The 288,358-nt window shown below is 40.7% G+C and overlaps 1 protein-coding gene and 1 pseudogene across 3 annotated transcripts; both read right to left on the bottom strand.

Annotated features, from left to right (window-relative positions):
- Positions 1-5,019, bottom strand: part of LOC142365475 (uncharacterized) — a 12,525-nt pseudogene extending 7,506 nt beyond the window's left edge.
- Positions 5,020-44,060: 39,041 nt separating this feature from the next.
- Positions 44,061-210,329, bottom strand: LOC142365560 (nipped-B-like protein). Of its 3 annotated transcripts, XM_075446431.1 has the most exons (47): positions 209,898-210,329; positions 146,990-147,133; positions 144,138-144,303; positions 142,846-142,976; positions 137,724-137,823; positions 135,922-136,073; positions 134,702-134,862; positions 128,366-128,459; positions 110,731-111,360; positions 96,014-97,519; positions 85,629-85,811; positions 81,701-81,898; positions 81,481-81,552; positions 81,311-81,400; positions 80,055-80,158; positions 78,349-78,435; positions 75,650-75,881; positions 75,202-75,353; positions 74,739-74,819; positions 73,592-73,692; positions 71,604-71,742; positions 71,317-71,399; positions 70,180-70,312; positions 69,112-69,255; positions 65,488-65,577; positions 65,022-65,236; positions 64,820-64,922; positions 63,779-63,877; positions 63,530-63,676; positions 62,229-62,363; positions 60,612-60,710; positions 59,382-59,435; positions 58,340-58,448; positions 57,641-57,777; positions 55,842-55,982; positions 55,422-55,515; positions 55,159-55,313; positions 54,803-54,893; positions 52,377-52,550; positions 51,650-51,840; positions 50,785-50,892; positions 49,231-49,431; positions 48,677-48,823; positions 46,912-47,207; positions 46,442-46,616; positions 45,657-45,842; positions 44,061-45,097 (listed from the first exon to the last, which is right to left on the bottom strand). In XM_075446431.1, exons 2-47 carry the CDS (start codon positions 147,051-147,053, stop codon positions 44,732-44,734), a joined length of 8,316 nt encoding a protein of 2,771 aa, XP_075302546.1. In that variant the 5' UTR covers positions 147,054-147,133; positions 209,898-210,329; the 3' UTR covers positions 44,061-44,731. The 3 variants fall into 3 exon arrangements, with proteins under 3 accessions (XP_075302546.1, XP_075302547.1, XP_075302548.1); XM_075446432.1 differs by lacking the exon at positions 110,731-111,360; XM_075446433.1 differs by lacking the exons at positions 85,629-85,811; positions 96,014-97,519.
- Between the last annotated feature and the right edge of the window lie 78,029 nt (positions 210,330-288,358).

Below are 288,358 nucleotides of genomic sequence, written 5' to 3' on the forward strand. Positions count from 1 at the left end.
GGATATAGAGTCTCCAGAAATAAGGCCCAGATAGGAAGAGAAGCAGTGATTTATCTGGGATTTGAAATATCTCAAGGGCAAAGGCAACTAAGCAACGAAAGAAAGGAAGCCATTTGCCAAATCCCAGAACCTAACAGTCCAAAGGAGCTGAGAACCTTTTTCGGAATGATTGGATGGTGTCGGCTTTGGATTCCAAACTATGGACTATATGTGAAGCCACTTTACAACGCTTTAAGAGAATCCAAAGACTTGTATTTGACATGGACACCTGAATGCCAAAAATCATTTAAAGAACTTAAAAAAGCATTGATGATGGCCCCTGCTTTGGGTTTACCTAATTTAACCAAACCTTTTGAACTGTTTGTCCATGAGAGGCAGCATCTGGCCCTTGGAGTGCTGGCACAACATCTGGGATCCTGGAAGCGACCAGTAGGATACTTCTCTAAACAACTCGACAACGTGAGTAAAGGATGGCCAGGATGTTTGCGCGCTGTGGCAGCGACAGTATTGCTGATTCAAGAAGCTCAAAAATTGACTATGGGCCAAAAGATAGTGGTGTATGTACCACACATGGTGGTAACTGTTCTAGAACAAAAGGGGGGTCATTGGCTGTCCCCCAGCAGAATGCTAAAATATCAAGTTGTCTTGCTGGAGCAAGATGATGTGGAATTAAAAACCACAACCATTGTAAATCCAGCAATGTTTCTATCGACGGAAAATCCGACAGAACATCTAGAACATGACTGCCTGCTAACTGTTGAACAAGTCTATTCTAGCAGACCGGACCTGAGGGATGAACCTCTGGAGAACCCTGATCTGGAGTTGTTCACGGATAGAAGCAGCTTTGTGAAAGAAGGAAGACGAATGGCCGGATATGCTGTTGTCACCACGACCGAGGTATTGGACTCAGGAACGCTACCTGCAAATACCTCGGCACAGAAAGCAGAACTGGTGGCATTGAGGCAAGCCTTGCGAATGGCAAAAGGAAAAAGGGTAAATATAGGGACTGATTCTAAATATGCATTTGGTGTAATTCATGCTCATGGAGCCATCTGGAAAGAAAGAGGACTGCTCTCAGCCCGAGGTTCATCGATAAAACATAAAGAAGAAATCCTTCAGCTCCTCGAAGAAGCGCAAAAACCAAAGGAAGTGGCAGTGATGCACTGCAAGGCTCATCAATTTGGTCGGACAGCTGTAAACATAGGTAATCGATTGGCAGACAAAACAGCAAAGGAGGCTGCTGAACAAGGTATCTTTGCACTAGTACCAGTAAAACAAATAAAAATCCCAAATCTAAAGCCAAAATACAGTAAATTGGATGAACAATTAGCAGAACAATTGAAAGCATCACAAAATACAGAAGGGTGGTGGGTAACGCCAGAAAAACAGGTAATTGTAACCCCGCAAGTTATGTTAGAACTTGCAAAAGAAAAACATACACAGACACATTGGGGTGTAGATGCTATGGTCTCAAGCCTAAAATCATCTGTGGTGTGTGTAGGAATGACAAGAGTAATTAAATCCATAATAGCTAAGTGTCCAATTTGTCTCAAAAATAATCCTTTAAATCGGAAAAGGGCACCCCTAGGGGTAACAAAACAGAGTAACATTCCAGGAGATTACTGGCAAGTTGATTTTTCTGAACTCCCCAGGCAGAATGGATTCAGGTATCTATTAGTATTAATTGATACTTTTTCTGGATGGCCAGAAGCCTTTCCTTGTCGCACCAACAAAGCGAGAGAAGTAGTTAAAATATTGTTAAAGGAAATAATACCAAGGTTTGGGGTACCAATTGGCATGTCTTCCGATAGGGGACCACATTTTGTAGCAGAAATAGTTCAGCAAGTAAGTAAAATTTTAGGGATAAATTGGGATTTACATACCCCCTGGAGGCCACAATCAAGTGGAAGAATTGAAAGAATGAATCAGACATTAAAGCGACAAATAAATAAAATTTGTCAAGAGGTGTCTTTGAAATGACCACAAGCTTTACCATTAGCACTTCTGAGAATCAGAGTTCAACCTAGATCTAAAGATGGTGTAAGTCCATACGAAATTTTGTATGGCAAACCTTATCAGACTCCTTTAATCCCAGGGGATATGAAAATAACAGGGGAAACAGATTTAAAAATGTATTTGATTTCTTTAGGAAGAACACTTGAAGCACTCCGAAAGTACGTTGTGCTGACCAGATCACTTGCTTTGGATACACCTGTGCATCAGTATCAACCAGGTGATTTCGTGTACATAAAGACTTGGAACTCTGAACCACTGCAGGAGAAGTGGAAAGGACCTTTTCAGGTACTGTTAACAACTTACACTGCAATCAAAGTAGAAGGGGTGGAACCGTGGATACACTACACTCGTGTGAAGAGGGCCCCTTCGTGGAAAGTCATCAATAGAGATCAAAAAACTGCAAAACTGACTTTGAAATATATCTAAAAAGTAGCTATTGCTGTAAAATGCGGGGAGACTGTATCTCGATCTGGGAACTGATGATAATAGGAGCACTGTTCAGTATATTAGAAGTAAGAACAGAAAACGTCGATTCACTGCCAATAAAAGCAGAACAATTAATATACCTCCCAAGGAGGACTCCAGAAGAAAATTTGATGATCGGGCTTATAAAAGAATTTGCAAACTTACAAAACGTGACCCAAATAACTGCATGTCTTCCAATCCCAAGGGCTGTAGGAGAATCAGTCCCGTGGGGAATCTTAACAACAAATCTAAGTAACAAAGAACCCAAAAATGACGGTGCTCATTGTGAACAAGTTCCCCTTGTTGAGTGGCAAGAACGAATAGATTATGTTAGAAAACAATGGAAAACCCCTGGAAGTAGAGCAAATTGTGAGAAGTTACTAAATTATGTTTTTGTCCAAATAGTTTTTCCCAATATAGGTTGGTGTGCTTATGATGAACCCGTTAAGAAAAATGTTACTCGAACAATCATGAAATGGGAATGCAAAGAGTCCAACAAAACTAAACAAGAAATAACTTTGTGGGATTCAGTATGGTCAATGGCCATCACATCTCAGTTCCAGTATATGGCCAGTGCTCCCTGGTGTTTCACCTGAGATGGAATGATTTTTGCAGCTTTCCCATCGGTCGATGACAAAGGAAGTACTTCCCGGGAAAAGGAAATTGTAGTACCCTGGTGGAATTGTACAAAAATATATAATTGCAGTACAGTTAGTAAAGCAATCCAAAGTGTTCCACCTTTAGCAGCTGCCTTGAAATATGGATGCCAGTGTAGGGGACTTAGAAATGATTTACAGTTGACTGATACCTATAAGCCCAAAAGAGGAACATTCTTTAGTTGTAGAAAATCTACAATCCAAAGTCCAGGACACTTAGTTTGGACAATGAGTGATGGAACCTGGTCCACTCACCTACCGGTTGATGGTAAGGTAAAACAAATTACTTTAGGAATGCAAATATTATGTCCAATTTGGAAAAAGACTCCCTTTAAGGGGAACTCTGAAAATTTAAAATTAATACGAATAAAAAGATCAAAAGTTGAAGAAGATGAAAACTGGAATGAGCCTTCAACAGGAGTAAAAATTGGATGGGCCTTAGAATCTTTATTGACTCCCTTATCGACTTATAGGAATAAGGCCTGGTTATATAAACTAACTGGTCAAGTAGAAAAATTAGCAAATGTAACAAAAAAAGGATTCAGACAGTTAAACCTACAGTTGCAAGCAACCTCAAGAATGACTCTCCAAAATAGAATGGCCTTAGACATGCTTCTGTTAAAAGAACATGGAGTATGTGAGTACCTAAAAGATAGGATAGATCATTGCTGTCTACATATCCCCAACGTCACTCAGGATGTTGAACATGATTTAAACTTACTAAAACAAATAGAAAAAGACACTCAGGAAATTCAACAGGACATGCAAGAAAATTGGCTTGATAAAATTTTTAACGGATTAGGGTGGAATATTAGCTCTTGGGTCAAATCTTTAATCGGTACCGGACTGCTTTTACTGGTAGTAATTTTAATAATATTGCTTATATATTATTGTCTGAAGAAAAAACTCACTAACAGAACAGCTTTTAATCGAATGATTATTCAAACTATTGCAAGAAGACAAAACCTTAGTGAGTCGGTTGTTACACTTCCACCATCCTATGCTGAAACAAGTGGACTATAAGTGTAGTGTTGTGATTCTGCAAATATATTATAATATTTAATCATTATATGATTAAGAAAAATTTAATAATGGAAGTATTGAAAAGATAATTATTTCAAAACTTCCAAAGGGGGGAAATGTAACCACGGTGATGGAATTAGTTAATCATAAAGCACGAACAATGCTGCTATGTCCCTTGTAAAGCCCTGCCCATCTGGACATTAAGTCTGGGAACAGAGGGTTTAGTCCCTAGGTAATCATTAACGTTAAACAATAATGGTGAAGGGGATTTTTTTAATAGAAATAGTGCTATTAAATGACTGCAAGTGTATTTGTGGTACCTATCTATTGTGTGAATTAACTGAAGCAAAAAGTCATACATCTCCCCCCCAAAGAAGGTAGTTTCAATTGAAATGAGCAGGTGCCTAGAACTGGTCAAGACGACCCGTGCCGCAGGGACAAGAGCCAGAAGAGGACTGAGTTTGCGCAGAAACTGTGATGAAGAGGATGAGCCTTCATCTTGGGACCCCCGACGACCACCAGTAGGAGGCACTGCGCAAGCGTGGGTGGGAGGAGTGTATGAAAATGGACTGATTTGACTATGAAAGAAAGGGCTTATGTAATCAGATGAATATGTATATTTTGATCTATATAAACTGCACGGAAAGGGTATGGGGTATGCACGCTTGGTGGAATTATCCCCCGTGCATCCAGCGCTGCAATAAAGAATGCCTGCCTTTTAACACTACATTGGTGTTACGAGGTTTTATTCCCGGATTTTCGGTGACAAGTGAGCCTCTAGAAAGTTATAAAGCCTCTCTGCTTCCTCAGCCCGCACTGACACACAATCACACGTGTCGGCTGCCTGCGGGGCAGCCATTTTCCTACAAAGGGGATGTCGTCCCGGGAGGGCCACGCTTTGAAATCCGAGCTTCCCCTATACACTCCCGGGAAGCCAAAACGTAATCTAAAGCACAAAATTCCCACAAAGTTCCTACAAAAATTCCTACAAAGGCGATATCGTCCTGAGAGGGTCACACCTTAAAGTCCAAGTTTCCCCTATGCACTCCCAGGAGGCCAAACCATACACTAATACACAAGTCCGTGATAAGAGCAGTACAAAAGGAAACGAGAAACCGCCATTCACGCCTTCCTCACACTTCGTTCGCCCTCATTCACAGGCGATCACAGAGCGCACCACAGGAAGGAGGCACGGCACTCTCCTCTCCAGGGATCCTGTCCGTGACGCCAATAAAAATGTCCCGATCTGATATCGGGGAGGTTTCGATGCGATCCCAGGAGACGAGATTAAGATGCAAACGCAGTCATATGCCGTGCAACCTTGTAAACTTTATTTTCGGTGAACCGGGAATCGGAGGTCTGGCGGGGATGGCAGCGGGGGGGGGGGGGGAGGGGGGCGTGGAGAAGATTAGACAGGAAAAAAAAAGGGTAAAGTCGGAAAAACCCCAGCAGGCGAGGAAAAGAAGTCTTCTAAGAGGCATAAATCCAGGATTTAGGTAGTTGTGTTCCTCTATCAAATAATGTAGCAACACCCCTTTTTGGGGAGTGTGCTACAGGACCTGGATGCTATAGGCACCGTGCATAGTCTTATTCCACTTTGTGTTCTACCACCCTGGGAAGACATGAGGCTGGAAGGGATCAGCAGCACTTTCTCATCATAACCTCACATCAGTTCATGATGACAGGGCATGCTGTTTTTACATGTGTTTACACATGGCTTCATTTCTTCGAACTTGGAGCTTCTGTTCTTGGGGAAGTTTCAAGACATTCAGAAGAAAATAGCAAGAAATGTTACAGTGCTATGGTTGGCTTGTTTTCTCCTCAGCTGCTGAGTACAGAGTTGGAAAAATGTCGAAACGAAAGCCTCCACAGGTTGCCACTGCAGTTCAGACAGAATGTGTTCACCAAGAGACAGATTGAGATATAGTAAGTCCTTGGACTGTGCCTGATGATATCCAAAGAATACTTCAAGATACTCATGAGTCCTTGTTTCAGGTAAGATGTCTAATTATTCTAGGAATGATTTGATACCTGCCATTTAATGCTGGTCCTTTGTTTACTTTTGCTGTATTTAAAATGCAGTTCTCTATTCAAAACGTGTGGGTGGGATAGATGCAGAGGGAAATGATGGTGATTCAACAGAGCTACATTTTGTCTTTACGAGCAAAGTAATTCTTGTGGGCCTTGCAAATTAATATTCTTTATAACAACTGTATAGGCACATTGTCTGTCCAGGCAACAGACACTACTGATAGTGCGTAAACAGGAACATAAATTGCATTTGTTGCAGAATGATCAGATGCGTAACTTGGTTAGGACATGTTTGAGAAGAGCAGGATCATTTCTACTGGCTACACAGAGATCTTGTCCATGAATGATATGCAATGATTCGGTTCATCTTTTTTTCCTCTAATAGGCCTTTGCACTGCATACTGTTAGTTTCTCTCCTCTCAACATTATCGACACTGATGATGTTTCTGAAAGCACGGGAAGTGTCCTCAGCAAACTGGACTGGAATGCAATTGAGGCTATGGTAGCAGATGTGGAAGACGAGTGAACAAAATTTCTCAGCTGCTGTGCACTTCCAAACAGTTGCTGGTGTTTGGTTGCATTTTTTAAAAATAATAATTATTCTACATAAAATGGATTGAGGCTTGCATTGGTTGTTATCTTAAGCAGCATAGAAAGTCTCATTGCTTTCAGTCTTGCCCAGATGAAATTCAATTCCTTGACACATAGTCTGCTTTCCATATGTCTTCAAGTCAACAAGAACTAAAGTTGGTAAATGCAGACCAATGGTCTTAAACAAGAACTTCTGGGTCAGCTACTTTGCCCCTCTCAAATACATAAAAAGTTTTATTCTGTTTTAAGAGCACTGCACAACTGTTTTACCTTTGTATTTAATATTTAACATCATTAATTATGAAGTGATTTATATAACTTAACAGTTGTGATAAACTGATTTAATAAAAGTGAGTTCATTGGTTTCTGCTGTAAAGTGATTTACACATGGAGTGCTGTTATTGCTGTGTACCACTATGACTCTACATGTGCATATGCACTACCCTAGTATTTTAAACCCAGCTTACTTGTACAATAGTTTAGAGAAATCTTAAAACAGTTTGAATGATAGAAAGAGGTACAAATAGCCAGGCAGCAATAAAGTAAATACAGACTTTCGTTAGGAAAATCAGACACCAGTATGAGGCACTAAGGACAAGTACTTATTGAGCTAAAAAAAAAATATCACTGTTCATCCATCCATATAATGCTATCTTGTTAGAGCTCTTATAGCAGCCCCCAGATGTTTGTCAAAAAAATTCCCATATGTTCAGCAGCCACAAACCATTTGCAGTAGCCTGAACAGTTGCAGCTGTGGTGACTCTTTCCCAACAGCACCAGTTTTAATTTTTGTAGTGAAGAAATGTAAATTTTTCATGGAATTCAAAACTCTGTTAAGTTCCAGTAGTTAATTACTGTCACCCAATACTGTAATAGTTTAAAAAAAATTTTTTTTGCATATTTCAGAGTGAAGCTGCATCTTGGCAAACATCAAGAAATATGCTTCAAAGAAAGCCCATTACAGGACTACACATGTATCAGGACAGAATTGAAAGTTTCTGTAGGCTCAGAGATCAAAACTGGCTCTGTATTTTTAGCAGTCCTCAGAGTCTGCATCAGCTTGTCCCATATGAATGGCCAGAGTGCAAGACAGTACTGGGAGTGATAATCTCCAAACGAAAAGGGCAAGTACCTTCAAAGAGCCAGTCCAAAGCATGAAACTGTGATTTTACTCAAAGTCTCAAACTGTCTTTCACCAGAGTGTCAGCAAAGAAATCATCAGTAAGTACCTTCTGTTCTTGGTGGAAAAAAAACCCTGAAAAATCCTATTTTAGCCAAGCGTGAAAGTCTCCTTATGATCACAGCCAGCTGTGAGAAGGAAGAGAAAGCAGTCAGGGACAAGACAGTCACTCATAAACCATGGCCTAAAAGGCTTGTAAAAACTGTATCAGACTCAGACTTTGTTTCTGATGATAGTTACAGCATCACAGTCATTAAATGTTAATGCATATGCTGTGATGCACAAACATATTAAAAATAATAATTTTAAAAACTCTCCAGACAAGATTGGAGATAACAAACATGGTAGTTTGCTAGCAGTTAAGTTATACAGGTTACCAAGACAGTGTACCTGCTCTCCTAAAGGGGCTTTACTTGTTTCTGAACAAAACTTGTTTGTAAAGAATGCAGACCTTGATAGTAGATCTCTGAAGATCAAAAAGTTCAGATAAGTTGGGGGAGGAGGAAATGCAGAAACAAGGTGTTGCGGCGCGGGCTCAAGGACTCGATCAATATGATCCATAACAGTCAACTTTATTAGCAGACAATCTGGATTATATAGACAGCACTCGGTTATGATTAGTCACTATACATAAACACTCTATACAGCACTCAGCTATGATTGGTCACTATACATAAAACATCTATCAATAAAACACCCGGGTTACATAAGCAGTACTCAACTATGATTGGTCATTATTCATAGAATGACTGTTTACCCGCAGTTGGCCTGGGAAATGTCTGTTTTCCCGCAGCCGGCCTGAGAATGGCCTTGAGGCCTGTGCTGCTTGAAGCCTGTGCTGCTATAAACCGATCAAGTCCATATTCAGAGTGTCTGGGTTGCTCACAATATGTCCCTGTTCTCCCAGAAATCCCACAAATCCCCCTTTTTGTTTTTGAGCAACCCAGATACCGTTAAATGTCTTCTTAACCACCTTTATGGCACAACTTATCAAACATCCAAAAATGCATAGCATGATCAGAATCGTAACCAACATCGCTATTCCCTGTTTGACCAGATCCGACAACCACCCACGGATGCTTAGGTGACTAAGGCAGTCTGTCAAGCCTGACTCTACCTTTATAGCGTTCAAACTTTTGTGTAGCTCACTCAATTGTTGATGTAGCGATTCTGAGTGGTCACACAAATTCATACAACACATTCCTTCAAAAATCTTCACACCCATGCCCTTGTGCTAAAAGTAAGAATCAATTACTACACGATTTTTGTAAAGTCGCGTGTCTAACCAAATCAACATCTAAGGACAAACTACTTAAGTCCTAAGAAGTAGCATTAGTCTTTTTGGTTAACCCACATCCCAATTTCTTTGGGATAGCTAGAGCCTGAAAGGCTGCAATCCTGGGGGCTAAAAATGATGCAGTGATTATTTTACCGCTATTCCAAAATTTGATATTGTCTTTGCAATCTGAGGTAAAAGCATGAATTGTTCTTTTCCCTCGGTATCGTGTTTTACAGTGGCCAATTATCATGATCTGATTTGGTGTTAAAAGCGTTAATCTCCCTAGACTACAGGGACCTCCCTTTATATGGGATGGGATGGACGGCTAAGCATGGTCCCTACAAATGAGAAATACTCTGTGGGGTAAAGCAAGTGGTTGATTAATCGATTTTGATATGCTCAATGTATTAACGCTCCATGCATGTGTTTGATTTCTCCCTGTATAGTTAAAAAACAAACAAAAGTCCATTTGTATGGAGTCAAGTAACTCTTTCTCCTGAGGCTCTAACTGGGCCAACGGCAGTTGAACAGTCCATAGGTCCCACATATCAGTAACTGTGCTGTTGTTTGGGGGGACCACACTAGTCAGTGCCAGTGGTATGGGCCATGCATCCAAAAAGACACCAACAAGGCATGTGGAAAAGGGGGTTCCCTGGAGATGCTACAGACAGGCAAATTGAATCTGGTCTTGTCAGGTTTGCTAGCGTGACCCACACACTCATTTTGGTTGCGGTGGCACCCATATTGCTTGTATACACCCAATCAAGCTTAAGAGGATCGTTACCATTTCCATCTTATATACCGGTCTGTGTTACAGCAAAAACAGCGGATTTAATAGATCTTACTTACGGTATTGATTCTTTTACAGCGAATGCACAATGGTGTTAAGGTACGATTCAGATAAATGTGTTGATTACCATTAAAATAAATCAAATACCTTTTGCGAAATATACAATGTGCGATAATAGATCCACAACAGCGCTTACAGACTAAACATATAGACACCTGCGGCCTAGTGAGGCCTGATACACCACTCTTTACAGTCTCAAACGAATCACTTCCCATCAAACAGTGTGTTATCACTCAAAATGTCTTCTGATGCTTCAGCAGGCGCTTCAGGGTCTTTTGTGGTTGCCTGTTGCTTGTCTAGCGCTGGCTTAATGCACTTTGCTGGGAACCATTTAGGTCCTACCTCTGTGGAAACACAAGCATACCCATGCCCCCACATTAATAGTTCCCATGGGCCTGTCCAAGCTCCTGATTGCAAATCCCGTGCCAACACCTTTGCCTTAGGTCGTATATCAGCATTCTGTAAAGAAAGAAAATGAGTTAGGATAGGAGGCGATTCTCGAGATGCCGGAAGCGTTAGGTGGTTCCAGGTGAACACGGCTTTGTGCAAACAGTCAAGTACCCGGACATTAGTTCCTGGGAACTTTCTATCCCGATCAAGCAGCTATTTGCACGAGGGTCTCTGTTCTACTTCTGTCCAGTCTGTAGCCATATCACATGCCAGGTCAGCCGATGAGGTTGCTGATCACACACTGCCCATGCGCTGGCTGGCAGTACACAACTGCTGGTTTTTAACTCCTGACCATGTGCTCGGCTCCTTCAGCACATCCACAAGTCCTGTTTACTTCAGCATTTTTCTCTTCTGTTTGTTACAGCAATCTGCATTTATCCCATTCCTCTACATCTCGCCCGTTTTTATTTAATGAATTTAAAATAAGCGCTAAATTGACATGCGTAAGCATCACTCTTGGCATTATGGTCCAGTAACAGCCCTGTTACAGTGTAATAGTAAAGACAAACATAAGAACACAAATGTTAATAAAAGGACATATTGCTCAAGTGAATATCTTATATACTAACACAATAGTTACTAGAGCCAATCAGCTTTGGATTCGTGGCTTTGCGAATGCCAGTTCACAGTTGCTGTTTTTCAGGGTCTTCTGCAGCTGGATGTGTGAAAACAGCTTATCTCCTGAGAACAGAGAAGGGAGGTGCAGGACGTACTGATCTTTCAGGGTCATGAGACAGTGCTATTCTGTCTCAAATTATATGGTTTTCCACCTCTCCCCCTTTATTATTTAGCCAGACACTGTTGATTATAAGAGCTGACATAATTCGGCCTTCAGTTTGCTACCACTTTTTTAGAGGCTCACACAAACTGCAATACTAAAAAAACAGACATAAGAACACAAATGCTAATAGAAGACACAGAGATGATGTGAAGTGCATACCATAACCTGCTGGGTATAAAGAAAGATCAAATTAACCTGAGAATGATACGTATTGATGGCAAATCTGTTACCTAACATATGGGTGCAGATTGATTTACTTGCATCCAATTTTCTTTCTGTGTGGATGGTGGGACCAAAGCACCGCCTGACCACAACATATCATTATTGCCAATTGGAGGGGATGCATCTCACCGCGTCAGGCATTGAAATAACAGTGTATCAATAATATGAGCTCAGTAAATTTGCACTTGGGTTATAGGTATACTCATCACACATACAAACATCCCTAACATTCGATATTGGCTAACCATATTAAACACCTAGCGACTCATTAACTATATAGGCTAAAATTAATGTACATAAAAGCACAAAGCTGCAAACATCACCACATCTAACCCCTGTTGCATCAAATGCTTGCAGAGTCCTGATAAATCAGAGTCCAAACACTAGTCTAAAGTCAAAAAAAAAAAAAAAAAGAAAACCAGAAAATAATCAATACCTGCAGAACTTACCAAACCGTAAGACACAAAACCTGTTACTTAGTCCAGACAAACCCGTTAGATCGCAAAAACCAAATAAATCCATCAGATCACAGAAACATTATGACAACAAATACATAAAATGACACATTTATAGTCACGACCACACACACACACAGGCACACGGAGTTTTCAACATAAATCCAAATATTGCAAAGACTTATCAACAGACAAGGACTTACAATAATATCCAACATTTAACAGACAAATTCCCACGCTTCAGTTTCAGGAAGAGTACTCTCTTTTCAATTCTGTTTTAGAAAGGGCACTTTCAGTTCTCCCCAGGGATATAGCCCAATGCTGTGAAGCTTTCACTATGACTAACAAGCAGGCAACAAGAAAAAATACTGGAAGAATGCCTTTACCTTATTAATGGTCCGTGCTCAGAACTTTTCAGTCCAGGGATCAGAGGTTCTCCCCGAGAATCCTTCGGTGCCGCCTGTGTAACCACAGTGATGGAATTAGTTAATCATAAAGCACAAACAATGCTGCTATGTCCCTTGTACAGCCCTGCCCATCTGGACATTAGGTCTGGGAACAGAGGGTTTAGTCCCTAGGTAATCATTAATGTTAAACAATAATGGTGAAGGGGGATTTTTAATAGAAATAGCGTTACCAAATGATTGCAGGTGTATTTGTGGTACCTATCTATTGTGTGAATTAATTGAAGCAAAAAGTCATACATCTCTCCCCAAAGAAGTTAGTTTTAATTAAAACCAGCAGGTGCCTAGAACTGGTCAAGATGACCCGTGCCGCAGGGACAAGAGCCAGAAGAGGACTGAGTTTGCGCAGAAACTGTGATGAAGAGGATAAGCCTTCATCTTAGGACCCCCGACGACCACCACTAGGAGGCACTGCGCAAGTGCGGGTGGGAGGAGTGTATGAAAATGGACTGATTTGACTATGAAAGAAAGGGCTTATGTAATCAGATGAATATGTATATTTTGATCTATATAAACTGCACGGAAAGGGTATGGGGTATGCACGTTTGGCGGAATTATCCCCCGTGCATCCGACGTCGCAATAAAGAATGCCTGCCTTTTAACACTACATTGGTGTTACGAGGTTTTATTCCCGGATTTTCAGTGACAGTTTCTGGCGACCCAGATGGGACTCTGCTTGTGAAAACCGACGGATCCGCGGGATCACGGGACCTCCAGCCGGCATCGAGGGATTCTCGAGGAGAACCTCTGATCCCCGGACCGAAGGATTCCAAGTAAGTCCCCTGGAATTTAATTAAGGCATTCTTTAAGTGTAATATACGCCTGCTCGTAAATCGCGGTGAAAACCTCGTAGAGTTGGGCTGAAAGGTACCTTTGTGGAAAGTCTCTGCTCGGTGAAAGCCGGTGGAGCGGGGCCCAAGGGGGAGGTCTTCAACAGGGGGTTGAAGTCTCCAGGATCTCAGCAGGGGGCTGGGGTCCCAAAAGGGAGCTCCAACAAGGGTTGGGGTCCCTCTGATTAGTGTTTGTGATATAGTGCACAATCACTACCACTGGTCATTTGAAGGATGGGCACCTTTCTGAGTAAAAGACCCATCCCAAGGGGCATGCCTTTGGGATGTATTTTAAAGCACTGGAAAGAGCTGGGGGGGCGGTTCCTTTAACTCGGAAACAGTTAATTCAATATTGTAATCATTGGTGGCCGTTATATACTCTGGATGATAGGGAGAAGTGGCCGGAGGACGGGACACTGTGTTATAATACCATTTTGCAATTGATGTTGTTTTGTAAAAGGGAAGGTAAATAGGAAGAAATGACATATGTAGATTTGTTTTTCTCGTTGAGAAATCATTCAGAATGGCAAAGGCAGTGTGGGATACATCCGCGCGGTTCTATGGTAATGGATTTAAAGAAAGGAAACTGCGAAAAGGGTTCAAAAAAACTGTTGCGTCGCTTGTAGTGTTGGCAAAGAGTGTTTGAAATATGAGCCTGAGGAGGATGATGTTGAATTAATGGTTGCACCTTGTCGGAGATGGGGAGGTAATGAGGAGGACCGAAAATCTGAGACAGACAGTCCTTCCGTTTCTCCTGGGGGGGAGGGCAGGAAGATTTAGCCTGGTTTCGGGAAGGACACAGGGAAGGATGGGGGGGGGGGTAGCAGAATTGGCTTCTCCCCTCCAAGCCCCTCTCTGAGAAGATAGGGAATGAGGAAGTAAAATTTTTAATAAATACAAGGACCACTTATTTGGTATTAAACACATGTAAAGGGAAATGTAGTCATAAATCTGTAGATGTTGTTAGTGCGACAGGGTAAAAAGAAAATTAACCTTTCTTAGAGCTGTTGAAATTTAGATTGAGAAAACAGTGGGTAACTCACCAGTTTCTATATATGCCTGAATGTCCGTTGCCTTTGTTAAGACAAGATTTATTAAGCAAATTAGAGGCACAAATAACTTTAAAAAAAAATGAAGAAATTGAATTATTGATACCAGAATCAAAAGCCGTAGAGGCAAGGGTGTTTGTGTTACAGGATTCTTTTAAGGAGGAACAAATTCCAGAAGAGGTAGAAAACGCAGTAATCCCGCTTGGTTTAGGCAAATGAAGTTCCGGGACAGTCCAAATTGGCAGAACTGGTAAAAGTGACCTTAAAACCCGGATCCAAACCAGTAAGACAAAAATAATATCCTATTAAGTGGGAGGCATGAAAAGGATTAGAGGGGTTAATCATGAAATTTTTGGAATATGGGCTTTTGGTAGAATGCGAGTCAGAATACAACACACCTATATTACCGGTAAAGAAACCTGGGGGACGGGAATATCGACTAGTCCAGGATCTAAGAGCTATAAATCAAATAGTTCAAAATATACACCCAGTAGTGGCCAATCCCTATACTTTATTGACATCCCTGAAAAAGGAGCATAAATGGTTTACTGTACTAGATTTAAAGGATGCCTTCTTTTGCATACCTCTGGATGCACAAAGTCAAAGCATATTTGCTTTTGAATGGGAAAGCCCTGCAACAGGACGAAAGATGCAACTGACATGGACTGTACTTCCACAAGGATTTAAAAATAGCCCCACAATATTTGGAAACCAGTTGGCAAAGGAATTAGAAATATGGAAGAGACAAAACCAGGAAAAGGGGACATTGTTACAATATGTGGATGATATTCTAATAGCAGCAGAAAACAAAGAAGAATGTTTTGAAATTACTATCAGTTTGTTGAATTTCCTGGGCCAAGGAGGATATAGAGTCTCCAGAAATAAGGCCCAGATAGGAAGAGAAGCAGTGATTTATCTGGGATTTGAAATATCTCAAGGGCAAAGGCAACTAAGCAACGAAAGAAAGGAAGCCATTTGCCAAATCCCAGAACCTAACAGTCCAAAGGAGCTGAGAACCTTTTTCGGAATGATTGGATGGTGTCGACTTTGGATTCCAAACTATGGACTATATGTGAAGCCACTTTACAACGCTTTAAGAGAATCCAAAGACTTGTATCTGACATGGACACCTGAATGCCAAAAATCATTTAAAGAACTTAAAAAAGCATTGATGATGGCCCCTGCTTTGGGTTTACCTAATTTAACCAAACCTTTTGAACTGTTTGTCCATGAGAGGCAGCATCTGGCCCTTGGAGTGCTGGCACAACATCTGGGATCCTGGAAGCGACCAGTAGGATACTTCTCTAAACAACTTGACAACGTGAGTAAAGGATAGCCGGGATGTTTGCGCGCTGTGGCAGCGACAGTATTGCTGATTCAAGAAACTCAAAAATTGACTATGGGCCAAAAGATAGTGGTGTATGTACCACACATGGTAGTAACTGTTCTAGAACAAAAGGGGGGTCATTAGCTGTCCCCCAGCAAAATGCTAAAATATCAGGTTGTCTTGCCAGAGCAGGATGATGTGGAACTGAAAACCACAACCATCGTAAATCCAGCAATGTTTCTGTCAATGAAAAATCCAACAGAAAATCTAGAACATGACTGCCTGCTAACTGTTGAACAAGTCTATTCTAGCAGACCGGACCTGAGGGATGAGCCTCTGGAGAACCCTGATCTGGAGTTGTTCACGGATGGAAGCAGCTTTGTGAAAGAAGGAAGACGAATGGCCGGATATGCTGTTGTCACCACGACCGAGGTATTGGACTCAGGAACGCTACCTGCAAATACCTCGGCACAGAAAGCAGAACTGGTGGCATTAAGGCAAGCCTTGCGAATGGCAAAACGAAAAAGGGTAAATATATGAACTGACTCTAAATATGCATTTGGTGTAATTCATGCTCATGGAGCCATCTGGAAAGAAAGAGGACTGCTCTCAGCCCAAGGTTCATCGATAAAACATAAAGAAGAAATCCTTCAGCTCCTCGAAGAGGCGCAAAAACCAAAGGAAGTGGCAGTGATGCACTGCAAGGCTCATCAATTTGGTCGGACAGCTGTAAACATAGGTAATCGATTGGCAGACAAAACAACAAAGGAGGCTGCTAAACAAGGTATCTTTGCACTAATACCAGTAAAACAAATAAAAATCCCAAATCTGAAACAAAATACAGTAAATTAGATGAACAATTAGCAGAACAATTAAAAGCATCACAAAATACAGAAGGGTGGTGGGTAACGCCAGAAAAACAGGTAATTGTAACCCCGCAAGTTATGTTAGAACTTGCGAAAAAAAAACATACACAGACACATTGGGGTGTAGATGCTATGGTCTCAAGCCTAAAATCATCTGTGGTGTGTGTAGGAATGACAAGAGTAATTAAATCCATAATAGCTAAGTGTCCAATTTGTCTCAAAAATAATCCTTTAAATCGGAAAAGGGCACCCCTAGGGGTAACAAAACAGGGTAACATTCCAGGAGATTACTGGCAAGTTGATTTTTCTGAACTCCCCAGGCAGAATGGATTCAGGTATCTATTAGTATTAATTGATACTTTTTCTGGATGGCCGGAAGCCTTTCCTTGTCACACCAACAAAGCGAGAGAAGTAGTTAAAATATTGTTAAAAGAAATAATACCAAGGTTTGGGGTACCAATTGGCATGTCTTCCGATAGGGGACCACATTTTGTAGCAGAAATAGTTCAGCAAGTAAGTAAAATTTTAGGGATAAATTGGGATTTACATACCCCCTGGAGGCCACAATCAAGTGGAAGAATTGAAAGAATGAACCAAACATTAAAAAGACAAATAAGTAAAATTTGTCAAGAGGTGTCTTTAAAATGGCCACAAGCTTTACCATTAGCACTTCTGAAAATCAGAATCCAACCAAGATCTAAAGATGGTGTAAGTCCATACGAAATTTTGTATGGCAAACCTTATCAGACTCCTTTAATCCCAGGGGATATAAAAATAGCAGGGGAAACAGATTTAAAAATGTATTTGGTTTCTTTAGGAAAAACACTTGAAGCACTCCGAAAATACATTGTGCTGACCAGATCGCTTGCTTTGGATACACCTGTGCATCAGTATCAACCAGGTGATTTCATGTACATAAGGACTTGGAACTCTGAACCACTGCAGGAGAAGTGGAAAGGACCTTTTCAGGTACTGTTAACAACTTACACTGCAATCAAAGTAGAAGGGGTGGAACCGTGGATACACTACACTCGAGTGAAGAAGGCCCCTTCGTGAAGAGTCATCAATACAGATCCAGAGACTGCAAAACTGACTTTGAAATATATCTAAAAAGAGTAGTTATTACTGTAAAATGCGAGGAGACTGTATCTCGATCTGGAAACTGATGATAATAGGAGCACTGTTCAGTGTATTAGAAGTAAGAACAGAAAACGTTGATTCACTGCCAATAAAAGCAGAACAATTAATATACCTCCTAAGGAGGACTCCAGAAAAAAATCTGATGATCGGGCTTGTAAAAAAATTTGCAAATTTACAAAATGTGACCCAAATAATTGCATGTCTTCCAATCCCAAGGGCGGTAGGAGAATCAGTCCCATGGGGAAATTCAACAAGACATGCAAGAAAATTGGCTTCATAAAATTTTTAATGGATTCAGGTGGAATATTAATTCTTGGGTCAAATCTTTAGTCGGTACCGGACTGCTTTTACTGGTAGTAGTTTTAATAATAATACTGCTCATTTATTATTGTCTAAAAAAGGAACTCACCAACAGAACAGCTTTTAATCGAATGATTATTCAGGCTATTGCAAGAAGACAAAACCTTAGTGAGTCGGTTGTAACACTTCCACCACCCTATAGCGAAACAAGTGGACTATAAGTGTAGTGTTGTAATTTTGAAAAGTATATTTTAATAGTATTTAATCATTATATGATCAAGAAAAATTTAATTATGGAAGTATTGAAAAGATAATTATTTCAAAACTTCCAAAGGGGGGAAATGTAACCACAGTGATGGAATTAGTTAATCATAAAGCACGAACAATGCTGCTATGTCCCTTGTACAGCCCTGCCCATCTGGACATTAGGTCTGGGAACAGAGGGTTTAGTCCCTAGGTAATCATTAATGTTAAACAATAATGGTGAAGGGGGATTTTTAATAGAAATAGCGTTACCAAATGATTGCAGGTGTATTTGTGGTACCTATCTATTGTGTGAATTAATTGAAGCAAAAAGTCATACATCTCCCCCCAAAGAAGTTAGTTTTAATTAAAACCAGCAGGTGCCTAGAACTGGTCAAGATGACCCGTGCCGCAGGGACAAGAGCCAGAAGAGGACTGAGTTTGCGCAGAAACTGTGATGAAGAGGATAAGCCTTCATCTTAGGACCCCCGACGACCACCACTAGGAGGCACTGCGCAAGTGCGGGTGGGAGGAGTGTATGAAAATGGACTGATTTGACTATGAAAGAAAGGGCTTATGTAATCAGATGAATATGTATATTTTGATCTATATAAACTGCACGGAAAGGGTATGGGGTATGCACGTTTGGCGGAATTATCCCCCGTGCATCCGACGTCGCAATAAAGAATGTCTGCCTTTTAACACTACATTGGTGTTACGAGGTTTTATTCCCGGATTTTCGGTGACACCTGGAGGTCCTGCGATCCCTCGGACCATTGATGTTCAAGAGCAGGGTCCTACCTGGGTACCCAAAATCTATTACTAGAAAGCAGCAAAATAATTAACTTTCCAAAACTTAATTTTTGAGTTCTAGAAAGCAGGCATTCTTTACTGCGGTACTGAATGCACAGGAAATAGTTCTACCCAAATGTGCGTACCGAAAAGACACTCCTACCACATATTTATGCCATGTTAACATACATAATCATTACATTTCCGAGAAGTGGTTAATATTTTCGTGGCCACATGATACCAAAAGATCCATTCCAAAGTCTTCAACTCCTGCGCATTAGCACACCACCGACCTAAAAGAGCATAAGGCTGGGAGAAAAAAACAACCCATAAATTATATACAAGCTTGTTGGTAAATTGACATTAATTCTGGAGATAAAGGCAATTGCAATTCTGTCTGAAACTTTTTGTAAAACAGTTTTTGCTTTTGGCGTCGATCTTCGGGAAAATAACAATTCTGAGTCCCTTTTAACAAGGTAAATAACGAAGTCCAGCTGCTTAAGATGGTTCTCGCCGGGCCGGGCCGGGCCGCGCGGAGGGGGGGGGCGGGGGGCCGCGCCGCCGGTTGCCCGGGGGGGGGGGCGTGTGCCCGACCAGGTGTAAGGTTCGCTGACCCGTCTGGTGTGGTGGTTGCTGGCGCTGCGGGCTGTGCTGTGTCTGATGGACTGTAGAGTTTTATGCTGGAATTCACCCTGCTTTGATCTCGGGTCGGGTACGCCAGTTGCTGTAGAGGGACCCTGCTGTACACTTTCGGGGTGCCGGGTTTTGCACCCCACTTCCCATTTCTCTGGATTTAAAGGATTGTCAGGTTCTGGCGGATTTACCTCCCTCATTTCTCGTGTTGGGTTAGGAATTTCATCATATGTAGGGTTAAATTTTAAAAGACTGCAGCTCTGTCCTTGCTTTTGAGATAACAGTGGAGGAGTAGCAGCTGCTTGTAAGAGAGTTTCTGTGGGTTTTAGAGCATTTAAAGCTGTATACACTGATTTCCAAGTAATGATTTCCTCAGGGATTTTAAGCTGCAAGACTTCGTTCTTACAAAATTTTCTATAAAATCTTTTAATGGAGCTTTGGTTCCTTTGTAGCTAATCATGCTTTTGACAGCTCGAAAAATCAGGGGTTAATTATCGCTCCCCTTTGTTGCCGACCTGCATGCACAGAGTCCACGATTCTCTGCCACACATCCCAGTCGAACAACTGATCTGTTCCAATTTTCTGCATTCACTGGTATTGTGGTTATCCCGCTTACAGTTCACACACCACTTTCTTCCCCCCTGGCTAACCGGTCCATTGACTCCATATTCCTTTCGCAAGTGACCCCTTTTTCCACAATTAAAACAACTCTTGTCCTGTTTTTTCCTTTTCTGTTTTGCGACCAACGGTCGCACCGCCACTCCAACTGTAACTGCCATCACAGCAACTACCCCTCTCCACCGTACCCCCGCCCCTCCCCCGGTTCCCAACCCCTCATCCCACGGCACGGCGCAAAGTGGGGCTGGAAGAGAAAACGGGTTATATGGGTTAGGGACTGGTGGCTCCGGCAGCGAAATGTCCGTAACCTTCCCGGGAGACTGGTCCAGGTGCGTCTGCAGTTTCTGTAACTTAGTTATCAGCTCTCTGAATTGGTCCTCCCGCACTTCTCGGACGGCAGCCTTCTCGTGTGTGCAACAAGTCACTGGACATCCGGAAGACGGCGGCGTAGGCGGAGGAAGTGGAGGATACCGCGATACAGGATTCGGGGACGTGGAACGATCGGAGGGAGCAGCGGTGGCGCCTCAGCGCACCCCTCTCCGCGGCGCGGTGGCGGTGGCGGTGACTCTGGCGGCGGGGGTGGAAACTCCTGCGCCAGCGGGTCGCGCCGCGCGTGCTCCTTCTCCTCGACCGCAGGTTCCCCTGCCTCCACGGGCTGCCGACTCTGACACCCTCCTGCTTTCACAGGCGGTGCGAGGGTGCTGGGACACGCGAACGGCAAACTAGTCGCCGAGCAGGACCCTTCCTCGCGAGTTAACGCAGCGAAAGCAGAGGCAGCGGCTCCCCTCTCAGCTCTCATAGCTTTTAAAGTCTCATAGTTCAAGTTCAACCTCCACAAAGTGGAGAATTTGCTCGCTTCCTTGGATCCCGTACTAATTTCTTCCCACAGTTTCGTTCCTATATCCGCCCAAGTCTGAACTTCAAAGGCAGCATTAACTGAGGGGATTAAGTCCTTTCTCCGTGCCCAAAGCAGCAGAGACTTCAAGGTAGTCGAGTCATATTGTAACCCTCTCATGGAGAGAATGTGTTGGAGGAGCTTAACCACTGCTGAGTCTTCCTTTGTCAGTGTGGACCCCATCTCCTCCCCGGCTGCCTGCTTGATCAGGGCAGGGTTTCCGGGATTTCTTTTCCCGATTGGGTGCACTAGCGACTCCCGAGTGCCAGGGCAGCACTCACCTTCGGCTGGCCTCCGCTCCCTCAGTCTTCGGTCTCCCTGGAGAAATCAGCCGTCGACGCTAGTGCCGATCTGGGGGTCCAGCCCTCAGTCTTCGGTCTTCCTGGAGAAATCACCCATAGATGCTAATGCCGATCTGAGGGTCCCTGTTTGGGCGCCATTTGTTGCGGCGCGGGCTCAAGGACTCGACCAATATGATCCATAACAGTCAACTTTATTAGCAGAGAATCTGGATTATATAGACAGCACTCGGTTATGATTAGTCACTATACATAAACACTCTATGCAGCACTCAGCTATGATTGGTCACTATACATAAAACATCTATCAATAAAACACCCGTGTTACATAAGCAGTACTCAACTATGGTCATTATTCATAGAATGACTGTTTACCCGCAGTTGGCCTGGGAAATGTCTGTTTTCCCGCAGCTGGCCTGAGAATGGCCTTGAGGCCTGTGCTGCTTGAAGCCTGCACTACTACAAACCGATCGAGTCCATATTCAGAGTGTCTGGGTTGCTCACAATATGTCCCTGTTCTCTCAGAAATCCCACAACAAGGTGTAAGAATTCCATTTATAAAAAAGATGTTGAAGATGTTTGAAGGACCTTTACAGTCTTTCATCACATATCTTATTCCTTAATACACACTTTACTGCTTGTGGTGGTGCAACACTTGCTTGTTCCTTACTAAGGGGTAGTAGGACTAAGACGACTCATCCACTTTCTTCAGGCAATGTACCTCCAGGTGCTAAAAGAAGAAAAAATGCAAATGAGCAGTTCATTTCATTTTAACAGTGGTGAAGGAAATTCTTTCTTTTAACTACTTCCTGATCCATATCATCACAAATCACTAAAACAAGGGCAGAGACCTCCCAAACACGAGATTAATGCTAAATTTCTGCTTTGCCTGAGATGTGATAGAAGCAGGTGCCTGGGCAGAGCTGCACCTACAGGGTCACAGCAGTATGAAAAAGCATTCCTACACATGGGAATAGGATCATCAAGACCTTTCTTACCCCCCTGCTCCCACAGACTCAAGAGAAGTTTTCTTGCACTTACTTATTTTCTCCTCTTCTACAATGCCTTTTTTTCATTTTCTTTTTTTTTTTTTAGGGCATGAGATGAAACTTTTTAGTACATCTTGTTCTGAGAGGAGCAGATAGTCTTTTTTCTTCTACACTGCCACTCTCATAATGAAATTTTAAAATACGCATTAAGAAATACCTCCAGGAGGTGTCTGTTCTCATAGAAGCTATGAGGTTCAAACAAGTAAAAAGAAATTATTTCCTAAAATCATTGCATCCTTTTACAAACATATTTTAAAATATTTTTTCTCTGATGTCTCTGTAAAGGTTTTTAGTTGAAATGCAACTGCAAATGTATTTACAAATCCCATATCACAATTTTGTCACCTTATTTTCTTAACTTTTCAGGATCAAAGCTTTTTAAGTCTCTTTTGTAGAATTGAAATAGAAGTTAATGCTCACACTGAAATATGAAGGCTTAACATTCTCAACAAACACCAAACTCGAGAAATTGAAACTTTGGAAAACAACAAGGAAGTTGGTAAATACCATTTTCCTTCTTTATTCAGCTCACTTTCTTTCTGCTAATTTTGTTTTAAAGTCTGCTTCACATTTGCCATCCCCCTCTTTTTTTTTTTTGTCATAGCCTCTTACCTGTTTACATGTGTTCTCCACTTGCAGTCTGATATTCCTTTGACACGCTTCCTCTAGCCTCAGTTTTCCTCTATAATTCTCCCCTCTGCTACTGTCCTCCAATGAATTCTATAATTGCATATCTGACAAAATACCTCTCCCTTCTTTTGCGAGCGAAGAAAAACAACTTTCCTTCTTCATGAGATTCTCATGCAAATGTGACTTTCACCTGGTAGTTTTTCAATAATCTGATGATTCTTTGGGGACAGTGATTCTCTAGACCCATAATGATACCAGCAAGACTAAGATCTGAGGGCAGGAAATAAGAAAGAGCAGAAGTAGGAGATCAAAAACCAGTAAAATGTAATATATCAGAGAAAAAAATAGCAAATGACAAGCAACTCCAATAAACCACATATTGTGTTTATTCATGTAATGGTCATATTCTTCCCTGGACAAGCTGGAGAAGTGGGCCTGCGTGAACCTCATGAGGTTCAACAAGGCCAAGTGCAAGGTCCTGCATCTGGGTCGGGGTAATCCCCGGTATCAATACAGGCTGGGGGATGAAGGGATTGAGAGCAGCCCTGATGAGGAGGACTTGGGGGTACTGGTGGATAAGAGGCTCAACATGAGCTGGCAACGTGCGCTTGCAGCCCAGAAGGCCAACCATATCCTGGGCTGCATCAAAAGAAGCATGGCCAGCAGGTCGAGGGAGGTGATTCTGCCCCTCTACTCTGCTCTGGTGAGACCCCACCTGGAGTACTGCGTCCAGCTCTGCAGCCCCCAGAACAAGAAGGACATGGAGGTGCTGGAACGGGTCCAGAGGAGGGCCACAAAGATGATCCGAGGGCTGGAGCATCTCTCCTATGAGGAAAGGCTGAGAGAGTTGGGGCTGTTTAGCCTGGAGAAGAGAAGGCTGCAGGGAGACCTCATAGCAGCCTTTCAGTACCTGAAGGGGGCCTATAGGAAAGAAGAGGAAAATATTTTCAGTAGGGCTTGTTGCAATAGAACAAGGAGCAATGGCTTTAAACTAAGGGAGGGTAGATTAAGACTAGATATAAGGAAGAAATTTTTTACCGTGAGGGTGGTGAAACACTGGAATGGGTTGTCCAGAGAGGTAGTGGAGGACCCATCCCTGGAAACATTCAAGGCCAGGTTGGACGGGGCTCTGAGCAACCCGGTCTAGTTGAAGTTATCCCTGCTCACTGCAGGGGGGTTGGGCTAGATGACCTCTAAAGGTCCCTTCCAACCCAAAGCATTCTATGATTCTATGAAAATCAAAGTGGATGGAAGAAACCAACCCAAATTAATCCATTATGCTAACATCTACCTTTCATAAGCAGGTAGATAGCATTTCAATCTCTTCAAAAACATCACATCCCTCTTCATCCAAGAGACATTGCCAGTATACCCCAGTTGAGCCCTGAGCTAAAATTTGCTGTTAAGTAATCAGGAAAGCAATACTTTAGAAATTGTATCATTGTGTCATTGTATGTTGTGTCAAATAATAGTGATATGTTTGTTTTCAAAAAAGAGGGAAGCAGAGCTTTTCCTTTCAAGTAATGAAGTGTTCTGTTGTATCAAGAAAATACATAACCCGTCTTTCATTTTATCAGGTCCAACCTAAAATAAAAAGCTTTGTTAATGCAACAGCTGATGATCAACAATTTCAGGACCACTTTGTTAGAATGAAAGGCTGCAAATGGAATGTCTTCCAGTTAAGTTGAACGCAGTTTCAATCAAAGCCACTCTTGAATGAAGACTTCTCTACACACAGTGCTGTAACATGGTACAAGGTCTTTGACCAGACTTCTATTCACCAGGTAGACTCTGAGGTGAGGTGAGTAGAAGTCTGGTATGGGTTGATAGCCCATACCCGAGAAAGCTGTAGATGAAAGACTTTGATGATTTTTTAGCCTCCCAGAGTTGTGTTCTAAATGGTAAACTGCCAGGATACTAGAAGCAAAGACCAGTTGAGGGAAAAAAACTGACCAGTATTTTACTTTCTGCAGGAAGGACAGCAAAAAGACCTTTTGTGATTGGAATTCAACGAAAAAAAATGTACAAATTTCTCTCTTGTGCTCTGTTACAAAAGATCTTAAGAGCTTAGCCCTGGTTTTGTTTTCATGGTAGTGACTTTTCTGTTTTGTTGAATGCAAAACAATCCAATGTTGTGCTATGAACAGAAGGTCTTTTTTGCAAAATGCAGCTGAGACAGTCTCCCCCAGCCATGAGTTTCCACAGGTCATTGAGGAACTTTGAGAGAAGAAAAATATGTCCCAGTGACAAAAATATGTCCCCACCTGACAGGGAGGCAGGCGAGGTGTGCTATCTTCTGGGAGCTAAGGTCCGAGATGTGGCCAAGAGGGTGCCAAAACTTGTGAAGAGCATAGACTACTATCCGCTGTTATTCTTTCACATAGGCACAAATGACACTGCAAGCCAGAACCTTGGTAGAATTAAGGAAGACTTCAAAGCCCTGGGGGTGAAAGCAAAAAGCTTTGGTGCCCAAGTTATCTTTTCCTCCATTTAACCAGTTGGAGGAAGGGGATCAGCTAGAAACAGGCACATTATGGGTATCAACTTCTGGCTTCGTGGCTGGTGCTGCCGTGAGGGTTTTGGTTTTTATGACAATGGGACTTTCTTCAACGACAATAACCTGTTAGAGAGGCATGGGACCCACCTGTCTAGAAAAGGCAAAGGGATCTTTGGCAACAGGCTAGCCAAGCTGGTGTGGAGGTTTTTAAACTGAAGGACTCGGGGGGTGGGGGGCAAAGTCACAATACTCAAGCTATCCCATCTGGCTGGGGATTAAGAGTGGCTAATCAGAGCAGGGACAAATATTCCTCAGCTGTGCCCCAAGCTGAGAGGCAAAAGACCAAAAACCTTAAGGGTGGGCGTGGACATGGCAGATCCTCTTGCACCCCTCCAGGGAAACCTGTGTGCTCGAGTTCCTCCCTGAAACGTCTGTACACCAATACATGCAGCATGGGCAATAAGCAGGAAGAATTAGAGATTTGTGTGCGGTCGCAGGGCCACGATCTCATTGCAATTACAGAGACATGGTGAGACAGCTCGCATGACTGGCATGCTGTCATGGATGGCTACAGACTCTTTAGGAAAGACAGGCCAACAAGGAGAGGTGGTGGAGTTGCTCTGTATGTGAAGGAGCAACTGGAATGCATTGAGCTCTGCCTGGGGGTGAATGAAGAACAAGTGCAGAGCATATGGGTTAGAATTAAGGGACAGGCTCATATGGGTGATGTTATTGTGGGTGTGTACTACAGGCCACCTGACCAGGAGGAGGAGGTTGATGAGGCCTTCTACAGGCAGCTGCAAGCAGCCTCACAATCACAGGCCCTGGTTCTGGTGGGGGACTTCAACCACCCTGACATCAGCTGGGAAGATCACACAGCTAGGCAGGCGCAATCCAGGAGGTTCCTACAGAGCATCGATGATAACTTTCTGATGCAAGTGGTGGAGGAACCAACAAGGAAAGGCGCTCTGCTGGACCTTGTACTAACAAACAAGGAGGGACTGGTGGAGGATGTGAAGGTTGGAGGCATCCTTGGCTGCAGTGACCCTGAAATGGTGGAGTTCAGGATCCTGCATGGAGGAAGCAGGGCGATAAGCAAGATCAAAACCTTGGACTTCAGGAGAGCTAACTTTGGCCTCTTCAAGGAGCTACTGGGAGGAATCCCATGGGTCAGGGCTCTCGAAGGCAGGGGGGTCCAAGAGTGCTGGTGGCTTTTTAAACATCACTTCTTCCACGCTCAGGAGCAGTGCATCCCCCTGAGAAAGAAATCGAGCAAAGGAGGCAGGAGACTCTCATGGATGAACAAGGAGCTTCTAGCGGAGATCAGGTGGAAGAGAAAGGTCCATGGAATGTGGAAAGAGGGGCAGGCCACTTGGGAAGAATACAGGAATGTGGTCAGAGCACGCAGGGATGCCACGAGGAAGGCCAAAGCCCACCTGGAATTGAAGCTGGCAAGGGATGTCAAGGACAACAAGAAGGGCTTCTTAAATTACATCAGCAGCAAAAGGAAGACTAGGGACAATGTGGGGCCGCTGCTGAATGAGGTGTGTGCCCTGGTGACGGAGGATGCAGAGAGGGCAGAGTTACTGAATGCCTTCTTTGCTTCAGTCTTTAGTACTAAGGCCGGCCCTAAGGCATCCCAGGCCCTGGAAGTAAGAGAGGAAGCCTGCAGAAAGGATGACCTTCCCTTGGTCTAGGAGGATTGTGTGAGAGATCATTTAAGCAAACTGGATGCCCACAAATCCATGGGCCCCGATGGAATGCACCCAGGAGTGCTGAGGGAGCTGGCGGATGTCATTGCTGAGCCACTCTCCATCATCTTTGAAAGGTCCTGGAGGACAGGAGAGGTGCCCGAGGACTGGAGAAAAGCCAATGTCACTCCAATCTTCCAAAAGGGCAAGAAGGAGGGCCCAGGGAAGTACAGGCCGGTCAGCCTCATCTCCATCCCGGGAAAGGTGATGGAACAGCTCCTTCTGGAGGTCATCCTCAAGCAAGTGGAGGAAAAGAAGGTTATCAGGAGTAGTCAGCATGGATTCGCCAAGGGGAAATCATGCTTGATTAATCTGATAGCCTTCTCTGATGGCATGACTGGCTGGGTAGATGAGGGGAGAGCCGTGGATGTTTTCTACCTTGACTTCAGCAAGGTTTTTTGTTATGGTTTGTCTGCGGCCGTCAACAAAAGCGCCATGCGGCCGCCCCTCCCCCCACCGGGTTGCAGAGGAGAATGGAAAGAAACAGGGAGAAACTGGTGCGTTGGGATAAGGGCAGTTTAACAGTGCAGCAAACAAAGGGAACAGTAACAACGATACAGATAAGGAGAATGCACAACACAAACCACAGAACCCAGAGAGCTGCTCTCACCGCCCGCCACTGTGCGCTCTCGAGCCGTGAGTGAGTTCCCGCCGCCCAGCTCCCCCCCCACTAGAACCCAGCATGACGGCACATGGTATGGAATACCCTGCTGTTTGGCCAGGTTGGGTCAGCCCGTCCAGCTGTGCCCCTTCCTGGATTCCAGTGAAAATTAACCCTGTCCTAGCCGAACCCAGGACACTTTTGACATGGTCTCCCATAACATCCTCCTAGGGAAGCTCAGGAAGTGTGGGCTGGATGAGTGGTCGGTGAGATGCATTAGGGACTGGCTGAATGACAGAGCTCAGAGGGTTGTCCTCAGCAGCGCTGAGTCTAGTTGGAGGCCTGTAGCTAGTGGTGTCCCCCAGGGGTCAGTACTTGGCCCAGTCTTCTTCAACTTCTTCATCAATGACCTGGAGGAAGGGATGGAGTGTACCCTCAGCAAGTTTACTGATGACACCAAACTGGGAGGAGGAGGCTGATACACTGGAAGGCTGTGCTGCCATTCAGTGAGACCTGGACAGGCTAGAGAGATGGGCAGAGAGGAACCTGATGAAGTTCAAAAAGGGCAAGTGCAGGGTCCTGCACCTGGGGAGGAACAACCCCATGCACCAGTACAGGCTTGGGGTGGACCTGCTGGAGAGCAGCTCTGTGGAGAGGGAGCTGGGTGTCCTGGTGGATGACAGGTTGACCATGAGCCAGCAGTGTGCACTGGCTGCCAAGAAGGCCAATGGCATCCTGGGGTGCATTAAGGAGGAGTGTGGTCAGCAGGTCGAGGGAGGTTCTCCTTCCCCTCTACTCTGCCCTAGTGAGGCCTCATCTGGAGTACTGCGTCCGGTTCTGGGCTCCCCAGTTCAAGAAAGATGAGGAGCTACTGGAGAGAGTCCAGCGGAGGGCTACGAGGATGATGAGGGGACTGGAACATCTCTCCTATGAGGAAAGGCTGAGGGAGCTGGGCTTGTTTAGCCTGAAGAGGAGAAGGCTGAGAGGGGACCTTATAATTACTTATAAATATCTGAAGGGTGGGTGTCAGGAGGATGGGGCCAGACTCTTTTCAGTGGTGCCCAGTGACAGGACAAGGGGCAATGGGCACAAACTGAAGCACAGGAAGTTCCGTCTGAACATGAGGAAGAACTTCTTCCCTCTGAGGGTGACGGAGCCCTGGAACAGGCTGCCCAGGGAGGTTGTGGAGTGTCCGTCTCTGGAGATATTCAAGACCCGCCTGGACAAGGTCCTGTGCAGCCTGCTGTAGGTGACCCTGCTTCGGCAGGGGGGTTGGACTAGATGACCCACAGAGGTCCCTTCCAACCCCTACCATTCTGTGATTTTGTAATAAGTGGGAAGACAGGGATGTAAATCACCATCTCTGTTATTCTCTAGCTAGACTAGAGCAGGTTTCTGTAAAGTCAGAATCTTGAAAGGTGTGCATCAGGAGCAATTAAATGTGTGCAGGAGCTTGTGTGATGGAGGTGGACAATTTTTACTTAGAAAAGCAAGATGCAGTCATCTCAGCAATGGTTTACTAACAAAAAAAATTTTAGAATTGCCTAAAAATCCTTAACAGAGGGTAGGTGACAACAGTGGTCTTCCAGTGATTGAGATAACCTCTGTCTATCATAAGAATAGATTTCATGTCAACATGGTGTCCTGGGTTCGGCCAGGACAGGGTTAATTTTCACCAGAAGCCAGGAAGGGACACAACCAGGTGGGCTGACCCAAAGTGGGCATTGGTCAGTGAGAGTTTCTCTGTGCACTTTGCTGTTTGTTTTGTATATTCTCCTTATCAGTGTTGTTGTTGTTACTATTTTTCTTAATTAGCTGTTCTTTTAAACTGCCTTTATCCCGACCCACGAGTTTTTGCCTTTTTCTTTCCATTCTCCTCCCCACCCCACCAGAGGGGTGACAGAGCGACCGCGTGGACCATTTTTGCCATCCACGGCCAAAACTATAACATTTAATTTGGCGCCCAAACGTGGGGAGGGGATAACAGCAGGGCTGAGCAGAGTGTGTTAAAAAAACTTTATTAGAATTTGTTATAGTTTGTTATACACATTTATTGTATTAGTTAAATAGTCACTGGTCAAAATGTTGCTGTCTTTGGTCAGATGGCTGTGGTATGTAAACCCGTACCTGCTGTATGTGTTCACGGCCGTGCTGTTCATTATCGCTAGGAAAAGGATCAGGATTGTGATTTTGCTGTACTCTGTAATACTGACTTATGATAACATCACTGGGCATGACATTAGGCTTGTATTTGTGTGCAGCATTGCGGTCATTTCCATACCTCGGATGTTTTCTTTCGGAATTTATTAATAATCACAGCCAATCTATGGGGAAGACCAGATGGGATGCTTTTCCCCACTCTTTCATCCCTCCTCTCTCCTTCAGGCTAGTCCTAACAGCTTTTGAGAATTTTGAGTATCCTTGGGATGTTCAAGCCAGCATGTTCCTATTGTTCTGTCTCCTGAATGGGTTTCAGGTCTTGTTTAGGGTTAAACAAGTAGTTAAAAACATCAGGTAGAGTCCTGCCCTGGGGCTGGATAGCTGTGAGTGGCTGGGTGTGTGGGATAGCATGGGCAAATGCCTAGGACAGTGGGCACCCCCGGTGTTTTTGAAACTCACCCCTGAACAAGTACAGAATCCTGACAAACTGGTAGAATATTTAGAAGTGTGCTGCCACCCTAGGAATTCCAGGGAGACACAAATCACAGCAACGTGCTGGGGTTTGGCCCACGCCTACCGAGCTGCCCTGTTCAACACTATTCAGTGCCCTAAAGGGGAAGGGGGGGAAACGAAGCGGCAGGCACTGCGACTGGCACTGATCCCCAGCCGGCCCTGCAGCCGCTCTAGCCCAGCAGGCAGTCACAGCCCCCCGAAACGGCACCACGGCTGCCACTGCTGCAACCACAGGGTCTGTCCCAGCTTCCCCAGCGAGCACGGCGGCTGCTCCAGCTCCGGCAGCAGGCACTGCGGCTGAGCCCAAAAACCAACCTGTGCTGGTAGCAGTCGCCCCTGTACACAAAAAGAAATATGCAAAGAAATCAGATTGCTCCGCGAGGCATGAGGGCCAGGGTCATCACAGGAGGCAAAACCAGAGATCATCACCCGGTCCCTATCCCTGAGCAAGCTGCGAGACATGCGGAAAGATTTCAGCCGCAGTCCTGGGATAACAGGGCCAGTAGCTTGGAATTAGAGGGCAGGGAAGCCAAGCACCTGGGATCCCTGGCCAGGGATGGGGGCATTGACAAGGCCATTGGAAAAAAGACACAAGTCCTCAGCCTCTGGAGGAGACTTCTGTCAGGCATGAGGGAGAGGTACCCCTTCAGTGAGGATGTTGTATGTTATCCAGGCAAGTGGACCAATATGGAAAGGGGTATTCAGTACTTGAGGGAATTAGCTGTGCGGGAGCCGGTTTACTATCACCCGGACACTGCACAGTTACCCACAGACCCAGATGAAGTCCAGTGCACATGGCACATGTGGAGGAAGTTTGTACGGAGCGCACCATCCTCATATGCCAACACATTGGCAGTAGTAAACTGGAAAGGTAAGGAGGCACCAACAGTGGATGAAGTGGCTGTCCGACTCCAGCAATATGAGGAAAGTCTCTCTTCCTCCCTTGTCTCAGCTGTGGAGAAACTGTCCCAGAAGGTCCAGCAACTCAAAGAGAATATGTCCTACTCCTCACCTGTATGGGCCAGTGTCTCAGCTATTAGGGGCAAGCATTTCTCTTCTGAAGAGAGAGCATACAGAGACTATACACCACGGGGCACCCTGTGGTTTTACCTGCGTGACCACGGAGAGGACATGAGGAAGTGGGATGGAAAACCTACCTCAACCCTAGAGGCACGAGTGCGTGAGGTGCAAGGAAAGACAGTCACAAAAGGGGATTCTTCCAGGAAAAATGCCACTCCAGTTTCCAGCAGCCAGCTCTCCAGACCAGGCAGAGAGTTTGGTCTTGATTCCAATCCTCTGGAGGGGACCTCTAAGTCATTTTTACAGCAGGTGAGCAGCAAATTCTCTGACCAGGATTAGAGGGGCCCTGCCTCCAGCCAGGTGGAGGAAAGGGACAACCGTGTTTATTGGACAGTGTGGATTCGGTGGCCTGGCACGTCAGATCCACAAGAGTATAAAGCTCTAGTGGACACTGGTGCACAGTGTACCCGAATGCCATCAGATTTCAAAGGGTCAGAGTCCATTTGTATTTCGGGAGTGACAGGGGGATCCCAAGAGCTGACTGTATTGGAGGCTGAAGTGAGCCTCACTGGGCAGGAGTGGCAGAAGCACCCCATTGTAACTGGCCTCAAGACTCCATGCATCCTTGGTATAGACTATCTTAGGAGAGGGTATTTCAAGGACCCAAGGGGGTATCGGTGGGCTTTTGTCATAGCTGCTTTGGAGATGGAAGAAATTAAACAGCTGTCTACTTTGCCTGGTCTCTCGGAGGATCCTTCCGTTGTGGGGTTGAAGAACAACAGGTGCCAATCACTATCAGAATGGTGTTTTGGCAGCAATATCGCACTAACCGAGACTCCCTGATCCCCATTCATCAGCTGGTCCGCCAGCTGGAGAGTCAAGGAGTGATCAGCAAAACTCGCTCACCCTTTAATAGTCCCATATGGCCAGTGAGAAAATCTACTGGAGAGTGGAGACTGACAATAGACTACCGTGGCCTGAATGAAGTCACACCACCGCTGAGTGCTGCCGTGCCAGACATGCTAGAACTTCAACATCAGCTGGAGTCAAAGGCAGCCAAGTAGTATGCGACAATTGACATCTCTAATGCTTTCTTCTACATCCCCTTGGCAGCAGAGTGCAGGCCACAGTTTGCTTTCACCTGGAGGGGCATCCAGTACACCTGGAATCGACTGCCCCAGGGATGGAAACACAGTCCCACCGTTTCCATGGACTAATCCAGACTGCACTGGAAAAGGGTGAAACTCCAGAACATCTGCAGTACATCAATGACATCATTGTATGGGGTGACACCGCGGAGGAAGTTTTTGAGAAAGGGGAGAAAATAATCTAAATTCTCTGAAAGCCGGTTTTGCCATAAAACAAAGTAAGGTCAAGAGACCCGCACAGGAGATCCGGCTTTTAGGAATAAAACAGCAGGATAGGCATCGTCAGATCCCAATGGATGTCATCAACAAAACAGCAGCCATGTCTCCACCAACCAGCAAAAAGGAAGCACAGGCCTATGTTAGGTGTTGTGGGTTTCTGGAGGTTGTACATCCCAAATTACAGCCAGATTGTAAGCCCTCTGTACCAAGTGACCCGGAAGAAGAATGATTTTGAATGGGGCCCTGAGCAACGACAGGCATTTGAACAGATTAAACAGGAGATAGTTCATGGCATAGCTCTTGGTCTAGTCCGGTCAGGGCAAGATGTTAAAAATGTGCTCTATACCACAGCTGGGGAGAATGGCCCAACCTGGAGTCTCTGGCAGAAAACACCAGGGGAGACTTGAGGTCGACCCCTGGGGTTTTGGAGTCAGGGATACAGAGGATCCGAGGCCCGCTATACTCCCACTGAAAAAGAGATTCTGGCAGCATATGAAGGCATTCGAGCTGCTTCAGAAGTGGTCGGCATTGAAGCACAGCTCCTCTTAGCACCACGATTGCTGGTCCTGGGCTGGATGTTCAAAGAGAGGGTCCCCTCTTCACATCATGACACTGATGCTACATGGAGTGAGTGAGTCACACTGATCACACAGTGGGCCCAAACGGGAAGCCCCAGTCACCCAGGAATTCTGGAGGTAATCATGGACTGGCCAGAAGGCAAAGATTTCGCCAGAGGAGGAAGTGACATGTGCTGAAGAGGCCCCACTGTATAACCAGCTGCCAGAAGATAAGAAACAGTATGCCCTGTTCATGGATGGGTCCTGTCGCATTGTGGGGAAGCAGCGGAGGTGGAAGGCTGCTGTATGGAGCCCTACATGACAAGTCGCGGAAACTGCCGAGGGAGAAGGTGAGTCCAGCCAGTTTGCAGAGGTGAAAGCCATCCAGCTGGCTTTAGACATTGCTGATCGAGAGAAGTGGCCAGTGCTCTATCTTTACACCGACTCCTGGATGGTGGCTGATGCCTTGTGGGGGTGGCTGCAGCAATGGAAGAAGAACAACTGGCAGAGCAGAGGCAAACCTATCTGGGCTGCCCCATTGTGGCAGGATATTGCTGCCCGGCTAGAGCAGTTGGCTGTAAAAGTCCGTCACGTGGACGCCCACGTCCCTAAGAGTCCGGCCACGGAAGAACATCAAAACAACCACCAGGTAGATCAGGCTGCCAAGATTGAAGTGGCTCAGGTGGATCTGGACTGGCAACATAAGGGTGAACTGTTTATAGCTGGGTGGGCCCATGACACCTCAGGTCACCAAGGAAGAGATGTGACATACAGATGGGCTCGTGACCGAGGGGTGGACTTGACCATGGACACCATTGCACAGGTTATCCATGAATGTGAGACATGCGCTGCAATCAAGCAAGCCAAGTGGGTAAAGCCTCAGTGGTATGGAGGACGATGGCTAAAATATAAATATGGGGAGGCTTGGCAGATTGACTACATCACACTGCCACAAACCCACCAAGGCAAGCGCTATGTGCTCACAATGGTGGAGGCCACCACCGGATGGCTGGAAACCTGCCCTGTGCCCCATGCCACCGCCCGGAATACCATCCTGGGCCTGGAAAAACAAGTCCTGTGGCGACATGGCACTCCCAAAAGAATTGAGTCAGACAACGGTACTCATTTTTGCAACAGCCTCCTAGACACCTAGGCCACAGAACATGGTATTGAGTGGGTGTATCACATCCCCTACCATGCACCAGCCTTGGGGAAAATTGAAAGGTACAATGGACTGCTGAAAACCACTCTGAGAGCAATGGCGGGGTGGGACTTTCAAAAACTGGGATATTCATTTAGCAAAGGCCACCTGGTTGGTTAACACCAGAGGATCCATTAACCAGGCTGGCCCTGCCTAATCAAAACACACCCTGTAGAAGGGGATGAAGTCCCCATAGTGCACATGTGGAACATGTTAGGGAAGACAGTCTGGGTTAGTCCTGCCTCGGGCAAAGGTAAACCCGTCCGCGGGATTGCTTTTGCTCAAGGATGGTGGGTGATGCGGAAGGATGGGGAAGTCCGATGTGTACCTCATGGGGATTTGATTTTGGGCGAGAATAGTCAATAAATTAACCTGTATGATGTTAACTGCTAAATAACCCTGTCACTGTCTGTTATCACTATTATAGTTGTTACATCAGTAGTATCACAGTAAGAATCACTCAGATTAATGAAGGATGGACTTGGATGAAACCTAGCAGAGCACAGCGATGATGGGACTGGACCTGGCTTCAACAACTGGCACCCAGCAACTTCATCAAGATCGACATCTCCAACCCGCAGACTGTGGGCACGGGCCACACCCGATATATCAGCTGTGAGCTCCGGATGCAGCAATCGACCGCCCATCACCACACATCACCTCTCCTGCCCTGAAAGACTGTTACAACAGATGGAGCCCAAAGTCATGGATTAAATGAACTCAGCAGACACTTTAGAGGGATGATCCATAAACTAAGGGAATGATATCTGTTTGTATGTATTAAAGACAGGAGAAGTGGTGGTGATTAAATGGAAAATGGGGGACCTGGGCGTGATGTAGATGGTATAGAATAAGGGGCGGATAACGTCCTGGGTTGTGTCAGGACAGGGTTAATTTTCACCAGAAGCCAGGAGGGGACATAACCACGTGGGCTGACCCAAATTGGCCAAATAAAACAAAGTATTCGATACCATGTACCATCATGCTGGTCAGACATTGGAACAGGCTGCCCAGGGAAGTGGTGGAGTCACCATCCCCGGAGGTGTTTAAAAAACGTGTAGATATGGCACTTCGGGATATCGTTTAGTAGGCAGGGTGGTGTTGGGCAGATGGTTGGACTTGATGATCTCAGAGGTCTTTTCCAACCTATGGTTCTATGCTGGATTCCGGTGGGGAAGCTGGTCGGGGGGAAGGGAGTCGCAGCTCAGGAGTGCATGGGGCAGTGGGTGGTGAGAGTTGCTCTGTGCATTTCGCTGTTTGTTTTGTATATTCTCCTTATCAGTATTGTTGTTATTACTCTTTTTCTTCATTTGCTGTTCTGTTAAACTGCCCTTATCCCGACCCACGACTTTTTTGCCTTTTTCTTTCCATTCTCCTCCCCACCCCAGCAGGGGGAGGGGCAGTAGAGCGACCGCGTGGTCCTTTGTTGCTGGCCACAGGGCAAAACCATAACACATGGACACACCAGTGTGATGCAAGCTCAAGGCATCCTTTTGAAGCCAAAAGCAGCTGTTTTAACACATATGAACAGGTTGGATACTTTAACAGTTGGAGTACTTTGATATTCTGTTGATCATTCTCTTCTGAGAACCTACCAGTTGGGAGGCAACAGTAGGTAATGCTTTCACAAGAGGCAGGTCAAGAACAATGCTCTTCAAAAAAAGATTCTAGTGCCTCAGGAGCAAACAATGCTCCTCTGTATTAAAAATCCTTATCTGTACAATTATTCTCTTGTGAACCAATTGAAATAATTCCTTTTTTTTCCCCCTGAGAAATGCTGCTGTAGTTGGATTTCCCTCTGCTATCCCATGAGCAAAGGGAGGTCCAGACGTAGTAGGAACATAGTGGGATGCTGAGATGAACGTAAACACCTCTTCTTCCGACTCATAACAGGAAAACTAGCAAGAAGTTTTGGAAGATCTTGAAAAGGCTTGGCAGAGGTTGTGTACTGGCTCTGGCTACAAGATGAAAGCAAAATAGGAACACTTCTGGCAAAGTCACCAACAGCATAATCCTCAGTTTATGCAAATATCCCCTTGGTCCTACTATAAAAATTAACAGAGACATTGTTTACCTATGAAAAGGAGAGCAGAGTGCCACACGGCAGCTTGCAGTTGGCTGAACCTTGGTCTGGAAGGGTTAACTCCAAATTCAGTTTTACTGTACTCTCTGAAAGTGGCATCCATGGTAAGAGATCACCTCTTCCTTTTTCCAAGTGTCTGCTGGAGAGAAATGCAGTGGGAGGGAGGGAGGGCGAAAATTAATACTAGCACACAGTCCTGTTTTCATGAGAGAATTTCTGATTTATCTGTCTGCTTGTTAACCAAAAGGCTCTGCACATAAGCCAAATAGAGTATGTTATGCAACAGATCAGTTGTAGAAAGATGGAAATATCAGTTAGTTAAGAAAACACATATGGAAATACAGAGGAGGAAAATGTGGGAAATAGAATCTATATAATCTCATGTATACTTAGTTAGAATAACCTAATAGAAAAATTAGAAATGGAGAAAAAGTATTTTAATAAGGGCTGAATTTTTAAAATGGCTCAAGTGGCACAAGCTACAGCAATTTTTATTTTCCTAAAGCACAGTAACACTTTTTTGGAGTCCCACCTGAATAAACATAAATTTCCTTTAGCAGTCTATTAGTGAGACATTTCCATCTGACTCCAAGATACTGAAATTTCACAGCTTTAAGCATAAATTATTTTATTGGGTTAAATCATATACATAGACTTAGAAACTTCAATTTAGATAGCCTTTTTATAAGAATGACTGTTTGAAATCTTTTTTTCTGTATTTTGTACTTAATTACACACATTTGACATCTTAATATATGTTTTTGCCTTTGGTTTCTTTGGTAGCTTCAGTCAGAAAGCTTAAAAACAAAATTAAATTCTTCCAGAAAAAAAACTTTCTTCCAGGAAGTAAAAAAACCCCAAACAAACCACAACAAAAAGAGACACTGAAAACAACACCCACTACCAACCAAAAAACCCAAGGAAACAAAAGAATTAAAAAAGGAAGAGGAAAAAGACAAAGCTACAAAGGTAACAAGATACTACTTTGACAATCTTTATTCTTTAATATGATACCTTGATTATTAAGGGACTCAGAGTAATAAAGTGGTACTTACTAGTTATTGGCTGTCTTCAGCTATACATCTTCAGAAGTCTCTCTGACAGAGCTCTGGCTGAGATATTTAAACTAAGGGACTACTAAAGAGATACCAAATTGTGAAAATACAGCTTAAGGTACACAGGGCTGGCACCTACATTTTATTTCAAAAAATACTGCCTTCGTAAAGAAAGAGAAATAGGTATCGTTCACAGAGAACATACAAGGAAAGGTAGGTGCATTTTGTGCTTCCTAGTTCCTCAAAGTCACACTCATACCTTCTGAAGCTGGAAGAGTGTGTTTAGCTGTGGAACAAGCTACTTTAAATATTCTACACAGGCTTCAAGAAACTGTACTTGGCATTGGAATACGTGCTGCACTACAATTTGTAAAATTTTGTAAGAAAAAACCTCAAGTATTCATTAATAGCTACTACCCACAGAATAAATACAACCCTGAAACTTGCTTTTGAAATCACATTGCACAGCTTTATGTAAGGCAGAAGAGGTAAGGCATCAACAGACTACTCTGATCCTCAATTGAAATATTTTAAAATAAGCTAAAACAGCGGAAGGATTTTTTCTTTTTCTGGTGTATAAAGACACAACAGATAGAAGGAAGGTAAGTTTAGAAATACAAAGTTGAGAAGGACCTTCTGAGAGAAATACACGCCTTGTGACAACCAACTACGTGCACCCTCCTAAAAGTATTTAATATGACATTTAAGAAAGTGGCCTGTTTCACAGCCATCATTTAAAATTGAAGGTATGAAAAAATTCCACTAACCACGGAGCATCCAGTACTAATCAGAGTTGCCCAAAGAGTAGGTGCATAGAAGACTGTACATGGTTGGTCTGGAAAGTTTGGTCTGGATGACTTGAAGGCTGAACATAGACTTAGTGACAACTTCTGCCCCCAATTATTTCACATGGATTTCAATATGAAGGGAAGGAAAGGAATTCTCTCTCTCAAGTAGAGCAATACCTTCAAAAGAAATTTGCTTTCTAGTTCAGAACATAATCCTCCCCCTTCCCTTGTGGTGTTTTGGTTTTAAAATACCACTGATACTTTGAGAACATAGCAGATAGACCCTTTGGAGGAATAAATTATTTGAGGAGTGAATTATTTAAGGAATAAATTTCTGCCTTTCCAGAAATCCCTGACAACTGGACACAAGTTTAATCAAATCATCACAGATGCTGATTTTGAAAAACTAAGTTTTAAATAATTTTTTGTTAAAAGTTCTGAGTTTTCTGTTACTGAGCTGGTCAGAATTGAGAATTTTATAAAATGTGTAACAGCTGTTAGATTTTAGAAAATACCACTATGTGCATTATTATTTTTTTCCAAGTAGTACTTTTGGACAGCAAATAAAAAGAATTGATGAGGAGTAATCCAAATCACAGAGAACTTAGTATTACATGAATCTGACTTGCAGATTTGTATGTAGATGAAGTGGCACTGTTCAGAACTGCAGGGATGCATCAGACAGATGTTCAAGGTTGACCTTGAATTTGAAAATCCATCTCCACACAGAACTCTTCAAAATCAAAAAGTTCTCCTGAATTTGAAACAAATGGATTTTCTCAAGGAATGATTACACTTTGTTTGCTTGTGCTCACAGACCACATTTAGTCTAAGCAGGAAGCACAAATCCATTGACTTTCTCCTCTACGCATGTATTTCTGGCTTATAGCAATTTAAATGCAGTTCAGGTTCTGTATTATTTCTGTACAAGCATAAACCCTAACAAGAGAACTAAACAAGTAAAAGAGATAGAAAGAAGGCTGTTGTCCAAAGAAAACGTAAATCTTCAGTCCGTGCCTGTGAAATCAAAATGAGAAAGAAACAGATAATTCCCTGTATGGTTTCTCAAAACTAAATTAACTGTAGTGACAAACTTGGGTTGTTTCCAACAAATTTTGTAGTTCTCTATAATTGGGAAGAGTATTGCAAATAAGGGATAGGTAAAACAACATCCAAACCTAGCAGTCAAAGAGATGCCCCATGCAACATGGTTTACTGCTCATAACTACAGCTTCCAAAAGACAGAGGCTACATTACAAACATGGAAGTAGTATCCTGTTTAATAGTCAATCCCTTGGGGAGGTGGGGGTGGAAATCAGCTAAATCACCATTCTAGCTTTCAGAAACTAGGATACTTGTTTTCAAAACAAAAATATGAGCCTTGCAACACAGTTTCACTAAGTACACTTATGAAGAAAAGCTCTTTTAAAGTCAAAACAAAAAATTTTTTTAAAATAGTCACTGAAATGCTGAAAAATACTTGACACTGTGACACAAATTGTAACTGGGACAGTCAGTTATTTGGTAATGTACTTTCACAACTCCAGTGTTGTAGACTCCCTTGCATGGACAGATGATTGCTAAAACGCATGCCACACACTTATAAAACCACTACACTGGTGTTTGGTTGCCCGAGCTATTGCTGTTCTGCACAGGATAAACTCACACCTCCCACCCCATCACTTCCCCCTAAACCAACCCTCAGGTTAAGGATTTTTTTGAAGAGGATTTTTGGAAGAGACATTTAACACAGTAGCTGCAAGTAGCATATGCAGTTGCATGTATGCCAGTGAAAATTATTTCTTCCTAATACAGAGAAGTCCAAAATTAGGTGGGAAACAGCATTTGAGTCATGTAGAAACTAGAAACTACGTAGTTACGTCTGATGGGTTGAACACAGACAGGCAAGAATTCTCTCAGAATAATTCAAAAGTGGATGTCCCGGATGCCTTATAGGTGCCCCAGACATAATTTGAGCATTGTGAGCACAATGAGAACGGGATCAATGAAGCATATGCACATTCTAGGATAAAAACTTGCAAGTTTCATTTTGGAAGGGTCCAAACTGAACTCTTACAACATTTATCTTAAATAAATGAAATATAAAAATACTATGAATTTATTTGAATATAACAATTATACTTTAATATTTAGTCAAGGAACCATGAAATCTAAAAACTCTCTACTTACATTAAGAACTCACCCATTACAGCTCAGTACTTTAATGATGACAAATTCTCTCAGGGATATAGAAACACTTGCATGATTACAGTGTGGCTCTGGTGAGTGGAAGCAAACTTGTGCCTTGGGCTCTCGCTACTTCTAGCGCATGAGACTTAGGAGTGTCGGGCATATGACAAAAGCATTAGGTGTTTGAGTTCAAATCCATTAATATCTGTCTGGGACTCAGAGTTAAAATGTGTTATCTTTACAGTAAGGATCAATTGAACTGATCCATTCATTACCCTAGAACATTATTAACACCTGCATTTAGGCAGAACGTCCTGCTGTTTAACTAGCACCAGATGAGTCAAGACTCAATTGCAAAATTTTTTTTGTCACGAGCCACAAAAACATTTAAGAACTATTTCAGTGCTACAAGGTATTTCATGCTAGAGCTAATGTTTAGCACAATCCAATTATTTCACAGTAACAATATTTTCACTAGTGACACCACAACAGCAAAACAAAGGCTAAAGTTTGACTTAAATTTTAAATAGCTTTTCAATGGCCACACCTCACTAAAATACTTATGCTGAATATTGCCCATGCCTACCTTTATACATGTTAGAGTCATTAATATAAGCAAGAGAACTTAAAAAAAATACAAAAGGGCATTACTGAATCATTTAAAAAAATACTTATTTGTAACTAAAGTTTTGTCAAAAATTATTGTGATCTTTTATAGCTGCAGATAATGAAAATATTCAAGAATTATTCTGCAATTTTACAGTACTGAAGTGGAAGATTAAAAATAATAATTTAATTCTTATTTATTTAGATTGTGGAAGTGTCCGTATTTTCTTAAAGAATACAATATGGTTAGTGTTAATTCTAAAAGCTTGACAATATCCCTTTGTTAGGTAAGCTACTGCAACAAGTTTCCATGTACAGAACTTGTACTCAAAGGGAGAAAGCAGTAAGAATAAAAAAATTCAATAATTATTATAGTTATGTATGTAAAAATCTATAGCCATACAGTGAAAAAATACTACAAAGCTATGTCAACACAACGGAGTAAAACTCTATTACTGTATCAATTACTGCACTGCAGCACTTTTTTTTTTTTAATATAAAAACCAAAAAACCCTTATGTTGCCAACAATGTGGTTCATGTTGGTAAACCCGTGACTGCTTCTCAGAGACTGAGCACTGTACAGATTACAGCTGCAGCCTCAGGCTATTTCATATCTCTGAAAAATCATCAGTTCATGTTATACACAGCTAACAGGAATTTGTTTCCTAAAAATGAACTCTGCTACCTTTTTCTTTCATAGCAAGTAATCTGAATGTTTGCGATAGGCAAAACAAAACTAGATATTACTCTGGGTAGTACAGAAGGGGAAAATTCAACTCTTAACTAGTGAGAATATTATTCCATTTATTCAATAATCTATAAATAATTTTATAAGTCTATATTAGAGCCAACAGATCCCATGAAGGAGCATGTATGCCCTTTGGCATATTACACAATATAGTAATGGTCCAAATCTTCTCAACTAAGATAATTTTAGACTTCAGGTTTCTATTGTTTAATTATAATTTCTTTCTGATAATTTTATTCTAATAAATACCAAACAAATCGAAATAAAAACAACTTCTTTGCTATTGGGAAAGCCAAATGACCAGGAAACAATTTTTTATGAATAAGGAAACATTTGTATTACCTACTAAAAATAAGAGTCTTTAATATAAATAGCACCAGAAATGGCCAATACACTAGTGACAACCATTTTAGACTGCATCTATATGAAATTCTTGTTTTTCTCATTTGGGAGTTTCCTTGTGAAGTATTTTCAACTCTTTCTACTAGTAACATGTGACACGTCATACAACCCCTCTATTCTCCAAGTATTAAATTCCCACTATAAAAGCAGCTCCTGGCCCTGAGAAATACAGTATTTCATCTTTTGCTACAAAAACATCCTGCTTCCAGAGATGCAGGAGTGACTTCTGCTTTTTCTACTTCTCCCTACTTCAACAATACAAGATGTGGCTTTTTGTACAGTGACATAAAGAAAAAAAAAAAAGAAAACACCACGAACAGTGAAAATAAAAAGGTGAGAAAATATTTCTATTTAGAAAATTTTCAGTGGTGAAACAGCAAAAAGGCATTTCCCATGGGAACAATTACTAACTAGATTCTGAGGAGTTATTCATCAATTCAGTTTAATGTTTTTTCTGTACATGACAATATTTTGGAATACTGTTATTATTCCTCACAAATTGAATAATGCATTAGAATTCTGCAAGCTAGTTGCATAAAAACAGCTTCTTACCATAAATTATATTTGTAAAAGAAAATAAACATAAGAGAAATATTTACTTGCTGAGGAACACCTGTTTTAGATAAACACATTTGAAAACAGAGCAGGGTTTAATACTCCCCCTAAAAAGTTTAGTAGTTTTAGATTTTTTTTTCTCTTTGCAAATCTGCTGCTTTTGTAACTCTCTAGAAAGGCAAACTGCTTACAAAAGGCTTGTGGCAACATAGTCAAAACAAATACTTCTGAAAGCTTTCAACAGCATTTTTTCAATTTACAAAATGCAAAAACATCTTTTAGTTAGTAAAAAAAATAGGCTAATATACAAACTTTTTTTTAAATTCATTTGTGAAGGAACATAGCATAATTACCCAGATTCATACCCATTCACTCCTCAGATACTAGTAGCTATCTCCTTTTGACACAAACCTCTCTACATTCACCCAGAGAAATGCATACATGGCCAGTTAGCCCAAGCAGAATAGTCATTCAGCTTTCCCCAAATTTAAACTATCATAAATTACCATTTGGACAGATTAGAAAGAAATAGAAGCATACAAGGAATAAACTATAGTTTCTTTTTATATCAAAATGTACTCCTGAAAACATGTTTGGCACAGTGCTAAATCATATAGTTAATACTAAATATTGTAGGATACAATAAAACCCTGGAGTTAACTTGCATTTATACTCTTTAAGGGATAAAAATAAAAAGATACCAATTATTCAGAAGTCAGCCTATACAAACTGTATAAACAATATTTTATGTCTTGTTTTGAAAACCACTAATATAGTAAATTTTACATAAAAGACTGCAAAATAATATAAATGGATTTAAACGTATCTTTACAATAAGAAATTCAAATGGAAACAGACAAATAACAAAGAGAAGTAAAAAAATTTATTGCAGTATTTGTTCCACCAGATTTGCTGGGGATCCCTTTTTTCTTGTATTATTTCAGGGTGACCTAATACATCAAAATCTACATTTACAAAAACTCCTGCAGATAGGTCATAGATACTGCATGCTTTTTTCTTTTTTTTTTTTTTTTTTCCTTCAACAGAATAAATTATATATCCAGGAGATTCTGCCATTTTACAGCCTGGAAAAACAATGCTTCCCTGGAAACTGGGCTAAGCTAAAGAAAGCCATCCGCTGCTAGGTTAAACTCCAAGAACACTTTATTAAGAACATGAACAGACTAATTTCCAACATTCACTTGTTTATTTTTTTAAACAGAAAGTTTTTTTTTTTCCAAGATATAAACATTTTTTTGTTAAACTATAATACAGTGGGAGTAAAAATGAACTGAGAAGTTTCTGCTGCACAACAGCGAAGGAAGCTCCCACATAAATGTTTACCAAACATTTCCTTCTTTTTTACTGTGTCCCAGGTTCCATTCTTACTCTTCATTTTACTGATTTTTTTTTTTTTTTTTTTTTTTTTTTGCCAGAAAGTTGATATTTCAAGTTTTTCTGTTATTTCAATTCCTGTAAATTTGGCTGCATGTACAAATTCATTAGCTGGAAGTTCCATCCTTGGCAGCATACAGCGATCGTAAAGTCTGAACAACTTTAGTAGTCAGCTTATTAGCACTCGTTAGAGCAATTTTTTTGTAAATAATGTCTGACTCTTTAATAGTGTCTACCCAAGGCACCAGTTTGCGGCCATCACGGCGCTTAGCCTCAGTCCAGGAGCCACTGTAGGAGCCTGCCATCCACTGAACACTGAAGCCATTGCTGGTTTTCTGTACTACTCTTGCAATTTGTGGTCGGTCTTTGTACTTTGGACAGCAAATAGCGATGACATCCATGACATCAACACTTTCATTCATCTGTGCTGCCAACTCTGTAGAGTCTGAATTTCGTTTTGACCTTCTCAATGACTAAAACATTGGGGGGGAAAAAAGACCAAGTGTTACACAAAAGAACTTTAGTGAAATTATTGCTTTTATTGCTTTTAATCCCTTGACGCCGGGAGTTGGGATTTCCCGGCACACATTCCACTGCCGGCAATGAGACGCACCGCGACCGCCAGCGCCAAGGGGTTAACATATCCTTGTAAAAGCACATACTCTTAATTTGTACCCGTGTCTTTATCTCTTATTGATATATAAAATTATATATACACACGAATCATAAAGCTACATAAAAACTTGGCAACAATAAAAAGGATAACACACAGTACATTCCAAAAGAAAATTAATAAATTTTTATACGGGATAAATCTCATTTTCTAGTTTGTTTTTTTTATTGTCTTTTCTGTTAAACTTTCTACAAAAGTTGTATAAACGGTTAAGTAGAGAATCTATCTACAAAATGCTTTCTTTCACGGGGATTACATTACTTGGTGTACATTTAATATAATAGACTGACATTTATAAGCACATAAAAATAATTTTACGTAATACGCTGCGAAATACGTTGACTCCTCCTCCGCCTCACCCCTGAAGTGCCTCCTCCTCTATCCTCCCCATCACTTTCATCGTCCTCTGTCTCAGCTGCATTATTTTTAGGGCTGCCTCCTCCAAGCAGTGAGGTAATTGCTTTGTTCCGAGCATTTGTGCTAGCTGACACCTCTCCATCTTCTTCCTCTTCATCAGGATCCAAGTGTTCCATAAGGAGCTTGAACTATTGAAAAAACCCAAACCACATTCTAACTTTAGAAACAGACATTCATATAACACTACATTAAATAAAAACAGGGTAAAACAAAAGGCAGACAACTTCAAACTTCAATTGATTGTGTTTTGTTCTACAAACATTTTACTTTAATTTTCTAGTAGGTATCCAAAAGCTTTCTTCCTGTGTTTCCAAAATTGCAAGTTTTCTCTAGTTAATATTGGGGGGGGTGTGGGGGTGTGTGTGTGTGCATGCGCGCACTACATTTAGTCTCTGTTCCTATGATGGAAACAGTCAGGGATAAAGTGAACCAGTTACATGTAGAGGTATACAAGACGGACACCAGAAATTAGAAAATACTCTGTAAAGATGAATATCCTTTGGTTGAAATTAATGTTTATTGTGTTTAAATTTATTAGAAGACTTTGAAAGATAACCCTGCTAAACATCCTGAAATGAAATGGTGAGTTATCAGTATATCGCATAAGATTACCAGGAACTTAACATTTTGAAATGTTCATCCAATACATCAGCATCTACTTTCAAGTTTATACTGTGTTACCTAGTTTGAAAGGATTTAAGATTTTCTGCAAAGCAACTTCACTTACATCTAAGTACTGTTTTACTATACTCCTCTTCACTTCTTCAGTGATCTTGGAATTAGCCATATCACTCTGCAGAAAATCCAGAGTTTGTTTTGGATGGAAATGAACTCCTATCTTCCTGTTTATCGCTTTATCATAAACTTTTGCAGATTCAGATGGAGAATATTTCTGAATTTTACTGTTTAAAGAAAACAAAACGGAAGAGCTTTTAAGCAAAGTCCAAAGCAATTTCAAGGAAAAGCTTTTAAAATCTTCAATATAAGTCGTTTACAGACATCCTGGTAAGAAATGAAATCATTGCTTTTTCTAAGCCAAAGTTTCATTACATTCAACCTGTTTAATTTATGTTTTTTCTCTTACACAAATCTATTGCTTAAACAATTAACTTTAAAAAAACCCCAAACACTTCCAAACTTAATCCTTACAAAGAACTCACTAGATAACAAGATGGCCTATTATCTAAATATCCTTACCTATCAGAGAATCCACAGAGGTTCTTTAAATGCTGTTTCAGCATCAAAAGTAATAATATGCCTTGGGAGACATTTGCAAATTCAATTAAAGGAGCTGAATTTTCTGGTAAACATTTCATCACAGCATTTATATCATTTTCTTCATCAGAATCTGAATCAGAGTCTATTCGTTTCCGTAACCTCCGAGGCTTAGAAGATTCCTCCTCACTTTCGCTCTCACTGCCACTGTTACTGTCACTCTCAGTCTCCTCGTCTGATGAAGGCTTTCTTTCCTTTTTTTTGTCTTTCACCATAGACTGCAAGACAGAGAAGTTAACACACATTCCAAAATTAAGGTAAGTAGAATCACGTACATTTAAAAAAAATCTTTCCAAAATCATTATTGGATTAAATTAGGAAGAATTCCCTGAACAATGTTATTAATTCATAACTTGATATTCAAAGATTAAAATTATTTATGGCAAAAAGATGCTGAATTATAACCCAAGGCCCCTGAAAAAATGATCCAAAGTCCACATTTTTTTGCAATGTGCTTACAGAAGGAACTGAAGCAATAAGTACTCTATTGGCACGTTATTCTTAAAAAGACTGCTCAAGTTTGTTAGCGGAGACGGTAAAATGCAGTAGAAGGCCAAATACAATAAATCAGGAAGAAAATTCCATTTTTGTTTAATCTGAATATAATTTTTGCATGTTAGATATATTTCCATATGTACTTTGGTACAGAATAGTTCAAGTTGGTTTTAATCCTTGTCTGTGTTAATATTCTATGACACTAATTACAGTGCTGACCAGAGAAACCCTCAAGTCATCATATACAGTATTACTAAAAATCAGTTCTACTACTTGTAGAGCTACAGAATTTCACACTTGCACTATTACTGCACATAATATGACTTTTGATAATGCAGAACTTAAGATGTCCCAAGTGGGATCTCATCCTCTATGTACTGGTGCTACTCACTGGTCTCCCATCTAAAGAATGTACTGTCTCTTTCTAGCAGATTAAAAGTCGACTTTGGTAGGGTGAGAATTCAAAGCACTGTACTTTCCAGGTATCAACTCTGACTTGTACTTACTAGTCCGATCGGAAATTTTAGAAATGGGTTTGCTTCCTGACAGTTTGGACCTTCTACTGTTAAAGTTGTCCAGGAAATGAAGACACTGAAGTCCTTAAGAAACAGAGGCATTTTTCTTACAGGGTTGTGTATTGCCATAACAACAGATACTATACCATTATTTGGGTTCTTATTGGGGCTACCTTAAGAAGAGACATATTGCACACACTTTTCTTGCAATGAACAATGTATTTAAAGTCTCCCAGGTGACACACATGCAACTGCATCAGCTTAATGACAACAAAAGAAACAGCAAACTGGATTTGATTATTAAAATTATACAAACGACCACAATAAACCAATATTTCATGATGATTCTGGGTTCATGTACTTCCCAGATGCATGCAATTAATATTAATTCCAACTAATTCAGCAATATTAGGGAACGATATAGATTTAATATTAAGATCCCAACATTTGTCATTCTTTATTAATAACATAAGCAGCAATGTAAGGAGTTTTTAACTAGTGTCTACCAGATGCAGTCCAGAACAGAAAGGGCTGTTTATTTTTTAACTACTGGTTACAAAGTAACGCTACTGGTCCATATCGTAATAATGGTACTGTATTCACTGAAAAATTGACCAAATCATAGAGAAGCTTATGTTGCCACCATAATAAATATACTAAAATATAAATGCGCATACCTCTTTAAATGACTGTAGTAGGTTGCTACCAGAAACTGATAGTGTAATGTCTATATGATGCATTATGAACAGTGGCTCTTCCTGTGTTTGATAAGGAAAACAGGCTAGATTGTCGGCTATGTACAAGAGCATATTCACCTCTGTTTTCTGGAAGATAAAAAAAAAGTATATATAAACATACATACAAACATCTTAGATTTATACACTTATCCTGCGTTCCTAAGAGTCTAGAGCAAAAAACATGATCACAAATTTTATTTTACATACCCCCCAAACCCTCTCTAAACAACATGTATATACGCAAAATTTAGTCATACCTGAAGATACATTATTTCTGATTAATCCAAACTGAGTACAGAAAGGTACAGAATGATGCAAAAGTAACAAATGCATTCTATCATATAGGTAAATACCTTATATTACAAAGCAAAACAAAGTACCTTTGGAAAATAAAGTTATCAGTAGTTATGTAAAAAATACATTGTAAAAGGAGAATTTAAGCTTGTAATTCTATATTTTATTTTCTTTTTAAGTGAAAGAAATGTGATGCTTACTGCAGTATCATCAAAGAGGTTGAGTAAAGAAATTAGAAATGCTCGTCTGTGTTGACGGTTCCCTCGGATCATGGAGTATAGGTGTGAACATAATGCATTGGATGATTCATCGTGTCTAAAACCTCTTACAGGATCCTTTGGGCAGGTATTGATTGCCTGTTGTACCTGGTAAGACATCTTCATACCAGCCACTGCTTTCATCTGAAATGGAAAAGTATTTATTGTTATTTAAACCATTGCTTTCAAGCAGTAAAACTGAAAGTGGAAAATTAAACAAATGCCTGTCAACAGAAACTGCTAGCTCATTTTTTTAGCTTATTTCCTTTTAAGTAGATTTTTTAAGTGGATCTGAAGTTTAACTTTCAAACATGTGCTGAGGTGCACTGCTACCTTTTGAGTTGGCAAACAGATTAAAACAGAATTTGTGGCAGAGATCAAAATGTCTTGTGAACTGCTTTCACCATAAATTCTATGTTAGAAATATACAGCTAATCTGTTTACCCACTGCAGCTAGGTATTCCAATTAAAACAATTTTCAAGAATACTGAAATGTTTTCATACATGAACAGAATATTTTACCAAATGTGTATGCTTGATGTCACTTGTAGTGAAACCAACAACTGAGTCCATATTAGTACAATAGAATTGACAAACAGAAAATGAGGTTTTCTGCATATATTCTTTAATTTCCAGCTGATTTTGCTTACTTCAAGGCTCCTGCTCTAGTTTCAGAACAAACAATCTCTAGCTAGGCTGCATATTCAACTGTCCTCAGACCACCTCTGCTTCTGTTCAGCATAGTTGCCTCTTCATCTTTACAGTGTCTTAAATCCCAGCTGCCTACATAGCAAATTTCATCTGCTAGCCTTCACCTACTGGATTAGGTATGCTCCAATTTCAGTGGCATACAATCAGATTTGAGAAGTCCCACAATGCAGTACACACACTGAATTAAGACTGGGGCCTTCTGAAATAAGGAGAGGGTGCTGCATCTCGATTTCAGATGTTAAGCAGAACTAATGGCACTATGCCATAACTCCACAAGTCCTCACTTAGCCCTCAGATTTTCCTTTCAGCAAGATCCCTCAGTTCTTAACACCTTCATATGCTCCTTCTGCTTAGATTACAATTTATAAAGCCTTGATACCTTAACGTTCCAATACATATACACGAAGGACCTCTACTTTTACAAGGCATTCGCTTCCCTAGTCTACTGACACAGGAAAATCATTGCTAAACATTATGAAACAACTGTCCTTACCTCTTATCAAATAAATGCTCTTATGTACTATTCAGTGAGGAAAACACTACTGTGAATTATAAATGAAAGAAATTTTTAGACCGGAAGAGATGCTTCAAATTATTATATCCTTTCTATTTCTAAGAACAGAAATCTCCAAAGAAGGGAAAGAGTAGGGATCTTCTTTACAACTGCTTATAGTTATTGTTTATTTGTTACTTTATATTCTTTTTCTGTAGCTGAGGCCTATTCAAGTGTTAAGTCATCAGAGAATGTAACAGTATTTTGTAAAATGATAAATTAGAATTACTTACATGAATAAACCCAGCATATTTTTTGTCTATTTCCACCAACTGCTGGTCAGCTTTGTTTCGCATAGAGGGCTCTGGATCTGTGCCCATAGCAATTAAGTATGGCACACACTTGAAAAACAAAAGAAATGATTATTCAGAGTCATTGTACCTCCTCTTTCTCACTCTTTGTGAGAAAAAACAGAAACTAGAATATGAAGCTCTATGCAACTTACTACCTGACTACTTTTTGTAAGCAAATAGTACAAAATACACAAAAGACCAGCATTATAAATGATAGAAGTTGTGTGAGGTTTCAGGTAGTATTCCATTTCCCTCAAACTCTAATGTCAATTTACACTACAAAAAAATGCCATTAAAAAAAAGAAAACACCACTTATGACTGAACATGCACAGTGGCTGTAGTATAAACAAATAATTACAAAAATATTATGTAAGCAAAGAATAATAGAGATAACTGAAGTTCTGACGTTGACTCTGGAATTCCATAGTGTTTGGAGGACATGGGGACTGAAGCGGAGGCAAGTCGACACAGTTTTCAGGATAAAGAATCAAATAAAGAAAACAGCTTAGTATACACCTGAAATTTATAACAGAAATATGCTCCAATGTACATTTGTAAGTGCTCTTTAGGCACTGGCTGGGCTTTTACATCTTGATCTAAAGACTAGAAAATACAGCATTTGGAATCTCACTGGCTAAACAACATAAAACAGATTTCAAAATATGCTTTCTGTAAAGGCCCCTTGCTATAATAAGAAATTACTTTAACATAGCTGGAAGAGTAAAAACTAGAAATGTATCTAGCAAGCATAAAAACCTCTGAAAACCTGAACAACAAAACCCCCATCGTAAAAGCCTACAATACCTGAACAGGATGGATGAGACCCTGGTTTAATGTCAGCGCAATGACATTTAGAGCAAAGTGGCGTACACTGGACTGAGTATGAAAGAAAGCCTCAAGGATCTGTTTGAGATACAGCTGCATGATGGAACTACTCATCCCTGAGGAAATATCACCCATTTCTTTCAAGTCTTCCTGCTTTGCTACTTTTTTCCCTGTGAAAAGCACAAAAGCAATAGCACGCTCACCACAATATAATCATTTACTTTGCCATTACTTGATGTGTACTGATGTTTAAGCTTTACAATACATACACATTTCAGCTGTCTTAGAATGGATTTATGATCTCATGAAACACAGAACAGCCTGATGGCAAATATACTTCAAAAAATTAGACATAACTTTAAAGTCTTGTTCCTCAATAAAGGTTTTAATTTTTAAAGTTTCTTATTTTGTATCTGCAAATTAAACTTACAGAAGATTTTGATAAAAAGTATTACTACCATTATTAAAACAATTATGCATTCTGGATTGCTTTCAGGATTTATACATCTTGAAAGTAAATAATAAGCTACACTTCCCAATGTACCTACGCACATAACGAATATTTAAAAATTATTCTAAGATACTTTGTGTACAATATTATTAATTAGATAACAATCTTAAGTGACTCAGTTAATGTATATAGTAATTATATGCAAGAAATTTAGGTTTTGCATGCCTCATTAACACAGAAGAACTCAACACTTACAGTCTCTGTCTGCCTGCTGCATACGTGTATCCTCCTCCTGCAAGTAGGTCTGGAGGTTTTTTAACACCTGGATTTTTAAGTTTACTGAACAGTTCTTATCTGAAAGAATGCTGTTGTACAGAGTCTTCACTTCCTGTTCGAACATTAAACTTGGGTGTTGTATAAATGCAAATCCTAAGGGTGAAAGAAAAGAGGAAATAGTCCATGTTATTATCTAGAGATTTTATTTCTGCTTTTTAAGTCTTATTTTATTTTGAAGAAATAGAGGTATGAAATTTATCTCCTCCCAACAGCATAGCTTTTTCTAGTACAAGCAGTATTGCTTTTTCATATGGACACCATTCTAAGCTTATAAGGAACTCTATTAGACATGACAGTTCTATTAGACATGGCTCTGACAGATAAAGATGGGGTGCTGACCCAGTGCAGTTGCACCAAGAAGAGTTACACAGGTCTGGAAGAATGTCCAGTGTACGGGTCTGCATCTGAATGACTAGGAGATCTCCCAAGAGCAAGGGAGGAACATTGCTAAAAATTACCCATTGTTTTTCTAATACATTTGGAGAAAAACATTCTGCTGAAACTGTGAAGAGTTATTCATATGGAGGCAGAGCAAATGTGGAAAAATTAATAAATATCGCAAGTATTTAAAAAATAAAATCTTAAAAGAAAAAAACATAGTGAAAACAGTAAAATAAAATTTATACCTCTCACTGTCATTATTCATATACCTATTAAGGTCTTCTCTTGAAAACTATCTGAAGCATTCCCAAGACTACAATCTGTTGGAAGATACACACTATAGAACTGCTTTTAGCTGCAGTCTTACCCTTGACAAAGAACTGGTTATTCTTAGTCAGGGAAGTCTTTATTTCATAAAAACTTTGATCTAAATTAGTGACAGTATATATCATTTTAGATCACGTATGTATATTTAGAAGTGCTGCCGACAAACTCTGTAAGAGTGTCATTAAAAAAAACAGTAATGGGAACATAACTTCCCAATTTAAACTGTGTTTAACTACTTGATTCATTTTTTTAACTGTGAGAAAAGCAGACATTAAGTATATTTTTCATGACCACAGGAAACTAAGATTCTGAATGAACACACAGAAAGCATATAAACATAAAAGAAGAATGTGGGAAAAAATGAAAGCAAATAAAATTATGCAAAAGCAATGTATAAAAGCGTCTGTAACAAAGGGAAGACTGAGTCAGGTTTTTAAAACTCTTCCCCCAAAGCGATCACAGTTCGGTCTGTAATTTAGAAACATTTTTGACGAATGCAACATTCTCAGCATCCACAAGTAAAGCAATCATGTCTATGGTTAGGAAGACAGCCCCTATCCCACATGCAATATTTTGTAGAGGACAATTAAATTAGAATGGACTACAGTAAGTGTTGCGCATCTTGACACAATGCCTAGAAAAACCTCCAGTTAGTCCAGAACACCATAGCATTGCTCCTGCAACAGACACAACTCTAAAGCCATTAATCCCACTCAGCTGTCTGAAATGGTTTCCTCACAGAATATCAAATCAAGATTCAGTCTCAGTCCTTATCCTCAGAGTCGTCCCTAGCCTGAAGGGAAGCAGGATATCTAAAAAGCCACCTAAACAGCAGCATAAGGAGGCAAATTCTTGTCTACAGTTAAACCATACAACACAAGCTCACATGCACGGGAGACAACTTTCTTTAGACTAAGCCATAACCATGAACTGAACTCTTCTGAAACCAAGGCCTATCTGCCCAAACAAGATTCTCTCACATGTACAGTTTTGGTCCTTGACTAGAGGATGAACATGATACAAACCACTCAATGGCAGTTCACGCACTACTGCAAGTCACTGAGATACCATACTAATGTCTTCAGATAAAGAATCTATTTAAAATTTAAATACTGTCAAAATCCCAAAACAAACTGTAATATTTAGACTACGACATCATCTCAATGCCTCGAGAAATCTCACAGAGCATCCCGCAGTTGGTATAAACTGCCAAAGCTCCCTTGACTCCTGTGGAGTGTCTGCCCCTACACTTAAAATTCTCAAAGTTTTTCCAGCGTTTTTCTCTAGTTATTCTTTAACCATACCTTGTGGACTGAAAAACAAGATTTGGAGTTACAACATACTTGCATGTGGGGAAAAAAATAACATCTCCATTACTTTGGAAACCTGATGCTTTTTAAGACCTGGTCGCACATCAAAATGGCATTCACTGTCAAAAGCATCCTCTCTGCTACAGAAGTATGCAACTTCAAAGTATCCCTTTGACTACATTTCTACAGCCAATTCTCAAAATAAATCATGCAGTGAGCTTTGATTTTAAACAAACTCTGCTGCCGCTACGTAAATAAATGAATTTCTGCTGAAATGCATGGATTTTTACTATAGCAGAATAATAAAAAAATATTAATATTTCTTACCAAGGCCAATAATGGCTTTTGTCTGTACTTCTTCATCTGAATGCTTCGTAAAATACATCAGCAGTTCAAGTACTTTATCCTTAATGTTAACCTGAGGAAATTAAAACAAAAATAATAGCTATTTGAGGATGAAACAGATGTTTTTAATCTCTCATAAAAAGCATAAATATCAAAAAGGAGAAACACAATCTTACTGCATGGCCTTTGCAAAACCATGTATTTACAAACCAAAAAGCTATACTGTATGCATTATGAAAAAATACATAGCTTTGAGGGACTAGGAATATTGTGCTTTCAAATTGAAGTAGAGCATTCAATATACATAAGATGTGGAGAGTAAATATAAGTTATTTTACCTTACTGTTGCCCTTAAAATCTTCCTGATCAAAATCAAAATGTCGACACAATGCTCCAACAGTGAAAAGTGATCTAAGGAGTGCTGGTTTATTGGCAGTAAGTATTGTACTGTTGGGGTCTTCTTGGTGTTGACTTTTTAATTTCGAAAGTGCACCTGCAGTAAGATAAAAGTTTTGATCACAGTATTTAGTCATGGAGTATCCCTAAGACAAGACTTGGCCAAAACTGAAGAGTGACAATTACATGTTGTGATTTTACTTACCATAGTATCTATTAAAACAGGCCCACACAAATTTATAGTTCTGGGTGACCTTGTTCACAACAGCCCCAAGACAGCTCACACAATGCTGAACAACCTAGGATCAAGAAAGAACAAATGAGTTATATATTTAGAAGTTAAAACTGAGATTTTTGTGAAGTTATGTAGGAAAAAACTACGTAGAACTAAAACTAACGTTTTTAACAGATGTAATGTCCATCTCCCAGACTGCTCTGAAAACCTGCCCAAACTTATAAATGTTAAAATACAGCAACAGTACATACAAACACCAGTAAACCAAGAACACTGATTTTTCATGGCTCAAAGTTATCTTTGTAACGAAGACAGGCCTTCTTTAAATCAAAACCATGTATTTCACAATATGAAATGGAATCAACTGAATAGTAGCAATTAAAAGCTTACCGTCATGCCATATTTGATGATGAGTTTCATGAGGTCTTCCTCAATAGTGGCAAGAAAGGTCTCACTTGGGTGCTCCATTAGTGGCACTACAAGTTCTAAAATTTTGGCAACATTGCAGATCACCATGAAATCGTTCTGGGTCTGAAACAACAGTATTTATAGCATTTAACATTTCTGGTTGTGTCATACATATGTATTAATATCACATAATACAATTACACACAAATACATATTAATAATACAATTATATAATAGTATAAAACAATTATGTATCTTATGTAAGATATTTGGTAAAGATTTAAAAGAATATTTATATAGTTTACATCTGCTTTTAAATTACATATTATTTTGAAAGCAAGTTCTTGTTTTCTACAGAACTTCTGGGGGGAAAAAAAAAAAAAAATCTGCAGAAGCAGAACTTCACCTCTCATCAAGGCTGTGACAGACCTCAAAATTTTTGGTCCTGATAATTTTTTGGAGTCCTACAACAAATCTAGGAACTCCTCCTGACACGTGCACACTAGAGAACACACCACATCTGGCAACAGGTATCGGCAACAAATGAAGATGTGCTATAGCTGAATGTGGCTTAAACAAAATTGATAATAATGCACATAAATACAGAAATTACAATTAAAATGATTACTGGTTTGCATTATCATGACTGTATGTGTATTGTGAGGAATCTATGGAAAACATTTATATATTAAATCTACATCCTGCTAGAAATTTACTTTTTTGACAAATCAAGCTCACTAATCACGATAGGATAATTCCCAAATGCTACTATAAAGCTATTTAATATATTTGAGCTGACAGTGGTAATTCTACAATTCATCTCAACCTGTAGAAGTACAAAACTTATGTAACGCACTAAAGAGATGTTGCAGCAAGTAAATAATCAGATAATCCTTTCCTATACTGTTTGATCAGAAGCAGCTCTAAAAGTCTGTTGTAGATGTGCCTAGAGAATGCTCCAGGGATGAACCTGTAAAATGCTAGGCTATACCTACAAGCTAAGCCAATAACAAGTATTCTCAAGCCTGCCTTTCCTTGGACAGCTGACCTAATGTAATGATTGCTGCCACCCACCCAGCCAAGCTCTTCCTTGAGCCATGGCTGCATGATCCTGGCCTGCTCCTTCTGCCAAATCAGGGGTTCATCACAACCTTCACTGAGCCAACAGTGCTAATCAAAATGGCAAAAAGTGACACAATGTTTCAGAGAGGGGCCATTTTATCGGAGTGGGGGGTTCAGCATTATAGCTCTCTACCATTTTTGTGAGCTAAACTGTCTTGCAGGGGAATACAAAACCACCAGAGCTAGGGGAGAGGTGAAGTGCTGAAGAGGACAGAGCAGGACATTTTCCTTCCGATATATTTGCTATATGTTAGATCACTCTATCTTATGGAACCATACCTTTAGTCTTAAGATTCATATGTTAAATCTTAACTACTTTTAAGACTGTGACTATGAACCAAAACAATTTTAAGAAATTATTTCGTAACAGGTGAAAAACTGGGTTTTAGTCCTCAAGGGAAAGAGGCAACACATGTTTCAGTTTCATTTGGCTATAAAATGTGGAGGTAGAGGGTGAGGAATAGCATCTTAGAAGCTACAGAAATCATTAAAAGGACCTAATATCTTCAGAAGATATGATGCTCATGAAACAGAAAGACAATTTTTATTTCTCTTTTCCTACCTTCAATTTCATCAAGCATACAAGACAGCCATTAATTTCCATGCTTAATTATCTGAGAAAAAAAAAAAAGACTGATTTTCTAATTTTCTCTACTTACACTACATTTAGTGGTCAGGTATGGCTGCATGGTCATGGCATGTTTGACCATTAACTGGGGCCTGATTTTGCTGAATAAGAACAAAGTGGTTATGCAAGCAACCAAGCGACCAGAATTCACACCTTTGTTGTCAGAATCTGAAAAAAAAATAGAAAATACACAAAGTAATGTTTGAGCAATGAAAAACATATGGCCAAAACATTATATGAATATCTCTTTCATAACATATCTTTCAAGATCAATACAGAATATTCTTATTAGAGATAACATAATGCGTTAACATTTGTATGTGATCACGAAATATGTGAAATAAGAAGCAAAGATGCTTCAGACATCACTAGTTTTTAAACTACTTACTGTACACAGAGCACTGGCCCAGCCAATGATTCCTACTACAACTGTAGAACATACTAATGCAAATAAAGCTTGCCATATTTGTTTTATTTTTAATGATCTAAAAGTATGAACAATTTATTTTAAAAGTAGTTCTGTTATTGTGGGTAACTAGTGAAAATTAGGGAAGTTTTATTATTATACAGTGCTCAAAAGTTCATAATGAATTTAAATGCAATAATTCATTATTATCAGTTTCATAATAGGAATTCTGTAACAGTAACTTTTTGCGATAGTAATTTGAACAACCACTGTTACAATATCATACAAAATTCAAAGGAGCTACTGAGTTGTAAACAATATTACCTGATAAGGATTCCTCATATTTAAGAATGTGCTCAACCAAATTGTCAACAAGTTGAGTACAGGCTTTCTTCACAGGTTTATATGAGGCATCCTCTTCTGACTTCAACAGCTATAGCAGATGAAACAGAAAATTATTTAGTATTAAGGGTGCATTCATTTACATTGGATACATTCTGGTTTTATAACAATTACTACAGATACACAAGGATTTTGCACTACAAAAGCATTTAACTTCTCCATAAAAGTTACATGGTGAAGAAAAAATTAAGTAAAAAAAAAAAAATCAAACCAAAATGCAAGAGAAATAAAGAAAAATTAACTGCGACAAAGACAGAAGAGAACAGTTCTACTGATTTTTGCATTGAAATGAAAGCTAACTTTGAGGCACTTCGGTTTACTTGGCTACCTATTTTCACGGCACTCCAGGCTAAAGTAAAAATCTTTGGAGACCTCCAATTTCCCCATGCGTGCTTTTGTTAATTTCGCTTGAAAATTAACGAGCGCATACAAGTTGTAGAGGAGAAAGATAATACAGGCTAAGAGATATAAACAAAGCAAGCTAATTTCTTAGAAAAATCAGAGTAAAATATAATGTAGAAGAGCAAGCTATACTCTGAAGATTCACTGCTTCTACAAACTGTGTAACAAATATATTGGATGTGAAAATACACTTATCCACCATTTAAAAAAAAATCTGCATTACACTAGAGGCCTCATTTCAGAATTAAGTATCTTAGCTGTGGACTTCATGTTATGTCACTCATTACTGAAGAGACCATAAAATTAAACAGAAACAAAAACCCTCCCTAAAGCAAAAAGTGAAGTATTTTTAAAATAGATCATACAGAAAGAAACTAATGTTGGAGACAAAGAAAATTACACCAATGAAGATTTAAAAAAAGGTCAGATGTTTAAAGGGTATGAATTGAATTTGTCTACTGTAAAGGATTGCTCGTCGCCTCCCTTCAAAGTGTTTTAGTACCAAAAGAAATGTTAAAACTCTTACAATGATTGTGCCATACATTCAAAATTCATCACTTACATTTTGAAGAAGCTGTTCGAACCAATCATACCCTGTATCTCTACAAGCTGCAACCTAAAAGTAGTTTTGAGAACAAACTGGTTAAAAAAGGCATCTCAAGAAAAATTACTTCAGTACAGATGTCATCTTAAAAGATCAGTAAACATGCATAGATACATTTTCGTATACATTCAGTATGATATCTTTAGAGATCAAAAACTGTCATCTGCATTTGAAAAATAGTTCTCACCATTTAAGTGATCCCAGAATTTGTATCCCATACAACACAAGGCCTATACATTTTACTGGAGATTGCTGGCGCTAACATAAACCAAATTTTGGTTTCATAGAACAACGTTTTGTATAGATTAAAGCACAAATACAAGCCTGACATATTAAAAATGAACGTGTGTGTGTGTATATATATGCATATTTTTATATAAACAAACTAAGTCTTCACTGGTATCATGTGTCAGGAACAGCTCACAGGTGCTCCAAAATAGAATTGGCAGGAGAATTGAGAATTAAATTGAAGTCAAATCAACTGACTTCTCAGTCTGGAAAAATGCACATTACACTACCATTTAGTAAAAATACTGAAAAGCATGACAGAGTTTAAATCCATAATTTTAAGTAGTGAAGTAAGTACTTTTGTTTGATATTTACATCTTGGTATAATTGGTATTAAAATACCTTCTCAGCACAGTGGTTTTACACAACACATTTTCACTACAAATGTATAAGCATTTTATTTGAAACATGCTATTTAATTTGCTGCTCCTAAAAAGTAGATAAAATTATGCAAATACTAGCTTACCCTGGGTAAGAACATGACCCTGTATTTGTTAAAACAGCTTATTAACCTTTAAAATAAATGTTATCAATTGAGGAAATTTTTCTTTTAAGCAACAACTTAGTTAGGCTTAACTATGTGCTGCTATTAGCATTTCCTGGAAAATGTTAAATATAACAGAAATTTGTTGAGTTTTAACTGAACAAGTATTTTACACAACCAGAATATAATTATCACCGCCATCAGATTAGCGAGCATTTAAAATTTCCTACAGTCTGTTCCATCACATGAATAATTCTAGCATATATTCAATGTCAGGAGACATATAAAGAAAACCACCTGATAATTAAATCACTTGCATATTTTTTGTATTCTAAAAGACTACAGACAATATTTCAACGATACTAAAAACATAATCAAATTTTGCATGCAACTTAATTTAAATTTGTTTAACATACCACATCAGTGATGTTTAGTATTTTCCTGGTCATTGCTTCTTTGTCATGGTGTGGAGTTGGAGTAAACCAGAGCTTCTGGAATGTCTCATTTACTAATTTCTGAAGGAAAAAAAAAAATATTAGCAGAAAAAAAAAATTATCTTGGCATGTAGGTATTATTTCTAATACATCCATACAATAGATTTGCTGATGATACATGCCATTTCATAAGGAATTATTCAACCTAAGTGAGACTGTTGTAGAGACTGTTATCCGAGACAGACACAGATCTACTATTACAGCAGATATACTGGCCTCTAAGCAAGCTTCACTGGGAACTCATGCTACAGAACATGGAGTTCATACTTTCCTGCACTAATTTGCATTCCTCAGGAAAACATAGTACCATGAGAAGCTGACAACCAAGCACAAGATTACAATTTCTACAGCAGAATTAGCAGCAACTGTAGATTACTTTAGCATTTTCAGAACAGCTGTGACAAGGTGGGGAAGAGAGAGAAGCCAAGTCTCCCTACCCAAACATAGGAAGTATGTTCCCTTCCAGTGTTTTTGGATAGAGAAAAAGATGGAATAGAATGAAAGTGAACCAATTATTCACAAATTACTTAATAAAGCATATGGTTGTAATAAGCGTTCCTCATCCATGGAGACATAAAAAAAATATATCACAGGTACTGCCTCATCTTTCTGAGGTTGTTAGAAAGGCAATGGAAAGGAGGAGAGAGAACAAGGTCATCCTCCTTTCCTAGCAGCACCTTGGATCCAGCTGTTCATCTATTTCTTGATTAAAAGTCTTCTCTGAAAGCCACTTGGCATTAATGTATCTCAAGTAGTAAAAATATATGCTGCAGCTTTACAGTTGCAGATTTCAAATCCCACTGAAAGTGTAATACAAAATTATTACAGGTGTATTCTTAATTACCCAGCAATTTTTAAATTATTTTTGCCAAATCAAACAGAAAACATCAGTGTCAGGTTTATGATTCAACACATAATCTTAGTTTTACGCCCTTCTGCATATACATTGCACAAAGAGTAGAATATGATCACATAAGTAACATTTTACGGGGAATAACTCATTCATTAAACATTCATTAAACATTCAGAATTAATGCAAAATTAGCACAGATGAATATTTTATAATTTTTATATGCAGAACTTGCAAATCTGGCATATACTAACATCAAGTACTTAATTTTGATTTAAAGTTTATTTCGTTTGCAGAAAAGATTTTTTTCTAACAATTAAAATTGGCATATAAGAGAAGTACCAGAGACAACACCTACAAGAAGAAAAAAAACCAAACCAAACTCTAGACAATAACTTTTCAAAATCTTTTGATTGTTAGCAAGAACTTGAAGAAAACAGAAGAAAAGAAAAAAACCCAAGTCAGACAGCAATGTAGAAAGCCAAGTTATTTGCTCTCAAAAATTAAAAGTGAATAAAAATCATAAAAATTACAAAGGAGCAATGAAATACTTTTTTTATTTTTTCTTTTGGTCAAAATATAGAAACACATTATGATAATTAAAATCCTGAAGGATATGCTTCATTTGGGGGGTTGGACTAGATGACCCACAGAGGTCCCTTCCAACCCCTACCATTCTGTGATTCTACCTTAATGCCTTCTTCATCATTGACTCTCCGAATCATTTTCACACACATCTCTGTAATTTTGGGAAATGTTGGTTGTTCAATGCAGATATCCCTAAGTATCTTTATGACTCTCTTTCTGACACTGATACCAGTATCCTGTGAGGAGAAAAACATTACGCACTTGAAAACAAATCAGACAATTAATTTATGTTTTATATGATTTAATATTTGAAGGTCACCCAATCTGTATTTAGAAAAGGCAACTAAAATATTCTGGAGTGCATTTATACAAAAGGTCAACATAACTTGTACCACTTTATTTGCAACAATTCTAAAGGTTTTGGCTGAGTCCCCAGAACACTGAAACGCCTCCTCCATTTACACCCTCCCAATTAAGAGCTCATGATGTTGCAAATGTATAATTCCACTTCTTAATTCAAGAGCTTACAAGCTAGATGTGATGATACTTAGCTACTTTGTTGGAACACACAAGACCCTTTGCAGATCTGGACTGTAATACTTTAAAAGCCTTTGGAGAAAGCTTATGGATAAGATACATGCAGCAAATCTTTTCCATTTTCCTAGGCTTCATCTAAGGAGAAGGATGAAGAGCTTCATTTCATATTACCTTATTCAAAACCTGTTTAATCTGAATGTCAGGATGAACAGCTTTATGCATGCTCATATGCACATCTCCAAAACCCTTCACAAACATGTTTTATCATATAAATATAGCAAATGAGTAGTATTTGACTAAAAACCTGACATGGATGCTAAAAGCTAGTGTTATCTTACAGTAAAAATAACATTGTATTTTATCTGAACATCCAGACAAAAAACACTTTTTATATAGAAACGCCAATAAGAAGCCTTTTAAAATACTAAATCATAGCACAGAAAAACAAATAGTTTTATCTTTTTTTCTGTTGGATTATAAATGGCAACTTTAGATTACTGTGTTATAGATCTTTCTTCATTACCCACACTACTGGACTGCCCTCAACGACCCATATCTCGGACTTCAGAGATGTGGCAAAATTCCTCATCTCACATAATTTGTGCCTTAATAAATGAATCAAAAGGAATATAAACCTGCTTCTGACGCAGTACAACTTTCTACATATGTTTACTTTTTGATGTAACAAAGCCTCACCAGAAACAAGTGATGCATTTTACAAGGTTGTTCTTAAAAGCATGATTCTCTCCATTAAAATAATAAGATATAATTTACTCTTGGGATCATCGTTCTATGTTATTAAACATATAAACTCAGTTGAAAACAAATTTTCCAATGATGCTTATTTTATCATAAATCACCATACCAATATTCTTTCGATCAGCATGTCATAATACTGCTCAGCAAGCTGAGGACGACAGAGCACAAATCGGCCAAGCAGCTCCACAGCTGCTTCTCGTACACTAGTGGAGTTATCCATTAACCGTCCATGAACACCTCGTTGCATATCCAGCTAAAAAGAACAAATAAAACACAGATCCAAAATAAGAACTAAAGATTTCTTTTAAGCGTGACAGAAGAACACATGTGCATGATAGATATTTCATTTTTTTACCCTGGCTAGAATACTGGGGTCTACAGCAACAACCTCAGACAAACATTTCATGGCTTTTGTTCGAACAGCAATTGCATTTTCACCAAGTACACGCAGAATCTAATAAGAGAACAAAAACAAAGATTCAATTGCTTTGGGAAGGTAGCAAACAATGTTTAACAGGCGAAAATGCAGTAGAATAACATGCAAATGATTTAACTAAAATAAGAATATATACAATTTTTAGTAGACAGATATCTTCTCAGACAGTAAAAAGGTACATGCAAGTGATGTTCCATGGCACCGATATGGAGCATGGATATTTACTAGGATTTACTACATCTCTAAGACTGGTCCAAACAGGATTTATACAGGGTCCGTATGTTCACTTTAAGTCCCTTCATTTTAAACTCTACTTTTGTGATTTGGTTGTGCCTTTCACCATGGTTCTTTCAACAGGAGAGTTGGATTTGGGCACTATAATTTTAAGAATGGCTCTGTATGCAGATCAATATAAGTAACACAACCTAAACTAAACTAAACAACTAAACCAGTACTGGAATTCAAACATGTCACCATGACACGTTATTGCTCTTCTCCCAGAAAAAGCAAAGAAACCACACTGGTCAAAAAACAGCTTCCAAAGTGACAGTAACATGCACTGCAAGCAACTGACCAAGTTGGCTTGTATTTTCAAATCAAATTAAGATCAATTTAATGAGTTAATATTACCAAATGACTATGCATCTTACAGAAACTGTAAAAAAGATTTCAACATTTTGTAATTATCCTTTTACTGTGTACATCTAAGATAATGATTTTGCCATATACATACATGGACAAATAAAATAATGTATGTACAATACGAAATATGAAATGCATGCAAGAAAAAGAAATGTCAGCACTTACGTCATCAATACAGAATATGAATGCACATGGTGTAATCATGGCCTGTTAAATACCTGTACTCAACAATGAACAGATATCACACACTACTGCAAAAGTGTTTGGAATCGGAAACCAACTGTGTTTCACTGTACTAAGACTTCCAGCACAGTTTACCTGTGTCAAATAAATATCGAAGCTCTGGGCAAACGGCCTCATAGAGGCCAAGTAGCGAACAATCAAACATGCATCTTCATAGTCCACAGTATCAGAATTCATCCTGCAACAAATCCAATGTTTTAATTAGGACATTTATAAAAAAAATATTAAAAATGTCAAATGCATGGTTAATAAAGAAATCAGTGGTGCTGAAACGTACTTTAATGTACTAAACTGAGATGGAGCAGTTTTAATGATGCTGCGAAGAAATTTTTTGCGACTTTCTGCTCTATGCATGATTCGTCCTGTGGTCTCCACATCTTTTGCATGATGAGTTCCTTCAGATGAATCCTCATCCTTCTGAGATTTAATTGCTTTCTCTGTCTCCATAGTTGTATCACGGAACCACTGTGCTATATAAAACTTCCGAGAAAACTGGAAAAATACAGCAGGATACACACAAAAAAAACCCCACCAAAAGATATAGAAGAGTGAAAGTAACAGATTTATAATGAGATTAAGTGAGTCTAATGCATCAACCATATTTTGGAAAACACAATCAACAGTATATGTTAGGGTGACAATTTACTTGAAGCACTAATATATACGACCAAAAATAATTTTATTCAGTACATGTTACTGAAATTATTTTTATAAACACTTGACATCAGAAAGCTGAAATTTACCACTAATGATGCATCAGTTTCTGTGTTCTCATCCAGATAATCTAGCAAAGCCTTTTGCAGCTGTTGAATTTCATCTTCTCCTCCAGAAACCTATCAGAAATAGAAAGATAATTATAAAATACAATATTGCATAGTGGTAATTATGATCTGAAAATCTGCATGTCCACATATAAAATATGCTGAAGTTAATGTTTCATAATTATCAATACAACTAACAATTTTTTAATCAATTACTTCTAAACTTTATATACACTAAACCAAATGAGACTGTGGCTCCAAAGTCTAAAAAAGATTAACATCAGAATAAGACTGGTTTTAAAACAGACTGATTTGATTAAATTTCATTCTATCATCTTGTGTGAAGACCCTCTGTCCCCGAGGAAAAAAGAAGGGCTGAAATCACACACAGTAGACTGACACAAGGTTTAACCTATAAAAGTCATCGTTAGCTCACTCACCAATATTAATAAGTGAAACAGTGACTTCTCAGGTGAACAAGGGATAAAAGGCAAAAAAGTCAAATGAAAATAAATATGAAACACAGACAACAATAAAAACATATGGGAAACATCAAAGAAATAAAAATAACTTATCCCTTTGCAAAAATATTTGGTATAACTGTTTTCAGGGATAAAGCATCCTTACAGACAAAGTGCAGCAAGTATGCTCAATCCATCTAGGAAAGAACTTACAGAGGTTGTTCCCAAACACCCCTGAGCTCTAGTACTAAAGAATCATGTTCTCCTAGACTCAACTAAGTTTCTACCAGTCAAAAAGCTTGAGAACAAACATACATTTTATAAAAATACCACCTAGTGCATAAAGCCTATCTACAAAATAGGGTAATATTAATTTTCCTGTGAAGCATTTTAAGATGCACAAAAAGGATTACATATGAAATATTAACCTGAGAACTAGTGCTGGAGACTATGTATCATATTTGTAAATATCTAAACTGTATGAATGTTAAAAGCAGAATGCACTTTTTCTAAGAGGCTAGTTTATAGGAAATGTATATCCTGATCTCTTAAATAGTTCTAGCCTACGTAAATTGAACAAAGATTTTGTATATGACCATCAGACAATGTACTTCTCTCCATATAGGGGTTTTAGAGAATACATCAGTATCAATTAACTTGTTAATGAATCATAAACTAACTTTCTCAACACCTACAAGACAGTATAAACCCCAAAACATAAACCACCCTTTTATTCCTTAGTATTATACTGAAATATGCAGGTCCTTGCAATTGCTGATACTACAGCAGGAAAAAAGGATTACTTTTTTCCCCAAAATGAATGAGTTCAAGAATTCAAAACATGTCTACAGTGCACATAATACTAATATAGGATTATTAATATATATTTGGCACCCTAATATATGTGCAAATTGTGATTTGAAAATCTGGCCTTCAACCAATGTTAAATTCTGTGAATAAAAGACTGAAAAAAAAAAAGTTGCTTGATGAACCTTAACTGTCTAACTATTTTCAAACAAGTAAAAAACCCAGAAAAAAACCCAAAAGAAACTGTGAAGCCCACAACAAATAATACTTAATATTGATAATAAAAGTAGAAGAATAATTTCTGGCTTAAAGTTCTCCAGCTACAAAACATTTTTCTTCAGCAATAAAACTTGCAACTTATAACCATCTTAACTTCTGTATGAACAGCATAGATTGAAAATCTTGTCACAAATGCAGCATATAATATAGCTCGCAAACATCAGCAAGTGGAAAAAGATACAAGTCCAGAAGATCAGCATATCAGGAAATAAACTAATGGAAAGCATGCACAAATGTTCGGATCAACTTGACAATCTATAACAAATTTCTATGTAAAAAAAATTGCTGCTTAAAAAAGTCAAAACAGAACAGATATTCTCCTAAATCTAATTCTATGGTTCATGAGTCTAAACCACAGCAGACAGTTATAAGCGTTTATCGGTCATTGGGAAATATCTTGGTAATGATATCAGAGGGTAGAAGAAAATATCCAACAGAGTCTAAGTATTCAATTCAGCAGAAAGGAAAAATCTGTAGAGGTATAAGTTCATTTCTGAATGAAAATAAAAATTTAAGTTCTTTCTGATGACTAAAGCTGAATATGTCTACCAGTGGGTCTTATTTTCTTGCTCTTTGAACAACAAAGTGAAGCTTAGCTGTCACGTACACGTTTCCAAGTAGTTATTTGTTCTTATGTTACAAATCACCAATAAACAACACACTGTCTACCTTGACTGATGGTACTGTATAGTATACACCTTCCACAATGTACAGATGGTACTATCTACCATCACTGATGTTAAGTTTCCCAAGTAACTGAAAAAATGCTTTTAGCACTCAATTGCCCACAGCAATTTTTTTTTCTGCAGATGCCAATGCCTAGTTACTGCCCGATCCTGTAAAAAACCCAGAACAAATAGAAAAATTCAGGTCACAGCTTAGATATGTATCTTTTTAGAATATCTTTCAATACTATTATATAACTTCTGCAGATAAGGAAAGAGAAAAGAATTCTTCTAAAATATTTCCCTACGAAGTCTAATGTAGAATTGTCAAAATCACTGCCAATGGAGAAGAATTATAACCCCTTAGCACATAGAAGTATAAACTATATTAAGCCATGGACATCAAGATTTGATACTACACGTAGTACAATATTCTAACTGACAAAAGTTATGGGAAGTATCAGCCTCATAAAAGAGTAGATGAATTTTGATTCTTTATTTGAATGTCTGTAAATTGGACAAATTTTTCCTTCAACATAAATCTCTAACAATCATTATAAAATACATAGTATAGATCTGGAGTCTTTTCAGATAACTGAAAGGGAAATTAACTTGATATGACTACTCAACTTTGATCTAATCATGCTGAGAAAAATTAGTAGTTCAGAAAGAAATGTATAGCATCGATAAGAAATGTGCAAGTCCACATTTTAAAAGGACACATAAGACCTGAGATTTTCTCATCATACTATGTACTATAGAGAGTTCAAATGCATACATTGCTTTGTTAATTGCTGTCACCTTTGCAGATTTGGCAAAATTTTGATAAGCAGCATTAGCAGAAATGCAAAAAAAGCAAATATGTATTCTCCAATGAAAGATATATGCAAGGCCATTTAACACTCCCCCCCCCCAAAAAACCCAAACCAAAAAAACCCTCTCAAAACCACAACCAATACCAGCTACATCACATAAAACATCACATAAAAAACTAACCTTACAGGCCTAATAGTTTAACTCTCTAAAGTTTGTATATGAGTGCCATAAGCTCAATTACCACTTTGCAATAGCAAATATGCACATATATATACATACATATATTTTTAAGGCCTCTTAAGATAGAATCCAACTGTCGCGCCATTATTTCCTCTATACTGTCACAAGAAAACTGTTTTACCATTGTAATTAACCACTTAATATGATCACTAGGGGGATGGTGTGAGAAACACATGAAGTAACAAATGTGATACTTATAAATTGAGTATATTTGCTTCAGAAATCTGAACAACAACGAAAACTCATTCTCCACAACACCAGTTTTTCACACATCTTTAAACCATTCAAATTTTTAAATGATACATCTCATTCAAGCTAGCACAGGATCTCTCACACACCTCTTTGAGGATTCTGGCTATAGATCCTTGATCCATTTTGCTAGTGACTGCATCTTTCCTGAGTCTTGCAGCTACAGTTCCAAGATAGTCAAGTGATGCAACTCTTAATGCCATTTCTGTAGATTTGTTACTGAACTGGTGAACCTGAGAAAAGCAGAATAAACTGTTATAAAAAATTCTTTATTTATGCAACTGAGATTCTTCTCACAAGACATTGCTTGACCTTATAACAAACTCCACCTAACTTCCATGCTGCATAAAATTATGTACTTTATTTTTACATCACAGATACACTCCTTATTTTACATTAATGTTTTTTCCTTTATTGAGTCTCTGTCTCTACAAATATGCCTGCTAGAGTTGTTTTTAAATATGTATTTTTATAAAATAAACTGGAAATCTAGTAGAGTAGATATCCTTTGCAACAACATAGATCTTAAGCACCATAATGCAACTTTCTCATTATTCACACAAGTATAAAGAAAGCTACATTTTACCAGGAACAAGACCATAAAATATTTTTCCAAGAAACAGCTCAAATTACTGTGTTAATGACACTGTAATACTGAAGAACAACTCTCAAAAAGCACATCAACGAAAACATGCACATTCTGTAAAATGTCACATTCCATAAGTAAAAGTACTATTACTGGTAAAAGACCAAACTACTGAATTGTTTTCAGGTTCTGTGCTAAAGGGAATAGTCCATGTAAGTATTTAACATGAATAATTACAGCTATTAGTCTGACTTTATTCCCAATGAATATCTACACTTATTAGATGCTATACAATGGCATTTTTTTAATGTAGAAAATGTCATGGAATAGTAGAAGTGGACTTCCATGAGAAACTGTATACATATGACCTTTACTAAGTTAAATGATCATCTGACCTAAATTTTATTTTCTATGCATTACATAATAGTGATACATGTAAGAAAATCCTTAAATGTTGCATGTGTGTGTCAACAATTGGAAAGCATTCTCGTTTATTTCAAGTCAAACTATTACAAGTTTCATTGTAATAAAAAATAAATTAATATAATAGTTACAAACAAGAGTCCCTTACCAATAGCCTTCCTAATAAGCTAAGTAGCAACTCTGCAGCTGGCCATTCTGGTTTATTGACTGTGGAAAGAAGATCTTGAATGAAGTTCTCAAACAGTGGTCTGTAATCTTCTTCCCCTTGTTTACTGCCACATCTGTTTAAAAAATGAATTTAAGAGCCATTTAAGCTTTTCTTCTGATGCAAACAGAAGCAATTCTATGCTTCACCAGAAAACCAGTTTAATGCAATTCTAAAAATATTAGTAGAAAAATTGTTTTTATCCATTTACGGACAAATAGTTTAAACAGATATCACTCCAAGTTGCATTGCAAGTAAAACGGCTAATCCAGGGTTGCAGGATTTTGTTCCTAAGACTTTTTTTCTTTATTGCTTTGAGTTAAAGTCTGCATTAACTGGGACAGACAAAGTAGGTAAAATTCTAAAGCTCAAGCTTGAGTAGAGTATTTAGGTGGTGTTGTGTCCTTAAACTTGGTCTGGCTTATCTCACAGTGATAAGACATCTCAGTATTATGCTCCACAAAGGTTAAAATCAGAATGTGAAAAAATCAAAAGATAACATACCTGATAGTGTTTCACTTATATGTGGCATCCCTAACTTTAATGATACCAGAAGTATGCAGAGATATGGCTAGATGGTTTGTAAATAGCCTTTCAGCTTAACAGTAGAAATTAACACAATAAAAACATCACGACTTTTTATTACAAATCCTTTGGTTATTCAGGTGTTATTTTTTTTCCCTGTTGAGCAACTGACATTCCTAACTTCATCCAAATGAAAATAGTTTTAATTTTTTTTATATCTTTGCCGTTCCAATGACTGAATCTGGTTTCATCACTAAATATTTACTCAGCCTTCTCTTCCATGCTTCAGATGAGTAAAAGACCCCTGATAAAAGGATCCTACATAAACTATCAGACACATTCTTAAATGTGTAAAGAACTCTCTGCAGAATTTCTGTTCCATTAAATTTTTTGTCCAGACAGGTAACTCTCTTTGGGATCTATAAAATATATTGTTATAAGTAACTTCATCAGTAGCCATTTAGCATTACAAAGTGGTTTGGTTTGTCTTAAGGTGTGACAGATTTTATTTGGTGTTCATTTCATCAATACACTAAAGAATGCAACAGTACTCACTTCTTAAGGAAAATAGAAAGGAAGTTTTGTGCTGTTCTCATGGCTGTTTCATACGAGTTAGTAATAAGCACATCTTGATCCACCTAAAAATAACAAGATTTATTTGTCTAATATTTTAGCATACACAGAAATATGATTTCCAGATCAGCATTTCTCATTCATCAAATAATTAGAGCAGATATAAAATTACAATGTTTAATTACTAGAACACCATCATAAAATATTATACCTAGTCATCCCTGCACACAAAAAAATTATGTTTCTTTAAAAAAAAAAAAAAACCTTACTTTTTTGTTTGATTCATCCTCTGAATTAGAATCTTTTTCTGTTGATGGCAAATGCACCACACACTGAATAAGTTGCAGAACTAGTGCCGTTACCATCTGAATATACATAGGCTCTCCATCAGTGTCACTGCTGTTTAACCTGTTAATAAGACAGCATTAACACCAAAACTAAACAAAAGACAAAACAAAACAAAAATTTTTGGTTCCAAATAACATCTTTCTAAAATTATTACCACAGCTAGAAATCTGCGTTCTAGACATTTATCTAGTCATTTGCTTCTCTCTTATGCAGTGAAAGATTTGGTCTAACAAAGCCAGTAACTATTCTCAGGCTGAAGAGATGAACTGAAACAGCTCATGGATGGGCTATCAGAGTATCTGTGAAGTTCATCAGCTGAAAAATCTACAGAAATATTTAATAAATCAAACACCTACATGCTAAGGCGCTTACTAATAGGCTTATTATGTATAATGTCATATCCATTTCCAATACAACATCAAAAAAAACAACCGAATTGTCCTAATAAATTATTACTCTATATTATTTAATGTATGTGAAATGTGCAGGACATTTTGAACAAGAGAAAATAGTGACCACGACCTAGACTGACTTCTACAAGAGATACACCTATGGTAATCTCAGGTAGCATAACAGACTATAAACTTCAGCATGAAAGAGTGTCTTTAAGCTGGTATGACCAGTATGAATACACTACACCTTGCATTTCTCTCCTTCCAAGTGATTTAACCTGACAAATAGTATGGTGTTTACTACCCATACATACATCAACACCATTTAATGCTACCCTTAACAATATGAAAAGGTGATAATCTCTGACACCATTCTCCCCAAATTATCAAAATAATAACTGGGCACAAAACAGATTGCAATTATTATCTCCATAAAGTTATCTATGATTACTTGTATAGAGAAAATCTTTTCATATCAAATTTCAGGTAAGCTATACCTTCATGACTGTAGCCACAGACAGGGAATTCTCTGCAACAGATCAGAGCTAGGACTCTAGAGATAAACAGTGCAGTCATAGCCTTGAGATAGTGACTTTCTTCTATTAAAGGTCCTAATTCAAAGAAGGTATCTACCATTTATGCTCCTATGCCTAGCACCTTCCTATTTGCTAGATCTCTCTGATGTCTATAACCAAAACAATAGGAAATACTAGGAACAAGCAGTCATGTTAACATTAGGGTTGCTGAATTCAGCTTCAAAGTTTCAGTGAATTTGTTTTCCCAGATATTTCCTGTTCATCCACCCTGGATCGGACAAAACTATTTCACTGACAATTTGTCTGTCTCCAGGGAAAAGATGTATGCAAGCAAGGAACAAAATCAATGCCAACAACAAATCTTTTGGAATCTTTTAAAATGTCCAACCTCAATTTTAAATGAAAACCAGGTCAGGTCAGATTCTTTCTCAAATTTTACCTGAACCTATACTATTATTCAGAAGATGTACTGAAATCTAGCTGAAGCGCTTAAAAGACAGTTAAAGTGAACTGAGTAGTTCTAAAATGAAACTCATTCAAAGGAGTATTAGACTGATTTCCTGGAAAGAGTGCCCTGAGTGTGTCCTCAAAGAAATTCAGCCAGAATTTTCCTATTAAGCTTCAGCAATGAAGAAATTACATAAAATCCATATAAACAGAACCAAAGAATTTTCCAACAAAAAAAACCTTTGAATGAACACTAACATTACACTCATTTACATCTTTAGTGAGAGAAATAATAAGATATTTCAATTATATTTGTAAGCAGGCATAAATATGATGGCATAAGAAACAGTGATTATTACAAAATACGTTTGTCAAGCAATTCTGCTCTCACTGTAGAGGTTTTGAACTATCAACCTCTAACAAAGCGCAGCTTGTGGAGTAACAGATTTCTTTTAATACTGAAGCCTAAAATCCTATATCTACAAAACTGTAAATGCTACTGTCTACAAATTATCAATCTATGTCAGAAATTACCTGAAGTTTCTCAAACTCCTTTTGCTAGTTGGTAGTCTTGCAAGGGAAGTGAAAATTTCTTCTAGTATTAACTGTCTATGTTTTTCATACCTGGAGAACACCTATTTAACAGTTATAGGATTGTTAAAAATTATTTATTGTTACATAAAATATTGCTTGTTAAATAGGTTGTTAAAAATTATATATAGATGCATACATTTTACATGACATTTAAATAAATTATATTTAATGCATTGCTTTATTTTTTCAAAGCAAGTATTTCTACAAAATACATAAAAACTTTTTCAAATATAGATTTTTTTTTAAAATCTTCAAATAGCATAAATGTGTAATAGCTCTTAAAAATACCATATGTTCTAAAAATTTCTGCCAGTGGTACAATACACTGTATAAGAAAGTCAAACAGTGTAATGCTAAGCTTTCAGACTCAAATACAGAGCAAAACTCTGTGGTAACACAGATTAACATGAACACATCTATGGTTTTAGAACACATTTGAGAAACCAGTTTTAATTCATATTCTAAGCTTTAATGTTTGCCTGACATGAAATATTCTTTCAATTTATGGGGTCAGGATTGTAGAGTTTGCCTCTCCTTTTGTTTAGGTAGAATTACTTTTATAAATACTGGAGTAGATCATCTTTACAAAGATGGAAAACTTCAACTTGAACAAGCACATCTGTATTACACTGCAGTTTTCGTGAAATAATATTTTATATGCCCCATGAATTTTTCACACAGCCACCTCTCCTGAGGAAAAGGACTTATTCTATTATATAGAAGTATCCCACTAGTTCTATAGCTTATTCCACTGCATAAATTCAAATCTTAACAAAGGAAATAAGGAAAACCACATTGTTAAGATTTCTTAAGAAAGGACAAGTAAGAGGAAGGGGTTTGTGTTTACACTTTAAACAACATAACCAAAATTAAGTAAATTCCTTGGCTTAAGTAGGCTATTTCTTCCTGTAGAGTACTCTGCAAATAGGAGGAGCGCAGGTAGATTTAATACTGTTCCTAGATTATGATACCAAACTAAAAACATTCTAAGCTCCAATTCTCTACCAGCAAAAATACAGCCTATGTAAATGCCCTAATAACACACAGAAGTAGAGGAACATGAAACTACAAATAAAAAATTACTTACTGCAGTCACTAATTTTATGGCACATAACTGTAGTTCACTGACATTTTCTACAAAGAAAGGTGTTATTCCCATAGATGATACCTATAAATGGAAAGAAGTTATTGCAAGCATATTTGACTAAAACTGATATTTTTTGCAGTTTCACAAGTAGGTTATTCATTCAGCAGGGAAGTATTCAACAACATGTATTACTTCATATTATTTGCCAATATAGTTATTAAAGAATATCTGAATACAATCAAGTTAAACTTTTCTTAAGTGTACAAAAAAGCCATTAAAGATTTGAACATTAAATACTCTTCTCCTGCAGATTAGATACATCAAAACAAACTAGTCACTGATGTTAATAATTCAAAAGTTTGCACTGATTTCATACTTCATGTCATTGAGATAATCCCATTTTAGTCTCTCTGGGAAAAGAAAACAAATATTCTCAGACAGAAATTCTTCTGATAAAACTTACCTGAAGAATAGTTGTATCGGTAAGAAGCTGTATCTCTAGCAACTCTGACAAACTGCTGACAATGTCACAAACTTTGTTATACAACATCACTATAACTCTTTGCTTGTGTGTGGAACACTTGGCACGTTTTGCTTTTGAACTTAAAACACCACCTAGAAAATAAAAAATATCTTTATTAATTTTTTTAAGTGTTTCACTTACATCAAATATTATAAAGATTACCATCTCTCTCAAAAAAGTCCCCAAAACAACTCCATGACTACAGCTTTGTAAAAGCAATTGCTTACAGAAGAAAAACTATTTAGTAGAATCAGCTGGAAAGCAAAAATTTCATATTTTCATCTCTGAATTCTGGATCCAAGATATTTAAAACCATTCTTGGACACCCACATCTGAAGGTATGTATATGACCACAAAACGCTAAATGCAAATCATTTAGCATACTAACCACCGTGAGGATCCACTCTATACACAGGATCATATTGAGGATAGAGAGTGTTCTGCAAATGAAATTTTGTGTATTGAATAACTCTTTCTATTATGTCCTCAATATATACAGCTTTAGGCATATTTGGTGATGTCATAATATTGACAGCAGTAAGACAAGCATCAGCAGATTTTGTCACTCTCTCCATAATAAGATCTCTCCATAATCTCTCCTCATCTTCAGTGTCATTGTTCTGTAACAGGCAATAAAAAACAAGATAGTGTGAACAAGAAAACAAATTTTTATCCTTAACAAGTAAAAGATAACATTATTTTAATATACTTACATACACACACATATACAAAATGTTGTATTTCCTTTATGATACAAAAATAGTTTATTTTAGAAATCAACTAATGTTTGTTTTACTAGCAACAGGTTTGTAACCCTAAGTTACACGTCTTCAGTATCTCACTGTATTCTTCTGGTAAAACACAAAGAAGTTTTCTGTGTATCATCAGGAAGCACTATGAAGGAAGACTGCCACATTCTCTACTTAAGAATGGTGTACCTTAATCAAAATGTAAACTCATAGAATCACAGAATGGTGGGGGTTGGAAGGGACCTCTGGGGATCACCTAGTCCAACCCCTCTGCCGAAGCAGGTTCACCTAGAGCAGGCTGCACAGGACCTTGAACTCATTCATCTAGTGTTTTCACAAGTCTAATTTTTGCCGCTAGAGGGAGTTCTTACACAAAAAGACTGTTAAGTCCCACAAAAATCCTTCCTGCCTGTATAATAGCACAGTTCAACATTGTCAGCTTTCCTTGTAAAAATAAGGGGCTGGTGAAACCATATCAAATTTTTCCCTTTGGGGTAAGAGAATCTAAAAATATCACAGTGCATTATATATATGAGAGATATATATTTGAAAAATCAACAGAAAACTGCAAAGCAGGAGATTCCTGTAAATTTCTTGCATAGAATGGCTTTAACTCATTTTTCTTACACAAAGGAGGCTTAAAACAAAGAAAAAAACCAAACACAAACCCACAAACCAAAGTTTTAAATATTTTCTATTTTTTTCCTCATTAATCTTGCAAATAAAAAGAATCTGCAAATGTAATCTGCCTCTGAAAAATATCCTGACATGGAGGTAGGATATTTTCACTGCACTGTAAAAATAAGTAAGCTTACTCCTTAGCAGAGACTTTCTTTGCCGTAATGACCTGAATCATGTTTAAGGGGTTTTAAGAAAAATCTAAAACTTGTTTGGCTAAAGATAACTTCTTTTTTAATCGAAGCTTTGTCTCTGAATTGTAGTCATTGGACAATTTCATTAACTGCTTAATAATCTTGAAGTTTACTAAAAAAAGCTAAAAGAAAAATATCACTTTACAAGTATTGGCATAAAGACTCAATCATATCGTATTAGAGCAGGTAAACCAGCACCTTCTTTTCAATTATTTTTCATACTGCTAAAGACATTCAGAACCACATACTGAAACTTTGAAAACCCAACAAGCTACCTAGATGAAAATATTTAGGTCCAAATAATGTGTCTCTGATTTTCATTATCAAGTCCAAATTCTTCCTTTCCAATATACATAATTACTCTCTATTTGGCGCCAGTCACGAGTGGTGTTCCCCAGGGCTCAGATTTGGGGCCAGTCTTGTTTAACATCTTTATCAATGATCTGGATGAGGGGAATGAGTGCTCCCTCAGGAAGTTTGCAGATGACACCAACCTGGGCGGGAGTGTCGATCTGCTGGAGGGTAGGAAGGCTCTTCAGAGGGATCTGGACAGGCTGGATTGATAGGCCGAGGTCAATCATATGAGTTTCAACAAGGTCAAATGCCGGGTCCTGCACTTGGGTCACAACAACCCCATGCAATGCTACAGGCTTGGGGAGGAGTGGCTGGAAAGCTGCCCGGAGGAAAAGGACCTGGGGGTGCTGGTCTACAGCTGGCTGAACATGAGCCAGCAGTATGCCCAGGTGGCATACTGGCATCCTGGCTTCTATCAGGAATAGTGTGGCCAGCAGGAATAGGGAGGTGATTGTGCCCCTGTACTCGGCGCTGGTGAGGCCGCACCTTGAGTACTGTGTTCAGGTTTGGGCCCCTCACTACAAGAAGGACACTGAGATGCTGGAGAGTGTCCAGAGAAGAGTAACAAAGCTGGTGAAGGGTCTAGAGAACAAGTCTTATGAGGAGCGGCTGAGGGAACTGGGGTTGTTTAGTCTGGAGAAGAGGAGGCTGAGGCAGGCAGGTGTTGGTCTCTTCTCCCGGGTAACTAGCGATAGGAGGAGAGGAAATGGCCTCAAGTTGTGTCAGGAGGTTTAGATTGGATATCAGGAAAAATTTCTTTACTGAAAGAGTGGTCAGGCATTGGAACAGGCTGCCCAGGGAGGTGGTGGAGTCCCCATCCCTGGAGGTGTTTAAAAAACATGTAGATGTGGCACTTCAGGACATGGTTTAGTAGGCATGATGATGTTGGGTTGATGGTTGGACTTGATGATCTTAGAGGTCTTTTCCAACCTGAATGATTCTATGAATCTATACTTCAAATCTTAAAATTTGGCAATCTATTAATCACATATGTATGAAATCAGAAATTCCTTTCACACACACAGAGTATTTGAAACTATTACTATATTGGACTCAAGTGAAGAAAACCCTATTCTACACAATGGTGTGAAATGATGTAATTTGAAACTCACATGGTTAAGTAATGTAGAGAGCTTTGATCCATCTTGAATATTCTTCTCCAAAATATTCAGGACTTTTACTGTTTTATCTGTTGAGAGCTAAAATAAGAAACAAAACACATCAAACTACTGTAGGAACATAAAGGCTTCGAAATTGCTGATAAAAATGTCCATTGATGAAGGACAGAACATGTTATGTAATCTGACAAACTTAAATTGTAACCAATCTGAGATAAGGATTGGATCTTGACTTGTCTAGTTTCTGACACAGCATGACCGAGAATGCTGATAATAGAATTAAACTAGTGAAATATGTTCTAAGACTGCAATCAAACTGCATTTTCAACCAGCAAAATCCATACAAATGTATTTAAAACTGCATATCTGTAATTTATGTTGTATAGTTACACACTTTTTCTTCTAGAAACAGAAATTTACCAAATCCAAGTATCAATCACAAATTCTAACTGACCATATAGAGCTTTATAAAGAAAAAAAATCCAAATTCTCTGGACAAACAGAAATAATTCCCTGATACTGGAGTGCTAATAAAAAGGAAATGTATTCCTAATAACTGTGTTCACTTTTAACAATTAGCATGTTGAAAAAAAGTAACTCAAACTCACTTACTGATGTTCTACAGAATTATGATTAAATAATCTGTAGAATATGCTAAACTCCAGGACAGTCAGTTTCATTCATCCAGATACTATTGGTGCTCACCTTTAGAAGCAACAAAATTCTGATTTTATGTATATATGTATGTATGCGAAAAAAACAGGGAACAGAGGTTAAGGGTGGGAACTATCATGAAAGAGAAACACTCAGGCTGATAACACACTACAAAGGAAGGTGGGGAGATCAAAGAAAAGGCCAGGAAGAATATCTAAATCTTGGATTAAAGAAATCCCTTCAGAGTGACTTGTATAATAAGCAGCTTCACAGAAACTTCATAAACATAGTAAGTGGTCATGAGGAGGCAGAGTAAGAAGTGGTCATGAGGAGGCAGAGTAAGAATTTAACACAAGACTGCCCAAAGCCAAGAGTTCTAGGAAGATAAGGAAAGCAAGAACATTGTTTCTAGAGGCGTGATACCAACAGTTTGTGCCAACAGAAAGTTCCCTTGAACTGAAGTCAGGAAGAGTATGACAAAGAAACCACAATATGCAGTCTACAGAAAATTAATCTTATTATCACCCGGGGCATTAAATCTTCCAAGTTTGAAAGGACTCTTTGGAGAGAGGAAGGAAGTAGGCAATTCAGTGTCATGCTGGATGGACATCGTACATTTACATTGCACTAACGGCATACATCAGAAAGGGTGGATTTTTTGACTTTGCAAGCAGGTTCTCTTTTACTGTGGCTGCTCAACACTAGCTGTAAGGAGCAAAGCCTATAGGTTGATGTGATTTTGTGAAAGTAGATTAATTATTTTAGATTTTACTGCTCAGGCATGTGTTACCTATTGGCATACAGTGCTCTGAGTCAGCGCTAACACAGAGAAGGACCATTCAACAAAAATGTCTCAGCTTCAGAGACAGTAACAGTTAAGATGTGGTAACTTTTTAAGCACTTCAGCTAAGTCAGCAGAAGCACAACTGTTTACAGTATCTGTCACGTGCACGCCTGAAGAGAGTGGAATATTACAAGGGGCACAAGATTTTGTATGTTTAACAAAATTAAATGTTCAAAAAGATTTAAATACTATGAAGATGTACCTTGTCCATAATGCCCATTGCCTTGATTTTTGCAGATTCACTACCTAACTCACTAAGCTGATGCTTTCCCAGTAGCAATTCCTGTGGAATCTCGTCATCATCGCCTTAAAAAAAATAAAATGAAAAAAAAAATTAACAATCATATTTCTAATAAGACTTCAAGGAAACCAATATTTTACAGCCAACATGAAAAAGCCAACTGAAGAAAAAGAACTGATTTTCCAAATAGCTAGCATCTAATAGTTCCATCCAATGAAGACTTATAATAACAACTTTTGGTTGTGTTAAAGTGACTACTTGTTAAATATAAATGAAAGTCATAAATTCAAAATAGTTTTAATACAGCAAAATCCATTTACTGAAGCTCGTGCCATCACCCTCATTTCAGTAAAACAAATCTTAAATGATTGTAGTCATTCTAAAGTTCAAATATGGAGAAGGGCAATAGATGAAAAACACATAGGAAATTAAGTACCTTAGGATACAATACACCTTAATCACATTTACCCTTACAAAACCCCCCATGACTTTACAAAACACACAGAAAGAACCAATTACTTCACTTTTTAATCCAAGGTTGTAGACGCCATTGCTGTAGTGATTTGCTTACTATACTCCTCCCCTTGTTCTAATCTTGTGACAAAGATGGTAGAAAAAAAAATTAATGAATGCTCCATTATCCATTTCAATAGAAAGTCATCTTGGTCAACCTGAACTACTTTGTCAGACACTTGTGCCAAGCTGGCTGGTTTTCCACTGAAATGGATAAGGAGAATACAGTGATTCAGTGCCTCACCCATAAGTGCATTAGCACCCTGCTGCTGAATTGAATAATCAAGCTCTGTTGGGCCAAAGACCACAACTGATGCAAAAATACGTGCCTCAGACATTACTGAAAAGAGAACCATCTTACATTAGTGTTGTTTACAAAGATATGTTTGACAGAAGATAACACCCTAATGACATCCCAAAGAGGTACCCTTTCCACTCCAGGGGACTATTATTTGTCACATTGTGATTTATGTCCCTTTTGAATTCTGCAGGGAGGAAGAAGGAGGATCTTCCTGTGGCAGCAAGTGAAACTGGAAAGGTAAAGGCCTCCAACTCAAGACAGAAGCCATATAAATGCAGTATACTGTAGCACGTATCACAGGCAATTAAATCACAAGGAAGTTTGAAAATACTGAGATGCAAATTTTTTTTGTTTCTTGTGTTTCTAATTAGGGGGAGCATTTTGAAAATTTCTGACATATTACCAAAAGTTGTAAAATCCATGTCTTCTAAATTCTCCAAAATATTCTCTATTGAAGCAGTAAATCTTTTAAAAGTTGAAGAATCCATCATTTCTGGTGAAAAAAGAAATGTAGATATAATTATTTTATATACAAAACAGAAAATACAAACTGCAGAAATCTTCTAAAATTACCTTCAGGTGTTAGTTTAGGTTCATAAGCTTTCCTCTTCTTTTGTTTTTCTTTTTTCTTCATTTTTCTAGCCACTAATTAAGAGAATAAATGATTGTTTACATTTCTTACGCTTATATTCAATATTGAACATAAATATATTTATTTTAAAATGTTTAACATATCCTTTAAAAATGCACTAGTATTATTGAAGAAAATAAAATTTTTAAAACAATCAGTTACCCTCACTGAGGCTAGGAGGAGGAGAATAATCATCCATATCAGAGTCATCGGGACTGCGATTACGGTAACGGCCACTACCAGAAGTCCTCCTTCCTTCATGAAAATAACCACTTCTCCTATGGTCACCAGAACTTCTTCTGTCATGTTCTTCATACTCCCAAGCTTCATCTCTATCCTTTTTATGTCTTTTACGAGAAGCTATAAATGAAATTAATTTTCATTATAAGTACAAAAATTCTACTTTTAATAGCTCAAAATTATATATTTGCAAGTTAAACACTATCATATAGCTGTCCTGTAAAACAAGTGAACACTATAAAATATCATATGAAATTCTGTTATGGCATTATTCTAAGAATGTCTTGAATTACATGAAAACTATGCCTGAAACTGGCAGACACCAACAAACATATAAAGCACACAAATTTACAGAGCATTTGTCCTTTTAAAAAAGTCAGGAAAGTAGAAGAAATTAAAGTAAGTTTGATTCTTTCATAAGCGAACATTAAGATAATGTCTTCAGTTATCTTAATTATGACTGTTACTGGGTGTCCATGTTCCAATTCAGTGATTGCTTTGCCCATCTAACACAGCAAGTTCCAATGAGTCTTGGCAATCTAGTTGCTTAAAGATATTGTTTTGCCAAGACAACTAAAATTTTGTCTTGATATATATTGCAGGAAATTCAGTGTAAAGGAGAAAGCTGGAGTCATAATTCTGGGTCAGGCAGTGAGTATATACCACAGAAGGTTATTATAACCAGTTTTCAGTCAGGACCAAAAAGCCTCACAGAACTGAATGTTGAAAAAATGTTCTATACAGAAACAGAAACTTGGTGGAAATAAAGTGTGTGTGGGGGGGGGGATCAAGAGTTCTCTGTTGTTTTCAAAAACAGTCATTGAAGGGGAGAAGGTGCTAAAAAGTAATAGAAAAAGGATATGGAGGAGGAAGTAATTTCATCCATGAAATCAGCCAACTCCCCATTACCTAAGATAACAGGATAACTGGGCTAGCAAAGAGATGTCTATCACAGACTGTGCTGTGAAGATCAAAACAGCTCCAAAACAATACATTCCAGACTAGCAGAGTTTATTATTCCTGTGAACTTGCATATAACAGCCCTGACATTTGTGTGTCTCAACCAAAGTCTCCTGAAGTTTAGAGAGGTATGACTGTATATAGGGTTGTTTCTGAGCAAAATGGCTCCAAGAATTCAGGCAGAACTGGAACAGAACTGACAAATTCTTTCCACAACCCCAGTTTATTGAGAAGCATAGGAAACACACAAGAATATAGTCACACGTGGTATAGCACCAGGATATAGTCAATAGTCAGCTGAGGCTCGGAACTAATAAAAACAACAACATTGAACCTGTGGTGATACTAATGCTCTACACTGCACCCCAGAGGGCTCCAACTTCTGAAAACAGTACAAAACTTCTGCACAGAGGTGGTCCAAGCGTTTAAGGTAATAACTTAGTTTGTGCTTTGAGCTGTTCTGCTTATGGATCAGACTTGCTTCTGGAGTCAGTACAGTCATGTTCACAAGGCCTGAGCTACTAACATTTTCATTTCTAAAATGGTTGAGTGTTAACTGCAATTGAAGAAATGAAGAGCTGTCTGGGATACCTGAAGTGAGCACACTGGAGAAGAAAGTAGGGGGGTTACGGGAAAAGACTTTACACATCTTAAATGATTCTTTTCCTCCCATAAGACAGTATTTTGTGGAGGTAAATGAAATCTGTCTCCACAGTTTACAAATCGTCAGTATCAATTTAAGTTCTGTAGGACAAATTCTGACCCCAGCTACATCTACAGGAGAAAAGTAACTTCCAATATTGCTTTCCAGCAAAAATTTAAATTGACCAGTTTATCAATGCTGCACAACAAAACAGAATGTGTTACATCTATGCTGGCTCTGCAAGGCAAATAAGATGAACATGGGAATAGCTATTCACAATCAGTCATTACTCTGCAAAGTTTATTTTGATGTAGATAAAATTGACTAAAAATGTAAGTATTAATAATATTTCAAGTTATCATTAATTTTTTACATAAATAAAGACTATCCGGAACATAAACACCCAATTTCCTTCTGAATTCTACCAAACATTTATGCAATAACACATTTAGCACTTATTGTATGAGAATGATTTAATAAATTTTTAAATTTTTCATCATTTAATTTAACAGAATGCCCCCTTCTTCATGATATACTCAAAGAAATTTCTTCTATAACAATTACTATTTCATATTTTTTAAAGTTCAATTTTAGACAACCAAAAGAATTCTGAAATACATATTTGTAACAGTACAAATCTATTCAGTGTACTCATCACATATCTTTGAAAAATTCTTTGAGAAATATTATAATTTACTTTTAAACCAGATGTCCTCAATTAATTGTTTAGAATGATGGCCAGATCTCGAGTGGATATAGCAAACCTAGAAACCCTTAAAGCAATAATTACAGTGAAAGTTTTCCTTAATTTGCTTTACTTTGCATTTAAGAATTTCAACAGCCACTGTGGCTAATAGGTAGATTAAGATCTCTCTGAAATTCCTGCCAATCCTCTCCATTCCCAACCAACTTAAATAATTTTGATTTACTTATTCTTTTTTTTAATTCACTGTTCCACATTATTAACATCATAAACAGGTGAAATGATATGGTAAACAGAGAATACACAATCCTGAATGAAGCAAATCATCTGATTACAAGTTACCTCAAGATCTCATACTCACGGTCAAAGCAGCATTATTCAGTTATATTTTAAATGAAAAACAAACAAATAAAAGGACATTATTTTCTGCTTCTTTGATAAAGATCAGAGGTATTGCTACTATAATTTTTACACGTATGTGTGCATACACATTGCGTATCTGTTGGACGAGAACTTGAAACATATTAAAAAAGCAGAACAAACAAATCTTTCTCTTTTGGACCCTAAGAAAGACTAAGAAGCAAAACGTCATGTTTTACAAAAGTTCAGTAAGATGTTTACATAAGCAAAGGTGAAGAGAGTCTAAACTTGGGAAAAAAATCATTATAAGCAAGATGCTTTCTCAGGTTAACAGCAACAGGCACTTCTCCTGTTGCCCTGCATAGGTAATAGCTAAGATGTTACTCAGACTGAACTGATTCACTCCATTTTAATGGAGTTTCTTTTCAGTGTTGGCTAACTGAACTACCATAGAGACAAACTAACTATACTCTTATTTGCAAGTACAAAATCCCTTCCTAACTTAGAGGCATATAACAATTTTTTGACACTTATGATTTTACCTGATTGCACAGCAAAAGCCTAACTACAAGCTTCCTCTCTTCCTCTGAAATTACTTAATTCAAAAATAGTGTCATCATAAAATGCTATTTTGAGAAACCACTGTCAGTAATTCCAGTTTTTCAAGCAATATACCATGGAAATAATAGAAGAAATATATTTAGAAACTTCTGGGCACTAATATTCTTAATTTATCATGTCAGAAAAATTCAAGAGGGGATCCTTTTCTTATCAATGATACTCAGAATAATTTAAAATGTATTTACTGAAATTTTTCTTTGCATAGCTTTGTGCACAAGTTTTCTGAGCTGCTTTACAGGAGATTTTCTTTAATCTGCTTGGCTAAAAATGTTTCATTGTACAACTAAAAAAAATAAAATCTAGGCGGCGGCTTCCCATAAGGTAATTAGGGAAAGAAATTTAACAACTAGCTGCTTTTCATCCCGAGTGACAAATTGAAATCAAGTAATTTTTCTTTTAAAAGAAGAAAAAAAAAAAAGGTTCTTGGCCAAGTAGTTGTCTGGACAGCAAATTTGTTTTCATATGTTTTAGGGTAGCCACCACCAACAAAAAAAGTGTATCTTTCTGTAAAAGCAAAATATTAGCCTTCTTTAGAAGTAGGAACAGAATGATGTACTACTTACACTCAAAAGCTTCTTCACTGTCATTGTCTTCATCAGAACTGATTTCAGCATATTTTGGTTTCTCATTAACTGTGCTACGTTTGCGCTTGTTCATTTTCACACGTTCACAAAGCGGCATGGTGGATTCAATTTCTGCCAGGAGCTCAGGAGGCAACTCCTTTAACACTGACTGATCTATGCTACCTATTAATGGAGAGCAAGAAAAGTAAATGTGAACCTGAAGATAATAACAAGGGCCCAACACTACAGTCCTTTCTCAGGAACTGCTTACAGTATATCCACTAATAAATAATACCACAGTTAGATATACTTGGATGTATTTGACAGCCCTTTCTAAAGTTGCATTTATTGTTCATACTGCATTTAGAAATTAATATAATAAATTGCACACACATCTTCTTTAATAAAATATTTTGTCAGGCATATAAACAAATTCAAATTGGTGAATTTCCTTTGTAAAAAGACATCCTTGCTCTACTTCCACAAAATTTAGTCTTATTTCGGTTCATCCTCTGAATTCAACAGGTTTTCTAACAGTGTAGGTAAATTAAGGATTCATCATGCCTCATTAACAGTTCTGTTTATTGTCATTCATATTATTTAGTGTACACAAGACAGTAATCTTCCTTTTTCCAGTAGGCAATCTGTGGCAGAATCTCCAGGGTCTTATCCCTAAAAACAAATCAAATCATTGATATCCTACCCCTCTGCCTCAGACTTTTTTTTTCTTACCTTCTACTAGTAGTTTTATAACGCAATCCAAATTTTTGCTTGATTTTGTTACAAAGCATAGTTGAAAGATTTTTATTTAATATAGACAAACAGCAAGCTGGACCACATCAGGTTTCTTTTCCACAAATGTAAATAGTTAAGACATCATCACAGAATTCTCATTACATTTTGAAACTATGATTAGGCACATATGCAGTCAGTATGAAGGAGACTTGTAGTCAAAATATTTTACAAGTGACACAAGGAAATCAAATTAATTCAAAAGTATTTCTCGGGGTTTTTTTTATTTGGTGTCTTATCTTTATTTATCAAAGAACCTATTGCACAGATTTTAAGATTATCGGACTAAATTGTTAACCTTTTTCCAACAAAAGAACAAATACTTTGTCATAAGTGCCTGCCTCTCCTTCCCAAGGCATATTATATTATTTAGATAGAGAGGAAATCACTTGCCAATTGCTATACATACACACAAAAAGAATCCTCCACAAAATGATCTTCTGGATGATAATTTACTTTTTAATTGCATTCACTATATCACTAACATAACTTTCTAAAATTTATTTCCATTTTTACACTAATATCCCATCTTCTAATTGAAGCTTAGTCTTCCCTCCCTCCCTTAAACAGAAGAGCCTTAATATGAGAAAATAGTTTCCTGCAAATAAATTTTTTAAAAAGTTTCATATATTACTGGTTTCACATATCTCTGCATCCATAAAAACTGCCTATAAGCAATGAAACTAATGATCAGAAAATTATTTTTCTATATTTCTCGGGTATGTTCAGCAAGTCATCCCATTTAAGTGCTTTATAAAACAAACAAACAAAAAGATTTAACTTAGAATACTGGGGTTTTCAAACTGAGGTAGGGAAATATCTATAAAGTAAAACTGATAGCAAAAGTTGTCCCTGCTTCCCCCATTCTATGGTTGCTCTTATTTATTTGCTTTAAGTTGCCATCCTTTGATAATCACCACCTGCCAAAGTTACCTAAATTCTCAATATTGCTTTCAAAAATGCTAGAAAACATTTCACAGTGTGGTTTACCATGGTGCTATGAAATTACTGTTCTTTGTGGGCTGGGCACTCGATTGAAGATAGTCAGAAGTACGACAGCACAGACAGATCAGTTCCTCTGTGTGTACCACCAGCTGACTGGATGCCAGTCAGGTCTAATCTGGACACTGTATAGCCATGTCTGCACAGTGGTGTCCCTACAATAATACTCGATGTCTCTTTGAACGCCTATACAGTGTCTGAAGAGAGTTAGCTTACATTCAGCCCCAGACTAGAGGAAAATTTGCACATACACGTTTTAAGACAATTTCCACAGGTGAAATCACTAGAGGGCCTCAGAACCTGTTTTTTAAAACACATATTCTCAATTTCATGCACTGTTGGTAATTTCATTGAAATCAGCAGGACAACACACAGAGAGAGCATAAAGCCTACAGCAAATCCAAAGATTTGGCCAAAGAGATTGCAAAAACCAGCTGCAACTAAAGGAACAAATGTTGCATTGAGATTCATACAGATGCTTAAAAGCTAGATGGGCTAGATGCACTTACACTAATAGGAGTATTTTCTTCAAATATATCTTTAAGCCTATCCTAGTCTACAATGAAAAGTAAATTTAAATACAGAATAACTAGTAAGACAGATTGCTTGGAGAGGAAATCAGAAAAGGAAACAAATCAGTAATGGATTATATACCTAGCTTGGCAAGAGTTCTATGACCAAATTCTAATTCAATTCAATTTCAAACTCAATTTCAAAACTACGCCCAAATGTTTCACGATGTAATTTTAAGATTGTGATCATTGCTTTGAGGAACTGTTAGAACAAAATTTGTTCTTTATTTTCCTTATACTGTGCACAAAGAACATCTCAATAAGATGAAAGGTGATATATTTTAAGCAAGAAAACCCTTGAAAACCAAAAAATACCAAAACAAGAAACAAAAATCACAGGCTACTACTCTCCTATCTCCTAGGAATATCTATTCTTACTTTCCTTATTGATTTTGTTCCTGGGGTAGAACACTACTCAGTCTTTTAAAATAATTACCACAGTGCTAATTAAACATGAACAAATAAATTAAAAATGCAAGTACTTTAATATTTGGAAAAATAACTTTATTTCCTTCTCAAAAGTTTCAAGTTTTCTATGTTCTCCAATGCTAAATTCAACTAATGTTTAAACTGCACTCCCTCCTGTTAGAGATATTTCCGATAACAGTATAAGCTTTCCCATTTTTCTTTTATTAGGGAAGATGAAAAGCTTTCTTTATTCAAGAAGGGAATAACAGAAAAGAGAACAAATACAATTACTGTAAAGTGCTCTATAAGCCATCTATAAAGTTTTTGTTTCTGTCACAACGTTCCCTGGAACAAGTCTACTGCATGCCCATAGCTCCATATTTTATAATAAATGTACTATTTATTTATTTATTTTTCAATTTGTTTGATAAGTTTGCTAAGACCTGGTACCTATTTTCCTGCTTCTACTTTAATCAGTTACATTCGACTCTAGTTTGCATGGCTTTTTAAATAGCAAAGGAGAAAGTAACTTTACTAGTAAGTTACTCCACAAGTTAATAAGATTGCCCCAGTAAACCAAGCTTTCTGAAAAACTGTCCTCATCAACAGAATAACTCAATTTTTTTGAAATGCGTGTGATCAGCATATACAGTATGCCTGAAATGGACTATAGGCATCAGTGTTCTTCAGATATTACTTATGCATACTCTCAAAGCTGCCACAACTATTAAAACAATTAAAAAAAACAAAACAAAACAAAACAAAAAAAAAACAACAAAAAACAACCCCACAAGAAAAGTGCCATCATAACCAAATCTTTGTTCCACTGTAAGGAATCACAATGCTGATAAACTCCACATTAGTGAAACTGAAGGGCAAGTCACAGAGTAGCTGTAAGAACAATTCATCTTGAAGAACTGCATACATGAACCACCACTTCTTCAGTGCTTTTCCAAACCTATGCAATGCTGTTCATGACTTACTAGTTGCTTGTTGGAGGAAGAACATATGCTTGTTTTTGTTTGATTACCATTATCAAAATGTTTCTTAGAGAAGATATTTGAGAATCTTCAGCTGTTACTGAATATCTGCTGACCGTCAAGATACTTGCTTCTCACCAAGCAATTCTTGACAAAATATAATACAGTTAAAAACCAGCCAGAGAATCTTAGCTAAAAAATAGTCTTTAAACCTCCTCCCATATTCTATTTTAATCTGGGAAGCTTTTCAAAGGGTTTTGCCATGTATAGCAGAAAGAGTTCTACAAATGTCTAGTGGATATAGTATTTCCCAAGTATGGCTTAAAAAAAGAATGGCAAGGCACAGATCTGATACAAAGTTCAGCATTGCTTTTTGTTCATAACTTGATGGGTGGTTTAAAGTTTGTTGAACAGCCTTTAGACAATATTTACACAAATCTAATCTTTAGAAGGATCCAAAATCACTTTGCCTTGAATTTGCAAGTCAAACAGATCTCCCTGATTCAGGCAGATGCATCGATCACCAGAATGCCTTCAAGAGAGGTTGAACATTAATAAACCCCACCAATAAATGTAACATCATTATGGACTTTTATTAGATCCATTCAATATGGACAGCACAACTAGATTTTGACACAACAATTAGTGTGTTCAGATTAGTTTCACCTGCCTTGATATGGTTACTTCAAACAAGCAGCTATAGAAAAGGGGATGATGCTTGCTGACACCTTGGTCAGTTTTCCAGGATCAGAGAGGCTGTTCCTGCCATAAAATCAAAGCCAACACTAATAAACTCTTATCTTCTCCGTAATGATTTATCTTTGCTTTCCAAACTATGGAAAACAGATGTATGGTTTACATTTTGGTGTAATTTCCTATTAACTAACAAGCCATCAAGATTCAAAAACATTTAGAAACCTAAACTCCAATTTGCTACTTCCATAAGAGACAGTTAATACAGTGGAAACAATTCATATCAGTTTGCTTATATGGTTACTTTAAAATACTCGTGACATCAAAATGGCCTGTTTGCACATACATCTATTGCAACAAATGAACAAGTACTTAAAGGAAAACTACCCCTGAAGTTCATTTCAAAACTACGGTTTATGTTAATGAAGTCTTTTGCATAAATTAGCCTCCTATAAATATTATTTTTTCCATTTCTGTGTGCTAATACTTTGCAATAAGCAAAACTGCAGTTGATGCAATTTCATATTTGTAATCTCTCTCTATACCTTGTATTTTAAAATGCAACTTTTTCTAAATATCAACACATTATAGAAAAGAACACACAAGGGTCTAAGAGGGAACAGTGCCACTTGTTTGGGGTGGGGACATGAATTTTTGCATTTCTCAGTGTTTAGCTCCCCTTCCTTACATGTCCTCTCTGAGCATTTGATAGAGAATGTTCCGGTGATTTTGGGTCTACCTTCCTTATGTATCACCAGCTTACTGTCTAACTTTCTCAAGTCATTTTGGGTCACCGCTATAACTACACTGATAAAACCTTCTGTGTCAGACATATATACAGGAAGGAAAGCAGTTTTTCTGGATTAGCTCAAACAATCTTAAAACTCCGTGCTAAATAAAATACACTCTTACTCTGTGACAAGAGTGCTTTCTTTCTTGTTGTTGGATAGCCATACCATTGTAACTACAACAGCACAGACTCACAGTTTAATTCTACTACAACCATTCATGCAGATAAGGTTCTATTTTAGATTAAGAACCAAAAGAAAAAAAGAGGGGATAAAAGTACTTCCCTAATTTATAAAGATACTTAGAAAATAAACACCCTTTTAAAATAGTTAAGTACTGTTACAGCATAGCACTCAGGAACTACAGTGCAAAGGGCCACATGACTACCTGCGATTGATGAACAACTTACTGGATAAAGCTGAAAATTTTCAGCTATCCCTTAGTGTGCAAATTTAATTATATCCTTTATATCCTTTCCACTGTGCTCTCCCTTAAAATGCTCCAGTATGTTCTTTATATCAGAGTCCTTGGTGATCAGAGTCCCTTGCCCACCAGTATCACACTCCTCCAAATAATTCTGTGCCATGGAGATTTTTAAGAACAGAAGGGAAAATGCAGGGAAATCACAATCCTTTTCTCAAAGAGGAATTTAAGGTATGAGGAAAGTACACCTGCTCATAAGACAGAAGTTCCACTTTTATTTCAATACCATATCATCAGCTGAAAAACACATCATCAAGATGAATACTGATGAAAACAATCTGAGTAGTCATCCATTTACTTCAGTGGCTTTCCTCTCCCATTCTCTGCCTAAAGTTTGTGGAGGGGTATACAGCTACGTTCTATAAACAGGATATAACCCTCTATTGAGCCCCTTACCCTCACCTTTTGACTATATCCATGAAGAGATAACTCCTGAGCTCAGCTCACACACATGCCTGAAAGAGAGCGGGAGACTGAGATCCCCTCACCCCTGCCCAAGGAATCCATATTTAGATACTTAGACACGTGAACAGGTCTGCACTGCATATTGTAATGCCAGACAAATTGCTGGCTCATATTTCTACATATTGCAATGCATTGCTGCAAAAGTCATTTATGCAAAGCATCTTTAGCTTTTCCCAAAAATAAGAGGAACCTGATCAAGCATCCAAACCCATGAACCAAAGACAGTTCCAGACTTTCAACAAATTGCCCTGACAAATTAGGTAATAAATTTCTATCACTTACATGTGCCAAAAAAATTTTTCAAAAGTGAACTAATTAAACAATGCTCTCCTAAGTCTGCAAGCAGAAAAAGCATATTTCAGATGAACCAAAGTACAATGAAATTAGTAGATTTGGTCAAGTTTATTGTTGCTGCTAAGAACTAGATGTCCAACACGTAAAGTTCACTCTTATTATCCAGAGAAGATTTAAGAACAACTGTGAAAGTCAGAATAAAAATATTTACCTTAGTGGCAAAGACAAAAAATAGGAAATAACTCAAGCAGCCTCCAGACAAAGCAGTGTGCTGAACGTGTCTCCTATTGTACTGGTAACAGATCAATACAAGGACTCCAGCGTGCAACTGCTGAATTCCTGCTGTCTACCGACATCAGTTTATCCAACATCTACTGAAAAGCTAACACCAAAAAGAAAGGCCCCAGAGAGTATGTACAATGCCCACACACATCCCAACATACTTTTTGGGATAGGACAGACGCACCATGCCTAAAAAAATCCCTGCAAGCAGGAAAAATCCGTGCTAGAGAACTGAGATCATCCTAAACTACTGGATTTAACTGGTTATATATAGTTTGGTTTTGGCTTTTGACTAAACAATGCCTGGAATATTTTTCAAACTATGAACCTGTTCAGTCCAGAAAGGAGAAAAAAAATAGAGCTAAATGTACAAATTGTATATTAAAATGGATCCTCTGCAAACCCAACATATCTTTAAATACTTCTAATGCCACAAGGGACATCCAGCTCCTCTTCTAGACTAGTTAAGTCGAAAAGAGGTAGTCACTAATATCTCAGAAAAGAGGAAAACCAGGAAGAGTGTAGAATTCTTATGAAAGTAATGTTTTTTTCTACAAATTCAGTTACATTTAGAGTTTAAGAGAAGCTTTAAAGACTTCAGCTGAGAAGAATCATGATAAACTCTTTGCTGTAAACCATTAAATATATCCTTTATTTCTCTGAAATGTGGCATAATTTACTAGAAAACTTCAGAGAAAGTTATGACATGCTTGATCCACCTGGCAGTGCAGGCACACGCAAGATGCTTAGTGGGTTATTATTCTGGCTTTCCCACATGCAAATACAGTTGCTACCAGGAACTCTAAGACAATTAATCCAAATTTCAGATTTGTTTACATTTGTTACATTGTCAGATTTGGTTTACGTTGTTTAGAAACAATGTAAAAAGTTATACAGACTTTCAGTATACATAGCATTAGTTTTAGCTTAAAACAAGTCAATTTTACTAAGTTTTACAATGAATGGGCATTACTCCCTTAAGACAGAATGACTACCTAAATGGTGTTTTGAACTAGCTGAACTAATCCTATTTTAAACTGGATTTCAGATAAATCACAGCAATGATGTTGTACATGACAAAGCCAGAAGAAGACACTTTTCTGGGAGAGGGATGGATGAAAATGGAAAAACAAAGGACAAGAAATACAAGGAGATAAAAGAAGGAAAGATAAAGCAAAATATACTAAGCTACATGGAATAAGAAGGATGCAAGAAGTAGTGGAATAATGATGCTAAAAGGCAACACTAGAAAAGATTTGCTACAATCTATTAAGAAATATAGGATGAAATAAAAAATGTTTATGAAAATTACATCTGCCAGTGTATTAAAACATTTATAACTAAAAATGGCACAGAGTGAAACAATGAATGCTATTTCTCAATTGGAGTGAGGACATTGTGGAAATGACATGAATATTTTCTCTATCAGTCAGTTGTTAACAAATAGACTTTGGCTTATGAAGACATATCTTTACGAATTATGAACCTTTTAAAACACTGGAGTTTATCTAATTATTTAGCATAATGCATCCTAGGAAGTAGGTTACCAGGAAGTTGGGAAAAAAAATGTAACACTAAAAATACACATGAAAAATCTGAAGTTCAAAGACACTTTCTCCAAAATCTGCCTGGATGAACACTCAAAACTTGATTTGCAAGAGAAACACAGTTACAACATTATTCTTTCTGTGAAACTTATTTCTAGTATCATTGTAAGAATCTTATTCTAGATACAACAGCAAAGAGACTGATATCGGATTCAAACATCCCCCCCGGAAAATACGTCCCAAGTTATTTCAGAATATGTAAGAAATATATGACTTCAGAAAACACAAAATACACAAAAACATTGCAGAGAAGTTATAAACCTGACTTTAAAATGAATGCATTGCTCATTTGCGACACAGCTACTAGCGTCATGCCAATCGGATAAGAGTCATTAAAACCTTTACGCATTACTGAAATATACTATATAAATAACCACATACAATACAGACTACAAAAAAGTATACTTCAGAAACATTTTAGAAAGCATACATGCACTGTATATGGCTCTGAAGGCTGTAAAAATTACTGATTTTCCACACATTCTTTGTGTGAATTCAAAGTCTATACTTCTGAGAATAGAGCTGAATTCCATCAGAAAGTTTTCAGTATTCCTTGTCAAGAACATAAAAGTTTCATCTGAAATCTTTAGACTAAGCTGACATCAAAGATATTATAATTTTATGTCCGACTCTAGATACCTATTATTGTTAGAAATTAAAATTTTGCCTGTTCTGAACCTCAAAAAGGGAGAGGGGAAATATTCATATTTCCAGGATAAAGAGAAAATATTTAACAAGGAGGCTAATATATTACAATTAAATAATACACATCCTGAATTATTAAGTCCTTAAGAGTCAATACTATCAGGTTAGTAGACAGAGAACAGACATAGCACAATAAATTCATTATACAGATATTAACTCTGTACACATGCACATAAACATAGTTATACATTCACAAAGATGACTTCTACATCATTTCTTAGCAGATCAACTTTGTAAGAAAACATTTTAATCTCAAATTCATGATCAATGATATACCTGGAACTGCATTCATAAATAATCCTGTATACAGCTGAAATCCTCTCCCCTGCAACTTTATTTGTCTGTTTTTGAGACATGACAGCTCTATAAACATAACTACGTAAGAAATTTAAATGCTTTAAATGCTAAACATTAAAAAAGAAAGGAACCCTGACCAGTTAGTAATATTGATTTCACAATGTGAAATGATCTACTTGAGTCTGAAAACAAAGAAGCCAAAATTATAGCACCAAGAAAAAAAGCAAGCTTATAAAAGTGTTAAATCTGCAGAAGAGACAATCAATCACATATCAAACCTACAAACTATTCTGAATAATTTCCTGTTCATATTACTAATCTGAAAATGCCAGTCCATTTTTTACCAGTTCCTTTCCTCTTTCGGCATACACTGGACCACAGAGACAACAATATCTGAATTCTCCTAAAGACAGAACCTTTTTGTAAGCTTATTGTTACACAGCCTAAAGCATGGAGGCTTCCCAACAGAGTTGTATTTATAGTGTAAAAGAGGCAGATAGGACTTTGTAACTGCCTTCTTATTTCATGTTCTTGTCAAAACATCCCTTGGAATAATCAGATTCCATTCTAATTAAAAAATATAAAAGAATCTTAGGGCTTGTATACATAGTATTTCCCACCATTCCAGCTACACTGATTTAGTTACAGTAGTACCAGTCCCTTATACAGACACACTTAAACCAGTTTAAATCATTCATATAGCAGTTATGTTTAACTAGATAAATTACCAGATTAAACTAATGTAGCTGAAGTACAGTTCAAGATTATTTAAGTGTTACCACATTAGGAACTTGCATTGGAGTAAACAAATAATTTCAGTTACACTGTAGCAAGATTTCCAACAACGACAATCCCATAGACAAGTTTCACTTTGTTACCAAAAATCACCATATAAGCAAGCATATAAAATAACTATCAAATGTTTGCTTTTAATTTCTAACCACAGGAGCAGCAAATCTAAAAGAACAGGAGTGTACAAGATATAATACAACTAACATTAAAAAAAAATATCTTACCTTTATTAGATTTGGATGACTTGTTTTTGTTAGGTTTAAAACAAGAGCTCCTTGATTTATCTTCTCTATCCTTAATAAATTTCTGCACATCATCCAATGAAAGCTTTTGAAGGACAACTACAGGCTTAGCTCCTTTATTTAGATCTTCAACTAGCCCAATCTTCTCTACTTTGTCCTTCTGTTCACCTTTAAATTCAGTTTTCCTTGACTCCTGAGTCACATTGCCATCTTTATCACGCTTGATTTTTGGAATGACAAAATGTTTCAATGCACCAGATCTTGCCCCCAACAAATAACTGGGAAACTCTGCTTTACTGTCAGCATGTGTTTTATTACTATCTACTTTACTCTTATTACCATCTGTCCTTCGTTCATCCTTGCTGTTGGGTGATTTGAAAACAGGTTTATCAAGTCTTGATTTACTAGAATCTCCTTTACCTTCCTGTTTAATGCGAGGGCTGTCAGGTCTTGATTTCTGATCCCCAGAAGAAAACCTTTCCCTTGATTCACCAGACTCATGTCTATGTTTCCTTTCAAATTTCTCAATTTTTGAACCATCAGATTTAATACCATGCTTAGAATCGTGTTCATTTTTGTTTGAGGATCTTAAATATTCAGGCCTTCTAATCTTGGATGGATCTCCTCTGTATCTCTCCGACTCCTCCCTGTCCTCAGATCTTTGTTTAAGGCTATCATGGTCATGCCTCGGTGTATCAGAAACTGAACGCCCATCGGGCCTTTGTTTTGTTGGATCAGATCTACTTTCAGATTTTATCCTTGAAGGATCAGATTTCACATCTAGTTTATGCCTAGGTATTTCCATTTTTTTATCTGACAATGATTTACTCGAGTCTCTCCTGTTATCATGTCTATGTTTTGGCATTTCGGGCCTGCCTTCACTCTTCTGTTTTGGCGTTTCGGGCCTCTGCCTTATTTCTTGCTTGCCATTATTTTGTTTTCCCTCATTTTGTTTCACCTCCATTTGCCTGCTCTCCTTTTGTTTTGATTCTGTCTGTCTGTTCTCATTGTGTTTCACTTCCATTTGTCTGCTTTCATGCTTGCCTTCATGTTTAGCTTCTACTTGTTTGTTCTCACTGTGTTTACTTTCCAACCGCCTGCTCACATTTTGCTGAAATTCCATTTGTCTGTTTTCATTTTGCTGGATATCTGTCTTTTCATCCTCAATGTCTGACATTTTCCTAAAAATCTCGGGATGGTTTTCAGGTTTAAATTTAAGAACTCCAACAGTGTCTTCTTGGGGAACACACACAAACCCGTCATTATACTGCTTAATTTCTTCAGGTTTTTTGATGGCGTCCAAATCCTGAGTTACTGTTGCCTGAGAGTCCGCTCTTCCTGCTTGCTGCAGATCAATACTAACCATCAATGCTGGCCTCGCCCCATTTCCTGCAGAACCTGTCTCCTGAGAAGCTGCTCTATTTCCTCCAGTAGTACCTCCAGCCTCCGGTGGTTTGTTTTCTTGTTTTCGCTTCTTCAGAGGCTTATCTGCAAATTGAAAGAGAAAAATCACAAATGCTATATATAGAAACAGGTAAATGTCCAAGCAAAAATGTCCATTTCCCTCCACCCCCACCAATTAATCCTCCTCAGCATGTATATGCACACACAACAAAACCCACTGAATTTAAAAGCAAGGATAGAACTTCTCTAACTAATACTTTTTAATGTATTCATTGTCAGTCTACCACATGTGCCAATTAATCATTAAAAAAACACCCTCAAAACATATGAAACCAAAGTCCCTGTAAAATTCCCAAGAGAACGTAATAAAGCAGCTGCAATACATAACGACCAAAAAAAAAAAGAAAAAGAAAAAACAATTTACACTTGAAGCAAGTTTTGAGGAATACTACTATAAAAGATTCGCTTCTGCGGATTCAGCCTGCTTCATTATACATGAACTAAGCAAGGATCTGCAATGATTAAGCAGAGGTTCTCCCTACTTGGTTCAGTGCATCAGTTGGAATTCACACATATTGTAGCCAAGGAACACATGAACAATGAACAAAAATGATTAAAATATCTCCAACACTCCATGCTTCTCTTTGAAACAAGGAGTATAGCAAGAGTTAGACTCTATACCATAACACGTATGTATTAGGTGGGGGGCCACTACACACTTAAAAGCTTGAGTATTTTCCTTTTGCAACCATAATGCTTTTCATGGATGAAATAAAAACTTCAGTGATAATTTTATGTAGTGTCAAGAGTTTGACTCTCTAATAATCCTTTCTGTTTACACTAAAAAAAAAAATCATTAAGAGCAGAATACAGAAAAATAAAAAGTGATCCAATGACACACCCTGTAATTTGGTAGAATTCATAGAAATGAGAAGCACATGGAAATATCAAAAAGAGTATGTTCCATTCATATAAAATACAACCTACTTGTATTACCAACATGGTACTCTAAAATTAATTTCTGCCATGAAACTCAGAAGCCCTACCTGCACTAAGGCTTATATTCTAATTCCTCAACTATCATTTTGTAGTTTGTCAAATAAGCAACGATTTTCTCTGTAATCAGGGAATATGATTTTAAGTCTAAGTAATGACCAAACACAGGTTGGAAATGCTGTTGTAGATCTATTGTCAAAATGTCTAGACCATAAATGCAATAAAAGAAATATAACTTATTTTGTGCCTAGATTTGTGGTGCCTTATCATCAGATGCAATGAGCCAGCTCTCTTTGGGAGCAGGGGAAGGGTAAGGAGGATGCAAGCAAAGAAGAGGGAATTAAACTCTAAGGAAAAAAAAAAAACCAAAAAACACCAACACACAACCTCTCAAGTTTTAAACCAGAATTATAACATATGAATCCTAATTTCTTCTATACTTGTAGAAGATTCTTATTCAGAAGAATTAAAACTTTGAAGGATCATGTCCAAAATTAACATTAGAACACAGTAACAAGTAGTAACATGGTCAATTCCAGTGATGTGAACAGGTTTGCGGGGGTTTTTTCCATCATTTTCATTCTCAAATCTATTTGTATATCTCTAACTTCCTAAAACTCCAAAATTATGTACAACATTTAATGGCTGAAAGACAGTAAAGACAGATACAATAAACTCCATGCAGAAACTGGTCAACTGCAAATAAGGTACTTTGAAAAGTTCAACAAAAACCTATAGGAACACCTGTCAACTTTATGGCAGACATGAAGCAAAACAAATTTGCCGAATCGAAGGTGCAGCTTTTTAGCATGGCAATTTTTGCTTTTTCTGTACAACTGTTGGATTCATATGAGAGTTTATATAGATTAACTTCCCTACACTACTTATTAACACAAATGTATTTTTTTAAAACTTTCATGCAGTGAAAAAAATTATTTTTCTCCCTGTGACTAAGGGCTTTGACCTCACTGAACTTCATGGCAGGTCTCAGGAATAGCCATGAAATAGAAGCTTCCAGACTAATAGATTTCAAATTTGATATTTTTTTTTTTAACCACATACATTAATATACATGCATACACACACATATCACTACCTTATTTCTCAACTAAAACTCTTTAAATTTTGAAACACAAATTGAGAAATTTGTGTTCTTGGGAAAAAGTCAGTCAGCTTTTTCATTTTAACCCAGCAATGTCAGCCACACTGAAAAAGTCCTGTAAAGTTCTGATGGTGGATCTAACAGTAGCCTTTAAGACATTACTGTTACCAGTTATCTGCCCCGTTCCTTTAACTGAGGTTATTACCTGTAGTAAAAGAGAACACACATTCACATTTCCACAAGTGCATTTCATTGTCCAGTGCATCAGCTTAAGGCACTAGTGAAGATGGTTTGCATTAACCTACCAGACTGAACAAGTCAGCTAAGGACCAAGCAAATGTTTCCTTCTGCTACCCCTACTATAGGAGCAAGTCAAATGGCCAGGAGCTGTGATGCCTTAAACTGCTGTAGCTGGATCAACCAAATCTCACCTTTCAGAGCCCTCATGCTGAGGGCTCCAAGATTAAACCACCAAAACAATTCAGGTAGGACCAATTTTCTCTCTTGAACTTCCATAACTGACCAGGCTAAAAATGCTGCTCTTCATCATAATCCAAAATGTCAAATTGTAAGTTCAGAACATATAAATAGATGATTACATCACAACTTGGCATATTCCCTCTAAATACAGTGCTCTGATGCACCTTCTTCATTTCTCTTGACAACTGAGTACTGATGTTTTAGTAAGTTATAACCACAAGCTGTTGACACCTTATCTGAGAAGAAAGGGATGCCTTCAAAAGTTTTCTTTTCCTAAATGGCAAGGTAATTGCAGATGGAGTTACAGATTACTCACAGATTTCTTCATATTTACAGTGCATCTTGATGGGGATCCTCAGAACTAGACTTGATCATTACTGTTTTGCCTCTCAGATTTCTGGATCTAGGACAAAAAAGCTGGCCCAAGTATATAAAAATATCAGGTTGAACTAGGGCATTAAAGGTAGATGAGTACATAGTACCGGTATCTTCATCAAGCATAATTGAAAAACTCCACTGAATGAGCACAAAAAATTTTAGGTTGCCATCATAGGTGCAGAAATATGAACGGTGAAAAACACCACTGGGCTTCAAGGGCTTTATCAAATCTTGAACTCACTTTGAACTATATGAGAATAATCAATAGAGTATCAGAGAAGTGAGGAGAGAGTAATTAACCTCTGAAAACAGATGTCTTCAGGTCTTCTCTTTTACAATCAAATATATGCAAGTTTGCATACATCTGCCTTGTTAAGGCATGAGTCCCAAGACCCCTTAGGGTGTTAATGAACAGATGAACTTAGGAACTTTTACAATATCCATTCAAATATACTTCATATTCTTCAAGACATCAGTATCCAAGCTTCGTCCACTTCATTCCATAGACAGTAGAATTTCTTTTTATTATCAGGATCTAGGACTTTGCCAAAATATCAGACTAATATTTTTCTTTCAAATCCAGCAGACCTAGGTTCAAAGCTTGCCACAGTTCTGAACAGGTAGTCTCACAAGCTCTTGAGACCAATAAAATGTGATCAGGATCTTTTTGCTTCACTCTTTGTAACAGTTTTTGTAATAAAAGCAGTATGTAGTAAGCCACAGAAGAGCTTTCTGACTATATTAGAGATCAGATATCCAAGTTTGTTGTTTTCAGATTCTTTTCTTTTTAGAAACATTATTCACCCCTTCCCCCCCCCCCGAATGTAGATACATCCAAAATGTACCCACATTTTGTTTAATTCCTTGAAAAAATTTATGACAGTTCAGAGTACAGTCTGATCCCAGTTATTCTCTATGTATGCATTCTTTTGGCTTGGCAAATCTGCATGGATGTTCTCTTTACATTGCAACATGCTCACCAAAAGGCAGTGCTTAGTACTCAAAGCAAGATCATAAGCTACCTTACTATAAAAAATAGCAGAGATGTTCTGTCAAACTAAATGGGTCACTGTGGTGTAAGAAACAAAACATTACAGGAACCACAAGTTTGAGATGGAAAAAAAGTTAGCTGGATTTCCAAGCAGTTATGTCTCACCTGTCCTGTTATGAACAGTATTCCTGGAGACAGGTTGTGGCCTTCATCTTTGGAAATATCTGCGTGTCAAAACAATGAGTACTTTCAGATTTAGAAATTAATTAATTACTGAAGAACCTTTGTGCAAAAACACATTGCACTGGAATAACCACAGATACCTTCGAATGCATTTCTGCTGAAACTCCAAGTCAATCGTGATTTGAAGAATATCCATCCTGAAAATGGATATACTTGGAAGCTGAGCAAGTATTAGGGACAGCAGCTGGATGAGGGGAGCTGTATTAAAAGAAGTATCTCCATTCTTCCATTTAATCTGAAATCTTTCCAAAGCAGCAGCCAGAACACCACTAGTGCTGAAGTCTCCGATGTTACTGCTTTCTTGCAAACCTGATGATTGTCTTAAGTCCCAGATTAAACTCTTTCGACAAATGAGTATAATAGGATGATAGCCTAGAAACTTCTAGAACTGCTTGTTCTAGCAAACTGAAAGGGACCTTTTGTAAATACCAGTGAAAAGGTAACAAATCTAAATAAGAACCACATGCATGTTTGCTGAGCTTTTTTTTAGCAGAATAGTAATACTCCGCTCTATTAATACTGTTTGGTAGACTTTAAAATGCAGAGATTTCTGAATGATCTTGAAGACACAACAGATAAATTACTACTTCCACATTTACACCTTGTAAGGAATTCAGTTGGAGACTTCATACCCAAGATGGCTAAATGTGAATGTACTCCTCTTCAGAACCACAAAGAAGATTGATCCTCTAATGCTGAATTCTGGATGAACCATTTTGATTACTCCAGTAAAAACTTTCTTTTTTTAAAGCATAACAATTAAGAATTTAATTTTTTAAAGCTCTAACACTCTTCAGAGATTATTGGGATGTGCCTCTACTCATTTGAAATGCCACTTATTTGCATTATTTAAATCAGCAATGAATAAATTTATACCAAATATACCAGTCCTAAGCAGTTATTACTTACTGTCAAACCTCCATTTTTGAACATCAAAGACAAGTCAGAGGCCAATTACAAGCTTATCTTATTTAAGCTAACAGTCAAGACTAGGAATTTTTGACAAATAATGCATAACCATATGTCTAAATAACAAATCTATGTTTACTGACGACTGTTTTCTTTTCCTAGTTATTTTTCACAGATCTCTTCAAAGCTGTCCAAGCGCCCTGTCCCCCTCAACCAACAGTGTTGTGTAAACCACAAAAATCTAGACCAATCAATATCATCTGAATACAAGGAAGATTTAAAAATACTTTAATGGTAGTGACTGATGATCTACCAATGGAGTGAGGGTAAATATCCATTCTTGTCTTTCATGAACATTCAGCATTACTGGCCATGAGAGTTTGCTCTCACCTGACCTCCCTCCAAAGCCATATTCCAATAAGCAAAGAATTAAACACCAAAGAGACCCCTTCCTATCAGTAGAAGAGATTCCCACAGCACTAGCTCCTCCCCTTGAAGGGGACACTCAGCAAACATAAGTAAAAAATTTTAGTCTCACTGATTGCTCCCCTACAGAAGAAACTAAGAAAGCACAGTCATGATCCTGACATAGGAAGCTTTATAGAACAGAACATAATTCCAAAAGCTCCAGAGACCAGAGGGCTTCCAGCTGCTGCAGTTCAGAGGAAGGGATTTCTGAGAATCTGAACAGAAACAGCTGTTAATTTTTAGCAATCTGGCAAGAGACTTTATCAAACTTCTGGTCACTATGCAAAAAAGCCCATCAGGAAGGATGCCCAAACTCGTTGGGGGGGGGTTGGGGGGGGTGGCGCAGTGGAGGAACAACCAACCAACCAACCAGACTACAGGAGCCTCTGACATGCTTCAGGGTATAGCAGAATTCAGAATCTTCATTTTGGTAAAGTTCTGCTTCTTTTCTTAAATATGACAATAATGTAATCAGCATAACTAGAGAATGAAATATGATCTTACGAATTTTTCTACTTAAGGATGTTTGGTAACTCATTATTCCCTGTCAACTACGGTAATACAAAAGAAATATTACACTAGAAAATAACAAGAATTGAACTACAGCAAATTATAACCAAGCATCTCCACTTGTTTAGAGACTGGAAGCTGTAATTTAACCTCCCTGAATTTAATATTGCTTTTATAAACAATATGATTTCAATTTATTTATGAGATAGATTTTTCTGACACAAATTCTGGGTTTTATCCATGTGATTGCTTTGTGAAGAATTATAGTTTTGTAAACTCAATTGTTAAAAAATCAGAGCAAAACCTGAAGTGCAATTACTTTTGAAATACACAGTGCAGCACCAAATTTCACAAGAAAAATGCAACACACTAACAGCAGACTTAATGAAAACTACTTATTTTATGTATCACAGGTTAACATATCCAATTAATTTCAAATTCATTTGTAGGAACAATAAACTTTAGAAATAAACAAATGACTTTGAAATGTATTGGTGAACACTTTTAATCTCCCTTCCAGATGTTGATTTCTTTCTGACATCATACCTTGCATTCAAAAATGTCTTAAATTAACTAGATCCAGTAACATTTATATGGGATGATAATGAAAAAATGTCTGTGTCATCTTAGGTTGATATTGAAGTGAACTTAATGACTATGAACTATAGAAATGTTGGGCTTAAACTGTTAATAAGCTTTATTAATTATATATGCTGTTTCTTTATCAATATTTAAATCCATTATAGAGAAGTGACAGTCCCAGAATGAAATAAAGTCATTACTGGGTAAGTAGTATTATAAATCCTCCCATCCATTTAACAGGTACAATCAAGGGCATATGCTACATGCAAATTATATTTAATTTTCTAATCTTAGTTTATGCTACAGATAAAAATAAAATACACTTCTTACAAAACTTCTAGGTTTTAGTTATTTTCTACACCTGCTTACAAAAGCAGGTTTCTGCACTACCCTACGTAAAGCACAACCTGGGATAAATGTGGGAATTTGCTTTCATGTTACACAAGAGAACCAAAAGAAATTAAACACCATTAAAAAAAATATATCTCTACTTTTTTTTTAAACATGTTTTTCACTTAATCAGTATTACATGCTTTAAAAAAAAAAGAAAGTAATTTTCCTAGATAGGTGGAAACATTGCAACACTTCATTGCAATTTCTCTAGACAGAAGAGGAATTTCTTCCCCTTACTTCTCTTAAAACATGTCTGAACACAAAACAAAAAGTTGCTCATCTATAGGAACTGGACACTGCAAACTTGCTTTTTCTTGGGAAAGCTACATGAGGCGTCAGTTTCATCCATTACATAACACTAAAAATGCAGACCTAATGAAAGTTTGTATACACAAAATACATGATACCAGATTCTCACACTGTCCTACTACACAGAGACACAGTCATTTATATTTTACACTGTCTCATTTCGTCTCTGGTATTAGTGACTAATCTTCTGCAAGATTACTATACAAATGACTTGCACTCGTATCTCCATTTTTTAAGTAAATAAAACCCCTATAACATATTTTTGGAAATTAATGGTAATATACTGGCTATAATTACACATTCTGTCATTTCATTCATTAGCTACATAAAACTAGATGTAAACAAACTATTAATTCTTAATAGTGTTCTTCTGTTAATCTCCTGTTTGGGAAACGGGTAACGGGGAGAAAGGGAGAGGAGCTGGATAAGAACTTAAAAGGTAAGAGAAAAAGTTTACTTACCTATAACTGTAGTTTTGAGTTTTGCTCCGGCAGATTCACACTCTTGGGATGTGTGTGTCTGCTGCTATGGGCTTGGAATGAACTAAAAAAAGAAGGGCCCACAACAGGCATCCAAATGCCCCCTAACTGATCCAATTATTGGAAAGAAAGTTATTATAGCTTCACTTCTTCCTAATTCAAAGAATCTACAGTAAGATTCCAAAGTGGGTAAAATGGATCCTCAGAGGTAAAATATATAGGGGGAAAAAAACCACAGAAATGAATAGGCTTGTCTCATTTAAAAATGCCTCAAATGCTTTTAAGTTTAAAAAAAAGATTTCAGCCTCCCAATGAAACAGCGATTAATGATTTCATGACTCTTCTCACAAACTCCAGAGAACAGTGCCTTTTACAAGTAAAAGTAGAACTCCTTAATCTGTTAAGACAGCTGCATTATATAAGAGTCTTTGAAAGAGCCTAAAATCTAACAGTGAACACACAATACTATGCATGGAAGAGCTCAAATTAAAATTAAGTATAACTGAATAAAATAAAAAACTAAAACAGCTTGAAAAAGAGTCTCTGAAAAAAGATAGGTTGCTTTCCATTTTTTTCAAGTAATTTTCAAGGTTATCTTCCCTTTTCCCCTTTCTAGAAGACTCAGAGCTCCTTTTAACATTAATATCTTAAATATTTTTGATTCACAGTATTTGTGATTTTTAGAAAAGCATGAAAGATCTCAAGGTAGAAACCTTGAACCTGAAAATTAATTATGCAGCATGTCTAAATCTTGACAAACAAGAACAACTTAATGTAACGTTCTGGGAAAGGTTTAGATTGAAAGTGACTGACTAGCTTTGAACTACTTGACTATAAACAAAAATAACCCACTTGTATCTGAATAACAGCAAAGCACAAGTTAATGCAAAGAACTGAAGTTACCAAAATGAAATTTCTTCCTCAACATCACCCCACCCCACCCCCCCAAGGAAAAAAAGATTCATGAGAAGAACAGAAATTCCTGGGGCATAATTTTCTAAAATTCCACAGGATTTACTGTACTTTCTTGGAGTAGTCAACTTCAGAATGTGAACTAAGCATAGCTCCAGTTAAGTGAACAAAATAGGTTCAGAATATGGACCTCTGCTTGATTCAAAAGCATTCAAGAGCACTAAGTAGTACAGGAAATGTGACTACTGATAGTGATTAGAAGAAAGATCAGAAGAAAGCGTGTGTGAGGCTTCATTATTTCTAATTTCTTTAGAAAGGTATTCTGATGTACCTAAGCAGAGGATGGTTCACTTGTCAACTCTTGTGGAAAAAGATAATCCCTTTCTGTATTAACCCTTCCGAAACACTTTTTATCAACTCAATCTGAGTCTTGATAAACAATAGCTGGATCTATCTGTGACTGTCCTGGGTTTGGCTGGGACAGGCTTAATTTTCACCAGAAGCCAGGAGGGGACACAGCTGGGAAAGCTGACCCAAACTGGCCAAACAAAACGGGGTATTTGATACCATGTGCTGTCATGCTCAGTGCTGAGTGGGGGAGCTGGACGGGGGGAGGTTAGTCACTGCTCAGGAGCATTCTGGGCATCGGGCAGTGAGAGAGTTGCTCTGTGTATTCCCTTGACTTTTAGTATATTCTTCTTATCAGTATCGTTGTTGTTACTGTTTGCTTCTTTTGCTGTTCTGTTAAACTGCCCTTATCCCGACCCACGAGTTTTGCCTTTTTCTTTCCATTTTCCTCCCCACCCCAGCAGGGGGAGGGGCAATAGAGTGACCGCACGGTCCTTTGTTGCCGGCCACGGCCAAACCACGACAGTGATATTACACATACTTTCAAAAGAGAAGATATGATCTAGTATTGGTTGACAACTTGTATCTGATGAGGGTATAGAGGCCATTGAGAGGGAGGCAATGGGAACTGAAAACCTGAGGCTTGTCACGTTCCATGAACTTACTTGTTTGTTCTGAGACTATTAAACATAATAGATGTATTAGAATGTAACTTTTGGTGCCGAGTGCCTTGATCTCCAAAATCTCCAATTATTCCTTTCATTAACAGATACAGACAAATTACTTGCAAAATTAATCAATACAGAGAGACTTCCTTGATGAAAAAAGTAGGAAGAGGAGATGGACTTTTGTCCTTCTACACAAAGAACAAAGACGAAACCAACTTTTTAAAATTTTGCACCTCTCTATCATGATGAAAAGGCTATATAATCCACATAATCCAAGATCCAAATAGACCAAAAGGAGAGCTCTAAAAAACACTTTGATATGGAGGCAAAAGGTCTATATTATAAAATCTCTCCTTATGTATATCTGATAGACATTAGGTCAAATTACCAGCTTTTTCATTAGTGATTTTTGCACTAAGAATTCCTTTTTCAGAAAGCAAAAGCATGACAATCAGGTTCCAGAAAGATATGCTGCTTTTCAAAGAAGGCGCACTTCTGCAAAACCCTGCATTAGTTCCACCTCTGGAATGGAGACTGCCTCCTACTTTGAGATACTTTGTTTGGTGGAAGTAAAATAATTTAAATTTTGTTAGAATTAGGAATTTATTACAGAAAATACTATGATTTCCAAAGGACTCCAATTTCCATTTCCCACCTGTACCAAACGTTATAAAAGGACCTCAGCACTAAAAAAAAAAAAAAAAAGACCATAGCATTGCCTTAGGCAAGTGTAGTAGTTGTATAATTTTTAGCAAGAACCTCCCAAAAAACCATCTCCGCCTCTCCTCTGGAATAAACATTTCCATTGCACTACTGGTTTCCAACCTCAGAAAGAACATGTCATATCCATCCGAAGCCTTACTGTTAAAAAAGAAGCATCTGAAAACCTCTGATGAAGCACAGTACTGTAGACATTTCACATCTAAAAAAAGGACAGAAGAGACTACTAATCTTCTATCAAAACTTGTGAGTACAATTCTACTCCAAGTAATTTATGGAAGACAACAATGCGTGCCTACACAGAAAGTGTAGTGTGACTATAATATGCATTCCCATGCCTCAATTATAAAAGCAGCAAAGATGCTTTCATGCAGATTTTAGCATGTGCTAGCATCTAGAGTAATATCTCTAGTGACACTTATTATGCACAGCATCAGCTAGCACTATATGTTCACATTTTAATTAGACCAAGTACATGCTACAATCACACTATTTTCTTGACATAATGTGATCTGAAGTTACAGTATATGTACTAAAATGCACAAATGCCAGGCTTTTGCATAAATACAGTAAGCAGCTACACAAAACTGAATGACATATTTAGGAGTAACTGGATATATTTCTAACAGACATATTCCCACAGGAACAACAGAGGAAGCTTCCTCCTGCAGTCACACCAAACCAAACGGTTTCAACTAGAACAATCCCAGAGTCTATCAACTTGTAGACATAGTACAAACTTACAAGCAATGGCAAAAGCGTTACCAAAAAATACGAATCATATTTCTCCAAGGTAACAGCTTTTCAGGAAAACTGTCCCAAGACTGCTAAAATCCTTCTACTCAATACTCTTCATTCATGGCTGAAACCTCAGAAGCTAAAGTGAAAAGAGCTGCTGCCTAGCATAGGGGCAACTTACCACCAGTGAATAAATGGTGATCATTTGTCCCAATATAAGGCAACAACTTTTGCTCCTGATCCATAGCAACTGCAGGAACTCAGGAAGAACTGATACCTGGCAGAGGATGCAGGTAGAAGGGAAGCATAAGGTTGGAATATTTATTTGGTAAGATGGTTATTGAGCAGTGGTGAAAGGGAGAGATCACATTCTATAAAAATCACTCCTTTCCCCAAAATAAACAAATAAGAGTCTGCCCGTGGCTATGTAATTATGGCAAACAAACATCACAACTAATGTTCAACATCTCCTGAAAGCCAGAACAAAAGAGAAAGTGTGTTTTAGTCTTGCTTTAAGTGTTTCAAGGCTGCTGTGCACCATCAAAAATACAATGCATTTTTTTAAGATGTTTCTCAGTTAAAATGTGCTGGAGAATCTACTCGAAGTGTGGGGATATAAAAGTAGCTTTTTAAGTAGTAGCAGACAAACCACAAGCTCACCATAAATAAATTTAAAATTAGTAGAAGAGATGTAAGCAAAGTAACAAATTCTGCCATTTCATTAAATCAAAATTAAAGGAGATCTCTCTTGTGGTGAGCACTCATTTTCTCCATATGTTCACAATGTTTTCTAACAAGACTTGATTTAGTTACCAAATAAGAAATACCTAAAAAGTTAATCCTTTTAGTAATTGCAACAAGAATATTTACACATACACACACAAACAGAACAAACTTTCTCTCTCTCTCTCTCTCTCTCTCCAGGAATCTTTAAAAACAGAAGAAAAAAAAAAACATCTTTGAATAGGGAGAAAACTTGTGCTCTCTCTGCTGGTTAAAGACCCAAACTGTATGTAAATTCAGTTGCCTCCATGCAAGTATGTCCAAAATCGACCATTTTCACCTATGAACTTCCAAAATCAGAATCTGCCTTTTTCCACTCTGCAAGATTTTTCTTGGGAGTATCAAATAAGTTAGCATTATACTATAAAAGATTTTTTTTTTCAGCAGTTAAACACAGTGCAGAGGAAGCTTCTGAAAAATACTTATGTTAACCTATCACTATCTACTTTATAAACCACATCTTATCTTTAAGATTTACATGTGGGTTTTGTATCCACTTTTTATATTTCTGAAGCCTAAGACCTTCAAACCAGTTAACAACAGAAAAGAGAGAGAAAAAGAGAAAAAAGAGAATAGATTCAATGAAATCAGTTAAGACAATCAGTACAGCTACTGAAGAGCAATCATTCCAGAAGCTCATCTGGTTCTGTGCTAAAGACCATATAGATATGTGGTAGTTCTCTAAAACTTGTAATGTCTACATAATAATGAATATCCAGTTGAACAAACATTGGAGACAATATAGTACTAATATATTATCCAATCATTACAGCGCCTTTAAAAGAATAGATGTGATTTTAGTCTAACACCTCCTTCACATTAGGTTCAAATTGGGATATGAATAGAAATGGCATAAAAGAGTTTTCCTGTATTTCTTAAACTAGGCAACATAGATAATTAATAATTCAACTACCAAAACTTATTACAAATTTTTACTTATAGTACTGCTGGGATTTTAGAAACTATAAACAACATCAATCGTACTTCATTCAGTCTCATGGTTCAAAATAAGAGTAGCTTAAAAAGAATTTTGAAACATAAGAATTTAACTTTCCATCCATTAAGATCCTAAATAAAGAATACCAGATATTAAAAAATGCACATATGACAGATTACAGTTCATTGTTGGGGGGAATGGAGATGAATGTCGTAGAACCACCCACACTGAGTAAACAGAACTGAACTATGTGACACTGACAGGAAGGCGCTTTTTTTCATATATATGGGGTTTATATGCATATATATTTATATAATATATAGTGTATATACACACGCAATCCTTTTACCTTTATCTTGCACTTCTTTTGAAAATCGCTCCCTTTCAATAGCTGATTCACGTTCTATCCGCTCAATTTCAGCCAATGCATCCAATTCTACTTCATCATATGACGTTATAGTTCCTTGTTGCGAAACCTGTTGCTGTGTCTGTACCACAGGAGTTTGAGGTTGTTTTGCAGCAACTGAAGTGTTCTGTTGTAAAACAGGCACTTGTGCCTGAAGGAAAGCTGTCTGTTCGTGCTGCGGCAAACACTGAGCAGCGTTTAGTGGGCGGTTAACATCCTGTGGAGTAACGGGTGTTTTAGAAGTCTGTCCTGGGTACTGCACATTAAAAGAAATATCACCCTCTGACATACTGCTGTTTTCCAAACCAGAAAGCATATCATCCTGCTGGTCCATATCCGAAGATCTTACACGAGAGAGTCTTAATGTAAGCTTAGTGGAGTCCTTGGAAGGAGAACTAATGATATCATACATTGCAGCTTTTTCAGTCTGGTCTTTTTCATCCTTGCCTAACTTCATTTTCTTTTGTTTCTTTTGCTTTCTTTCTGGAGAATCTAACAATATGTCTGGGGGAACATCGCTAGGTGATGAATAAGGTGGAGGCTGAGATTGTTGGATTAAAGGTTGTCTTGATCCTAGAATAATAATTCAGAAAAACTGAACAGTTACGTTGTTCCATGTTTTTATATAAACACACTAAATATAACCTACATAATTTTAATATGTATTTGTACATATATCTGTGTTCACAAAAGGTTTAAGTGAGATTGGTAGGAAACACACCATTCCTAGATCAAGATGTAATCCAGACAGTTGCAGTATATTTCCTAGGAATTTTAGCTGTCCACTGCAGGTAGAGAAGGGATCATATTTCAGAGAAGATGGAACAAAAAAACCCATCACCAAAAAAGAATAAATAAAGATAGTAACTGTAGGTTCAGAATATCAACTATTGGAAAACAGTCAATGAAAGCAAGTTGACTACAGAAAAAGGAAATATCAAAAAGATTCTTAATAAGGTCCAGTGATGAAGACTTAATGATCAGTGTACAGGCATTAACCGTTTCAGTCACACATTTTTAAGTAATTAAAAAAATATATATTAAAAAATCAAAACATACACAATCTCCTTAACTTTGATCTGACAATTCATTTTCTACTTTTTTTTTTTTTTTAATTTTAGGTAAACTTATTCCAACCCACCTCACTCATTACTATCTAAAAACCACTAATTGTCTTAGAGCATTTTGCTATCATTCCCTGCCTTATCTCCCCTCTTTTTTTCTTTTTTTTAAACATATGAATTTTTACTTCTACATGCACCCATTTCAGGCTTTGAGTATATCTAGAGAATTTTTTAAAAGATGACTTTTTTTATTAAAAACATTCTCTAATTAATCACATAAATTTTTTTGTTCCTCAAATTAAACCAGCTCCCCATAACTGTTAGCAGAGAAAAAGCTTTGAAAAACAGAGAAGCTTTTCAACATGTCCCAATTATAATTTTGAGATATAATTTTTGGCACGGGGGGGGGAAGTCTATTGGCTGGACCAATAGGGCCAGCCTCCTCTTGTTAAACAAAGCATTCATCTGATTCCATTCATCCACTGGGGAATACTGATCTTCAGAAAGCAGTGACTGAGATCATTATTAGTCATTCTGGTTTAGGTCATCATAGGTCAATACTTCTAACAACACTCAAAAACTAATTGGAATACAAGTCCCCATGTGCTTCATTCAAGATATACCACTAAACAAGAAAGCAGCTTTATTCTGAAGCTTTAATTTCTATCAGATATTTTAAGAAACATTAAGAATCAGTAAGCAATGTACTGACCTGTAGATGAAAAAAAGAATGGATACCTCTAGCAAAGCTTCAATTCAAATGACAGGTGTGCCTTTACTGATGCCTTCTTTGCACAGATTACTATACTTATTTTCTCTCCCTAGTGCATTCTGTGAGAAGCCCTATAACCTCTGTATGTAGAGTGGGGTATAAAATGGGTTTATCTTACCCTTTTCTTGACCATCAGCAACAACTCCATATTCTGCCACTAAAATCCACAATGTTGGGAAGTCCTGTTTTGACTCATCCTGATTCCCAAGATCTTTTCACTACTCTGTTTCCCCCCCTCAAATCAGACACCACACTCAATCACCAGTACTGAACACCTGGCTATACCCCATGAAGATCTCTCATTTGTCTTCAAGCACCAATTCCCATTCTTGTGATGCCCCCTCCACACACATGCACTTCTAATTACTGTCTCTTTAGACAATAATTTACAAGATTGTCTCAGTGTAATGTATAGCAGAAGCTGTTAACTACTAATTTCTTCTAAGGCAATGACTACCACTCACTGGAAATACAGGCTGCATGTTTATTTCTACAAATATTAGAGGCAGCTCAAAACTTTTTAAAGACATCTTATTGACATATTACTCTTGAAATATCTCTTAAATGAATACTTCTGAAGTTGCAACAATGGAACATTTACCATTTTTCAGTTACACTCCAAAAAGGACACAGATTTGATTCTCCCTTGTCCTAAACTTTTAGGTAAATTTGACAAGATTGTTCCAATTTGTATTCATTTCGTATTTCTCATGCTGAAAAATAACACTGCAGCAACAGATAAAATATTCTTTTTATCTTTGGTTAGACTTGAGGAAGTCAGAAGGATTTCAGTGCATTCCATTGAATGTACTTAGAATCCAGTAAATGAAAACACAAAAGCTTTCCCGCTCCTAAGCAGCACTACAAATAGCTATTTGAAAGCATCTTCCTCCTGAAGGAAATTCCTGAAAGGTGTTGATAAGGCTTATCAGCTGCATTTTAAGAGAACATGTTCTGGCAATAACTTCACATATTTCCAAGATGTCTAATGATGGCTAAGCCTCTGGCAACAAAGGGACTTAAAAGCTACAATACCTACATACTGAGGTGCAAAGAAATTGAAAAAGATAAAGCATTCTGTAACAGTTTCATTCTACCACAGATATTAACAGTTTTGAACAGGTATCACACATTGAACATGTACCACATTCTGCTGAATGCTTAGACTTCAGACAAAACATCATCTATTGTGTTATACCTATTAATGTTGAAATCAGTCTGGAATATTTCTTACGGGAGAAGGCTTGAACCATTATAAATCTGAGAGAAAAGCTCTTACAAGACTTGCTGATAACAGAAGAAATGTTTTTATGGAAAGAATACACAGACAGACAGGTATGAACTGTTTGCTGAACCAGTCAAGATTCCAAGACTGAGAAGGTCTGCTCTACAAAATGCTGTCAATGTAGTAAATCATACAATGATCTTTGGAAATTATCTTTGGGAATGAACCGAATTTCAGAATATTCTTTTAGAACAGAGAAATATGTAGGCATATTCTGAGTCTAAATCTAGGGCTGTGCAGTAATTCAGGAAAAAAATAACTGACTTTCTGTAGTTGATCTTCCATAGTATCAGTAAAAGAACTTTGTCCAAACTCTTTTTGTATAGCAGGAACATGTAAAACTTGTCAGATAAAAAGAGATTCTCTGCTGATCTGGGAAGGTCGTTGTATCATTACTGAACAGGAAAAATTAATGCTCGACCAGATAATGCCAAATGTAGCTGCAAAGCAGGTAATATCATAGGAAGTAAGACCTCTACAGAGAACAAATACACCCATCAACAATACTTCCATAGTCTTTCAGTAACAGTCATCCTAACCACCCATGATAATCCCAGAACTGGTTCACTGTAATAGTTTTCTTACCGATTCCTAGTGGTAAATGGCACTGAGTATGGCAAAAGTTTTATCAAATAGTAAAGCAATTTGTAAACACTTGGTTTTTTCTGTGACTCTTGACTGATTACTTATCCTTTATAATGCAAGCAACTATAACACGCATTGCACTGACAGTAACTTAGCCTTCTTAAAAATATAAAGTTTCAAAACCACTTGTTTGTTTACCATGGAATAGCTTCACTTGCTCATTCTACATCAGTAACTTGGGTAGCAAACAAATAAGCTTCTGTCCAGGAGATTGCAGGGATGGAAGGCTATAGGCTGTTCAGGAGGGACAGGCAGGGCAGGCGAGGTGGAGGTGTCGCACTATATGTAAGGGAGAGGTTTGATTGTACAGCCCTTACAGTTAGGGATGATGTCGTTGAGAGGCTCTGGATGAGGATTAGAGGGATGGAAAACAAGAGAGATGTCGTAGTGGGTGTCTACTATCAATCACCCAGCCAGGATGATAGCACTGATGAGTTATTCTATATGCAAATAGGAAAAATCTCTGGATTGGTAGCCCTTGTCTTTATGGGAGATTTCAACTTCCCAGACATCAGCTGGGAATACCATACTGCTGTGATGAGCAAGCCTGGGAAATTCCTGAAGTTTGTTGAAGATAACTTCTTGTCACAGGTACTCGGGGAACCAACTAGGAAAGATGCCCTCCTTGACTTGTTTGTGAATAGAGAAGGACTCATGGGAGATGTGACGGTATGTGACTGTCTTGGCCACAGTGATCATGAAATCATTTTTTCGGCGAAGCTACTGAAGGTGAAGGGTTCTGGAGCAGAGGCTCGCGCCGAGGGACCCTTTCTCTGGTGGCAAAACCGCAGCGGCAAGGCGGCAAAAAGCGCCGGGAGAGAGAGAGAGGAGACCCCAGCCCCCTCCCCCCCCCCCCCCAGCGGGAAAGCGGGAGGTGCCAACGAGCGGCAGCTCTGACTCAGCGGGGGCGGAGTCGAGTGTGACAGCGGCCAAACCCCCTCACGGGTAAGAGCAGCTCCCAGGGAGCGCGAGCGAACAGAGCCGGCAAACAGAGGCGGCGCAGCAGCCCGGGAGCGGCGCAGCAGTTTGCGCGGCAGTTCGCGCAGGCAGGGCGAGCGGGGAAGGCGACAGGCAGGGTACAGCCGCCCCTTCTGGCAACTCAAGTAGTGGGCATCGCTCTTCCAGGAGATATTCTAGCCATGGTTACCACCCGTGGTAAAGCTGTTGCTCGAAGGAGTGTGGGGACCCAGACGGAGGCCCCACGCAAGAACGCGGGTGTCCAGGTCTCTGGCTGCAGGGAGTGCCTGAGCCTGGCGCTCGTACCGGAGGACAGCAGAGACAACGGCTGTGTTCGGTGCGAGCAGGTGAATGACCTGCTCAGCCTGGTGGCAGAACTGAAGGAGGAAGTGGAGAGGTTGAGGAGCATCCGGGAGTGTGAGAGGGAGATCGACTGGTGGAGCCGCATCCTGCCCTCCCTGAGGCCGAGGCAGCAGGAGGCAGCTCCACAGAAAGCAGAGAACCCCCTACCCTCTTGCCACCGAGCAGAAAGAGGGGGCCTAAGAGATGGGGGGGAATGGAAACGGGTCCCTGCTCGGGGGGGCAAGAGAATCTCCCCCCGGCCTCCCTCACCTGCCCAGTTGCCCTTAAGCAACAGGTATGGGGCTCTGGAATGTGAGGGACCGGCCACAGAGGATGTGGGTGATGGTGAGGCTCCATCCAGGAGGTTGCATAGAACAAGTCAGACAGCCCCAAGAATTACGACTGCCTCAACTAAGAAAAAAAGGAGGGTCATTGTCATAGGTGATTCCCTTCTGAGGGGAACAGAGGGCCTGATCTGCCGACAGGACCCATCCCACAGGGAAGTCTGCTGCCTCCCTGGGGCCCGGGTTAGGGATGTTGCAAAGAAACTCCCTGGTCTGGTGCGGCCTTCTGATTACTACCCCCTCTTGGTAATGCAGGCTGGCGGGGACGAGATAGCAGAAAGAAGTCCCAAGGCCATCAAAAGGGACTTCAGGGTGACTGGTTGAGGGATCAGGGGCACAGGTGGTGTTTTCCTCCATCCCATCAGTGGCAGGGAAGAGCACTGAAAGGGGCAGGAAAACTCACCTGATTAACAGGTGGCTCAGGGACTGGTGCCATCAGTCAAATTTTGGCTTCTTTGATCATGGGGAGGTGCACACAGCACCAGGCCTGCTGGCAACAGGTGGAACTCAGCTATCTCAAAGGGGAAAAAGAATTCTTGGCCATGAGCTGGCGGGGCTCATGGAGAGGGCTTTAAACTAGGTTCGAAGGGGGAAGGGGATATTGCCCAGCTCACTAGGGATGAGCCTAGGCTTGGAATGCCAAGGCCAGGGGTGAGATTGACAGCCCAGCTCAAGTCTGTTTACACCAATGCACGTAGCATGGGCAATAAACAGGAGGAGCTGGAAGCCATTATACAGCAGGACGGCTACGACTTGGTCGCCGTCACAGAAACGTGGTGGGACAACTCGCATGACTGGCATGCTGTCATAGATGGCTACAGACTCTTTAGGAAAGACAGACCAACAAGGAGAGGTGGGGGAGTTGCTCTATATGTGAGGGAGCAACTGGAATGCCTTGAGCTTGGCCTGGGGGCAAATGAGGAACGAGCTGAGAGCTTGTGGGTTAGAATTAAGGGACAGGCTCATAAGGGTGACATTACTGTGGGTGTATACTACAGGCCACCTGACCAGGAGGAGGAGGTTGATGAGGCCTTCTACAGGCAGCTGCAAGCAGCCTCACAGTCACAGGCCCTGGTTCTCATGGGGGACTTCAACCACCCTGACATCAGCTGGGAAGACCATACAGCTAGGCAGGCGCAATCCAGGAGGTTCCTACAGAGCATCGATGATAACTTTCTGATGCAAGTGGTGGAGGAACCAACAAGGAAAGGCGTGCTGCTGGACCTCGTGTTAACAAACAAGGAGGGACTGGTGGAGGATGTGAAGGTTGGAGGTAGACTCGGCTGCAGTGACCATGAAATGGTCGAGTTCAGGATCCTGCGTGGAAGAAGCAGGGCGACAAGCAGGATCAAAACCCTGGACCTCAGGAGGGCTGACTTTGCCCTCCTCAAGGAGCTACTGGGAGGAATCCCGTGGGCCAGGGCTCTCGAAGGCAGGGGGGTCCATGAGTGCTGGTCGCTCTTTAAACAACACTTCTTCCATGCACAGGAGCGGTGCATCCCCCTGAGAAAGAAATCTAGCAAAGGAGGCAGGAGACCTGCATGGATGGGAAAGGAGCTTCTAGCGGAGATCAGGTGGAAGAGAAAGGTCCATGGAATGTGGAAAGAGGGGCAGGCCACTTGGGAAGAGTACAGGAACGTGGTGAGAGCATGCAGGGATGCGACAAGGAAGGCCAAGGCTCACCTGGAATTGAAGCTGGCAAGGGATGTCAAAAACAACAAGAAGGGCTTCTTCAACTTCATCAGCAGCAAAAGGAAGACTAGGGACAATGTGGGGCCGCTGCTGAATGAGGCGGGTGCCCTGGTGACGGAGGATGCAGAGAAGGCAGAGCTACTAAATGCCTTTGCTTCAGTCTTCAGTGCTAAGACTGGCCCTCAGGAATCCCAGGCCCCGGAGGTAAGAGAAGAAGCCTACAAAGAGGATGACTTTCCCTTGGTCAAGGAGGACTGTGTGAGGGATCGCTTAAGCGATCTGGATGTCCACAAATCCATGGGCCCCGATGGAATGCACCCACGAATGCTGAGGGAGCTGGCGGATGTCATTGCTGAGCCACTCTCCATCATCTTTGAAAGGTCCTGGAGGACAGGAGAGGTGCCCGAGGACTGGAGAAAGGCCAATGTCACTCCAATCTTCCAAAAGGGCAAGAAGGAGGACCCAGGGAACTACAGGCCGGTCAGCCTCACCTCCATCCCGGGAAAGGTGATGGAGCAGCTCATTCTGGAGGTCATCAACAAGCAAGTGGAGGAAAAGAAGGTTATCAGGAGTAGTCAGCATGAATTCACCAAGGGGAAATCATGCCTGACCAATCTGATAGCTTTCTACAATGACATGACTGGCTGGGTAGACGAAGGGAGAGCCGTGGATGTTGTCTACCTCGACTTCAGCAAGGCTTTCGACACAGTCTCCCATGATATCCTCCTAGGGAAGCTGAGGAAGTGTGGGCTGGATGAGTGGTCGGTGAAGTGTATAGAGAACTGGCTGAATGGCAGAACTCAGAGGGTTGTCATCAGCAGCTCTGAGTCTAGTTGGAGGCTGGTAACAAGTGGTGTCCCCCAGGGGTCAGTACTGGGCCCAGTCTTGTTTAACTTCTTCATCAATGACCTGGATGAGGAGTTAGAATGTACCCTCAGGAAGTTTGCTGATGACACCGAACTGGGAGGAGTGGTAGACACACCGGAAGGCTGTGCTGCCATTCAGCGTGACCTGGATAGGCTGGAAAGCTGGGCAGAGAGGAACCTGATGAGGTTCAACAAAGGCAAATGCAGGGTCCTGCACCTGGGGAGGAACAACCCCATGCATCAGTACAGGCTTGGGGTGGACCTGCTGGAGAGCAGCTCTGCGGAGAGGGACCTGGGCGTCCTGGTGGATGACAGGTTAACCATGAGCCAGCAGTGTGCCCTGGCTGCCAAGAAAGCCAATGGGATCCTGGGGTGCATCAAGAAGAGTGTGGCCAGCAGGACGAGGGAGGTTCTCCTTCCCCTCTACACTGCCCTGGTGAGGCCCCATCTGGAGTACTGTGTCCAGTTTTGGGCTCCCCAGTTCAAGAAAGATGAAGAGCTACTGGAGAGAGTCCAGCGGAGGGCTACGAGGATGGTGAGGGGACTGGAGCATCTCCCCTACGAGGAGAGGTTGAGGGAACTGGGCTTGTTCAGCCTGAAGAAGAGAAGGCTGAGAGGGGACCTTATAAATGCCTACAAATATCTGAAGGGTGGGTGTCAGGAGGATGGGGCCAAGCTCTTTCCAGTGGTGCCCAGTGACAGGACAAGGGGCAATGGGCACAAACTGAAGCACAGGAAGTTCCGTCTGAACATGAGGAAGAACTTCTTCACTCTGAGGGTGACAGAGCACTGGAACAGGCTGCCCAGGGAGGTTGTGGAGTCTCCTTCTCTGGAGATATTCAAGACCCGCCTGGACAAGGTCCTGTGCAGCCTGCTGTAGGTGACCCTGCTTCGGCAGGAGGGTTGGACTAGATGACCCACAGAGGTCCCTTCCAACCCCTACTATTCAAAAAAAAAAAAAAAAAAAAAAAAGGCCGAGTTTAAAATTTTCAGGGTAATGAGAAAACAGGACAACAAAGTTGCTACCCTGGATTTCAAGAGAGCAATCTTTAAGCTACTCAGGGAGCTGCTTAGCAGTGTCCCCTCGGAATCTGCTTTGGAGGGCTTAGGGGTCCATGAGTGATGGTCAGTCTTTAAGAACCACCTTTTACAATCACAGGAGCAGGCAATCCCATTGTGCCGCAAGTCAAGCAAGTGGGGCAGAAGCCAGCTTGGCTAAACAGGGAACTCCTCGTGGAGCTCAAGAGGAAAAAGAAATGGTATGATCTCTAGAAGCGAGGTCAGGCTTCACAGGAAGATTACAGAGCTGTGGTTGGCATATGCAGGGAGAAGACACAAAAGGCCAAAGCTCAATTAGAGTCGAAACCAGCCACTGTTGTGTCAGACAACAAGAATGGCTTTTTTAAGTATGTTAATAGCAAGAGGAGGTCTAAGGAAAACATTGGACCAATACTTGTTGAAGGTGGTCACCTGATGAATAGGGATGAAGAAAAAGTGGAGGCATTCAATGCTTTTTTTGCCTCAGTCTTTAATAATACTGATAGACCTTGGGCTGCCCAGTCCTCTGAGTCAGAGGAACACAACTACGGGAGCAGTGACTTTCCATTTGTGGACACTGAAACTATAACACACCATTTGTATCAGCTGAACGTCCACAAGTCCATGGGGCCTGATGGGGTTCATCCCAGAGTACTGAAGGAGCTAGTGGATGTTACGGAAGGACCCCTCTTGATCATCTACCAAAGGTCTTGGGAGTCTGGGGAGGTCCCTGCTGACTGGAAGCTAGCCATGATTATTCCACTTTACAAGAAGGGTGGGAGAGAAGACCCAGGAAACTACAGACCTGTTAGTCTAACCTCAGTACCTGGAAAAATTATGGAGAAGATCATACTGGGTGCTACAGAAAGGCATTTAAAGGACAACGCACTCATCAGGCGCACAGGTTCACAGAAGGAAAGTCCTGTTTAACTAATTAGATATCCTTCTATGATAAGGTCACCCGCCTAGTGGATGAAGGGAAAGTGGTGGATGTAGTTTTTCTGGATTTTAGTAAGGCTTTTGATACTGTCACACACAGGATCCTTCTGGACAAGTTGTCCAACTGTAGAATGAGAAGGTGCACAGCGCGCTGGGTAAAGAACTGGCTGGACAACAGGGCTCAAAGGGTTGTAGTGAATGAGGCTACACCTGGCTGGTGACCAGTCACCAGCAGTGTTCCTCAGGGCTCAATCCTGGGGCCAGTTCTGTTCAATATTTTTATCAACAATCTGGAGGCAGGAGTTGAATGCACCATTAGCAATTTTACTGATGATGCCAAACTGGGAGGTGCTGTTGACTCTCTCGAGGGACAAGAGGCCTTGGCAGAGGGATCTGGATAGATTGGAGCACTGGACAACCAAATAATGGCATGAAATTTAACAAGAACAAATGCCCAATTCTGCACCTGGGACGGAGTAATGCCAGACAGAAGTACAACTTGGGAGAGGAGTGGCTGGAGAGCAGCCCTGCAGAAAGGGATCTGGGGGTGCTGGTTGACAGCAGGCTCAATATGAGTCAGCAGCATGCCCTGGCAGCCAAGAGGGCAAACCGCATTCTGGGGTGCATCAAACACAGCATAACCAGCTGGTCAAAAGAAGCAATTATCCCACTGTATTCAGTGTTGGTGCAGCCTCACCTTGAGTACTGGGTACAGTTCTGGGCTCTCTACAGCTTCCTGAGGAGGGGAAGTGGAGAGGGAGGTGCTGAGCTCTTCTCCCTGGGATCCAGCAACAGGACGCATGGGAATAGTTCAAAGCTGCACCAGAGGAGGTTCAGACTGGACATTAGGAATCATTTTTTTGCCAAGAGGGTGGTCAAACACTGGAACAGGCTTCCTAGAGATGTGGTCGATGCCCCATGCCTGTCAGTGTTTAAGAGGCATTTGGACAATGCCCTTAACATGCTTTAACTTTTGGTCAGCCCTGAAGTGGTCAGGCAGTTGGACCAGATGATCGTTGTAGGTCCCTTCCAACTGAAATAATCTATTCTACTCACATCTTACATAAACATTCATGATACTTTCTCTGACCATCTCTGAGCCTCTTCAGAGCAAAGACCACTCGCCTTTTAAAGCTGATGTACTGAAGTCCCACCACTGGTCACATTCTTTGTTGTGATCCACATAGTTAAAAATCAACTATTAAGGTTACCAGGAACTTAGGATTCACCTATATTAAAGAATTTTAAAGAATTTTAAAGAATTATCAGTTTTCCACTTGCACAACAACAAGAACTTCAAAAGGGTCACTCGAAATAGTATCTCCCTATTCCTTTAAATCCCTTGCAGGTAAAGGTTCCCAGATGTTGAAATTAAGTCTTTCACCTATCCTACATGCTCTTTTGCCAGAAGTATTGTTCCCTATGCATGAAAGCCGGAAGAAAAAACCTATTAGTGAACATAGCACACTAGAGAGAAACATCAGGAACATTCAAGTGCTATGCCTTTGTAAATCCATAGCAAAGTGATCCTCGAGACTCCAGGAACAATATTTAAGTGGGTACCAAATTGTTGTTTGTCAAACCTGGACACAGCATTCCAGACTTTTTACTGAAAAAGTCTCATACTGATGTTTTTCTGCTGGAAAAAGCTGAGAACCTGATGATGACAGATCCTGAGGAACATTCACACACTGCTGCCAAATATTTTAGGAGACTGCAAGTTACAATGTGTAAATGGAAAAGTCTAATTTTTTAAAATTTGATAGGATCCTATTTACCCCCTCCACATAAATTGAGTGTTTTCATGAAAATAGGATCAGACAAATTCACCCTGGAACACTGGCTAAACCAATCTCAGAATTGATAATAATAATCTTGAGAATTTGTGCCTCCAGCAGATTCAAAAAGGGAAAAACAGTCCCTTCAAAAGGATGGTAAAGGACTGCCCAGAGTACTATATGTAGTCTATATGATTTAAGTACATACCAGAAGAACAATTTATCTACAAGTATTGAGATAATAACAAAGAGGTGACATTCCAAAGTGAATTTGTTAAGAATAAGTATCATCAAATCAAAATCATTTTATTCCATACAGCAATAGGTCTTGTGGATTAAGGAGAACTGAGTGTCATGCCTGGACTTTAGCGTGGCTTTCTATATAGCTTCTCACAACAAGTCTACTAACGAGCTGAGGAAGTATGGTCTAGACAAAAATACTGCAAGATTGCAGTATAACCTATTGCAAAACTGTGTTCAGAATATCAGTTGTTCTTGGTAAAAATGGATGAACGGAATATAGGTGAACAAGTGCAGCTGTCCAGAGCACTTTCTTAAGAACAGTAGTATAAAATATTTGTTATTAATTAATAAGTTTTCATGTAATGGAATTAGAGAGTATTTTATTAATCTAAAGATCATAACGAGATTTTTGTGTCGAATGTTTGAGAGAGGGGCCAACAACTGCTTTTAAAACAGAATCAAAATTTACAGTTTTCTTGACTAACTGGAATAACCTTCTGAAACAAAAGAAATTCAGTAAGAAGCAGCACAAACTTATTATTCATCTGAGAAAGAGCAATTGTAACAACATGAGAGGAAGATAGATAAGCTCTACAAAGACAGCAATATGTTAATAACAGCTTGCAACACAAATCTAAGTTAACACCAAAGAGCAACTATATTCATATATGATAGTAATATCAATCAAGGTCGTCTACAGTACTTTTCTGACTACTCATCCTTCTAAGTCTTCAAATAGAGTCGGATCTACGACTCAGGACAGCACAACATTATAACAAACGCAAACCAAATAGAATTCAGATAAAAACAAAGACAATTAAAAGCTCAGAAATTATTACTTATGTAAAGATGATAGAAACAAACTGCTGTTCAGTCTGTAGAAGATTAGATTAGTGCAAGACATGATAACATTCTTTGATATATAAATGATTGCTATAAATAAACAAACAAATAAAGGACGTAAATTGTTTTTCCTTGCCCACTGGAAAGAAGTCAAGAAGTGTCATGCCTATCTGCAACAAAAATGATTCAGGCTAAGCATCAGGAGAAAAGTTTTCTAGCACTAAGAATTTGAACAGGTTGCATGGCAAGAGTAAGGAAACTCCATTACTGACTATTTAACAACAACAACAACAAAAGCTGGTACAGCTCATCCAACATGAGGGTAAGAAGATGGGAAGCCCCCAAGCCCTTTTCTGCTGTATTTTCTAAAATCACAGAATCTTCCTCTGGAAATTTTCCCAAGTTTTGAACTAGACATAAAGAAATTATTCCACAAGGCCAAGTGCAAGGTCCTGCACCTGAGTTGGGGAAGTCCCAAGCACAAATACAGGCTGGGCAGACAATGGATTGAGAGCAGCCCTGAGGAGAAGGACTTGGGGGTGCTGGTTGACAAGAAACTACACATGACCTGGCAATGTGCGCTCACAGCCCAGAAGGCCAACCATATCCTGGGGTGCATGAAAAGAAGCATGGCCAGAAGGTCAAGGGAGGGGATTCTGCCCTTCTACTCTGCTCTGGTGAGACCCCACCTGGAGTCCTGCATCCAGCTCTGGAGCCCCCAACATAAGAAGGACATGGATCTGTTGGAGCGGGGCCAGAGGAGGGCCACAAAAATGATCAGAGGGCTGGAGTACCTCTCCTATGAGGAAAGGCTGAGAGAGTTGGGGCTGTTCAGCCTGGAGAAGGCTCCAAGAAGCCCTCATAGCAGCCTTCCAGTACCTGAAGGGGGCCTACAAGAAAGCTGGAGAGGGGCTTTTTACAAGGGCATGTAGTGAAAGGGCAATGGGGAATTGGCTTTAAAGTGGAAGAGGGCAGATTTAGATTAGATATAAGGAAGAAATTCTTTACTATAAGGGTGGTGAGGCACTGGCACAGGTTGCCCGCAGCAGCTGTGGCTGCCCCCTCCCTGGCAGTGTTCAAGGCCAGGTTGGATGGGGCTTTGAGCAACCTGGTCTAGGGGAAGATGTCCCTGCTCATGGCAGGGGGGTTGGAACCAGATGATCTTTAAGGTCCTTTGCAACCCAAACCATTCTATGATTACTTATTTTGATTAACAGACTATAGTGACATTTGTTTTCAAAGAGCATAACTTAATTTACAATTCAAACTTAAAGGGATAGCATACGAGACAAAGAACAGCATACATTTAGGAGGTTTTTGGGGACAGATTGTATTCACTTTCCACATACTCTTTCAATAATTTTCAGGGAAGAGTCCCTCCACTTTCTCCAGAGCTTAAAATGCCTCATCTTTGGCTGTTCTAGCTTAGAACTGCTGTATTCAGAAGCATCCTTGCATAAAAAGGTAAAAGTTGAATAAAGAAACAAGAATGAATGTTTATTTTGGCCCTGTCAGAAAATATGTTTGAAAAATTTTCTTCCACCTTTCTTTTGAAGGAGAGGGGGTGAGATGATTTTTTTTTTTAACAAGTAGTCTGTGCTACAGATTTGTGAGGATTCCTAATTCTTCTTGCCACCCACTATACATTCAAAGACCAAGTGTAGAGGAATCTCTCTGGAGAAGTCCTATAAATCCCCATGAAAATAAAAGGAATCTTTCCAAATTATTCAGAAAATAATCAAGTACCCATTAACAATTTCTGGAGGGAATACAACTTATTTCTGGAAAAGAGTGCAAAATTATGTAGTTTCATAAGGCTTGTTGCTATTCCTTACAGATGTTTTCCTGGGAGTTTAGGAAACTGTATGGAAACAGGACTGTAAATACATGAACTATTCTCTTTGGAAAGCAATGTACTTAAAACATTGTGGAAGGCTTTCCTTTATACAGATCTTTAGAAATTGTCTTAAGCAAGGAGAGGAAAAAAAAAAAAAAAAATCTATTTTCTGAGATTCCAGAATAGCGAGAAAGTAGAACAAATGGATAAAGGATTTTGATGAGTAATCGATCTTGGGTAATAGGTACCACAGAATATTTTATGAGCTCAGCAGAAGGAAAATACTTCATGTTAATTCTTCGTAGATGAATTCATAGAAATGAATTTTCTATGAAAGCAGATGTGGTAACAGATGATAGCAGAGCCACTATTCTGTTTGTATAGCTAAAAATATAAAATTTACATAAAAATGAAAGGATAAAGACCAGTGTAGAACTTCTGGATAAAACTTCAGCTGCTCTGGTACCTTTACTGGAGCAGAAGTGAGGCAAAATTTTCTATAACAGAGAAATTTTACTCCATTGAGTAAGTGAATAACCAACCAAAAAACAAATATAACTTCTGCCATCTCTCAAATATTTGCCTGAGTTGCAAACAACACCTCTGTCTCATTCAGATTCTGTCAGACAGCTATCGTTTAGTCTTAAAGTAATTCAAGGCTCTGCAATCACATTCTCCAAGTCTCCAGAAGTTCTTGCTACTTTCATGTCAGAAGCACAGAAATGCAGTCTGTACGCATACCTTTGGTAATTGCATCACATTTCTATGTTATATAAGAAAGCATCCTTCCTGTGATCTTTCTCTGGACTGATGATACCTAGTGCCATTCTTTTTGTCCTCCTAAACAAACAATTAAATATTTTGCTAAATTTTATTTATCAAAGTTTGCAACTTGTTAACCAAACTTTCAAGGACTAATGAGAGTAGCAACAAAAAGCTCAGCGTAGATATTTGCTGTTTGTTCATCACTGGAAAATTTATTAGCATAACCAATGACTTTCACTCCAAATCATAGGCCAAAACCTCACTGTTGGGAATCACGTGTTCTAAGTAACACTGTAATTATCCACATCTCTTCAATACATTTCTAAAATGCAAGATTGGAGGAAGTAAATGTCTGGCAAGATTCTTGCAGCATCAAGAACTGGTTCTCTCAATCAGGGTTTATTAATCTCTTTAAGAAGGCAAAATGTTAGCACCATTAGTAACAGTATTTCAGTTGTGTGCTTTATCAATGAGAAAAGTAAAAGCTAACACACAGTTTAATATATCAAAAAGCTCCTCTTGCACTTTTTCAGCCCCTCTAATGCTGAAAAGTTACAATCTGAATTGTACAGACTGTTTTCAGAAATAATCTGAAAAGGTATCCCTTAAAAACGGGTTCCGAGACAACCAATTGAAACAGCAACAAGTTTAACCAAAAACATAATTCAAATATTCTGAGAGGTAATCATATATTTGAGTGGAAGTAGCTTAGACTCATAATGTTGTTAAACTGATAAGCTCAACAAACATGGATTTTGTGTATTGAGTTAAAGGAAAACAATCATATTTAGTCTTTGCCATTTACACAAGTCTTAAAACAAATCCTTTAGCACAATGCCTCCTAAAATGCTGATGCTGGTGGCATGCTATACAAGTATTTCTCACTTGCATTTGAGCCACATTTCTTCTATCACTGTTTAACACAGTATATGCCTACAGAAGATGAACCACAGAGATCATATAGCAATCACGGGATCATAGGATAATTCAGTTAAGAAGGGACCTCAGGAGGTCTTTATTCAATCCTCGTGCTCAAAGCATGGTGAGCAAGGCAACATTATGCAGGGCTTTATCCAGCCTGGTCTTGAAAACCTCCAAGGATGGAAAATGCACAGATTCTCTGGGCTTTTCTAATGCTTAACTGTCCTGACAGTGAAAACATTTTTCCTTATACCTAGTCAGAAACTCCCATTTAAATTTAAGCCCACTGTCTCTCATCCTTCCTCCGCAACACTGTCAAAAGCCTGACTCAAGTTTTCCTGATAATCTCCTCATAGGTATGAGAAGACTGCTCTGAAGTCATGTCCATCCATTTTGTGGTGTGTTGTCCTGTCCCTCTCCCCCCCGACTTCTCTTATCCAGGCTGCACAAGTCCAATATCCTCACCTTCTCTAGAATCTCCCCCATCTCCTGTTCTCCCTCTCCACCTAACCTGACCATCCAGAAAGACTTAATTTTGTTTCAGGGCTAAAGAGAAGAAAGCACTGTTGCATCTTTTTACTATTGCCATCTTAATACATAAGCACTGAAAAACTAACTTAGCAAGAATATGCCCAAACCCCTACCTTGCTAAGTCTCATGTATCTCAGTCATTGCTTCTTAGGGATAATATTAAAAACAGCAGTATGCATTCCAGATTTTAGCATAAATAATTATTTTCTCAGCTGACTGACAGTTCACCCTGTTCCTTCTCCACAGCTAAGATTTTCAGGCTTTCATTTATGCTATATATATATTGTGTTCATTGAACTACTTTTAATTTCATGTTCTTACAATTTGATGATTGCAATCAAGACAAGCGTTGCACGTTAAAACACTTTTGAGTTAGTTAAGAGTTCAATACTCGTAATGCTGCCTTTAAACCATTTCTTATATAGAGCAACTGAAATCATTCTTATAAAGAATTTAATCCTCATATTGGAAAGGATTTAAAATTCTTCTGTCCTCCATAAATTTGAGCTTTGATTTGAAGTATGATTAGCCAATTTTTGGACTTTCAGACATTTGTTCCAGATCAGGGTTCAAAATAATTTTGTATCCAAAAACTTAATTACATACTCTTTAGTCTATTGGAATACAGAAGTCAGGAGAACTAAATACCTCTTTAAACTTTATGTTCTCTAAAATTGGGGGAAAAAAGACACTGATATATATGACTGCTAGACTACCTTTAAGGGTTCCATCATTTCCAGCTGGAGAGCAGACTGACTGTGGTGACCTCAATGAAAAAGATGCAGCATTCCTTACTGAAGGATCACCATCCTAAAGTGACAACGATAAAAAATTAACATTATGAACATGAACACCTGATAAAGACTGAAATTAGTACATACACTGATAAAATGCATTGGATGAAAAAGCATACAACAAATATTAGAAAACTATTTATTTATATAAAAATCTTTGTAATTTAGACTGCTATTATACTACTATATAGGCAACATTCCAGAGCACAATAAGCCTTAATAAGAATCTAGAACCAGAACATGCACACAAAAATAGATCTATGTATATGTCTTCTAGCTAAATAAGCCCTTTTGGTTGACATTAAGATTCCATTTAGAAGTTTTTTGTTACATGCACTCATAGTAAAAAGCCGAAAAGCACAAAGATGAACTCTATACAATAATAATTGAAAGAAATTGAATATAAAAAGTAGATTTTTTTAAAACAAACTCACCACTTTTTCATTTAACCTACCCTTAGAGTTTATTAGAATGCCATCTTACTTTTACAGTCAAGCAAATTAACACTTTGTATTTATACCCTCCAGCATACACACATCAGGACTGAACAAAATCTGTAGCACTCCCATTGCAGCAGCTGAGATGGATGGATGGCAACTACACACTCCCCCACTGACAATGGCCAAACAGCCAATCTCCACATGCATAGCAGTAGACTAGCCACTGTACACATTATGCCTTGTGAAGGCGTAGTTCACAAAGCTTATGGAAAAAGAAAAAAAAAAAATTTTATTTATGGACTGAAGGCGCTTACAAGGCAAAGAATATAAATCTGTAAGAAACCAGATTTTATCGGTTTTACCACCCATGGGCACTTACAAAACAATTCTATTATATTTTTTTTTTTCCCCTCCCACAGCAAAATGAATCTAAAACTCATGCTGTGCTATTAATTACACTTAGTTTCGCAACAGTGCTTGCAAAAAGACTTGTTGCCTCACATGAGGAAAGCCTCATGTGCAAAGCAATCTAATATTCAGATTCAATTCAATAAAAAGAACAACTTAAACTTACATGTGTTTTATTGCAAGTCAAAATGAATTAATTTCCTGATGTACGAGTTACTTATTTAATACACTGAAATTATGGAGCTGATTTTTTTCAAACCTGACTTACCTTTGAATTGTAATAAATCTCAAAAAACCCCAAATATTAGGGGGGGGGGGAATCAGCAAAGCTTAGTAACTTTTTAATATATACTTTTTATATAGGACAGGAGAGGTCCTCTACCCATGACTGCCAAGGACACAGGCAAAGGCGCCTGTTATTAAATTAACTAAAGAGACTAACTACTTAGATGACCTTTCAGGTACACATGCCTTTCCTACCTTAACTGACAAATTTTCAGAACTACTCATTTATTGTTTTCTAGTTCAGAACTTCATCAAACAGTGAAACGTAAGCATGAACTTATATTCTAGGTATGTTCTCATGGATATTAAAAAAGTGATCCTTAAATTGAGTATATGCGCATGAGCCTTCAAACATGTACTTGCTGATTTTGTCAAATCATATACTGCAAATACATAATATCTTGTTGCTTTAAAAATTATGAATAGTTACAAAATCCTAAAACTAAGAAAAAGACTAAAAAATAATTAGTTTTTAAACTTTACGGTTTAATAATCCTCATTCATAACTACCTGTGCAAGAGGTCAAACTGCTCCTGAAAACACTTCAAATTATGAGTAAGCTTATTATTCATACACAGATGCAAAACTTGAAGTAATCCAAATTCTTCAAACTATTTTTGCATGATAGCTACAAAAATGAGCTTTTAAAGGTATAATTACTTCTCACATTTACTATTTCTCCAAACAAACCTGAAAATGATGGTATGTTTTATGTTTTCAGTCTGTCAGTTTTGAATAAGTTACATTTCTAAGTTCTCATTAACTCAGACATGCAGCTACATTGCTTGGATCACAAAATTTGGGGTGAATATTTTTAAATACTCCGTCTTTAAACACTGTGAAATAAATTACCTTAATATTAAAATTTTCCAAAAATCTTATCTTAACAAAACCAAGATTCTCTTGAAAGTGTTCCTTTACCATAGTTGGGGGATATATCACAGAATGGCAGGGGTTGGAATGGACCACTGTGGGTCATCTAGTCCAACCCCCCTGCCAAAGCAGGGTCACCTACAGCAGGCTGCACAGGACCTTGTCCAGCCGGGTCTTGAATATCTCCAGAGAAGGAGACTCCACAACCTCCCTGGGCAGCCTGTTCCAGTGCTCCGTCACCCTCAGAGGGAAGAAGTTCTTCCTCATGTTCAGACGGAACTTCCTATGCTTCAGTTTGTGCCCATTGCCCCTTGTCCTGTCGCTGGGCACCACTGGAAAGAGCTTGACCCCATCCTCCTGACACCCACCCTTGAGATATTTATAGGCATTTATAAGGTCCCCTCTCAGCCTTCTCTTCTTCAGGCTGAACAAGCCCAGCTCCCTCAGCCTTTCCTCATAGGACAGATGCTCCAGTCCCCTCACCATCCTCGTAGCCCTCCGCTGGACTCTCTCCAGTAGCTCCTCATCTTTCTTGAGCTGGGGAGCCCAGAACTGGACAGAGTACTCCACATGGGGCCTCACTAGGGCAGTGTAGAGGGGAAGGAGAACCTCCCTCGACCTGCTGGCCACACTCCTCCTAATGCACCCCAGGATCCCATTGGCTTTCTTGGTAACCAGGACACATTGCTGGCTCATGGTCAACCTGTCATCCACCAGCACTCCCAGGTCCTTCTCCACAGAGTTGCTCTCCAGCAGGTCCACCCCAAGCCTGTACTGGTGCATGGGGTTGTTCCTCCCCAGGTGCAGGACCCTGCATTTGCCCTTGTTGAACCTCATCAGGTTCCTCTCTGCCCAACTTTCCAGCCTGTCCGGGTCTCGCTGAATGGCAGCACAGCCTTCTGGTGTGTCCACCACTCCTCCCAGTTCGGTGTCATCAGCAAACTTCCTGAGGGTACATTCTAACTCCTCATCCAGGTCATTGATAAAGAAGTTAAACAAGACTGGGCCCAGTACTGACCCCTGGGGGACACCACTAGCTACAGGCCTCCAACTAGACTCTGCGCCGCTGATCACAACCTTCTGACTTCGGCCATTAAGCCAGTTCTCAATCCACCATATGTACACTTAATGCCAAGAACAGCTTCTTATTTTGAAGAATTTGCTTTTTTGAAGCAGACACCAAGAAAAACATATGATGATTGTGTATTATGTCAGATTCCTTCATTACAAAACTCTTACGATACTACTCAGCTAATATTTTTAATCATCATAATGCTTGCATTTAAAAAAAAAAAAAAAGAAGAGAAGACTAATAAAACTAATAACTCTCTTGGAGTTCTAGTGTACTAATCCTAGTAAGGGATTTAAGGAGCCTGGTGCGAATAGTACACTTTGAATAAAACACTTTTTTTTGCTTCCACAAGCTAATTTAGGAAGACAAGAGATGCTCAGTTTTTGTAAGCTAAATAAAAAAAATAAAAGAGACTGTGTACCAAACTTGTAAACAAGAATCCCAACATGCCTCATCCACAGGATGAGATGCTCATTAAGAAGAAAATTAAGGAGTTCAAAACACTGTGGGAGAGAGTTGCTAGGTCGTTGTTTAAACGTCACTTCCTCCATGCTCAGGAGCAGTGCATCCCCCTGAGAAAGAAATCGAGCAAAGGAGGCAGGAGACTCTCATGGATGAACAAGGAGCTTCTAGCGGAGATCAGGTGGAAGAGAAAGGTCCATGGAATGTGGAAAGAGGGGCAGGCCACTTGGGAAGAGTACAGGAATGTGGTCAGAGCATGCAGGGATGCAACGAGGAAGGCCAAGATCCACCTGGAATTGAAGCTGGCAAGGGATGTCAAAAACAACAAGAAGGGCTTCTTCAACTACATCAGCAGCAAAAGGAAGGCTAGGGACAATGTGGGGCCACTGCTGAATGAGGCGGGTGTCCTGGTGAGGGAGGATGCAGAGAAGGCAGAGCTACTGAATGCCTTCTTTGCTTCAGTCTTCAGTGCCAAGGCAGGCCCTCAGGAATCCCAGGCCCCGGAGGTAAGAGAAGATGCTCACAGAGAGGATGACTTTCCCTTGGTCGAGGAGGACTGCGTGAGGGTCGCTTAAGCAATCTGGACACCCACAAATCCATGGGCCCCGATGGAATGCACCCACGAGTGCTGAGGGAGCTGGCGGATGTCATTGCTGAGCCACTCTCCATCATCTTTGAGAGGTCCTGGAGGACAGGAGAGGTGCCCGAGGACTGGAGAAAGGCCAATGTCACGCCAATCTTCCAAAAGGGCAAGAAGGAGGACCCAGGGAACTACAGGCCAGTCAGCCTCACCTCCATCCCGGGAAAGGTGATGGAGCAGCTCATCCTGGAGGTCATCATCAAGCAAGTGGAGGAAAAGAAGGTTATCAGGAGTAGTCAGCATGGATTCACCAAGGGGAAATCATGCCTGACCAATCTAATAGCTTTCTACAATGACATGACTGGCTGGGTAGATGAGGGGAGAGCCGTGGATGTTGTCTACCTCAACTTCAGCAAGGCTTTTGACATGGTCTCCCACAACATCCTCCTAGGGAAGCTCAGGAAGTGTGGGCTGGATGAGTGGTCAGTGAGGTGGACTGAGAACTGGCTGAATGGCAGAACTCAGAGGGTTGTCCTCAGCAGCGCTGAGTCTAGTTGGAGGCCTGTAGCTAGTGGTGTCCCCCAGGGGTCAGTACTTGGCCCAGTCTTCTTCAACTTCTTCATCAATGACCTGGAGGAAGGGATGGAGTGTACCCTCAGCAAGTTTGCTGATGACACCAAACTGGGAGGTGTGGTAGACACACCAGCAGGCTGTGCTGCCATTCAGCGTGACCTGGACAGGCTAGAGAGATGGGCAGAGAGGAACCTGATGACATTCAACAAGGGCAAGTGCAGGGTCCTGCACCTGGGGAGGAACAACCCCATGCACCAGTACAGGCTTGGGGTGGACCTGTTGGAGAGCAGCTCTGTGGAGAGGGACCTGGGTGTCCTGGTGGACGACAGGTTGACCATGAGCCAGCAGTGTGCCCTGGCTGCCGAGAAAGCCAATGGGATCCTGGGATGCATTAGGAGGAGTGTGGCCAGCAGGTCGAGGGAGGTTCTCCTTCCCCTCTACACTGCCCTAGTGAGGCCCCATCTGCAGTACTCTGTCCAGTTCTGGGCTCCCCAGCTCAAGAAAGATGAAGAGCTACTGGAGAGAGTCCAGCGGAGGGCTACGAGGATGGTGAGGGGACTGGAGCATCTCTCCTATGAGGAAAGGCTGAGGGAGCTGGGCTTGTTTAGCCTGAAGAAGAGAAGGCTGAGAGGGGACCTAATAAATGCTTATAAATATCTGAAGGGTGGGTGTCAGGAGGATGGGGCCAAGCTCTTTTCAGTGGTGCCCAGTGACAGGACAAGGGGCAATGGGCACAATCTAAAGCACAGGAAGTTCCGTCTGAACATGAGGAAGAATTTCTTCACTCTGAGGGTGACGGAGCCCTGAAAGAGGCTGCCCAGGGAGGTTGTGGAGTCTCCTTCTCTGGAGATATTCAAGACCCGGCTGGACAAGGTCCTGTGCAGCCTGCTGTAGATGACCCTGCTTTGGCAGGGGTGTTGGACTAGATGACCCACAGAGGTCCCTTCCAACACCTAACATTCTGTGATTCTATTTTTTCCTTTAGATTCAAGATTTCCGCAAGAATTTCTCCCACATGAACTAAAGTCACTATAGGAAAACATCTTTTAAAGAAACCAGGCCATAAAAGCACATAACAGACCAGTAAGAGAAAGTGTCAAAAGGAATTTTTGGCTTTGACAACACTACTATATTACCGAACAGGTTATTTGAATATGTCAAGTCTAATTGAAAGTTATGGGAATATTCAGAAAGAGAAGTTAAGTATACACCTATTTAGAATCAAGTATTGTTTGCATCAACATATTGCTACAATAATTGCAGAGACACTCTACCACGTCTTTAAAATAAACTCGCATGAGTAACATTTTTTAACTTCTCATAATTTCATCAGAATCAGTGTTACAAACTGTTCCAAAGGAGAGATCTAAAAAAAAAAATTAAAACTCACACATTGAATTTGCACGTTTGAGTGTACACATCTGAAACTGAAATATATTTTCAGTGGTTTTATTCATCAACAACAGCATAGTAAAATATCTGACTTCTAAGGCAGCAAAACACATACTTGCTTTATCATAGTAAATAAATAGCTTTATCATAATAAACTGATCTAGGTAACATACATCACTACTTAGCCTGTGCACCATCTGTAGGTAGTCTTCATTTGAGCCATGTCTAGAATTATCAGCATGATGATTAGCTGAATTTCCAGACAATTGACCTGAAACTTTATTTTCATGGAGATTCCTCATCCCAGCTGTGACAATGGGACTGGATACTGAAGCTGAAATACAAAAAACAAAAAACCAACTATACTGATATATTCACACAGTCATTAACTCTAAAAAAAATTCATAGAAAACACCATAATAGTGGATATTAATGAGTTGGATGCAAAAGATCTAGAATTTGAACAAGAATCCAACTTTCTTGACTGAATCTTTTTGCCACAAATACCTTGAATAAAATTAGACATGTAAGATTTGACTTTTCAGGAGGATTTAAAATCTAAATACCATGTGCAGATTAGCCAAACTTCTCTCCACATCTATCCTAATTACAGTCAGTATCTTATTCTTACAGGTTACAGAATTTTATTTTCCTCTATATAATTTGTATTCACTACTTTTAGTAACTTTCAAGGTATTCATGAGACACATAACATTACATACAGAACAACTATATAAATTAAATTTAGCACATTGCTAAACTTTAAGAACAGATGATTTAAAAGAATCCAACAAGAATTCTACTTAGCAAGAAAAAAAAAATGCCTAGATATTTAACAGTGTTCATGTTGTTCAAGATTCTTTTTTAGAAAAAGGGAAGAACAAAAATCCATTCATTCTGAAGGTCATCTTTGCCAATTACTGCATACCTTGAGCATAATACTAGCCAACTTAGTCTACACTACAAAGTTTTGGTAAGGCTAAATAAGCTGGCAGAAAAACTTACATTACACTGGCAAAAATTAGGTTTTTGCTAGTACAGATAAACAATTGCCATAGCTAACAAATACAAGTTTTTGGTTTGTTTTGATTTTTCTATTGGCATGTATACATGAAAACTATGCAAAATGGGCATACATAGGGGAGGAGCATGTAACATGAACATGTGGTTTACTATTTCTTCTTCTCTATATTTAAAAAAAAAAAGCAACTATATACTACCACTCTGTACAGTCAGGAAAGCACAGCTTAAACATACCTAAAAAATTCCCTATCAACTCAAAGATCCGCATTAAGCATGTGAGTCCTTCAAAGAAATTAGAGAGTTGTGAAACATGCACATGAAGGTAAAGCTGACATGAGACAGGAGAATAAAACAAACATCACAGACTTACCTTGCTGCATCTGAGGGTGTGATGTATAACTTGGAGGATGTGAATATGACATGTATCCTGCAGGACTTTGAGGAGCATATGGACTAGGCACTGGACTGTTCTGTTGTGCCAAAAATCTGTTACCAGAACTTGTCTGTGGTGGCACAAACCGGCTAAAATTAAAATTAAAAAAGTTTTTAAAAGTTGGAAAAGGAAATTTAGACAAATTTTTTATTTCTTTTGGAATATTATACCTTTGGAACATTATAACTTCTGTAAGAGACAAAATTCCAACGCAATCAAGAAATCCCTTCAAAAGCAGTATTTTAAGCTATCGATACCTCCCCAACTTCAATTACTACTTAAGAGCCACAGTTTGGGTACTGCATCAGTAAAAGTAAAGAACAGAATAAAAAGCATTTGTAAGACCTCCACCTAGGGAAAGGAAACAATGACACAAATATTTATTAAAATAAGGTCTGCAGATTTACTAAAACAAGATATGCAATTTTCAAAAGTTAGTCCTAGAAGTCTGAATGAAAGTGACAGCTAAGGTTTAATATCATATAACAACTAGCTCACTAGGATTAACAAGGAGCCAACTACTCTGAATATGATTTTTCCAGTAAGATTTCAAAGAACTTCATCTAACAGAACTATACTGCCAAGATAAAGGAATGTGATAGGCAGTTAGGTAGGACCTGACCCAAAGTCCACTGAATACAACTTATTCTTTCACTGGCTTTATCTTAGACTCATCCTAAAGATAGGAAGTCATAAAAATAAAATAGGCTTGTGACAATAATATATGTAGATTACAACTTACATTCTTATATGAGCTTTTCAAAATAAAAATAAACCAAATAAATACTTCAGAAAGTATAATACATGCTTTCACAACCCTCAGTTCTAGATAGCAACTTTATGAAGGTTAGCTTCTATAGAAAGACATAGCAAAGTATATAACACAAGGATTTTGCAAGGATTTAGAGAAGACTTGGCACATTGTAATATTCACAATTCAAGAAAACCTTCTTCAATATCACTTTTAGATATAAAAGTGTACTGTTTTTTGTGCAGATATAGAGCATTTCATTTGCCAAAACAATTACACTAACTTGAAGTGAAATAAGTTTATTTTAATAATGATATCCAATAACTGGAGATGAAATCTTTTAAAGCCCAGTAACTGAGTTGAAACTACATGCAGAACTCCCTCCTCTAGTTCAGAGTACTTTATCATATTAACAAAGGCCTGGATTACAGGTACATACTACTTGTTGACATTCACGAGTTTGAAAAAGAACCAGAAAGTTGACAAGGAAGCTGCTGGAAGACTGGCCAAACTACTGGGTCCACCCTCCTCCAAGCAGCCTTTTGTATAACCGTTACAGCAGTACTCCATGCTTTTAAAAGCCTTCTTTCCCACTCTCCTGTCACATTGGTAGTTATACATTCCAGAACACATAGCCTCTTCTCTTCTATCTTTCTGCTACCAGTCTCAGTCTTTGCCACAGGTAGAGAACAGCTGGAGGGGTGGCAGGAGGCAGGGGGATTCGTTAAGCGGGAAAGAAAGTTTGCCAAAATTATGGGAGGGAGAGACAGCAGGGAAATCATGACTAGTCAGAATACAAAGATTAACTCACTAACAAAAAGATGTTTCTTTACCATATGAAGAAACTCACCCTGCTGTCAGACAAATGCAAACTTTGTCTTGACACTGATCATCATCTATTCACATACTTGCGACAAAAATTGACTGCCACTATAAGAAGAATTTGCAGTTTGCTGCCCATCCCATCCCATTTAAAAGAAAACGTTACCTGGAAGGGCTATGTGAGATAGTGGTTTGTTGATAATTGGACGATGCAGGACTACCTCGCATGGAATTCTGAGAAATATTAAACTGCGACATCATCAACCCTATTAAGAAGATAGCAGCATTACTTTATATGCATTTCCTTTTTAATCAATGAAGTCTCTCATTTCAGAAATTATTATATACAAAGAGATTATAAACTTTACAGACATTAACATCTTCTACCTACAACAGTTAGAAAACATTTAAAAAAGATCAATTCCATGTAAAATGCCCATTTTACACCATGACGTAAAAAGCGTTCACTAAAGCAGTATATCAACGGTAGTTCCTTCCTCTGTTCCTTACCCAAAAACTTGGTAGTAAATAGAAACATTTTATAACAGGATGTATACTCTACACCACAGACTAGTGTGTGAAGTACTCATTGTGCCAATAAATAAAAGATTTTGAAACTTCACAAGTCAGAAGAACACAGAAAACTTATCTCCCATTTTTAGAACAAGTACAGCAAACAATCATCTCGGGCTGAGCGGTGCAAGATATTCTCCCTGCTCACATAATGCCTTAGTGGTTCCTTTTTAGCCAGGGACAAAAGCTTTCTATTCCACATCCACCACACTTATAAGGAATGTTATCAAAGAAGGTGTTGAAATATTTTCAATTGCAAAGTACCACCAATATCCCACTGGTAGACTCCACAAGTACCAATGAGCTTGAAACTAACTCACATCTTTATTAGGGAGAATTTAAAGGAATTTTTTTTTCCTCTCTTCAATACAGGTATAAAGAATTTTCTAACCATCACATGTCACTGGAAGTTGAAATAGTGCAGGTATGCAAAAAACTTATATGACTTTTAACCAGATGATTTTAATGACAGAATTGAATGTTTTGAAGCTAAAACAGCATCAGAATTCACGTGCACACTGCAGTTTGGGAAGCCACAGCAAGTGATTCACAGATGTGAGTAAAAGCACATCAGAATGCAAATATTTTAAACCAAAGGTTAGATAGAAGGTTGACAGTAGTCCCCAATCCAGAGTGTTTGGGAACCATCAATCCTTGAATTACTATCACCGATTTAAATTACTGCAATATTCACACAAGCAAAGCTAGTTTCAGAAATCCTCCCTGTCACCCTCTTTTCTCCTCTCCCCAGCAGAGAAGAGATGGGATAATCCTCCAGGAATGCAACGGTTACAACCTCCCGGTAGGTATGAAGTGCTGCATTCCAAGTACATTAGCACAGGCAAACTACCCCAGAGCAGGAGTCCCATGTTGTGCTGAAAATCAAAATCCATACTTCAGTGCAGAGGACATTTCATTGTCCCGACTAACAGAAGGGGACTCCTTAACTCCTGCAAAATTTGCTTAAATGGACACTGGTTGCCTCGCACAGAGGCAAGTGAGGAGGAAACTCCAGGGGAGCATGCCCACTGCCCGCTCACCTCTCACTGCTACTCTCACCACAGCTAGGTAGTAGTTAAACTACTAACCCTTAACATTCATATACAGAAAGCTGACAGAATGTGCCCATATGAGGATGAACTATACAGACGAAGTTTCATTTCATGCTTAAAGCAAAGACTGAACTTTTAAAATACTTTAAAAACATATCTATTTGTTTTCTCCTCCCTAAATTTAAAACATATTTTGAACCACAGATGCAGTAGTTTTTGGTTTAAAAGAATGACAGAAAATATATAAATGAATCCATTTTTAATGCCATTTATAAAAACCCTAAAACTTATTCTGTGACAAACGGGTCACCTCTCTCTCGGGGATGGGGCGCAACACAGTGGACACAATCTAGATAACTTAAAAAACAAGCAAACAAAAACACCCCCAACCTCCCAAAACTACAAAAAAAACCCCCAACCAACCACAACAATAAAAAGCCCCAACAATCAAACAAACAAACAAAACAAAAACCCACCACAACAGTGTCTCCAAAGTTTCCAGACAGATAACAAGTCAGACTAGTAATGATGTAATGAGGAAGGAGTAAAAATAAGCCCCAAAAGTTTAATCTAAAAAGGAGCTGAAATTAGTCTGTGGCCATTAACACTAAAATATCTTCTTGTACATTTTTTACACTGTTGTCACATCACTAAGCAGCAGATTTATGGCTCCACTGTGCATTTCCATACCTTAAAATACTTAAGAATTTCTTTTAGATGCAACTTTGAACATTACCAACAATCAAAATTAGTTTTGAGAAAACATCATCCTAGTAATCACATTCCTAGAATGAGTTTCCTTAACACATACCCCTAGTCTTAACTATAATTTTTTTTGCTTGGAAAAAAGTGATACGCATAAATCTATTTTAGCAGTCCTACTAAATGCCAAAGAATGCACTACGTAAAAACACAACTCAAGATGACAGAAAAAGTCTTGTATGATTAAACTGTATTACAGCATCATACATGCTTAAGCTAGGACTGCTCACCAACAGGTGATTTTTCAGTTAAATATACACTCTTATTGAAAGCATACATCTACAAAGTTTTTCCCTTTTACAGGCACACGTGCACTTGAATTTTTGTATAAATGAAAAAATTTATTTACGGAATTGATGTTTATGGAAAGATGCATAAGATTTTAATCCTCAAACAGGATTTCTTGCACTATTTGTTCATCATAATTAAAAACAATTCTCACTCTAAGCTTAGTGTTGAGCTACAAATCAATATGACCTTGGAAAAACATCAGCACAGAATTCTGCTTGTGTTTTACCTTATATTCACAAGTATTCAAAACATAGTATTTATCTTTCTGAAGATGCCTTTATTTCCTGACAAATTGTACTGAACTAAGAATTTTATTACATGTTTAATGTAATTCTATAGCCAGGTGGTCTTTCTGTTCCCATGTTAGAAAAGAAGGCTGGGAGAAATGAATTTGAGTTCAGTTTGTCCATACTAACACTGGAACTGACACTCAAGGGATCGTGGTGCAGAGGCCCACCCCAGGCTGAGTAAATAGACAAGGGGGTCCCGCTGCCTTTGTTCCTTCTCAATTCTAGGCATTACAAATACTGGATCACAGTACCCAGCACCGACTTCACCACATGCTGGAATCAACAGAAGGCAGAAGGATGATATTCACAAGGAAGACAGTAAGGAAAGCAGAAAAGATCAGTTTGAAATACTAGAAAAGAGCCTAAATTTCATTCTTCTAGCTAGCAAAATGCATTACATAAGATCTCTACCAAATCACCAATTGTTCTACAAATCATGACTCTACAAAGATTACAAAATCTGTTCAGAAAGCAGAAGAAAACCCAACCTTTGCTGCCAGAACACATCAGTATATCCTCCTTTGGCCTTGGAGATCTGAATGGGATGTATTAACAGCTAATAAGGCTACCACAATTTGCCAGCATCCAGCTTAAAGATACCCATATTTCCAGGTAAGAGTGTGGCCTTTTTGCATAGAAAATAAAGTCACACTTTGCCTAGCTTTTCCAAACATTCATTACAGGGCCTTCTTCCTCTCAAAATACTTAGTCTACTGCTATGCTTTTCTCCTCTTCCCCCTTTCTTTCAACTTTTCTGATTTCACACTTACATTGCGATGTTTGCACTGGTACAAGTATTCAGAATTACGTAAAATAAAATTAAATATTCAAGGAAGATTTAAAGTCTGATCTCTTCTGGTTCTCTGAAACCACTTTGTTAACTTTATTAAAACATCATCAATTATTCTTTTAAGTTTCATGCTGAATTGTTTTGAATTCTTTACTAGTATCTTCCTTCAAGCATAGGCCAAAGCACATAAGAGACAGAGGTGCTTTTATTTCATTAAGGATTATTCTTAACCTACTGAATCAAGCTGCAAAAGTGTTTCCCCCTCTGAAGCACAGAATTAGCAAAAATTGGAAAGAAATTAACTCGCTTTATCTTCTTTCTTTCAAAAGCCTCTGCTGGAACAAATAATTTCAAAAACAACGTCTCCCTTTTGCACTGGCAAAAAAATTATTTTTCTCTACAAAACTGGTAGAAAACTCTGATTCAAGTGTATGTTCTTTGTGGAACCACAAAGTCACAACTCTTCCTACAGCTGGAAAAATCATACTCTGCCACAGCTACCACCAAACCCAAAATCTGGAGATTGTTTTCACAGCTTAAATTTCAGGATATATGTATCAATGAGCTACTAAATATTTAGCACTGCCTTTCACATTTTCATTCCAGGAAATTTCTGCATTCTTTCAAGGAACATTACATGTTCTGTTCTTAGAAAGTTCTTTTCAAATATTGTATGGAGCTTTACTCAGTACCCTAGGTGAACAAATTTAATCTCATTTTATTATTTTTCCCTTCCAAAAACACCCTACACTTTCTATCCCCTATGGACTCCAGTAACACTTCTATCTATAGCTCTATAATGGTTAGCAAAGCTTTATCCTCACACTGTGGCAACTCTGGAAATTCTCCTACTCATTTCATAGTTTAGTATTTGAAGAAAATATTTCAGGTGCAAATGAAGAAGTCTCCAGATGTACAAGTAGAATCTGTCTCATTAATCCTTTGCTTGGTCTCTCCCCTTCTCCATCTTTGCTATCAAGCAGTATATCTCACCAAACCTCAGAAAAGTATTAAGTATCAAAATAGTAAAATCTGTAGGGCATCACAAATTGCTGAGAAAAGGATTGTCAGGGAGAAGCCATTAAGTATGGTTCGTTCAACCCTATTCCTTACCTCAGAACTATTAAGAACTACCACTACAATGATACACTATAATCGTACAGATTTTCAGTAAGATCAAGGCCCATTTTCCTAACTTGAATTAGTTACTAAGACAAGTATATGAACCAAGCCATAAAGAAATTCAAATTAAGTTACTTTAAAATAAAATCCAATCACTCATTCTAGAAATTAAACTTTGTAGTGAAATTAAACATTATTTTTTACAAAAATACCCAGTAGAGTTTATTTCCATGCTTATTTTAATACAACCGCTCTTAGAAAATGTCAAGATACATAGCTTTATATCACTATCAAATACAAGGTAAGGCATAAATATCACAGTTGTGCTCCATATATATTTGTGGCTAGTATCAGTCCCCTAAACTTACAAAACAACATAAAGCATAATAAATAATAAAAAATCCTTACCGCTTTGTACCCCATATCTGTTTTGCATGCTTTTCTCCCTGAAAACATTAGGATTCCTTGCCAGGATAGCCTGCAGCAAGACTGGTATATCTCCCTCTGGATCATCACTGCCAAGGTTATCTTTCAGTTCTCTGGAATTGTGGAAGTAAGCAAATAAAGAGGCAAATGCATTTTCAAATTATAAGAAACCATGAGTCAAAAAAAAACAAACAACTCCAAACAAACAAACAAACCACACCACACGACACCATACTCAAAACCAAAGATGACAATTTACTGTTAAAATAAAGGAAAAAAACAAGTCTGTAAAACACTGTTCCCTGCTTCTATATTTTTTTCCTCTCTTGTTTAAGAATGGAAGAAGAGGTATTCCTACTAGCCTTCAAAATTATATTTTCTGTTAATAAGCACTTATATATACATGGCTATCAGTTTCAGACTATTTATAATAGTCTCCTATGCCCACTTTTGTATCGTGATCTTCTCCATAAAAGAAGAACACTTTGGCATAACATCAAGAAAGTATTATTGCAGGAGTGAAAATAAGATATGCATGAATGTATAACATTCAGGTTGCAACCCAAGAATTTTGAGAATCTTTTATTTTAAAAAGGAAAATTGGCATATCTTTGACATCACAGGACTCCCTTCAAATCATCAATAATGTAATGGATTTCCTCTAAATGCATCTGTGCTTTCACTTATTGTTTGCTTTCAGGACTTTTAAAAGCTACTTCCATTTGATCAAAACAATTGGAACACGTAGGAAAAAGACAGGGCTGTCAACATAAGACAATTCAAAGGACACCAGGGAAAAATGAAAACACAAAATATATATTAACAAAAAGAGAATACATTAGCATACTTGCTGGTTCAATTCTTAAATATTTAAGTTCAATATCTAATCAGAACTGACATAGGTCTTACATGGGTGTCTCAAAAAAGTATCTTTCCGTGTAATACTGCGTATATAATTTGTCTACGTGCATTATCAACCAAAGTGGAACACAAATCAATACCACAAAGTTTGCACTCCTAACTAGCAAGAATGGAACAAGCAGCAGATCTATTAAGAAAAAAATTAGATATGCATAAGGGCTGTCAGACAATTACTAACATTCTAATTGACTGAAACAACTGACTCATACAGAGATAACCTGCTAAAATAGCCTAATAAAAAACCTGCATGTTCTAATTTTCAGATTCTCACAAACACCTTTATCAATTCAGTTCATTTTAATTTCAAGGAATAAGGATGGTGATCTGATATAGTTGAAGTTTAAAATACATACATGTGATCTGTTGACACCTGATTGAGACTGTGGATGAGCTGTGAAACCAGATTTTCATCCCTGCAAGCCAGAAGGCAGTTCACCTCTTCAGCTATCCGTCCATTGAAAAGCAGGCTTTTTGTTGTTGTAGCAGGTAGAGGTGATGGAAGAGGCAGCTGGTTCAAAACTGTTATCAGAAAACAGAAAGGAGTTCAGAATAATTTCATGAAATATTAACATACAAAGATGGACACCTTCTTACTCCCTCACATGATTAAGAAAGAAAACCTGACAATGACTTTTGAAATACAGACAAGATTTCTGGATTTTTTTTAATAAATGAACACACACACACACACACAGGCTGGACTCTGTTTTAAATTAAGTAATGCAGTCAAGTCCATAAGTTATATTATTATATTAAGTATTTAACTGTGCTAATGCAAGTATTATGAATAAAAACTTACTTTTAAACATTCCAGAATATTAAATTATTTAATGTTATGGCAGTTTTCTCTTGGAGCTGAAAGCACGGATAAAGGGAAGGAAGGAAATGCAAAATCCTTGTAGCTGCATGCAGTACTGTAAGTGCACTGATCATATCATATACTTTAAGTTTTCTACTCTGACCTTCATATTTAATTAGTGTTCCCACTTTTTATGGCGAGGGTAGATTAGAAAAAAAAAAATCCCCCCAAAACCTCCAAAAAACCTAAACAACCTAACAACCAATTTAAGCCACTAATTAATTTCTCAGTTTATTCTTCTCCTGTTGTATTCATTTTTATATAAGTAATATTCTCAAGAAAAGGCTAGTATCATTAGTTGGAATAATCACCAAAATGTCAATTCAGTCAATATACCCATTCACAAATCTTGGTAAAAAGATGTGTTTAATGAAAACACCTATCACAATATTTCAATCAGATTATAAACAAGCATATTATACTTTCAGAGGGAATTCTTAGGTCTACGGGCATAACAAGGAAGTCTACCAAATAAGAAGCATTGACCACATGATTTGGCAGGGCTATCGAGATGAGTGTAAGCCAGAAGAGGCCAAAAAGCCTGCTACATAGGAAAGTCACTTTCATGGGTCCACAAAAACAAGCTGACTCTGACTTCAAGTTCCCAGGTTGATTACATTAGAAATAGCTTCAGAAAAAAAAAGCTGTGAAATATACTCTTTTGGCTCTTTTATATTTTGAAATTGGGGGGGCAGAATTCCAGTATTTTTTCCAATATACAATGTATATCATTACTGTATTTAGAAATAAACTGCAATTCAAATAAAAGTGTATAATATATTAAAATAGCTAGCTTTCATTACTTGCATTAGATTACCTCGAATGTACCTTGTAACTTGAAAAAGTTAGAAAGATCAGCAAAAGTATTTATTCAAACTATAAATTCAGCCAGTTACCTGAGCCTACTCTACTGTCTCTAGTCATCATGTCCTCCATGTTTTTAGGGCAACAGGACTTGTCCACTCCAGTACCTTCTTTTCTCATAGAGAGAAATGAGGTGAAGCAGTGACAAGCCTTTCTCTTTCACCTACTCCTGAGTTTCTAAACATCAGGTAAATAAGACAGATAAAGAAGCAAATGCACCCAACACAAGGGCTAATTCCAAAGGTAGTTCAGTGTTTCCAGAAACTCTTACACCAGGAGTCTGACCAGTGACTTCTACCAGTTAAGTATTTTGACTTCTTTAGAACCTTACCTGCAAATACTTAGTGCTGGAAAACTGCTCATAGCCCAGAAACTTATGATTTGCATCCTGAAGGCCCATTATTAGACACACATGATGGTACATATATACACATCTAAATACATAAGCAGCATCTTCCAATTTGATATTTCAGAATACCGGGAAGAGATTAAGTGTTTCCCCCCCCCCCCCCTCGAATACATCTGCTTTTTTTACTCTAGGCAATTAAATTCAGTTGCTGGTATATACTTTCAGTGTCTCTTGGAAAGTCTCCAAATTTCAACAGTATAATAATAAAAACAAGAGCTCAGAGTAGCAGCACTTGGGTCACTGAGTCCAATTATTCTCAGACAGACAACGGAGCTATAAACTCTTGCTTACACTTTATAAACAAGATGCACCTTTGTCCCAACTTGTCTTATTGGAATGGTTATTCTAGGACCTCATTATAGTAATGACAAATCTCCTCTTAGTTTCCACTATAAATTTATTCTTGGTCAGATGATAACTATTTGGTTTTACACAAGTATCAACTTTTAATATAAATAGTTCTTTTCCTTTCCTTGCATTTTGTCTTCCTGACATATTTAAAGACAGTGCATACACCTCATCTGCTCCTTTTGTAGGCTGAACAGACAAAAAAGAAGCCTCATAGGTTCAGCTACTTATTACCATTCTAGCAGCCATTCTTTGCACCTGTTAATTAGAGCAACTGGTTTGTACTTTGTCCAAAACTAAGGAACTAAGCTTCAAGTATATTCAGCATATTCCAAAACTCTCTCTAGCTTAACATCAGTCTAATATTCTCTCTTTCTCTTCAGTGAAGATGATGAGAAGTATGTTTTAGAAAAGTATTTTATAATTTATATGTTTTTCTTTATTTGTGGGGTACCCAGATATGTTACTGAACAATATTACAAACAATGAATAATGAATTCCTATATGTTTCGGATTTACTTATTTTAACCTACATTTACTTATTTTAACCTACATTTCATTTAATATTTAAATTAGCATATTTTGTTTGAATATATTTTTTTAAAATTCAAGCAATGACAAAATTAACATTTTTAATACCAAATCTAATTTTGAACAGATTTACTTTTAAGAACTTTAAAAATAAAACTATTTTTAATATTTTGAAAATGCAGAAGAGTACTTACGGTCTGTAAGACTAGCAATCCCTGCAAGAGTAGTGATGGGAACATGAGGCATATCCCCATTCATCCTGAAGTTCTGGGATGGTAGCGCCTATGCAGATATTTTAGTTCAGGTGCCAGCTATCATTACTTCCCATCTCCCAAGCACTAAAAACACACAAACAAACAAACAAACAACACAACAAAAAAAACACAAATCCAAATTAAAATTCTCAGTTTACTTAAAAGAATTTTAAATTCAATAACATAAATGAAACACAGACCATAACCTCAGCTGCATACTAAGTAAATCTTGTCAAAATGGGTAGAACAATGTACAATTTAAATATCAAATGGCATTAAGTAATCAAAAGACAAGCTTTTGGTCTCAGAAGCAGAGTCCTTCACCAAAAAAGATGCAAGATAAAGCAATCAAAAGAAAATTTGCTCAGGTTATACAGTACCAACTCAAAAACTGGTAACAAAACTTCTGTTAGTTCATACTGCAGTGGACAGCACTTAATCCATAACCAGTTTAAGTAATTAGCTGCTATATTCACTTCCCAGTTTTGGAGGAGATATTTTTCATATAAGAAGCTAGCAAAACCAAAAGGAATGATTTACAGATGCAAAAGTCAAGTAGTAAACAAAGCGACAAATACACAATCTTAGTATATTTTAAAAGTAGTAGCTATTTCAAAATTTATTTGAAAATCTCTTTAATATTAAATGCGGTCTGGTCAAACTACTACCAGGAACTGTTTCACCCACTCCACAGAAATAAAAGGTTTAGTCACCACTGAACTAGCTCGTTTATTTCCTGTAAAACAGCACAGTTATATTCAACTACTGAAAAGGAATTTGTTCATCCAGTTTTCACTAACTGTAAAGATCCCAATTGTAAGGAAGTCCACACTATTAAAAAAAACAAACAAAAAAAAACACCAACAAAAAAACCCCACAACACCACCAAACCCCCCCAAAAGATCATCACAATAATTTCAACCACAGTTCCAAAACAACAAAAAATTTACAAAGATCACACATTATGATCCACTATTGTTATACTAATGAAATGACAAAAATGGGAGCATATTTTCTGAAGACAAACAAAATAACTTGACATATATACATTTACCTATTATAGACAGGCTCCTGAGTTAACAGTTCGTGAAACAGTAAAAAGACTTCTTCTGTCAGCATTTGTTGTCTACTGAAGATTCTGAAATCATGATTTTCTTTCACTTACTTTACAAGCCAACATTTTTGCAAATTACATATACAATACATATAAAACAAAAGATCTCTGTCATTTCCTTAGTAATTTTTAGTCCATTCTTTCTTATGCCACACCAATACCAATATATAGGACACCACTGCTAATACATATGTACAGATTCCAAGCAAGACAAGAAAACCAAATTTTATAAGTCTTTTTCCTGCTCAAAGTTTTCATGAACCACTGAGGTTAAAACAGAACTGACAATGAGTCAGCTTCCTTTGCTGCATCTACCACAGGCTCATTCCCACCACTAAATTACATTTGTTTATTAAAAATACGGTACATTACAGGTGCAGAAATCTAGTTAAGGAAACTGCTGCAGATAGATATGCTGTATGGGCTGTTGTGTTTGGGTTTTTTTTAATCCAGGAGAAAACAGCCTTCAAACACCAAAGAGCAGTTTCAAATACTGCTCAGTACTGGAATTTCTTTACCCGAAATGAATACCAATATACTCAGAATTTCAGTGGTTTCTTAGTTCCATAAATAAGCAATTCTTAAAGAAAAAAAAAAAAAAGGACCTAATATCAAACCCACAAGAGTTAACAACACTTTTAGAATTTAAGTTTTCACTGAAAGTTAAGTAGTTAAAGAACACCTTTTACACATAAGTTATATACACAAGAAAAAGGTCATGTCTGATGCTCCCTCCTCTCCTGACTGAAACGGCATCAAAGCTGACTAAGGCCACTTCACTAGTCAGTATTATTGGAAATCCTGTATGTAACACAGAAATGTGGGGGGGGGGCTGTAAACATCAGAGGCAGTCACTACTAATACAAGCTCTCTCCTTGTATTACTGCCACAATAATTAAATTACACAGATATTCAATAGGAAAAAATCCTCCAAAACTATACACTTAAATTAGAAACCTTCTCCACAGATACATGATAAGACACACAAACTGGCAAGATCCAGATCTGAGAGTGGAACAAGTGCAGAGAGCTAGGATGGTCAGGGGAAGAGTAAACTTTCTAAGATGAGAGTAGAAGGGGACAGTTTCTTTAGCTAACAAAACAAAGGTCAAGAGGGGATGTGGTTGCTCTCTCTAAGGCAGTCAAAGAAGGTTACAAAGGAAGAATGCAATGCTAACATAACAATAAATGGGGGTTATGAACGCAAGCAAGAAGAAAATCAGAAAGGAGCTTACCACCATCAGAGCTGCCACCTTCTGGAACAGCCTTCCATTAGGAGTAGTAGCAAAGATAAGCAACACCACTACTTTAAAGATGGATCATACAGATCGGTGTTACAGAAGTGACAGGATGTGGTTGCCTGCACCAGCTTGGAATTAAGCACAGTGATTCAAGAAATCTGTCTCTTACACTAGGAAGTTTTAGTAAGTATGACAATGTGGGTAAACAGATGAGAGCAAACAAAAGACAAAGAGAGACTAATGGGATTAAGTGATGGGATTAGTTTATACAAAAATAATATGAATAAACCACACGGGAATATTTGGATCCAAATATTACATCTGTTGTGTTGAGAGCAAAACTGCATCTGTTATACAACTGGCAAATAAGGTGGGATTCAATTCCGGAACTAGAGACTGAGGTCAAATGAAACTAGAATTCGAATTTGATATCACTGAGAACATCAGTAAACTCACTCATTTAGGGAATTCAAAATATCAAGCAGTTAGGGGAAAAAAATTGACAGCTCAAGACAAGATATGTTCTTTCATACAAAACATCAGAAGAGCATGCAACAATTAATGGCTTGACTGACAGACAACTTTTGTTGTGTTTTTGGTTCTGGTTTTGTTTTTTCATTCCCCAACTGTAACAACAGTTAAAAGTAATACATTGTAGCAGCTTGCAATTAGTCAAGAAGAATCAACATTTGTCAATATTTAGAAAATTTTACATTAACAGCTTTGTACAGTAGCTATTACCAGTAGTACAGCATTTCTGCCTCTAGATTAAAAAAAAAAAATAAACTGTTAGTTAATATTAGCTGAATTCAGGAAATCAAAGAACTGCTGCATTGGAAAGCTTTTAAATAATGCATCAGATCACAGCAGTTCAGAGAAGTAGAAATCCAATTTATGTATATGCAAAGGAGGTCTTGCATATTCAGTATACACGTATTTAGACTCTCAGAAAAAGTCAGTATTGGAAGTGAACAGTAATTAATCGCTGATGCAAATGTCTAAGGTTAAAACAGTAATGCAAGAAACCTGATATTAACCTAACGTGAAAAACCAAGGGGGGGGGTGTCAGAAATCCAGAAAAGTCATTATTAACAATAAAAGCCCATGAAAACACATTAGCATATATAAAACCAGGAAGTTCACAGCATATACAGAATAGTTTCACCTTCTACAATACTGGCTACAAAAAATTAAATTTGAAAATACAGATACAGAAATCCCAGAAGCACAAAATCAGGTGAAATTCAGTGTACTAGTGAAATCCATATGTTTGGTTCATAAAGTGATCAGCCAGCAGAATCTGAGTGATGCTGACAAAGCAAGTGAAAAATTAAAAAGTTTGAGACAATTTTTATTTAGTATAATTTCTAAACCAATATCTATTCCAGTAGTAACTGCTCAAATCACTACAAACTACAACTAATGTAAGAAAAGATATCTTAGTGAAAAATACTGTATTGGGCCAAGTGTAAGTTGCTTCTGAATATAAAGCAACCTTTAGAAAAAATTTTAGAGCAACGAGCTTCTTCCTCTGTGCCTACTGCCACATTCTTTTGGTCTCTGCTTTTCTATTCAGTAACAAAGACACTGATGCCTCTGCTGCCCACATGCTAGTAGTGGCAGTCACACCACAGTAAATGGCAAGAGAAACCCCAGTACAGGTAGTGGAAGCATACACAGTATGAGGTCTGTGGATTCAAGGAAAGATGCCCCCCCTAAAGCACAGTTTCTACCAGAGTAAACTAACATAAAGGATAATTGTGCTTTGCACCCGTAATAACTCTTCCCAGGGGATAAGACAAATTGATACAATGAGACCATCACAAAAACAAACCCAAAAAAACCCACACAAAACCAAACAACACAAAACACCCACCCAGAAAACATAAAGCAAACAACAAAAAGAACACCACCACCACATACCATGTGCTGAGAGCAGACAGCTATGGGTAGTATGCAGCTTCCCTGATCTAAACTTACATGAATGTCCAGCAGGAAATGTTTAACTTTTTTTGCTACCTTGCAATCAAAACAGGTGAAAAATCACTAGAACACAGTTCCCTGAAAAGAAGGAATAGGTCCCCAAGAGCATTAGTACCTTTTTCTGTTAAAGCCATTTCCTTCTTGTAAGCACAGGAAGCTTTTCCTTTCTATTCATTTCGTTTTATAAAAAACTAAAAAACACTTATAAACAGTGCTCTCCACTTAAAAAAAAACATCTCAAATATTTAATTCTGGTGCCTTAGCACTAAGAACTCTTTAAAATGAGCCCATATCAAGTCCTTCATAAACAAATAAGACATTTAAGCATCAAGTAACAGCCTATTCATTAAGACAACATAACCTGTACCAAAAATTTGGAGAAAGCCAAATTATATTTACAAAGTGGTGGTGTTATGGGTTTGCATGGCAAGGTTTTGGTAGCAGGGGGGCTATAGGGGTGGCTTCTGTGAGAAGCTGCGAGAAGCTTCCCCCATGTCTGATAGAGCCAATGTCAGACAGCTCCAAGACAGACCCACTGCTGGCCAAGGCCGAGCCAATCAGCAATGGTGGTAGCACCTCTGGGATTACATATTTAAGAAGGGGGAAAACCTGCTGTGGAACACCAGTCAAGAGAAAGAAGTGAGACTATCTGAGAGAAACAACTCTGCAGGCACTAAAGTCGGTGAAGGAGGAGGGGGAGGAGGAGGTGCTCCAGGTGCCGAAGCAGAGATTTTTTCCCCTGCAGCCCGTGATGAAGACCATGGTGAGGCAGGGTGTCCCCCTGCAGTCCATGGAGGTCCATGGTGGAGCAGATATCCACCCACAGCCCGTGGAAGACCTCACGCTGGAGCAGGTGGATGCCCAAAGGAGGCTGTGACCCCATGGAAAGCCTGTGGTGGAGCAGGCTCCTGTCAGGACATGTGCACCCATGGAGAGAGGAGCCCACGCTGCAGCAGGTTTGCTGGCAGGGCTTGTGACCCCGTGGGGGATCCATGCTGGAGCAGCCTGTTCCTAAAGGACTGCATCCCATGGGAAGGACCCACATTGGACCAGTTCATGGAGGACTGTCTCCCATGGGAGGGCCCTCATGCTGGAGCAGGGGAGAGCGAGAGGAGTCCTCCCCCTGAGGAGGAAGGAGCAGCACAGACTGTGTGATGAACTGACTACAACCCCCTTTTCCCGTCCCCCTGCACTGCTCGGAGGGGGGGGGGGGGGGGGGGAAGAAGATAGAAAAACAGGAGTAAAGTTAAGCCCGGGAAGAAGAGGGGGGAAAGCGTTTTTCAGATTTTGTCTGTGATAGTAATTGATGAGTGATCTCTCCCTGTCCTTATCTTGACCCACAAGCCCTTCAGCATATTTTTTCTCCCCTGTCCAGCTGAGGAGGGGGAGTCAGTTTTTGTGGGCAACAGATTTTCAAGGAAAATACTCAACACATCAATGGAGCTATGCAAATAACCAAGAACAGGGCATCACAGTCTCTAGAGGTAAGAGAGGAAGCCTGCAGAAAGGATAACCTCCCCTTGGTTGAGGAGGATTGGTGAAAGATCATTTAAGCAATCTGGACACCCACAAATCCATGGGCCCCAATGGGATGCACCCACAACTGCTGCGGGAGCTGGCGATGTCATTGCTGAGCCACTCTCCTTCATCTTTGAAAGGTCCTGGAGGACAGGAGAGGTGCCCGAGGACTGGAGAAAGGCCAATGTCACTCCAGTCTTCAAAAAGGGGCAAGAAGGAGGACCCAGGGAACTACAGGCCAGTCAGCCTCATCTCCATCCCGGGAAAGGTGATGGAGCAGCTCATTCTAGAGGTCTTCATCAAGCAAGTGGAGGAAAAGAAGGTTATCAGGAGTAGTCAGCATGGATTCACCAAGGGGAAATCACGCTTGACCAATCTGATAGACTTCTCTGATGGCAAGACTGGCTGGGCAGATGAAGGGAGAGCCGTGGATGTTGTCTACCTCGACTTCAGCAAGGCTTTTGACATGGTCTCCCATAACATCCTTCTAGGGAAGCTCAGGAAGTGTGGGCTGGATGAGTGGTCGGTGAGATGCATTAGGAACTGGCTGAATGGCAGAACTCAGAGGGTTGTCATCAGCAGCGCAGAGTCTAGTTGGAGGCCTGCAGCTAGTTGTGTCCCCCAGGGGTCAGTACTTGGCCCAGTCGTCTTCAACTTCTTCATCAATGACCTGGAGGAAGGGATGGAGTGTACCCTCAGCAAGTTTGCTGATGACACAAAACTGGGAGGAGGAGGCTGATACACTGGAAGGCTGTGCTGCCATTCAGCAAGACCTGGACAGGCTGGAGAGATGGGCAGAGAGGAACCTGATGAAGTTCAACAATGGCAAGCGCAGGGTCCTGCACCTGGGGAGGAACAATCCCATGCACAAGCTCGGGGCTGACCTGCGGGAAAGCAGCTCTGTGGAGAAGGACCAAGGAGTAATGGTTTTAAACTAAAGAAGGGTAGATTCAGACTAGATATAAGGAAGAAGCCTTTTACAGTGAGGGTGGTGAAACACTGGAACGGGTTGTCCAGAGAGGCAGTGGTGGCCCCATCCCTAGAAACATTCAAGGCCAGGTTGGATGGGGCTCTGAGCAACCTGACGAAGTCAAAGATGTCCCTGCTCGCTGCAGGGGGGTTAGACTAGATGACCTCTAAATGTCCCTTCCAACCCAAAGCATTCTGTCATTCTGTGACCTGGGAGTGCTGGTGGACGACAGGTTGCCCATGAGCCAGCAGTGTGCCCTGGCTGCCAAGAAGGCCAATGGGATCCTGGGGTGCATTAAGAAGAGTGTGGCCAGCAGGTCCAGGGAGGTTCTCCTCCCCCTCTACTCTGCCCTAGTGAGGCCCCATCTGGAGTACTCTGTCCAGTTCTGGGCTCCCCAGTTCAAGAAAGATGAGGAGCTGCTGGAGAGAGTCCAGCGGAGGGCTACGAGGATGATGAGGGGACTGGAGCATCTCTCCTATGAGGAAATGCTGAGGGAGCTGGGCTTGGTCAGCCTGAAGAAGAGAAGGCTGCAAGGGGACCTAATAAATATCTCAAGGGTGGGTGCCAGGAGGATGGGGCCAAGCTCTTTTCAGTGGTGCCCAGCGACAGGACAAGGGGCAATGGGCACAAACTGAGGCACAGGAAGTTCCGTCTGAACATGAGGAAGAACTTCTTCCCTCTGAGGGTGACGGAGCACTGGAACAGGCTGCCCAGGGAGGTTGTGGAGTCTCCTTCTCTGGAGATATTCAAGACCCTCCTGGACGCAGTCCTGTGCAGCCTGCTGTAGGTGACCCTGCTGCGGCAGGAGGGTTGGACTAGATGACCCACAGAGGTCCCTTCCAAGCCCTACCATTCTGTGATTCTGTAATACTGTTCCACAAGAAAGTGTATTTCCTGCTATTTCATTAGACAAGTAATGCAAAACAAAATCTGTTTAAAGAGCATTACTGTTAGGCAGCTCAGCTGTCTTTGTAAAACATGGGGATTAAATTTAAGTGAATGGAACAGAAATCTTGCACCTGGTTCCATAATACTACTGGCTTCTTCTCATTAGAAAAGTGATACAAGATCAAGTCCTACTGCTAAGGTAGCAAAACCTAAACCAAAGAACTGGTATGTTTTGAAATTTAAGCTACATAAAATACACATTATTTTTTCAGGCACAATAACAATAATAGCTATTAGACATGAAATACCTTAAGGTAGTTATGTTCACCAGTTCTGCAAAATAAATTAACTAAAACTTTTGTCAGGGAGAATCCAGTTAGTCAGGGAATTTATTACTGCTCCTTTTACTTTTTTTTTTTAAGTAAATATCCTCTTTATGAGCCTCTCCATGTCAAAGATTCCGACACTACTGAGAGCTACCAAATTCTTTTTGTTCTACAGAAGCAAACACAGAATTAAACTGTAAAAACTTCACTGTGCTTGGATGCAGTCATGATATTAACTTAGCTGAGAAATTCAAACATAAAGGGAAAACTCCAAGCTACTTCAGTAGTTCATACATTAATTTCCCACCTGCACTACATATTCCACATGCAACTTTTATTGCAACAAAGGAAGTACATCTGTAATTGTGCTCCTTTTGGAGAGCACAGCTCTTTTGCTTGCTCAGCCACACAAACAGTGGCCGATATTAGATACAGTTCATTTTATTGAAAGAAAATAGCTAAGAGGTGTGTAGAAGAGCAAGAGCAATTAAAAGGATTTGGCAGGTCAGCTCTGTCAAATGAAAAGCACTTTAGGTTGCAGCACACATCTTTGTTAAAAAATAGTTTTGACAGGTATGAGAGATAAAGTAGTAACTTGGGGTTTTTTCAACTTTTTCTTGAATGTCTCATTTATGTTAGCCTGTAGTAGCATTACTCTTTTCTAAAAACAACTGTGTACTTACATTACTTATATTTTAAAGACTTTTCTTTCTTTAATTAAAGTTGGATCTTAACCAGGCTGAAAACCTAGTGACTAAACACTGGACCAAAATCTATTTAATTCAGCAATCTTTTCCAACTTTTAATCTTGCACTTCTGTCCTTGAACTCTCTCAGATGATTCATAAACTTTATAGAACAAAACTGGGAAGAAATATACCTATTGAGGCAGTAGCTGATTTTGCACAAGTCTTACAGTCACACCATTATTGCCTTTTTTTTGGCTTTGAAAAACAATTAAAATACCTCTAAGCTTCTTTAATACACATTAAGAAAACAGATGCACAACTATAACATTTCTTCAGAGATCCACAATAAATGCCAGTGGAAAATTCTATATGAACAGATTTAGTGTGTTGCATTTCAGAAGTGGCTCACTGCCTTTTTATACTGGAATTAACATTGACCTGTGATATGTTATTCTCTTTTGTCCTAATCTTGTTGACCGTTTTTCAATTTAAGATCTATGCACATCTAAGAGAGATGCTGTACAGCACTGTAGGTGGTTAAGATGCTTTTCTTCTGGATTGGTGTATTATTCCCCCTCATCCCTTCACCATAATGATGCAATTTCTCCATCCAAAGGCTCTATAACAGCCCTCTAACACACTCAGTTTCCTCCCCTCACATCAAATCCACTCCCACACCTCTGAGCTGCTAGATGGAAGAGAGACAGCACATGCTGCAGCCTCTTCCTCAATGGTGACATGGCTATCTCCTCTATCCAACAATCAATTTTCACAAACTAAACTGTCTTGAGACTTTCACCTCCTGTAAAATAGAACTGAAATTAGCTGATCTAATGCTTTCAAAAATTATTAGACTTACAGATAAACAATTGTCATGATCATTAGGCAGAAAATGATTAAATAAATCAGTGTTTTTACTGACTATGTGCAGAACCACATAAAGAGCTTTAGTTGTACTGCCCTATTGTATGCATTTGCACAATTACAGGTAATGCAATTATTTTTGTAATTTTATGGCATTCACTATTCAAAATTCGTTCCGTTTGGTTCATTTTACAAGAGGTAGTTTATATTGCTCATGCAACATACAGAGAAGATATACACTCTCTAAAGGAAAGTATGCTAACATTAAAAAAAAAAATCCCAAAATAATCAATGGAATTTAACACTTTAATTAAGACTACTAACATCTTGCAAAAATACATTGCTTGGAAAGATTAAACACGAGAGCAAAAGTAACTGAAAAAATGCAGTGTTAAGTGTCTAATAAATAAAATAATCGTATAAGATACTTTAAACATATGAAAAATTTCATCCTCTCCATAGCTAGAAAAATCATTATATCGGGGTATGGCCTTTGTAGGTCTGGGAAAGGATTCATACATTTACCTAGGAAAGTGTCCTATGTCATCCTGAACTTCTACTGCTATTGCTGGTTCTCCTATGTCTGCAGCACAAACATGACAGAAGTTTCTTAAGCTCGCAAACCATGCTGAAAAGAGGGATGCAATTCCAAGAAAAGCATTTCTCTAAAGCAGTGTCTCTTTCACCTTACTGATCATCTTCCACATCCTACTCTTGATAAGCTGCAGATGTCCCAAATCTAAACCAAAGTTATCTGGCAATTGCAGCAATTGGTTTGCAAAGCTGCTCACAGGCTATGATCACTTCAGTCAAGCTTAAACTTCCCAACTTTCAAATTTTCCAGAATTACCAATGTCACAGCATAAACAAATGTTCTATCAATAACAAATCAGGTGGAATCTCAAAATTATGATGGCCATGCACAAAAAGGCTTGGGGGTTTTTAATGTTTGACCTATCTGTGTTAAACACTCTCAGCTCACCGCCACTGGGTACTGCAGGAATAATTCTACAAGTCATCAAGCCCAGCAGCAATACAAAGGAATATGGAATAGCTGTTAACAGTGAAAGCCTTCTTGTAAAGTAATAATTTGGAGCAAAACAGCAGCTAAATATTTGTGTGGAAAGGACTACCACAAACCAGTTAGTAGAAAGCAAGTACAATTAAGAACATTACTTTGAAGAAAATATCCTTATGCACAGAAATTCTCAAAAACACTAATCTGATTTTTTCTTCTTTTAAAAAGAGATTTAACCACCTCAAACCAGGTGGAAATTTTCTTCGAATTAAATAGAGTTCATTCAATGCAACTTAATTATACAGTAAAATAAAAACAACTCAATTCAAGCTACTAATTCTGAATAAGATCAACTCAAATGTTTAATGTAGCTCAACTAAACCACTTAAAATTAATTCCTCCTGTTAATTTACATTAAAAGCCTTAAGTGCCTTTACGTAGACAAGGTTTGAGTAATCCCTTTATTTCTAATTACTTGGACAAAATCAGTCACACATCTTGAAATAGTTCAGCTGAACACAAATAATATGTCTGATCTAGCTTCAATTTTGGTTTTCCAAGAAATAGGGAAAATTCAAAGTATCACATTGGAAATTTCTACCATAACTTCTGGTATAAACTTGTCAATCAAATAAAAGTGGGCAGAACAAATAAAAGAAAACAGAAGATTCATTATTACATTTCAAGATTGATCCATTGTCAATCTAGAGGGAGAACAATGACAAAACCAAGGCATATCACTGGAGACCAAGTAAAAACACTGCAGATCACATAAAGAGATTAGACTGGGGGCAATCAATAATGGATTTTATTTTCACTGAAAAGAGCAAAGCAGGACCATAATCTATGACACAAAAAGCTAAGAAACTTTCCCACTGAGGAACTGTGCTAAAAGTTTTCACTTCATTTGTGGATTATTTGGAAAAACACAGAACATGGCCCTTCTATAATGGCTACCTCCTCCTTCCACAGAAATTCCAGAAGGCACAAGAGTAGAGGAGACAAAGAAGTCTATGAAACTTACTGTGATTACCAACCAAGTTATCTTTCACTGCCCTTTTTCCCCCATCCAAGATTTTTTTTTATTTTCTTAATTTCATGTCTCTTTATTTTTATCTGGTTTACTTCTGCTCCTTTAGGTCTATGTTTCTCCAGCTGTCTTTCACAATTCCCAATTATGAGGCTGAGTCACAGTTAGAAAGCAGCAGCTCAGTTCCTTAGACAGGTGGGCATGCATACATGCTTGCGCATGTATAGAGACTGGGGAAGGAGATGAAAGAATGAGTTTAAATACATGCAATCAGTAACTACAACTGGGATTCCCGTCCTCTTACAGAATAGCGCTTCTGCTGACTCAGCGGACAGCACAAACACAAATGAGTCAAAATGAAGGCAGTTACACTTCCGAAAACTTGCACAAACACAGTTTTTAGGTGATTGAAGGCACAACACACAATCTTACTGTTTCCTGACCTGCCTTTCTCCTGCCCCAACTGCTTATCATTTTCCTCATGTCCATGGATTTATGTATTAATCCCATTCCTCCATAAAACATGGTCTGCCCATGCAGATATTTCTGTAGAGCTGTCTTTTTCAGTATGCAACACAAGGAATGAAGTATTTCCCAAAATCTGAGGCTCCCTATTCCAAAGATAAAAGTGTAAACAATCATTACCTAATCAAAGCTAACCACTTCATCTATTTCTGTTGTGCTTTCCTCCTGTTTCTCTTCTTTTGGAGAATATGCAATACAGTTGACAAACATTAAATTATAATAAAAAGGGTAAAATCTTAACTACAATGCCTTGCAACTTTGTTATAAATGGTAAGACAATGAAGAGCTTCAATAAGACTGAACCATTTCCAGTAAGGTGCACTGCTGGATAAAGATGAAAATCTACCTGTTCCTAAGATTTCTCCTTTTCTGGTAACCCTTCTTTAAGATCACAAAATACTGATAACTGTAAATGTAACAAATGTAACGTGGGGGATGTTATCACTTCAGGTGGTCAGAAACAAGTCTTGGTTCTTTGTGAATAATTGGGACGGTTGCAAGACAAGGGACTCCTGAATAATCCCTTTAGGCGCCTGGGCCTTGGGAGAACAGGTATGCAAACTACAGAGATAAGGAGGCTGCAGGATAATCTGAAGACCCCCGCTGAGAGACGCCAAACAAACATGTGCGACGGACATTACCATATATTAATGAATTCTTGGAAAAACCATTACTATGATAAACATTTCTTGGAAATGTAATGAATATGTATGTTAACATAGCATAAATACCTAGTAACTGTGTCTCTTCGGTGCACACGTTTGGAGGAGAGATCCCCCGTGTGCCCGGCGCCGCAATAAAGAAAACCTGCTTAATAGTCTGCCGACTGTTGAGTCTTCAATTCCGGCTTTTCACGGCATCATTTCTGGCACCCCAGATAGGACCCACTCTGCTCGGCTGCAGGACCCGCTGAGAACAGGACTCCCTAGGGTACCCCCGGGATTTCCCGGAGGGACTCCTCGCCTCACTCGGATCACTGCGGCAGCAGACAAGGACCATCTAAAGGAGTAAAGGTATTCTTTTTTTTTCCTTTCTTTCTCTGTTTTGGTATGTGAGACCGGTCATTTGGAGAGTTCTCATAAGTTGTAGGAGACGTCCTACGCTGAGCGCTGTATACCAGGCTACTAGTGCCTGAGGGTGTACGTCTTGGTACGTTGTTGCAGGTACGGGTTAAGCTTTGTACTTCTGTAATAACGTGCTTCTGGTAGTGGTGCGTTGGTGCAGGCACGGGTTGTGCTTTGCACTGCTGTAATAACGTACTTTTGGTATTGGTGCGTTGGTACAAGCTTGGGTTAAGCTTTGGACTTCTGTAATAATGTACACTGGGTATTGGTACGCTTAGGAAACCCGCTTAAGTTGTACTTCTGGCGATACGGATTTGTTGGTATTGAACTTGGATATCGGATATCTCGGATACTGGCTTGTTAACATACCCATCGGATACTGGCTTGTTAACATACCCATCAGGCATCGTAAAACCAAAAAAAAAAAACAAACAAAACAAACAAAAAAAAACTTTGCATGGTGAACCTCTTTTCTCCTGACCAGAATATTAATTGTGACATTTTTGGAACGTGGTCAGAGCGGGACGGAAGGGGACGACAGGTTAAAATTGTTAAGATAAAGACTAACAGAAGTACAGAATCAACAAAGAAAAATGGGGGACAGCAAAGCAGTGGTATTTTAAAGAAAAGCCCCTTAGGATGTACTGTAGCACATTGGAAACCTTGTGTGACTGTGTATGAAGCCTCTGCGTGAAAGACAAATAAGTCCAAAAAAAAAAAAAAAAAAAGAGAGAGAGAGAAAAAAAATGGTGAAGGAAAAAAAAGAAAAAAAAAACCACCACGTACGTTTGGTATGTTCTGCTGATTTCCCGTTTTTGACTTGGGACTGTTGTATTTGAACTCTGATTCATCGGGGCCGTGGTTTCTGATTTCTTAAGTATCAGCGCAGGGTCTTCCCGTGGGGGGGATTTTGAGAGTCTCTCCCAGGATCTAGACGGCAACACTGGGAAAAGTAGGGGGAGACCCCTCACTTGACAACATCTTAATAACGTATGGGGTTTGGTTTGCTTAAAGAAAATCGGCATGATTTAGGAATTGAGTTGGGAATTTGAGGATTGGTTTTAAAATACAAGTTGGTATATATTGTGGGGTTACAAGTTCTCTAGTTATTTGGCATTGATCGATCATTTAGGGACTCTGGTTTTGGGGTATGTATTAAATATATTGTATATATTGTTTTGAAAGAGCTCGATGTATATAAACATGTTAACTGAAGTGGTTTGCCTGTATATATTGTTGTAGTTAGGTGATACAGTTTGTAAACACAAGGATTTTAAAAGATCTCTTCTAGGTTGTGTGTGTGTGTGTGTGTGTTTTGTGTTAACCGATTGGTGGAGAAGTTGAGAAGTTATTTTATTGTAACATGAGCTTCGGAGGGAGGTGATGCCCTCACAAACAATTAATTGAACTACGATATGCTGTTAGAATTGATGCGGTTTTGTGGACAATTAAAAAGTATTGGAGACGAAAAGTTTAATGCGCTATTGAAAAGAAAAAAAAAAAGGAAACCCCCTCTGGATTTTACAAAGGCTTGTGTAAAGTGATTAGAACAGAAAGGTATCAAGTTACAAGCTGCTTTGCTAGCTGCTGCTCTAAATGAAGAAAAAAAAAAAAAGCAAAGTTCTTAGAAGTTAAGCAACAGAAAAACGAAATGAAAAAGAAAGGAAACAAGGTAACTTTTTACAGTATGGACTACTAGTGGAGTGTGAATCAGAATACACTACTCCTGTGTCACCAGTAAAAACAAAAAAAACAAAAACAGGTGGAACTTATTGGGTAGTACAGGATTTAAGAGAAGTGAATAAGATTGTTAGGGGCATACACCCTGTGGTAGCAAGTATGGTTTATGGTTTTGGATTTAAAGGATGCATTCTTCTGTCTGCCTTTAGCCAAAGAAAGTCAGAATTTATTTGCATTTGAGTGGGAAAATCCTACCACGGGTAGAAAAACCCAGCTTGCCTGGACAGTGTTACCCCAAGGTTTTAAGAACAGCCCAACGATCTTTGGAAATCAACTAGCACGAGAACTTGAAGCATGGAACCCGCCCTCCAGAGATGGAACCCTTTTACAGTATGTAGATGACATTAATAGCAACTGAAACAAAACCTGACTGTATACAGTAGACTATCAGTTTGTTAAAGTTTTTGAGATTAAATGGGTATCGAGTCTCTCAACAGAAAACTCAGATGGTGCAGCAACGGGTAACCTACCTTGGATGCAAGCTGTCTGGACAAAGAGAACTAGGAACAGAACAGAATGAAGCCATCTGCAGGACTCTCCTCCCTCAGACGGTAAAAGGGCTCAGGACCTTTCTGGGACTGACAGGATGGTGCTGGTTATGGATTTATAATTACGGAATAATAGTGAGACCCTTGTATGAACTTTTGAAAAACAACCCCACCCGACTGATCTGGTCCAAAGAAGCTCAAAACGCATTTCAGACACTTAAGCAAGATCTAATGAAGGCCCCGGCTCTGGGCCTGCCTGATGTTACTAGACCCTTTTGGCTGTTTTCTTATGAGAGACAAGGCATAGCTCTGGGGGTCCTAGCCCAACGGCAGGGACCCTACAAAAGAGCTGTGGCCTATTTTTCTAAAGAGCTGGATGGAGCAAGCAAAGGATGGCCAGGATGTCTGCAAGCTGTAGCGGAGGTGGTCTTGACTATTCAGGAAGCCCGAAAATTCACCTTGGGTCAAAAGATCACAGTATTGGTCTCACACAGAATATCATCTGTACTGCAACAAAAAGGGAACTACTGGATTTCCCCATCCCAATTTCCACGATACCAGGCAGAGGATATTAATATTGTAGTGACTAATATTACGAACCCAGCTTCTTTTCTCAGCGGATCAATCTCTGAACCATAGGTACATGATTGCTTAGAAACCATAGAGACTGTGTACTCCAGCAGCAGACCAGATCTGAAAGAGGAACCCCTGGAAGATGCACAGGACTCCTGGTTCACGGATGGAAGCAGCATTGTCGGACAAGGTATTCGAAAGGCCAGGTATGCGGTGACAACAGCAGACGAAGTAGTTGAGTCTCAGTCACTACCTGCTGGAACATCAGCTCAAAATGCTGAAACTATTGCCCTAACTAGGGGTCTGGAGTTAACAAAAAGAAAAAGATAAATATATGGACAGATTCCAAATATGCCTTTGGAGTTGTCCACGCTCATGGGGCAATTTGGAAGGAGCGAGGACTACTAACTGCGCAAGGGAAGCAGATTAAATATGCTGAGGAAATCCTTCGACTGTTAGAAGCTGTTCAACTACCAGCAAAAGTTGCCATCATGCACTGCTGAGGACACCTGAAGGGTAACACTGACCAGGAAAGAGGTAACAGGTTGGCTGACTATGAAGCTAAACAGGCAGCAGAGAGAATGCAAGAGATTTTAGCCTTAATTCCAGATAACAGAAATAGAAACCTGAGTGACCAAGAAAATGTTGAGTATTCTGAAGCTGATGAAGAATTAATAGAGGGATTAGGAGGACAAATTCCATCCCAGGGATGGGACTATTGAAGTGATGGCAGAATTATAATCCCTGCTAAACAGATATGGGGGGTGGTTAAAGAAGAACACAATAGGACACATTGGGGAGCAGACTTCCTGTAGAAATTTTTAAATCAGAAATTAATAGGGAAAAATTTGTATACTACAGTCCGACAAGTAACCCAACAATGTGAAACATGTTTAAAAACAACCCCAATACAGGTAACCAGGTACAATTAGGAAGTATTGGGAAGGGAAGTATACCGGGAGAACATTGGCAAACTGATTTCTCTGAACTTCCAAGAAAAGGAGGGTACAGGTACTTATTAATACTCACGGATACCTTTTCAGGTTGGCCAGAAGCATCCCCTTGTAGAACAAACAAAGCAAGGGAAGTAACTAAGGTATTATTAAATGAAATAATACCTCGATTTGGGGTACTGACAATTATCTCCTCAGATAGGGGGACACATTTTGTGCAGAAGTAGTGCAACAGGTCAGCAAACTGTTAGGAATCGATTGGCAGTTACATACGCCCTACAGACCACAAGCCAGTGGGCAAGTAGAAAAGATGAACCACATGATAAAACAACAGATAGCAAAAATATGCCAAGAAGCGAATCTGTATTGGTACCAATCATTGCCTATTGCACTACTTCGGATACATGTAAAGCCTAGGGCCAAAGAAAATTTGAGCCCTTTTGAGATACTATATGGGAGACCATATCTGGCTAAATATCAGGGGGAAGATTTGAACCAGTTGGGAAATCAGTATCTACAGAATTATGTTATATCCTTAGGAAAACAATTAGAAAGGATTAGTAAAAATGTTTTGGGTAGCAGGGCTAAAGGGTTAGATCACTCGATCCATCCATTTAGCCCTGGAGATTGGGTTTATGTTAAGAATTTTTCAGGTGACCCACTGAGAAAGAAGTGGAATGGACCTTACCAGGTATTGCTGACTACCTTCACTGCAATCAAGATTAGAGAACAACCGGCCTGGATCCATTATTCCCGAGTGAAGAAGGCTCCTAAACCAGGATGGATGGTCGAAAAGGCTGGCAGTTTGAAACTACGATTGCGGTGGTAACTTTGTTAAACCTAGGCTTATTAGTGAACGCTTGGAGAGAGAACTTATATTACAATGCAATTCAGATGATAGCGAATGCCACGGGAGCTAAGGATTGTTGGATTTGTACTGCCTTACCAAAAAGGTGACATGAGACTCCCTCTATACGGGGTAGGATCCGCTCATTGGAATTGTGATAATAATACTTGGCCCGAGTTTTGGAGAAGACACGACGGAGGACATTGCGATCACGACAACTCGGACTACATGACTGGACCAAGATTTGACCTACAGATATCAGATAACAACACCCAGATATTGGTCAGAAATAATAGCTGCCTATGGAAAGCAAGATCCAACAATTGTTCGTGCTGACCCCCCTTCCATACACACAAAAATTGTACTTGCAGGGATGGGTGGAATGATTATTGGATCAACAAAACTACAGTAGAAGTAGGACCGAATATATAATCAGTCCCAAATACCTAAAGGCATATTAAGAACATCATGGAGACGAGCCAAACGGGAAGACAACCCACTTGTAAGTAGGGGAACAAAATTTAACCTCTTGGCTCCCCAATTTAGAGTGGTTGAAACAATTGTTCATGGGAATGATCACACTGGTCATTTTAGGAATACTTGTTTGCATGTCTCTCAAATGTCTCCTTTGGTGTTGTCAGGATTCAGTTGAGACACACAGTGACTGGAAAAAGGAATAAGATTAGGCACCAAATAGAATTATTTGAAAATAATACCTACAAAATAGAATAGTGAGGATTCACAGCTTTCTAGCTACAAATCCTCAAAAGAAAAGGAGGGATTGATAACTGTAAATGTAACAAATGTAACATGTAGGGGATGTTATCACTTCAGGTGGTCAGAAATAAGTCTTGGTTCTTTGTGAATACTGGGACAGTTGCAAGACAAGGGACTCCTGAATAATCCCTTTAGGCGCCTGCGCCTTGGGAGAACAGGTATGCAAACTACAGAGATAAGGAGGCTGCAGGATAATCTGAAGACCCCCGCTGAGAGACGCCAAACAAACATGTGCGACGGACATTACCATATATTAATGAATTCTTGGAAAAACCATTACTATGATAAACATTTCTTGGAAATGTAATGAATATGTATGTTAACATAGCATAAATACCTAGTAACTGTGTCTCTTCGGTGCACACGTTTGGAGGAGAGATCCCCCGTGTGCCCGGCGCCGCAATAAAGAAAACCTGCTTAATAGTCTGCCGACTGTTGAGTCTTCAATTCCGGCTTTTCACGGCATCAATACAATGCCTTTGAACTGCTGAAGTAACCATTATTAACACTCAGCATACAAATTCCTAAACAAAAGGTTTGCTTCCCAAGCCTTGAAGGAACAAAATGTTTTGGCCAATTGCTCAATACTCCGAAAGTACCTTTTACTGCATGTGACACACCTGAAACTTCTTTGCTGGCTTCAAAGCAATGGTCAAAGCTTTTGCAACTTTTAGAAATGTATATGGCTGTTTGTAATCATCATCTGACTTCTCTCAATTCAATTCAGTCTTCAAGTAGGACTTTGCAAGTGAGTACCTTCTCCCGAGGGAAATTATTGATATTTGTCACACAAAACTTCACACTACATCATCCAAAGCTTGAATGATGATGAAAAATGCATCCCAGATAAAAAAAAAAAACAAAAAAAAACCAACAACAACAAAAAACACATACACAAAAACAACTTCTTAAGATATCGGTTCTTAGAAATGCCTTAACTAGACCTCAGCTCCCCTTGAAAGTCCTTCAGAATCACTCCTCACCACAGACTTTGAAACTAGATGGAAAAAGGACTGTGACTTGCTATAGCTCTTGAGCTGATTCTAAGTTCTTAGTTCAGAAGGCAATTTTGGTATCTAGACTTCATAAAGCATGCAAAACCTCTTATACAAGTGCTATTTCAGCGTCCAGGAGGAGATTATGCAAGACATGCAATCTTGGAAAGCTGTAAACAGTCAATTGCTCCCATAATATTTCCATTATGCTTTTCTACCTCTGTCGTAGTTTAACTTGGCAGCCAGCAACTAAGCAGTAGACAGCCGCTCTCTCACCCCTCCCCTTCTCCCGCCCCCAGCAGAATGGGGAGAGAAATGAACAAAAGGGGTAACTCGTGGGTTGAGATAAATACAGTTTAATAAGGCAACAATGGAAATACTAATATTAATACTACTAATAATAACAAATATGCAAAACAAACTATATACAATACAGTTTTTCTCACCATTCGACAAACGATCCGCAGTCAGTCCCCGAGCAGCAATCATGGAACCCCGAAACCATGAATTTCATGAAAATCCTGAAAAAGTTCGAACTCCTGGACAAGAGAGGATTCGAACTCATGAAAACAGAGAGAGAGAGCGCGCGCGCGAGCAGATTCCTGCCCCCAGGCAACCCCCATTTATAAACTGAGCATGACGTCTATGGTATGGAATATTTCCACTGGCCAGCTTGGGCTAGCTGCCTGGCTGTGCTCCCTCCCAGCTCCTGCACACCTGCTCACGAGCTGAATATGAGAAACTGGAAAAAGTCCCTGATTTATAGCAACAACTGAAAACATCAGTGTTATCAACATTCTTCTGGTACTAAATCCAAACCACAGCAGCTACTGGGAGGGAAATTAACTCCATCCCAGCTGAAACCAGGACAACCTCTTTTGAAGTAAATTTAGTAAGAAAAATCTCACTGCTTATTAATAAATAATGGACAAAAAGGGTTTCTAATATTAAAGGAAAGTTTAATTCCATTGCATATCATACAAGCATAAACTCTAGCTGGAAATCAATTTGAGATAATAATTTGAGGAAACTGGAAAGGTTCACACTACCAGTCTCCAAAGTGACAATTCCCTCTGTAGTCATTTAGGGCATAGCTCTACTTTGAAAAACATTTAGGAGACCTAGCTTATCTTCTTTTTTCCCCCCAAATCAAGAATAACTATACCTACTATATCAGTAAGTATAAAAATTAGAGTATAGCCACTTATAAAGCAGAATTTTTATCAAATGTTAAGTTCCAATGAAATATAACAAAACCCAAGATAAGTTTCAACAGCTCAATAGCAATGGTTTTTTCAGCATTGTTCATGAGAAACACTTTGCAACTTTTCTCAGTTTTCATGAGTTATCAGTAACATCTTTTAGAACTGTGTGTTTTCCTTTTAGAATACATTGTTACAGTGAAATCAGACATAAGTCTAAATCCGATTGCTTGTTATCATGTTTATTACTTATAATGAAGTATCAATGCAGACTGCATACATAAGGATGGTAGGATGTGGCCCTTAAGCTCAAAGCACTGTTTTTTCTCTGTGGCAGAAAGCGGTCATCACAATTTCCACTAACACACTTAAAATTAATGCTGATACTTTAAATTAAAATCCCATTAAAGAAACTTGTGATAGATGCTATTGACTCAGAAGGATCCAACGGAAACAGATGGTTAGCAGCAATTTAGTTATGATGGTAAGAATATTCTTTATAATAAAGTAGTTTATATGCTCACACTGCACAAGTAGCTCTAAAGCAGAAACACAGACAAAACCAAGCCTCCAGTAACTTATTGAATACTTAATAACTTTCCAAGAAAAAAAGAGTGAAAAAGATATTTTTAATTAGTAAAATTAGCATGTGAAACGACATTTTTTAAAAAACACCCCATCCCATAAAGCTTCCTATATATGTTAATGCAAGAGCCTTAAAAGTAAAGGGGTGATAAAGTATCTAGGCAATAAATTGCCATTTCTGAAATATACGTAGGACAAGAAGCAGATTCTGCATTTCCTGGCAGTAAAATATATGTGAAAGATAAGTTACTGAAATCATGAAGTAATGCTATAAAAGAATTCTGTAATAGATAGCTGGCACTTACCAGCTGTGATGATATGCACAACGTGAGTACGTTTTTCTGTCTTAAAGAAGTTATGTATGGAGAGAAAAAAAAAATAAAAACATCATAGAATGGTTAAGGTTGGAAGGGACCTCTGGAGGCCGTCTAGTCCAATCCCCCTGCTCACAGCAGGGTCAGCTACAGCAGGTTGCTCAGGGCTGTGTCCTGTCAGATTTTGAATAACTCCAAGAACAGAGACTCCACAACCCCCCATACTGCGATGTTTGACCACCCTTAGAGCCAAACAGTTTCTCGTCTAAATGGAATTTCTTGTATTTCAGTTTGTGCCCATTGTCTCTTGCCTTGCCACTGGACACCACTTAGAGAAGAGTCTGGCTCCATCATCTTTACTGCCTTCCCATCAGGTATCTTATCAACACATTGATAACATGCCCCTGAACACTCTCTGCCCCAGGCTGAACAGCACCAGCTCTTTCAGCCTCTCCTCCAGATGCTCCAATCCCTTAACAATCTTCATGGCCCTTTGCTGGACTCACTTCAGTTTGTCCATGTTTGTCTTGTGCTGGGGAGCCCAGAACTGAATCCAGCACTCCAGATGTGTCTCACCACTCGTGGAGCAGAGCGGAAGAATCACCTCCCTTGACCTCCTGGCAACACTCTTCTTAATGAAGCACAGGATGCTGTTCGCCCTTCTTTGCCACAGGGAACATTGCTGGCTTGTTCAACCCTGTATCCAGCAGGACCCCCATGTCCTTTTCCACCAACCTGCTTCTCAGCTGGTTGCCCCCCAGCCTGTTATCCACCCCCCAGATGCAGAACTTGGCATCTCCCTTTGTTGAACTGACTGATGTTTCCGTCTGCCCAGTTCTCCAGCATGTTGAAGTCCCTCTGAATAGCAGCACGCTGATCTGGTATATCAACCACTCCTCCCCATTTTGTCTGCAAACTTGCTGAGAGAATGCACTCTGTCCCATCATCCAAGTCATTAATGAAGATGCTAAACAGTACTTGCCCCATTATCAACCCCTGGGGTACATCACTGATGACTAGCTTCCAGCTGCACTTCATGCCACTGTTCACAATGCTTCGAGCCCAACAGTTAAGACAGTTTTTGATCTACCTCACTGTCTGCTTATCCAGTCTGTACTTCATTGATCTGTCTACAAGAATGTTACAGAACACAGTGCTGAAAGCCTTATTAAAGTAAAAAATGAACATGCCCTCATCCACGCTGCTAGTCATCTCATCACAGAAGGTTATCAGGCTTATTTTATTAAGCATGATCTCCCCTCCTTAAACCTATGCCGACTACTCCTGATCACCTTCCTGTGCTTCATGTGTTTGGAAGTAGTTTGCAAGATTAGTTGTTGCATCATCTTCCCATGGATCGATGTGAGGTTGACTGGCCTTTAATTTTCCAGATCCTCCCTCTTGCCCTTCTTGAAATACGTGACGTGCTTTCTTTCAGTTCTCTGGTGCGTCCCTCGATCACCTTGATCTTTCAAAGATTAATGAGAGTAATCTCACAATGACATTGGCCAGCTCCCTCAGCACTCATGGATGCATCTCACCAGGTCCCATGGACTTGTGCATGTCCAGCTTGTTTAAATGTTCCCTAGTATGATCCTCCTCCACCAACAGTAAGTCTTCATTGCTTTGGACTTTCCCACTAGCCTTAATGCCTGGGATTCCTGCAGGTCAGTCTTACCAGTTAAGACCAAGATGAAGAAAACATTGAGTACTTCATCCTTTTTCACACCTTTGCCACCAGGTCCCTATTCCTATTCAGCAGTTGGTCCTCATTTTCCTTAGTCTTCCTTTTACTGCTGATGTACCTGTAGAAACCCTTCTTGTTGCCCTTAACATTTTCACAACACAGCTCCAGAGGATGTGGCTTCTCTAACCCCATCCTTGCATGCTCTTGGGTCACCTGATCCTGCTTGCACGTCTATATTTCCTTTTTACATTTGATTTTTTTCAGGTCTCCATTCAGACCTACTGCTACCTTTGCTTGACTTCCTGCATGTCAGGATGGACCATTTTTGAGCTGAAAGAAGGTGATCCTCGAAAAATCAACCACCTTTCCTATCTCTCTCTTCTCTCCAGGACTGTATCCCAAGAGAGTCTTCCCATCAGACCCCTGAACAGGCCAAAGCCTGTTCTCCTTAAGTTCATGGTTATGATCCTGCTATTTGCCTTGCTCCCTCCTCTTGGGATCCTGATCTCCACAATCTCATGTTACAGAATCACAGAATAGTAGGGGTTGGAAGGGACCTCTGTGGGTCATCTAGTCCAGACCTCCTGCTGAAGCAGGGTCACCTACAGCAGGCTGCACAGGACCTTGTCCAGGCGGGTCTTGAATATCTCCAGAGACGGACACTCCACAACCTCCCTGGGCAGCCTGTTCCAGGGCTCTGTCACCCTCAGAGGGAAGAAGTTCCTCCTCATGTTCAGACGGAACTTCCTGTGCCTCCGTTTGTGCCCATTGCCCCTTGTCCTGTCACTGGGCACCACTGAAAAGAGCTTGGCCCCATCCTCCTGACACCCACCCTTCAGATATTTATAAGCATTTATTAGGTCCCCTCGCAGCCTTCTCTTCTTCAGGCTGAACAAGCCCAGCTCCCTCAACCTCTCCTCGTAGGGGAGATGTTCCAGTCCCCTCACCATCCTCGTAGCCCTCCGCTGGACTCTCTCCAGTAGCTCTTCATCTTTCTTGAACTGGGGAGCCCAGGACTGGACACAGTACTCCACATGGGGCCTCACCAGGGCAGTGTAGAGGGGAAGGAGAACCTCCCTCATCCTGCTGGCCACACTCTTCTTGATGCACCCCAGGATTCCATTGGCTTTCTTGGCAGCCAGGGCACACTGCTGGCTCATGGTTAACCTGTCATCCACCAGGACGCCCAGGTCCCTCTCCGCAGAGCTGCTCTCCAGCAGGTCCACCCCAAGCCTGTACTGGTGCATGGGGTTGTTCCTCCCCAGGTGCAGGACCCTGCATTTGCCTTTGTTGAACCTCATCAGGTTTCTCTCTGCCCAGCTTTCCAGCCTATCCAGGTCACGCTGAATGGCAGCACAGCCTTCCGGTGTGTCTACCACACCTCCCAGTTTGGTGTCATCAGCAAACTTGCTGAGGATACACTCTAACTCCTCATCCAGGTCATTGATGAAGAAGTTAAACAAGACTGGGCCCAGTACTGACCCCTGGGGGACACCACTTGTTACCAGCCTCCAACTAGACTCAGAGCCGCTGATGACAACCCTCTGAGTTCTGCCATTCAGCCAGTTCTCTATCCACTTCACCGACCACTCATCCAGCCCACACTTCCTCAGCTTCCCTAGGAGGATATCATGGGAGACTGTGTCAAAAGCCTTGCTGAAGTCCAGGTAGACAACATCCACGGCTCTCCCTTCGTCTACCCAGCCAGTCTTGCCATCGTAGAAAGCTATCAGATTGGTCAGGCATGATTTCCCCTTGGTGAATCCATGCTGACTACTCCTGATAACCTTCTTTTCTTCCACTTGCTTGATGATGGCCTCCAGGATGAGCTGCTCCATCACCTTTCCCGGGATGGAGGTGAGGCTGACCGGCCTGTAGTTCCCTGGGTCCTCCTTCTTGCCCTTTTGGAAGATTGGAGTGACATTGGCCTTTCTCCAGTCCTCGGGCACCTCTCCTGTCCTCCAGGACCTCTCAAAGATGATGGAGAGTGGCTCAGCAATGACATCCACCAGCTCCCTCAGCACTCGTGGGTGCATTCCATCGGGGCCCATGGATTTGTGGGTGTCCAGATTGCTTAAGCGATCCCTCACACAGTCCTCCTCGACCAAGGGAAAGTCATCCTCTCTGTAGGCTTCTTCTCTTACCTCCGGGGCCTGGGATTCCTGAGGGCCTGCCTTGGCACTGAAGACTGAAGCAAAGAAGGCATTCAGTAGCTCTGCCTTCTCTGCATCCTCCCTCACCAGGGCACCCGCCTCATTCAGCAGCGGCCCCACATTGTCCCTAGCCTTTCTTTTGCTGCTGATGTAGTTGAAGAAGCCCTTCTTGTTGTTTTTGACATCCCTTGCCAGCTTCAATTCCAGGTGGGCCTTGGCCTTCCTCGTCACATCCCTGCATGCTCTCACCACGTTCCTGTACTCTTCCCAAGTGGCCTGCCCCTCTTTCCACATTCCATGGACCTTTCTCTTCCGCCTGATCTCCGCTAGAAGCTCCTTGTTTAACCATGCAGGTCTCCTGCCTCCTTTGCAAGATTTCTTTCTCAGGGGCCAAGGCTGCCCTAACCTATATACCCAACTAGTTCTTCTGTGTTTATAAGGACAAGGTCCAGCACAGCATCTCACTCATCAGCCTGTCAGTCACCTGTGTCAAGAAGTTGTCAAACTCTAGAAACCTCCTAAATTATTTGTGCTCTACTATGGTGTCCCTTCAGCGGACACCAGGGTGGTAAAGTCCTCCATGAGGATTCTTCTAGTTGTCTAAAAAAGGCCTCAGCTTGGTACTTCTTCCTGACTTTTTAAATTTAAGAATTACATAAACATGAAAAGTATTACTACAGATGGCGCTTTTGAGTGTGTAACTTGAATCATAGAATCATAAGTCGGAAAAGACCTCTGAGATCATCAAGTCCAATGATCAACCCAACACCACCATGCCTACTAAACCATGTCCTGAAGTGCCATATCTACACATTTTTTTAACACCTCCAGGGATGGGGACTCAACCACCTCCCTGGGAAGCCTGTTCCAATGCCTGATCACTCTTTCAGTAAAGAAATTTTTCCTAATATCCAATCTAAACATCCCCTGATGCAACTTGAGGCCATTGCCTCTCATCCTATTGCTAGCCACCTGGGAGAAGAGACCAACACCTGCCTCACTACAACCTCCTTTCAGGTAGCTGTAGAGAGTGATAAGGTCTCCCCTCAGCCTCCTCTTCTCCAGACTAAACATCCCCAGTTCCCTCAGCCGCTCCTCATAAGACTTGTTCTCTAGATTTTTCACCAGCCTTTCTGCCCTTCTCTGGACATGCTCCAGCACCTCAATGTCCTTCTTGTAGTGAGGGGCCCAAAACTGAACACAGCACTCGAGGTGCGGCCTCACCAGTGCCGAGTACAGGGGCACGACCACCTCCCTACTCCTGCTGGCCACACTATTCCTGATACAAGCCAGGCTGCCGTCAGCCTTCTTGGACACCTGGGCATACTGCTGGCTCATGTTCAGCTGGCTGTCAACTTAGAATAGTTTTCAAATTCTATCTAGAATGACCTGTAAGAGACTTTATAATAGAAACTAGTGATGAAGAAGAGGGAGGCAGTTAAATCCTCGATTCTATGAATAATGTAAAACATCTAAATACATTTATAGCCTTTAGATAACAGCAGTGCTGATTAGTCCTGGTCAGAAATATCAGGAAATCAAACATCTCCAGGTACAGAACAATTTAGATTACTATCTGAATTTCACAACATCATCAGAGTCTTGACAAGAATTATATGACAGTTTCCCACTTCTTAGCACACTTTCTTGTCAAATATAGGAATCCATCCAAACTACAGGAGCTGCTTCAAGCAGTGTAATTAATGACAAGGATTTGGTGGCATTCATCTGACAGTTTTGAAAGGACTGAAGATCAAAGAACAAACTGAAAAATGCAAATGATCAAGAACAGGTCTCTCAAGGGACGCATAGTGGTCAAAACTGCATAGCTCTTTCAAAAAGGCACTAAATGACCTTCTGACTTTTATACTATCAAGTCCTACTTTCAGTATCTGAAAAAGTAGTTTAAATGCCCATTAAAACATAAAACTAATAAACATGCAACTATGATACTAAGAAACCAAAACTCCACAACTCATGAAGATTCTAAGTCATGGCATTTTAACTGCAAGAATTATGTAAGCATGAGAAGTATGACTACAGATGGTGCTTGTGAATATATAATTTACATACAACTGATTTCAAATGGTTTCTAGAACAGCCTGTAAGAGACTTTGTAATAGAAACTGGTGATTAAGCAGAGAACGACAAGTAAGTTAAAAGCTGATTAAGGCAAAAAAACTGGAGAAAGAGTAAATGATCAGAGCTTAGCATAGACACTTGTCAGGAATTCAGCAATACTTTTAGAAGCATTATCAAAATCTGAAGCACATTGCTTCCTTATCTTGCTTTAACTACATCATTCAATATTAAATGTCTTTCCAAAACTAGGAAACTAGCAGAATGAGAGATTGAGATCAATACACAAGAATAATAATAAAAATCAGGAGGACTAAGTTATTTCTATAAGCTAACAATTAGGGGGTTAAAGTGAAGAGGAAATGGCCTATCCTTCACTGCTAAAATCTGACATTTCCCTCTTTCACAGTCCACTGCTGAAGAGTGCAGAACTTCCCAGTCTAACTAGTACAAATAAATACAAACTAGGGAAGAGAGATACATCATTATAAAACATTCTAAAAAAAAAAAAAAAAAAGCAGGCAGTCAAAGTAATCAGTTTTCCTCTGATTACTGCTTCAGTCAGCATTTAAGCTCTTAGCTATAAAAAAGCACAATTCCCTAGTTCAACAACTTCTTTTAAGAGCCCATTTTTTATATATTTTATATCAATTCACTGACAGAAATTAGCCATCAATAAAATCTGCACCTTTACTAGAACCACCAAGAAAACATCACACACATATAAATTCATAACAAATGCATCTGCAAAAGTTTCCAACGCATACCCCATCTTAGTAAACTACATGACAAATTAATATTGTCACCTTATCTGAAATACTGCTTTCCATTTGGAAATCTAATTTTACAAAGCAAAGAAGGAAAAAGGCCAAAATAAACAAAGTTATAACCATGAGGAGAAATTTAGTATCAACAGAGAGTGTCTCTCTAGATAAGCCTTTGCAGAGATAACCACTTAGGTAAAAAGTGAAATGCAGCTAGTGTCCTGGTTTCAGCTGGGATGGAGTTAATTTCCCTCACAGTAGCTGCTGTGGTTTGGATTTAATACCAGAAGAATGTTGATAACACTGATGTTTTCAGTTGTTGCTATGAAATCAGGGACTTTTTTCCAGTTTCTTATATTCAATTCGTGAGCAGGTATGCAGGAGCTGGGAGGGAGCACAGCCAGGCAGGTAGCCCAAGATACCCAGTGGAAATATTCCATACCATAAACATCATGCTCAGTTTATAAATGGGGGTTGCCTGGGGGAAAGCTATCGGCTTTCTGGTTTTCCAGGAGTTCAAATCCTCTCTTGTCTGGGAGTTCAATGATCGCTGCTTGGGGACTGGCTACAGATCATTTGTGAGGTGGTGAGAAAAACTGTATTGTATATAGTTTGCTTTGCATATTCATTACCATCATTATTATTAGTAGTATTAGTATTTCATTTGTTGCCTTATTAAACTGTCTTTATCTCAACCCACAAGTTTTCCCTTTTGTCCATTTCTCCTCCCCATCCCACGTGGGGGCGGGGGTGGGGAAGGGGTGAGCGAGTGGTTGTCTAGTGCTTAGTTGTCAGCTGCCAAGTTAAACTATGACAGCTAGGAATTGCAATATGCTTATTCCATAACAAGAAAGACGATTAATTAAAAGGGTTAAAAGATAATAGCATTGCTTTAATTTGTTATTAAGCTAGAAAAGCAAATTTTACACATTACTGAAGTAAAGGAGCCAAGAATGAAAAGTTCATATAGTTGCACTTAAATCTGTAAATTTTTACTATTTCACATAATTTCAAGAATTACCAGATCATAAATTCATTATTAAATGACTGTTAGGATACAGCAATGTACTACAACAGATTTTTAAAATTTGAAGGATAAATACATACTGAAATATTCCACTCCCAAAATACAAACTTCTACCTCCCCTGAAAATCAGTAAAGAAAATGTCTCTTCAACAATCAGCTGCAATATGAACAGATTTACTGGTCCACAGAACAGTTCTGGTATAGCTACTGGAACTACTAACCACCACTCAAAACCTTTCATAGCTGTGTAACACATAATTCAGCAGAAGTAGCAGCAAGGGCAGTGTTCTTACAGAGAAGAGGTGGAAAATAAGTTGAAAAACTGCAAAAACACCCTACAAGAATACCCTGCCATCCATCACCTCTCCATCCACTGTTTTATACTTGCATCCCGATTGTTTAATATCTTGCTCTACTAGTAATTCTGTGTTTCAATGGGTAATACTGTCTGTATGGTAATGCTGTCAGAATGAAATTATTAGACAAATTAAAACAGTACGTGGAGTGAATTTTATGTGGCTTTTTCTGAGGTAGACAACCATTGTATCATTATAGCTATTGCAGGAGCTAAGCTTGATGACCTGGGTAGCCCCTACCAATCCTGTCAATCTAATTTCTCGGAGAAATTACAGGAAGCAAAAGATATTTTTCCTTGGGTATCAAATCAAAACACACTGTTATTATACAAATGAACATTTTAAAGGTAACTTTAAGAATGTCTCTCTGTCCTCCACCCTTGCTTCAAGCATGAAATTTGTGCACCGTATAATAAGGATTTTCCAAACATGCATGAGGGATAGAGAAAGGATTGTGAATGATGACAGCAACCTGGCAGGACTATGTAATGCAAAAGGTTATAGGGAACACTGCTGTACCAGAGATTGGGGTATGTTCGGAAAAAGCACAGGATGCTGCGGCGCTCTGTTGGGTGCACACTAAAGGACAGCAGTAATAAATTCAGCATTTACAAAGCTAAACAAATATATCTGGAATAAATTAAATCACTAACATCTATCTGCAGGTATAAACGTCAAGAGCTTCAGACGTTCTATCCCTTCCAGCACAGGATGATTTTTGATGGAGAGGCGAAAGGCTGTACTCATACATGAACACTCTAGAGCAGCATTTAAACTGGAATACGTGGCCCACTGTATCTGTGTACTGACTATTGGAGAATACATGCTTATACCATCAGCTTGAGGTTTTATTTACACATATTTTCCACAACTCAAAGGGTTTAATTTTGCAGGAAGAGAAATTAAAAAAAAAAAAAAAAAAAAAGGGCTCAGTTCCTTCCTAGTGACCTGAAAGTGCTATGACTCCTCACACTAAGCAATTCACCCAGCATCACCTCAACAGAAGTTCACATGTCTAACCTCCAACAAAAGGGGTACGTATCTCATTTAAATTGCAAAAGTAGTTTTGTTTCTTCTGTTGATTTAAAAAAAAAAATAAAATAAAAAAAATCTAAACTACAACTAAAAATCTAAACTCTTAGAATAGGTAATATTTTGAAACAGTCAAAACAAATCTGTAGCAGAAAAAGTGTGAACAACATCTGGGTTAAAGAACTTCTCTGCAACTAAATGACTGTTACTTAGGAAATGCTTGAAAGACAGTTTCAAATTTTGTTATGAGATGAGCTCATGCCTTCTAAACCAGCATCTAATGAAGAGCCTCAAACTGCATTATCTTTACTGCCAAAGACGATGGGTTTGGAGGCTTCTGGCATTGATTTCAGAAGTGAAAATGGGTATATTACAAGGAATAATGGTTTTAAACTAAAAGAGGGTAGGTTTAGACTGGATAGAAGGAAGAAGTTTTTTTACAATGAGGGTGGTGAAACACTGGAACAGGTTGCCCAGAGAGGTGGTAGACGCCCCTTCCCTGGAAACATTCAAGGTTAGGTTGGACGGGGCTCTGAGCAAGCTGGTCTAGTTAGCGGTGTCCCTGCTCACTGCAGGGGGGTTGGACTAGATGACCTCTAGGGGTCCCTTCCAACCCAAAGCATTCTATTATTATTATTATATGGAGATAGTGATGAAACATGTGCATCCACTATCAGTTTTTCACTTTATTTTTTATTTAGCTTCAGAAGTTAATTGAAATCATGCTAATTCCTTCCTATGTTCTTCTCTCAAAGGTGTTGCAACCCTGCGTTAAATAAAACTGCATGAGAATAAACTGTAAGCATAAGCCACGACAAAATACGCATTATCTAAGCTACATTCAACTGAAGTTTTTTCTGGCCAACAAGTACAGAGAAAAAACAAGGAGCTCCTTTCCAGAAGCCACTACCATGTTACCACACACACACTTGCATAGGTCCATGTAAACCTATTAAAAATGTCTATACACATGTACAGTATAACATCTTCCAGCAGCTATGTATCTTTCCTTCCTCGTGCCTGTACTGCATGTTACAACTCTTCAAAACATCAACATGAGACTGAGTGAAAATATTCACATACACCTTCTACAGTTCTGATTCATAAAACTTGCTGACTGCAAATGATTTTCTTTAAAGACTTAATGCAAAGAGACAAGCAAAAAAATTGCAGTAGGTATTGGGTATCATGCAGAGAAGAAATTGGTCTCCTAAATACAATCTAAGATGCCTTCAAATGCATGTGGCAAGTCTTCTAAAACAAGAGAATCCATCACAAGGTATAGTCTTCTACTTCTGTCAGTTCATGAAGTTCTACTTGACTTTGAAGTTCTCACAATTTCCTTTCTTGTTAAAGAATGACATCACGATTACTGGCCATAACCCAGAGGCACCCAGGCTCAGTATGTATGCTTCCTTTGCTCTATGCAGGGAAGCGACAATGCAAACTTCACCAAGACAGTGAAGCCACGTATAAAAAGAACATACAGCAAGCAGAAAATCTACAAAGGTTTGCCATAAGAAGGATGGGCGAGGAATGCGTAAAGCAAAAATGGAATCAAAGACATCATTTTAAATTTTAACGTCCCTACTTACTCCATCTAAAACAGGAACTTTGGCTTAGAGTTGATATTTAGTTGGTGAACTACTTTACAGAATCACAGAATAGTAGGGGTTGGAAGGGACCTCTGTGGGTCATCTAGTCCAACCCTCCTGCCGAAGCAGGGTCACCTACAGCAGGCTGCACAGGACCTTGTCCAGGCGGGTCTTGAATATCTCCAGAGAAGGAGACTCCACAACCTCCCTGGGCAGCCTGTTCCAGGGGTCCGTCACCCTCAGAGGGAAGAAGTTCTTCCTCATGTTCAGACGGAACTTCCTGTGCTTCAATTTGTGCCCATTGCCCCTTGTCCTGTCGCTGGGCACCACTGAAAAGAGTCTGGCCCCATCCTCCTGACACCCACCCTTGAGATATTTATAGGCATTTATTAGGTCCCCTCGCAGCCTTCTCTTCTTCAGGCTGAACAAGCCCAGCTCCCTCAGCCTCTCCTCATAGGACAGATGCTCCAGTCCCCTCACCATCCTCGTAGCCCTCCGCTGGACTCTCTCCAGTAGCTCTTCATCTTTCTTGAACTGGGGAGCCCAGAACTGGACAGAGTACTCCACATGGGGCCTCACCAGGGCAGTGTAGAGGGGAAGGAGAACCTCCCTCGACCTGCTGGCCACACTCTTATTGATGCACCCCAGGATCCCATTGGCCTTCTTGGCAGCCAGGGCACACTGCTGGCTCATGGTCAACCTGTCATCCACCAGGACACCCAGGTCCCTCTCCGCAGAGCTGCTCTCCAGCAGGTCCGCCCCAAGCCTGTTTCTTAATTGTTTAACAAAATTTAATGGGTAATCTGAAAGGAAAGAGGGAACAGTAACCTTTTAAAGATCATTTGAAAAAAACAACTCAGAAATCCACTGAAATATTTTCCCACAAAATTTTTTGATGAAAACAATGATCACCAATGGTTTAGAAAATAAAATTGCTCACTTTAAGAGAGCATTGGTTATATTGGCAAATAACAAAATCAAAGATCAAAAACACTGTAAAAAAAGGCAAAGGCATGAGATCTCAGGCTTTAATACACCAAAGATCAAATAAAACCAGAGGCACTGTGAAAGAAATTCAAAATTCTAATACACAGAAACACTAATAAAGATAAAGAATCTCATTGAAGTATTTGACTAATGATGTCAATTCATTTATAATAATGTGCCTTTCAAAAAAGAAGGATCTCTCAGAACTTATTACATTTTACAAATTACAATACAAAATTATTTTGTTCCATGCTTCACGTCAGCTGTTACATAATAGATACACAATTTCTAACTGCAGATAAATGCAACTTCCTCAGTAATTTTGGTTGGACATACAAGACATTTAAAAGTTTCAGGTTAATATTACTATCCTTCTGAACACTGAAATAGAATTAGTAACAATCATGAACAGCCAGGATCTCGGTGTAAGATTTGTTCTGAGATGCTGAACCTCTTATCATAACTTTTCCGTGCAACTGAAATCTTATCTTTGAAAACCTTCTATGAAATGGATGATAGATCCTTCAATTTTTTATTATCAGCTTAAGCTCAATTTCCCACCAAAGCACCAATTGATTCCATATCTCATCTGATAAAGAATGTTTTATAAGACAAAAATTAAGTGTCTCCTCAGGTTTGACGTTGATCAACTTATAGTAAGCTTCATTCTACATCTTTCAGGTATCAGTTATCTACAGATTAACAAAATGTTAAATCCTTCCATCTTCTGAAGAGATGATCCCCAGGAATCTTGTTTTAATAAATGCCTATCCTAAAAATCACAGCACTGGCTCAAGCCATCAGATATAGTTTAAATGGGTTTAAAAAAAAAAAAATGTCTGTATGTATTAATTAGTCAAGATAAAAAACTGAAGCATATGATAGTTCTGTGGTTGTATCGTTTTGTTTTTTTTTTTTTTTTTTAAGCTAACTATTCAGTAATCCAAGATTAATTTTAAATGATTGCTACAGAGCTGCTGGATTCAAAGAATTACACTGTCTGGACTGTTGCTTTGTACTACCTGTACAGATACTGAGATATACTAACATTTTCTTTTATCTGTGGACACAACTGAATGTTTTACAAATTATTCTGGTTTTTTTTGACATTGTTCAGCAATACTTTGCACAATTTGTAAGAAACTACAGAACTGACCAATAACCAGCACAGACTGATAATTTCATTTTTCCTCTTTACCAGATTACTGAGGACAAAACAAAAAGCAGTCAAACTTTTAGACCCTATAACACTGGTTCCCATTTGTCCCTCTTAGCTCCTGCAATTGTTGCAGCAACTTCCGAAGGCCTCTCCACTCATCTCAGTTTGTGTGGAATGAATTTTGTTTCCATGTAGAATTTCCCTCAAGAAATGACTGCCATTACCTTGAGAATGTTCAGTTTAGTTTTGCACACACTTCTTTCATTTTAAAACTTTTTAGTAACTTTAAATAAATTTTAAGTAAACCAATAACATAACATTTAAAAACAATAATTCAAGTAAACCAGATTTACTCCTCTCACCTTCTAAACTTATACATAGTACATGCAAAAGGTACACCATCACGGATGATGAAAGTTATATTTTTCATTTTGATAATTTTAAAAATAAAACATTAATTTTACTTGTTTACTATTTTAAGATCATAATGCATAGGCTACATATTTTACGTCATCAAGTTTACACAAGTTTTCCCTTCTAGAATATTTAGAGAGCTCATTTGGGTTGGACTAGATGACCCACAGAGGTCCTTTCCAACCCCTAACATTCTGTGATTTGTACCACCCCTCAGCAACCCCCTAAAGATGGAGCTGTAGAACATAAGCAGTTTACAGATTTGACAAATTTAACAGCAGGAGCATCAATTCCAAAAAAAACACAAAACAAAAAAGCCAAACACGGTCACAAGCTCAGAAATGGAACAAGAGAGAAGAAAAGCTTAGCTGTAGACTGCAATGAGGTCACCCCTCAGCCTTCTCTTCTCCAAGCTGAACAAACCAAGTGACCCTTGCCGCTCCTTGTACCTCATGCCCTTGAGGCCTTTCACCATCTTGGTCACCCTCCTCTGGACACACTCTAACAGTTTAATGCCCTTCTTATATTGAGGTGCCCAAAACTGCACACAGTACTCGAGGTGGGGGGCCACACCAGTGCAGTGTAGAGTGGGACAATCGCCTCCCTCGACCTGCTAGCTATGCTATGCTTGACGGACCCCAGGACATGGTTGGTCCTTTTGGCTGCCAGGGCACACTGTTGACTCATATTCAACTTGCCATCAACCCAAACCCCCAGATCTCTTTCTGTGGGGCTGCTCTCCAGCCTCTCATTCCCCAATTTGTATGTATAACCAGGATTACCCCATCCCAGGTGCAGAATCCGGCACTTGTTCTTGTTAATTTTCACAGAGTTGGTGATTGCCCAGCTCTCTAGTCTATCCAGATCTCTCTGTAAGGCCTCTCGACCCTCGAGGGAGTCCACAGCTCCTCTTAGTTTAGTATTGTCGGCAAACTTACTTAGTGTACATTCGTCTCCTGCATCCAGATCATTCAGAAAAACATTAGAGCACTGGCCCCAAAATATATATTTCATATTCTAAGTCTGGATTATATGCAGGAGTCTGAATCACCCCACTCTTATTTTGAATTTAGACCATTCACAATAAAATTAGTTGAAACAGAAAAACTGGAGCAAAAAGTAGCATGATCAGTTGACAAAAGTTAGTCCCATGACTTTCTCTACATTAATGCATCAGGAAACAGGAAGAGTAAACAGAAATTAATATAAAAAATGATAAATGCAGGACAACCTGAGAATCAGAGATGCTGAGTGAAAGTAATAGCACTAAAGGTGCTGACATAAAGCACAGTATAAAGTTCCATGTAACAGCTGAACAGTTTCAGTGGCTTACTGCCACTGAAAGCTATTGCTCTCATGCACTCTCTCCGATTCATTATTCATTTCAATGAGAAAGGACAATATAGTAAACAAACAGGAGGGGAAGAATGAAATGACCTAATCTTATCCTGAAAGGGTGTACCCAACAAGAAATCTATATTTTAAATTTCTAACGCAATTAAGAGTTGGACTGAGAAACAGGAGAAAAGCACTAATTTCTTTATCTCCCTTTGCCTCCTTCTGTGCATTTTCAATCACCAAAGCAAAACCAAATATGCCTCCTTTCCTACTACTGTTGCTACTAGCAACTGTTCAAAAATACTATTTTGCAAAAACCTTACCTCAAATTCAAGTATTCTATGTCTTACTGCTTTCCTTTTATCATAGAATGGTAAGGGTTGGAAGGGACCTTAAAGCTCATCTGGTTCCAACTCCCCTGCCATGAGCAGGGACATCTTCCACTAGACCAGGCTGCTCAGAGCTCCATCCAACCCGGCCTTGAACACTGCCAGGGAAGGGGCATCCACAGCTTCTCTGGGCAACCTGTCACAGTGCCTCACCACCCTCATGGTGAGGAATTTCTTCCTAATATCTAATCTAAATGTGCCCTCTTTTAGTTTACAGCCATTCCCCCTTGTCCTATCACTACACACCCTTGTGAAAAGCCCCTCTCCATCCTTCCTGTAGGCCCCCTTCAGGTACTGGAAGGCTGCTATAAGGTCACCCCGGAGCCTTCTCTTCTCCAGGCTGAACAGCTCCAACTCTCAGCCTGTCCTCATAGGAGAGGTACTCCAGCCCTCTGATCATCTTTGTGGCCCTCCTCTGGACCCGCTCCAACACATCCATGTCCTTCTTCTGTTGGGGGCTCCAGAGCTGGACGTAGCACTCCAGGTGGGGTCTCATGAGAGCGGAGTAAAGGGGCAGAATCACCTCCCTCGACCTGCTGGCCACGCTTCTCTTGATGCAGCCCAGGATACAGTTGGCTTTCTGGGCTGCACGTGCACATTGCCGGCTCACGTTGAGCTTCTCATCCACCAGTACCCCCAAGTCCTCCTCCTCAGGGCTGCTCTCGAGCCACTCTCTGCCCAGCCTATACTTGTGCTTGGGATTGCCCCAACCCACGTGCAGGACCTTGCACTTGGCCTTGTTGAACTTCATGCCGTTCACGCAGGCCCACCTCTCCAGCCTCTCAAGGTCCCTCTGAATGGCATCCCTTTCCTCCAGCGTGTCAACCACACCACACAGCTTGGAGTCATCGGCAAACTTGCTAAGGGTGCTCTCGGTCCCACTGTCCATGTCGCCAACAAAGATATTAAACAGCACCGGCCCCAGTACCGACCCCTGAGGCACACCACTCGTCACTGGTCTCCACTTGGACATTGAGCCATTGACTGCAACTCTTTGAGTGCATCCATCGAGCCAGTTCCATATCCAACGAGCGGTCCATCTGTCAAATCCATGTCCTTCCAATTTAGAGACAAGGACATCATGTGGGACAGTGTCGAATGCCTTGCACAAGTCCAGGGAGACGATGTCAGTTGCCCGCCCTTTGTCCACTAACGCTGTAACCCCACCACAGAAGGATACCAAGTTGGTCTGGCATGATTTTCCCTTGGTGAAGCCATGTTGGCTGTCCCCAATCACCTCCTTGTTATCCATGTACCTTAGCACGGTTTCCAGGAGGATCTGCTCCATCATCTTGCCAGGCACAGAGGTGAGGCTGACTGGCCTGTAGTTCCCCGGGTCTTCCTTTTTTCCCTTTTTAAAAATGGGGATGATGTTGCCCCTTCTCCAGTCGGTGGGGACCTCCCCAGACCGCCATGACCTCTCAAATATGATGGAGAGTGGTTTGGCAACTTCATCCGCCAGTTCCCTCAGGACCCACGGATGCATCTCACAGAATCACAGAATCACAGAATAGTAGGGGTTGGAAGGGACCTCTGTGGGTCATCTAGTCCAACCCCCCCGCCGAAGCAGGGTCACCTACAGCAGGCTGCACAGGACCTTGTCCAGGCGGGTCTTGAATATCTCCAGAGAAGGAGACTCCACAACCTCCCTGGGCAGCCTGTTCCAGTGCTCCGTCACCCTCAGAGAGAAGAAGTTCCTTCTCATGTTCAGACGGAACTTCCTGTGCCTCAGTTTGTGCCCATTACCCCTTGTCCTGTCACTGGGCACCACTGAAAAGAGCTTGGCCCCATCCTCCTGACACCCACCCTTCAGATATTTGTAGGCATTTATAAGGTCCCCTCGCAGCCTTCTCTTCTTCAGGCTAAACAAGCCCAGTTCCCTCAACCTCTCCTCGTAGTGGAGATGCTCCAGTCCCCTCACCATCCTTGTAGCCCTCCGCTGGACTCTCTCCAGTAGCTCTTCATCTTTCTTGAACTGGGGAGCCCAGAACTGGACACAGTACTCCAGATGAGGCCTCACCAGGGTAGTGTAGAGGGGAAGGAGAACCTCCCTTGTCCTGCTGGCCACACTCTTCTTGATGCACCCCAGGATCCCATTGGCCTTCTTGGCAGCCAGGGCACACTGCTGGCTCATAGTTAACCTGTCGTCCACCAGGACACCCAGGTCCCTCTCCGCAGAGCTGCTCTCCAGCAGGTCCACCCCAAGCCTGTACTGGTGCATGAGGTTGTTCCTCCCCAGGTGCAGGACCCTGCACTTGCCCTTGTTGAACCTCATCAGGTTCCTCTCTGCCCAGCTCTCCAGCCTATCCAGGTCACGCTGAATGGCAGCACAGCCTTCCGGTGTGTCTACCACACCTCCCAGTTTGGTGTCGTCAGCAAACTTGCTGAGGGTACATTCTAACTCTTCATCCAGGTCGTTGATGAAGAAGTTAAACAAGACTGGGCCCAGTACTGACCCCTGAGGGACACCACTTGTCACCAGCCTCCAACTAGACTCAGCGCCGCTGATGACAACCCTCTGAGTTCTGCCATTCAGCCAGTTCTCTATCCACTTCACCGACCACTCATCCAGCCCACACTTCCTCAGCTTCCCCAGGAGGATATCATGGGAGACTGTGTCGAAAGCCTTGCTGAAGTCAAGGTAGATAACATCCACAGCTCTCCCTTCGTCTACCCAGCCAGTCATGTCATCATAGAAAGCTATCAGATTGGTCAGGCATGATTTCCCCTTGGTGAATCCATGCTGACTACTCCTGATAACCTTCTTTTCTTCCACATCACATGGGGCCATCTCATCAGGCCCCATGGACTTGTGCACCTTCAGGTTCCTTCGGCAGTCTCGAACCTAGTCTTCTCCTACAGTGGACAGTTCTTCATTCTCCCAGTCCCCGCTTTTGCCTTCTGCAACTTGGGCAGTGTGGCTAGAGCACTCGCTGTTGAAGACCGAGGCAAAAAAGTTGTTAAGCACCTCAGCTTTCTCCACATCCCGGGTAGCCAGGTCTCCAGCTTCCTTCTGGAGAGGGCCCACATTTTCCCTAGTCTTCCTTCTATCACTGACATACCTACAGAAGGCTTTCTTGTTCCCTTTGACATCCCTGGCCAGATTTAATTCTGTCAGGGCTTTAGCTTTCCTAACTTGCTCCCTGGCTACTCGGACGATTTCTCTGTGTTCCTCCCAAGTTACCTGTCCTTGCTTCCATCCTCTATAGGCCTCCTTTTTCTGCTTGAGTTTGGCCAGGAGCTCCTTTGTTCATCCACGTAGGCCTCCTGGCGTTTCTGCCTGACTTCCTCTTGGCCGGGATGCATCTCTCCTGAGCTTGGAGGAGGTGATCCTTGAATACTGACCAGCTTTCTTGGGCTCCTCTTCCCTCTAGGCCTTTATCCCATGGTATTCTACCAAGGAGATCCCTGAGGAGGCCAAAGTCTGCTCTCCTGAAGTCCAGGGTAGCGAGTTTGCTGCACACCCTCCTCTGGAGTTTAAGGATCTTGAACTCCACCATTTTGTGGTCACTGCAGCCAAGGCTGCCCTTGAGCTTCACATTCCCCACAAGCCCCTCCTTGATGGTGAGAACAAGGTCCAGCATCGCACCTCTCCTCATTGGCTCCTCTATCACTTGGAGGAGGAAGTTGTCCTCAACGCATTCCAGGAACCTCCTGGCTTGACTGTGCCCTGCTGTGTTGTCCCTCCAACAGATGTTGGGGTGGTTGAAGTCCCCCATGAGGACCAGGGCTTTTGAACGTGAGGCTTCTCCTATCTGCCTATAGAGGGCCTCATCCGCTTGCTCGTCCTGGTCAGGTGGCCTGTAGCAGACTCTCACTGTAACGTCACCCATCCCTGCCCTGCCTTTAATCTTGACCCATAAGCTCTCCATGGGCTCCTCATCCAATCCCAGGTGGAGCTCCATGCACTCCAGCTGATCTTTGACATAGAGGGCGACACCTCCTCCTCGTCTCCCCTGCCTGTCTTTCCTAAAGAGCCTGTATCCTCCCATCCCAATACTCCAGTCATAGGAGCTGTCCCACCACGTCTCCATGATGCTGATGATATCACAGTCCCGCAGATGTGCGCACATCTCTAGCTCCTCTTGTTTATTCCTCATGCTATGTGTATTTGCATAAAGGCATTTGAGCTGAGCCTCCGACTTTTCTCTCAGTTCTATTCATTAGCCAGGTTTCCTTCCACACTGTTCCCACTGCTTCATGTGAAGATCAGGAAAAAACTATTAATACTGAAACACCAAGAAAAGCTTGGATTAATCCTGCTCCTTTGCTCCCTCAGGACAGGAGAGCGACACTGCAGTGTACTCAATATAAGTATTAGTAGAAACAGCAGTAAGAAAGTGATGTAATCTTTGAGAGCACAGATATGCTGAATTCTTCTGTCCAGTCTGCCAATATTTCCAAATTCTTAAATATTATACGGTAATAACTTAAACTTGAGATGTGTACCTGACCCCAGGTATATATGGGCAAATAGCTACAGAGAAAAAAAAAAGGGGGGGGGGAGGGAGGGAAGAAAAAGGACAGGGAAAGGTCATGGAAACTTGATCATCAATGATGAAAATAACTCTCTAATGAAAGGCCTCTCATCTCCAAGTACTATAGCAACCATCTGGTGATCTAAAACAGATTTTTTGTTGTTGTTGTTTGTTTCACCTGTTTCTTTCATCTTATCAAGAGTTGGTCTACACGGGGAAACTGGTCACTTCAAACACTCACATCCAAATGTTCAGTCCACTGTTAAACACCCTACTGGTCCCATGCACCAGACAAAAGCCTTCAGTTATGCTAGCCCAATCCTAGGGTTACCTGTACCTCTAGCAGAATAATTATATAATGACAAGCATCAGTATGTCAAGATATGTCACTATGTGCAAAAACAATGTAAAATAAGCTGGATTTAAAATAACACCATATACTATATCCATATCAAAATAAAGACATACAATCACTACATCATCCACTATTCAAATTGACTTAGGTCACTGAAGAATTTCTAACATGCTGTTCTACAGAATCCACAAAACCTTACCTTACACCTTCTGCAATACAGCAGCTCTGGCCATTTTCACTGGTACTACTGTAGAGAAAAAACATCTAAGACTTAACCAAGTTACTACTATTTCTATTTTTATACCATACAAGAATTACCCATGGTGGTCTCTGGAGAACCAAACTAACAAACTCAAACTCCAGCTGATGTTTCACTTGCCAGCAAACCCATAGCAGTTCATTGGAAGTTTTGGTCTACTGAATAGACTGACTGAAAGCAACTCCCAGCTGACCTCTAAAACATCTATATATATGTAGATAGTTAACCCATTATGTTACGCTGTGTAGACAGTACTCATGAATATATAACATACTTCAAATTGAATCCTCACTGTCCACTGAAAATGGCTCATTTTGCACAGGTTCCTATTTCAGATATTAAGGGTAAGCTCTTCTCTAACTTAAATTCTATTCAGTGGACAGCCTGACCTCCAACTCCAAATTATGCACACATGCCTTCAAAGCAGTGACAGCTTCTGGGTGAAACTTCAGGAATACTTTGGCAATGCCTCCAACACTGTCAGGTAATCCTCTTCAAAAAATTTAATGACCCAAGATGATTTATGATTCCCAAATAACACTACTACTAAATACTAGAAAATAAGTAGCACTTTTATGAAGAGGCCAGGGCTTGAGTAGTAGTATTTCTCAGAAATATTTATGGGTCTTGCAGACTTGTTCACTGGCCTGTCAAGGAGCAGAAAGTTGTCTGGGTTTTAGAAGGTAGTAGGCAAAGATGCTTGATCAATATAAGGTGTGGTAGACCGGGAGAGACACTTGTCCATTAAACTCAGGTAGTTCTTTTCAGCTTTTAGCAAAAAATTATTATGCTTGAATTCTGTGAACAAGGAATAAGGCTCATACAATAACAGCATCCTTAAATCTCTCTCTCTCTTCCATCTTTCTGGAAATTACCATCACAAAAGTAAACATATGATCAAATTTACGAAGAACAAGCATCTTCAAATTCCATAACTTTGATAGTTTGGTTTTGTTGCTTTTCTTCCCCTTGATTACAGAGGGATAATTGTGAACACAACATATGTAATCTGAAAGTTACAATATTAAAATATGAAAAAAACACCTTCGCCGATTCTTACTGTTCAGGAAAGAAAAAACAGTAGAGAAAAATATAGCACATGAAAATGTCATGGTGTTAAAAATTCAAAGTGCATTTGGTAACAGCAAAATACTAGAAACAATTCTTAAGGCAAGGTTCATCTGAGCCAATAAGGGGAAGCCTTAGAAGAAATGACATCACCATCTCAATTAGGATAGTAAAAGAGAAAAAAAAAAAAAATGCAAATTCAAACATAACAATGACAGGAAAACCCTGGGAAATATGCCAAAGAATGAATACATTCATAAAGGAAAATTTAATGTATCGAGGTTTGGAGTTGGTTGTCTGTTTATATTTGTACTGTTTTTTTCTTAACAGAATTTTCCTCATATTCTCTGTCTATAATTGTCGAAGCTGTAAGCCACACTAGTGTCAGAGGTAAGAATAACCTATTCCAAGTAAATAATTTATTCCTAGGTTTGCCACTCCATCTAAATAGCTAAGTGATCCCACTTTTAACAAATGACAGAGCAATCCGAATTGACTGATCGTACCCTAACTTGAAAGATAGCAGCCTGTCCACACCACTTAACTAAAAATTACCATATAATTAAACATCACTAACAGTTGCCGTTCAAAATAGGCTCACATTCTGAATAGCAAAAGCACTTCAGCACAAGACTGACAAGCATGGATAGAGCTACGACAATAAATTTATAAAATGCATAATTCTCATCTTCTTACATTCATTTAACATAGGTCATGTAACAAGAAAAGACTGCACCAAATACTTAAAAATATAAGTTATGGTCATAACAGAGCAAAACTTGATTATTAAAAGACCTGCCTGTTAAGTAACTTATTAAAAAAAAGATTAATACCTGCAGTTACTTATATTTTCTGCATTGCTGTTTGTAGCATGACATATTCAAAACAATACTAATCTTTCAGTCAGCACGAGGAGTAAGAAGAAATGGAGGCTATTGCTTGTGTAGGACCAAAGATACCTCAAACCTATCCAGGCACATATGGCAATTAGTTTCAGAATTACAACTGTTTTACCAAACTGCATTAGTCCAGCAAATGATTTAATCAAAGGCTGTGTCAGTTGTTATACCACTCACAGTCAGATATAGCCTCACTAGCAACAGAGTTCAATTAAGAATAGATCCCACGTTAAGTAATGCACAACACAAAGGAAATCATTCTTCTTATCCAAAAGCTTTTAATTAAATATTTTTTCCAGTTAATTCTTATACTTATTTGTGGTTTTAATCCCTCTGAAAAGCAATTTCATTGTCTAGGTCAGCTAAGAAAGATTTCCCTCACTTTTACCAGTTTCAGCCTGCATGGTCCAGCACCTGGTGCTTCTGAGAAATTATGAACAAGCATTATAAATCAGTCTTTGGTTGCAGAAACTGAGAGAATCTTTGAAACTGCCTAGATCAAGTACCACCAACAGTTTTGGAGATCAAGGTATAATTTGTCTAAGGTATAACCTTACACCGGAATTCAGTGAGACCTACTAAGCAAATGGTAAAATCAAAGTTAAATGCAAAATACATGGTTAAGGCAAAGCTTACCCAACAGAATGTAAGAAAACATTCTTTAAAAACAGCAGTTTGTGCGCCATTTCCCAAAAAACAGTGTATTGCAATTCAGTGTTTTTTGGGGGGTTTTGTTGGGGGATTTTTGTTTGTTTGAAGTTAAGTCTTGGTTAACTTAAAAAAAATTCCTATCCAATTGTCAGGATTTCTGCCACAATGTGACCAAGATCGCTCAACCAGTAGGTGGAAAAAGGCATATTTTTTTTTTTTTTTTTTTTTTTACAATTTAATATCAGTCACCCAATTTCAAGAGTCATAAGGCACAAGCTCTGTATGATACCTGACTAGACAAAGGGTGCAAAAATGCTCTCTGCTGATAAGGTGCTGGAAACTATAGAAGTTGCAAAGCTTTGGGTTTTTTCTAATACCACCACCTTCTACATCATCTTATCATGTTTTAGACACTTGCTCTTCAAGCTAGAAACATGAAAAGCTAAGAAATTATGCTGCACAGGTAACTTGAAGTACAGAGAAGAGTTACATGATTACTGTTAATATTAAGGTCTGGTCTTGTATTATCTCAGTGGTTTAATACATTCAGTCGGATAGACAAATCCCAGGGGGCGGGAAGGTCAGTCATTAAGTCATTTCCAATACACCGAGACATGTCCTCCATAGTTTTAGAAAACAGACTGAAAGGCAACTGACATCATACTAAAATAATCAAGTATTCTGAAAGACTATCTTTTAGGAATCGGAAGGGACATTTTTTGTTAGAGTCACAGCTCAACTGCCTGCCAGGTGGGGGTTTTTTTCTGCCTAGTATTCAAATTGTTTTTCAAATTATACACTTGTCAGTTCTTTTTGTATTACATATAGACACGCACTCAGATAACACAAGCAGGATTAATACTATCAAGCTCAAAAAAAATTTCTGACCAGTAACACCTCCCTAGTAACAGTACCTAAATTAACAACTATTTTAGTTCAGGCAAATTAAAGCTGTAGTTACAGGCGCAGCTAGATGAGCAATATCAAAATGAGGTTTAAGAGAAGAAACATTGTAAAACTAGAAAATCATTAGAGGATTTCAGATTCCATGAGTGTTTTTCTCAGTTAAAATATTGCATATGACAACCTATTTGGTAACATGATTTAAAAAAAAAAAACATAAACCCCTACATTTTCCACCTCAAACACAAAGGAAGGGAAAAATACATATTGACTGAAGAGTCCATTCTGGATTATGTAATGATTGAGTGCAGCAGCACTATCACAGATTTTTAATCTACTTTTTAAGGACTGTCCTTTTCACAGATCTAAATTAAACTGCAGTGTTAAGGAGGGTTCTTGCCACAAAAAAAGTAAATAAAACTTGACAGAAGTTTTATTAATAAATTTTAAATAAAAGCATTTTTCCATACTTTTCCAGTTCTAGAGAGTCAGATCATGGCCCTGTATATCAACTATTTCTCACTACAATTCAACAGTTTTGAATAAACTAGATTTATACAATTTTAATAACTTTCAAAACTCCTGCTCTACCTATTGTGGAGAAAGCATTACTAGTCAGTTTGTTTACCTGAACAAACAAAGTAACTATTCAATAATTTAGGACAGAGTGTGCACTGACTAAGCATGGTCACTCCTAATAAACTGCTATACTCTGAAGACAGATATAACAATGTCACATTGTACTGGTTTTGGCTGGGATAGAGTTAAATTTTTTCATAGTAGATGGTGTGGGGCTATGTTTTGGATTTGTGCTGAAAATAGTATCAACAACATACTGATGTTTTAGTTACTGCTGAGCAGTGCTTACACAGCAGCAAGGCCTTTTCTGCTCCTCACACCACCCCACCAGCAAGTAGGCTGGGGGTGCACAAGAAATTGGGAGCAGATGATATATGATGTCATGCACAGCAGTAAAACTAGAGGTGAAGGTTGGCAGGGGGGGCAGCTGCTCAGGGACTGGCTGGGCATCAGATGGTTGCTGGTGAGCAATTGTTTTTATTTGCATCACTTGTTTTTCTTGGGGTATATTTTCCTCTTTTTTTTTTTCCCCCCATTTTCTTCACTTTTGTAAAAATTTTTATTTCTTTTTAATTATTAAACTGTTTTTATCTCAACCCACAAATTTTTTTCTCACTTTTATCCTTCCAATTCTCCCCCCATTGCACGGGGGGGAGGGTGTGAGCAGCTGTGTGGTGCTTAGTTGCTGGCTGGGGTTAAACCACGACACACGTTATCCAGAAAAGCTTATATTAATGTTTTTTATGCCCCCCAAGTAATACACTGTCAAAGTTATATAAACTAAACTGCCAATTTTATAATACAAGAAATTAGAAAATTCAGCTACAAAGCTACACTTTGTTGACTGCCATAATTTCCCTAGCTGACCTTGAAATAATCACTCCACATACAGTATTTTTTTAAGCTTAAGGAAATTTAGATGTAGCAGTCTCGAAGATAGGAAGCTGTACAACCATGTGACTATTGTCCTGTCATATGAACCTGACCAAAAAAAGCACAGTAGGTAGGGTTATGGATGAGAGGTGACAAACTGAACTATAGGCATCTTAACCTTCTGTGTCTTGCATTTTCTAAATTCACCTCTGGTAAACAGAGAATTTCTGTTTGCTAAAGGCATATGCAAAAAATCCACATTAGCGCCAAGACAACTGAACCTCCTCCAAAAGTCCTAGCTATCTCCTGTATCTTCTTAGTATACCTGCCTATTTCACAGAATCACAGAATCACAGAATAGTAGGGGTTGGAAGGGACCTCTGTGGGTCATCTAGTCCAACCCCCCCGCCGAAGCAGGGTCACCTACAGCAGGCTGCACAGGACCTTGTCCAGGCGGGTCTTGAATATCTCCAGAGAAGGAGACTCCACAACCTCCCTGGGCAGCCTGTTCCAGGGGTCCGTCACCCTCAGAGAGAAGAAGTTCCTCCTCATGTTCAGACGGAACTTCCTGTGCCTCAGTTTGTGCCCATTACCCCTTGTCCTGTCACTGGGCACCACTGAAAAGAGCTTGGCCCCATCCTCCTGACACCCACCCTTCAGATATTTGTAGGCATTTATAAGGTCCCCTCGCAGCCTTCTCTTCTTCAGGCTGAACAAGCCCAGTTCCCTCAACCTCTCCTCGTAGTGGAGATGCTCCAGTCCCCTCACCATCCTTGTAGCCCTCCGCTGGACTCTCTCCAGTAGCTCTTCATCCTTCTTGAACTGGGGAGCCCAGAACTGGACACAGTACTCCAGATGAGGCCTCACTAGGGCAGTGTAGAGGGGAAGGAGAACCTCCCTTGTCCTGCTGGCCACACTCTTCTTGATGTACCCCAGGATCCCATTGGCCTTCTTGGCAGCCAGGGCACACTGCTGGCTCATAGTTAACCTGTCGTCCACCAGGACACCCAGGTCCCTCTCCGCAGAGCTGCTCTCCAGCAGGTCCACCCCAAGCCTGTACTGGTGCATGAGGTTGTTCCTCCCCAGGTGCAGGACCCTGCACTTGCCCTTGTTGAACCTATATTTAGCAAAATATAATCCATGTGATCCAAGCTAAGGCACTCTAAAGTGGACTGTGATAGGATCGAAAAAATAACAGGACAAGCAAGAAACACATGCAAGATCTGTAAGAGATCTAACAGATACCATCTTATACATGTATAAGAAAAGTCATTTGATAGCCAGAAGTTTAAGAATATTATTCAGATTACATTACAGCATATAAAGTCCCTATAAAGAAAGTACAGAGGAGAGACATTGGTGAAAATCCTACTTCCCTCACCATCAATGACTAGATAAAAAAGATTTATGTGGGTCCTTGCCCCCAGATAGCTATCCATTTAACTGAATGAGAAATTTTTAAATTAGAAACCTTCACTGGAAACTGTCATTTGCCAAAGTGGACATAGCTTAGAAAATGATTCCACTTAAACAGACTTTATTTGAAAATAACAGAACTAAGGTGTTTCAGCTTCATACCATTAAAATATTTCTAAAACAAATCACTTCAGTTGCATTCTAATTTAAGGTCTATCACACTTTGATTTTGTTTTCTTCCAGAAATATTGCTATATTGCTTTCAAATGTTAATCTAAATATTTTTACTGATATAACTTTTATAGAAATTTGATCAGAGATGCCACACATTGTTTTTATTTTGCTTTGGAGTAGAATATCATTGAAAACCATACAACATACCATACAGAGAGAAGGATCACACTAGTTCACATTATTGCTAAAACTAAACACAAGTAAGCGATGTTGTTGTTAACATCTTCCAATCAACCAAAACATTTCCCAGGACCTATTTTAGTAACACACTTTGAAAGTCAGTATTCCTAAATCATTTATAAATATTTTTAATCAAACACTGCAGTACTGTAAAACAAGCAATTAAATTATTGCAAATAAACAAACATGCCTCCTCAGAAAACCCTCAGAAATCAAGTTTTCTCCCACAAACTTACTAAAATCACTCAAGCTGAAATATGCCTGTTCATATTTTGCAAGGTGAGAGACTAAAAAGCCTCTCCATCTTGTTCACCTCACACACTTGCAAAGCTCTCATTTGCTAATTTTCTATAACACACAAACCAGAGAGAGACAGCCTCATCCATACCCCACCCAACCAACCTTTTCTGCCAGTGCTCTAAAGTAAAACAGGACAAGATTTCCCCCCCCAGAGGTCTTTCATGATGTGGCTTCTTTACTGTCTTATGAGAGTTAGTGATTAAACAGTCAATTTCAAAATTAGGGGGAGGGTGGGAAGGGGGAGAGATGAGTAAGCCTATACTAATGAAAAAGGATAAAAAAACCTTTTTTCCAACTTCAGTCATTGAAGTATTCATGTGGCCTTTCCAGAAAACATATTCAAATTATATCACATACACAAGCTCTCACTTACAAAAGCAAGGAGATAATTAGGTTGACAAATAAAAAATGTCAAAAAAACTACACAATAAAAGAAAAAAGTGCTCTTAAAATTACTTCTTCAAAGAAACGACTGGTAAAATCTCAGTGATAAATGCACTGCTACTACTTCACTATTCATTAATATATGACAAATATTTTTTCATGATTTATAACTCACACCTTCCAATATGAGAAAGTTGGTCAGCAATTAATGACTGAAACAGCAGAAACTGCATTTTCCCATTTATGAATTTTCTTTATTTGTATGAGTTGCAGATATCATTTTATTGATTAAATAAAATTCCACATGCATCCTATAAATACACCTCTAAATTCTAAACTGATATGCTAAAAGAGAAGCAAGTCTTAGACCAGGGACATAGTTCTAAGTTACTGACTGAACTGCCAAGCTATGTTATGGGCATATGGAGAAGGCCCAAGAACTGCTCCATGAAGGTTAGATCAGTCCTCACAGGATTGCACCAAGACAATCCACACTGAATCCTTCCATCTCTGTCTGTATCTAACCTACAGATGTTCTGCTTATCTTCTATGTACTTTATTCTCCAGGCACTTCACTCCAAATGACTATCATCTTTTCTTAAGGATCTAAAACTCACTACTATGGAAGAGAGGGCTAATTATAGCCCTCAATTTCTCCGAGGCTTTAATACAAAGCTTTCTACTACAGAATTCAGATAGCACTATTATCCCAGCTGTTGCTAAGGCAAAGGTGAATTGTGGCCCATGTGCTACAGATACATGAACAGCCACAATTGACCATGCAGATAAATCAAATCAGTAAATAAACTGAGGACTAGATTACTCAGTCATGCTTAGTTTTTTAGTTTTAACAGAATCTACACAATTGCATGCTGAGCACTTTATTTTTGTAATTTGTTCAACTGCAACAATTTGCAATGAAGTATCCCTTTTTTCTAGCAAGGGGGTGGATTTTAAAATACAGATAAATTATATTTGAAGTGTCACATAGTTTTACATACGTTAAAAAAACATAAAAATCCCACTGAAATGGGATTATCATCACTATCTTTTAATTACTTAAAAATTAAACATTTAAAAATAACCTGTTACGTATTTCAGGTCATCCTGTTACAAGAAAAATACAGTTATAGCCGTTTGCCTACTATCATTCACTGACAAATGAAAATGAGTATGTACAAAGACAGACGTGAAGCATAGCAGTGCTATATATATGTAGGGCAGTACCTGCAAGGGAAAAACTAAAGCTGATCTTTGCAGTCTTCCCTCAGATGCAGGTGATATACACCCACCTTTTAGAGAGGTAGCTCAATCTTTCTAGTATGAAACATTAACATTATTTCACAAATCACAGGCTCATTTTGGAGAAGATTCTCAGTTCTCTGCAGCTTTGCTATTGTAGAAGGAATAGAATCAATTTGCTTTTTTCCAAATTGGAAATTACTTTCACACAAAGGAGACCCAGAGACTACACATCTTTATGGGAATATTCTGGCAATACAAAAGCATTAAAAATGAAGCATGACAGCCTTCTCGTTTCATTCATGTGCCATGTAAACAGAGACCAGAAGCAGCTGAAATGGATCAGGCCTCAACTACCTTAAACTTGCATCAAGACTGACATATACACTCAAGTAGCAATAAGGAGTAGCTAGTTCTCAGTTCCCTGTCTTTCCTGTTTTCATTGGACGTTGATGCACATATAGGGTAGGGACGCTATCTTTTGCTAGCTATTCACCCAGGTTTTCAAACTACTGAGTTCCTGTCCTGCTTTCCAGTAGTGTAATATCTAACTTACCACCAACCTCTGTGATAAAACATACAACTGAGAGGAGAGCAGCTAAGAAGCAGCAACAAGGAAAAGATCTGTTCCTGTGACAACAGACTGTTTACCTCCTCAAAAAAGAAAAAAAAAAAAATTTAACTCTTCACATTAAACTCGCAGGACATGATCCAGGGACACATCTCAATTCATAATCCTTTTTTCCCTCTTTGACAGTTGCCATGGAAGACCATAAATTAAAGCTTGCAGAACCACAAATGGTCTTCCCAATCCACACATTTGACATGACTGTCTGTGTGCTTTAGCACACATGATAATATTTGTATCTGTGACACAAATTTATATTGACAGTAATATTCTGTATAGTACTAAACTGCTATTTCGCATTATCCAATATACATTTACATCTGTGTTTTCCAGGTTTGTATTACAAAGAACTCAAGCTCCCCCCACTGCTAATTATTAATGTTTACTCACAGCAAACATCCTTTTCTAGATATTCTAAGACATTGGCTGTCAAGTAGGTGCTTCTTATTTCTAAAAGATTTTTAAGGCAAGTTTTCAAACACGACTCTGTCCTTTTCAGTGGAAAAGTATCTGGGTTATTACCCAATCATATAAGCCACAGGTGACTGCAAAAATTCTCTCCAGTTATCTGAAGCTAAGTAACATCTACATTAACATACTGCTGATGAGTATGTTCGTAAGCTACATTAGCACTGAATTTATTAAACTACGTTCAGAATACAGAAAGTTATTGCAAAGAAATCGCAACAAGCAGGAGCCTACCACTACATCTTAGCAATTAGCACTCCAGGCTACAACCCACCCCCCAAAAATACAAACATCTTTAACTCACAAAGATTCATAAAATGCTTAACAATAATCTGGGGTTTTGTCATAATCAATCACAAGAACAATGCTAAGTAACTATGAGAGAATCATTAAAGCTACTCTTGGTCTTAATGAGGTAAATCTAATCTAAAAAATTATTACATATTATTTTAAAAAATGCTTCTTAATCTTGTGTGCACTAATTTATAATCATTGAGTTCAGTGTATAAATATTTTACTATATTTGAATACCCTAAGACTTAGGGACTAACCTAAAGTCCAGCTGAAATTCTAACTTATATATAAACATATTTGCTTCCTGAAATATCAGTTTCAAGTAATTATACCTATGTAAACCACTGAAGGCGATGCATTTGCAGAAGTATAATTTTAAAGCACTGACAGACAACTCCACTAATGAACCTGTATGCAACTTGATTTACAGAATAGTTATTTGTCATAACCATGCACATGAAACTAAACTGAATTCTTTCTATCAAGGTGAATGTCATTTTACTAATAAAACCTCTAAGTTCTGTAGAGCAAATTTAACATCTTTGATAACTGATGCTATTTCTATAGGGTCACTTTTAAAACTAAACTACATCTATCTTCTAATTTTTCTTTTGTTTTCGTTACAACATAGCATAAGCATGGAAGCTTCATGATCATAAAGTAGATGAGGTTTTCTGTTGTTGCTTAAAATAGTTATCTGCATATTTCTATAACAAGCTTTATGATATCTTCTAACAGGATTTCAAAAATAGTGTATTTTACAATGAGATATTTCATCCATTTTTACTGTCCTTATCAAAACACTTGTCCAAATTTACACCTGTATCAGTAATTAGGTGCAGGTAGGAGACCTTCAACAGTTTTGTTTGATTCAGACAAATATTGTTCTCTCCCAAAATTCACGTAGGGTTACATGGAGTCTCAGACACATTTGGGCAAGCTGATTAGCCCAGACGCTAAAGTTATCGTGTATCAGCTGACTTTCAATAATTGTGCATATACACTTAGCCCATGAAAAATGCAAGCTAGTTCAACCTTCCTTAGCCAGCAATGAAACAGGGTTAAATTAAATCAAGTTATGTTCAATTGCCACAGGCTATGCATATACAATTCAACATTCACTGTAGCCGAGCATGCAAAAACTTCAAATTACCAGGACTTAAGTTATGTTGAATCCTCAGAAGTCCATCTACAGAGCTTTTTCTTTATAAGACTTCATTGACTAATTATTTATCAATTATTTGCTTAATCCCATGACATCATATGTCTACTTTGAGCCTAGAAAAAGGATTTGTCAGGAATAAACACAAACATTTACAGAAAAAAAAGAGAGAACTCCTATTCTGAAGTCTACTAATTCAACAATTATTTAACGTCACTAAATTAAATAAGTAGCTTTTATTATTCCTCACTAAATTAAATAAGTAGCTTTCATCATTCCTCCTACAGGAGGATTACAGTGATTACAGTGCGATGTAAAAACTGAGAATGTTTACCTTGCAGTATTATGATGGCTTGTTCATGTAATGATATTTAGAGAATTACAGACAAAACAGGTTTTTTAAACTATACCATTTTTATTGCAATTCCTGAAATATTTTAATTATACTTTCCGTGGTAAAAATAAATTATATATTTCTGTAAATAACATGACTAAACTTTACATCATGCTAGATAGAACCAGAGGGAATTACTACAGTGAGTAAATATGCAGAGCCATAATTCTAAATAATCTTTCATAATAGTGACCTTGGAGTGCACAGTGTGTTCCTACAACTCTCTAAACCATTAGTCACCTAAATTATCACCAGGAAAGTTCACCTACAGCTTTGCTTCAGTGTATGCCAGAACTGCCACTGTTTTTGCAGAACTAAGCAGCTCAACACCTGTTTTACGCTTAAGCCTAGGCAAGATCCTCAGAGTAGGAAAGTCCAGTCATGCACACATGCTTTGAACATGCCTAACACACAAAACTGAGTACTTGGCACTGTGTACCAGTCACTGCCTCCATCCCTTCACTCAAAATCTCAGCAGGACAGAGGAAGGGCACTTGCTCAGGATATCAGACACCCAGATTCTAACATCCTCCTCAGTAGCAAGAGGTTCAAACATGCATTTGTCACTATCCGTTAGTCTTCAATTGGCTCTAAGATTTTATGGGGTAGCAAGCAGTCTCTCCTCTTGTTGAAGGAGTACTACATCACAGTGCAAAGAAAATTAATTAGAACAGGGAAAAAGACTGAGAGAATATGATTATCAAATAAATTGATTTAAACTCTCTTTCAGGATGTAAAAATATCTTCAATGTTTTCTATTGACTAACCAATATGGATCCTTTGCTCAGCATCACAGGAGTTGCGAGTTCCATTCTGCATATTCATACATCTCAAACTTGTGATTGACACTCAGGGGCTGACCTGTTCAACAGCAGTATCACAACAACTAACTCCCTTTTTGATCTCACCCAGATTCCTTTTTATGATGCAGAAATCAAGATTACAAATTTTACTTATTGCACTGTGACAGCTGGTTTACAAAGCAATGCTTAAAAAGATATATTAAATGCATTTCCATATGTTAAAATTTATATAATTAAAAATTATGTTGAAGATCAGACTTTTTAAAAGCTCTCTAAAACAGAACATTCAACACAGAAAAGTTGATATCAACAAATACTCAAACATTACTTTTTCTGTGTATCAACTCAAAGCTTTCTAGACTTCTACCAGAAAATCCCCACACCCCTTGGCTGAAAGATCACATTTGCGAAGTCAATCAAAAGTTAATAAATGCCCCTTGCGCTCAAGAATTCTGACACAGTCTTTGGATTACATAACTGCATAACATTCCCCTCCCACCCCTGGGCCCAATCTTCATTCAGCTTACAGGAAGGAAACAAAAATGCTGCTCTTGGGAATCTGATTCTATTTTCATTACTAATGGTAAATATTTCTGTGTTCCTTTCTTCCTGCATGCTCTAAAGCCCAATTTGAAGAAGCACTGATTAGTCATATTTATAACCAAAATTAACAAAATTTGTTCTAATGTTATCACACACATTATGATACAAAAAAAAGTCAAGTTAATTTAAAATTCAGGTCCTACAGTTGCTCCAGTTGGACCTCCAAAGTTATAAAGACCAACTTTTGCATCTCGGATCCCAACCCACATGATTACATGCTCTCCTCAAAATCATTAAACAAGTATTTGTGAATCATTCCAATATTACAATACAGATCACAGAAAAGCCCATGAGGAAATTAAGAATTCCGTCTCTGAAGCAGGGTTTAATGATGTGAAGTGTTTAAGGTAAACATTGAACAGTAAAGAGAAATCAAAATATTTAATCATAAAAGACAGGACTGGAAGCAATCTCAAGAGTCTATCCCTTTCCCCAAGGCAGCATCAACAATACCTAAAACTAATCCTAGGAGACATTAATAAAACCTGGGGTTTTTTTTATTGGGGGGGAGGGGGGGTTTGTTTAATCTCTGTTAAGGAGGATACATTCATTCAACACAGTCAGTGAAACAGACATCCTGTTGTAGGATGAAATAGTGACAACAGACTTTAAGACTACCACAATGCATTCACAAAGATGCCAAATGCAGACTACACAGGTAAGCTGAACTACAGAATTCCCTGCCATTTGCTCTTACAAGAAGTATTCCACATTTCTGAGCTTTTTTTTATTTTACTATGCGATTTCCGGGGGGGGGGGGGGGGGGAATTCAAACAACAAATTCCTGTGTGTGAAATTATGCTTCTTTGCCCAACCAATCCTCCTTTCGTACTACTTCTACAATTTGTTGTTCTTCCCCTCTCTGGTCTCTCTCAGTACTGGGAAGTATTTCCCACCCATTCCCATCCCTAAACTATTTCCCTTGACTGTACACCCAATTCCAGAGTATCCTTCTGTCTCAATTTCTTGCTAAGGTTGTTCCACAGCTCTTCCCATATCTTCACTAAGGACACTTATCTGCCCCACCAGCTCTTTTATCCAGTCCTCTCGGTTCAGTCATTACTTCCTTAGGAACTCCAAGCTCCTACTCTCCTCCCAATTCCTGCCCTTCAAACTACCATTCCCTCCCCATCTGTGTAAGTCTGGTTCCAGTCCATCACTCTTCTCCATGTGTTCACCCTTCCAGCCACCTGCAACCTCAGTTCTTGCCTTTTCCACATTCAAACAAATCAGCACTGTGGATAAGCATGGAATGGACACCAGAAAACTAAGGGTCTGTAAAACATTTCACTGCTTAGAACCATACTTATTAAGAAAGTCCTGTTGCGCATACAAGGTTTTTCAACTTTAATGTCTACAATCAGAGAAGTCAGCTAATTTTTCAGTTTTTCTGTGTTGCAGGTTATGACTCAACAAGAGTTTCTAAGGAACCTGCTGGGAAGAACCGATCATTACTGAGAATGCTAGTAGAAGAAAATTCATTTCCCACTATTAAAAAACCCAAACCCGCTATTAAAAAAACCAAAACACCCCCCCCCCCCAAAAAAAAAAAAAAGAAAAACACCCTAGCATCCACTGTAGTAAAAAGCAATCATATCTCCTTAGCTTGAACTAGGAATTTAACAGACGAATCATCAGGTAGATTTTTAATTTTCCCTTCAGAAAATGAAATCAAAGTTAAACTGATTTTAGATCTCCACAAAGCACTGTCCATGAGTTCTCACCACAGTCTTATCAAGATTTTCCCAGCTTTCAGAATGCAAAAAGCATGTTCCAGCTTATTTTTTCTACAGGTGCCAAGGTAGTTGCTGTACATCACATCCGACAGGGGCTCTCTAAATTTTTCCCCATCACTGATATCTAGAAAGCATATCTGAAGAAAAAGAGGAAGCAACATATCTGAATGGAAAATAACATACCAGACAGTGGGACAGTCTCTATTAAAATCTAAGACCTAAAAACAAAATTTCAGAGACAAAGTATTTGTAACCTCATCCTTTCTGAGTACCTGGTCAACATAGAGGAGAGATTGTTAGCTCAAACATGAGAGATGGGGGTTGCGCTATCACAGACACGTTTACATTCAAGGAGCTTGATAAATTACATTATAAAAAAGAAAAAAGGTTAGAACTATAAAACCAAGCATTAAAGAATTAAGAAATGTCAGAATTATGGTTGCTTACACCTACAATTCAGTCCCTCATGCATTATAATAGTCATTCATTAAATGATCACATATTGTTTTTGTTATTCACAGGATCCCTGCCTCATATATAGCACATGACATATATGTCATGAAACAAATCAGAGTTACACAGTAAAAGAAGATGCCTTCTTCGGGATGTTACACTTTTTTACTAAGGAATTTTGATAAAAAGTAGTTAATAAATCCAACCAATTAAAAGAAGTTTCCCATCCAAGAGATCTTTTGCTGACAACTGCCAGTTTGTAAAAAACAACTCTTCTTAAAAAAAAAAAAAAAGCAGCTTATTTTCACAGAAAACTTCCATCATAAGGAAAGAAAGAAATTAAAATCCTATGTGTTCCATAACATACCCACAGCCTCTGGGTCATGCCTAGAGCATGTGATTACAGCATAAAAAGCCATATGGGGGATGAAAAGCTCAAGAACTTCCCTGTTGATACATTTGAACCTGGACTTCCTACATCCCAAAAGCAATGTTCTGGCTAGGAACACGCTCACTACACCTCTAAACAGTCTTGCTTTCTTAACAGCCAATAACCAATGCTTAGGATACTCTCCAGGGTTGATAGTTCCTGCCAGAAGTTAACAGAATAATATTTTGAATCTCTGTCTCCGATATTGCAGGCAAGCCATTTAATTACTTGCGGGATTTGGGTTATTATCTAGTAGTTATCTCTGTTCTTCCTGATAAACTTTAAGAGATTTTGGTTTCTTCACAATATAAAGGATGATTCTTTTTCATTTTTCAGAACAGGAAACCTATTCTTGTCCAGCTCTTGGCACTTCCTAAGTGATACAAAAAGTGCTGTGAAGTAACTCTAAAAATCTTAAGAACAAAGCATGTCAAATTACACAAGATTTATAAGCAATTTTCAAACTCACTATTTGACTCTGTTTCAGTCTTACATCTGTAAAATGGAAATAATATTTTACAGATGTGCAAAAGACACTCTAATGTTCGTGAAGTGCAGATATGTATTTTGAGATAATTCCTAGAAATGAATAGATGAAAACATTTCAGCATTCATGAAAGATTTGGATGGTATACAGCAGGTAATAAAGTAGTAGGCTGCACACTGAATGACAAAAAAAACCAAATATATCAACTAAGTTATAACAGTATACCAGTCAGCTACGATTTCCCATGCACTGTATTGGCACTGAACTGGTGTCACGAGGGTAAGGGGGAAATACAGCAATGTAGTTAAAGGCCCAATGTATGGAGAAGGGGACTGGATTACATTTGTTTCTGCAATCTTAGCCTGCCGTTTCCTTATCTGAGTCCCTGACTTTGCAGCCTAGCTTTTTTTAACACTGTTCCTGTAAAATGCATTGCATGCCTACACATACACACTCCTGCAAGAAACAAAGCGCATCAAATCAAGCCTCAGCAATAATCTGAAAAATGAAAGTACCTACCCACATAAAGAATTATGAGATCTCTGACTGGAAAGCCACTTAGAACCAATACACATATTAAAAGCAATAAAAATAAACTTTTCTAGAATTTTTTCCTGACTTAAGGAGTTTAACATAAAAAATGTTCTTTTTTTTTTTTTGTTATTTATGTGAACCAAGTAGTCACCTTCAAGTACAGTATCAACAACTGTGTTCAATTTGATTGGAATTCCTTTTAGTTTCCACATACAGTTGGGCCAAAATCCTTTCTCCTCTCCCTTTTGCTAGTGAGATTTTCCATAGTGAACAGTAGGACAGGAAGACAGACACAAATCATAGACCCTGCACAATCTCCTCAAACGCAATTTCCTCACTCCTGGGGTGCAGCAGATGTCAATATAAAGCACTTCTCTCCCACATACTTTGGAGGTCAGGATCAGCTACAAAGAAGTATGTATGTAACACTAATAAAATAAAAACACAAATATAGATTAATTATATTAAAGGTTTTTAGAATACAAGCCTTTAACAATTGTAATTTCAAAAGGACTTTATTTTTCAATTATTAAAAAGGATTATTATTATACAGGGTAAGTAGCAATACTACACACCTATCAAATTCCAAGCATTTCCTTGTAGGTATCTCTGCACAACTGAGTGCTCGTTACTGCTGATGATTCAAAACCATAAGCTAACCTAAACCTGTACTACTTCCAATAAAGGCATATGAAAGGCAAGATTGAAAATAAGCAGTATCATATTGAAATGGACAGTTTTTTCAAGTGTTAACTATTTCTAGTGATGTATTTTGTGACACTAAAGAGCTGTTTAACACTGGATGATCCACCTCACACCCACCAGACACTACGCTCTAAAGTTATCATTCCTCATATTTTTCCAATTAAGTATGACCATAATTGCTGTCAAAATGTCCACACATTGATGAATATTATGTACTCCTCTAGAATAATTCCTAGAAAGCATAAATCTCTTAATTTGAAGACTTAATTTCTTTCCTACGTCTAGATATTCAGAAGTATATTTTTTCCTTCTAGTTACTAGAAATTGTCCACTAACTTTGCATTTCTTGCACAACAGTTATGAAGTAAATGTTAATATAAATTTAATATCATGACTTTAACACTTTGTAATATAATATACACATAAAAGTGCCACTGAACACACAGAAAATTGCAATAGGAAACTTGTTATACCAATTCCTGGCTCAAATCAATTCACACTTTGACTATTCTTCATCTAGTATCCTTCAAAATATAGTTCATTAAGGCTGTAATACCTTAACCATCATACAAACACAACAAAAAAAAAATAGTAATTTCCTTGGGTTAGAACCATCTATTTCCTTGATTCTGCAAGAAGAGTCATATGAACATTAACGTACATGGAGTCTCAAACATGCAATGAAGTTGCACCAGGGTACACATACTCTTATGTAGAATAGGCATCTACAAATGGTTTTAGTTGTATAATTTTGCTTCTCTGATCCTGTTCCATTTCTCCTAAATAAAAGTGTAAAAAATGTTTGGTTTTTCTACTTAAAAAAAACAAAAACCAAACAGCTTTAAAAGACAGCAAAGGCAAAAAAAAAAAAGAAACCCTGTACACAGGAAACAAATTCAAAATGTACAAGGTGGTCAAAAAAACACAAAAGAAAACAAAAAGAAAATATTTTCCTCTCTCAGTTAAAATAATTGTTACAACTAACACCTTGAGAATAATTACTTTTGTATTTCTATAACATGAATAAAATAACCACATCCTCCTTGAGCAGCTAGCTCTTGTGATAAACAGTGGACCAGTATAAACTCCTAACGCTAGGGAAAAAGGAGTATGAAAGTGACAGTCCTGCTCCCACACACACTCTTAAATGTGCTAAAAATACAATCTATACCAAAAATAAGTCATCTTATAAACATTTCCACATTAAATATTTCTGTATGCTAATAGATATTTTTCAGAGATAAAAATTCATATATTTTTCTGAGATTTACAGCTACATAAACTGTGATAATGCAACTAATTCAGGATTAACCACATATGGCCCAGAAGAACAAAACCCAAAAAAACTCATTACAAATAGTCAGCATCTTAAATTTCCCTCTATAAATATGTCTATTTTTCATACCAGAAAAGTGCATGCTTTCTGATTAAAAAAAAAAAGAACGCCGCAAACACAACCCTAGCAAGATAAACTTGACAGGAACTACATAACTACAGTAGCTCATTTCCTGCTCTTATCTGGTATATTTCAAGCAAACCTCCTTAAATGAAAAATAATTCAGAGAAGTCCACTACTGTTAGCTTAACAAACCCATTTTTGTTAAAATGAGAGCTGTTTGAAACAGACGATAAAAGAAACCCTAGAGCTCATGTCACTTCCTGATGATAAAAACTACCCAAGAATTACTTCTGCACGGTCCTTTCTTTCCTGTAAAGCAGAGTTACACTCGGCCTCTATGCATACTACGGACCAAAAGAAAACAGCAATTCAGCTACACACAGAGATAGGGACAGTTAGAGAGAACTAGTGGTTCCCTCTGCAATTCACAAAATTTTAAAATAAAAAGCTGCTTTTTCGAAATGTAAATGGTTCCTCTCCACGAGCGTAGGCCTGAGGCCCTGTTGCAAACAGTGTTTAACAGGACCAAGCAGCACAAAGACAGGAATGGGAGATTAGTGGGAGGGAGGGAGAGTGGGAGGGAGGGATTGGAGCTCAGCAGGATCTTCAGGCTTTTTAAAATTCAAACTGCTCCCTGACCAATACAAATCACCGACAGGCTAAGACTGCTACACGGATTTACAGCATTAAAAACACACCTTCTACGTGACAGCTATATTAACTTCACCCTTTTAAACATGTATTAGGGAACTCGGAGACACAACAGCACAGTTTATAAGACTCTAAACACAATATACCAGAAAGTTATTTTATTAGATACATTAACCATTTATTATTACAACAGATCTACCTGAACAACTAAAAACCTACTGAAAAATAGACAAATTATGTAATGTTGATACTTGTTTGCCATTTACAAATTTCCTTTCTATATGAAAGATGAAACTTGGTATCTTAAAATTTCCCTCAGTTATGTAATTTCTGTAGTATTTTTATTAGTTTACAGGGTGTTTGTTTTAAATCTACCTCAATTTTTAATAACACTCTCAACTCTACCACACAGTAAGTCCAAGATTTACTTTACTGTAAATTAGCTACCCTTTATAAAAAAAAGTCCTGATACTTAATCAACCGTCATTTACAAAACACATTTGACCTGTTAAAATGACACCTAATCACATATCCAAACATGACAGACACAAACAGCCAATAACAACCTCGGGATCTCAAAGTGATATGGCCTGACAAGAAAGGATTACACTTTTTAAGCATTCCTCACTCTTCACCTAATTAAATTCACTCTTAATTCTCAAGTACTTAGTGTAAGATCTCATCTTCACCTCAGCCCCTGAAATGTCATAAATGTAGCACTTTACACGACACCTCTCCCGTTTTCTGTTTGTTAAAAGTATAAAATAGTATTTAATCTGAATTTAGTACATATTCCCGTAACGTATACAGCACATGAACATTGAGATTATGTGGAGTACCTGACACAATATGCTTGTCTATCTGTATTTCCTGGGTCTACAGGTGTCCATGTTGTGTCAATCATCCTACAAGCACTAGTTTTATACTACAAGCGCTATTTTATACTATAACTATACTGATTAACACACTAGTCAATCATTATATTATTTAGAGGTTAAACCTCTGCACATTATAAATCCATGTGCATTCGAACTTCTGAATGTTCAGAACGCAGTTCGTTAGAAGAAGGTGGTAATAGCGTAGAGAGCTGGTATTTTTGTTCCTGAGTATTTACATTGTCTCTCTTCCCCTGTTCCTCCACTTACTCCTTCCTCACTTCAGAGGGCTGCCTGCGCCGGGACCTTCCCCCCTTGCCCCGGTGAAGTTGTAAATACGGCAAAAGATCAGCGCACATTTGCGGCTAATGGTATTGTTTCCTCCTCCTCCTGCTCCGCTCCGGGTTGAGGCCTGTCACTGAGAAGCCGCTTCGCCTTTCTAATCCCCGAGCTGGAGTAAAGGCGCTGGCCGACGGGCCTGCGCTCTCCACCGGGCCTGGGCCTCCCGGCAGCCCGGGAGGAGCCAATCCCCTCCGCCAAACCCGAGCAAGCAGGAAGGGGGGCTGCGAAATAAACACCTCCGGTTGCCACTTACACCCCTCTACCCCGGATAGCAGATAATCCCCTCCGCTCCCGGCAGCGCTGGGCCGCCGCGGCTGGGAGGCCCGGCCCGCTGCCGGAGAGGGCAGGGAGGGGAAGGGGAGACAAGGAGGGGGGATTACCTGAGCAAATCGGCGTCTGAATCCAACGAGAATCCGAGAGAGGGAGAGAGAAATCCGCCCCCTCCCTCCTCAGAGGAGCCGCCGCCGATGCTAGGCCGCCGCCGAGCAGGAGGAGGAGGGGAGATAATATAACAACAATAATCCGGGCCGGGAGGGGGGCTGGCTCCTCTTCCGTCTCCTCCTCAGTGCAGCGAACATGTAGAGCCGGGGGTTGAGCGGCCGAGACAAATCCCTTCCCCCTCAGCCCGCCTCACAACAACAACACGGGCCGAACAGAACAGGGCCGAGCCGAACCAGTTCTGAGACACACTCCGAGCTGCAGGGGAGCAGGGAGATGGCTGGGGGGTCAGCTGCCAAGGGGCCGCCGCTCCCTCTGTATATGCGAGTGCAGGAGGGTGGGAGAGGTAGCAGCCTGGGCACAGTGAGTCGGTACCAAAGGGGGGGGGGGGGGGGGGGGGGGAAGGAAAGGAAAAGAAAAGAAAAGAAAAGAAAAAAAGATCCTCTGTGTGTGGTGTGTGTCCCTCTCGCTCCCTCAGAACAAAATGCCGACCGGAAGTGCAGCTGCAGGAATGACTCCCTCCACCGGCGCCAAACACCAACAGCTTCCCCTTTCCCTCTGCTGTCTCCTTCTCAGTCGCTCCACCAGCGTCGCTTCTGTCGTCGCTACTGCGCTGTTCCACGCCGCTCCCCTCCCAGTACCGCCGCAGCTGGAGCGGCTCCCTCCGCCTTGCCTTGCCTGGCGGCGGCGGGCACAGCTGAGTCTCTGCTGCGTGGCTGTCTCTCCCCTTCCTCACCCCTTGGTCTGTCGCCTGAGTTTCTCTTTCTTTTCTCTCCCTTTCTGGTGTGCGGAACGAGACTGGAGTTTACACTTAGACCTGCGCTGAGAGGAAAGCAGTTAGTGATTTGTGATGAAGTGACCGTTGAAAAAAACACACGTTTTTAGTTTTATTTTTTGCCTTCCTTAAGGATGACGGGGAGGAGGACTGCAAATGCCACCTCGCGGGAGGCAGACTTAAAAAGGCGTCTTAAAATGAACCCACAAAGGTGGCAGTCCCATCCCCCGCCCCAGCGGATGAGATGTGTCAACTCTGGGACGCTCGCTGGAGTTACTGTTATCGTTTGTGTCCGTCTCTGTGGGTGTAAATAGGCTGCGTCGCAGGAACTGAAACACCCGATGTTGAAAGCATTGCCGGGGCAAGGAATTTTCAGGTGGATATACTGAACTGGAGTGGCTTTTAAAAACAACCTTTTTGGATGATCATGGGGGAAAATTCAGATGAAGGGTCCTTTGCTGGAGACTGATGCTCCCCACCATCACCAGATTTACTGGAAATATTTTAATTGTGGGTTGTGAAGGAGTGTTTGGTGAAAGAGAACGTCCTAGTCTGAAGGATTTTCTCGTTTTCCTCTGTACAGGTAAAACTGTGAATAATCATAGAATGGGATAATAGCATTTATATCTGATGAATTAACTATGTCTTTTCCTACTCATGTCGTTTTGCTCCTCAATACTTAGACAAAAATCCTTTGATTTTTAGAGGAAGCCTTCCTTGTCTGTGGACTTCAGGATTCAGCCATACAGTTGGGCACAGCTAGCTTTAAATACCCTGTGACATATAAACACACCCTTTCAGCTCTGGATGGATATTATTTGCACAAAGGGATAATATCTTATACCAATGCACTTGAATCTTTCCAAGTCTTAGGATTTCCTGAATAATGCTGTCTTTAATACAGATTTAAAATGCCTCTCTCAAGCTTAAAGAACTATTAAATTTGTAATGTTGGATGAATCAAAGTTTATTTTAAAGTACAGAAATGAAGATGGCCCTGGAGAATACAGTAATTCAATACTGGAAATACTAATATCTAATAGGTACATGCTCATGTAAGTTTAATGGAGACAGAGTAAACTGGGCTCTGAAAGAAATTATATACCTTTGTTCCAAGTTAATATAAAAGGTCTCAATCCTATATTTGTTTATTCATTCACAACTTGAAGTTATCCATTTGAAATAAAGATAAATAATTGGTGTAGTAAATGAAGTATGTTCATAAGTCTTTGTGCTTAAGTTAATACAGTGCAACTGTAAATCAAGGGGGAAAATATTTATCTTCTTTTGGTAACAAACTGAAGTTTTGTAAACTACCTATTTAGAGTTCACATAGATGTATGTGGACATATACACCTATGAATTCAAAGGAAAATGCGATTCTAAAATGACAAAGTTGGCCCAGGAATACTACTTAAATCTACTTCTGATTGTTACCAATTCATGTTGATGGAGTCTTTATGTGATTTTAGTAACTTATTTATATGACTTTTTGTTCTGAATTGGTGATTTAGTGTGTAAATAAATTGTAAATACTGAAATTTTACTTTTCAAATGCCAGGTGTCTTCCATATCAAATATGGTTTAGCCAGTACAAACATGGTAAGACACAACACCTATCTGACTACTTTGTTTCTGTTGGAATTTTTCAGCGAGAATGTCACTGGACCATTTGATGCTTTTAAAATCCCATTCAACTAAAAGAGTTTGTAGAAATGGCTATTTTGTCTGAGTACTATGATGTTATCTGCACAAGAAAACAACTAATTTAAGTCATTAGTGGTTTTAGAAGGTGATGTTGTAACACACATGAGCAAATCAGGATTATTTTTTTCATTAAGGGAAATTAAATACCTAAATATGTTTTATTCCATTAGGTATTACTGTAATCCACCTTTAAAAAGGAAAGTGCACATTCTTCAATTGCATTCAGACAAGTGGTTCCTTGTATTCCTTTTGTCCTTAAAGGTCCACTCACAATTTATTGCGGAATGAAGGCTCACTATGTTCCTAAAAAATATTTTACTATGCATGGGGTTCATCTCATTATGCCTGAAATGCCCAGAAAAAGGGGTAAAAACAAGTATTTCAGAATATTACCAGAAAGCATATAAAAAGATACTTTAAACCTTATTTCTGTTCCAGACCTTAGTCATGGGGTGGAGGTGGTCCTATCTGTGTGGGAGGAGTTATGCAGTCATACAACCACGACAGGAGCATACACTGAACTAAACAAAGCTGGTGGCAGTGCAAAGGAAGGCAAAGCTCTCTCTGAATTCCCCTGACAAATCCACACCTATATAGTCCTGGAAATGAATTTCAAGTTTCAGGGTAAAGTTTTAGAACCTAATCCTGCTCCCTTTGATGTCAAGGGAGAATGTGTCTTCTGCCCTAAGTAAATGACTGGGCTCCCATAAATCTAAGCTATTTGCACTGTCAGTTATTCTTGTTCTTCAAAGAGATAATTCAGTATGTTTAGTGTAACTTTAAAAGACAGGAATTAAATATCTTCACACAATACTGTTTTAAAATGTATTTCTCAAGCAATTTTCACAAAAAAAGTTTAAAAAAAATGTTAAGTTGTGAGTACCTCTCTTGCTGCTGCTTACAACTGTGTACTGAGACAGTATGCATGTGAACACTGTTGAAAATAGTAGAGACCTCTTTGCCCTTTTCATTCTGATGTTAACTTCCCTGACAGCTACATGTTGTTATTCAGCTTCATAAATTATAGACAGTGTGTAATATTACAGCAAAAACACACCTGACACCAATGTTTTCTTAGAGGTTGCTTGTTGTCATTTGATTTTTTCTATAGAATGAATGAAAAATGTATTGTGCTTTTCCATTTTTGTCTCTTTAAGGGCTGGTATAATATACAGGTACCTGTAATTTTAAGTTGTTAATGGGATGCACAAACGCTGTTATATTTCCCTGTTACTAATTTATAGGTACTATGTATTTCTGGACAGAATTTTTAAATAAATGTGATGTGTCAGTAAAATATTAAAAAATTAACATGATGGTATATTTTTAATTTTTTTAATAATTGAAAGGAACTCAGCTCATTATCTGAATGTAATATAGTCATGCAATCATATAGCTATTATCTTAAATTTAAGTATTCAAATGATTGGGAATCTGGTGTTAAGGCTGGACTACAACAGCAAATAGGAAGAATGTAATGATGAATGCTGTATAACAAGTAAGATAAAGTTGTGTTCTTTGCATTGACTTTAGTTCAAAGGAGCAAATAATAGCACCGTGTAATTAATTCACTGGGGAATATTCATTGTGAGAAGTAAGCAAACTAAATATCAGATGAGGCCTTCAGCGGTACAGGTAAAATAAAAACCCAAGGAAGCCTGCAGATTGAAGAGTGAAATATTTGTATAGGTACTTGCTCTAAGTTTACAACTTGATGGTGACTACTGATTTTTTTTTTTTCTGGTAAGCCAGATGGACATTTGGGTTTTTTTTCTTATTCTAATTATTTAGCATAATTTACCAACAAGAATTTCATATGGAATGAAATAATACTATTTCATTTTTTAATTTTTTCTAAGTGACAAACTTGTACTATCTCTACCATGTTAAGAATGTACTTCTGTTTGTATGAAGAAGGGATATGAATTCTATGGCAGATATATCTTTTAAAATGTATGCTTGTAAAAAAACAGTTCTCTGTGGAGGAAAAATGATAGAAGACAAAGTTGTAGTATTTTCATTTGAATGTTACAGTCAGTTTTTGATTATGCAAGGCGCTAGATTTTATGAATAAAGTTAAAATATAGATAATGTAAAATATGTAATTTAGACTATAAAATATATATAACAATAAAATACATTATATAACAGAAAAAGAGGTCAGTGACAGAGTACTCTGCTGGACAAGTAGACTGTCCCAGTATTGTTATATTAGGGCTGTAAGAACAGACCTAATAACAGTTGTTTTTGTAGGGAAGATAAATGATTAGTTATACATTATCATTGAAAGAAATCTGAAATCTGGCTAAAGATGCTCTATAGGCTCTTTTCTGTGGATCCGCTATTGGTGAACTTCCAATGTTTTGTGGTGGTTTAATTTACATTGCATTTAATAGACACACCTAATGAAGTCTCCTTGGAGTGATTAGCCAAAAGGAAGGTAAGAAAGAGGGAACTGTGGTCCCCCACCTAGAGATAAATCACATTCATATTTCCAATGAATTCTTTATTGAAGCAATTAATCACCTAATTTTTTTATCCAGAAACCTGACAAAAGCAAGTTGATTGGAATTTGGCTATCAAGTTAGATATTTGTTCATGTGAAGACATTTTAGAAAGTCCTATATGGTGGCTAAAACAGCCTTCTAACCTGCAGCAGATGTCCTTCTTTCTTTTAGACGTCCTGTGACCCTTATGAAAGGATGTTACAGTGAGAACAGGAACAGAAAACACACACTGTGCAATAAAATGAAATAAACACAAATAACTTTCGCACTCCTTTAAATTATGGCTGTTAACATCAATTTGTAATGAAAATAACTTCTAAAATGTAGTTTATTAATTTCAAGATAAAAATGGAAAAGGAGTAAGGATAAATAAAACATCATTGGGTATTTTCTGAATGCTGAATATTCCTCTTATAACTTCTTTAAAAAAAAAACATTTTGTAACTGGACACATATTGGCAACTTGCTTCTCAGTGTGGTCATAGGGACAAACATCAGTCCATCTGCTTTGCCAGCATTTCAGAAGATGTGTGGGTGCTCCATTAGTGAGCCAGAAACCAGTATTAACTTGTTACAGATTTAATTTCTCACAGACTTGCAATACCATGCATTCCGACACACAAAGCCCCTTTTTAAAAAAAAAAAAAAAAAAACCAAACTTTTGACGGGGACAATAAGTGGTCCATAAAATTGAATTGTTGACTTGGAGAAGTTGCCTGGGCTTTTACAATGCAATTAAATACAGATAAATGTCTCTGCCTAGATGGTGCAACTCAGTTACAGTAGGAAAAAAAAAAAAACTGAGATAAGAATATACCTTTTAGGAGTGGTTTGCATGCAATTTTCAAATAGCCATATGTAGGGCACGAGAAGATTTTATTAGGTAACCCAGGATAGTTCGCCTCCCCCATCCAAGTATGTAAAGTCCCAAGTGCATCTTATCTTGTTGTTATGGTAACCTGGGATAGTTCCCTTCTTCCCATCCAAGTATGTAGAGTCCCAAGGGCATCTTATCTCATTGTCAAGGTAACCCAGGATAGTTCGCTTCCCACCCCCATCTGCACAGGTCCCCTGCATGGGTGACAACGAGGGCGGTCAGCTGCAGATCTCGGAATTCGGACAACAGCACCTGCATTATATCAGCGAGTTCGCTAATGAGCAAAACAAGGCATTGCATATATATGATATGTTAATCAGCGCAAGTTTTATCCACCCCTGCGGTGTGTTACTTTGAGCTTCACTTCCTTAGCAGGGCTCCACTGCATTGGTTCCCCATTTGATTGGTGTTCCCCACGGGGCTCCCACTGGGGTAATGCTATGCTTTCATTAAAGCCAAAGCTTTCAGTTGCTGAGTGTTGTGCCTCATCCCTGAGGGATCCACACCTGCTTTTTGCTCATAACACCATAACTTAAAAATCAAGTCAAAGTGATCTATTTATGAAAAATGTCCTTTTCTGTATCATGATGTATTTAAATTCTAGTTTTTGATGTTTAAATTTCTTTATTTGTCCTCCCACTGTTTTAAAATACCTACATGACTTCCCTCAGGTTCTCTAAACGTAATTCATCTTTGAAGAGAAGAACAGCATAGAAAATCTTGGCCTAAGAAGTATATATTTGGAGAAATAATGGGATAAGCATGAACAGTTTTCTTAAAGGTAAGTGGAAATTTTTTACAAATCTTGACTATAATGAAAGAACACTAGTGTGCACAGCATTGTTAATTTATAATTTTGAGTTACTATCAAATATTTTGTAGGTTTGCTAACTTTCTCTACTGTATTCCCAGTAAAGATTTCAATCCAGTGCAAGTACTCATATGAAAGATGATATAGTGACTCTCCTAAAGAGGCTGTAATATGTATACCTGTGCTTTTGCTAGTATGTTTTCCATGCAGAGTTCAATGTATTAAGATGGCCTGTTATCCATAGTATTGTTGTTAGATAAAACATATTACAGCTAGTTGTCATAGACAGTGCTCTTTAAAATCACTATAAATAGTTAAACTTTCTGAAGTTAAGAACAGCCTCCACGAGAACATGGGTACATGTCACCACCCAAAACAATTGTTTTATTGGATATTTTGAGGATAGGCATGTGTGAGAAAAAAAGATATAAAATGCCATAGAAATAGATGCAGAGAAGACACAGAAACCCATACACAGACTTGAGCAATCACTGGGAACGTAGCTCTAAGAAAAATAGAGCAAGAGAGATTCAAGATGACTGTCAAGCAAAAAGGACTTGAGACTTTGAGTGAAATTTCCCCATGGTTTCAGAGGAAAAGAACGTATGCACAATCTTTATAAATAGAGTGCATCAAAATATCTGATGCCATCATATATTTTTTTTTTCTGACAGAGACAATCCACTAGCCATTCAAGTCAAAGTATGTAAGAATACATTTCCAATTTTAAAGACAGTTGCCTTCTAAATATATCCATAAATTACAATAACCTGATAGCATTCAAAATGTGAATTTTCCTGATGGGAAAATATATACACATGCCCCATAAAATATTTTTTTATACTTTCATTCACTAGATATTTTCCTGAAGTTACTCATTACTTTCATACCTTCCATGGTTCTATTGCTGTTTCCCCTCATTTCCAGACTTAAGTCAGTCTCGTCTCCAGGCTACACTAGTGATCACTCTCTTCTGGTCAAAGTGTTTGTTTCTCCCGCATTTCCTTGGGCAATGTTTATCTTTTCGTTTTCCCTAATGTTTTGGATTGTTTCCTTCTCACTTGCTCCCAAAGATAGAGGCAGCACATAAAAGCCTTTACTTGCCGCCTTTTCCTATTTTGACTCTTCTTCATTGGCAAAAATAATCCAAAATATTAATATCTATCCGTTTCTCTTAAAGAATCCACTGACTTAAAAGAGGATCTCACTATAAGCAATGATCTTGCTGGTTTTATTTTTTTCTCGTAATCATGTTTACAGACTAGTCAAATGCCCATAGAGGCAAAAGAAGAATTTACTATGTCTTTGAGTAGAAGGTGAATGTAAAAGTTGTTTTGGTGGGTATGCCATTTTAATACTATAGAAAAAGTATTTGTGTTGAATAACGTTTGGATAAAAGTCAGTTAAATAAGGGATAATCTCTTGGTAAAGAGATTAATTGTAAAACCCATGCTATAAAATTTATATTTATAGTATAGCATAAAAAGTACTTACATGAAAATACTGTTTCAGAAAGATTGTTATATATGTGCAGACTTAAAAATGATCTTTCCATTTTCAGTTTTTACACACCTAGTTTCAGAAACTTCGTTTAGATCACAGAGTGCAAATGTTTCATTTCTTTTTTTTAGTTAAAATGTAAATGTGCTGTGTTTATGATTGTCTGTGAAGAGCTTAGCATATTACTTACACTATGAAAACTTTGGATGTTTCCATGTAATTTTCAGAAGTACGGAAGTTGACTGTCCAGTCTAGGGGCATGCTAAGTAGAGTTGTACAGGCTATGTATTTTGATGTTAACCTCATCTGAGTTTTCCTTGAGAATGCAGTTTCATGAAAAATTGGTCATCTAAACAAGTACTAATAGAAGTTTGGGGATTTTGTTTTGTTTTAGATCAATAAAGGTAAATGCAGCTTTTTCTAGTCCATTTGAATTTTGAATGCAAAGCATCAAGTTTTATTTTAGTTATTCACATGATATTCTTATGGTCCCCTTATTTTCTGAATCTTCTCATTAATACCAGCTAGAGATTGAAAAGAGAAAAATGCTTAATATTCCTATATTGTTGATTAACTCAAAAATATAACATGGCCTATGAGGGAAGGAGTGTCACATACATATTTTATAGTCTGTGAGGCTTTGTTTCATTATCATGAACGTTGTGTTATACAGCACTCTGATGACCTTCATAGTGTTAGGAAGTTAGTATAAAACTGTGTAACTGTTGAACATTCACGATCTATCAAACTGATTATCCTTAGCAGTTACTTAGATCTTTTTTCTCCTTCTTGCTCCTTTAATAATCTTCCCTCTCAACAATAAAAACAAGTGTTTATACTTAAGTGAAGGTTTTTCTTACCAGGCCTTGTAACAGCTTTACCATCTTCTAAAAGCAATTCAGAGATGTCTGAGAGACTTCTTTATGGCTGGTGCTCTTCACATGTAATAAATATAATTTGTCCAGTTCCCCAAAATTTTATTTAAAATGCTATATACTGATGCCAAAATGCCTGAAATAGAAAATTTCACATGTAATTTCAGGGAAGTTATAGAGCTGTAATAATCAGACTATAGAAATACAACTACATGTTTTGGTAGCTGTAGAATAGTAGCTAATTATTGCCTTTAGGAATGTTTTATTTTCATCTGCAAAAATTAAAGGACAAATTCTTAAAACTGTGTATGTGCCAAGCAAAAAGTTACAGTACTGTTAATCTAATAGGTTTCCTCCAGCATACACACTTCCCTTTGCAAAAACATACTGCAACTTTTTCTTAATTAAATGCTATTTTTGATTATGTGTTAATGTAGAGCTCAAGAAAGGTTCTGGATTGTTAGCTTAGTGCACTGAAGTCCTTATTTATCCACAGAAAAAACAAATAGTGCAGGAACAATGATTAATGCAAACTTCCTGGTGCTGTTTCACTGGTATGCCCCAGAGGGACCACCATTATTATAATGTATTTCAGTCTCTTGTATCTTTCTCTTTAGTATGTGGACTCTCCATATATACCATGTTACCACAGTATTACTGCTTGTACTACTCAGCTGGTACTTAGGAATAATTGAGCAGACAAGAAATGTTCTTATTAATCATATAGAAGAAAATATTATGTTAAAAAATTATTTTGGCTTCCCAAAGACAATATCCCTCCTATTCACCTCATTTTATGCTCCTAATTTGTTTATTCTATGTGATTTTTGTTTGCTTTTAGGTTTCAGTTTCTCAGAGGAAGTGGGCTTTGCATTTTATTGTTGCCTGGGAAGCACTGCACATACTTATGATTCTACAGAAATATTTTTAGTATGATGGAAAGCTCTCATGTTTATCACTAATAGCTGGTCTTACACCAGCTACTTCATGAACATTTTAAGTGCCCCCAGTTTCCTTCTGTCCAGGTGCAGATCAATGAACCCAGTTCCTCACTTTCTTGATAAATTTTTATTATGGGCCTCTAAATCAAAGATGCCACAGTATAATCACTTAATAGCAAAAAGTATTTTTTGTATACACTAGCATTTAAAATCTATCTTAAAGAATACAATCAATATATCTAAAATACTCCAAAACATTAGTGTAATCAGATGTCTGGAGAAGCACTCAATGCCCGAGCATATTCTTTAGAACTGCCTGTGGTGGGTCTCAGTCACTCAGCCCCCGGTTCTTAAACACTTTGTATGAAATCTGGTCGAGTTACTTGCATTTATGCTCAGGACTCCCGTTAGCCAAGCCTATTTGTTACATCTCTTCTACTGAGCAGATTTTGGTTCAGTACGTCATATTATATTATTATTTGCACTAAAGAAAGCCACTGGACTCCTGACTGAGCAGCACCCCGGGCTGTCCCCGCGGTGGCCGCCGTCCTCGCCTTTGTCACTCCAAACCCTATCTATCTCCCATCACTGCTTCCGTGCCCTCCCTTTCTTCTCTCCTCCCAGTCCCATTCAGGTAAATGAGGCCTGTTATGAGCAGCCACTGCGCCAGTAAGGAGGGAAGCTCTGGTGATGCTGGAAGGAGAAATAAAAGTGGATCTAAAAGCTCCTAAAACGCCCAGTCAGCCCCAAACACGCTACCGGGGTGTCGCCTCGCCTCCCTCCCTCAAACCAGGCTGTGACACCAACCCGGCTGCTGAGTGGAACTTCCCCACGCAGGAAAAAGGAGAGAGGTGCCCTCAGGATTTTACCTCGGGTTCACCTCTTTTAATTCATAGATCTCATCCTCGTGCTTTTTAATGATTGTTTATCGCTCTCCTTTTGAAATTTTGTCATTAATTTTATAGCACATAATTAATAACGTGGAAGTAGATTTCCCCCCTCCCCGGGTAATGGAACAGTCCTCTGGGTTCTTCGGTGCAGACACTCAACTTTTAACTCCTTTTCTGCCAAATCCCAACCTCCCCCTGTAGAAGGTTATTTCTTTGAGATACTTGGATCCTGCCTCAAGCTCTGTCACACTTAAACACCACAGACAGGTCAGGGTTGTAGGAACTCTCATGTGGGCAGTGTGAAATGGGGAAAACAACTACTGACTCTCGAGATGGACTTAAATGTCGTCAGGTAAAGTCATCCATCGTGTTTTCTTCTTAGTAAGTGTTGTGGAGATATGTGTCAATGCTTAAGTACTGATTGGGTAAACCGATTTTTTTCTTTCTTTTTTAAGTTTTGCAGTGGAAAACTTTGTAGACCCTGCGGCATACCTGCCACCCCAGGTCAGCAATCTCCTCATCCCTTGAGTACATACGTTGCCTTCAATCAGTGGAGAGTGGTTGCTCAGGTGGGTTAAGTCACCTTTCAGAAACAACTTTTTTTTTCTCTTGAGCAATAACTGGAGACATGGAGGTGTCCTGACCAGAGACCTGGGGTCCTAACCTGCATTTCTCAATTTAAGCACTTAAGTGTATGGTAAGATGTTATGGATTTTGATATATAGTCTTTCCCAATTAGAATTGCAGAGGAATTAAAGAAAATTATAGTAACCCCCTGTACACCACATCATGTACCCTGTTTCACAACAAATGTACTTACTTTTAAAAATAATGTTGAGGGGTCATTTAGATAAAATTTCTGTTTCTTCAACTATTCCTCCATTTCTCTGTTCCTGCTTCCCCTCAACTTCAAGTGGCAATTCAATCCCTCAAAAAGCTTAAGTTATCCTAAATAAAGCACGTAAAAAAACCCTATCAACTTCTCAGTTCTGAGCCTCTTCAGTCTCTTGGCTATACTGAACTCTAGAAACCCCATTTCCCATCCTCAGATTGTCTCCTGCATTCACAGCGCTAGATCTCTCTGGAATTTTCCTTGACCTTAATGGCTGCAATTAAATGTTTTTCTTTCAGTATTTTCCTTCTCAGACATCTTTGCTGGATCAAGGTTCCTTCTTTGGACCACTGTTTTTCTTTCCATTCTCTTTTATTCTCTAATTCCCAAAGGATACTGTTCTGAACCATACTGAACTGTATGGTAAGAGACATTTACATTTTTTAGGAAGAAAGGGAGGCATATAGCTTAAAGTAAATGCAGGAGAAAATTGTTAATTTTACTCCAAGTTATTAAGGTTATTAGGCATGTCTTGGTAGCAGGGAACATGTGAAAAGAGTTCTGGTAGAAGAACTTCTGCAAGAAGTTCGTGTCACCTGCGCTAGCGCAGGAGAGCTTTTTCCAGAAGCCTCTTAAGTTGTATGAATGGATGTATGAATTGCAGCTCCTAGACTGCTTAAGGCGAAGCAAGGTGAATTACTTGTACTGGTGTCTGACAATTCATGAATACTGGTATTACATTTCCTATAACAAATTAGGCATTAGAATATTTAAATTTATTACAGCTGTATAACTTGTCTGAAAAGTGTTTTGCACATTTGGTTTATATTTCAACATTAGACCTAGTTTTCTAATCTAGAAAGCACACATGGTGTACAACTGCAACCACAACCCTTAAAAGTAAAAAAAAAAAAACAAGGAAACCATTTTGCAAAATAAAAATAAGTTGCAAGATTTTGTTTAATACAATGCATATGAGAAATGTCTGCTTTTGCTTAGAGAACTTGTGCAAGTTTAAAAAAAAAAAGGGCAAACTAGGGTACTGTATCCACTCAGTGAATTTTGTTGTTTGGTTCTCTTCAGTCAAATGTAGAGCTTCCCTTTTCACATGAGGAAGTGTTTGGAGCACTGGGAACTTTTGAAGTTCTGGTTGATTCTGTTGACCTCCTGCTCCTTCTCTCCAGTTAGATTCCAGAAAGGACTTCTTTTCTCTCACACTACAGCCTCACAGATGGCTATGATTCTTGGGGGGGATGGGTGTGTGTGTGTGTGTGTGTAAAATCCACAACTTGTTTTTCTTCCTTCAGAAATAAACAAGGAGATAATATAAAACCTTTGTTTCTACTCTCAGCTCAGTCTTTCAGAACACCCATAAACCTTTCCTTGTAAAAGTCACCTTGGCTGCCTTTGGCCTTGGTTGATATTTAAGGTCGTCCATACCAATGCTTTTTTGCAGTGCTTTAAATTGAATGTCCCTCATGGCATCTGTCAGCTTCTGTCTAGTTCTCATGTCAAGAAATTCAGTATTAGGATTATATTTACAAGAAATTTAGGTATGGAAATACATAGCTAGGTCAGAAAAAGAACTCTAAAGTCTATATTGAAATATGAAGAGAGAAATTACAGAATCACAGAATAGTAGGGGTTGGAAGGGACCACTGTGGGTCATCTAGTCCAACCCTCCTGCTGAAGCAGGGTCACCTACAGCAGGCTGCACAGGACCTTGTCCAGGTGGGTCTTGAATATCTCCAGAGAAGGAGACTCCACAACCTCCCTGGGTAGCCTGTTCCAGTGCTCCGTCACCCTCAGAGGGAAGAAGTTCTTCCTCATGTTCAGACGGAACTTCTCATGCTTCAGTTTGTGCCCATTGCCCCTTGTCCTGTCGCTGGGCACCACTGAAAAGAGCTTGGCCCCATCCTCCTGACACCCACCCTTCAGATATTTATAAGCATTTATTAGGTCCCCTCCCAGCCTTCTCTTCTTCAGGCTGAACAAGCCCAGCTCCCTCAGCCTCTCCTCGTAGGGGAGATGTTCCAGTCCCCTCATCATCCTTGTAGCCCTCCGCTGGACTCTCTCCAGTAGCTCTTCATCTTTCTTGAACTGGGGAGCCCAGAACTGGGCACAGTACTCCAGATGGGGCCTCACCAGGGCAGTGTAGAGGGGAAGGAGAACCTCCCTCGTCCTGCTGGCCACACTCTTCTTGATGCACCCCAGAATGCCATTGGCCTTCTTGGCAGCCAGGGCACACTGCTGGCTCATGGTTAACCTGTCGTCCACCAGGACACCCAGGTCCCTCTCCGCAGAGCTGCACTCCAGCAGGTCCACCCCAAGCCTGTACTGGTGCATGGGGTTATTCCTCCCCAGGTGCAGGGCCCTGCATTTGCCTTTGTTGAACCTCATCAGGTTCCTCTCTGCCCAGCTTTCCAGCCTATCCAGGTCACCCTTTAATAGTTTAAATCTAGTTTGGAAGTACATACACTAAAATATCCTAGCCCCAGTAAAATTTTCTGAATAATTACTACATCCCTCTAATGTCTCTGAAAATATAAATAAATCTTTTAAATTTTAGCCCTATTTGATATAAAATTTGTCCTGAAATCCATTTTTCCTTTACCACTTTGTTAGAGTTATTGCTTTAAAGTTGCAAAAAAGGAAATAAGTATTACAGGTCTTCCTTTGTTCTTTGATTTTTTTACCCTAAAGACATGTTTTTCAATAGTGTCTTCCTCTTGTCCTTGTTTCAGGGGTTGAGCCAAATTATGTCCAGTTGTTTTATTTCCCTAAAATAATCATGCCAGTTTTGTGGCTCATTAATTTACAAGAAACCCATTATTTGTAGTGAATGTTTATTCCCAATAACAGCTAGGGAACAGTTTCTAATTTTTAACCTCCATGCATGGAATTTATGGTATTCAAAAATACTCTGATTGCTTCTGTCCAAAATGGTAAAAGTTTAAAAAAGGTAATGTACCCAGAGCCGTTGGGCTGTTTTGTTGTTTGTTTTTTGTTTGTTTTTTTTTTTTTTAACATCTCTGATCTAACGTTCTGTTCAGTCTCCTATCTGAGAGTTATCTCATGTCAGGATATAAAGATTCAGATAAAGCAGGTAATGTGAAATCCATCAGTTACGGAATTCAGTCAAGAACCTGCTTTCATACTCGTGAAGTTCAGATATGTTATGTGCATGTCTGTGGAAAGTGTCGGGAACTGAGTGCATTCCCAAGCGCTTTTCACAGGAGCAGAGTCAATAGAAAGTAATTGCTCCGACTGCCTGTCCACGGCCACTGCACGGTCCTCCAGCACTTCCTGTTTCTTCCCCACTAGATGGTGATAGAGGAAAAGCTCCGGCTTCCCTATTTGAAGGACAGCAGGTTAATCTCCTATGGGCTAGCAAAAAGCAATACATTCTCACTCATGCATACTCTCTTAGATGTAAGTGAACAATTAAAAGTGCTTTCAAACAAACTTCTTTACCGCTTTGTAGAAAGCGCAATCTATGATAAGATTATAAAGAAGGATGAACTTGCTCAAGAGAGAAGAGGTATTTGAGTCTGAATAATAATGTGTAAATATGTGTGGTGATAATACTAATGAGCAAAACTTATTAGTACGTTTTAGAGGAAGATATATTTTAGAAATTTGACATTCTAAATGGCATCAATCTTTTGCCTAACTAAAAAAGAATGGCTTAATTCAGCACATAGCAATCTATCAATCCATACAGCATGAATGATTGTGTGGAAGGGTCTTAGAGAGAGCAGTGTGTGGAACTGCTTGTCGTACAGGGACTTAGGTATGTAAAGACAGCAGCAGAAACTGGAGCTATGAATATATTTTGAAAGACAGGTATTTATAACAAAAAATACATAGTATAAACATTAGGCAACTGGGTGTTACAGAGCTGTGGGAAAGTAATGGTACGTATGGAAAGTAACTGGTAACGATTCAAAGCCTCACAATTCTTTCTCACATGTGGAACTTCAGTTTCTTTAAAATAAACAGACAAAAATCCTCTTCGCTTGAGCAGTTTTATAAGTGTGGTCTGCATACAAAAGATGTACTCTGCAGCTCTTACTCACTAACAGTTTTCCTCCGATCCTCTACATGTTATCTAAGTACTTATTGTTAAGCTCTTGTACTTCTAAAAGGGCGTTGGTTATCTGAGATGCAGGATACACCCATGAAAATATAACATGGTATATAGGAGCACTGAATAATAAAATTACTTTGGAAAGCTTGGGGTTTGGGCCAGAAAGATAATCTTGCATCTAAGTGGAGGAAAAATCTCTAAATACAGGCTTGTCCTGGGTTTGGCCAGGACAGGGTTAATTTTCACCGGACTCCAGGAAGGGGCACAGTCGGGGGGTGGGGGCTGACCCCACCTGGCCAAACAGAGCCCGGTATGCCATACCATGTGACGTCACGCTAAGTTCCGGGTGGGGGGGGGGGCGGCACGGCGGGGACTCACTGGTGGCGGGGGAGCGCGCGGCACCGGTCCTGTCCGGGAGAGAGGGTCTGTTGTGCGAGTTTGTGTACTATTTCCTCCTTATCTGTATCGTTGTTGTTACTGTTCCCTCTGTTTGCTGCTGTTAAACTGCCCTTATCCTGACCCACCAGTTTCTGCCTGTTTATTTCCATTCTCCTCCGCACCACGGCGGGGGGAGGGGCAGCCGCGTGGCGCTTTTGTTGCTGGCGGCAGCTGAAACCAAAACATAAAATTGGCGCCCAGACGTGGGGCGGGGATAACGGCAGGGCTGAGCAGCGAGTGTTAAAACTGCTTTCTTACATTTTGTTAAATTTTGTTATACGCATTTTTCTGTGTTAAACAGTCGCCAGTAAAAATGTTTCTGTCTTTGATCAGATGGTTGTGGTTTTTGAATCCGTACTTGTTGTACTTGTTCCCTGTGGTGATGTTCATTACCTCGGGGAAAAGGATCAGGATTATGATTTTACTGTACGGTACGATATCGACTTATGACATGATAACATCACTGTGTATGAAATTAGGCTTGTATTTGCATGCGGCACTGCAGTCGTTTCCATACCTCGGATCCTATGTCTTAGAATTTGTTAATAATCGAACCCAGCCTGTGGGGAAAACCGGAGGGGATACCTTCCCCCACTCTTTTGCCCCCCCTCTCTCCTTCAGGCTGGTCCTAAAGGCTTTTGAAAATTTCGAGTACCCATGGGATGCTCAGGCCAGCACTCTCCTTTTGTTATGCCTCCTGAATGGGTTGCAGGTTTTGTTTAGGGCTAAACAAGTCGTTAAGAACATTGTGCAGAGACCTGCCCCGGGGCCAGATAGCTGTGAGTGGCTGAGTGTGTGGGACAGCATGGGCAAGTACCTAGGGCAGTGGGCACCCCCGATGTTTTTTAAACCTACCCCTGAACAAATGCAGAATCCGGACAATTTAGTAAAATATCTGCAAAAAGTGTGCTGCCACCCTGGGAACTCGAGAGAGACACAAATCACCGCAAGGTGCTGGGGTCTGGCCCACGCCTACCGAGCCATGTTCAACACTGTTCAGTGCCTTAAAGGAGAAAGGGGGGGAAACGAAGCAGCAGGCACTGCGAATGGCGCTGCCCCCCCAGCCGGCCCTGCAGCCCCTCCAGCCCAGCAGGCAGTCCCAGCCCCCCCGACCGGCACCGCCGCTGCCACAGCTGCAGGGTCTGCCTCGGTTTCCCCAGCGGGCACAGCAGCTGCTCCAGCCCCAGCTCCAGCTGCAGGCATCGCGGCTGAGCCCAATGACCAACCTGTGCCAGTAGCAGTCGCCCCCGTAAAACTAAAGAAAGACGCAAAGAGAGCAGATCGCTCCGGGAGGGATGACGATGAGCCAGGGTCATCACGGGAGATAGAGACAGAGATCATCACCTGGTCCCTGTCCCTGGGCGAGCTGCGAGACATGCGGAAAGATTTCAGCTGCCACCCAGGCAAGCACATTGTCACCTGGTTGCTGCAGTGCTGGGATAAGGGGGCCAGCAGCTTGGAGTTAGAGGGCAAGGAAGCCAAGCAGCTGGGATCCCTGGCCAGGGATGGGGGCATTGACAAGGCCACTGGGAAGAACGAACAAGTCCTCAGCCTCTGGAGGAGACTTCTGTCAGGCGTGAGAGAGCGGTACCCCTTCAGTGAGGATGTTGTATGCGATCCTGGCAAGTGGACCAATATGGAAAGAGGTATTCAGTACTTGAGGGAATTAGCTGTGGGGGAGCTGGTTTACCATGAACCAGACGATGAGCAGGTACCCACAGACCCAGATGAAGTCCAGTGCACAGCATCTATGTGGAGGAAGTTTGTGCGGAGTGCAGCATCCTAATATGCCAACTCACTGGCAGTAGTAGACTGGAAAGGTAAGGAGGCACCAACAGTGGATGAGGTGCCTGTCCGACTCCGGCAATATGAGGAAAGTCTCTCTTCCTCCCTCATATCAGCTCTGGAGAAACTCTCCCAGAAGGTCCAGCGACTCGAACAAAGTATTTTCTGCTCCCCACCTGTACGGGCCACTGTCTCAGCTATTAGGGGCAGGCGTTCCTCTGCTCAGGAGAGGGAATACAGAGGCTACACACCCCGGGGCATTCTGTGGTTTTACCTGCGTGACCACGGAGAGGACATGAGGAAGTGGGATGGAAAACCCACCTCAAGTCTAGAGGCACGAGTGCGTGAGTTGCAAGGTAAAACAATCACAAAAGGGGATTCTGATAGGAAAAATGCCGCTCCAGTTTCCAGCGGGCAGCTCTCCAGACCAGGTAGGCAGTTTGTTCTTGCTTCTGATCCTCTGGAAGGGACCTCCAAGTCATTCTTACAGCAGGTGAGCAGCAAATTCTCTGACCAGGATTAGAGGGGCCCTGCCTCCAGCCAGGTGGAGGAAAGGGACAACCGGGTTTATTGGACGGCGTGGATTCGGTGGCCTGGCACGTCAGATCCACAAGAGTATAAGGGTCTAGTGGACACTGGTGCACAGTGTACCTGAATGCCATCAGATTTCAAAGGGTCAGAGTCCATTTGCATTTCTGGAGTGACAGGGGGGTCCCAAGAGCTGAGTGTATTGGAGGCTGAAGTGAGCCTCACTGGGCAGGAGTGGCAGAAGCACCCCATTGTGACTGGCCCCGAGGCTCCGTGCATCCTTGGTATAGACTATCTTAGGAGAGGGTATTTCAGGGACCCAAAGGGGTATTGGTGGGCTTTTGGCATAGCTGCTTTGGAGATGGAAGAAATTAAACAGCTGTCCATTTTGCCTGGTCTCTCGGAGGATCCTTCCGTTGTGAGGTTGCTGAGGGTTGAAGAACAACAGGTACCCATCGCAACCACAATGGTGCACCGGCGACAGTATCGTACCAACCAAGACTCCCTTCTCCCCATTCATCAGCTGATCCGCCAGCTGGAGAGTCAAGGAGTGATCAGCAAAACTCGCTCACCCTTTAATAGTCCATATGGCCAGTGAGAAAATCTACTGGAGAGTGGAGACTGACAGTAGACTACCGTGGCCTGAATGAAGTCACACCACCGCTGAGTGCTGCCGTGCCAGACATGCTAGAACTTCAATATCAGCTGGAGTCAAAGGCAGCCAAGTGGTATGCCACCACTGACATCGCTAATGCATTCTTCTCCATCCCCTTGGCAGCAGAGTGCAGGCCACAGTTTGCTTTCACCTGGAGGGGCGTCCAGTACACCTGGAATCGACTGCCCCAGGGGTGGAAACACAGTCCCACCATTTGCCATGGACTAATTCAGACTGCACTGGAAAAGGGTGAAGCTCCAGAACATCTGCAGTACATCCATGACATCATTGTATGGGGTGACACAGCAGAGGAAGTTTTTGAGAAAGGGGAGAAAATAGTTCAGATCCTTCTGAAAGCCGGTTTCGCCATTAAGCGAAGTAAAGTCAAGGGACCTGCGCAAGAGATCCAGTTTTTGGGAATAAAATGGCAGGATGGGCGCCGTCAAATCCCAATGGATGTCATCAACAAAATAGCAGCTATGTCTCCACCAACCAGCAAAAAGGAAGCACGGGCCTTCCTGGGTGTTGTGGGTTTTTGGAGGATGCACATCCCAAATTACAGCCAGATTCTAAGTCCTCTGTACCACGTGACCCGGAAGAAGAATGATTTTGAATGGGGCCCTGAGCAACGACAGGCATTTGAACAAATTAAACGGGAGATAGTTCACACAGCAGCCCTTGGTCCAGTCCGGTCAGGGCAAGATGTTAAAAACATGCTCTACACCGCAGCCGGGGAGAAAGGCCCAACCTGGAGTCTCTGGCAGAAAGCACCAGGGGAGACTCGAGGTCGACCCCTGGGGTTCTGGAGCCGGGGATACAAAGGATCCAAGGCCCACTATACTCCCACTGATAAAGAGATTCTGGCAGCATATGAAGGTGTTCGAGCTGCTTCAGAAGTGGTCGGCATTGAAGCACAGCTCCTCCTAGCACCACGATTGCTGGTCCTGGGCTGGATGTTCAAAGAGAGGGTCCCCTCTACGCATCATGCCACCGATGCTACATGGAGTAAGTGGGTTGCGCTGATCACATAGAGGGCCCGAATGGGAAACCCCAGTCGCCCAGGAATTCTGGAGGTAATCATGGACTGGCCAGAAGGCAAAGATTTTGGAGCATCGCCAGAGGAGGAGGTGACACGTGCTGAAGAGGCCCCACTGTATAACCAGCTGCCAGAAGATAAGAAACAGTATGCCCTGTTCAAGGATGGGTCCTGTCGCATTGTGGGGAAGCAGCGGAGGTGGAAGGCTGCTGTATGGAGCCCTACACGACAAGTCGTGGAAACTGCCGAGGGAGAAGGTGAGTCCAGCCAGTTTGCAGAGGTGAAAGCCATCCAGCTGGCTTTAGACATTGCTGATCGAGAGAAGTGGCCAGTGCTCTATCTTTACACCGACTCTTGGATGGTGGCCAATGCCTTGTGGGGGTGGCTGCAGCAATGGAAGAAGAACAACTGGCAGCGCAGAGGCAAACCTCTCTGGGCTGCCCCATTGTGGCAAGATATTGCTGCCCGTCTGGAGCAGTTGGTTGTAAAAGTCCTTCACGTGGACGCCCACGTCCCTAAGATTCAGGCCACTGAGGAGCATCAAAACAACCACCAGGTAGATCAGGCTGCCAAGATTGAAGTGGCTCAGGTGGATCTGGACTGGCAACATAAGGGTGAACTCTTTATAGCTCGGTGGGCCCATGACACCTCAGACCACCAAGGAACAGATGCGACATACAGATGGGCTCGTGACCGAGGGGTGGACTTGACCATGGACACCATCGCACATGTTATCCATGAATGTGAAACATGCGCTGCAATCAAGCAAGCCAAGTGGGTAAAACCTCAGTGGTATGGAGGATGATGGCTAAAATAGAAATATGGGGAGGCTTGGCAGATTGACTACATCACACTGCCACAAACCCGCCAAGGCAAGCGCTATGTGCTCACAATGGTGGAGGCCACAACCGGATGGCTGGAAACCTACCCTGTGCCCCATGCCACCACCCAGAATACCATCCTGGGCCTGGAAAAACAAGTCCTGTGGCGACATGGCACCCCCGAAAGAATTGAGTCGGACAACGGGACTCACTTTCGCAACAGCCTCATAGACACCTGGGCCCAAGAACACGGTATCGAGTGGCTGTATCACATCCCCTACCAGGCACCAGCCTCTGGAAAGATCGAGCGGTACAATGGGCTGCTAAAAACCACTTTGAGGGCAATGGGGGGTGGGACTTTCCAAAACTGGGATACTCATTTAGCAAAGGCCACCTGGTTGGTTAACACCAGAGGGTCCACCAACCGGGCTGGTCCTGCCCAGTCAAAACCTCAGCGCCCCGTAGAAGGGGATAAAGTCCCTGTAGTGCACATGCGGAACATGTTAGGGAAGACGGTTTGGGTTAGTCCTGCCTCGGGCAAAGGCAAGCCCGTCCGCGGGATTGCTTTTGCTCAAGGACCTGGGTGTACGTGGTGGGTAATGCGGAAGGATGGGGAAGTCCGATGTGTACCTCATGGGGATTTAATTTTGGGCGAGAATAGTCCATAGAAAAATTGTATGAAGTTAATTGTTAAGTAACCCTGTCACTCTCTGTTATCACTGTTATAATTGTTATATGTTATACCAGTAGCAGCATAGTAAGAATTGTCCAGATTAAAGAAGGATGGACTTTTTGATGAGAACCTAGCAGAGCACAGCGATGATGGAACTGGACCTGGTTTTCAACAACTGGCACCCATCAACTTCATCGAGATCAACATCTCCTGCAGACTGTGGGCACGGGCCGCACCAGATACATCAGCCATGAGCTCCGGATGCAGCAAGTGACCGCCCATCACCACACATCACCTCTCCTGCCACGGAAGACCATTACGACAGATGGAGCCCAAAGTCATGGATTAAATGAACTCAATGGCCACTTTAGAGTGATGATCCATAGACTAAGGGAATGATATCTGGAGACAGGAGAAGTGGTGGTGATCAACTGGACAATGGGGGACCTGGGCATGACATAGATGTTATGGAATAAGGGGTGGATAATGTCCTGGGTTTGGCCAGGACAGGGTTAATTTTCACCGGACTCCAGGAAGGGGCACAGCTGGGGGGTTGGGGCTGACCCCACCTGGCCAAACAGAACAGGGTATTCCATACCATGTGACGTCATGCTGGGTTCTGGGTGGGGGGGGGCAGCACGGCGGGGACTCACTGGTGGCGGGGGAGCGCGCGGCATAGGTCCTGTTAGGGAGAGAGGGTCTGTTGTGCGAGTTTGTGTCCTGTTTCCTCCTTATCTGTATCGTTGTTGTTACTGTTCCCTCCGTTTGCTGCTCTGTTAAACTGCCCTTATCCCGACCCACCAGTTTCTGCCTGTTTCTTTCCATTCTCCTCCGCACCTCGGCGGGGGGAGGAGCGGCTGCGTGGCGCTTTCGTTGCCGGCGGCAGCCGAAACCAGAAGAAGGCTGAAGTTGAGAACTTATGATAGTCAAAGGGCACTTTCACCATGGTTGTCTCTGAGACAAGGATATCATTCCTAATATTTTCTAAAAAAAATGAATCTGAGAAATTTTACAAGCCACAGGCAAGAACATCCGAGATGTTACTCTGCAGTAGTTCAGGTTCTCTAATATAGGGAGTCAGGTTTTATTCTTACTTTGACTTGCTCTGGTTGAAAAAGAAATCAGAATCCTGTCAACCAAATGATGGAGACATTAATTTCCCTTCCTATCTCATAAGGCCTCATGAATAGGTAATATTTATGCTGTTACATCTGTGTTTATGTAACATTTATGTTTATAATACTGTTTGTAACAAGTATATACTAAATTTGTAAAATAGTTTAAGCCTGAACTAAATATTTTAATAATTAAACAATAGGTAACTTTGAATTCAGTATGCTGTACAACTTCAAAAAATTAACAGTGGAGAGAAAACTAGAATTAAATATGTGCCACAAAGTTAGTATTTTTTGTGGTATTGTAATCACTTAAAATTAGGTTATCTGAAAGACTTTTGTTTGAAAAGAACAGACTTTATAATATTTTAGTTTTCATTATCTTGCCTACAGAAAAATTAAAAACATCTGAAAAGGTTCCACAGAAAAGTTTACGCTTTCAGCATATTGCTACCTGAAAATCAGTGCATTTATCATTCCAGAATTAGGTATACACACAGAATTACTGCTATTTTAATTAATGTTTTCTATGGGTAACACTTTATCTGTGACTCTAAACCAGACTGTAAAAGGTTTGTTAATCATCAGTAAATTAGAAGTTTTTACAGAGAGGCTAAATGAATTGCTCAGAGTGGATAACTAATCAAACAATAGCTTCACTCCCTGCATTGAAAAATTTAAACTGGGCCTTGCAGTTTTCCTTGTCAGCATCTAGATTTATTTTCTGAAATATTAGCAATTATTGAAAACATCCTGGTACAAGTTGTTGCTATCAGAAATAGGCAGGAAGTGAGACACTTTAGGAAAGAAGAGATTTGCCAGTATGGATTGTTTTGTTATCAGTATGATTATTGACATCAGATACCAACACATCCTGTCTGTACCTTACCAGTTCAGACTTTCCTTTTGACTTCCTTGAGAGTTACCTTGACGTTATCCTTCATCCCATCCTACCATATCTCTTATGACTGTAAAAAATGTTCTCTTCACAACATTGATAATTATTAACTCATCTTTACAGGCAGTAAAATGCCTTTTTCTAGAGAAATCTATATGTTGCGGCGGGATCTAGGACTCGACCAATATGATCCATAACAGTCAACTTTATTAGCAGAGAATCTGGATTATATAGACAGCACTCGGTACAGCACTCGGTTGTGATTGGTCACTATTCCTAGAGCATCTATTAATAGAACAGCTGTTTACCCACAGCCGACCTTGGAGCATCTGTTTATCCACAGCCGGCCTCTCAATGGCCTTGAGGCCTGTGCTGCTACAGACCGATCAAGTCCATATTCAGAGTGTCTGGGTTGCTCACAATATGTCCCTGTTCTTCCAGGAATCCCACAAATCCCCCTTTTTGTTTTTGAGCAATCCAGGTACCGTTAAATGTCTTCTTGAACACATTTATAGCACAATTTAACAAACATCCAAAAACGCCTAGCATGATCAGAATCGTAGACAACATCACTATTCCCTGTTTGACCAGATCTGACAACCACCCACTGATGCCCAGGTGACTGAGCCAGACTGTCAATCCTGACTCCATAGCCCTTAAATTTTTGCGTAGCTCACTCAATTGTTGATGTATCGATTTTGAGTGGTCCCTCAAATTTATACAACACATTCCTTCAAAATCTTCACACCCATGTCCTTGTGTTAAAAGTAAAAATTAATTGCTACACGATTTTGTAAAGTCAAGTGTTTAACCAAATCAACATCTAAAAACAAACTACTTAAGGCCTGAGAAGTAGCATTAGTCTTCTTGGTTAACCAACATCCCAATTTCTTTGGGGTAGCTAGAGCCTGAAAGGCTGCAATCCTGGGAGCTAAAAATGATGCAGTGATTATTTCACCGCTATTCCAAAATTTGATGTTGCCTTTGCAATCTGAGGTAAAAGCATGAATTGCTCTTCACCCTTGGTATCGTGTATTTGCGCTCGCAGGCTCTCGTCCTACTGGGGGACTTCAACCACCCCAACATCTGCTGGAAAAGCAACACGGCAAGCTGTAGGAAATCCAGCAGGTTCCTAGAATGCATTGAGGACAACTTCTTAAGCCAGGTAATAAGCACCCCTACCCGAGGGGATGCGATACTAGACCTGGTGGTCACCAATGTGAGTGAGCTCGTTGGGGATGTCAAGATAACATGAACATACTGGGTTGAAGCTGGGCATCTTCACATAAACTGGCAAATAGCAGGTTCAAGAAACTCAAGGATGTATTATGTCTACAAAGAAGACAAGAACTCATCTTTCCTGCCAATTCTATGATAAGTTGTATGAAATATTCAGCAAGGAGCTGAACTTGAACTTCTGACAGTCCAAAGCCCTGTGATTTTTTGACAGGGCATCAAAGGTAACTGACACCAAGGAAACCAAGGACATAGGGGAAGGACTCTCATTGCCAAACCACCAGAGTCCACATTGTCATCTTCTTCACTGTCAGAGGGATTGGCTAGTCTAGAGCAAGTCTCTGGTCTGCCAGGAGCCTAGATTTAATGCACTTATGGCATACCAAATGCAATCCTATTCAAGAGAGAGGATCCTGGCAACCGTCTCATGCAGCAGGTAACTGTAGGCCAGTCAGGACCATCCAAGGAGATTAGAGCACACCACTCTAAGTCCAGTCTAGTTAGTGAATTTATGTCATAGATCACCTGCCACAATCCAGTGGTCTCAACTATCAAATCTATTTTCTAGAAGAGCATCCGAAGTAGCAGAAAGTTCTCAATCTGTTCAACATTCATAGCTAAGCTGTAAAGATACAGCAAGGACCAGCCAGTGTGGCATCTCACAGAGGAGGTCTCACGCAGGAAGTTAGAAGCTATTGGTTTTCAGCTAGAATATATAGATGAGCTGAAATCACTTCCACTAAGAGATAAAGAAAGAAGAGACGAGTTTTCCAACAGCATATTGAGAAACAAATCTAGCTGATGAAGCACAAAGAGCCTCACGTCTGTTCCTGGAAATCTTAGGGCTAAATGCATGTAGCTGAAGCACCAGTGTAAAGAAGAATATACTGGCTGTTGGAATCAACAATATGGATTATCAAACCTGGATATGCCTTGTAGTCAGGGGTGCTCACTACTCATGCTTCCCAGCCAAGTGGTATAAGCAAACATGAGTAACAATAGCCTCATGTAGAGGACAGGGACAAAAGCAGAAGGGCAAGAGAAAAATGCTGAAATAAACAGGACTTGTGGATGATGATGTCGTGAAAAGCCGGAATTGAAGACTCAATAGTCATAAGGCTATTAAGTAGGTATTCTTTATTACAGTGCTGGGTACACGGGGGATCTCTCCTCCAAACGTGTGCACTGAAGAGACACAGTTACTAGGTATTTATGCTATGTTAACATACATATTCATCACATTTCCAAGAAAAGCTTATCATAGTAATGTTTTTTTCCCTGAGAACTCGTTAGTATGTGTTAATGTCCTTCCATCATTGGGGGTCTTGAGATCATTTTGCAGCCTCCTTATCTCTGTAGTTTGCATACCTGCTCTCCCAAGGCCTAAAGGGATTATTCAGGAGACTCTTATCTTACAACCATCCCAATTAGTCACAAAGAACCAAGACTTGCTTTGGTTGTGCAATGATTCTGACCACCTGAAGTGATAACATCCCCTACATGTTACATTTCTTACATTCACAGGTATCAATCCCTCCTTTTCTTTTGGGAATTTGTAGCTAGAAAGCTATGAATCCTCGCTATTGTATTTTGTAGGTATTATTTTCAAATTTCTTCAGTCTTTCACGCCAAGGGTCCGGGAAAAGTATTTTCCGGTTTCTATTTGGTGCCTAATATTGTTCCTTTTCCAATTACTATATGTCTCTGTATCATTCTGTACATCTCAACTGAATCCTGACAACACCAAAGGAAACATTTGAGAGATATGTAAATAAATATTCCAAAAACCGTCAGTGATCTTTCCCATGAATAATTGTTTCAACCCTTCTAAATTAGGGAGCCAAGAGGTTACTTTATCCCATAAATCTCAAAACCCCAAGGAAGTATCATCCAAAGATACTTCATGGAATACTTGTCTTTTCCCCCAGAGTGTGTTCAAATCTGCTTCTATCTGTCTGTCTGTATTGATATATGCACAGCAACTTTATTGATATATGTACAGCAACTGGTATTAATGATCATACATACTTCCCCTTCTTTGGCAGTTAATAAATCTAATGCCATTCGATTCTGTAGTACAACTTTACTAAGGGATGATACTTCTGTCTGTAAATTTTCCATAGTATTTATTGTTAGATTTTCCATCTTTTTTAAAACTGTGGAAATGTTTATTATGGCTTTCTCTAGTTCGCTTACTCCTAACCACATTAAGAACCATCTGACAAAGCTATGAAATTTTGTTCCCCTACTTACAAGTGGGTTGTCTTCCTGTTTGGCTCATCTCCATGATGTTCTTAATATGCCTCTAGGTATTTGGGACTGGTTATATCTTCGGTCCTGGCTGACTAGGTGACCTATGGTACACATTGCCTTCCAACCCGCAGGGAGTCACTTTCTGCTAATGCCATCGCCGCATAGCCACCAATACCCATCAGGTAATTTACAGGGCCCGGCAGTGGCTGTGAGATTAGCTCCGTAAAATGTTCTGTGGCTTACCCAGCCAATTGATACATTCCTAAAATATTTCGAGGGGCTATAGGTTTCTAATTGGGTTCTGTTACAAAAATCAGTATATATCGCGCCTGTCCCTTTCAAGTCCCAAGTTCCTAGTTCTACTGTGGTTTTTTTTATCCAATAATCATTCCACCCATCCCTGCAAGTACAATTTTTGTGTGTATGGAAGGGGAGTCAGCACGAACAAGTGTTGGATCTTGCTTTCCATAGGCAACTATTATTGCTGACCAATATCTGGGTGTTGTTATCTAATATCTGTAGGTCAAACCTTGTCTCAGTCATGTAGCTCGAGTTGTCGTGATCGCAGTATCCTCCGTCGTGTCTTCTCCAAAACTTGGGCCAAGTATTATTATCACAGTTCCAAAGACTAGATCCTACCCCGTATGAAGGGAGTCTCGTGTCACCTTTTGGTAAGGCAGTACAAACTCAACAATCCTTAGCTTTGATGGTGCTTCCTATCATCTGAATTGCATTGTAATAGAAGTTCTCACTCCAAGTGTTCACTAATAAGCCTAGGTTTAACAAAGTTACCACCTCAATCAGTAGTTTCAAACCGCCAGCCTTTTTGACCATGCATCCTGGTTTAGGAGCCTCCTTCACTCGAGAACAATGGATTCAGGCCGGTTGTTTTTGAATCTTGGTTGCGGTGACGGTGGTCAGCAATACCTGGTAAGGTCCATTCCACTTCTTTCTCAGTGGATCACCTGAAATATTCTTAACATAAACCCAGTCTCCAGGGCTAAATGGATGGATCGAGTGATCTAACCCTTTAGCCCTGGTACCCCAAAATTTTTATTGATCTTTTCTAATTGTGTAGTATCTCAAAAGAGCTCAAATTTTCTTTGGTCCTAGGTTTTACACATATCTGAAGTAGTGCAGTAGGCAGCGCTTGGTACCAATATAGATTTGCTTCTTGGTATGTTTTTGCTATCTGTTGTTTTATCATGTGGTTCATCTTTTCTACTTGCCCACTGGCTTGTGGTCTGTAGGGCGTATGTAACTGCCAATCGATTCCCAATAGTTTTCTGACCTGTTGCACTATGTCTGCACAAAAATGTGTCCCCCTATCTGAGAGGATAATTGTTGGTACCCCAAACCAAGGTATTATTTCATTTAATAATACCTTAGTTACTTCCCTTGCTTTATTTGTTCTACAAGGGAGTGCTTCTGGCCAACCTGAAAAGGTGTCCGCAAGTACTAATAAGTACCTGTACCCTCCTTTTCTTGGAAGTTCAGAGAAATCAGTTTGCCAATGGTCTCCTGGTATACTTCCCTTCCCAATACTTCCTAATTGTACCTGGTTACCTGTATTGGGGTTGTTTTTAAACATGTTTCACATTGTTGGGTTACTTGTTGGACTGTAGTATACAAATTTTTCCCTATTAATTTCTGATTTTAAAATTTCTATGGGGTGTCTGCTCCCCAGTGTGTCCTATTGTGTTCTTCTTTAACCACCCCCCATATCTGTTTAGCAGGGATTATAATTCTGCCATCACTTCAATAGTCCCATCCCTGGGACGGAATCTGTCCTCCTAATCCCTCTATTAATTCTTCATCAGCTTTAGAATACTTGATATTTTCTTGGCCATTCAGGTTTCTATTTCTGTTATCTGGAATTAAGGCTAAAATCTCTTGCATTCTTTCTGCTGCCTGTTTAGCTTCATAGTCAGCCAACCTGTTACCTCTTTCCTGGTCAGTGTTACCCTTCAGGTGTCCTCAGCAGTGCATGATGGCAACTCTTGTTGGTAGTTGAACAGCTTCTAATAGTCGAAGGATTTCCTCAGCATATTTAACCTGCTTCCCTTGTGCAGTTAGTAGTCCTCGCTCCTTCCAAATTGCCCCATGAGCGTGGACAACTCCAAAGGCATATTTGGAATCTGTCCATATTTTTATCTTTTTTCCTTTTGTTAACTCCAGACCCCTAGTTAGGACAATAATTTCAGCCTTTTGAGCTGATGTTCCAGCAGGTAGTGACTGAGACTCAACTACTTCGTCTGCTGTTGTCACTGTGTACCCGGCCTTTCGAATAACTTGTTGGACAACACTGCTTCCATCCGTGAACCAGGAGTCCTGGGCATCTTCCAGGGGTTCCTCTTTCAGATCTGGTCTGCTGCTGGAGTACACAGTCTCTATGGTTTCTAAGCAATCATGTACCAATGGTTCACAGATTGACCTGCTGAGAAAAGAAGCTGGGTTCATAACATTAGTTACTACAATATTAATATCCTCTGATTCAATCAGAATGGCCTGGTATTGTAGGAATTGGGATGGGGAAAGCCAGTAGTTCCCTTTTTGTTCCAGTACAGCTGATACCATGTGTGAGACCAGTACTGTGATCTTTTGACCCAAGGTAAATTTTTGGGCTTCCTGAATATTCAAGGCCACCGCCGCCACAGCTCGCAGATATCCTGGCCATCCTTTGCTTGCTCCATCCAGCTGTTTAGCAAAATAGGCCACAGCTCTTTTGTAGGGTCCCAGCCGTTGGGCTAGGACCCCCAGAGCTATGCCTTGTCTCTCATAAGAAAACAGCCAAAAAGGTCTAGTAACATCAGGCAGGCCCAGAGCCAGGGCCTTCATTAGTTCTTTCTTAAGTGTCTGAAATGAGTTTTGAGCTTCTTTGGACCAGATCAGTCGGGTGGGGTTGTTTTTCAAAAGTTCATACAAGGGTCTCACTATTATTCCGTAATTATAAATCCATAACCAGCACCAACCTGTCAGTCCCAGAAAGGTCCTGAGCCCTTTTACCGTCTGAGGGAGGAGAGTCCTGCAGATGGCTTCATTCTGTTCTGTTCCTAGTTCTCTTTGTCCAGACAGCTTGCATCCAAGGTAGGTTACCCGTTGCTGCACCATCTGAGTTTTCTGTTGAGAGGCTTGATACCCATTTAGTCTCAAAAGTTTAACAAACTGATAGTTATGATTATAACCGACAGCAGTAATACCTTACCCAAGGCAGAAGGTGCAGAGGTATACTCGCCCCACAGCGAATACACCTAAATTCAAGACAATTATTAAGATAAAACTCCTGTCTTCTGTTTGACAAAATAATGTACTTGTAACACTTGGAACACTTAGCGCGAACCAATAGGCAACAGCGGTGACAAAGTGGACAGGAGCTAGTACGAGCTCCACATTGAGGGACCATGGTGCTACTCTGTCCTACATCCCTTCTCATAGAATGATGATAATTCTGTAGCTATACCCTTATTGCCCAAATTTTACTGATTTTTGATATTTCCTAAATTCCCACAAATCGTTTGCTTAAGTTCGCCTGAGCGATCAATCCTATCCCAATCAGACCAATTTCCACATCGTGTACATTGACAACCGTCTTTAAATCGTACCCAGATGTTTTTCCCACAACCAAAACACTTAAAAACAAAAATCGGGTTACATGAAAAATCCCTGTGTATAGGACACCAAAGGTTAATAACTGATTCAAGTAGCACTGTTTCATAGACTGCCATATGCTTCATTCTCCTCCGGCCGCTCTCCTCGCGGAGAACACGGAACCGCGGATCAGAACTCCGCACTCACTTTGCAGCCAGGCTGCATCTCACTCGCCCAATGACTCAGCACTTCTAACACCCAATAACAGCACAATAATACACGTATATTCTAGGGCTAGCCTGGCACTTCATACAAACATCAAGGCCTTATTATTAGGTGTTATAATAGTGTTAGATGGTATGATCCTTCACACAACACACGGTACTGAATTTTTACAGCATAAAACAATAACCATGGCAATACCAAATATAACTCCTGCTACCGCAGTCAGGAGAACCCAAGTTACCATTAGTCGGGGTACAAGACTTACAAGACTTACCCCACCACCACCTTATGGGGACCTCAAACCCCCAACCCCAGGGGCGAGCACCAATGCTCTTTACCTCACGTGGGACGTCTCCTCATGCCTTACAGGTATCCCCTTACAGTTACAACATACTTAGGGGGACCTCAAACCCCCAACCCCAGGGGCGAGCACCAATGCTCTTTACCTCGCGTAGGACGTCTCCTCACGACTTACAGGTATCCCCTTACAGTTACAACATATCTGGTCCGCTAGTGATGGTCCTTGTCTGTCCCCGCGGTGATCTGAGTGAGTAGGGGAGTCCTCCTGAGAAATCTTGGGGGTGCCTGGAGGAGTCCCGTCCTCAACAGATCCCGCAGCTGGACGGAGAGGGTCCCATCTAGGGTGCCAAATTGACATGCGGAAACAAACTCCACAACTCACAGAGAGTTATAAAGCAGGTATGTTTATTACGGCGCCGGGTGCAAGGGGGATCGCTCCTCCTAACTTGCACGCCGAGTCACAAAGTATGCACCTCTTTATTACAAAGTTTATCTAAGTGCGCTGGATTGTTACAATTAGTTCTGGGAATAGGCATGATTATTATAATTATTTCCAGGAATTCATCATCATACTCTGCCCCTCTTTAGCGCTTGTGCAATGTCATCTGGTGGTCGTCTGTGGGGGTCTTCTGGATGAAGGTTCGTAGTCTTCCTCGCGAAGGCTCATAGTCTTCCTCGCTGTGTACTTTTCACCTTTGGCCCAAAACTGCTGAGTTGGCTGTGTTGGCTGAGTTCCAAGCCACCAAACCAGTTTCAGCTAGAGGGGGGCTTCTTACAGACAATAGGGTTCTGGTTATCAGTCCTTATCAGTCCCTGTCTCTTTTTACCTGTCTTGCACCAGTCCTTGTTATCTACATTTGAGCTCATAGCAGTCCTTGTTAGCAAGGTTACAAAGAATAGGACCAAACTAAATGTCAGTGGTTAACCCTTGACCCGACATGGCTGCAAAGCTATATAACAAAATCAAACTAAAGTTATAGCAAAATTGAACTAAACGTCAATTTCCCACATCACCAGCGTAAAACCGTGCAATCCCTCCAACACAGCACAGCCCGCAGCGCCAGGCTGGATCTGGCTGCAGCGACAACAGTTACAATATCCGATGGATCAGCAAACCTGACACCTGCTGGGGCACACAGGCCCCCCTGGGCTGCGCCTGCCACGCGCTGCCCCTTTCTGCCGGCGGGCTCTCTTCACTCGGCAACCGGCGGCTCGACCCAACCCCCCTGTCCCTGCCCCCGGCGCGTCCACCCAGCCTGGCCTGACCCAGAAGCGGCGCGGCGAGAACCATCTTCTTTGTATTCAAGGCCTTGGTTGGAAAAAGTGTATATAGTTCAATTACTGCAGTAGAATTCCTTGTGGACAAACAGCTGGACTTTATTATCTTTCCAGGGTTCAGATGACCTTTCTAAATGATGTTGTTCACTCTTTGTTGAAAGGTGAAAATATTGGTGTCACGACTAAAGAGCTGTCCCCTCTATTTACCTTGTTGAAAGGGGATTTGTTATCTTCCCGAAGATTGACGCCAGAAGCGAAAACTGTCTTGCGGAAAGTTTCGGATAAAATCACAACTGCCTTTGCCTCCAGAATCAATGTCAAGTTACCAATAGATTTGTATATAATAAAAAAAAAAAAAGAAAAGAATAAAAAAGGAATTATAAGCATTTCTCGGAAATGTAATGAATATGTATGTTAACATCGCATAAATATCTAGTAATTGTGTCTTTTTGGTACGCACATTTGGACAGATCTATCCCCCTGTGTATCGTTCGATTTTCCCAGAGGCTGGTGCATGATAGGGGATGTGACATACCCACTCAATGTCATGCTCTTTGGTCCAGGTGTCTAGGAGGCTGTTCCGACATGAGTCCCCTTGTCTGGCTCAATTCTTTCTGGGGTGCTGTATCTCAACAGGACTTCCATTTCAAGGCGCAGGATAGTGTTCCGGGCAGTGGCATGGGGCACAGAATAGGTTTCCAGCCATCCAGTGGTTGCTTCCACCATTGTAAGCACATGGCGCTTGCCTTCACAGGTTTGTGGGAGTGTGATATCATCAATTGCCAGGCCTCCACATATTTATATTTCAACCATTGTCCTCCATATCACAAAGGCTTTACGAACTTGGCTTGCTTGATTGTAGCGTATGTTTCACATTCAGAGACTGTAATTTGGGATATGCAACCTCCAGAAACCCACAGCACCTAAGAAGGCTTGTGCTTCCTATTTGCTAGATGGTAGAGACATAACTGCTATTTTGTTGATCACATCCATTGGGATCTGATGATGCCCATCTTGCCATTTTTTTCCTAAAAACTGGATCTCCTGTGCAGGACCCTTGACTTTGTTTAATGGCAAAAATGGCTTTCAGAAGGATTTGAATTATTTTCTCCACTTTCTCAAAAACTTCTGCTGTGTTGCCCCATATGGGCTTGTTTAGCTTGAAGAAGAGAAGGCTGAGAGGGGACCTTATAAATGCCTATAAATGTCTTTGTCCTGGGTTCGGCCAGGACAGGGTTAATTTTCACTGGAATCCAGGAAGGGGCACAGCCGGGCGGGCTGACCCCACCTGACCAAACAGAACAGGGTACTCCATACCATGTGCCGTCATGCTGGGTTCCGGTGGGGGGGAGCTGGGTGACGGGGACTCTCCCGAGGCTCGGGAACGCACAGTGGTGGCGGTGCAGGAGACCGGCTCTCTCTGGGTCGTGCGGTTTGTGTTGTGTGTTCTCCTTATCTGTATTATTGTTGTTCCTGTTCCCTTTGTTTGCTGTTCTGTTAAACTGCCCTTATCCCGACCCACTAGTTTCTGCCTGTTTCCTTCCATTCTCCTCTGCACCCCGGCGGGGGGAGGGGCGGCCGCGTGGTGCTTTTGTTGCCAGCTGCAGCCAAACCATAACAGTCTTAAGGGTGGGTGTCAAGAGGATGGGGCCAGACTCTTTTCACTGGTGCCCAGCGACAGGACAAGGGGCAACGGGCACAAACCAAAGCATAGGAAGTTCCAGGTGAACATGAGGAAGAACTTCTTCCCTCTGAGAGTAACGGAGCACTGGAACAGGCTGCTCAGGGAGGTTGTGGAGTCTCCTTCTCTGGAGATATTCAAGACCCGCCTGGACGCAGTCCTGTGCAGCCTGCTGTAGAAGACCCTGCTTCGGCAGGGGGGTTGGACTAGATGACCCACAGAGGTCCCTTTCAACCCCTAACTGTTGGGGTCGATGTAGCTTGAGAATTAGCATGACTAGGCCGCTTAAGCAAAACAGCATAATTGAACAGGCTGCTGGAAAAGACAGCTAAGAATAGCCTTTGAGAAAGTTCTGACAGTGCACATGGTGTGGGTTCGCAAAACAAGATGTGTTCAAGGACGTGGAGGCAGTCTGTTGCTATTGGCGTTAGTGCATAGTTACCAATCATAAGGGAATGTGGGGCGTGTGAACAGCGTGTGATTTATGTCTGTAGCCTACCCAATATAAGCGTAATCACGTGTACAGATATGGAAAATGTATGTAACTGCACAAGCGGGAGAATAAAGGATCCGACTGTGCATCGTATCAATGCGTGTGAGAGTCGTTCCTGTCCTTTCACAGATGCTGAAACTCGGCATTGTGGTGACCCTGAGGATTTATCGCAGCCAAAAAAAAAGGCAGGGGACTGCCAGCTGGCGAGGTAAGCTGGGCTGCCCGAGAAAGGCAGGAGCGGATCCACAGCACGCCGGGGGGGGGGGGGCATGAACATCGGCAGTATGGGTTCCACTGTATCAGCGTCGGAAAACACGGCGCTGAAAAGCCTGTTGGAATTGGCGGATCGAGCCGACGCTAAGTTAACTAAAGGAGACATATCGGGACTATTATTATGGTGCCGCCGCCAAAAGCTGATAACAATGGATCAGCTGTTCGATCCGGATGCGTGGCACAGAGTTGGGATGGACTTGTGGGACTCTGTGCAGGTCGGAAACAAAGAGGCGCGACAATTAGCCCCTGTTTTCTGAACTGTTAAAAATATGATTGCCGATATGAAGGACGATGCTACTGTGGCTGCAGCCGCCGTGAGAGCTGTTTATGCAATCAGTCAACCCGCGGGAGAGTGTCAAGATCCCTGTACGGCACCTTCCGCGTATCCTGTTCGTCCTAGTGAAACGGAGTTTTGGAGAGAATCGAGTATTGAATTGGGAGATGGGGCACCAGCGCCACCTACAGCCCCACCACTGCCGGAGAATGTGCCGCTCCCGGACTCTGATTTTCAAGAAATGGATACTGACTTGCCCGAAGGACCAACATCGCTATTATACCCAAAGATTCATAAAAGTGAACTTATGGACACATTGAGAAAGCAACAGGATCAAATGACAAAGCTGTTGGACGAGATGCAACGACTAGATAAAGGATCCTGTAACGCCACGATTAAACAGGCATATCGAAAGGCTCATGAGGCCATAATGGACGGTTTGCGAGCGGTCGAGCAGCAGATATGTGGGGAGTCAGACGGGATGGGGGAGGTGATTTCAGGGGGGGTCAAATAATGGAAGCATTAACAAAAGTTCACCACTAGAGCATTCGCAACGGCACTGGGTTAGGGTAATGCTGGAAGATGGGGAAATGAGCTTAGCTGATGCTGATCACTATTTGCGCAGTAAATACGATAAGGGGGTGGGGGATGACGAATGTGAGGCGTGGAAGAGGGGCGTGAAGTGGAGAGAGCAAGGAGGGGGGGCATCCGGTGTTCAAAAACCTGATTGCGCGCATGGTGGGTGTGGTTTGCAGGGACCCAGCGGTACAGAGGGGGGTGGTGTGGCCGCTGGAGGTCAGAGTGGAGATGGGATGCCCCCGATATGCGACCCTAATTTTAATATGGGACAACGATGGAATGGAGTAAAAGAAAATGCTGTAATTGAAGGACAAATGCTACCAAACAGTTTAACAGCATTCCTGGTGTTTACGCAGGGGAATCAACGGATATGGGCTCCTTTTGACTGGAAAACAGTGAGTCAGTTACAAAAAACCGTAAAGAACTATGGTTTGGATAACAAGCAAGTTATGACGCTGGTTACCACCTTTTTCAAAAATCAGATATTAGTGCCAGCTGATGCCCGAGCCTTGTTAGAATTGGTGTTGCCCCCCACTGCTTTTATGTTGTGGAAGGATAAGTGGCGGGATAAATGTGAGGTTGCAATGATGCAAAACCTTCATCAAGGTGCCGATGATCCTTTACGTGTAGTTACACTAGACCAGCTCATGGGTACTGGCGCTTTCCGCGAGGGGGCGGCTCAAGCAGCGCTACACCCTCGAATATTGCAACAGTCACAGAGCTTAGCCCTGGCCGCTTTAACTGAGTTACCACAGATTGGGAAGCCTGTATTGCCGTATACGCAGATTCGTCAGGGTCCTGATGAGCCGTACGTGCACTTTATAGACCGATTAAAGGAAGCATTAGATGCGGCACCGAATCTGCCAAGTGAAGCAAAAGGTGCAGTAGGAAAGGATTTAGCTTTTCAAAATGCCAACACTCAATGTCAACAGATAACTGCGTCCCTGCCTAGTGGGTCTACCCTTAGTCGGTACGTGGAGGCTTGTTCCCGATTACCTCGCTTAGCGGAGGAAAGTGAGAAGGCCAGAATACATGTGGCTGCTATGGCCACTGTTTTACGACCTGCCATGCAAATGGGGAAAGGGGATCGAGGTGCTAAAGCAAAAACTGGTTGTCTTATTTGCGGAGAGGAAGACCATTACAAAAGAAACTGTCCTCAGATCAAGAAGCAAAAGGTGGTGGCTGACGAATTTGTAGGGACATGCCATAGATGTGACAAGTTCGGGCATAAAGCAGCTCAATGCAGGTCGCAGCTTAAAAAGGATGGTACCCCCCTGTCGGGAAACGGGCAGAGCAGCGCCAGGATGGGGGGGCACGAGGACAAGAAAGTTCCCCACAGCTATGGCTGTCTCGACGAGCTCCGAGCCACCACAAGCGGCTCCGCAGGAATCGATCTGGCCATGGGACAAGACATCACTATAGAAGATGATAAGGTGCGTGTCGTCCCCTCGGTAGCCACAGGACCTTTAGGTCATGGGCTGAGTGCATTGTTGTTGGGGCGATCCTCTGCATCTAGTCAGGGAATTTTTGTCTTACCGAGGGTAAATGATGCAGATTCCACAGGCCCAATAGGGATTATGTTAAAGGTATTCACACCACCATTAACCATCATACGAGGCAGCAAGGTTGCCCAACTGATTCCTTTTATTGCTCAGGTCCCCCTAACTGACCCTAACTATAGGGGAAGTGACGCCTTTGGCTCAAGTGGACCCCCCTTGGTGGCATTCGTACAATCTCTTTCCACAGAACAGCCCATAAGAAAGATCACTATTAAAGGACCGAACGGCATTGTACTAAAAGACCAGAAAATGTTGTTAGACTCCGGAGCAGATGTTACTATAATCCCGAGGGCCCAATGGCCAGAGTCATGGCCATTGACGGTAGTGTTGGGCATGGTGACAGGAATCAGTGGTGCAGCAGTGACACAAATGAGTACTGAGTTCATTACCTTTGTAGACCAAGATGGTAAGGTACTGGCACAAGCACGCCCTTATGTCTTGAATAATACTATTTGGCTATTAGGCAGAGACGTACTATCACAATGGGGTTGTGTCATTCAGATGCCTTTTTGACAGCGGCCATTGAAGCGAGCGCATCCAGGCCTATACTGAAGCTCACGTGGTTGACAAAAAAGCCGATTTGGGTGGACCAATGGCCGCTGTCTACTGAAAAGCTCGCCCATCTCCAAGAATTGGTGGATGAACAAGTGAAGTTGGGGCACTTGGTCCCGTCCACTAGTCCTTGGAATACTCCTGTGTTTACCATTCAGAAAAAGTCCGGAAAATGGAGACTCTTACAAGACCTAAGAGCACTTAATGCAGTAATGCAGGATATGGGGCCGCTACAACCCGGACTACCATCGCCAGCTATGATACCTGAACAATGGGATATCCTGATCCTAGATTTGAAGGATTGTTTTTTTACCATCCCGTTACATGTGGATGTTTGTGAGAAGTTTGCATTTACAGTACCCGCCATTAACAGAGCATCACCCATGAAGCGATACCAATGGGTAGTGCTACCACAAGGTATGAAAAACTCACCAACAATGTGCCAATGGTATGTGGATTTGGCGCTGCAACCTTTCCGACGATCTCATCAGGAACTAATTTTGTATCATTACATGGATGACTTATTATTGGCCTCACGATGTCCAATCCAAGATGACATTGTTCTTGAATTAAAGGGGATGTTGGAAGATTGGGGTTTAGTGGTGGCTCCTGAAAAGATTCAACGACAACCCCCATGGAAATATTTGGGCATGACTTTAACTGAAACCGTGATTAGGCCGCAAAAGTTGACTATACGTGCTGACAACGTCAAAACCCTTAATGATGTCCAAAAGTTGGTGGGAGACCTTCAATGGATTCGGAACGTTTGTGGAATAACCAATACAGATTTACAGCCCCTGTATGAACTATTGCAGGACGGAAAGGATCCTCACGAACCACGCCAATTAACACAACCAGCAGAGGCAGCACTTCAAATTATCGCGCAGAAGATTTCACACGGTTCTATCTCCCGGATACTTGAAGGCTCCCCGATCCAGTTATATATCTATGACTCTCGGGAAGAGATCATTGGGATATTGGCTCAATGGCGGGAGCAACAATCAGACCCATTATGCATCCTGGAATGGATTTTCTGTCCTAGCCATTTCAAACGAACTGTGACCACAAGGATTGAGGCTATTGCGGCTATAATCCATAAAGGATGCCAACGAGCAAAAATTATTGCTGGAGCTGTACCACACCAAGTAATAATGCCACTCACATCCCAACTGGTTGCACAGTTTTGTCAAACCAATGATGAATTTGCGTCGGCTGTATTGAACCAACCGTTTGTAATAGATAATCACTACCCGCGTCACCCATTGTTTAAGACATGTTGACGGTTGTTGCCACGGAATATTGTGACTGATTGCCCGCTAGACGCATTGACAGTGTTTACGAATGCGAGCAGCAAATCGAAGCGTGCTGGGTTTGTGTGGCAACTACATGGCTACTGGTACTCGCACAGCCTTGTGGCGGAAGGATCTGCTCAAATTTTAGAACTTTTAGCAGTAGTGGAAGTATTGAAATGGTGGCCTCAACAACCTCTTAATATTGTGATTGACTCACTATATGTCGTTGGTATCGTACAAAGGTTACATTTTGCATTTATCGGTAAGATACAAAACCCATTGCTGTTCAGTGCCATAACTCAGTTATGGCACATGCTTCAACAGCGGCAAGAACCACTATTTGTAGCTCGTATTAGAAGTCATACTTCCATTCCTGGGGGCCTAACAGAAGGTAACCACCGTGCGGACCAACTAGTAACGGCCACTCCCGTGCAACTGTCCACAAGCTTTGATGCTGCACGAGCAGCGCATGATTTTTTCCATCAGTCTGCGGTGGTGCTGCAATGACAGTTTTCATTATCTAAAGCAGATGCGCGTGCTATTGTTGCAGCCTGCCCTGACTGTGCGAGACTCACTCCTATACAGGATGGTGGTGTAAATCCTCGAGGTCTACAGCCCAGACAACTTTGGCAAACGGATGTGACCGAGTTCCCCCAGTTTGGGCATTTGAAGCACATCCATGTCTCTGTCGATACGTGTTCGGCTGCCATCTGGGCAACAGCAGCTACTTCTACCAATGCCAAAGCAACGCAACGACATTGGGCGCAAGCCTTTGCTGTGTTGGGAGTACCTGAACAAATGAAAACTGATAATGGCCCAGCCTACAGGTCTCAGGTGGTGGCCCGTTTCCTTCAGCGGTGGGGTGTTAAGCATGTACGGGGCATCCCATACAACTCCACCGGTCAAGCTATTGTTGAGCGTTCCCATCGCTTACTAAAAGATCATTTAAATATTCTAAAAAAGGGGGGAGAGCAATCCCCGATAGACTGTCTACACAAAACCCTTTTTGTCCTGAATTGGTTGAATGTTAGAGGAGGTCATAGTGACCCCCCAGCTGTTCGGCACAGGGGAACAAACAAAAATGTCTATGACAATGATGTGGTGTTAGTAACGATATTCCGCCCGGACAAAGGGATTTGGGAAGGTCCAGTACGACTACTCACTTGGGGGAGGTGATATGCTTGTATTTCTACAGATAATGGACAGACGGAGTGGGTGCCGGCAAAATGGATCAAACCCATCTTGAATGAACATGGAAGAAGAAGGGGAGGTGATAAAAAGACAGTGGGCCTGGTTAACAAAGATGCTAACCACATGGTTGAAGGCGCTACATCCTAACGATGTATAGCTGTTATCTGTACTATCTGACGAGTGTCAATATGAGTGCCTGCTTTCTAGGGCTCCGGGGTTAAGTTTTGGAGAGTGAATTATTTTTCTCCTTTCTGGTAGCAGAGTTTGGGTACCCAGGTAGGACCCTGCTCTTGAACATCAATGGTCCCAGGGATCGCAGGACCTCCAGCCGGCACCGAGGGATTCTCGGGGAGAACCTCTGATCACTGGACCAAAAAGTTCTAAGCAGGGACTATTAATAAGACAAAGGCATTCTTCCAGTATTACTTTTGTTGCCTGCCTGCTGTCTGTTCATATGTCTTTGTAATACTTGGATTTATGTTGAAAACTTGGTGTGCCTCTGTGTGTGTGTGGTCGTGACCATAAATGTGTGATTTTATGTGTCTGTTGTCATAGTGTTTGTATTTCTGTGTTCTGATGGATTTATTTGGTTTTTGTGATCTAATGGATTTTTCTGGACTAAGTAACTGCCTTTGCATCTTCTGGTTTGGTAAGTTTTCCGGGTTCTGACTTTAGACTATTGTATCTGCATTCTGATTTATTTGGGCTGCAGAAGTATTTGATGCAGCAGGAAACAGATGGGGAATTTCTGGCTGGTTAATGTCACTAATCAAAATGTTATTGCTTATTGTTGTAATGATTATGGCAGTGATTATGTTGGTCCCGTGTATAATACGCATAACACAAAAGGCACTAGAGGTAACTGTGAAGAAAATTTTTGTGATGCAACTAACACAAATTGAGCAAATGTTTTTAAGGTAATGATAAGATAGATTAGCCTTTTTGAAAAGAAAAAGGGGGAGATGTTGGGGTCGATGTAGCTTGAGAATTAGCACGACTAGGCCGCTTAAGCAAAACAGCATAATTGAACAGGCTGCTGGAAAAGACAGCTAAGAATAGCCTTTGAGAAAGTTCTGACAGTGCACATGGTGTGGGTTAGCAAAACAAGATGTGTTCAAGGACGTGGAGGCAGTCTGTTGCTATTGGCGTTAGTGCATAGTTACCGATCATAAGGGAATGTGGGGCGTGTGAACAGCGTGTGATTTATGTCTGTAGCCTATCCAATATAAGCGTAATCGTGTGTACAGATATGGAAAATGTATATAACCGCACAAGCGGGAGAATAAAGAATCCGACTGTGTATCGTACCAATGCATGTGAGAGTCGTTCCTGTCCTTTCACGGATGCTGAAACTCGGCACCTAACATTCTGTGATTCTGTGATTCTGTGAACTGCCCACTGGGAACTGGAGCAGCATTTTTCCTAGAAGAATCTCCTTTTGTGTTTGTTTGACCTTGCAGCTCACGCACTCATGCCTCTAGAGTTGAGGTAGGTTATCCATCCCACTTCCTCATGTCCTCTCCATGGTCACGCAGGTAAAACCACAGGGTGCCTCATGTTTTGCACCCCTCTCTCATCCTCTCTCCTGAGCAGAAGAATGCTTACTCGTAAGAGCTGAAATACTTGTCCATACAGATTGTGTGTAGGACACATTGTCTTTGAGCTGCTGGACCTTCCTGGGACAGTTTCTCCACAGCCAAGACGAGGGAAGAAGCGAGACTCTCTTTGTACTGCCAGAGTTGGCCGGCCACTTTATCCACCCTTGGTGACTCTTCGTATTTCCAGTCCATTGTTCCCAATGAGTTGGCATACGACGATGGTCCGCTCCATACAAACTTCGGCCACATGGGTTGTGTACATTGGATTTCATCTGGGTCTGTGGGTGACTGTGTGTTGTCTGAGTCATAATAAACCATCTCCCATATGGCTAATTCCCTCAGGTACTGGATACCTCTCTCCGTGGTGGTCCACTTGCTTGAATAACACACATCGTCTTCACTGAAGGGATTCCTTTCCCACACACCATGCCACTCATAACTATCCAGCCTCCGAGCAGATCTCTGGGTGATATTTTGAAATAGTTGTTTAACCCTAAACAAGATCTGAAACACATTCAGGAGACAGAGCAACAGGAGCGTGATGGCTTGAACATCCCAAGGATATTAAAAATTCTCAAAAGCTGTTGTATCTAGCCTGAAGGAGAAAGGGGAGGTGAAAGAGTGGGGGAAGTATCCCCTCTGGTCTTCCCCCTAGATTGGTTGTGCTTATTAATATCTTCCAAGAGATGGGCGCCCAAGGTACAGGCATGACAGTAGTGCCGCATACAAATGCCAGCTTAACTTTATAGCCAATGATATGATATCATAAATCGATATTACTTAGTACAGCAAAATCATAATCCTGATCCTTTTCCCAGAGGTGATAAACAGCACCATAGGGAACACATACAGCAAGTAAGGATTTACATACCACAACCATGTGACCAAACAAAATAACATTGTGACCAACGACTATTGTACTAATGTAATAAATGCGTATAACAAACTATAATAAATTTGTTTTAACATGTTCTGGTCAAATCTGTCATTATCCCAACTCTTTGTGCCCCATGTTGGGCGCCAAAAGGACTGTTGTGGTTTAGCCCCAGCCGTCAACAAAGAACTACATGGCCGCTCGCTCAGTCCTCCCTCCCCTGGTGGGATGGGGAGCAGAATCGGAAGAAAAAGGAAAAACTCGTGGGTTGGGATAAAGACAGTTTAACAGAACAGCAAAGGAAGAGAACAAGAGCAACAATAATACTGATAAAAAGAATATACAATGCAAGGGATACACAGTGCAATTTTCTCACCGTCTGATGCCCAGTCTGCTCCTGAGCAGCAATCTCCCTTTCCCAGCCAGCTCCCCCAGCTATATAGTGAGCATGATGGTCACATGGTATTGAATATGCCATTTGGCTAGTTTGGGTCACCCGTCCTGGCTGTGTCCCCTCTCAGCTTCCTATGAAAATTAGCTTTATCCTAGTCGAACCCAGGACACTGTCTTTTGATTGACAAGCCACTTTCTTGAAACTCCTGTCTGTCTGTACAAAATAAGCACTTACTGTATCTGATGTATGTAAAATGTAGCTAATTTTACCAGGCTTTGGGAACCCTGAAATCCTGTGAATGGAATGTGCCTTCCATCCTTGTTGATAACAAGCTATTCCTGTATCTTATATTGTTCATTTTATGCTGCATCCCCACAAGTTATGGTTTCTTAAGTTTCAGAGAAGGATCACAGCCAGGTCTTCAGGCTCTCTATATTTGTATAAATGTTTCCATACTGAAACAAGGGAGCTTTTGACTCCCAGCCACACCTAGACTCCTCTCTGAGAGAGAGTTTAGAATGCAAGGGGGTCTGCTCTCAACCTCGTGACTCAATGGGAGGGCTTTACTTTTGCCACTTATCAGACTCCTTTACCCCTTTTAATGCAATGTGGGGGGAAGGTGTTTTAAGATTTTTTTTTTCTCATTATCCTACTCTGATTTTGATTGGTAATAATTTAAACTAGCTTCCCCAAGTTGAGTCTATTTTGCCCCTAATGGTAACTGGTGAGAGATCTCTCCCTGTCCTTATCTCGACCCACGATCCTTTCATCATATTTTCTCTCCCCTGTGTCCAGCTGAGGAGGGGAAGTGATAGAGCGGCTTTGGTGGGCACATGGTGTCCAACCAGGGTCAACCCGCCACAGAAAGTCATTTACTCTGCAAGCAAATGACATGAAATGAAGAATCTAGTCTAAATTTTGTAAAAATAAGCATCATCCCCCAAATTCTCTACTCTTTTTTAGGTGTCAGCTTCCCTGTATTTCTCTCCCCCCCATTTTGATTAGTAATTTTATGAGTTACATATCAGCTTACTTAGATTTAACTGAATAGGCAGTCTATAATAAACACAGTTTCAGGTTTGTTCTGCACGGCAATATTTGGATATACACAGTATGAAGAGATTCTGTATGTAAGTTTCTTGCCAGTGGTAATGAAGGCATCGTGCTGTTATACCTGATTGTTGCAGATTGACAGATGTTCAAAATGAGCTGAGGTTTGCCCTTAGTTACAGTTAGTTAAACACCTTTCTCTGCCTGAAAATGTACTGAAAAATCATACTTCTTTCTCTTTCTACACCCCTATCATCCCACATCACCTCAGAGTATAAATTCAGTGAGTTGGAACAACAGGAATTGTTACTGATGCTGTCTTTTTTTGCCATATTCCCCAGAATGCCTTCTTTCATGTATTCCGGTAACTCACAGAATCACAGAATCACAGAATAGTAGGGGTTGGAAGGGACCTCTGTGGGTCATCTAGTCCAACCCTCCTGCCGAAGCAGGGTCACCTACAGCAGGCTGCACAGGACCTTGTCCAGGCGGGTCTTGAATATCTCCAGAGAAGGAGACTCCACAACCTCCCTGGGCAGCCTGTTCCAGGTATTCCAGGTTCCTTGGTATTTTTTCTTTGGTATATTGATGTGCAATCTAGTTTCTTGCTTTCTGTGAAAATCAGAATGATCAAAATGTTGAATAAACGAGATGATATATTTTGAGTTTTTCAGAAGGGTTTTTAAGACGCAAGATAGTTTAATTTAGAGCCCACTGTTTCTTCATAATGTACCTTGTAAAAAAACCTTATTACATTGCCCTCTGGTGGTATAAATTAGTAGTTTAAAATACTTTTTCTATCGTGAGGAAAACATTGCCTTGAGGAACTAAATAGAGAAAACTCAGTTAACGCAGCAATGATATTACAGTTTAATATCAATGTGAAATTAAACAGCATTTGTTGCTGTCCTGGGTTCGGCCAGGACATGCTTAATTTTCACCACAATCCAGGAAGGGGCACAGCCGGGCGGGCTGACCCAACCTGGCCAAACAGAGCAGGGTATTCCATACCATGTGCCATCATGCTGGGTTCCGGTGGGGGGAGAGCTGGGCGGCGGGAACTCTCTCGCAGCTCGGGAGCTCGCGGCGGCGGTCGTGGAGGGCGGTTCTCTGGGTTGTGCGGTTTATGTTGTGTATTCCCCTTATCTGTATCGTTGTTGTTACTGTTCCCTTTGCTGTTCTGTTAAACTGCCCTTATCCCGACCCACCAGTTTCTGCCTGTTTCTTTCCATTCTCCTCCGCACCCCGGCAGGGGGAGGGGTGGCTGCCTGATGCTTTTGTTGCCAGCCGCAGCCAAACCAGAACACTAAATTTGGCACCCAAGCGTGGGGTGGGGATAACGGCAGGGCTGAGCAGCATGTGTTAAAACAGCTTTCTTAGATTTTGTTAAAATTTATCATAATCATTTACTGTGTTAGTTAAACAGTCACCGGTAAAAATGTTTCTGACTTTGATTAGATGGCTCTGGTATTTAAATCCGTACTTGCTTTATGTGTTTGTTGCCGTGTTGTTTATCATCACGGGAAAAAGGATCAGGATTATGATTTTACTGTACTGTATGATATCGACTTATGACATGATAACATCACTGTGCATGAAATTAGGCCTGCATTTGCATATAGCACTGCGGTCATTTCCATACCTCGGATCCTATGTCTTAGAATTTATTAATAATCAAACCCAGTCTGTGGGGAAAACCGAAGGGGATACCTTCCCCAACTCTTTCACCCCTCCTCTCTCCTACAGGGTAGTCATAACAGCTTTTGAGAATTTCGAGTATCCGGGATGCTCAGGCCGGCACGCTGCTATTGTTATGCCTCCTGAATGGGTTTCAGGTTTTGTTTAGGGTTAAACAAGTAGTTAAGAACATCGTGCAGATGTCACCGACAATCTGGGAATAAAACCTCGTAACACCAATGTAATGTAAAAAAGCAGGCATTCTTTATTGCAGTGCTGGATGCACGGGGGATAATTCCACCGAACGTGCATATCTCGTACTTTTCTTATGCAGTTAATATAGATCAAAAATATAAATATTCATTAGCTTTCCCAATGCACCTATACATACGCATAACATATCCCTTTCATTTTAAAATCAGTTCCAAGAAGTAATTTCCATATTAAAATCAGTTCCAAGAAGTCATTTCCATAGACTCCTCCCAGCTGCGCTTGCACAGTGCCTCCTAGTGGTGGTCGTCAGGGGTCCCAAGATGAAGGCTCATCCTCTTCATCACAGTGTACCTTTGTTTCTGCGCAAACTCAGTTCTCTCCTGGCTCCCATCCACACAGTGGGGTCGTCTTGACTGGTTCTAGGCGACTTCCAGCCCCTATCAAAAACTAACCCCTTTGTATGGAGATGCAACTCTCTGCTTCAGTTAATTTACACAATAGATAGGTACTATAAATGCACCTGCATCTATTAGGTAATGCTATTTCTCTTAAAAATCCCCTTCACCACTATTGTTTAACATTAATGGTTACCTAGAGAATAGACCCTCTGTTCCCAGACCTAATGTCCAGATGGGTAGGGCTGTACAAGGGACATAGCAGCATTGTTCATGTTTATGGTCAACTGATTCCATCACCTTGGTTACACAGAGACCTCTCCAGGGGCTGGATAGCTCTGAGTGGCTGGGTGTGTGGGACAGCATGGGCAGGTGTCTGGGGCAGTGGGCACCCCCGGTGTGTTTTAAACTCACCCCTGAACAAGTGCAGGATCCGGACAAACTAGTAAAATATCTGCAAAAAGTGTGCTGCCACCCTGGGAATTCCAGAGAGACACAAATCACCGCAATGTGCTGGGGTCTGGCCCACGCCTACCGAGCCATGTTCAACACTGTTCAGTGCCTTAAAGGGGAAAGGGGGGGAAGCGAAGCGGCAGGCACTGCAACTGGCGCTGCCCCCCCAGCCGGCCCTGCAGCCCCTCCAGCCCAGCAGGCAGTCCCAGCCTCCCCGACCGGCCCCACCGCTGCCACTGCCACAGCCGTAGGGGTGGCCCCGGTTTCCCTGGCAGGCACAGCAGCTGCTCCAGCTCCAGCTCCAGCTGCAGGCATCGCGGCTGAGCCCAGTGACCAACCTGTGCTGGTAGCAGTCGCCCCTGTAAAACTAAAGAAAGACGCAAAGAGAGCAGATCGCTCCGGGAGGGATGACAATGAGCCAGGGTCATCGCAGGAGATACAGAGATCATCACCCGGTCCCTGTCTCTGAGCGAGCTGTGAGACATGCGGAAAGATTGCAGCCGCCACCGAGGCGAGCACATTGTCACCTGGCTGCTGCGGTGCTGGGATAACGGGGCCAGCAGCTTGGAATTAGAGGGCAAGGAAGCCAAGCAGCTGGGATCCCTGGCCAGGGATGGGGGCATTGACAAGGCCGTTGGGAAAAAGGAACAAGTCCTCAGCCTCTGGAGGAGGCTTCTGTCAGGGGTGAGGGAGAGGTACCCCTTCAGTGACAATTTTGTATGCTATCCTGGCAAGTGGACCAATATGGAGAGGGGTATTCAGTACTTGAGGGAATTAGCTGTGTGGGAGCTGGTTTACTATGAACCAGACGATGAGCAGGTACCCACAGACCCAGATGAAGTCCAGTGTACACGGCACATGTGGAGGAAGTTTGTGCGGAGTGCAGCATCCTAATATGCCAACTCACTGGCAGTAGTAGACTGGAAAGGTAAGGAGGCACCAACAGTGGATGAGGTGGCTGTCCGACTCCGGCAATATGAGGAAAGTCTCTCTTCCTCCCTTGTCTCAGCTGTGGAGAAACTGCCCCGGGGTTTCCGGCAAATCAAAGAGAATATATCCTACTCCCCACCTGTACGGGCCAGCATCTCAGCTATTAGGGGCAGGCGTTCCTCTGCTCAGGAGAAAGAATACAGAGGCTACACACCACGGGGCACCCTGTGGTTTTACCTGCGTGACCACGGACAGGACAAGAAGAAGTGGGATGGAAAACCCACCTCAGGTCTAGAGGCACGAGTGCGTGAATTGCGAGATAAAGAAATCACAAAAGGGGATTCTGTTAGGAAAAATGCCACTCCAGTTTCCAGCAGCCAGCTCTCCAGACCAGGTAGGCAGTTTGATCTTGATTCCGATCCGCTGGAGGGGACCTCCAAGTCATTTTTACAGCAGGTGAGCAGCAAATTCTCTGACCAGGATTAGAGGGGCCCTGCCTCCAGCCAGGTGGAGGAAAGGGACAACCGTGTTTATTGGACGGTGTGGATTTGGTGGCCTGGCACGTCAGATCCACAAGAGTATAAAGCTCTAGTGGACACTGGTGCACAGTGTACTTTAATGCCACCAGATTTCAAAGGGTCAGAGTCCATTTGTATTTCGGGAGTGACAGGGGGGTCCCAAGAGCTGAGTGTACTGGAGGCTGAAGTGGGCCTCACTGGGAAGGACTGGCAGAAGCACCCCATTGTAACTGGTCCCGAGGCTCCGTGCATCCTTCGTATAGACTATCTTAGGAGAGGGTATTTCAAGGACCCAAAGGGGTATTGGTGGGCTTTTGGCATAGCTGCTTTGGAGACGGAAGAAATTAAACAGCTGTCCATTTTGCCTGGTCTCTCGGAGGATCCTTCCGTTGTGGGGTTGCTGAGGGTTGAAGAACAACAGGTCCCAATCGCGACCACAATGGTGCACCGGTGACAGTATCGCACTAACTGAGACTCCCTTCTCCCCATTCATCAGCTGATCCGCCAGCTGGAGAGTCAAGGAGTGATCAGTAAAACTCACTCACCCTTTAATAGTCCCATATGGCCAGTGAGAAAATCTACTGGAGAGTGGAGACTGACAATAGACTACCGTGGCCTGAATGAAGTCACACCACCGCTGAGTGCTGCCGTGCCAGACATGCTAGAACTTCAATATCAGCTGGAGTCAAAGGCAGCCAAGTGGTATGCCACCACTGACATCGCTAATGCATTCTTCTCCATCCTTTTGGCAGCAGAGTGCAGGCCACAGTTTGCTTTCACCTGGAGGGGCATCCAGTACACCTGGAATCGACTGCCCCAGGGGTGGAAACACAGTCCCACCATTTGCCATGGACTAATTCAGACTGCACTGGAAAAGGGTGAAGCTCCAGAACATCTGCAGTACATCCATGACATCATTGTATGGGGTGACACAGCAGAGGAAGTTTTTGAGAAAGGGGAGAAAATAGTTCAGATCCTTCTGAAAGCCGGTTTCGCCATTAAGCGAAGTAAAGTCAAGGGACCTGCGCAAGAGATCCAGTTTTTGGGAATAAAATGGCAGGATGGGCGCCGTCAAATCCCAATGGATGTCATCAACAAAATAGCAGCTATGTCTCCACCAACCAGCAAAAAGGAAGCACGGGCCTTCCTGGGTGTTGTGGGTTTTTGGAGGATGCACATCCCAAATTACAGCCAGATTCTAAGTCCTCTGTACCACGTGACCCGGAAGAAGAATGATTTTGAATGGGGCCCTGAGCAATGACAGGCATTTGAACAAATTAAACGGGAGATAGTTCACACAGCAGCCCTTGGTCCAGTCCGGTCAGGGCAAGATGTTAAAAACGTGCTCTACACCGCAGCCGGGGAGAATGGCCCAACCTGGAGTCTCTGGCAGAAAGCACCAGGGGAGACTCGAGGTCGACCCCTAGGGTTTTGGAGCTGGGGATACAAAGGATCTGAGGCCCGCTATACTCCCACAGAAAAAGAGATTCTGGCAGCATATGAAGGCGTTCGAGCTGCTTCAGAAGTGGTCGGCACTGAAGCACAGCTCCTCCCAGCACCACGATTGCCGGTCCTGGGCTGGATGTTCAAAGAGAGGGTCCCCTCTACGCATCATGCCACCGATGCTACATGGAGTAAGTGGGTTGCGCTGATCACATAGAGGGCCCGAATGGGAAACCCCAGTCGCCCAGGAATTCTGGAGGTAATCATGGACTGGCCAGAAGGCAAAGATTTTGGAGCATCGCCAGAGGAGGAGGTGACACGTGCTGAAGAGGCCCCACTGTATAACCAGCTGCCAGAAGATAAGAAACAGTATGCCCTGTTCACGGATGGGTCCTGTTGCATTGTGGGGAAGCAGCGGAGGTGGAAGGCTGCTGTATGGAGCCCTACACGACAAGTCGTGGAAACTGCCGAGGGAGAAGGTGAGTCCAGCCAGTTTGCAGAGGTGAAAGCCATCCAGCTGGCTTTAGACATTGCCAGTCGAGAGAAGTGGCCAGTGCTCTATCTTTACACCGACTCTTGGATGGTGGCCAATGCCTTGTGGGGGCGGCTGCAGCAATGGAAGAAGAACAACTGGCAGCGCAGAGGCAAACCTCTCTGGGCTGCCCCATTGTGGCAAGATATTGCTGCCCAGCTAGAGCAGTTGGTTGTAAAAGTCCGTCACGTGGACGCCCACGTCCCTAAGAGTCGGGCCACTGAGGAACATCAAAACAACCACCAGGTGGATCAGGCTGCCAAGATTGAAGTGGCTCAGGTGGATCTGGACTGGCAACATAAGGGTGAACTGTTTATAGCTCGGTGGGCCCATGACACCTCAGGCCACCAAGGAAGAGACGCGACATACCAATGGGCTCATGACCGAGGGGTGGACTTGACCATGGACACCATCACACAGGTTATCCATGAATGTGAAACATGCGCTGCAATCAAGCAAGCCAAGTGGGTAAAGCTTCAGTGGTATGGAGGACGATGGCTAAAATATAAATATGGGGAGGCTTGGCAGATTGACTACATCACACTGCCACAAACCCACCAAGGCAAGCGCTATGTGCTCACAATGGTGAAGGCCACCACCGGATGGCTGGAAACCTACCCTGTGCCCCATGCCACCACCCGGAATACCATCCTGGGCCTGGAAAAACAAGTCCTGTGGTGACATGGCACTCCCGAACGGAGTCGGACAATGGGACTCACTTTTGCAACAGCCTCATAGACACCTGGGCCAAAGAACACGGTATCTGTTGCGACGGGATCTAGGACTCTACCAATACAATCCATAACAGTCAACTTTAATAGCAAAGAATCTGGATTATATAGACAGCACTCAATTATGATTAGTCACTATACATAAACACTCGGTCCAACACTCAGCTATGATTGGTTGCTATACATAAAAACATCTATCAGTAAAACACCCCGGTTACATAATCAATACTCAAACTGTGATTTGTCAGTATTCATAGAATGACTGTTTACCTGCAGCTGGCCTGAGAACGATTGTCTTTCCCACAGCCAGCCTGGGAAAGGTTTGTTTTCCCGCAGCCGGCCTGAGAAAGGCCTGTTTTCCTGCAACCAGCCTGGGAAAGGTTTGCTTTCCCACAACCAGCCTGAGAAAAGCTTTGAGGCCTGTGCTGCTTGAAACCTGTGCTACTACAAACCGATCGAGTCCATATTCAAAGTCTCTGGGTTGTTCACAATATGCCCCTGTTTCTCCAGAAACCCTACAAATCCCCCTTTTTGTTTTTGAGCAACCCAGATACCGTTAAACGTCTTCTTAACCACCTTTATGGCACAACTTATCAGACATCCAAAAATGCATAGCATGATCAGAATCGTAATGAACATCGCTATTCCCTGTTTGACCAGATCCAACACCCACTGATGCCCAGGTGACTGAGTCAGTCTGTCAATCTTGACTCTATCTCTATAACTTTCAAATTTTTGTGTAGCTCACTCAATTGTTGATGTATCAATTTTGAGTGGTCACACAAACTCATACAAGACATTCTTTCAAAATCTTCACACTCATGTCCTTCTGCTAAAAGCAAAATTTAATTGCCACACAATTTTGTAAAGTCGCGTGTCTAATCAAATCAACATCTAAAAACAAACTACTTAAGGACTAAGAAGTAGCATTAGTCTTCTTGGTTAACCCATATCCCAATTTCATCAGGGCAACTAGAGCCTGAAAGGCTGCAATCCTGGGGGCTAAAAATGATGCAGTGATTATTTTACCGCTATTCCAAAATTTGATATTGTGTTTGCAATCTGAGGTAAAGGCATGAATTGCTCTCTTCCCTCGGTATCGTGTATTTCGGTGGCCAATTATCATGATCTGATTTGGTGTTAAAAGCAATAATCTCCCTAGACTACAGGGACCTTTCTTTACATGGGATGGGATGGATGGCTAAGCATGGTCCCTACAAATGAGAAATACTCTGTGGGGTAAAGCAAGTGGTTGATTAATCAATTTAGATATGCTCAATGTATTAACGCTCCATGCATGTGTTTGATTTCTCCTTGTATAGCTAAAAAACAAAACAAAAATCCTTTGATATGGAGTCAAGTAACTCTGTCTCTTGAGGCTCTAACTGGGCCAACGGCGGTTGAACAGTCCATAGGTCCTACATATCAGTGACTGTGCCGTTGTTTGGGGGGACCACACTGGTCAGTGCCGGTGGTATGGGCCATGCATCTAAAGGGACACCAACAAGGCGTGTGGAAAAGGGGGTTCCCTGGAGATGCTATGGACAGGCAAATAGAATCTGGTCTTGTCAGGTCTGCTAGCGTGACCCACACGCTCATTTTGGTTGCGGTGGCACCCATACTGCTTGCATACACCCAATCAAGCTTAAGAGGATCATTATCATTTCCATCTTATATACCGGTCTGTGTTACAGCAAAAACAGCGGATTTAATAGATCTTACTTACGGTATTGATTCTTTTACAGCGAATGCACAATGGTGTTAAGGTACGATAAATGTGTTAATTACCATTAAAATAAATCAAATGCCTTCTGTGAAATATACAATGTGCGATAATATATCTATAACAGCGCTTACAGACTAAACATATAGACACCTGCGGCCTAGTGAGGTCTGATACACCACTCTTTACAGTCTCAAACGAATCACTTGCCATCAAACAGTGTGTTATCACTCAAAATGTCTTCTGACGGTTCAGCAGGCGCTTTAGAGTCTTTTGTGGTTGCCTGTTGCTTGTCTAGCGCCGGCTTAATGCACTTCGCTGGGAATCATTTAGGTCCTACCTCTGTGGAAACACAAGCATACCCATGCCCCCACATTAATAGTTCCCATGGCACTGCCCAAGCTCCCCATTGCAAATTCTGTGCCAGCACCTTTGCCTTAGGTCGTATATCAGCATTCTGTAATGACAGAAAATGGTTAGGATAGGAGGCAATTCTCGAGACGCCGGAAGCGTTAGGTGGTTCCAGTTGAACACGGTTTTGTGCAGACGATCATGTACTCGGACATTAGTTCCTGGGAACTTTCTATCCCGATCAGGCAGCTATTTGCACGAGGGTCTCTGTTTTACTTTTGTCCAATCCGTAGCCAACTTACACGCCAGGTCAGCTGATGCTGCTGCTGATGAGAGTTGACATAATTTTGGCCTTCAGCTTGCTACCACTTTCTCAGAGGCCCACACAGACTACAATACTAAAAACAGCAATAAGAACACAAGTGCCAATTGAAGACATATAGATGTGAAGTGCATGCCATAACCTGCTGGGTATAAAGAAAGATCAAATTAACCTGAGAATGATACATACTGATGGTAAATCTGTTACCTAGCATATGGGTGTAGATTGATTTACTTGCATCCAATTTTCTTCCTGTGTGGATGGTGGGACCAAAGCACCGCCTGACCACAACATATCATTATTGTCAATTGGAGGGGATGCATCTCACCGCGTCAGGCATCGAAATAACAGTGTATCAATAATATGAGCTCAGTAAATTTGCACTTGGGTTATAGGTATACTTATCACATATACAAACATCCCTAACATTTAGTATTGGCTAACCATATTAGTCACATAGCGACTCATTAACCTTGTATAGCTAAAATTAATGTATATAAAAGCACAAAGCTGCAAACATCAGCACATCTAACCTTTGTTGCATCAAATGCTTTCAGTCCTGCTAAATCAGAGTCCAAACACAAGAATCTAAAGCCAAAAAAAAAAACAAAAGCAGAAAATAATCAATACCTGCAGAACTTATTCCAAACCGGAAGACACAAAACCTGTTACTTAATCCAGACAAATCCATCAGATCACAGAAACCAAATAAATCCATCAGATCACAGAAATACAAACATTGTAACATAAAATCACACGTTCATGGTCGCGACCACACACACACACAGGCACACCAAGTTTTCAGCATAAATCCAAATATTGCAAAGACAGGACTGACAATAATATTCAACATTTACCAGACAAATTCCCAAGCTTCAGTTTCAGGAAGGGTACTTTCTTTTCGATTCTGTTTTAGGAAGGGCGTTTTCCCTTCTACTCAGGGATATAACCTAATGTTGAAGCTTTCACTACGACTAACAAGCAGGCAACAAGAAACAGTACTGGAAGAATGCCTTTGTCTTATTAATGGTTCCTGCTCAGAACTTTTTGGTCCAGGGATCAGAGGTTCTCCCCGAGAATCCCTCGGTGCCGGCTGGAGGTCCTGCAGTCCCTCGGCCCATTGACGTTCAAGAGCAGGGTCCTACCTACCTGGGTACCCAAAATCTATTACTAGAAAGCAGCAAAATAATTAACTTTCTCAAACTTAATTTTGGAGTTCTAGAAAGCAGGCATTCTTTACTGCAGTACTGAACGCACAGGGAATAGTTCTACCCAAATGTGTGTACCGAAAAGACACTCCTACTAGATATTTATGCCATGTTAACATACATAATCATTACATTTCCGAGAAGTGGTTAATATTTTTGTGGCCATATGATACCAAAAGATCCATTCCAGAGTCTTCAACTCCTGCGCATCAGCACACCACCGACCTAAACGAGGATAAGGCTGGAAAACAAAAAACCTCATAAATTATATACAAATTTGTAGGTGAATTGACATTAATTCTGGAGGTAAAGGTAATTGCAATTCTATCTGAAACCTTTTGTAAAACAGTTTTTGCTTTTGGCATTGATCTTTGGGAAAATAATAAATCTGAGTCCTATTTAACAAAGTAAATAGAGGGGACAACTCTTCAGTCGTAATGTCAATGTTTTCACCTTTGAACAGGGTGAATAACATCATCTAGATAGACCATCTGCAGTAACTGAATTATGCACACTTTTTCCCAACCAAGGCGTTGAATGTCAGAAAAATGGTTCTCGCCGCGCTGCTTGTGGGTTAGGCCGGGCCAGGCCGGCGCGCTGGGCTCGGCAAGGGGGGCATGGGCCGCGCTGCCGGTTGCCCGGGGGGGGGGGCCGTGTGTCCGACCAGGTGTAAGGTTTGCTGACCCGTCCGATGCAGTGACTGCTGGCGCGGCGTCTGTACTGCGTCTGAGGGACTGTGCAGTTTTATGTTGGAATTCACCTTGTTTTGATCTCAGGTCGGGTACACCAATTGCTGCAGAGAGACCCCGCTGCACACCCCCGGGATGCCGGATCCCGCACCCCACTTCCCATTTCTCCGGATCCAAAGGATCATCAGGTTCTGGTGGATTCATCTCCTGCGTCTCTCGTGTTGGGTTAGGAATTTTGTCGTATGTAGGCTTAAATTTCAAAAGACTGCGGCTCTGTCCTTGCTTTTGAGATAACGGCGGAGGAGTAGCAGCCGCTTGTAAGATAGTTTCTGCGGGCTTAAAAGCATTTAAAGCTGTATGCACTAATTTCAAAGTAATGATTTCCTCAGGGATTTTAAGTTGCAAGACTTTGTTCTTTCAAAATTTTCTGTAAAATCTTTTGATGGAGCTTTCGCTCCTTTCTAGGTGACTGTCCCATCCTCCAGCGAGCCGGAGGGGGGGGCAGACCCGATTCCTGTTCAGGGCCTGTTGGACCCAGCCCCTGCTCATGGCTTTCTTCAGGTGGTACATTTGCAACAAAAGGACTTTTCTGAATGACTCTGGCCACTTTTTTCTCTGTTAACACATCTTTTAATGCTTCATAAACCAAACGCCAAGTTGTTAATACTCGACTTGCATTCACGTCACCCCTTGAAGTATGTTTAAAAGGTAACTCTCCTGACACCTTCCAAGTTAAAATACCAAAAACACGCGGTGATTCCGCGGGCACTCTATTACTTCTGAGTCAGGCTAACAACAGCTCAAAAAACAGGAGCTAATTATCGCTCCTCTTTGTTGCTGACCTGCATGCACAGAATCCACGATTCTCTGCCACACATCCAAGTCGAACAACTGATCTGTTTCCCAGTTTTCTGCATTCACTGGTATTGTGGTTATCCCGCTTACAGTTCACACACCACTTTCTTCCCCCTTGGCTAACCGGTCCTTTGACTCTACATTCCTTCCGAAAGTGACCCTTTTTTCCACAATTAAAACAACTCCTGGCCTGATTTTCCCTTTTCTGTTTTGCGACCAACGGTCGCACCGCCACCCCAACTGTAACTGCCATCACAGTGTCACCGAAAATCCGGGAATAAACCTCGTAACACCAATGTAGTGTTAAAAGGCAGGCATTCTTTATTGCAGCGCTGGATGCACGGGGGATAATTCCACCGAACGTGCATCCAGCGCTGCAATAAAGAATGCCTGCCTTTTAACACTACATTGGTGTTACGAGGTTTATTCCCGGATTTTCGGTGACAGTTTCTGGCAACCCAGGTGGGACCCTGCTTGTGAATACCGATGGATCCGCGGGATCACGGGACCTCCAGCCGGCATCGAGGGATTCTCAAGGAGAACCTCTGATCCCCGGACCGAAGGATTCCAAGTAAGTCCCCTGGAATTTAATTAAGGCATTCTTTAGGTATAACACATGCCTGCTCGTAAGTCGCGGTAAAAGCCACGCAGAGTTGGGCTAAAAAGGTACCTTTGTGAAAAATCTCTGCTCGATGAAAGCTGGTGGAGCGGGGCCCAAGGGGGAGGTCTTCAACAGGGGGTTGAAGTCTCCAGGATCTCAGCAGGGGGCTGGGATCTGAGAGGGAGATCTCACAGAGGGTGGGATCCCTCTGGCTAGTGTCTGTGATATAGTGCACAATCACTACCACTGGTCATTTGAAGGATGGGCACCTTTCCGAGTAAAAGACCCATCCCACGGGGCACGCCTTTGGGATGTATTTTAAAACACTGGAAAGAGCTGGGGGGGGACCCTTTAACTTGGAAACAGTTAATTGAGTATTGTAATCATTGGTGGCCATTATATACTCTGGATGATGGGGAGAAGTGGCCAAAAGACGGGACACTATGTTATAATACCATTTTGCAATTGATGTTGTTTTGTAAAAGGGAAGGTAAATGGGAAGAAATGACATATGTAGATTTGTTTTTCTCGTTGAGAAATCATCCGGAATGGCAGAGGCAGTGTGGTATACATCTGCGCGGTTCTATGGTAATGGCTTTGAAAAAAGAAAAATGTGAAAAGGGTTCAAAGAAATGCTGCGCCGCTTGTAGCGACGGGAAAGAGTGTCTGAAATTTGGGTATGAGGAGGATGATGTTGAGCTAATGGTGGCGCCGCGTCGGAGATGGAAGGATAATCAGGAGGAGGAATCCGAGATCGGTAGCCCTTCCACCTCCCCTCTGGGGGAGGGGGCAGGAGGATTTAGCCCGGTTTCAGGAAGAACACGGGGAAGGACAGGAGGGGTAGCAGAGCCAACTCACCTCCAGGCCCCTCTCCTAGAGGCAGCAGGAAATACTGGTCCAGTGACAGTAAAAGTTCCGTTTTCAATAACTGATTTAAGGTTGTGGAAAGAGGTAGCAGGCACTTATCGAGAAGACCTTGAAAGAGTAGCGAAGGTCTTTGAGACAATATTAGGACCCAGGACCCTGATTGGAATGATTTACAGGTGATTTTAGATACTTTGCTTGATGACACAGAGAAAAAGATGGTATTGAATACTGCTAAGAAACAGGTAGAGGGAGCTCACGCTCATAGAGATTTGCAAGGAACGGTAGATCAGAACTTTCCCTCTTCAGATCCTGACTGGGACCCGAATCAGCCGGGACCCAGGGGAATGCTGACCAAATATCAGAGGTGGATTTTGTTTAGTGTTAAACATGCGATGCCGAAAGCGATAAATTGGTCAAAAATTTATGAAGTAAGGCAGGAATTAAATGAGTCCCCTTCAGCTTGTTGCCTTTGTTGGCGTGGCGACCTGGTTCAGGAACGGCACGGCGACCAACCCCAGGCCGCTCGGGCCATCAGCTCGCAGACACCAATGTGGTGGACGGCAAATGGCGTTTATTGACGGGTAGCACAGTATTATATAGCTTAGGTTTACAGCGTCACTTCCGTCTGCTTACACCTATGGGCTAAACGCTACTGGTTATCAGGAGAGGAGGGGGGGGGCCTACCTTTCCGTACAGCACGACATCTTCCGACCGCCAGGCCCTAACTATCCACATTTCCCCCCTCCTTATGCTTAACTAAATAGGTTAATATAAAATATAAAAGTGTTAATACTTAACCTTAAGACTTAAACTTAATATCTGGCCAGACTTAACCTTACTTAACCTTAACTACAATTTAAAAAATGTAAATATTAAAATCTTACAATTACAAAGATAAGGTACCTTAGACAAATGCATTTGTAAATTAGCTAAAATATAATCTTAAAAATTCTATTGTTATTCTTATTCTTATTCTATATTGTACAGTAGTGTTAAAAAGTATATGCTATAAACTTGAATAGAAAACATAAGGCACAGTAAACGGGTAGAAGTTGAGGTAACTTTTAGGGACGATTGAGGATAACACTGGGTAGGTACATTTTTAAAGCAGTTGTTGGTGTTCTACGAACATGATGTTAACTTTCTCTAGCCGACTCTTGACGAATGACACGATCTTGTTCAGTATACAGGGTCCAAAAATTAGTGTCATTACGATCATCGCGATCGGCCCTATCAAGGTGGATATCAGGGTGGTTAACCATGGCGAATGGTTAAACCACGACTCAAACCATCCTTGTTGGGCTTCTTTGTCTCTTTTTCTTTTTTCTAGACCTTCTCTAAGTTTGGCCATGGTATCTCTGACTACTCCGGTGTGATCAGCATAAAAACAGCACTCTTCCCCTAATGCAGCGCAGAGGCCTCCCTGTCGCAAGAAAAGAATATCCATTCCCCTCCTATTTTGTAACACAACTTCTGATAGTGAGGAACTTCCAGGCTTGGACAGAACGTTTGCTGACTTGTTATCTTCTTTTGTCGTCAGGGTGTGCGGGTTATGGGGGTGTCTGATGATCTGGTCCTGTGAACAAAAACTCACAGTTTTCATTAGTTTTATTCTGGCTAGTATGATGCGAACAGACACCTGGATCGGGGTTAGATGCTCTTCCTTCGCGACATGCTTAATCATGTCTGCGATACTCGACCCCACTGATAGTGATCGCAGGATTTCTTTGGTTGTCGAATTACACTGCTGATGTAAACATTCTGCTACGACTGGGCCTTTTGCCTCCACAGGCAAGGCTGATGAATCGACCGCTGCTTGGAGATGATCCACAAATGTTGTAAAACTCTCACTCTCACTTTGCTTAATTGTGGACCATGGCGATGGTTTGGCAATGACTCTAGAGGCTATGCGAATAGCTTCTCTGGCCGCACGAGTAGTTGTAATGACTTCATGGGCCCGCAGGCCCTGGGCTTGTGCCTGGGGAGTAATCATTGTGGGATCTGTGCCCATTAACCGCTGCAGGCTGGAGCCATGCAGTGGATGGTCTGCCCCAGTTACTTGGGCCAATTGCCTTGCACAGATGTCCTCCCATTCTTGTTTAAAAACGATCATCCCTGCCCCGTCAAAGATCAATCTACAAGTTTGTTTTATATCGAACGGGAGCATATTGTCTCCCCCGAAGACACCATCTATGAGGGTGGAGACAATGGCAGAATTAAGGCCTTTATCTGCGATTGCCTTAACAATCGCTTGTATATCCTTAGGGTTTATCGGTGTGTGGACCCTCTGTCCCCCGTCCGTCACCCGGACCGGGAACGCTAGTGCGGCCGATGGGGTCCAGTCGGCGCACGTAATCTTTATTTTCCTCCAGTCCGTGAGAGGGATTTCTCCCCCTCGCGGTTTCTCTTTAATTTGGATGGGGATATTTTGGCTCTTGACTTTATTTATCTTTGTTTTCTTCTCTTCTAAACTTAAATTAGTTACGAGCCACTCATCCCCGCTAGTGTTTGACTCGGAGTCGGAACTCGACTGACTGGTTACTTCCGGTCTCCAGTACGTTTTTGCCGAGCTCTGGCCCCCTCCCCTATGGGTGGGCTGCTCCTCCCCCCGCCCGGGCCCGCCCCGCCCTCCGCTCGGCGGGGTGCCCACCTCACAGGCGCATCTTTTGAAATGCACGCGCCGGTTGGCTCTCTGCCCCCCGCTGGCCCCCCTTTCCCCTTCTAGGTCGCTCCTACCGCTCCTCTCCCCCCTGTTCTCCTCCGCCTCCCCTTTGTGTGCACTTGATAACTTTAGCGCTTCCTCCCTGTTATCACCAAAGGAATTTTCATCCCGCCTTTCCCCTTTGTGCTCGGTGCCATCTTGGGGCGCATAGGGCGGTGGTGTGGCCCAGACTTTATCAGACTCTGTTTCTTTCGCGGCGCCCCTAGCCTCCTCGGCTAACCCGCCCCAGAAGGATTTAGCTTGTTTCTCTCCCTCCGTAAGCGGATCGGGGTCCGGGAGTTGAGGGGACGTGTCGCCCTCTTGCTGATTTTTAGGCTCAGCAGAACCGTTATCGTCTGGGGGGTGCGAAGTCTGTGTAGCTGCCCTGATTCCCAATTTTGGGGTAGCTAACAAACAGTTCTTTGCCGCCTTCCAGGTCTCCTGCTCTTGTATAGCTTTTTGCAGGGCCTGCACGACTTTCCCCCACGACTTAAGCTTTTTCCCACAACCCGAGGACATCGTTTCCTCGGCTAACGCTTTAGTGCACTTATCCCACACCTCAGGGTGGAGAATATCCACCGGCTGGTCAATGACCCCAATTTGCAAAAGCCTCGCAACTGCGAGCGTAAAATCTTTGGGCTTACAATCAATTCCCCACTGCTTATGTAATTGCAATACGACCTTCACAAGGGCTTCCATCCTCCTTGTTGGTCCGGGAGCGTCCTCCCCGCCGGGCTGGTCCTGCCGCTCCGGCCGCCGTTCACCCGATTCCAGGCGAGTCTTTCCCGGGTTTCGGCACCACTTGTTGCCTTTGTTGGCGTGGCGACCTGGTTCAGGAACGGCACGGCGACCAACCCCAGGCCGCTCGGGCCATCAGCTCGCAGACACCAATGTGGTGGACGGCAAATGGCGTTTATTGACGGGTAGCACAGTATTATATAGCTTAGGTTTACAGCGTCACTTCCGTCTGCTTACACCTATGGGCTAAACGCTACTGGTTATCAGGAGAGGAGGGGGGGGGCCTACCTTTCCGTACAGCACGACATCTTCCGACCGCCAGGCCCTAACTATCCACACAGCCTTTATGGAGAGACTGAAAGAGACTGCCCAAAAATATACTAATCTGGACCCAGAGAAACCAGAGGAAGCATCGCAGTTGGCCTCCATATTTATGGGTCAATCAGCCCCTGACATTAGAAAAAAGCTTCAAAAATTAGAAGGACCTGAGTCTAGAGATTTAAGTAAAATGCTCGAAGTAGCTTAGACTGTGTGTAATAATAGGGAAAAGGAAAAGGAAGAAAAACAGGCTCGGAGGGATGGAAAGTTATTGGCGGCTTTGACTGGGAATAATAGGAGAGGTAGAAGGAGAGGGATAAATATTGGAAAAAAGGGAAAGATAAATCTTCGATTAGCACTGGACCAATATGCTATTTGTAAGGAACGTGGGCACTGGAAAAGGGAATGTCCTAAGGCCAGAGAATTAGATCCGACTCTTCGTGCGATCAAATTGATGACTTTAGATGAGGAATCATGAAGAGGACTGGGGGAGTCAACCCTAGCTGAACCCCTGGTTGCATTAAAGCTAGGGAACGAGGAAATAAAATTTTTAGTAAATACAGGGACCACTTATTCGGTATTGAACACATGTAAAGGGAAATGTAGTCGTAAATCAGTAGATGTTGTTGGTGCGACAGGGCAAAAAGAAAATAAACCTTTCTTAAAGCTGTTGAAATTTAGATTGGGAAAACAGTGGGTAACTCACCAGTTTCTATATATGCCTGAATGCCCTTTGCCTTTGTTAGGGCGAGACTTGCTAAGTAAATTGGAGGCACAAATAACTTTTAAAAATGGGGAAATAGAATTATTGATACCTGAATCAAAAGCCATAGAGGCGAAAGTGTTAATGTTACAGGATTCTTTTAAAGAAGAACAAATTCCAGAAGAAGTGAAAAACGCAGTAACCCCCTTGGTGTGGGCAAGTGAAGTTCCAGGATGATCTAAATTGGCAGAACTGGTAAAAGTGACCTTAAAACCTGGATCCAAACCGGTAAGACAAAAACAATATCCTATTAAGTGGGAGGCTCAAAAAGGATTGGGGGGGCTAATCACGAAATGTTTGGAATATGGACTTTTGGTAGAATGCGAGTCAGAATATAACACACCTATATTACTGGTAAAGAAACCTGGGGGACGGACGTATCGACTAGTCCAGGATCTAAGAGCCATAAATCAGATAGTTCAAGATATACACCCAGTAGTAGCCAATCCCTATATTTTATTGACGTCCCTGAAAGAGGAGCATAAATGGTTCACTGTACTAGATTTAAAGGATGCCTTCTTTTGCATACCTCTGGATGCACAAAGTCAAAGCATATTTGCTTTTGAATGGGAGAGCCCTGCACAGCACAAAAGGTGCAACTGACATGGACTGTACTTCCACAAGGATTCAAAGATAGTCCCACAATATTTGGAAATCAGTTGGCGAAAAAATTAGAAATATGGAAGAAACAGAACCAGGAAAAGAGGACATTGTTACAATATGTGGATGATATTCTGATAGCAGCAGAAAGCATGGAGGAATGTTTTGAAATTGCTATCAGTTTATTGAATTTCCTGGGCCAAGGAGGATATAGAGTCTCCAGAAATAAGGCCCAGATAGGAAGAAAAGCAGTGATTTATCTGGGATTTGAAATATCTCAAGGGCAAAGGCAATTAAGTAATGAAAGAAAGGAAGCCATTTGCCAAATCCCAGAACCTAACAGTCCAAAGGAGCTGAGAACCTTTTTGGGAATGATTAGATGGTGTCGGCTTTGGATTCCAAACTATGGACTATATGTGAAGCCACTCTACGAAGCTTTAAGAGAATCCAAAGACTTGTATCTGACATGAACACCTGAATGCCAAAAATTGTTTAAAGAACTTAAAAAGGCATTGATGATGGCCCCTGCTTTGGGTTTACCCGAGTTAACCAAACCTTTTGAACTGTTTGTCCATGAAAGGCAACATCTGGCCCTTGGAGTGCTGGCACAACGTCTGGGATCCTGGAAGTGACCAGTAGGATACTTCTCTAAACAACTTGACAACGTGAGTAAAGGATGGCCGGGATGTTTGCGCGCTGTGGCAGCAACGGTATTGCTGATTCAGGAAGCTCGAAAATTGACAATGGGCCAAAAGATGGTGGTGTATGTACCACACATGGTGATAACTGTTTTAGAACAAAAGGGGGGTCATGGGCTATCCCCCAGCAGAATGCTGAAATATCAAGTTGTCTTGCTGGAGCAGGAAGATGTGGAATTAAAAACCACAACCATCGTAAATCCAGCAATGTTTCTGTCAATGGAAAATCCAGCAGATCAGACCTGGGGGATGAGCCCCTGGAAAATCCTGATCTGGAGTTGTTCACGGATGGAAGCAGCTTTGTGAAAGAAGGAAGATGAATGGCCGGATATGCTGTTGTCACCACCACCGAGGTACTGGAGTCAGGAATATGTGGACTGATTCTAAATATGCATTTAATGTAATTCATGCTCATGGAGCCATCTGGAAAGAAAGAGGACTGCTCTCAGCCCAAGGATCATCGATAAAACATAAAGAAGAAATCCTCCAGCTCCTGGAAGAGGTGCAGAAATCAAAGGAAGTGGCGGTGATGCATTGTAAGGCTCATCAATTTGGTCAGACAGCTGTAAACATAGGTAATCGATTGGCAGACAAAACGGCAAAGGAGGCTGCGGAACAAGGTATCCTTGCACTAGTACCAGTAAAACAGATAAAAATCCTGAATCTGAAACCAAAATATAGTAAATTGGATGAGCAATTGGCGGAACAATTAAAGGCATCACAAAATACAGAAGAGTGGTAGGTAACGCCAGAAAAACAGGTAATAGTAACCCTTCAAGTCATGTCAGAACTTGCAAAAGAAAAGCATGCGCAGACACATTAGGGTGTAAATGCTATGGTCTCGAGCCTAAAATCATCTGTAGTGTGTGTAGGAATGACAAGAGTAGTTAAATCAATAGTAGCCAAGTGTCCAATCTGTCTCAAAAATAATCCTTTAAATTGGAAAAGGGCACCCCTAGGAGTAACAAAACAGGGTAACTCCCCAGGAGATTATTGACAAGTTAATTTTTCTGAACTGCCCAGGCAGAATGGACTCAGGTATCTATTAGTGTTAATTGACACATTTTCTGGATGGCCGGAAGCCTTTCCTTGTCGCACCAACAAAGCAAAAGAAGTGGTAAAAATATTGCTGAAAGAAATAATACCAAGGTTTGGGGTACCAATAGGCATGTCTCCTGATAGAGGACCACATTTTGTAGCAGAAATAGTTCAACAAGTGAGTAAAATTTTAGGAATAAATTGAGATTTACATACCCCTGGAGGCCGTAGTCAAGTGGGAAAACTGAAAGAATGAACCAGATGTTAAAAAGACAAATAAGTAAGATTTGTCAAGAAGTATCTTTAAAATAGCCACAAGCTTTACCATTAGCACTTCTAAGAATCAAAATTCAATGAAGATCTAAAGATGGTGTAAGTCCATACGAAATTCTGTATGGCAGACCTTATCAGACTCCTTTAATACCAAGGAATATGAAAATAGCAGGGGAAACAGATTTAAAAATATATTTGATTTCTTTAGGAAGAACCCTCGAAGCACTCCGAAAATACGTTGTGCTGCAGCAATAAGTATTGAATTAGTGTATAACTAAAATAGAATTTAATTTAAGATGGAAGTATTGAAAAGATAATTATTTCAAAACTTCCAAAGGGGGAAATGTAACCAAGGTGATGGAATTAGTTAACCATAAATACGAACAATGCTGCTATGTCCCTTGTACAGCCCTGCCCATCTGGACATTAGGTCTGGGAACAGAGGGTTTAGTCCCTAGGTAATCATTAATGTTAAACAATAGTGGTGAAGGGGGATTTTTAATAGAAATAGCGTTACCTAATAGTTGCAGGTGTATTTGTGGTACCTATCTATTGTGTGAATTAACTGAAGAAAAAACTCATACATCTCTCCCCAAAGAAGTTAGTTTTAATTAAAACTAGCAGGTGCCTAGAACCGGTCAAGACGACCCGTGCCGCAGGGACAAGAGCCAGAAGAAAACTGAGTTTGCGCAGAAACTGTGATGAAGAGGATAAGCCTTCATCTTGGGACCCCCGACGACCACCACTAGGAGGCACTGCGCAAGCGCAACTGGGAGGAGTGTATGAAAATGGACTGATTTGACTATGAAAGGAAGAGCTTATGTAATCAGATGAATATGTATATTTTGATCTATATAAACTGCACGGAAGGGGTATGGGGTATGCACGTTCGGTGGAATTATCCCCTGTGCATCCGGCGCTGCAATAAAGAATGCCTGCCTTTTAACACTACATTGGTGTTACGAGGTTTATTCCCAGATTTTCGGTGACAACAGCAACTACCCCTCTCCACCATACCCCCGACCCTCCCCCGGTTCCCAACCCCTCATCCCACGGCACGGTGCAAGGTGGGGCTGGAAGAGAAAACGGGTTATATGGGTTAGGGACTGGTGGCTCCGGCAAGGAAAGGTACGTAGCCTGCCTGGGAGACTGGTCCAGGTGCATTTGCAGTTTTTCTAGCTTAGATATTAGTTCGCTGAGTTGGTCCTCTCGGACCTCCCGGACAGCCGCTTTCTCGTCTACGCAACGAGTCACTGGAGATCCGGAAGACGGCGGCGTAGGCGGAGGAAATGGAGGATACCGCGGTACAGGATTTGGGGACGTGGAACGATCGGAGGGAGCAGCGGCGGCGCGCGGCCGGTCTGCGGGCGGCGGCGCCTCAGCGCACCCCTCTCCGCGGCGCGGTGGCGGTGGCGGTGATTCTGGCGGCGGGGGTGGAAACCCCTGCGCCAGCGGGTTGCCCCGCGCGTGCTCCTTCTCCTCGACCGCAGGTTCCCCTGCCTCCACGGGCTGCCGACTCGGACCCCCTCCTGCTTTCACAGGCGGCAGAGGGATACTAGGACCCTGAAACAGCAGACTAGTCGCCGAGCAGGACCCTCCCTCGGGTGTTAACGCAGCGAAAGCAGAAGCAACGGCTTCCCTCTCAGCTCTCATAGCTTTCAAAGTGTCATGTATTAGCCTCCACAACGTGGAGAATTTGCTCGCTTCCTTGGATCCCGTACTAATTTCTTCCCACAGTTTCGTTCCTATATCCGCCCAAGTCTGAACATCAAAGGCAGCATTAACTGAGGGGATTAAGTCCTTTCTCCGTGCCAACAGCAACAGAGACTTCAAGGTAGTCGAGTCATATTGTAACCCTCTCACGGAGAGGATGTGTTGGAGGAGCTTAACCACTGCTGACTCTTCCTATGTGAGTGTGGACCCCATCTTCTCCCCGGCCGCCTGCTTGATCAGGGCAGGATTTCCGGGATTTCTTTTCCCGATTGGGTGCACTAGCGACTCCCGAGTGCCAGGGCAGCACTCACCTTCGGCCGGGTTCTGCTCCCTCAGGGTTTGGTCTTCCTGGAAAAATCACCCGTAGATGCTAGTGCCAATCTGAGGGTCCCTGTTCAGGCGCCATTTGTTGCAGTGGCATCAAGGACTCGACCAGTATGATCCATAACAGTCAACTTTATTAGCAGAGAATATGGATTACATAGACAGCACTCGGTTATGATTAGTCACTATACATAAACACTCGGCAAAATACTCAGCTATGATTGGTTACTATACATAAAAACATCTATCAATAAAACACCCCAGTTACATGATTAATACTCAAACTATGATTGGTCATTATTCATAGAACAACTGTTTACCTGCAGCTGGCCTGAGAACGATTGTCTTTCCCACAGCCAGCCTGGGAAAGGTTTGTTTTCCTGCAACCGGCCTGAGAAAGGCCTGTTTTCCTGCAACCGGCTTGAGAAAGGTTTGCTTTCCCACAACCAGCCTGAGAAAAGCTTTGAGGCCTGTGCTGCTTGAAGCCTGTGCTACTACAAACCGATCGAGTCCATATTCAAAGTCTCTGGGTTGCTCACAATATGTCCCTGTTTCTCCAGAAACCGCACAGGTATCGAGCGGGTGTATCACATCCCCTACCATGTACCAGCCTCTGGAAAGATCGAGTGGTACAATGGGCTGCTAAAAACCACTGAGAGCAATGGGGAGTGGGACTTTCAAAAACTGGGATACTCATTTAGCAAAGGCCACCTGGTTGGTGAACACCAGAGGATCCACCAACCGGGCTGGTCCTGCCCAGTCAAAACCTCAGTGCCCCATAGAAGGAGATAAAGTCCCCATAGTGCACATGCCAAACATGTTAGGGAAGACGGTTTGGGTTAGTCCTGCCTCGGGCAAAGGCAAGCCCGTCCGCGGGACTGCTTTTGCTCAAGGACCTGGGTGTACGTGGTGGGTAATGCGGAAGGATGGGGAAGTCCGATGTGTACCTCATGGGGATTTGATTTTGGGGGAGAATAGTCCATCAATAAATTGTATAAAGTTAATTGTTAAAATAACCCTGTCACTGTCTGTTATCACTGTTATAAATATTATATGTTATACCAGTAGTATCATAGTAAGAATCGTCCAGACTAAAGAAGGATGGACTTTTTGATGAAACCTAGCAGAGCACAGCGGTGATGGGACTGGACCTGGTTTTCAACAACTGGCACCCAGCAACTTCATCAAGATCAATATCTCCTGCAGACTGTGGGCACGGGCCGCACCAGATACATCAGCCGTGAGCTCCGGATGCAGTAAGTGACCGCCCATCACCACACATCCCCTCTCCTGCCACGGAAGACCATTATGACAGATGGAGCCCAAAGTCATGGATTAAATAAACTCAACGGACACTTTAGAGTGATGATCCTTAGACTAAGGAAATGATATCTGGAGGCAGGAGAAGTGGTGGTGATCAGCTGGACAATGGGGGACCTGGGCATGACGTAGATGGTATGGAATAAGGGGTGGATAATGTCCTGGGTTCGGCCAGGACAGGGTTAATTTTCACCGGACTCCAGGAAGGGGCACAGCCGGGTGGCCTGACCCCACCTGGCCAAACAGCAGGGTATTCCATACCATGTGCCATCATGCTGGGTTCCATTGGGGGGGGAGCTGGGCGGCGGGGAACTCTCTTGCGGCTTGGGAGCTCACGGCGACGGTCGTGGAGGGCGGCTCTCTGGGTTGTGCAGTTTGTGTTGTGTTTTCTCCTCATCTGTATTGTTGTTGTTCCTGTTCCCTTTGTTTGCTGTTCTGTTAAACTGCCCTTATCCCGACCCACCAGTTTCTGCCTGTTTCTTTCCATTCTCCTCCACACCCCGGCGGGGGGAGGAGTGGCCGCGTGGCGCTTTTGTTGCTGGCTGCAGCCAAACCAGAACTGTTGCTCTGGTTGAATACACCATCATTCAACTGATAGAAATGAGTTTGGTTGGAACAATTGCAAAAATAAGTTTGAAATAAGTTGTAGTCAGTTTCCTGTCCAAGAATCTTCCAATATAATCCTTTGTCCAAAAAGTCTTCCAATATGATGTTTTGCAAGAAATAATTTAATTTTAAAGACCAACATAACAATAACAGTCATCCTTTCTGATGAGCGCAAACAACATGCTTGCAATAAAACATTAATAGATATGAAGTTTGTGCTATTTGTATAAATGGCTTGAAGCTGCAATAATCTATCTCTTGCAGATAGATTTCCATTCTCATGATGAACTCACTATAGATTATGACTACAAGGTCAGTATTTTAATTTGTTTTATTTCACTCAGAACCCTTTTTGCCCACGTGTACCTTTCTAGAATAGATAAACAGAAAGAAATAATGAACAATCAACAATAATGTGCCACATTTCTCACCAAATCATAGTTTCTTATCATGCAGTGAAACTCCCCTGATACATTAGGTTCTGCACACATGTCTAGGAATATGCATCCCTGCCTTAAGCAGATTACCTACATTACTTTGATAACTGTGAATGTAACAAATGTAACATGTAGGGGATGTTATCACGTTAGGTGGTCAGAATCATTGCACAACCAAAACAAGTCTTGGTTCTTTGTGAATAATTGGGACGGTTGCAAGATAAGGTGCCGTAATAAGAATACCTGCTTAATAGTGTGCTGACTACTGAGTCTTCAATTATGGCTTTTCACGGCATCATTTCTGGCACCCCAGATGGGACCCACTCTGCTCGGCTGCAGGACCCGCTGAGAACAGGACCCCCTAGGGTACCCTCGGGATTTCCCGGAGGGACTCCTCGCCTCACTCGGATCACTGCGGGAGCAGACAAGGACCATCTAAACGAGTAAAGGTATTCTTTTTTTTCCTTTCTTTCTCTGTTTTGGTATGTGAGACTGGTCATTTGGAGAGTTCTCGTAAGTCATAGGAGACGTCCTACGCTGAGCGCTGTATACCAGGCTACTAGTGCCTGAGGGTATATGTCTTGGTATGTTGGTGCAGGCACGGGTTGTGCTTTGCACTTCTGTAATAACGTACTTTTGGTATTGGTGCGTTGGTGCAGGCACGGGTTAAGCTTTGCACTTCTGTAATAACATGCTTTTGGTAGTTGTGCGTTGGTACAAGCATGGGTTAAGCTTTGTACTTCTGTAATAATGTACATTCGGTATTGGTACACTTATGAAACCCGCTTAAGTCGTACTTCTGGCGATACGGATTTGTTGGTATTGAACTTGGATATTGGATATCTCGGATACTGGCTTGTTAACATATCCATCAGGCATCGTAAAACCGGCAATTGAATGTGAATGAGTGTGAATGTGAGTTAACTGGTGAATGAATGAGTGACTGAAAGGCGGTACGGTTGTAAAGTGGGGGTGAGGTTAAAAAAAAAAAAAAAAAAGCCAACCTTGCACCGCAAACCTCTTTTCTCATGACCAGAATATTAATTGTGACATTTTTGGAACGTGGTCAGAGCGGGACGGAAGGGGACGACAGGTTAAAATTGTTAAGATAAAGACTAACAGAAGTACAGAATCAACAAAGTAAAACGGGGGACAGCAAAGCAGTGGTATTTTAAAGAAAAGCCCATTAGGATGTATTCTAGCACATTGGAAAGATTGTGTGACTGTGTATGAAGCCTCTGTGTGAAAGACAAACAAGTCAAAAAAAGAGAAAGAGAAAAAAAAAGAAAAAAAAAGAAAAAAAAACCCCACCACGTACATTTGGTATGTTCTGCTGATTTCCGGTTTTTGACTTGGGACTGTTGTATTTGAACTCTGATTCATCAGGGCCATGATTTATGATTTCTTAAGTATCAGTGCAGGGTGTTCCCGCGGGGGGGGGAGGATTTTGAGAGTTTCTCCCAGGATCTATATGGCAACATTGGGAAAAGCAGGGGGAGACCCCTCACTTGACAACATCTTAATAATGTATGGGGTTTGGTTTGCTTAAAGAAAATCGGCATGATTTAATAATTGAATTGAGAATTTGGGGATTGGTTTTAAAATACTTACAAGTTGGTACATATTGTGGGGTTACAAGTTCTCTAGTTATTTGGCATTGATAGATCATTTAGGGACTCTGTGTTACCAGTAAAAAAAAAAAAAAACAAAAACAAAAAAAAAAGCCAAAACAAAAACAGGTGGAACTTATCGGGTAGTACAGGATTTAAGAGAAGTGAATAAGATTGTTAGGGACATACACCCTGTGGTAGCAAGTAGCAAGTTTACGGTATTGGGTTTAAAGGATGCATTCTTCTGTCTGCCTTTAGCCAAAGAAAGTCTGAATTTATTTGCATTTGAGTGGGAAAATCCTACCACGGGTAGAAAAACCCAGCTTGCCTGGACAGTGTTACCCCAAGGTTTTAAGAACAGCCCAACGATATTTAGAAATCAACTAGCACGAGAACTTGAAGCATGGAACCCTCCCCCCAGAGATGGAACCCTTTTACAGTATGTAGATGACATTAATAGCAACTGAAACAAAACCTGACTGTATACAGTAGACTATCAGTTTGTTAAAATTTTGAGACTAAATGGGTATCAAGCCTCTCAACAGAAAACTCAGATGGTGCAGCAACGGGTAACCTACCTTGGATGCAAGCTGTCTGGACAAAGAGAACTAGGAACAGAACAGAATGAAGCCATCTGCAGGACTCTCCTCCATCAGATGGTAAAAGGGCTCAGGACCTTTCTGGGACTGACAGGTTGGTGCCAGTTATGGATTTATAATTACAGAATAATAGTGAGACCCTTATGTGAACTTTTGAAAAACAACCCCACCCAATTGATCTGGTCCAAAGAAGCTCAAAACACATTTCAGACACTTAAGCAAGATCTAATGAAGGCCCCGGCTCTGGGCCTGCCTGATGTTGCTAGACCCTTCTGGCTGTTTTCTTATGAGAGACAAGGCACAGCTCTGGGGATCCTAGCTCAAAAGCTGGGACCCTACAAAAGAGCTGTGGCCTATTTTGCTAAACAGCTGGATGGAGCAAGCAAAGGATGGCCAGGATGTCTGCAAGCTGTGGCGGCAGTGGTCTTAAATACTCAGGAAGCCCGAAAATTTACCTTGGGTCAAAAGATCACAGTACTGGTCTCACACACAGTATCAGCTGTACTGGAACAAAAAGGGAACCACTGGCTTTCCCCATCCCGATTCCTACAATACCAGGCCATTTTGATTGATATTAATATAGTAGTAACTAATGTTATGAACCCAGCTTCTTTTCTCAGCAGGTCAATCTCTGAACCATAGGTACATGATTGCTTAGAAACCATAGAGACTGTGTACTCCAGCAGCAGACCAGATTTGAAAGAGGAACCCCTGGAAGATGCACAGGACTCCTGGTTCACGGATGGAAGCAGCGTTGTCCAACAAGGTATTCGAAAGGCCAGGTATGCAGTGACAACAGCAGACGAAGTAGTTGAGTCTCAGTCACTAACTGCTGGAACATCAGCTCAAAATGCTGAAACTATTGTCCTAACTAGGGGTCTGGAGTTAACAAAAGGAAAAAAGATAAAAATATGGACAGATTCCAAATATGCCTTTGGAGTTGTCCACGCTCATGGGGCAATTTGGAAGGAGCGAGGACTACTAACTGCGCAAGGGAAGCAGCTTAAACATGCTGAGGAAATCCTTCGCCCATTAGAAGCTGTTCAACTACCAACAAGAGATGCCATCATGCACTGCCGAGGACACCTGAAGGGTAACACTGACCAGGAAAGAGGTAACAGGTTGGCTGACTATGAAGCTAAACAGGCAGCAGAGAGAATGCAAGAGATTTTGGCCTTAATTCCAGATAACAGAAATAGAAACCTGAGTGACCAAGAAAATGTTGAGTATTCTAAAGCTGATGAAGAATTAATAGAGGGAGTAGGAGGACAGATTCCGTCCCAGGGATGGGACTATTGAAGTGATGGCAGAATTATAATCCCTGCTAAACAGATATGGGGGGTGGTTAAAGAACACCACAACAGGACACACTGGGGAGCAGACTCCCTGTAGAAATTTTAAAATCAGAAATTAATAGGGAAAAATTTGTATACTACAGTCTGACAAGTAACCCAACAATGGGAAACATGTTTAAAAATAACCCAAATACAGGTAACCAGGTACAATTAGGAAGTATTGGGAAGGGAAGTATACCGGGAGAACACTGGCAAACTGATTTCTCTGAACTTCCAAGAAAAGGAGGGTACAGGTACTTATCAGTACTTGCGGATACCTTTTCAGGTTGGCCAGAAGCATTCCTCTTGTAGAACAAATAAAGCAATGGAGGTAACTAAGGTATTACTAAATGAAATAATAGCTCGGTTTGGGGTACCAACAATTATCTCCTCAGATAGGGGGACACATTTTGTGCAGAAGTAGTGCAACAGGTCAGCAAACTATTAGGAATCGATTGGCAGTTACATACGCCCTACAGACAACAAGCCAGTGGGCAAGTAGAAAAGATAAACCACATGATAAAACAACATACATCAAAAATATGCCAAGAAGCGAACCTATATTGGTACCAAGCACTTCCTATTGCACTACTTCAGATACCTGTAAAACCTAGGACCAAAGAAAATCTGGGCCCTTTTGAGACAGTATATGGGAGACCATACCAGACTAAATATCAAGGGGAAGATTTGAACCAGTTGGGAAATCAGTATCTACAGAATTATCCTGTATCCTTGGGAAAACAATTAGAAAAAATTAGTAAAAATGTTTTGGGTGCCAGGGCTAAAGGGTTAGATCACTTGATCCATCCATTTAGCCCTGGAGACTGGGTTTATGTTAAGAATATTTCAGGTGATCCACTGAGAAAGAAGTGGAATGGACCTTACCAGGTATTGCTGATCACTTTTACTGCAATCAAGAATCGAGGACAACCGGCCTGGATCCATTATTCTCAAGTGAAGAAGGCTCCTAAACCAGGATGGATGGTCGAAAAGGCTGGCGGTTTGAAACTACTGATTGCGGCGGTAACTTTGTTAAACTTAGGCTTATTAGTGAACACTTGGAGTGAGAACTTCTATTACAATGCAATTCAGATGACAGCAAATGCCACGGGAGCTAAGGATTTCTGGATTTGTACTGCCTTACCAAAAGGTGATATGAGAATCCCTTTATATGGGGTAGGATCTACTCATTGGAATTGTGACAATAATGCTTGGCCCGAGTTTTGGAGAAGACACGATGGAGGATACTGCGATCACGACAACTCGACCTACATGACTGGACCAAGACTTGACCTACAGATATCAGATAACAACACCCAGATACTGGATTCAGTTGAGACACACAGTGATTGGAAAAAGGAACAAGATTAGGCACCAAATAGAAACCGGAAAATACTTTTCCCGGACCCTTGGCGTGAAAGACTGAAGAAATCTGAAAATAATACCTACAAAACAGAATAGTGAGGATTCATAGCTTTCTAGCTACAAATCCTCAAAAGAAAAGGAGGGATTGATAACTGTAAATGTAACAAATGTAACATGTAGGGGATGTTATCACTTCAGGTGGTCAGAATCATTGCACAACCAAAACAAGTCTTGGTTCTTTGTGAATAATTGGGAGGGTTGCAAGACAAGGGACTCCTGAATAATGCCTTTAGGCGGCTGGGCCTTAGGAGAACAGGTATGCAAACTACAGAGATAAGGAGGCTGCAGGACAATCTGAAAACCCCGCTTATCACCAGAGAAGCCAAACAAACATGTGCAATGGACATTACCATATACTAATGAGTTCTCGGAAAAACTATGATAAGCATTTCTTGCATATGTAATGAATGTGTACGTTAACATAGCATAAATACCTAGTAAGTGTGTCTTTTCGGTTGCATGCGTTTGGAAGAGAGATCCCCCGTGTACCCAGCACCGTAATAAAAAATACCTGCTTAATAGTCTGCCGACTATTGAGTCTTCAATTCCGGCTTTTCACAGCATCACTTGGCATGTTGACTATACCACACTCCCACAAACCGTCAAGGCAAGCGCTGTGTGCTCACAATGGTGGAGGCCATCACCAGATGGCTGGAAACCTACCCTGTGCCCCATGCCTCCACCCGGAATACCATCCTGGGCCTTGAAAAGCAAGTCCTGTGGCAACATGGCACCCCAGAAAGAATTGAGTCGGACAACGGGACTCACTTTCGTAACAGCCTGGGCAAAGAACACGGTATCGAGTGGGTGTATCACATCCCCTACCATGCACCAGCCTCGGGGAAAACTGAAAGGTACAATGGACTGCTGAAAACCACTCTGAGAGCAATGGGGGGTGGGACTTTCCAATGTTGGGATACTCATTTAGCAAAGGCCACCTGGTTGGTTAACACCAGAGGCTCCACCAACCAGGCTGGCCATGCCAAATCAAAACCTCAGGGCCCGTAGTGCACATGCAGAACATGTTAGGGAAGACAGTCTGGGTTAGTCCTGCCTCAGGCAAAGGTAAACCCATCCACGGGACTGCTTTTGCTCAAGGACCTGGGTGTACCTGGTGGGTAATGCGGAAGGATGGGGAAGTCCGATGTGTACCTCATGGGGGATTTGATTTTGGGCGAGAATAGTCAATAAATAAATTGTATAATGTTAATTGCCAAATAACCCTGTCACTGTCTGTTATCATTACTATAGTTGTTATATGTTATACCAGTAGTATCACAGTAAGAATCACCCAGACTAATGATGGACTTGGATGAAACCTAGCAGAGCACAGCAATGATGGGACTGGACCTGGCTTCAACAACTGGCACCCAGAAACTTCATCGACATCTCCAACCCGCAGACTTTGGGCACGGGCCGCACCAGATATATCAGCTGTGAGCTCCGGATGCAGCAAGCAACTGCCCATCACCACACATCACCTCTCCTGCCATGAAAGACTGTTACAACAGATGGAGCCCAAAGCCATGGATTAAATGAACTCAGCAGACACTTTAGAGGGATGATCCATAAACTAAGGGAATGATATCTGTTTGTATGTATTAAAGACAGGAAAAGTGGTGGTGATTAAATGGAAAATGGGGGACCTGGGCGTGATGTAGTTGGTATAGAATAAGGGGCGGATAGTGTCCTGGGTTCGGCCAGGACAGGGTTAATTTTCACCAGAAGCCAGGAGGGGACATAGCTGGGCTGGCTGACCCAACCTGGCCAAACAGAACAGGGCATTTGATACCATGTGCTGTCATGCTGGGTTTCGGTTGGGGGGAGCTGGGCGGGGGGGAGTCACGGTTCTGGAGCACACAGGGCACCGGGCAGTGAGAGTTGCTCTGTGCTTTTCACTGTTTGTTTTGTATATTCTCCTTATCGTTATTGTTGTTGTTACTGTTCCCTTTGCTGTTCTGTTAAACTGCCCTTATCCTAACCCACGAGTTTTGCCTTTTTCTTTCCATTCTCCTCCCCACCCCAGCAGGGGGAGGGGTGGTAGAGCGACCGCATGGCCCTTTTGTTGCCATCCACGGCCAAACTGCAACACTCCCACATGCCCTCAGGAGGGCAGGCAGGCTCTAGTGAGAGACAGCACCACAAGAACATGGAAAATGCTGCTGGAACAAGCTCTTCCAGTGTTGTCACTGTCCTTGGAGGTTTTCAAGGCCAGCCTGGATAAAGCCCCAAACAGCCTGCTCTGACCTTGTGGCTGACCCTGATTTGAGCACGAGGACTAGAGACCTCCTAGGAACCCTTCCCATCTGGATTATCCCATGCTCAGAGCTGGGCAGGCCTAAGCCTACCGCATGCTGGGTCTACCAACAAAGTCAGGATAACTGGGAGCCGGTGAGAGCCACTCTGGTTCAGTGGTTTCCTCAGGGGACACGCCAGGGGCCAGATGACCCCTGAGGAACAAGGTCCCCATGCCCTCAGGACAAGGCTTGTCTGCACAGACAGCAGGAACTAAAACCCAGACCTGACCTGGAAGGCAACTTCCATCAGCATCTCCTCAGAGATGCATCAACTCAGACCACAGCCAGGACAGCAGCAGGCAGGGAACAGGGCATTAATCCAATAAAAAACCTGGGCATGAATTGTTTTTTTCTTGCAGCCCTTTCTTCATCCTGCAGCTCAGAGAAAAGAAAGGTGGCATCTGGAAAAGACAGGTGGCATCTCCAAGGATGGGAACAGGCAGGAAGGAGAGACAGCACCAAATGCATGGATGCTGCTCTCATCGTGGAGAACAGAGTACAAACCCCAGTGCTGACAAGTCCAGTGTCCTCAGGTGCATCTCCTGAGCTCACCCAGCCACAGTTGCCAGAGACTTCCCTGTGCTGCGCTGAGCAGGATGGGGGGAGCACTGCAGCGAGAAGCCAGCGCTCTCCTGCACACAGGGTCATGCCCTCACACCTGCCCTATCTACTCAGCCATGGGGAGATCCAGTTCAGAGGCAGCATTGGCAACAACTGGGGAAAGGTCTCCATTGCAGCTCCATTCAGCATGACCTGGACAGGCTGGAAAGCTGGGCAGAGAGGAACCTGATGAGGTTCAACAAAGGCAAATGCAGGGTCCTGCACCTGGGGAGGAACAACCCCATGCACCAGTACAGGCTTGGGGTGGACCTGCTGGAGAGCAGCTCTGCGGAGAGGGACCTGGGTGTCCTGGTGGACGACAGGTTAACCATGAGCCAGCAGTGTGCCCTGGCTGCCAAGAAGGCCAATGGCATTCTGGGGTGCATTAGGAGGAGTGTGGTCAGCAGGTCGAGGGAGGTTCTCCTTCCCCTCTACACTGCCCTAGTGAGGCCTCATCTGGAGTACTCTGTCCAGTTCTGGGCTCCCCAGTTCAAGAAAGATGAGGAGCTACTGGAGAGAGTCCAGTGGAGGGCTACGAGGATGATGAGGGGACTGGAACATCTCTCCTACCAGGAGAGGCTGAGGGAGCTGGGCTTGTTCAGCCTGAAGAAGAGAAGGCTGGGAGGGGACATAATATATGCTTATAAATATCTCAAGGGTGGGTGTCAGGAGAATGGGGCCAGACTCTTTTCAGTGGTGCCCAGCGACAGGACAAGGGGCAATGGGCACAAACTGAAGCACAGGAAGTTCCGTCTGAACATGAGGAAGAACTTCTTTACTTTGAGGGTGACGGACCCCTGGAACAGGCTGCCCAGGGAGGTTGTGGAGTCTCCTTCTCTGGAGATATTCAAGACCCGCCTGGACATGTTCCTCTACAGCCTGCTGTAGGTGACCCTGCTTCGGCAGGAGGGTTGGACTAGATGACCCACAGAGGTCCCTTCCAACCCCTAACATTCTGTGATTCTAGCAGTATGGCACCCATCAGGACCGTGCTTTGCAGATGGCACTTGGGTAGGAAGTTGCAGAGCTTGGTGGCCTCATGTACTGCTCCAACCTT

The sequence above is a fragment of the Opisthocomus hoazin genome, chromosome W (genome assembly GCF_030867145.1).
Source record: "Opisthocomus hoazin isolate bOpiHoa1 chromosome W, bOpiHoa1.hap1, whole genome shotgun sequence".
Taxonomy (NCBI): domain Eukaryota; kingdom Metazoa; phylum Chordata; class Aves; order Opisthocomiformes; family Opisthocomidae; genus Opisthocomus; species Opisthocomus hoazin.

What these genes read in the sequence shown, in the direction of transcription:
- LOC142365560 (XM_075446431.1), bottom strand. Translation starts at nt 147,053, where the DNA reads ATGAATGGGGATATGCCTCATGTTCCCATCACTACTCTTGCAGGGATT. An exon ending in GATTGCTAGTCTTACAGACC is followed by an intron (nt 144,304 to 146,989) that starts GTAAGTACTCTT and finishes TTCTGATAACAG; the next exon opens with TTTTGAACCAGCTGCCTCTT. An exon ending in TAGTAAAACAGTACTTAGAT is followed by an intron (nt 45,843 to 46,441) that starts GTAAGTGAAGTT and finishes TTTTTTCAATAG; the next exon opens with TTCAAGCTCCTTATGGAACA.